This window comes from Lampris incognitus, chromosome 2, assembly GCF_029633865.1.
Source record: "Lampris incognitus isolate fLamInc1 chromosome 2, fLamInc1.hap2, whole genome shotgun sequence".
Classification (NCBI taxonomy): Eukaryota; Metazoa; Chordata; class Actinopteri; order Lampriformes; family Lampridae; genus Lampris; species Lampris incognitus.
Window position 1 is genome coordinate 22,262,551 of NC_079212.1, and position 268,861 is coordinate 22,531,411.

At 43.4% G+C, this 268,861-nt stretch overlaps 6 protein-coding genes and 2 long non-coding RNA genes across 15 annotated transcripts in view; 6 read left to right on the forward strand and 2 right to left on the reverse strand.

Moving 5' to 3' along the window:
* The window catches only part of pa2g4b (proliferation-associated 2G4, b), a 7,474-nt gene extending 2,757 nt beyond the window's left edge, over nt 1-4,717 (forward strand). The window contains exons 7-13 of the mRNA XM_056273422.1: nt 41-119; nt 213-291; nt 1,505-1,638; nt 1,997-2,091; nt 3,184-3,311; nt 3,490-3,543; nt 3,637-4,717. Of these exons, the coding sequence (XP_056129397.1) occupies nt 41-119; nt 213-291; nt 1,505-1,638; nt 1,997-2,091; nt 3,184-3,311; nt 3,490-3,543; nt 3,637-3,696 (629 nt within the window). The 3' untranslated portion in view covers nt 3,697-4,717. The remainder of the gene's footprint in view (nt 1-40; nt 120-212; nt 292-1,504; nt 1,639-1,996; nt 2,092-3,183; nt 3,312-3,489; nt 3,544-3,636) is intronic.
* Nucleotides 4,718-6,588: 1,871 nt separating this feature from the next.
* Nucleotides 6,589-7,445, forward strand: LOC130108272 (uncharacterized). The gene is made up of 4 exons (XR_008809865.1): nt 6,589-6,635; nt 6,743-6,769; nt 7,004-7,026; nt 7,122-7,445. It is a non-coding gene; the product is annotated as an uncharacterized LOC130108272 (long non-coding RNA).
* A 4,331-nt stretch (nt 7,446-11,776) lies between these two features.
* On the forward strand, nt 11,777-12,652 carry LOC130107950 (uncharacterized). Of its 2 annotated transcripts, none has more exons than XR_008809842.1 (4): nt 11,777-11,814; nt 11,922-11,948; nt 12,187-12,209; nt 12,314-12,652. It is a non-coding gene; the product is annotated as an uncharacterized LOC130107950 (long non-coding RNA). The 2 variants fall into 2 exon arrangements; XR_008809843.1 differs by having other exon boundaries at nt 11,791-11,818.
* Nucleotides 12,653-36,787: 24,135 nt separating this feature from the next.
* On the forward strand, nt 36,788-55,546 carry esyt1a (extended synaptotagmin-like protein 1a). The gene is made up of 32 exons (XM_056272817.1): nt 36,788-36,910; nt 37,097-37,524; nt 39,578-39,619; nt 42,147-42,281; nt 42,663-42,736; nt 42,991-43,063; nt 43,152-43,241; nt 43,528-43,583; nt 44,036-44,156; nt 44,446-44,622; nt 45,186-45,268; nt 45,463-45,511; nt 45,848-45,937; nt 46,047-46,142; nt 46,231-46,302; nt 46,386-46,472; nt 46,798-46,947; nt 49,364-49,540; nt 49,686-49,862; nt 49,984-50,066; nt 50,182-50,230; nt 50,334-50,423; nt 50,513-50,608; nt 51,144-51,215; nt 51,320-51,406; nt 51,612-51,758; nt 52,037-52,161; nt 52,399-52,494; nt 52,623-52,754; nt 52,856-52,961; nt 53,101-53,150; nt 54,366-55,546. The coding sequence occupies exons 2-32, from the start codon at nt 37,201-37,203 to the stop codon at nt 54,391-54,393; spliced, it is 3,234 nt and encodes a 1,077-aa protein (XP_056128792.1). The 5' UTR covers nt 36,788-36,910; nt 37,097-37,200; the 3' UTR covers nt 54,394-55,546.
* Nucleotides 55,547-55,898: 352 nt separating this feature from the next.
* On the forward strand, nt 55,899-90,365 carry fmnl3 (formin-like 3). 3 transcript variants are annotated; one of them, XM_056298518.1, is made up of 26 exons: nt 55,899-56,439; nt 71,636-71,719; nt 71,921-72,001; nt 72,182-72,258; nt 74,142-74,225; nt 74,726-74,872; nt 77,063-77,171; nt 77,386-77,462; nt 77,965-78,058; nt 79,090-79,164; nt 79,442-79,552; nt 79,684-79,833; nt 80,522-80,623; nt 80,832-81,204; nt 81,548-81,640; nt 81,795-81,919; nt 82,054-82,256; nt 82,357-82,660; nt 83,864-83,944; nt 84,034-84,163; nt 84,341-84,501; nt 84,718-84,819; nt 85,531-85,623; nt 85,778-85,901; nt 86,780-86,891; nt 88,606-90,365. In XM_056298518.1, exons 1-25 carry the CDS (start codon nt 56,221-56,223, stop codon nt 86,869-86,871), a joined length of 3,291 nt encoding a protein of 1,096 aa, XP_056154493.1. In that variant the 5' UTR covers nt 55,899-56,220; the 3' UTR covers nt 86,872-86,891; nt 88,606-90,365. The 3 variants fall into 3 exon arrangements, with proteins under 3 accessions (XP_056154493.1, XP_056154501.1, XP_056154509.1); XM_056298526.1 differs by lacking the exon at nt 86,780-86,891; XM_056298534.1 differs by lacking the exon at nt 74,726-74,872.
* Nucleotides 90,366-90,505: 140 nt separating this feature from the next.
* lrp1ab (low density lipoprotein receptor-related protein 1Ab) lies at nt 90,506-202,013 on the reverse strand. Its single transcript, XM_056298994.1, has 89 exons — nt 201,998-202,013; nt 198,794-198,916; nt 181,909-182,046; nt 171,531-171,650; nt 167,686-167,814; nt 167,012-167,272; nt 158,469-158,631; nt 157,394-157,616; nt 155,053-155,242; nt 154,660-154,803; nt 154,258-154,494; nt 153,842-154,022; nt 152,584-152,806; nt 152,142-152,331; nt 151,884-152,006; nt 151,428-151,568; nt 150,776-150,901; nt 150,188-150,304; nt 149,980-150,060; nt 149,677-149,844; nt 146,705-146,887; nt 146,229-146,426; nt 145,532-145,777; nt 144,801-144,998; nt 142,594-142,798; nt 142,228-142,392; nt 141,677-141,921; nt 140,469-140,600; nt 132,564-132,791; nt 132,154-132,328; nt 131,875-131,969; nt 131,523-131,672; nt 131,204-131,344; nt 127,941-128,069; nt 127,711-127,842; nt 127,449-127,583; nt 125,139-125,268; nt 124,873-124,999; nt 124,508-124,659; nt 124,185-124,309; nt 123,667-124,041; nt 119,319-119,508; nt 118,975-119,179; nt 118,682-118,874; nt 118,372-118,497; nt 118,053-118,181; nt 117,063-117,182; nt 116,859-116,972; nt 116,411-116,560; nt 116,182-116,304; nt 115,916-116,032; nt 115,622-115,750; nt 115,312-115,440; nt 113,351-113,491; nt 112,980-113,167; nt 111,127-111,310; nt 110,922-111,007; nt 110,676-110,795; nt 110,276-110,463; nt 109,829-110,034; nt 107,876-108,064; nt 106,057-106,205; nt 105,674-105,767; nt 105,345-105,461; nt 104,922-105,041; nt 103,458-103,580; nt 103,216-103,341; nt 102,901-103,017; nt 101,968-102,074; nt 101,196-101,328; nt 100,712-100,834; nt 100,481-100,603; nt 100,228-100,365; nt 99,896-100,033; nt 99,542-99,661; nt 98,917-99,206; nt 98,414-98,592; nt 98,117-98,223; nt 97,803-97,922; nt 97,491-97,667; nt 97,084-97,224; nt 96,398-96,571; nt 95,698-95,859; nt 94,496-94,667; nt 94,036-94,137; nt 93,792-93,865; nt 93,617-93,710; nt 92,590-92,734; nt 90,506-92,450 (listed from the first exon to the last, which is right to left on the reverse strand). Exons 1-89 carry the CDS (start codon nt 202,011-202,013, stop codon nt 92,313-92,315), a joined length of 13,590 nt encoding a protein of 4,529 aa, XP_056154969.1. The 3' UTR covers nt 90,506-92,312.
* Nucleotides 202,014-218,908: 16,895 nt separating this feature from the next.
* On the forward strand, nt 218,909-256,788 carry rbms2b (RNA binding motif, single stranded interacting protein 2b). 5 transcript variants are annotated; one of them, XR_008811932.1, is made up of 16 exons: nt 218,909-219,026; nt 224,468-224,670; nt 228,604-228,662; nt 229,025-229,116; nt 232,103-232,260; nt 232,546-232,625; nt 232,784-232,893; nt 233,346-233,392; nt 233,487-233,580; nt 234,213-234,263; nt 234,424-234,534; nt 234,692-234,772; nt 234,874-234,964; nt 235,215-235,410; nt 245,456-245,648; nt 256,770-256,788. XR_008811932.1 is itself a non-coding variant. In XM_056298551.1 (14 exons), the coding sequence occupies exons 1-13, from the start codon at nt 218,955-218,957 to the stop codon at nt 234,949-234,951; spliced, it is 1,236 nt and encodes a 411-aa protein (XP_056154526.1). In that variant the 5' UTR covers nt 218,909-218,954; the 3' UTR covers nt 234,952-234,964; nt 235,215-240,022. The 5 variants fall into 5 exon arrangements, 1 of the variants encoding a protein (XP_056154526.1); XR_008811934.1 differs by having other exon boundaries at nt 234,874-234,955; XR_008811935.1 differs by having other exon boundaries at nt 218,934-219,026; nt 224,471-224,670.
* senp1 (SUMO specific peptidase 1) lies at nt 240,690-263,575 on the reverse strand. The gene is made up of 19 exons (XM_056298576.1): nt 263,442-263,575; nt 263,144-263,199; nt 262,608-262,786; nt 255,405-255,413; nt 254,616-254,697; nt 254,171-254,363; nt 253,915-254,068; nt 251,110-251,228; nt 250,702-250,985; nt 250,511-250,574; nt 248,149-248,187; nt 247,957-248,041; nt 247,732-247,872; nt 246,766-246,897; nt 245,454-245,663; nt 245,300-245,379; nt 241,962-242,046; nt 241,770-241,865; nt 240,690-241,671 (listed from the first exon to the last, which is right to left on the reverse strand). Exons 1-19 carry the CDS (start codon nt 263,573-263,575, stop codon nt 241,609-241,611), a joined length of 2,205 nt encoding a protein of 734 aa, XP_056154551.1. The 3' UTR covers nt 240,690-241,608.
* Nucleotides 263,576-268,861: the final 5,286 nt, after the last annotated feature.

Here is a 268,861-nt window from a genome sequence, read left to right on the forward strand (position 1 = left end):
GGACTTACATTCCAATGATCGTCCGCTTCAATGTATTCAGGTATGCTGTCCCATCAGCTCAAACAACATGTTATTGATGGAGAGAAAACAATCATCCAAAATCCTACGGACCAGCAGAGGTGAATTCAATCAACTTTTTTTTTTTTAAGTGTGGCTGGCTTTATCAGTATTGTCTTTTACCAGTGAATGAACTTGCCCTGTTGTATCTGTAGAAAGGACCATGAGAAGGCTGAGTTTGAGGTGCATGAGGTGTATGCAGTGGATGTGCTGATCAGCACTGGAGAGGGAAAGGTAAGGAAAAAATGGGTATCGATTTGACCTTTTTAAGAGGTTTTCATCAGAATAGTTTAAGTAATACTCAGGCATGCAAACCTGTCACCTTTTGGCAAAGCCGTTTTGAATCCAAAATAGGTCACGTATGTGATTTGTGCAGATACGCTGAGAAATAATTGGGATCTGGGGGTGTCGAGTTCATGCCTACTCAGTGACTTCCATGGAAAGACAATGGAGCGCGAACATCTGATGCTGTGGATGTGTGTGCATTGACTGTCAACAAAAGACAGCAGCCAATCAATTCACTAGTCACAGTACAGCGCGAGCCCAGACCATCATTGTGACGTGCTGTGTGGGGGGGAAAGCCAAAACAAAGTTGCCACAGTGGCGCATGCCAGCCACAAAACTACAGAGAAGGCGTCGACTGAAAACCGAAAAGTACCTGCCAGTCGGAAAGCCTGACATAAGAGATCAACTTGGAGGAAACAAGAATTGTTAACAAGCTAGCTAACATTGTTAAGGGAGGATGTCAGGTACAGGGAACATCCGGTCAGCAAGAACCACTGACAAATGCCAACAGCAGCGAAGTCCGCTAGAAAAGTGACATCAGCAGAGCAAGTATGGCTGCCAACCATCTGGCAGTGCTCAGGAGAGAAAAGGGCTGATGGCTGAAGAGGAGAAGAGAGCAAGGCTGAGGCATACAGCAAATGCTGGCCCTTGAGAAACTGGCCCAGGACAAGAAGAAAACACAAGGACAGACCCCTCTAGCCCTGCCCTAGTCCTAAAGCATAGGACATATGCTCTTACATAGTCATATTTGTAATTTTGCCTTTGCGCGTTTTAACATGGTTTCTGGCACAGAACGGATATGGAGAGTAATACTTTTGAAAATAATAGTAATTAGTTGTGTACTTAGTGGAGCTCCCCTTTTATAAGTTTCTTTGTAAATGTGAGCATATCATAGTATGTAAAGGTACATTTGTACTTAATAAATTAATACTTTATTTTACTTAATCTTGTAATTCCCTTAGCTTGTGACCAGCACTGAAGTAATCCTAAAATACATCAGAAATGAGCGTTTAGTAGCTTACTTTTAAAAAATAAATTTCTCAGCATACCCCCGGACCCCCCTAGCAGGTCTGTGTTTCACGCATCTCACGTGAAACGCATCCTTCACCTTTTTCACCCCTAACCAGTTTGCATGCCTGAATACCTGTGTGCTATCTTCCAGGCAAAGGATGGAGGACAGAGGACCACCATTTACAAACGAGACCCCAGCAAAGTGTATGGCCTGAAGATGAAGACATCTCGGATGTTCTTTAGTGAGGTGGAGAGACGTTTTGACGCCATGCCCTTCACTCTGAGGTAGGTGTTAACATGCAATGTACTCATTTATATATGCTTGCAAATTTGTTTAACTTGTAAATACATATTTCTAATATTGAAAGAATGTCCGTTTTTTTCCTATTGTTTATATATAACACAACAACCCATTAAGATTTACGAGGGCTGATCATCCTTCCATTTGCAAACATTATGTATACAAATGTAGCTAGGGTAATGAATGGAATGCGGGATAAAGCCTAGATAAAGCCCATAAAAGATTTCAATTCCTTTATCAGCTTTTATTATTTTTTCCTTTACTTGGACTTTTCTTTAATTATATCTATTTCAATATCAGCTGCTGTGTGTGGATCATTTTTTCCTTTGTCTGCATCCCCAGAGCGTTCGAGGATGAGGGCAAGGCCAGGCTGGGTGTAGTGGAGTGTGCCAAACATGAGCTGCTGCAGCCTTTCAACGTGCTGCATGAGAAAGAGGGTGAGTGGAATGTGAATTTCAGGGCAGCCTCTGGCCTTGACAAAAGTTTTTAAATTTAAGTAAAAATAAATTGAGGTCTGAAGAGATTAGATGGAAGACTAAAGATATGCCAGAGTTTTTATAAAAGGGGAAAAAAAGTATGATGGCTGTATGCAGTGCACATTATTTTTCAGAATCAAAGCCAATTTGTTGTGGGAATAGTCAAATATTTTTAGATAGAAAAATACCCCACTTTATGGAATAGTCTTCCTTTTTTTGTCCCCTAGTTGGTGTAATGCATGATTTACTTTGCCCTTATCTAAGATGATTAAATCCCATGGAAATGCTCACAGTAAATGTTCCCAAGCAACCTGTGATTTTTGGAAGCATGTAAATAGCACATTTACCTATGCATTGAACAGCGGCAATTTGGAAAAAGAATACCCCTAAAATGCTACACAAATAAAAGTTTTTTATTATTATTTATTTATTCAATTTAAATGTGCTGACCATGCATTTCACTCAGGGAATTTATTACAAATGTAATGTTCAGACCTTACCAACCAGTTTCAGGTCCTGAGTTATATAATATAAAGTTATTAAAGGATAGGTTGTGGAAGATGTAAGAAAGGAGACGAGACCGCTTCTCCTTTTGACCACACAGCTGTGGGGTCATTTCTTCCACAAAACAAACTTCTGGTCAACAGATTTTTATATCCAACCCAAAACCACGCCCTCAAGTCTACCCACAATCCCCCCTGCTAACCCCTGAACCCACTGTCTTAAAGGGACCGTCTCTCTCACATAGTGGATATCTAACCTCAAAGTAGGTCACTACAGGTTCCTTATTTTCGAGATGAAACAATTCAGCAAAGTAGTTTCTCAATTCTGAAGTGATTGAAGTTTTCATCCATATGATTCTAAATTGTACCTTGACAACATTTTAATTAGGTCTAGGTTTAAAAAAGTGAACATATCCTTTAAAGTCAAGACTGTGATGCCTGAGTAATTGTGCATACCCTGGTTAATGAAAACATTTGTGGCTCAAGTCAAGGGAATTGACTTGACCTTAGGCTTTCTGATGATGTCCTCAACTATGTTTTTTCTGACCAGGTGAATTTGTTGCCCAGTTCAAGTTCACTGTACTGCTTATGGCCAACGGGCCACTGCGGATCACAAACAGCCTGTTTGAGCCAGAACTATACAAGTCTGAGCACGAAGTGGAGGATCCAGATCTGAAGGTAGGTTGTGCCTTATAGACTGGCCTCTGTCCCTTTGCCTGGGGGAGAAGGATGACCCTAACAGGAGCAGTGAACTGTGCCACATGATGACTCTGCATTTTCAAAGCCATTATGGGCAGATGTATTGTGTGCCATACTTTCATGTTCTGACATGCCCATTTTTCTCCTTTTGATAAAGGCTTTGCTTCAAAGTTCAGCCAGCCGCAAGACGCAGAAGAAAAAGAAAAAGAAGGTAGGACATTGGGCTGTGTGACACCTACTTATGAAGCAAACAAATGGATGTGTTCCTGTTGTTCCCTCTAATTTATAATTTATCTTGTCAAAGGCATCAAAGACTGTTGAGAGTGCAACAGGACAGCCCATGGAGACTGAAGCAGCTGAATAGATCCCTCTGTCTCAGCTTTATTGTCTTCAAGAATAACTGACTGACATCACACGACCAAAAGAGCAGGTGTCAAGAATCTTTCTGTCCCAGCTGTCTGAGGCGCTTGTGGGCTTAGCCATTGTGAATACCTCCAATTCTAACTGATGTCAGACTGGGATGCTGCTGCTCCTAAATTCTGTCGCCGTACCGCCCCTCCACACCCCTATCCCTCTTTAATCTCACTGTCCTTCAGACGGGTCTCTCTCCTGATTGGTAAGCATTATTCCACTCCAAGAGAGGATGTTGAGTGCAAGGGCATTCCTTAAGTTTTTTTTTCCCTTCAGTGGAAAACTAAACCAATCATCCTTGAGCCCTATTCCCACTTTTGTTTTTAATTCCACCACAAACTATCATGAAGGCCGTAGTAATTAATGAGTTTTGACACTGCGACCAAGGAGTGTATGACTGCACAGCATTGTGTCACTGTAACTGTGGCATATTTGTAACCTGTTTGATACCACAAACCAGGAGCCATGCCTTTTGAAAGGAATGTTTCATTCTAGGGAGAGGAAAATGTATAAAACCTAACCTGAACCCTTAAGTCAAATGAAATTCGTAACATTTGTAAGCATGAATCAGCTGTTATCACTGATGCTGCAATTAATGCATATTCATCCTGCACCTGCTTAGGTCAGTATACTAGTACAGTATATATACCTCTAGGCGTTGAGGTCGTTCAACTAACAATAATATTAAGTCTTCCTCTTGTAGCTGAGGAAAACTAACAGTAACTGCAAATATATTGACCTGTTTTCTTTTTGTTCAGCAGTGGATGGTGTAAAATTTAATTAAGGGTTCTATATTCTATTTGGTCTTCAGGTGCCACTACTGCTGTCAAGGTGTTTCAGTCTGTGTTTACATAAGAATTCCATAGCTGTTAGATATATGGATGCTTTTGTAAAACAAATCCCAGTTTCAGAGACTATTTTTGGAAACATTAAAAAGCCACCTGACATCATTTTTGTGTTTGTGTTGTTGGATTAGGATTAGTTTAACAGATCTTTATTTTGAGTGTGTTTGTGTGTGACAAATAAGGTTTCATGATTCTGCAAGAACTGAAGTTTTATTATTTGACTCGTTTGAACTGATTACACCCACTGGTACTTATGTAAAGCTTTGATACACACCATTTAGTAATTTTGACAGTCTACCACATTTTAAACTAAAGAGCAAGCATATTGAATCACTATATTCTGTTGAATTAGCCTAGTAAATTTGCACATACAAGACATTTGGCTCGATGGGGTATCCACATAAAACATATAGAACATAATATAATCAAGTAGGGTTCCTGTGTCAGTCAAGAGAAAGTAATTTGTGCAGAGTACAAAAAAGAAAAAAGGGGGGGGTACAGTTGTCATAGAAAAAAAGCCTTGTTGTTTTAGTTGTTTTCTATACCCCCATAAGGGAGAGCCTGAACAATGTAGTGGAGAGGGTCAAAGAGCGGAATGGGTTGGATATGATCTTGCCTGTATGTCTCATCCTACACCTGGAGTCACAGATGATGTGTTGTAATCTTGCTCTGTCCAGTGAGGTGGAGATGGAGTCAACAGCAGCTGTGTAGAATTTGGCCATCATTGTCTGCGGGAGTTTGAATGCCACAGGAAGCTCATCATGGATTTCAACATAGCGAGAATTTGAGAGCAAAACAGTTATGTACATGGATAATACATTAAAGAAATGAGTGGTGAGCATTTGCATGATGAAATGTCAACGTTTAGTTGTAGGAGGATATATGTCGATAACTGATTCTATATTTTACAGTGAAGATTTTAAAACGTTTTCTGTTTTTATGCTGTAGAGATTATGAAATTAAAACAATTTGAAAGTAAAGAAAATAAAATCGTGTCCATTTGGGAGAACAGAAAAACGACACAAGCGCAACGAAGACTAAAAAATTTTTTTTGTTTTTAAATTTGAAAAGGAAAATCTAACGACGAACTAAAAAAACTGAATTTTTCAAAAAAAAATTAAGACACTTTATTTACACAGTAGAACTTACAACAGGTTTACCATTCCAGCAGTAAAAGGCGATGCTTGAGGTAGTGCACAGATAGTGCACAGATATAAAAAAGTAAACAAAGTTAAATTGTTTAATTAAATTACAAATGAAAAGCGTTACATAAGGCTTTAATTTTCACTACTTTTACTCAAAAGTGTGCAGTATTTTAGTGTGTGCAGGTAGGATTTTAAGTAGTACATGAAGCTATTAAGGTTGGGTTTGTTGTGCAAATTTGCTGGTGTGTATATGGAATTTTGCTAATAAAGAAACAAGGTTAATAATTCTTGATCCATCTGTTCGGCGTTCCGTTTTGTGTGTGATGTTCTGTCTTTTGTCTCCAGGTAAGTATATCTGCTTGGCTAGTGTTGGTTCGTCGCTGTAAGTTTTGAAACTTCCTTGTCTGCCTTTCTTTGGTTTTGTGGTGTTGAGATAGTTGGGCTTTCTTGGTCTTTCACAGACATGTTGCGGAACAATTTGGGTCTGACACCCTTAAAATGGTGAGGGAATATGAAAGGATGGCTCGGGAGATTGCAGACTACAGAAACCACTTGCGATTCAATCTGAGATGCAGACAACACAGGCTCATACCCACTAGCCTGCGCCTGTGTACCACAATGAAAGGACATAGAGTCGACAGAATCATAGAGAAAAAAAAGATTAATAATGTACATTTTCTTGACAGGCATTTCATCAGAGAGAAAAAATAAATTTTGAGTTTGAGTTGAATAGCTAATTTTCTGTTTAAAAGGATTCATAAAAAGTCCTAACTTAATTTTTCATGTTCTGCAGTAGTCGGGGGGGAAATGTTCTGCAGTAGTCTCATGAGGATGACGTATACTGACCTATAAATATTACGTCGCTCGTATTCTACGTCCTTCCTGAGGGCTGTTCCGTTTGGGTAGGTGCAACTGCGGTGCTGCTTAAGACTATTATTTGAATCCAAGTAAATCGTCATGTTTTAAAATCCATCCACTCAATAATTTACCGTTCCCTTTTTATTTTCAGACACTTCTCCTCAGCATGAGAGCTAAGGTGTGTATTTCCCCCAACAAATCAAATTAAATTGTTGTGTTCCGTAGTGTGGCACCGACGGAGCCTAGCTAGTAATTGCTACTTCATTATAATTCATCCGCATTGTCAAGAATATCACCTTACAAGTCTGTCTGCACTTGTTCTTATTCATACACAGATGTAAGTATGCTTGCCTGATTTAGTGATGCAATCTGCTGTTTTATGTGAAATACTGACATCCGTTTGCTTTCGCAGTGGAGAAAGAAGCGTATGCGCAGGTAAGCGTGAATTCATTTTTTCTGCAAGCGTCATACTAGTCTATAGTTCAGTCATAGATTTAATTCCGATTTCGTCATACGGTGACCACTTGCAGGCTGAAGCGCAAAAGAAGAAAGATGAGGCAGAGGTCAAAGTAAACTGCCCACTTCTTGGCTGTGATGTTCGAAGCTCTGAACAACTGGGCCATAACCGCAGCTGGAGTCCCAGGATTTCCCCGGTGTCAGGTCTGAGGCCGGTATCATCCATATCAACGAGAGGCTATGGAGTGACATCAGAGCTGATTGATATCAAGAGCACTGATTCAGGACCACTTGGATGAAAGGCATCTGTACGGGACAGTCAGGACTTTGTTCTCAACGCTTAAATTCTTTCGTTTTGTTTTTTTAACTTTGATGATTAAAGATTTTACTTTTGAGAAGTTTTTGAATTGCAGTTTGTGTTATTTTCTAGACCCAGCATTCTTCTTCTGTATTATATGGGAAATGTACATTCCCCATGTTAAGTGTTTGCCATTCCAAAATATATGATTTGCATGGCTAATAATCGAAAGATGCAGCCATCAAGGCATTAACTACTCTTAATTTTCATGCCATGTAACAAAAGAACAGAATTGCCGTCTGTCCTCTATACTTGATGTTTTTTGGGGCATTATGACCCAACTCAAAACAATGATGGAAACAAGGTGATTGCAATTATCGGGGTTTCCACGAGTTCTTAAAAAGTCCAATAATTGAATTTTAGACCTTAAAATAATGATTTTGACAGGTCTTAAAATTGATTGGATTTCGAAGTTTACGTTACTTTAATAATGTTGCACGAACTTTGGTGAAGCTTTTAAAAGTTTTTGGGGGGACTGTACTGATCACGCTGTAACAAAACGAAACCAACATAGAACCACTAACGCAAACTAGCCCGGTATGCGTGTCGTGTTTTTGCGACTCAGGGGAGAAGACTGTTGTGGGCTGTTAGGTTAAGGTTAGCTATCGGTTAAGGTAAGTGTTAGGTTGAGGTTATGTTAGATTAGCTTTGGTATTTTTCCGGTCCCTCCCCCCCAAGTCACAAGGGTACAACACCATAACAACGTGATCGGTCCATTGCAATGATGGGCTGGAGAAACATTAATTAATGATGTCATGGGAACAACACCAACACGGCGATATCAGATCGTACGTGAAAATATGGTCAGCAAAAGTTAGCTGGTCGTCAATTACTGTCCTAAGATTTCTTGCAGACTTGGATGGCATTAATGGTGACGAGCCGAGGTTAACATTTATTATTATAGAGATTGAGTTGGAGGTGGCATTCCTTCATCCAGACAGAGATGTCTGAGAGGCACACTAAGATTCGCTGAGACAGCGGTGTCCCCAAAAGGAAAGGGTGTAGTGTAGCAGTGGTAGGAGAAACCATGCGTCTGGATGACTGATCCCAGTGAGGGGTGTACAGTGAGAAGAGAAGAGGACCAAGCACAGATCCATGCAGGACACCGGTATTTGCCTGGTGTGACTTAAGACGTCTCTTCCTTCCATGACACCCTGTAGGACCTACCCAAGAGGTAGGACTCAACCCATCAATTTGGGGTCCCTCTAATATCTAGATCAGAAAGAGTGGATAAAAGGACATGATGGTTAACAGTGTCAAAGAGTGCAGATTATGTTTCAGCTTCCAGTTTTGTTCAGCAATGCAATGCATTTCAGTTTTTTCAGCGAATGCAGTTAAGACTTCAGCATTTTCAGCTTTAGGTACTGACTTCAGCTTTCAACTCTGCCACTATTACAATGGATTTTCAGTAAAGAAGCAATGTATATCCGTTTTTTCAGCTAATTCAGCTCAAATTTCAGGGTTTTTTTTCCAGCATTGCTTGGCAAATTATTTCAGCTTTCCACTAACCACACGCAGTTTCCTCAGAAACTGTACTTTTCTAGTTTATCTTACAGAAAAGATTTGAATGGATTTTTTTTTGTTCTGGTATTTTTTTCCCCTCATAGGCTTTATAGAAATAATCCATGTTTTGGATTATTTCTGGGTTGACCGGGTTGGGTCTACCGGGAATGTGCCGACTAGTTGGCTGAGGTCTTCACACCTGTATTTAACCTCTCACTGTCCCAATCTAAAGTCCCAGCATGCTTTAAGACCACCTCTATTATTCCTGTCTCCAAGAAACCAACATCCACATGTCTGAATGACTACCGACCCATAACACTCACCCCCATTGCCATGAAGTGCTTTGAAAGACTGGTTCTGGCTCACATCAAAAACATTATCCCCCCCACATTCGATCCACATCAGTTCGCCTACCGTCCCAAAAAGTCTACTGAGGATGCCATTGCCACTGCCCTACACATTGCTCTGACCCACCTTGAACTTAACAACACATACATCCGGATGCTGTTTATAGATTACAGCTCTGCCTTCAACACTATCATCCCCACCAAACTCCTCTCCCTTGGCCTCAACCCCTCCCTCTGTAACTGGATCCTGGACTTCCTGACCAACAGACCTCAGTCTGTTAGGTTAGGTGACCACTCCTCCTCCACCCTGACCCTCAGCACAGGTGCCCCTCAAGGCTGTGTTCTGAGCCCCCTCCTTTTCTCCCTTTTCACCCACGACTGCCTGCCAACTCGCCCCTCAAATGTTATAGTTAAGTTTGCAGATGACACCACAGTCATTGGCCGTATCACCAACAATGACGAGATGGCCTACAGAGACGAGATTGAGCACCTCACATCATGGTGTACTACCAACAATCTTGTCCTTAATGTGCAGAAGACGAAGGAGCTGATTGTGGACTTCAGGAGGTCTAGAAGCTGCAGCCACTCCCCCATACACATCAATGGGGTGGAAGTGGAGCGTGTTTCCAGCTTTAAATTCCTTGGAGTCCACATCAGCGAGGACCTTTCGTGGACATTAAACACCCAGGCCCTTGTGAAAAAGGCCCAACAATGCCTGCATTTCCTGAGGAGTCTGAGGAGCGCCTGTCTACCTCCCAAAATTCTCACCAACTTCTACCACTGCACCATAGAGAGCATCCTGCCCATCTGCATCTCAGCGTGGTACGGCAACTGCACCTCAGTAGACCAGAAAGCTCTGCAGCGGATCGTCAAGGCGGCCCAGCATATCACCGGTACCCAGCTCCCAGCCATAAAAGACATTTATCACAAACGCTGCCTTCGAAGGGGTCTGAGCATCAGCAGAGATCCCACCCACCCCAACCATGGACTGTTCTCCCCCCCTGCACTCTGGGAGGCACTACAGGAGCCTCAGAGCCTGCACTACCAGGCTCAAAAACAGCTTCTTTCCACAAGCTGTTCCCCACCTGAACCTGGCTACCCACTGAATGTCTGTAGATATTTTTAAATATTTTGTACTCCAGCTCTTTTTTTTTAACTTATTTTTAGCTTTTGGTCCTCATGGGTGTATATCTTGTACTGTGTTTGCTGTGTTTGTCTGTGTCTGTCTTGCACTGTTTCTTCCACAGCCCTCATTTCATTTTTAACATGTGCCTGCACATTGTTTTTAATGACATTAAAATTGAATTGAATTGAATTGAATTGAATGTTTTATTAACCATCCATCCATCCATTTGCCATAATCAGGGTCACGGGATGCTGGAGCCTATCCCAGCAATCATTGGGTGGAAGGCGAGGAAACACCCTGGACAAGTAGCCAGTCCGTCACAGGGCAGACACATTCACAACTAGGACAATGTAGTAAATCCGATTCACCTGACCTACATGTCTTTGGACTGTGGGAGGAAACCGGAGCACTCGGAGGAAACCCCACGCAGACACAGGGAGAACATGCAAACTCCACACAGAGGAATTAATAACATATTAATATTAATCAATGGCACTGTGGCGCAGTAGTTATCGCGGTCGCCTCACAGTAAGAAGGTCCTTTGTTCGAGCCCCGGGTTAGTCCAATCTTGGGGGTCGTCGCGGGTCGTCCTCTGTGTAGAATTTGCATGTTCTCCCCGTGTTTGCGTGGGTTTCCTCTGGGGGCTCCGGTGGTTTCCTCCCATAGTCCAAAGACCTGTAGGTCAGGTGAATCGGCCATACTAAAAATTGTCCCTAGGTATGAATGTGTGTGGGTGTGTGTGTATGTCGGCCCTGTGTGATAGTCTGGCGGCCTGTCCAGGGTGTCTCTCTGCACCTGCTGCCCAATGACTGCTGGGATAGGCTCCAGCCTCCCCGCGACCCTGAGAGCAGGATAAGCGGTTAAGATAATGGATGGAGTTATAGTAATTAAAATTATATCAATTTAATAACATAATTCTTGGTTCCTCTCTATCAAGGATGTTCACATCCTCATCCTTGAAGGAATGGCCGCTGGTCTGTAGTTGGGCGTAGACTGCGGAGTTCTGGAAACAAGTTTAAACAAGATGAAGAGCCCAGTAATGTCGAATATACCAACAAACCAAAACGGGATTAATCTGGAAAGTGTAGCCAAAAATGATTTCTGATCACTTTTTGAAACGAGTGTGTTTTTCAGAGTTCATGCAAACCTTAATGAATTTGCAGTTTTGATATAAAACATGGAAAACAAAAACACTGAGGTACAAACAATTAAAATCCTTAAAAGAGAGAGGAAAGAACGACAGCAAATAACATTAAATTCAACGAGGACAACGTGACTAAAATTAAAGAATCTTTTAAGAGGCCAAACGGCAAACGTTTAATAGAGAACTTCATTTCCCGTGTTGCTGTGTGGGCCCATGTGAATGACGTCGTAGACTTATAAATACTGCGTCGCTCCATATTTGCGTCCTTCCTGAGGGCTGTTCCGTGTCGGTAGGTAAATCTGGCAAACGTTTTAATACAGATATTTGAATCCAATTCAATCAACATGTTTTAAAATCCATCGACCCAGCAATTTACCTTTATCTCACTATTTTCAGATACTTCTCCTCAGCATGAGAGCCAAGGTGGGTATTTTCCCCCCAACAAGTCCATATGTTCCGTAGCTTGCTACCGATGGAGCCAAGCTATCAGTTGTTGCCTCACTTAAATACGTTCTGATTGTCCAAGGTTATCACAAATTGGTCTACACGTTTGCTTATGTGTGCATATATGTTTACGTATGCGTGTCTTGGTAATGGTTATTGTTGGCTTATGTAAAATATTGATCCTGCTCTTAAAATCTTCTCCGGTTTGCCTTCGCAGTGGCGAAAGAAGCGTATGCGCAGGTAAGCATGATTTCAGCATCTATTCTACAAGCGTAAGCATAGCCTACAGTGATATTACGTCATAAGAGTTTAGTCTAATTTCATCATACTATGACCACTTGCAGGCTGAAGCGCAAAAGAAGAAAGATGAGGCAGAGGTCTAAATAAAACTGCCCCCTTGGCTGTGATTTCGCCAAGTTCTGGACTGCTGAGGCCTATTCACTGTTGGTGTTCCTCGGCGTCAAGTCTGAGGCCAGTACCATCCATATCAACCAGAGGCAACGGAGTGACGTCCGAGCTGCTGATCGATATAGGAGAACTTATTCAGGACCGCTTGGGGTCTTGGATTAAGGGGTCTATCCCTACGGGACAGGCTGGGCTCTGCTCTTAACAAAACTTAAATCCAATTGATTTTTGTTTTTATACTTTTAAGTGATTAAAGGTTTTACTTTGAAAAAAATTAATCAATTTCCATTTTGTTATTTTGTAGCTCCAGCATTCTTCTGCTTGTCATGGGAACTATACTCTTCCTGTGCGATTGTTCATTGTTAAATTTAGGCAGCAAGACAATATGTGTAAAGTCTTGCTTAATTCACTGTACAGAGCCAAGGTGAAGTTAGAGCGTTTACACAAACTGTCCAGGGGAATTCTGTGAGTGATTTGAAGGACTTTGGAGCTTGATATCTTAGTATGTATGAGCTCTCAGAAATTTTTTCAAAATGTTTGCATGGGTTGACAGTTAATCGTAGTTAAATTGATATTTTGCCCCCTTTACATTTTTTTCCAAACGCTATTAGAAATGACAGTTACAATATCCTTATCACCTGGATAGTATTTCGCCCCTAGTTGGGGGTAAGGTCAGGAGGAAACCCTTACAAATATGCAAGTTTTTTTAACAGCACCTAATTATGTGGTTTGGATTCTACCTGTCTTACACCTTGACCATTTCAGCTCTGCTGTACAAACAAGGCATTGAGGCACAATGATTCTATCTGATGAATGTGTTTGTGACCACTTATTGACCTCTAAATTGTTCATGTCAAATTCAGTTGAAGCAAACAACTCAATTCATTTTATCTTTAAAAAACCAGCATCCCAGAATTGGTACAGTTCTGAAGCAAGGGAAGAAAACTAGAAACTAGACAGACATTTTCAGTGAAGTAAGGTTGGGACATTACACCGACTGCATGCACTGTATTATAATAATACATATTGATCTTATATCTTAAAGGAATCAGAATCATGTTTATTGGGCATGTAGGTTTGGACAAAGATAGAATTTGACTCTGGTTTCATGGCTCTCTCAGTACTTAACATATAATAGCACAAAAATCTTCAGATATATACACAAGGATTGACTTATCCAGGCAAAATAAGAGATGATAAAGTGCAATGGTGCAGAGAATATATCAGAGATGCTGAAATAAGTAGGTTATTTACATACATGCATGAGGTGGATGGACATGACAGAGTGTACCAGTATATACGTACAATGTAGAGTACAGTATATACAAAATGGTTGGATTTATTTGACAGTGTTAAGCGTTCGTTTGAATGACAGCCCACGGAAAGAAACTTTTCATATCTGGTTGTTTTGGGATACAGTGCTCCGTAGTGCCTGCCAGAGGGGAGGAGTTGGAACAGGTTGTGACCAGGGTGTGATGGGTCTGCAGTGATGTCTGTCCGTTTCCTGAGTCTGGAGGTGTGTAAGTCCTGAATTGGAGGGCAGGTTGGCACCAATGATTTTCTCTGCAGACTTAACTATCTGTTGTAGTCTGTCCGTGTCCTGTTTGGTGGCCGATCCAAACCAGACAGTGATGGATGTGCAGAGGACAGACCGGATATATTAAGGTATATTTGAATATTCAAGTCAGGTTAAATGCTATTGATCACTAAGTATTGTGCACATGCAAGGAATTTCACTCGGTGGGACTCACAAAAAAAGCAAGAGGCACAAAACAATTTTATAGGTAGGAAATAATGAAAATTAATGAGTGGATATCTAGGAATATCAAGAGACTAAAAGGTGTAAGATACTATCTCCGATAGTGGGTCTGCACAGTATTCACACATTAAAGAGTCCATTAACAAATATGTACAGAACTAAGTAATACTGACCCAGGGTGTTCTGTATAAATGCAGTATACAATGCGATAAACGAGTACAATATAGATTAGAAAAGGTTGCATTTTCTTAAGAAACTATGTGTTGGGGGCTTTTTTTCTAAGATTTTTATTATGGTGGATGTATTATACAGACTGAATGGAAAGGTTGAAGAGAAAAGGGGAGGCACCCTTTGACTGAGCCACTAGGATACCATCAGATGTTTGCTTGCCTTGCAGTGTTCAACACCCTGCTGCTGGAGTGATTGTTAAAACTACATTGACATTTTACGTTTTCTCATTTACAGATACTTTTATCCAAAGCGACTTAAGGGTTGGGGTTAGAGTCAGCAGTATATTTGTATGTCAACCTTAGGGTATCTTGCAGCACTGAATAGTAATCATTTAGCCGAGGGGGAATGTCATGTGCAATTAGTTCACCAATACTGGTTACGAGGCGTTCCAAATTAGGTGGCTGATGCCTCAAGTCAACCATTTATGGATTATCGTGGGCCTAGAAAAGGAACAGGCCTTTCCTGAATAAAATAAAATCTGCAGCCCTGATGAAAGACAGGCATTCGTTCATACTGGCATTTTCGGGCCAGGTGAGGGAAAAGTCTGGACCTAGAGCTCAGCCATCTGGAGGTATAACGAAGATGCCGAACTAGAGTGTACATGTTAAGTGAACAGCCGGCAGCAATATTCTGAACTTTATGCAACTGGGAGTCAATGTAATGAACAAAAAGAGATGTGTGCACCTTGGCAGAAAATCAAGTATGTACACTGAATAGCCAAAACATTAAAACCACCCGAGGCCCCTGCCATCAGGAAATACCGTTGCCATGAAGGGGTGTATTTGGTCTGCAGCAATGTTTAGGTGGTGGTATGTGTCAAAGTAACATCCACATGAATGCCAGGACCCAAGGTTCCCCAGCAAAAGATTGCCCAGAGCATCACACTGCCTCCGCCGGCTCGCTTTCTTCCCATAATGCATCCTGGTGCCATTCCTTCCCCAGGTAAATGATACACATGCACCCGGCCGTCCACATGATGTAAAAGAAAATGTGATTCATCAGACCAGGCCATCTTCTTTCAATACTCCATGTTCCAGTTCTGACGCTCACATGCCCATTGTAGGCACTTTCAGTGGTGGACAGGGGTCACCATGGGCACTCTGACCGGTCTGCAGCTACGCAGCCTCATATTCAACAAGCTGCAATGCACTGTGTTCTGACACCTGTCTATTATAACCAGCATTAACTTTTTCAGCAATTTGAGCTACAGTAGCTCTTCTGTGGGATCAGACCAGACGGGCTAGCCTTTGTTCCCCACACGCATCAATGAGCCTTCGGCGCCCATGACCCTGTTGCCGGTTCACCAGTTGTCCTTCCATGGACCACTTTTGGTAGGTACTGACCACTGTATAGCAGGAACACCCCACAAGACCTGCAGTTTTGGAGATGCTCTAACCCAGTCATCTAGCCATCACAATTTGGCCCTTGTCAAAGCCACTCAGATCCTTACGTGTGCCCATTTTTCCTGCTTCCAACACATCCACTTCAAGAAGTGACTCTTCACTTGCTGCCTAATATATCCCACCCCTTGACAGGTGCCATTGTAACAAGATAATCAATGTTATTTACTTACCTGTCAGTGGTTTTAATGTTTTGGCTGATTGGTGTATATTGTACTGGATTCTTTGCAATTGTTGGAATGCAAAGGCTGAGAGAACAGCGAGAAGTTCATTGCAATAGTCTTCACTGAGCACTGACCAGGGAGTGGGCAAGGAGCTGTTCAGCTTGCTCGGATATATATATATATATATATATATATATATATATATATATATATATATATATATATAACTCCATTAGTAGAAACACTCAGCAGTAGGGAATGTGCTCAACTAATAAGGAGCAAAGTAATCCAGTGAGTCAAGTAAATTCTTTATGAGACAGTACAAGCCTGTTTCATGCCATAAGCAATCATCAACTATCAATAAATTCTTTATTTACATCATTTATTTAATAAATTATTTAATCATTGAAAGCTGATGATTGCTTATGGCATGAAACAGGCTTGTACTGTCTCATAAATTATTTACTTGACTCACTGGATTATATATTCCAGTGAGTATATATACTGTAAATAATCCATCCATCCACCCATTATGCAAACCACTTATCCTGCTTAGGGTTGTGGGGATGCTGGAGCCTATTCCAGCAGTCATTAGGCAGCAGGCGGGGAGACACCCTGGACAGGCTGCCAATCCATCACAGGGCTGACACATCTACATACCCACACTCACACCTAGGGGCAATTTAGTATGGCCAATTCACCTGACCTGCATGTCTTTGGACTGTGGGAGGAAACTGGAGCACCTGGAGGAAACCCACGCTGACATAGCAAAAACATGCAAACTCCACACAGAGGATGACCCCCAAGGTTGGACTACCCCGGGGCTTGAACCCAGAACCTTTTTGCTGTGAGGTGACTGCACTAACCACTACGCCACTGTGCTGCCCCCAAGTGTTAGTTTCCATCCATCCATCCATCCATTATCTGGACCGCTTATCCTGCTCTCAGGTCGCGGGGATGCTGGAGCCGATTCCAGCAGTCATTGGGCGGCAGGCGGGAGACACCCTGGACAGGCCACCAGGCCATCACAGGGCCGACACACACACACACACACACACACATTCATACCTAGGGACAATTTAGTATGGCCAATTCACCTGACTTACATGTCTTTGGACTGTGGGAGGAAACCAGGGCCGCCAGAGGAAACCCACGCAGACACGGGGAGAACATGCAAACTCCACACAGAGGATGACCCTGGATGACCCACCAAGGTTGGACTACCCTGGGGCTCGAACCCAGGGCCAAGTGTTAGTTTTTACAAGCAAATTCGATCCAAAGGACAGAACTGTTAAGTGCTCATGACTTATGAGCATATTTTGAATACTGCAGGGAAATAAGTAGGCTACTTTAACTAAGCTGGAGATCAGCTAACAGCATTCGATTGCTGTACAGTTTATGTGGGGTTAGTGGCACCAATTCAGTTTTTCTAGACATAGGAAAAAAACACACATAACAGACAGGCAGCCATCAGCGGGTGGAGGCACAAGTGAAAAAAACACATCCATGCTGGATTCAAGCTCCCAAGTCTTTGATTAGGTGTTTAGAGCAGTGGTCATGTCATTGAGGGCCATGACTCTGCAGACTTGCATTCAAACCAAACTCTACACCAACTGCATTCACTGATAAGCCCCCTCCCTCCAGCTGAAATTGTGCCATTTGGCAAAATCAGCTTAGAGAGCTCTCGAATGGTACGAATGTCTGCAAACTCTTGGCATTCAATGGCAAATGAGTGAAATGTTGCAAGTAAGTATTGTTGGGGCTTTAATCCTGAGTGTATGTCTTTCCACTTGCACAACAAGTCCAGCACTTGGTCTTTAAGAAAATAAGTGTGTACCCCAATTCCCTCAGTCATCAGCAGGTTAACATACAGGTGCACAAACACATTACAGCCATGTTACACAAGCCGTGCAGCGCTTCTTGGTACTTACTGACACCTCACAACAACAATAAACAATTGTAAATAATAATAATGAAAACAACACCATTTATTTTTAGGGGGAATTTTTCAAAATTTAAGCTTTGACACCATGAAAAGTATGAAGAGCATTGCTTAGAGAAACATAAGCAACTTAAACCATAAAAAGCGGAAGGGTCATGTGTACGTTTGTAGTGTAACCAATTTGGGAGGAGAAAAGGTGTCCTCAGAATATTCCTATATCAAAGACGCCACCAAGTTTTCTAATCCTCACTTGAACAATTCAACCTGATTGGTGGCATGTAACACTGCAGTAAGAGGCCACAGGGATAATTATCGAAAACAACAAAAACGAAAACAAATCAATCCACATTAATGCTGGCCCTGTCTTAGTTGTGTCTGTGTGTTTATGTGTGGGCACATCTGGGCTTGTCCAAATTTCTGAGGCATCCTGTTTTACCATTGAGGCTGTGCCAATGTAGCATTCTGTTCTCTGCACTGATGTAACATGCAGACTGTCACTTGGAGACAGTTTATTACAGGGGACAGTTTTGCTATCCTCCTTTACAATTCGAGTGTCTTTTCTGTTTGCCCTTATACAGGGACCAGCTCTGAAGACAAGCCAGCTCTTGGGAGTGGTGGCTCACATTATTAGCTGCTGAAACACCCAGATGGCTCCAAGCATGATATAGAGCCCCTGTGCAAAGCCACATACTAATATGCTGATGAGTGCATGTAATAAACAACCCAGTTATATTGTTTATGAACAGCAGATTAAAACTGAATAATGAGTGTCTGCATGTGGACAAACAACAAGAGACCTCAGGAGAGCTGCAAGTGGGTGACACTGTTTCTCTCTGCCTCTTTCGCAGAGGGGCCAGTAGTGGAGGAAACACTTAACTTTAGACTTTGCTTTAGTTAAGATGTGGTTTTTTGTAATATTTCGAAATAATAGTATAGTATTATGAGTAGTATTAGTAGTAGGCTGTTAGTTAATTATTATTTTTTTGCCTTTCCCTCACTGCGCCCCTATAGATCGACGGCGTCACGGCGCCCTTAGCATTCGCCTATACTGCCTATATTTAGGCCGGCTTTGCACCGATCTCCGATATCTTCATTAGCTGCGCGTGCTGTTGACATTCTTTGGTGTCAGAAATTAGCAAACTGGGCGTCCGGGTGGCGTGGCGGTCTATTCCGTTGCCTACCAACACGGCGAGCACCGGTTCGAATCCCTGTGTTACCTCCGGCTTGGTCGGGCGTCCGTACAGACACAATTGACCCTGTCTGTCTACGGGTGGAAAGCCGGATGTGGCATGTGTCCTGGGGTCTCATTTATAAAACAGTGTGTGGGATCCTTACTAAGAGTGTACGTGCGCGCAAAAGCCGAAAATGGTGTGCGCCAAAAAAGAGAGTCTTTTTTGTACACGTACAAACAAGGTACAGGAACAAAAAAAAAAAAAAAAAAAAAAACACGTACAGGTACAAACAAAGGTACATGAACGTACAGGTGCGCACATTCTCCCGTCAAGTTTGTTTTTATAGATCACAAACTTTGCGTGGGAAGTGGCGTAAGCCTCTTTCAGGCTCCGCTTTGTGCGTATGCAACTGCACTATCGCCTCCTCTGGTCGGTCGGGGCGCCTGTTCGGGGGAGGGGGACCAGCACGATCCTCCCACGCGCTACGTCCCCCTTGCGAAACTCATTGCCAGGTGAAAAGAAGCGGCTGGCGACTCCACATATATCAGAGGAGGCATGTAGTAGTCTGCAACCCTCCCCGGACTGGCCGAAGGGGTGGAGCCGCAACCGGGACGGCTCGGATAAAATTGGGGAGAAAAAATTGGGGAGGAAAAAAAAAGGGGGGGATTAGCATACGCATAGAAATACAATTGAGATATACACACTGTTAATCCTGTAGTTAATCAGCCGCCCACTATGGGGGAAGTAGAAAGGAGAAGTAAGAAAAAGACATGTAAAAAAAAGCACAGACGAAAATAAACAGAACTGATGTGGGCGGTGTAATGATCTGTATGTAAACAATACATATGGGTGACCTGTTGGTGTCAGTATAACACGGATGATATGGATAGACAGGAAGTAAGAAGTCGATAACGTGTGCAAACCGGAACCGACGGGAAGAATAAAGCAGTTAGCCGAGCTGGCAAGAATCTTCAGACGCTGTGTCTCTCCATCCATTATCCAAACCGCTTGTCCTGCTCTCAGGGTCGCGGGGATGCTATCAATATAAAAAATAAGAACATTATATAGTACCAGGACAGGGGAAAGTTGGTCAAGAGTGACCCAAGAATGGATGTATTGAAACCGCCAAGTCCGTTGAAACTGACTGGATATGTGGATGCAAACTGGAGGACGTTCAAACAGCAGTTTGTATGCTGCGGCTGTCGGAGCGAATAGTAAGGAAGATGCTAGAAAAATAACCATACTGCTCACCGTCGCCGGCACAGAAGCGATAGAAGTCTACAATACTTCTGTGATTGCTTCGACCAGAGGACAAGACAAGTTTGACGAGGTCTTAATAAAGTTCGACGAGCACTGCCTCTCGAAAAAGAATGAAACATACGGAAGGTACGTTTTTCGCTCACGTATGCAGCACGAGGGAGAGTCTTTTGATAGCTTTCTCACAGACCAAGCTAAAAAGCACAGCCTTGTAATTTTAATGATCTCAGAGACTATGATTAGGGATCAGATAGTGTTTGGGACAAATGACAAGAAGCTCCGAGCGAAATTATTGAGAAAAACAGAACTCATGCTGGAAACGGCTATAAAAATATGCCAGGCCAGTGAGCTAGCACGCCAGCATGTACTGACTTTTAATGAGCCTGCACACGGAGCAGCGAGCCGAGATGGTGAATGCTTTGACGTTAAAAGGAAAACAGGAGCAAGTACGAGGATTAAAAACAAGGACGAGATTATCATTTGCAAGAAATATGTTGAAAAACAAAACCCAAGACCAGGGGTGTCCCCAGGATTGTCAAACAAGATGGTGCTGAGTCGCGAGAAGGGGGTGATCCGGAAGGGGGCATAGCCCCCCGTCCGGGAGACAAAAAAATTTGCAAGAAAGCCACTTGCTGTAATTTCCTACAACTTCAAAACATAATGTCAATAGAAAAAGCAAACACAAGGATGTTTGTTCCAAATAAAGTATTTATTTAAGTAGTGTTGAAGTAGTTGTTAGAACACGAAAACACACACACACACACACACACACACACACACACACACACACACACAGAAACAGAGGACAGAGCAATTGCATATTAGACAATGATGCGTCTGTTTCTAAGCTGGCCCCAAGCTTTCACTGCTGCACTAAAGTTAAATTTATCTGAGGGGGGGGGGCTCGATGGTTATGGTCAGCAGAGCATTAAGTGTGGCTGTGGTCATGCTGCTGCACAGCCTAGTTTTAACCCTCTTCAGTGCACTGAAGGCATGCTCCCAGTCAGCCATGCTAACTGGAATGACACTAAGCCAGGTCTTCCTGGAGCTTGGCCAGCCTGCTCCCAGGTCGCATGCCCTCTCTCATCGATTGAACCACTGCCATCTTGGCCTTCACATTTTTGTCGATCTGCTGGAGGTCGATTTTCTCCTGCTTAAAGCACCTGCTCAGCAAAGACAGTTGTGGCAGCAGATCGCAGAGCAGCTAGAGAGTGGCCAAGGTGTTGTATTTGCACAGCCAGATGAGGAGACCGGTGGCAGTGGCACTGTTCTTGTTCTCATTGTCGAGAGTCATGAGCACCGCAGGGAGGTTCCTATACTAGAGTGACTTGCATGCCTCGTCATGACTCAGCCACTGGGTATCTTTTGCTTCCTTCAGGGTATTCTGGGCCAAATCCATAAGTCCCTGAAAGAGAAAAACATTTATTTTCTTGCAGTCCAATATCTTATCAGATTCAGAATCATATTGGAATCTTGGACATGTAATATCATTTAACATAAAATATCAAAATATGTGTTAATTGAAGGGGCAAGAGAACAGTATTTGTCATTTTTAATCACAATATTTGCCATTTTTAATTCGGTAAACTGCAGAAAATTTATCTAAGCAAATAAACAAAATAAAGTGGCGAGACAGCCACTACTTATCCCTATAAAATTAATGATATGTAAAAAGGAAAAAAAACCTGTATTTGGTGGAGTCTGACCATCTGGCAGCCCAAATAGGCAAAGAACCTGAAGAGTTCACCCAGATTTGGCTTGAAGTTGTTCTTTTTGTATGGAATCCTCTCCCCTGCCTGCCCCACAGCCAGTGCCAGTCGGTGGCATATGCAGTGGATCGCCGTCATGAGAGGGTTTTCCTTGCGCAGGAGCACCGCCACTCCATTCTTGTGCCCTAAGCAGTACAACAAAAGTTAATGTTTTGTGACATTTTTTGTTTCAAAACAACAGTAATTTAAAAAAAAATTCCTGGTCAACATTATGAATAAAACGATATTTTTTGCTATATATATATTAATTTGAATTATGTTACCAGTCATCACTGCAGCTCCATCACTGCCTCAGCCCATCACCTTCTTGATGGAGATATTCTTCTCCTGGAGCCAGGTCTTCAGAGCTGCAGGAATTGTGTCCGCAGTGCCATCTTGCAGTGGGATTACCTTGGCAAAGGTGGTTTTGGCCTGGCCATTGGAGTCAATCAGCCTGAAAAGAGATATATCTGTAAGAGACCTTGCATTGGCAATTATGGCATAGCTGTTCCCCATGTTAAAAAAAGGCGAAGACACACCTTGTGAGGAGCACCAACTCCTTAGTGGTGGTGATGTCTGTTGTCTCATCACACAATGAGCCCCACGAACTGCGATGCTGTCACCTCTGCCATCTCTGGTCCAATTGGATCTGATGAGCCAAAACCTAATAGACACATCATTAATGTTGTGATTCCTATTTAAATCAATTATTAATATAAAATGTAATGCAAATGTAAGTTATTCTAATCTTTTTATTTGATCTTTTTGACATACCTGTAGCATCTCCTGCAGGATCCTCCTACTCCTGTAACTTGCATTCCCACCCTGCTGTAGGTGGGCTAGAACCTCACAACCAAGGTGGTTCTTTGCAAAGTCCAGGAATGAGGAGAATTTAGTGGTTTGGGCCACTTCCTCCTTTGCCAGCCAGTAGAGAGTCTCCATGGCCTTTTTAATGGCGTCGTGCTAAAGTGACACCTGAGAGGTAGAAGATGCATAATAAACAAATAAATAAACAAAACAAGAATGTGTTATGTCTCATCAAAGAAAGCAGTACTTTTTAAGCCTCACCTGCAATTGGACGCCTTGACAATGTCCCGCTTATGGGAAAAGTTGTGCAATGGGTCTCGCCTAAGATAGAAAAAAATGGACACAAGGGGCACACAGTGGAAGAAACATGACAGTGATGATTTGAGTGAAACATTTTTCATCAAGATGGTGTCACATGATGAAGATGACAGCACACAGGACACTGGTCAGACTGTAAGTTTTGTAAGAGGTGACATGGATTGCACAACTGCTAATCAATGGAACAGTTGTGCCATTTAAGATAGACTCTGGGGCTAAAGCTAATTTAATTAATGAGAATGATCTTAAGGCACTTAGAGAGAAGCCTAAAAGAATATCAGGAAAAAAAAACGCCACTGAAGGCATACAATGGACAGTCAATTGAAACAAAAGGACAATGCCAACTAAAGGCAAGCAGTACATCCTGTTTGTCACAGTACCTAATGGGTGTGAATCACTCCCAGGAGACAAAGTTTCTGAGGACCTAGGATTGGTTAAGAGGATCTATCAGATAAACAGTGAGAACATAATGATGGATAAACAGTGCAAAGAACAAAACCACCCGCAGTGTGAGGGAAATGCAGACATAGTAAGAGAATTTCCTTTGGTTTTCAAAGGACACGGGGCGTTACCTTACACTTACAAAATCCAGCTCAAGAGTGATGCCAAGCCTGTAGTGCATGCCCCACGGAGAGTGCCAGCACCACTTCAATCAATCAGTCAATCAAGTTGCATTTTATATAGCGCTTTCGAGCTGCCTTGAAAAAAGAACTGGACTAGATGGGTGTCATTGAGCGAGTGGAAGAGCCTACTGACTGGGTAAACTCTATCACATGTGTCAAGAAAAAAATGGTGAGTTAAGAGTCTGCCTTGATCCCAAAGATCTGAATGAGAACATAAAAAGAGAACACTACAAAATCCCAAAACGAGAAGACATTACCAGTGAAATGGCAGGTGCGAAATATTTCAGCAAACTGGATGCTTCGCAGGGGTTTTAGCAGGTGAAGCTGGACCCAGAAAACAGTAAGTACTGTACTTTCAAGACACCATTTGGGAGGTACTGTTCTTTGAGGCTCCCGTTGGCATCATCCATACTAGAGTCCATAATAGAGGGTCTGGAAGGCACCAGGGTGTATATAGATGACTTGGTGGTCTGGGGAAGTACACATCAACAGCATAATGAAAGACTCTCCTGCAGAGAGTCCAAGAGAGTGGACTAAAACTGAACAGAAAAAAATGTCAGTTCGGGGTCACAGAAATGACCTTCTTAGGAAACAAGATTTCAGAAGAGGGGGTGGGGCCTGATCAATCAAAGAACAAGCCATACTTGACATGCCTCCTCTCATTGATAAAAAAGGAGTCCTGCAAGCCATGGGAATGATAAACTTCCTGGGTAAATTCCTACCTAATCTTTCCACCAAGACAGCATGCCTTAGAGAGCTACCTCAGCACAACAAGATGTTTGAGTGGACTGCTCGACATGAAAAAGAATGGAAAAAACTGAGTGAAACTACTGAGCCAGTCCTCATATTCTTTGATCCCTCAAAAGCAACAAAGATCTCCACTGATGCCTCCAAAGATGGTTTGGGAGCTGTACTACTTCAAGCCAATGTATATGGTTTGTCAACTTTAACAGCTGAGACTGATCACAAGCCACTGATTTCAATCATAAAAAAGAACCTCAATGACATGTCCCCTAGAATCCAATGCATGATGATGAAGCTACAGCGGTATGATTTTGAGTTAATCTACACTCCAGGAAAATACATAGTGCTGGCGGATGCTTTGTCTAGGGCACCAGCACCAGTCACTGACATGCCAGTCAGCTCTACAACTGATGATGTCGATGAACACATTGACATGGTGACGGCTTCACTCCCTGCGTCTTGATGTCATGTTGCAACAAATTGTGATGGAAACTGAAAAAGACCCTTTGCTACAGAAAGGGGTTTACCATACCCACAATGGTTGGACAAAAGGAAGATGTCCGCAGTTCTATTCTGTGCGAGCAAATATGAGTGTGGCTAATGGCCTCATGCTGAGACAAAACAGGATTGTCATCCCTCAATCCATGCGCCGGGACATACTTCATTGTATCCATGAAGGACATCTCGGCGTGGAAAAATTTAAAAGGAGAGCAAGAGAAGCAGTTTATTGGCCGAGTATCAACATGGATATTGAGAACATGATAGGGAAATGTGATATATGTCTCAGACACCACTATAAACAAGCAAAAGAGCCAATGCTGACCACAGACCTACCAACTGTACCATGGCAAAAGGTGGGCACTGATCTATTCCATCTGAATGGCAAGGACTACCTTTTGGTAATAGACTATTATTCAAACTACCCTGAGGTAGCACAATTCCCCAGTACATCAGCACAGTCTGTCATCACACATATGAAAGGTTTTTTCACCAGACATGGACTCCCACAATGAGTGGTCAGTGACAATGGTCCCCAGTACAATAGTGGGGAATTCAGGGAGTTTGCTAGGCTGTATGGATTTCAGCACCTTACCTCTAGCCCACTGTATCCACAGTCAAATGGACAGGCTGAAAAAGGGGTCCAAATTGTAAAAAGACTTGGAAAAAAGTGATGGTAAAACTGACCCTTACCTGGCTTTACTAAGCTACAGGGCGGCATCTCTGGAGTATGGCGCATCCCCTGGTGAGCTCCTCATGGGTCGCAAGCTGCGCACCACACTTCCACATGTTTCAAAAGAGAAAAAAACGACAACAGAGAACTGGCTAATAAGAGGATGAAACTCAAGTGCAAACAGAAAATGCACTATGACAAAGCAGCAAGGAGACTGGAACCTCTTCAGAAAGGGGATGTTGTAAGAATCGAGGAACCTGATTCCTGGACCAGAAAGGCAACTGTCCTCTGTGAAGTGGGCTCCAGGTCATTCACTGTGAAGACGGAGAATTGACAAGTGTTGTGGAGAAACAGGAAGAGTCTGTTGAAGACTCAGGAGGACATCAAGGAACATGCACAAGAGACTGAGCCTGAAAAGAGAGTTGGTGTGACACCAGACTTCCATCAAGTGCAAACCACCTGACAGACTCATAGAACAATAAAACATTGAGCTGTGGTTAAAAGGAACAGAAAGAGAGAGGGGGGGAAAAATAATGTTGATATTTCTGTTGATTTAAAAAAAAGAACATTTACATTTGTTACATTGAAACAATGGCATTTGTGTTGTTCCAAGTTTTGTCTTTAACAGGATATTTGAGACTTTAATGTGCATGTTATGTTTAATGTTTCTTTGCGCTACCTTGAGACATGAGAGAATGTTAAGAAGTAATGTTTACACTTGAAGCGCTATGAGTTGGTTATGTAATATGTTATATATAAGAGTTATGGTTATGCAATGTTATATTGACCCCTTTTGGACAGGGGATGTAATGAAGTTTAGATCTACAATACATATGGGTGACCTGTTGGTGTCAGTATAACACAGATGATATGGATAGACAGGAAGTAAGAAGTCGATAACGTGTGCAAACCGGAACCGAGGGGAAGAATAAAACATCTAGCCGAGCTAGCAAGCAGTTCCAAACACTGTCTCTATCAATATAAAAAATAAGAACATTACAGACGGTTACTGAGCAGTCGTGTCGTTTCTGCTGTATGATATGTGGATAAATAACATTGGCGACAAGGTAAAAGCAACATAACAAATAACTTACCATATCGTGAACTACGTGAGCGACACGAAGGCAAAGTTACATCACGCGTGAGTAGGCGTTGCCAGTGAGAGTGAGGCATCGGCTACAAAACGACACTAACGATGTCGGACTTTGGAAAAGTGGATGCATTTGATCCAACTTCGGAAAATTGGAGTAGATACCTGGACAGACTGGAGTTTTATTTCGAGGCAAATGAGGTAGCGGAAGAAAAGACAAAACTGGCCACTCTTCTTTTTGCGTGAGGCAGCACACTGTACGGGCTAATAGTGGATCTGATAGCGCCACTGAAACCTACTGAAACATGTTTGCGGTCCCAGTTAAACGTGTAGGTGAGCATTTCGATCCCAAACCAAATGAAATTGTGGAGAGATTTAAATTTCAGCCCTGTACAAGTGGAATAGGTGAAGCCGTTTTATTTTATGCGGTTAGATTAAAACGTCAAGCCACACAGTGTGGCTTCGGTAATACATTAGAGGAGCGACTGCGAGATCAGTTTGTTTGGGGCATAGGCTGTGAACAGATGCATCACCGCCTACTGGCAATCTGATTTGACATAGAAGTCTGCCCATGATACAGCTGTAGCACTGGAAGCAGCACCCCAAGTTAATCAGGTAGCAAACCCAGTGTCAGTTGCACATGCACAACAAGGAACAAAGTCAAAACCGTGGTACCACTGTGGGGATCCACACACAGCTGACAATTGCAGGTTTAAAGACGTAGAGTGCCATTACTGTAAAAAACGGCCATATCGCCCGTGTGTGTAGGCAGTGGATAAAGGATAAAGGCAAGCAGACTCGGACGCTCGGTTCAAGGAAAGCTCATCTCATGTCAGAGTGTTCTCCATCGTCGGCTGTTAAGGAAGGGGAGGAACAGGCTGATTACCTTTTAGCGCTGAAAGAGAGACCACAGGGTCCACTAGTGATAACAGTGGATCTGAACAACTGCCCAGTGCATTTTGAAGTGGACACGGGAGCATCTCGTACGGTCATAGGTGAGGAGTGTTTTACCACATTACAAACCACAGTCCCAGGGTTGAAATTGCAGCCTTCCGCTGTTGTGCTGAGGTCTTTCACAGGGGAGAATGTCGATGTCCAAGGCAAAACTAAGGTGAATGTACACTATAAGGGCCAGACAGCACAGCTGAACATGCTGGTAGTCCGCAGCCGAGGTCCGAATCTGCTGGGATGGGACTGGATGGCTGTGTTGCGGCTCAACTGGAAAGAGCTTTTCAAGCCAATTTTCAAAGTCGCAGACAGCGAGCTGCAACATGTTCTCTTCAAACATGATGATATCGTTAAAGATGAACTTGGGACATTAAAAGGGATGGAAGTGCGTTTCCATATTGATCAGACTGTAAATTCTCGCTCTTGTAAGGCCAGACCCATCCCATTTGCCATGCGATCAAAGATTGAAGTGGAGCTAGACTGACTACAAGCAACACAGGTCACGGAACCTGTGACACACACAGACTGAGCTGCACCGGTCATGCCTGCAAACTTAGCTTCAAGACTGGAGCAGTACCCCTTGCCACGAATCGAGGAGCTTTTTGCCAGACTGGCAGGAGGCAGAAGCTACTCTAAACTCGACATGTCCCATGCCTATCAACAGTTGGTGTTGACAGAAGACTCATGCAAGCTGGTGATGATTAACACTCACAAGGGGTTATTCCAGTACTCGCGTCTCCCTTTTGGGGTTCCATCAGCCTGTGCAATTTTTCAGAGGACAATGGAGAACTTAGTGGTCGGAATTCCACACACAGCAGTATACCGGAATTGACGTGCTCATCACAGGAGCAACTGCGGAAGATGACCTTCGAAATCCTGACCTGGTCTTAATATGACTAGAGGAAGCAGGACTCAGGCTGAAAAAGTCCAAATGTGAGTTCATGGCTCCGACAGTTGAATATTTGGGTCACAGGGTATCTGCAGCCAGTCTCTAGCCCCTGGAAAAGAAAGTAAGAGCCATCAAAGAGGCCCCAGAGCCCAAAAATGTGACAGAGCTGTGGGCTTACTTATGAATGATTAATTACTATGGGTGGTTTCTTCAGGATTTGCCATCAGTCTAAGCTCCACTTCATTGTCTCCTCAAGACAAGTGTAAAATGGGTGTGGGGGTCTCAACAGCATGTAGCATTCCAGAGGTCCAAGGAACTACTGTCAGCTTCGACACTGCTGGCACATTATGACCCACAGTTGCCCCTGATCATAACATGTGACGGCTCCCCATACGGAGTTGGAGCAGTTTTGTCAAACAGGATGAAGGACAACTCTGAGAGGCCCATCTGCTTTGCGTCCCGCTCTTTGTTGCCAGCAGAAAAGAACTACTCTCAGCTGGAGAGAGAAGCACTAGCTGTAATTTTGACTGTGAAGAAGTTCCACCAATATGTGTGTGGCCATAACTGCACCATCCAAACTAACCACAAACCCCTACTGGGTCTACTAGATGAGCTTAAAAACATTCAGCCAGCTGCATCACTGCACCTTCAGTGCTGGGCACTACTACTGGCTCAATATCAGTACATCCTTAGATACAGGCCAGGACCATCCATTGCAAACAGTGATGGCCTCAGCAGGCTTCCTCTCCCAGAAATGCCCAAGGACACACACAGGCCAACCAAGCTGGCATGCTTATTGAAACAGCTTCAGACTGCCCCTTTTACCAGTCATCAGCTGAAGCAATGGAGTTGTAGGGATCCTTTGCTTGCTAAACTGTGTCGCTTCATCAAAAAGGCGTGGCCTGCCTGCCACCCACCCAGCTGAGGTTTTACGTCCGTTCTTCAGAAGGCAGGCTAAGCTCTGTGTAGATGATATTCTGCTCTGGCGGCTCCATGTTATGGTGCCACCAAAAACTCGTGAAACCCTGCTGGAGGAGCTTCATGAACCACACCTAGGAATCTTGAGAATGAAGGCAACAGCCAGAGCTCATATGTGGTGGCCTGGATAATGAAATATAATTGAAAGTGCAAGTCTGTACCACATGTAAACAGGTATACAACACCCCTCCCCAAGCGTCAGTCTCACCTTGGGAATTGCCTGGCAAACCATGTACATGCATTCACATAGACTATGCAGGCCCATTTCTGGAGGAGATGTTCCTGATAACAGTAGACGCACATTTGAAATGGCTTGAAGTTTTCCCTGTCCAAATAGCCACGTCAACAGCAACAATTGAGCATCGAAGGGAGATGTTCAGCACTCGTGGCCTTCCCCATATGGTTGTGTCAGACAATGCAGCAATTTTCACGAGTGCTGAGTTTAAGGGATTTTTGACATCCAATGGCGTAAGACACATAACATCTGCCGCCTATGGGTTAGTTGAAAGAGCGGTCTAAACAGTTAAGAGGGCCCTGAAGAAAACCATGGGATTGCTAAAGATGCACATATCAAGGTTCTTGGATAGCATACAGATCAACACAACAGGCAGGTCTCCAGCAGAGATGTTATTCAGCTGTCCTGTCAGAACCAGGTTTGACATGCTAAGACTGGATGCTCATGCTAAAGTATTCCAGAATCAAGAGTGCATAATCTGTTGTAAAAACAGCACCAGGCCAACCAGAACACTTGCCTCAGGTGCAGAAGTGTGGGTAAGGGATTTCAGAGGCCATAAGAAATGGCCACCTGCGGTGGTGATCACCAGCACAGGTCCTCTCTCCCATAGAGTGGAGGTGGAAGGCCAGGTGCTTAGACGTCATGTGAACCACCTATTACTAAGAGAATGAAGACCAGCGGCAAAACCCCGAGGTCGACTGGGACACTGATGGCTATAGAGCTGAGCAGTCAACTCAGCCACTGTATACAGAGCCTGAGGACCAGGTACAAGAACCACAAGCTGTCGGGGGGGGGGATCGTGGAAGTGAAGCTGAGCAGCCACCTCAGCCACCCAATACTGAGCCTGATGTTAGGGAGGATGAAATAGGGTATGAGGGCCCTCGCCTTTCCTGTAGGTCAAGGAACCACCCCCATCGAAAAAACTTGATTTGTAGTTAGAGTGGCCAGAACTTGTTGGGGCACAATAATCCTTGTTCTGAGTCCACCAGAGCTGGTTCAGTCTACCCCCACTCTGAGTTAGTTGCTTTTATATTGTTCTTTCAGTGAATATGATGTTATTTTGTTAGGCCCATATTTACTCATCTGTGAGTGTTCGTGGGAGTTTATTTCAAAGCAATGGTTATGCTCAACGAGGGCTGGAGGGATCCTGTAGTTAATCCGCCACCCACTATGGGGGGCAGTAGAAGGGAGAAGTAAGAAAATTACTTGTAAAAAAGCACAGAGGAAAATAAACAGAGCTGATGTGGACGGTTACTGAGCAATCGTGTTGTTTCTGCTATATAATATGTGGATAAATAACACATACTCTAGGTTTAACTTCCCCCATACATTTCTCACGTATCCTAGAATTAATTGCCTTGTCACTGAGGACTTGAGCGATGCAATAGAAGATGATAGTACAGCCAATTGAACAGAGGATGAAGTCAAGGACAACGGAACAATATAACCTAAGGCAAACTACTAAATCTTCCCCAGACAATACACATGGCTGACTGATGCTGATACAGGCTGTCAATGTTGGTATTTTAAGGGGTCAAACCAAAGACAGGCTGTGCCCTCTAGTTTTGAAAAATGAGATTGGTATCTGAAAAGAATTTAGAAAAGAGTAACACATTATTTTTTTTAAATATATGTGCAAGCACACGGCTCATCAACCTGCAAATCTCTATCTGGACCTCAGGGAAAGTAGCTGTCACCATATTAATGTCCAGGCAAGAAAATCACAGAAAGTTGAATCAGTTCATCTAGACACAACGTTTATTGACCGAAACGTTTCATCACTCATCTAAGTGACCTCTTCAGTCTTAACTGACTGCAGGTATCCCCACCATTACAAACAATACAGTGGCAAAATGACCAAAATCAAGTGCAAATAAGTGTGACCACCAGCTAGTTTCAACGACCATGTGTACTATTCATAGAGGATTAGGGAAAAGTTGCAATCACAGCATTGTAAGATGGTGACAGAGGTACTCTTAGCCCCCCCCAGTTCAGGGTTGGTCATTCCCTCTTCACATAGATGGCCTCTTTGACCCCGTTCAAACCAGCGTCCCTCCCTATCAAGGATGTGCACATCCTCTTCCTTGAAAGAGTGGCCACTGGCCTGTAGATGGGTGTAGACTGCGGAGTCCTGGCCTGATGTGTTACCTCTCCTGTTTTGTGCCATCCTCTTGGCCAGCGTCATGCTGATTGATTTTTCTATGTCACTATAGTAGCAGCTAACTTGGATTTGTATGACTCACAGATGCTCAGGATGAGGCATTCCGATGTTAAGAAATGTCTAGAGACTAAATAGTGTGCATGTACTAATGTTAATGCAGTCCTCTGTTCTTAGTATTCAGTTTTACATGAGTTAGGGATGACAATTTCAACCCCACCACTTGTTGAATTTGATCAAATCCTATACTTCAGTTATTCAGTTACTTATACATGTTTATTTTATAGTTATTAAGCAATTAATAGTTAATGCTGAAATGTAGTAATAAGCAATTGTGGCAAGTCTGCGCCACAGCTGGGGCTCTCCAGCACAAATACACACACCATGATGATGGTTGAGGTCGCAACAGCCCATTTATCGAAACAAATTCATTCATTCATTTTCCAAGCCACTTAGCCTAATTAGGGTTGCTGGAGCCTATCCCAGCGCTGATTGGGTGGGAGGCAGGGAAACACCTGGGACAGGTGGCCTGTTCATTGAAGGGCAGAGACGTTCACACCTAGCGGCAATTTTTAGTATTTCCAATTCACCTGCCTTACATGTGTTTGGACTATGGGAGGAAACCAGAGCTCCCAGCAGAAACCCATGCAGACCCGGAGAGAACATGCAAACGCCACACAGAAAGAACGCTGGCCGGCCGGCTGGGACTCGAACCCAGAACCTTCTTGCTGTGGGGTGACAGCACTAACTACTGCAACACCATGTTGCCATATCAAAACAAAGACCATCAAAAACCACAAGGATTAAAAACATTTATAGCAAAGACTCAAACAAGATGTCTAGAGCAGGGGTGGCTAACCATTGTCCACGGAGAGCCATGTGTATTACATTACATTACAGTCATTTAGTCGACGCTTTTATCCACAACGACTTACAATAAGTGCATTTAACGTAGGAAATCAGGAGAACTACTAGTCATCAGAGGTCATAAGTGCATCTAAACAAGCATCTAAGAGCAAAACCAGTGCTAAAGTAAAAGTGAATACAATAAGTGCTAAGAACAAGTAGCAGGGTAGTAGCTCTTAAAGAGGTAAGTTTCCAACCTGCGCCGAAAGATGAGCAGTGACTCCGCTGTCCTGACATCAGTGGGGAGTTCATTCTACCACTGTGGGGCCAGGACAGAAAAGAGCCGTGACCGGGTCGATCGGCAGCAAGGGCCTCTGAGCGATGGGGCAACCAGGCGTCCCGAGGCAGCAGAGCGAAGTGGTTGGGCGGGGGTGTAGGGCTTGATCATGGCCTGGAGATAGGAAGGAGCTGTTCCTTTCACTTCCCTGTAGGCTAGCACCAGAGTCTTAAACTGGATGCGAGCAGTTACTGGGAGCCAGTGTAGGGACATGAGAAGGGGAGTTGTGTGGTGGGAGAACTTAGGGCGGTTGAACACCAGACGAGCTGCAGCTTTCTGAACAAGCTCCAGAGGTCTGATGGCCGACGCCATCAGACCTCTGATGGCAAGGAGGGAGTTGCCGTAGTCCAGCCGGGAGATGACCAGAGCCTGGATGAGCACATGTGCCATCTCGTCGGTGAGGAATGGACGAATCCTCCTGATGTTATAGAGGAGAAATCTGCAGGAGTGAGCAACCGATGCAACGTTTTCAGCAAACGACAGTTGGTCATCCAGGATCACACCCAGATTCCTCACAGTCCGAGTTAGCGTCACCATGGTGTTGTCAATGGTGATGGCCAGGTCTCGGTGCGGGCAACCTTTGCCCGGGAGGAACATCAGCTCTATCTTGTCCAGATTGAGCTTCAGGTGGTGTGTCGCCATCCACTCCGAGATGTCAGTCAAGCACGCAGCAATGCGTGTCTCTACTTGTGTGTCAGAGGGAGGAAAGGACAAGATCAGCTGGGTGTCATCGGCATAACAATGGTAAGAGAAGTCATGTGAGCGAATAACAGAACCCAGGGATGTCGTGTACAGGGAGAAGAGGAGAGGACCCAGAACCGAACCCTGTGGAACACCTGTAGTCAGTCTGCGAGGCTCCGACACAGATCCCCTCCATGTCACCTGGTAGGAGCGACCCGTCAGGTAGGTTACAAACATTGAGAGTGCAGAGCCTGTGACACCCAGCCCCTCGAGGGTAGAGAGGAGGATCTGGTGGTTCACTGTGTCGAATGCAGCTGACAGGTCCAGGAGTATCAGGACAGAATAGAGAGAGTTTGCTCTCGCAGAGTGCAGTGGACCTGTCACTGCAAGGAGAGCCATCTCTGTCAAGTGACCCACCCTGAACCCAGACTGGTTGGGGTCCAGGAGGTTGTTCTGGTGGATGTACAAAGAAAGTTGGTTAAAGACAGCACGTTCGAAAGTTTTGAATAGAAAGGGTAGAAGGGAAACTGGTCTGTAGTTTTTGACATCAGATAGGTTAAGTGATGGTTTCTTGAGAAGGGGGGTGACTCTAGCAGTCTTGAAAGCAGATGGATGCAGGTTTTCATTCCAGCCGGACTCCACACCAGGTGATTTCACTGATTAGCAACCGTTGAACCAAAGAGGAAGAATGTATCAGTGAAATCACCTAGTGTGGAGTCCGGTTGGAATGAAGCCCTGCATACACATGACTCTCCATGGCACATGGTTAGCCACCGCTGGTCTAGAGTCTTTTGTTGGGGAGAGAGCTATGTGGATCCATGGTTTCAGCCCTCTCCTTGTCTGTCCCTTGTGTGTCTTCATGGGGGTGCACCCACTTTTTAACCTGTCTCAAACTAATGCAACTGCGCCACACCAATTTAGACAAATTCATAGGTCATTACATTTATTATACATATGCAATTAAACAGGGATATAGTGTAACACCAAAAAAAAAAAAGAAACAGCCTGTAATTCTAATGGTCAATCCAAAAAATAAAATGTAAATTTTTGCGTCACCCTATATTCATAAAGCAAACCTCAGACCTCTTGAGTGGGATGAGCTACGTGCTTTAAGCTTGACTGTTAACCTTTCTTATGTCATTTGGCCTGTATTGTTTCAGCACCCCAGACACAGCTTCCCGTTGTTGCCTCTGATCCTCTTATTTCTGCAGCGTCTGTTTTTCCCTGATTAACTGAGTGAGAAGAGGAGAAAGAACAGCAATTCTCTGTGATCTATAAACCCCTTACTGAGATATAAATATTCTGGTTGTGCGTATATTGATGTGTGTCTATTCCTTGCTCTCGGTAGGCATGGTGAAAGCCTGAACAAAGGTGAGGTCTGTGGTCGTCTGGGCTTTGATCCAGCTGCTGTGTTTAGCGAGGTTGGCATGTACAGAGTCATTTCTTTCACAAAAGTGTGCCTATGTTGCAGACACAGTCTTCATGCATGCTAATGCATAGCCTTCCCTGTGTAGAATGGAAAATACATTATTAATAAACATTTTTAGCACCTCATCAACCTTTAAGATATTGGACCATATGCATCATAATTATAAGACTGCCCCTAAGTAGCAGCTGTGCTATGTTTCGTGGCCTCATGGACACAAAAAGCCCTGACATTGTAGCGTACATCAACACATAGACTGCATCTCAGCTGTCCTCTACTCCAAATGCACTGCATTAATATTTGCACTAACTATGGTGCAAGAAAGCACTTGTTGAAACTGCATTATGTTTCCAGTGGTTATCAAAAAATGCAGACAAAGGTCACACGTGAGAAATGATAAGGACACCTGTGTGCACCAGCAAGTTTGTTCTGATGCTGCTTTCTCTGCAGGTCTGGGATAGCACTCAATTAAAAAGGTACATTTAATTTAATATTTATATTGATGAGAATCAAATACTCTCGCCTAAGGCAAGAAACCAGGGAAATTGTGAGTCCATAATAAACATCCTGACAGGGATCCATATTATGAAGCAGGTATGTAGGCTAACTAATGGAGAAATTACAAGTGAATCGATCACATCCATCCTCCTTCACCCCTTATAGCATCTCACCTTATAGCAACTTCAACTCCAAGATATTCCTATCAGTCAATTTAGTTTGGCAATTTATTCAAGAGGATCTTTGCGTGGATTAAAAGAAGAAAGAAAAAACATGAATATGAAGTTACCCATGTAGTATGAAGTTGTATGTCACATTACTACAACAAAAGCAATGGAGTAAAAATGGGGGAGATACCTTATGGGAATATTTTATTTTTAGACGACACATTAAGCAGGATCAGGTTTTTTTTATGTACCTGACATGTGAAGTTTATCATTCTAAAAATATGTACTCTCCTTTTCTTTTTCATTCAATACATTGTAAATGGCAATGTTTTTTTCTGTTTGGAGCTTGTATCCTTTTCCCCTAAAATAGAAATGATTGTAAATGTATATTGCAGATGATCTAAGGAGTGCCCTCCTTAGTTTGCTGCCACCAGTTCATGTGTTTGACTGAGCTGGAGTGCAGAACTCTAGGTAGACATTTCTATCAATGACAGCGAGGCTGTCAGTGTCGGTTGTTAAAGGTACCGCAGTGGAGGCGCGCGAGGCGCTTGCGCGTGGCGGAGAGAGACAGATTTTTATTCCGGGTGTGTGAGCGGATAACGGGACCAAACAACAACAATAATAACTACACCACCAACAACAACAACCAGTCTGTCCGGTTCACCATCACGTATGTACGTACGACCTGTGTGAACGCCTATGTGAACGCTGTTCTGTGCGCGGATGGTGGAAAAGCTCCGGTGGAAAAACGAAAGATGTGACTCGGGAAACGTACGTAGGTAATACGCTCCGCCCAAGGCGCTGACGCCGGCGCTAAAACTATTCTCGGAACTACTTAATTCTAGGGTTTAGTTTTTTCTTTTTTTCTTTTTCTTTCTTCTTCTTCTTCTTGTTCTTCTGCTGGATTTCATGCGAAGGAGGGCTTCAGGCTCAGCACGCCCTCGCAGGTTTGTGTGTCTGCCTGGGCTCGCCGTAAGAAACACGTAGTTTGTCGTTTTGAGGCGCCGATTTACGGTTTCGTCTCCGGGAGGTTGCCGTGATGGATTTTTCAACGGTTTTCAGATTTTCAACGATGTCAGTGACTGTCATCTTGTGAGTTGTTGTTTTTTTTTTCTCTCGCTCTCTCCAAGCAGCGCGGTCTCAAACCCCGTCACCCACCGCAGGCAAGACGCGAAGGACCATCGTTGAAATTCACCGGATTACATCGGCTATATAATATATATATATATTTTTTGCGATGCCGTCTGCGAGTGCACCGTCGACTATGGGTGAAGACGTGATGGTTCCGGACCCCCTTCCCTCTCATCCGCCAGGTGAACGTGCGGTGAGCGTGTTGTGGTCCTTTGGAAAATGCCTCGGCGCACTTTTACCAGTGTACCTGGCCGGGTACTTCGGATTCAGCATCAGCCTGGTCCTGCTCTGTCTGATGATCTACATGGGATGGAAACACGGCCGTCTCGAAAAACTGATGAGGCTCAAGTCTGCCATGTACCTTCTGGAAAACGAGAGGGAATTCACGACTGAACAGGTCTTCAGAAGTAAACGTGATCTGCCTCCATGGGTGAGCAGTACATGAAATTGCACTCCTGTTCTTGGCTCCATCATGTTTGTTTGCTGTTTAGCACCTGTCACATGTCAGGTTGCGCCCAACAATTTGATCTCTGGATGGGTCCGTGGCTGCGGTTAATATGCCACTAATGCATTATGGCGCATACTTGACAACTCCTTTGTAGCATAATGATATTATAGGCCTATCTGTCAATAGGCGTCAGGTATATTTTTTTCTTCTTTCTAATGTTACGAAAGCGATCTCCTCGTTCGAGTAACAGAGCCCCCCTTTTTCATGGTAACCTAAACGGACATCTACATGACTGTCCTTTTTGTTCACTGTATTTTTTCCCCTCACTGCCCACTACACACATTCTTCAGTCTAATTTGTCCTAGGGAAAGCCTATATTTGGACATTTATACAGTGCAGTCCATGGAGAATAAGCCAACTAACGACTGCCACACTCAGGAATGTCAATGTCAGATGAGGTCTGCAGTCAATACCATGTGAGCAAACACACTAACGTTTGAGAGAGTTTACTTTAAGGCAAAATGGAAATATTTCTGATTTTATCGGCTGTACGGGAGTGGATTTTCTTTAAGTGAAAACACGAGAATGTTGTAAGTGTCATCTGGGCATATCTCTGCTTACTTTCACTTCCTGTTTCATTTGACCACAACCGCTGTTGACTTTATCCAATACCAAAAGCTGACTCATAAACATCTTTGCGAAGCAGAGATCAGCAGCACCGTGTTACGATATAGAAAATCAAATGTGTGTGTGTGTGTGTGTGTGTGTGTGTGTGTGTGTGTGTGTGTGTGTGTGTGTGTGTGTGTGTGTGTGTGTGTGTGTGGTTTCAACACTTAGACCAGCCTCTAAGTCACCCACATTTTGAGTCAGAGGTTTTGAATAACTGTTTTAATCTTGAGATCTCATGACTCTGTTTCAGCGGAAAGGTTGGGGATGTGATACGGTAGCATGTGCAAAAAGATGTCCTGAAACTTGCGCAATGTCCAAATGTTAAGTTTGTTTCGGTTGTTAGGTCTATGTGCTGACTAGATTCCAATGCAACAATGTCAAAGGATGCAATATATAAAAGTTGGCAGACGTAGTAGTGCCAAGACATTTGACATTTTAATTTGTCACACAGCAAATTGCTCAATTAGATTGAAAGAATATTTTACTAGACTTAAGATCTTGGTTTATTTTAAGAGAAAACAATTTGGCAAATAGATTCCCGCACAGTACTTTTGCAGAGCATCACTTTTCCATCTTGTTAGACCTTCATCAAGAGTGATGAACTCTGATGAAGGTCTAGAAAGATGAATGAAAATTGATGTTCTGAAAGAGCAATGTGCAAGAATCTATTTTTCAAACTGGTGAAATTTCCAATTTCTATCTGACGCCAATGCATGGGCAGCTGTGGAGGTACACATTTATTTTCTCTAAGGTGAAAAAGATTAATATCTTGTGCATGCTCCACAGTTTTGGCATGCTCCTTGAAAATATGAGGTTCATTAGAAGTCCATAGTTTAGATGAAAATTGTAGCTCGTATCAAAGCTGTAGTAGCTAATCAGGCTGTTTAGGGTGATAATGACTTTTAAAGGAAAATCTAAAAAATTCTGTGTACTCACTATAATGTCTAGAGTTAACTTTAACTCAGATAAGAAAGGGAGTATAAAAAAATCGGTCAAGTAAAGGTGCCGAGGTTCATAAATGCTATAAATGAAGATTTACTTTAGAAATCTACTTAAGTAAAGTCTGTTGCTCTCCCTGAGGTTTTTTTCCTATTTTTTCTCTCTGTTAAAAGTTTTTTTTTTTAAGGAGTTATTCCTTATTCGATGCAAGGGTCTAAGGACAGGATGTTATGTTGCTGTAAAGCCCCTTGAGGCAAATTTGTAGTTTGTGATATTGGGCTATAGAAAATTGAGTTGACTTGACTAAAGTCAGTAGGATGATATTAACTTGAAACTTTTCACCACCACGTCCCTTCACACCACTTCACACCCCTTTAATATTTCAAGTATAACAGTTAAAGTCTTGCCATTATTCTTTTGTGTGCAGGTCAACTTTCCAGATGTGGAGAAAGTCGAGTGGCTGAACAAGGTATGTTTTCTAGTAATACGATTTGTGTGTGTGCATGTTGTCAAGACCACAGAAAGTTGAATCAGTTCATCTGGACACGTTTATTTAGAGAAATGTTCCATCACTCATCTAAGTGACCTCTGCGGTCTAAACTGACTGCAGGTATCCTCACCCTCATAAACAATACCGTGGCATAACGACCGAAACCAACGATCGGGTTCATATGCAAATTGCGGTGAGCATTAACTAGAGTTGCAATGGCCATGTGTACTATTCACAGAAGATTGGGGAATAGTTGCAATCACAGCATTGTAAGATGGAGACAGATGTACTCTTAGGCCCCCCTCAGTTCAGGGAAGGTTATTCCTTCTGCACATAGATGCCTCTTTGACTCCCCCATTCAAACCAGCATTCCTCCCTATCAAAGATGTGCACATCCTCATCCTTGAAAGAGTGGCCACTGGCCTGTAGATTGGTGTAGACTGCAGAGTCCTGGCCTGACGTGTTAGCTTTTCTGTGTTGTGCCATCCTCTTGGCCAGTGCCTGTTGGTTTCCCAAATGTACAAGTCATGGCAATCCTCCTGACACTTAACAACATGCAATATATTACTCTGTTTGTGCTGGGCGACCTGATCCTTGGGGTGGACCAATTTCTTGCTCAGTGTGTTTTGGGGATTGAAAGTAACTGAGACGTGGTGTTTGGAAAATACGCATTTCAACTGTTGCGACACTCCTGCCACATAAGGAATCACCACTGATTTACACTTAGGCAGCTGTTGTCCTTCTCCTCCCTTCAGTTGGTTGGTGCACTGTTTGGGTGTCTTCCTGGCTTTGACAAACGCCCAGTTAGGATAACCACACTTAACCAAGTTGCTTGCATCCAACTGGTTGTTGAATTGCGATTGAGCATGCATAAAGAAACCGATTGTTGGTTTTGGTCATTATGCCACTGTATTGTTTATAAGGGTGAGGATACCTGCAGTCAGTTTAGACTGAAGAAGTCATTTAGATGAGTGATGAAATGTTTCTCTCAATAAATGTTGTGTCCAAATGAACTGATTTAACGTTGTGTGATTTCCTTACCTGGCTTATTGAGCATGTATAAAGACATGTTGTCAAGACCTTGTTGTTTTTCAAGTGTCATCCCTTTATGATGAAATTGCATTGATAGCAATCAGTTTGACCGAGAAGGAAGTATACAGAGATTGCAATATCAAGATTAAGTGTTTCAAATGCGGCTTTACTTTGGTCACAGCAATAGTTGTAGAGGTAGTCACAATCAAGAGAGAAAAAAAAAGTCTCTGCACTGACTGTGTGCCCTGGCTCCCTTGTGGCCTCTCCATCAGAGCAGTTTATCTACTGTTTGTAATTAAGAGGTAGGGAGAGCCATTCAGATAATATCCTCGGCACTTTGTCTCTGTCTATACAGTAACACAGCATCAGCACAGTGCAAGCGTGTCTGTGAATACTAATATACTAGATGCCCTTCTGGAAAGGAAAAGGTAATGAAATCCCTGACAAAAGCCCAGATTGTAGGAGGGTGATCTGCAGGACTCATCTCTCATAACCCCTCTCCTCCAGGCTCCCTGACATGTGATCAGACTGCAAACACTCAAATATAACTCGGTTCCAGCATTATCCTTCGTATATTTGACAGTGTCTAAAATAATAGTCCTTTGGGATAGAAAGTACTAATAATTTATTCTGGAAGAAAGGTGTACTAGAAAGCTCCGGAGGATTAGTGTTTCATAGACTGCATCCATATTTAACTGCGGGTCAGTAAATGCCTTATGAATAATGTATAGGACACTAATGCTGCTGGAGCTTGTAAGTTCAAAGGATTTGCATCGCTGGTCACATGAACACTGTGAGGTGGAGGTCAGATGAATGACATACAGCTGAGAAGACCTAACACCTCTCTCTCGGGCCTCACACCGAGACGCTAAAGGCTAACACCACCGGATGTGATGAGAAATAACACCGAGGCAAACTATAAATGATGATTTTATAACAAGGGGTTAAAAAATGTGCAATATACACATTTGATGTCGATCTTGCCTAGAGTTTGTTATTAATGGTTTTTTTCTCTGTTATTATATTCACTATAGCATGACTGATGCTGGATGGCACTGTATATAACCAATACAACAGATAACCCTCTGCACTGAATTATTGATGGCACAGTATAAGTCATTCTTTGTTAGGTTTTGAATTTTTAGTTTAATTTTGAGCTAGCTTTTGTTGATCCTGGTACGAGTACCTTCTCAACCTCAAAGCAAATAGCCTGTGGTTGTGGCTTTGAGAGCTTCATTTAACCACATCCTATGATGTTTTTGTACAAATCAATTTTCATTGGTTAAGCATTTTTGTGAGTTTGAACATGTCATTGTGTACCGAACTGCATTTATTTGAATGGTAATACAACCTTATTGCATTCACCTCTTGTCAAATTATCAAATTTATCCACTAATGGATTCCGCTCTCTGATATGTAATACAGACTTAGAGCCATAGAAAAAAATTTAATGACTGATTTTTCTGTGCTGTAGATCCTGCAGCAGGCTTGGCCCTTTGTGGGCCAGTATATGGAGAAATTACTGGTGGAAACCATTGCTCCTGCCATCCGTGCTTCCAACATTCATCTTCAGACTCTCAGCTTTACCAAAGTCAACCTGGGAGACAAGGTATTGCCTGGCATCTTGTCCAGACTCCCCTGAAACCACTTCCTGATAAAGCAACATGCTGGGGCACAGAATTATCACAAAAGTAATTATCATAGATTTTTAGGACAAAGTCCTGGAGTTACCTTGCAAACCTGCTTCAGTCTGTTTGTGTGTATGTGTGTATTTGTGTGTGTGGTTGTGTGTGTGCAAGAAAGCCAAGAAGTCTGGTCATACGAGACTTGCCTCACAAGCCTATTTGCTGCACGCATGATTTCATCTTTGCAAATAATTATGCCACTGGCGTCTTTGGTGACATGATATCATAATATTCAGAGCAAACACCTTTTCAAACATCTTTATCTGCATTATTTGCCTTTTTAATAGCAGCTGTTGTGTTCACAGGCAATGAAGGTAGTGGGGGTAAAAGCTTACACAGAACACGATAAGAGACAAGTGCTGCTGGATTTGTATGTGAGGTATTGTATCATAATAACTAATTTCATATTGTGGAAGTTGTATAAGCAAACCAGACACGTTCACAGATACAGACAGACGAGACAGTCTAAAAAAAGATTTACTGCGCAATATCGCAGGTCCAACATCTGGCTCCATATCAGCAAAGCCATCGTTGCTAAAATAAAATGGTGCATGAGGAGGTCTGCCATTAATATTCAATAACCATATTGCACTTCAGTGTTTGTAAACCGTGTCCACTTTCTTTCTTTTTCAGCTATGCCGGTGATGTTGAGATTAATGTGGAAATCAAAAAGTACTTCTGCAAGGCTGGAGTGAAGGGAATCCAGGTAAAAAGAAATTCAAATATTAGAGGAGTTATGTAATGATATATTTTTGTATAGTGTAGATATATCTTAAAAATGTCGTTTGCCCTAGCTACATGGGAAGCTGCGTGTGATCCTGGAGCCTCTTATTGGAGATGTGCCTCTGGTTGGAGCCATCACAATGTTCTTCATCCGCAGGCCTGTGAGTGTGATGACCCAGAATAGAGGGTGGCCTCCGTTGTTGTCTATTTTGTCTACTTGTTCCTCACAGTGTGAATTTAAATTCCTCTGAAACTGTAATAACTTAGGACTATACAAGTAAACGTGACTTGACTTGACATTAGGCCAGCTACTTGTTACATTTATTATTATCCTCATCATCATCTCCTTCTTTGTCTTCTCCTTCATGTTATTGATTTTATTGATATTACCATTGTTATTATTATCTTGCACTGATTCATCGTCTTTACTTTCATCTAATACCACAGAAGCTGGACATTAACTGGACTGGGCTGACGAACCTGCTGGATATCCCTGGGCTGAAGTGAGTCAATTAGGTTTTGCTCCGAGTAGCTCTCTCAAGTAGGCAGAACAACAACCATACGTTGTTGGTGTTCTTTATTTTTATAACTACAGAGCATGTAGTATTAAGACGCCACACATTTATATTCCGGTAGTTTTCTAAAAATACAATTAAAGCATTGTCAGATGTGTCTTTTGTTGCTGGCATATTGAGTACTCCTGGCAATACTTTCAATGGCAATTTGTCATTCCTTTTTAATTGTATTCCTGTTTTAGATGGCATCAGTCAACATGATCTCACAGAAATTTGTCCCCATCTTTAGCCAATGGGTGGTACCGTTTGGCAACGCTGATGAGGACCTGGTTATCATGTTTTAAATGCATGTTCATATAGTCAGCAGTAGGGCCTCTGTCTGTTTGTCTGTCTGTCCCATCTCTGTGTGTCCCCAACGCCATCCTTGCATTCATTTTCAGTGCCATGTCGGACACTATGATAATGGATGCAATAGCCTCCCACCTGGTGCTCCCCAATCGTCTCACTGTCCCTCTGGTGGCCGACCTGCACGTTGCACAGCTCCGCTCCCCTCTCCCAAGGGTAACCCTCTCACTAATGAATGGTGCAGAGAGACGCCGATCCACACAGACTGCAGCAGACCTAAACATATGTTAAGCCCAGAAAACACATAGCCACAAAGCCACACATCAAATCCACTGTGAAAACAGGATCCAGTGATCCCATGTTTTGTGTAAAACCATGTTGATTAAGTTGCTAATTTACCTCTTTGTGTGTGTGTGTGTGCATGCGTGTGTGTGTGTGTGTGTGCGTGCGTGCGTGCGTGTGCGTGCGTGCGTGTGTGTGTGTGTGTCCACATTTTGCACAATAGGGAGTTGTGCGTATTCACCTTCTGGAGGCTGAGAATCTGACTGCCAAGGATACTGTTATCAAGGGATTAATTGATGGGAAGTCGGACCCATATGCCTTGCTGCGCGTGGGAACACAGACCTTCACATCTCACCACGTGGACAGCAACCTGAACCCACAGTGGAGGGAGATGTACGAGGTAAGGCAGGGTGGACACAAAAAAAACATTTGGCTGAGGTGAAGTTTTGTTACTGGATTCACAACTTTGACTTGAGGTGAAAGCGCTGCACTTCCCACCAAGCTGTGTGCTGATAGTTACAGACTAGTGTTGATTTATTCGTGTCCTTGCTTCATAGGGTTTGTGCTGTGTGTTGCATCATAAATGTAATACTGGCCCGCTTGCCACTGCCTGTTTTTTTTTTTTTTGGTTTTTTTTTGGGCTGATTTTGTTTACAGTCACAGTAATAGGATGCTGTGGTCTAAGAAATGCACAGCACTGGATTTTTACCAGTTGTTTCCATGGTTAAAGCACAAAATCTGTCATATTAGAATTTTTTTTTGTTGTTGCAAAAATAGATATTGACTTATTCATGTATGCCTAGCATAAAAGTCAGATCTTTCTGCCATTGTGACACTGTTTGCATGTCTTTGTGTTATTGTGTCATTTGTGGTTGTATCTATATTTGTATTTTTGTTGTGTGTATTGTGTATTTGTTCTTCTCTGTGTGTGTGTTTGTGTTGTATGTGTGTGTTGTATGTCAGGTTATTGTCCATGAAGTACCTGGTCAGGAGTTGGAGGTGGAAGTATTTGACAAAGACCCAGACCAGGATGACTTCCTGGGGAGGTAGCACATTCATTCTCGCTCATTTACTCTGTCTTCCATGTGCTTCTCATGTCATCCTCATCTCTGCTATTGCCATGATAGGCTATGATGATGAAGAACCTTGAATGTCATCTTTCCTCTGTCTCATGGTCACTGTTCATTCTATCACTCCCCTTTCCTCCCTCTTGCTCTTCCTGTCTCTCTTCCTCTCTCAGGGTCAAGGTGGATCTTGACATCGTAAAGAAGGCCAGAGTTGTGGATGACGTGAGTGGAAATGCCCATGTTGGATTTTGGAAATTTTCATTAACTACATATTAACATATCCTTGTCAGTGAGTTGATGACATATTCCAAGTGTTTTAACAGTAAAAAAACAACAATAGCACTCCTTTATCCTCTCTTCTGCTGTGGAAAGTATCTTAGCAGCACAGCTTTTAAGACTGCAGTAGTTCTGTTACTATGTGACATGCAAAACCTTGTGTGCCTCCTTGTGACTGGCTCTGATCTCACCCTCTTCGGGCCTGCTCTCTCATCCAGACCCATTGAAATCATCCAGATGAGAACAGTATGTATTTAATGGTCCCTCTGTGTCTGCCAACAGTGGTTCAATCTGAAGGACGTCCCATCGGGTAGTGTTCACCTCAGGCTGGAGTGGCTCTCTCTGCTGCCCTCTGCTGCTAGACTAAGCGAGGTTGGTCTAACGGCACAAAACAGTTTTGTGTATTTTTTTTCCTCCATTATAGCTCATAGGTGATTTTGCTCAGATACACTTCCCTCCTACTGTTCCTTTTTCCTACCAGGTGATCCAGAGGAATAAGAACCTCACCAGTAAGACGGCTGAACCTCCCTCAGCTGCCATCCTAGCTGTCTATTTGGACCAAGCTCAAGACCTGCCTGTAGGAGCAGCATTGTAAAAGGTTTTTGCATGCAGTTCATATTGACTCTCCATCTCTTATCCACAATGATTTGTTTGCTGATTTTCAGTTGAAGAAAGGCAATAAGGAACCCAGCCCTATGGTCCAGCTTTCCATACAGGATACAACTCGAGAGAGCAGGGTAACAATCCAAATTGTATCCAAGTTCTATGGCCAATCTATCAATGTCCCGACTGAAATCATGTTATTTTCTGACTTCTCCAGACTTGCTATGGGACCAACAACCCTATGTGGGAGGATGCCTTTACATTCTTCATTCAGGATCCTCGCAAACAGGATATTGACCTTCAGGTAAGTCATTGGCCCTGGAAGAACTCTATGGAACGATTTATCTACCAGTAGAACTTCCCCATACAGCTGCTCTCCAGATGTCAAGGTCGATTACTACAATAAATAGTTCATTGATTTTGCATCTGGTTTCAGCTGATTTACCTCACCAGTTATTGATTCTGTATAAATCACCATGTGAATCCCTGAACATCACCACTACCACATCTGTGTATTTGCATCTTTTCTACCCTGTTAAAAGCCCATAGTTCAAAATCATATGAGTGTTCACCTTTCCTAATGTGGTTCTAGCCCTAAGACTATGTTGTTTGCTTTTGTGTTTCTTTAGGTAAAGGATGATGACCGTGCTCTGTCCCTGGGCAGTTTAACCATTCCTCTGGCACATCTTCTGGACAGCTCTGAACTCACCATGGACCAGTGGTTCCAGTTGGAAAACTCTGGGTCCGCCAGCCGTATCTACGTCAAAGCTGTTCTCAGGGTGGGTTTTACATAAACCTGCTCACACTCATGTTTGGTCAACCACATGCAATGCAAGGTGGAACATCAAATATAGAGGTCGACCTGCAACCGAAGGAGCTGGATTTAAAGGGAAAATTCACAGATTTTCATCCTTATCTCTGTCTGTCTGTGACAGGGATAGCACACAAAAAGCACCTGCAGTTAGTTGTTCATGATTGTTTCTGCATCTCCGGGGCAGCGGTGAAACCAAATTTTTTTCCGGCCGCCAAGTGAAGTGACGTATCGTGACATGAGTTGGTGGTTGGAAAAACTACAGCGCAACAGGATTTCTCACACTCTAATCTACTCTAAACATGCTGTTCAGGAAACACATCCTGGTTTTCTTGGCTAAATTACATTTCCAGTGGTTGGAAATGATGTCTCACAACCTCAGTGGAGAGGATTTTATGGATAATGATACAGAGGTTTAAGTGCAATGCATTCTGGTACGTACAGAGGCACTGTGGGAAAAATTTTGAGCAAGGGGTGTCTGGGTAGCATAGCAGTCTATTCCGTTGCCTACCAACACAGGGATCTCCGATTTGAATCCCCGTGTTACCTCCGGCTTGGTCGCACATCTCTACAGACACAATTGATGTGTCTGTAGAGATGATGGCTGGAGGTAACACGGGGAGGATGATGGCTGACTTTTTAGGGAAGCATCACAATGGCTGGGAATGCAGATAAAGGCTGCAGCAGAATTGGACCCCCAGTCATCTTGGACTCCATGCCACTGGAACCTGACCCAGATCTGTCAAGGACTGTGTGGTGGATGTCTGTGCACCAGTCTCCCCACGTTAAACAATGTCACGCACAGGCATCCTCCATAAAGGGAATCCGCCCTATCATCCTGAATTAAGTCCTATGGTAACCAGCAAGTGTTGCCCGGGGCCGGATTGGGAGAGCTGGAAACCCCTAGTCATGAGACAGCACATCAGGCAGTGGGTGCTAGATTGAGTCACTTGGCTCTTGGAACGAGGTAGAAAGAGCCCTTTGGTAGCTGCACCCATGACTGAGCAGCGCTCTTCAGGATCCACTCTGCTCACCCAATCTGGGGGAGGGGCTAGAAAAGGTGCCCTAAAAATAGCCACAGTCTGCAGCCCGCCCCGGATCGGCAGAGGGGGTGGAGTAGCGACCGGGATGGCTCGGAAGAGTGGGGTAATGGGGCAGCGAGTGATGTCACAGCATCGCTGTCACTATGGACGTGTCACAGGAAGTCAGAAATGTGGAGCATGTTAGACAGTACAGCATGGCTGTGTTTACAACACCAACTCATGTATATGCTGCCATATAGCCGATAATATGAAATTACGCAAAAAAACGAAGAAAATTACAACAAACTGCTTACTTCTAATGTAGTCTAGTGCATCCGATGTCTGACTTCCGTTTGCTGCCAAGCTTCCGCTTCCGCTCGGGAAGGGCTAAAAATAGCTCATGGACGCTGCCCCGTTGGCTGGGAACAATTGGGGAGAAAAAGAGGGGGAAAAAAATCTAAAAAAAAATCTGAGCAGGGCAACACCAATTTCTCTGTCAATATAGTACATGGTGAGGACTATAGCTTCTATTAATTACATCACTCATCAGTACCAATTGCACATATGCAAAACCATCGGTGAAATTTCCCTTTAAGCAGAGGTGGACAACCTGGCTTCAGAAAGTAAAAGTCCTGCCACATATTTGTTTCACCCATACACTAGTATGGGTGAAACAAATATGTGTTTCACCATACACTACACCAGCTGAATTTAATAAATTTAATACACAAATACGCGTTTCACCCATACACCAGCTGAATTTAATTAGCGCAGCTCTTCAGCCACATAGAGTAAAATCACCTAGTTTAGTGAATGGCTAGAACAAATACATTGTCGGGCTTTTACTTTTTGAAGCTGGGGTGTTCACTTCTGCATATATATGCCACGTATTTGTTCCACCCATACACTACACCAGCTGAATTTAATTAGCACAACTCTTCAGCCAGGTAGAGTGAAATAACGTCGTTTAGTGAATGGCTAGAACAAATACATGGTCAAACGTTTACTTTCTGAAGCTGGGGTGTTCATCTCTTCCTTTAAGGCACCATAACAAGGAAGCTTCAAGCAAGATCTCAAAGAAGATTGTAATAGATGATAGAAGATAATTTGTCCAAATAGAGAAATAGAAACATAAAACACATTGCATCCTACTTGCCAGTATTAGAAATATGCAACAGAAGTCATACAAGATCGTGTAACCATGAATTAATAGCCTATGCAGAATATGCAATCCTTCATGTAGCTGCTTAACCAGGGAACCTATTCTTTGTACATCACTTAAAAAAAGAAAAAAACTCGTTAAGCGATTAGATTTCTTAAAGACATTTTCTCACCATTTTCTATTCCTTTTCTATGTTCTAGGTTTTATGGTTAAATGAGGATGCCACTCCTACCACCCCCTCTCCACGCCCCTCAGGCCCTGGGTCAGGGCTGAATCAAGGGGGGAACATATCAGAGGTGACCTTTGCCGGGAATAGCGGGGTCGCGAAACCCACTCGACCACAGTATACTACCCCTGATCCAGAATTTGCGACCGAGGTGTGAAACAGTTACAGGCAGCTGGCTGCTACAAATTTCACACACACACACACACACACGCACGCACGCACGCACACACACACACACACACACACACACACACACGCGTTGTAAAATCACCCGCTGTCCTTGCTGTGCCCTGCAGGGGGTACTTCGTATCCACCTGCTGGAGGCCCACAACCTGATAGCCAAGGACAACTTCATGGGGGGGATGGTGAAAGGAAAGAGTGACCCATATGTCAAGATCCGTGTGGCTGGTATCACCTTCCGCAGCCACACCATCAAAGAAAACCTTAACCCTATCTGGAATGAACTCTATGAGGTTATAATTGTATTACTAGACACATTACCAGGGAGTTACTGTATACCATTTCCTCATATCCAATGAAATTATTGATCTTTAAGTTAAATTTTATGAGTGTTTTTTTCCCTGTGATACCCAGATCATATTGACTCAGCTGCCTGGTCAGGAGATCCAATTTGAGCTGTTTGACAAGGACATCGATCAGGATGACTTCTTGGGGAGGTGGGTCATTACATTATCAATAAGCACTACAGACAACACAGTTACAACACAACACTACTGGTCACAAAAATATGGGAATGGAGCATTAATGATTGACCAAGTCCTGTCTTTGCAGGTTCAAGCTAAACCTACGAGACATTATCAGCACTCAGTTCATAGATACGGTTTGTGGCAGATACTTGATAAACTGTTTGATTACTGATACAAGCCACATGTATTTTTCTTACATCCTAATGCGTATATCTCTGTGTGGCTTTTTTTTTATAGTGGTACACACTGAATGATGTGAAGTCAGGTAGAGTGCATCTGCTACTGGAGTGGCTGCCCAGAGTCACTGACTTGCCCAGACTGGAGCAGGTAAGTGGGTATATACTGCTCTCAATCTCTTCTCTTTGTTTGTTTCTGTCTCTGTCTCTCTCTCTGATATTGTCTCCTGGTTTCTTCAGATTCTGCTGTACCAGTCCCAACAGTCCTATCAGAACAAGGTCGTGCCATCTGCAGCTGTGCTGTTTGTGTATGTTGAGCGTGCCCATGGCCTGCCGGTGAGATCACATTCATAATTGCTTGGGATTCAATTAGTTCTTTATGGCAATTCCTCCCTGGGCGGCACGGTGGCCCAATGGTTAGCACTGTTTCCTCACAGCAAGAAGGTCCTAGGTTCAAACCCCAGGCCCCTTTCTGTGTGGAGTTTGCATGTCCTCCCTGTGTCTGCGTGAGTTTTCCCCGGGTGCTCCGGTTTCCTCCTACCATCAAAAAGACATGCATGTTAGGGTTAGTACTCCTGTCTGTGCCCCTAAGCAAGGCAATGGAAAGAAGAACTGGAGTTGGTCCCCGGGCGCTGCAGCTGCCCACTGCTCCTATACAATAGGATGGGTTAAATGCCGAAGACAGATTTCAATGTAACCTACAATAACAAGATAAAGTGGCTTTCTTCTTTTCTTTTTTCTTAAGTTGAGGAAGGTAGCACTTGGATTTAAGTGACTCTGTGTTACTTGGATAGATCATTGGAGTTGTAATGTTTATTAGGTTGTAATGGAAGTTTTTTGATTTATATCATCTTTTTTTGCATGTGTTCAGCTGAAGAAGAGTGGAAAGGAGCCAAAAGTTGGGGCTGAAATCATCCTCAAAAGCACAATACACCGAACCAAGGTAGTGCAGCATAATTCTTTGGGTGTGTTTTCTTTTTATTGATTTAAAAAAGGGCAGCTCTCTTGTTTGAGGGATCAGATTTAACTTCTTGGTTTCCTCTCAAGATTAGTGAGCGGTCCATATCGCCAAGGTGGGACGAAGCCTTTCATTTTTTGGTTCGTGACCCCAGAGATGAAAACCTTACAGTCAAGGTGAGTGGAGATGTCAGTAGTTTAGTCTGTGGTGTGGAAGTTCAGTGTGTTAAAACTAGAAAACTTACATTAATGTTGTTTATAAACGTGTTAACGAATCTTTGTTGTTCTGTATTACAGCCTGGGTGCTGGTTGGTGGGTGAAGTTAGGAATAGGAATAAGCAGTCTTTGTCACAGTCATTTATGTGTGTGTGTGTGTGTGTAGCTCTCCCACAGCTGGGGCCAGTCCCTTGGCTTCATGGTGCTTCCTCTCAGAGAGGTGCTGGGACAGCAGGGATTGGTTCTTGATCGCTGGTTCAATCTGGACGGAGCCCTGCCTGAGAGCCAAATACTGCTTAGGGCCACACTCAAGGTACCAGTAACATACTACATACTATACTACTACTGCCCATTTTCCTGTACATGTATATATTACAATATGTACCAAAGGCAATGCTGTGATTTTGATTTGTTTTGCATTATGGCAACTGTTTTATTTCAGCATTTAAATAATAACTGACTTTGAATATTACTGCAAAAAAAGAACAACAATACCACTATGCTGACTGAAACACATTCTGATGACCATGCAACCCAGCAGCTTGATAGATGCCATGGCATGGTAAGCATCAAACGACATGTGTCTTACAGATCTTGGACACTCAGCTAGCAATGGGCCATATGTCTGATGATGTCAGTGGAGAGGAAGGAGAGCATATCTTCCCCAAATGGGACCCGTCCCATCTAGATCTCCGACACAGGAGTGGCTTTGCAGTGTGAGTCAATCACGCTGACAGCTAGTGCCCCATTGTCTACTACCTGTTTGTCTCTACTGAGTGGAGAGTAGTTGGCAAGCTTTTGTTTTATAGCATGCTTAAAAATATCTACCTAGAAATACAGGCTATTTCTGAATATGATCTGAATATTCTCTGAACAGGTTTATTCTGACTGAATAAAGCATAATGTCATGATATATTTTGACTAAACACATTTTTCACTTTTTCTGTCCTTAGAATTGGTGAACATGGAAGTGTAGCTGGCCAGGTGAAGCTTTCCATTGGCTATTCACTAGATGAGAGCAGGCTTTTCATCATTGTCCTCTCCTGCAGGTCTTTTCCCAATAAAGTCTTTATCTTGATTAGATGGCTGGATTGTTGCGTAGATTCTTACCCATTCATCACCCTGTTTGTTGGTGCCATCTGATTTTTGTCCATATGTAAACCCTATGTACCAAAAGGGCCCTGGCATCTTGTTCCAAGGATGGTGCGGACCCTTACGTTTCATTAATCCTGCTGCCCGACAAGAAGGGAGCAACAAAGAGGAAGACCGCAACCAAAAAGAGAGACCTCAATCCAGAATTCAATGAGAGGTGAGACGAGAAGTGAGACTCCCACTGTAACCTCGGGAAGTATGTGGATTTTCCTAACTGTAAGAGTATATGTTTTCATCCTTGGCTCTCTCTTTCCTCAGGTTTGACTTTGATTTATCTCTAGAGGAGTCTGCACAGAGAAGACTGGACCTGTCAGTAAAAAACAGTGTCTCCTTCATGAGCAGAGAGAGGGAGCTTATTGGCAAGGTAAACCCATCATTGTAGTCTTCTGTACACTGTCCTCAATGATGTATGAGTGATATTCCTTAGACTCTGTCAAAAAGCCTTATTGGTGTTGAAATGTAAGACGGTATGAAGTTGCTGTCTGTTTTTTTCTTGTCCTCAGTTGCAGCTCGACCTGGACCAAATCGACCTCAAAACTGGTGTCACACAATGGTATTCACTCAAACCACTCCTGACCAATGCTGTGTAACATCTCAATGTTGTAACCATGGACATGATGGAGGGCTAACCCACCCCTTGATTTGCGGTGGTGGGTTAGCCCACCACATATTTTTCAATCTTTCTGATGAAAACTTGATGTAATATATCATCATAAAGTCATATCAAAGTGGTCATGGTGTCAAACCAAGTTATCTAAGAAGTCACAGAAAGTTGAATCAATTCATCTGGACATGTTTATTGAGAGAAACGTTTCATCACTCATCTAAGTGACCTTTTCAGTCTAAACTGACTGCAGGTATCCCCACCCTTATAAACAATACAGTTGCATAACGACCGAAACCAACAACCAGTTTCTACAGGCCAGTGGCCACTCTTTCAAGGATGAGGATGTGCACATCCTTGATAGAGAGGAACGCTTGTTTGAACGGGGAGTCAAAGAGGCCATCTACGTTAAGAGGGAACGACCATCCCTGAACCAAGGGGGAGGGCTAAGAGTACATCTACTGTCATCTTACAATGCGGTGATTCCAAACATTCCCAAATTCTCTGAATAGTACACATGGCCATTAAAACTGTAGTTAATGGTCACGCCCACATTTGCATATGATACCGGTCGTTGGTTTCGGTCGTTATGTAAGTAAGTAAGTAAAGTTCATTTATATAGCGCCTTTTCACAGAGTCACAAAGTGCTTCACAATGAAAGAAAAGGAAAGAAATAATGATAAAAAAGGTAAGATACCATACATTGTGATTGTGATGTTTAGTGGAAATAAATGCTGTAAATAAATAAATCTTGCGCAACTGTATTGTTTATAAGGGTGGGGATACCTGCAGTCAATTTAGACTGAAGAGGTCACTTAGATGAGTGATGAAATGTTTCTCCCACAATAGATGTTGTGTCCAGATGAACTGATTCAACTTTCTGTAATGTCCTTACTTGGATTATTGAGTATGCATAAGGACATTATCTAAGAAGAGTGGATTTGAAGGAAAGGAAATCATTACATTTTTTTCTTCTCTGATAGAATAATAATTTTTTTCCTCATCAGTGGTGATTTTACCTTGTAATGATCACCAGCTGGTGGACATAGTTAACTTAACCTTTTTAGGCGTTGTTACGTTATCCTCTTTTTACCAATTAGATATGAAAATATTCTTGCACACAGGATAATGGAGACTTTAAATGATATCTCATGTGTTTTTCAGGTATGATCTGGCGGCAGAGGCCAACTAGAGGAACTGATGCTTGATCTTCAGTAAACTGTCACTTTGATTGTTGCTTCTGTGTACTGATTTTGTGTGTTTAATTGTTTATTTGGCTTATGTGCAATTGAATCATTCCTGAAGAAAAACATGCTGAAATCTCCACATAACACAACTCATCAGTGCTACTTAATTATAAGTGTAGCATGTAGCTTTTCATTCATAAAGTGCTTACCATGCAGAATTAATGCAATCAAGGACCAGTTCTTCAGTAAAAAAAACCCAAAACATTGGAGTGATATGCATTTGATAATGATGCAGCTGTGTTGCAAAACCCACAAAGGTTGAACCAGTAGAGGGCATTGTAATGTCCTCTTTATAGTTAATTCACAAAAGGGCTGGTGCTGTGATTATGTTGATGTTTTCCTGGATATCTCGAGGTTTTAAAAATGTATTTTAATGTACTTACAGCATTCAACACAACTGAGAGTTATTCCTTTGAATTTTCATTTTCTATACACCTTAAACAATCCTGAAGATGACTTTGTTTATATGTGTTTATATCATTGCCTGATGTATTACAAAACTGCACAATTTTTCAAGATGTTATGCATTATGTTTCAAATGAAGAACTTTTTATATGTTTTAACTCAATATCCGGAAGTTGCTTTTATAATTCAGGATAAGTATTACAGAACTAGACCCTCATAATGCAGCTGAAAACAACTGATAAGTTACTGAAAGTCTGAATCACTGTGTTTTTATTTGATAAAAAGTGAACTTCAATGCATATATAAAAAGAAAAAACATATCACAATAGAATATGCAGTATAGAATGTAAGTATATAGCATTATTATTCTCAGATTCTCTTGTGTTTGTAAACATGTGCCAAATCCGTTTGGGGAATCCTGTACGCCAGGTAGTCATGCTCATACGGTATTTCCAAGAAAACCGGTGACCTTAGCCATGACCTGAAGAGGAGCGTGCATGTACATTGCAAGAAAACCTCCCTGTCTAATCACTATCTGCCATCTCATTGCTTGAAGCTTTGAAAACTATTTTGTGGCAAGTTTAAAATGTAGTGTTAGTGCTCGGACTAAAGGAACTGCTGTGCTTTTGACATCATTTGCACGCCTCATTATGTGTCTGCTCTGAAGTTGCCGATTAAAGTTTGCACACTCAGAATCACACCCTTCCGGGAGTTTGTGGACTATTTCCCCCCCCCCCCCCTCTCACCAACACCCAGGCGGTCGTTTAACACACTGCGATCACTCATTATCCGCTAAATGTTGATAGATGAAATGTCATTGGTTTGCCACCAGGTTGCGATAAAGCGCTTACGAAGTCGCGACTAACCAATCCATCCAGCTGCATCTGAGCTCACCGCCAACAGATGTGAGGACGGGGGAGGAAGGGGAGGGGGCAGGACAGCGGAGTTTTAAGTTGATTGACAGCGCGTTTGCCCAGTGGCGGAGCTGCCTCGTCGTAAGCGGCGGGACGAGAAGAGAAAGCCAGCCTTCTGAGTGGAGGCACCATCGAGGAGTCTTAATCAGGATCACACAACAATAATGAATGGAAACATACCGTAGCCAAGAAAGTTCAGCAGCAACCCAGTTATCGCTTCTGGAGGATAAGAATAGTTACCTGATGCAAAGGACATTTAGAGAAAGAAATGGATTGGCCAGGTAAATCAGAGACGATTCTATGGAATAGGAAACAGTTATACTCCTAGATACCGCTCGTTGAAAAGTAAGTTTAGTGGGAGAACACAGTTTGCCACACCGTAACTCTATCGTTTTGGGACAGTAACATGAGCGTGTTGCACTGTCAGCTTTTTGTCTCGGGTCACAGACGTGGATGAGGTACGCCGTTGAATTGATTGGGGACACGAGATTTTCTTTTTTTTTTCTTGGAATACCGCTTAAAGAAACGCAAGAAGAAGGATATTGTTCTGCTGGGAAAATGGGGAATATAGAAAGCGTGGGAGACGACTCGGAGATGAAGCATCATATTATGCCTCTGAAAGTGCCTATGCCTGACCCCACCGAGTTGGAGGAGAAATTTGCCATTGTTTTGGTAAGTTACCAGTGAGTTTATGATATATTTCCTTTCCCGGTTCCCATAAAAGGAAAGATCAGGCAACCCATTTTGCATCGTTTTAAAGTTGTGGACCACCGTTCCTTCATGGTATACTAAGTGATATTATCCCTGTTTTGAATTGTTCTGTACTATAGTGTCATTTCTTCTGGCCATTAACATATCTTTTGGTTGTACTTAGTTGCTCAAATAATAACGAGGATGGTTTGGTCTTGTTTTTGAGCAGGCTCGTCATTAGGCAATGAGCAACATATTTTGCACAATGGTATCCTACTACTCTCTCTTTATTGCCCGTGATGGGTTGCTGATGTTTCAAATGGAGCTACTTGTGTCGTCCCACCCCCAGTTCTTTGCCTGCTGCTCCCCCCTCTCCTGCACTTCTTTTGTCTCCCCTCAAGTCAGAAATGAGGCAAATCTAAGCATGGTTAAAAACATCAAAAGACAGAAACTAAATCAACATTATTCTCAACAGAGCGGTCAGTGCACATCATGGCAACCCCCGCTCGCTCGTGTTGACGCAAAGTATTTTCATCACATTTTCTAAATTCCCCCAAAACTCCCACACCCGAGAGATTGCAAGAGAGTAAGTATACCACCCCCAGACATCTCAAGCTAGCGTTTTCTGAGCGCTGTGCAACAACGAGCATACACAGTCAACACCCACTTTTATCATTTATCAACGTTTTAAAGTGGAGACGAAGCTCGTCGTGATTCAAAATGCAAAGTTAACAGTGCTTGGCAGAGCTGGTATTTATTTTGCATAGTTAAAAAAAAGTGGACAGTTCTTTCCCCTATCCTGGGTCTGGTTGATTTTAGTGAAATAACAACACAACAACTGAAAGAAATTGATGCATTTGCAGGACGGATGTTTATCCGTTGGATTATTTCCGTTTCATTGCGTATGCAACCAGATATCATTAAGCTTAACTCTGGGAACACCAGTGTTTCTCCCACCATCACGCTCCTTAACATCACAAGGATGAATTAACCAGCTAGTATCATACCATGGGTTCTCTGTAAATTCTTCTTACAATTAGTTCACTGAACATGTATTTCCTGCCATGGCCACGGGAGCTTTGGTCTTGAGTATTTATTTCGTGTCCCATACTTGAATTCAACACATGTACCACACCCAGTCTCAATTTTTAGCTACATAAGACCTTAATTATAGTAGCCTACAACAAAATCCTGGCATCCTCATACCTACGATTCAGAATGAGCTAAAATGTTGCATGTTTGTCGAGCTTGTGTGTGTGTGTGTGTGTGTGTGAGTGTGTGTGTACGCCCTCTGAAATGAAGCTGTCATTTGCTTGGCTGAGATATCAGTGAATATGGAGCAAAGCCATCATATCAACAGACTTGCACAGCTAGAAGCCGTTCACAGCCCACTTGTTGACTGCTGTGCTAAATCTTGGCAATTATCACAATCATACGCTATGCTACTTTGTAGGTGTAAGTTAGTATGACAACATTTCATATCTTCTCCACATGGAAGACCTTTAAGTCAGTCTGTGGTTATGATATTACATTAAAATGGATATTGGTTTGATCACTTCACATGTTTCATGAGGTGAGACTGGAAATCTTTTCTTTATCAACATAGATCATGGTAAGTCTGGAGCTGACTTAAGCTGCCCAAATGCTTTGTCGGAGGGAACCAAATTCACTGCCTGTAATTATGATCAACCATGCATAGAATATGTTTTTGGTACAACAACGCACTAGGCTCGACATTTCAGCCATCTTTTGAAAGTGGGAAAGATTTTTCAAAGCTCCCTTCAAACCCCCCCTCCAGTCGCTGCAGATTTCCTTTACTTTGTGGGAAAGAACAACATGCTTGTATATTTAGCCATCTTATCGGACAATGGTCTGCTCTGCCCTGCCTGCTTCTTACTGTGAGATAGAGGCACATCAAAGTGACTGTCCTGAGGTTTTCTGTTGGCAGGAAGAGAGAGCCAGTATTTTGCAAAGTGGCTGCTGTGGCCACATGCCACTGTGCCTTTTCCCTCGCAAAGAAACCTACACACCAAAAACAATATGAGGGGTTTTCTGATTTCTTTTTCATCATGTCAAATGGACTCGTTTGTTCTCACAGACGTAATTTGCATGCTAGTGGCCCTAAACAAATAAAGCACTTTCTATAAATGGACATTTGGAAATGGGTAATTCCCCCTCCCATGCACCATTGCGTTAGAGGATTGCGCGATGGCCTGCTTGTGTAAATGGATGTGCGTATGTGTCTGTGTCTGCCTGGTGGGACTGCCTTCTGTTCTCAGACGTAGCTTCTAGACGTCCCACTGGAATGACAGCAGCCTATTATGATGTCATGAGGGCAGTCTTTGCCAGTGTACTATTATACCCGGGTTAATGACTTTAGCAGGATTGCTCGGCTGTAGATGGTTGACAGGAGTGGAAGGGGGACAAGACCCCTGGGTTAGATTAGAGGACTCCATGCGGTCTGCTAATAAAATGCCTGCATCAAGTCGAACCGGCAGCATGTGCTAAAGGCATTGCCCCACGTTTCTTTAGTCTAGCACCCTCAGAAATAGCTTCAGCTCGGTCTTCTGTGGCTGGAAACAGCTGCTTGGCATTTTCCCCCTTCTTTTTTACAGAGGAAATTGCATTGTAGCCATTGGCCCACAGGGGTCACTTTCCTTTACAATAAGATATGTGTTCCTGGAAGCTGCTACTGGCCCATGACCAGCCATTACTTCAACTACACCTCAATATAGGCCCACCTAGACCTCACAGAGAGACATGCAGACATACACATACATTGATACCCTATATTTGCATCAAAGAGCACAGAAAGCCCCTTCAGGGCAGCTGGGCTCCTTTTCCACAAACTTTTCTTTGTCCTCGGGAACTCTTATTTGACTCTAGACTATGTGACTACCTAAAAGTGCAACTTCTCATTCACTTACCCAGCATGCACCTCCTACCTCTCTGCTCCCTGAAGTCTGTCTCACAGCGAGTCTGGCTTATTATTTAACTCTCTCCATACAACTCTCCCTTGTGAAAAGGATGTGAGATGGTAGCGCCATTTTCAAAGGAGCATGTCTGGAGCGGAGGCCTTGGCTGCCTGGGATCCCCTTTCAAAGTGGTCCTGCACCATTCCACCTCTGGATTCCTGCGGTCTAGTCGGGCTGAGGCCACTGGAGAACTCAAAAGAAGGAAAATTTCTCTTTTGAACTGGCTGCCTGCCCCTGTACTTTGTTGTAATGACTTTACCAACGCATTTAGACATCACACATGTATTTTAGAAGCTGTTTGGAGAGCGACATGTGATTATTTTCACTACTTGACTGCACTGGAGACCATCTCAAGTGATTTGTCTGACTTGGTTCAAGCACCAGCATCCATTTTAGTCTGACATGGAGTTACATCATATGTAGATTTGACCGTACAACGACCGTACGACTTGATATTTGTGGGCGTTTACTATTAGTGGGAAAGTCCCCCTTGTGTGGATAAACTCATCAGTATTTGTAGGGTACATAAAGGAATGAGAGGGGAGGGGAAAGGTACTGGTGTATTAGTGAAATCACACTGAAAGTTAGTGTTTGTGGTGGTTGTTAAGTGAAGTCAGACAGAAACAGCTGACAAAGAGACTCCAGCAGACCCTCTCTGACATCACTATAGCCTGGAGGCAGAACTTTTAAAGGCAGCCTTGAGAGATGAAGGGTTTGATAGATGCCACTCAAGTGGAACTAATGGAGTCAAGCTGTGTGATGTGTTTATGGGACATTAAGCTTAAATCATTTTCATTTGTTAAAGGGGCGGTTGCATTTTATTTCTCTGCCCCGGCATGTCAGCCCCAACAACAACACCACCACTACTTTTCCAAGGAGCAGTGTGTGTGTGTGTGTGTGTGTGTGTGTGTGTGTGTGTGTGTGTGTGTGTGTGTGTGTGTGAGAGAGAGAGAGAGGGGGGGTTGCTTTTGTTTTTTGTTTTGCCACTCAAGTTGGGAGAATGTACATCTGGCTCAGCAACCACCAAGCCCCAGGAAGACAGGGATTATGAGAGCTGAGTGCAAACAGCTAACTTGATTTCAGAGCAGAAGCCCAGGCTGCAGTGCAACACTAGCAGTCCACCTGGCTTTCTCTACCCTCAGGCTACCATCCCCAATCTGGGCTAGCTTTTTATGGGGACTTTTAGCACTTTTTCTCTTGCCAGTTATTTTCACCAGCAAAGGTCAAGTTAAAAAGCATGATTCAACAGATTCGGCATTGTGCGTGAGTTTCCCAAATGAAACCAACCTGAGTGACTAATTCTATTAAAGTAATCAGTCATCTTATCCCCCAGATAACATCAGAAAGCACTAAGGGGACTCTTAAGTGTGTCAGCTGGATGTGCATTTAATATTTGAACTTGGTTATTTGACCACTTTTTTCTATAATGGAAAATGGTGGCAACATTTTTGTGTGGTCTCCAATCTTACACAAAGCTACCTTGTGCAAAATAAGTTGCCAATTAGTGTTGGGGGGATTTATTTTTTTACATTTGAAGAAAGTGTGTGTTTATCATTGATTTGCATGTGTGTGTGTGTGTGTGTGTGTGTGTTGCACGTGTGCATGCTATTCCTGGGTACGTGTGTTGAAGTGGTTGCATGTATTAAAGTGTTTGCATGTGTGTTGATGTGTGGCAATGGGGAGGGGGGGGTTGCATGTTGCCGAAATGCAGCTGCACCAAGGCTCTGTGTTAGAGAGGTGGTTTTCTCCTTTGGTACAATGGGGACTCTGTCAGTCAGTGTTGTTTTAGAGAGGGGCCTCATCCCCTGGTGCCCTTTGTGCTGCTTTACTCTTTTTACATGGACACTGCAAGGAACTGCTGTGAGTTCATGTGAAGAGCTAAAGGATTAGGGCATAACGTTGCCTCTCCGATACCATCCTCCTTACATTCACATAGATGATCCAATTGTTAAGCGAGCCTGCCTTGCGTAAGAGTCTCCGTAGTCGACTGTCTCCGTCTGTTTCTCATGTGCCCTCTACTTCTGCTTTTCTTTTCATTTTGATTGGAAAGGGTTGATGTGACTTAAAGCAGATGAAGAAATAATGGGAAACTAGGGGAAATTTGTTCAAGGATGTATGACCAGACCCAGTTATCTTCGTGTAACATCTACCCACGTCAACTTCCTTTCTCTTTTGGTTTTACTCCCCTTAGTTACTGTAATTTTGCAGTCTTTCCTATCAAACGCTTCTCGGAGCCGTTCTTGAGGTGTAAAATTTTCGGGAAGTTCCTGTGACATTGTTAATGCCCCTACCTTTATTTCTACTTGGCTGCCCCTCAGATTTGTTGTTTTCTCTCTTCGGTCATCTCTCAGCTCTCTAACTGGGCAGTGTGTCAGAAGGTCTGGCTGGCCTGATTTATTGAGGCATTCATGTACCTGCATTCCCGACATTCTTTATGTATATCGTCTGTTGGCTAGGATTTCCCTTGGCCTTGCATGGACGCTAAGAGGAGAGCAAACAGGATGTTTGCCTCACAGTAATGAATGAATATCTCTGATTCATAACCAATTGTTGTGGCGGTTTGTTTATAATGTGGTCATAACTTCATTTACACCTTTGTTATAGCACACACTTCCTGAATTTCCTGTTTCATGAGAAATGTATGTGACAATGTAGTCAGGGTCAGTGTTTAGTGATGTAAGATTCCTAGAATAGTTTTTTTTAACTGTTAAGATTTTGAACACTGTCATCTCAACTCCACCGAGAACACCAGCTAGTATAAAAAAGTGAAACAATGGCAATTTCATTTATATAGCATATTTCATTACAAGTAAGCTCAGTGTGCTTTACATTAGAAGACAACATATAAAATGTAGTCATAAACCTTACATAAACATAGGTAACATAATGTAAATATAATATAAGCAGGAGTAAATGCAGAAACTGAATCAATGACACATACACCCAGCGTACATTTAACATACCATACAACTATTAAAAACCCCAAAAACAAATCTCTTTGGTCAGACTATCTTTGGTTAGTATTCGTGTGTGTGTGTGTGTGTGTGTGTGTGTGTGTGTGTGTGTGTGTGTGTGTCTGTGTCTGTGTCTGTGTGTGTGTGCATGTACGCATGTGCGTGTGTGCGCGTGTGTTTTGTTTATAAAAGAGAAAACCAATGTAAAATACAGATGTGTTTCAGTTTTGGGAGTCAAGCTATGAAATGGTCTTAATGATGAGTTGAAATTGCGTAGTTCGCTGTTAAGTTTCAGAAAATCTTCAAAATGTAAAATAATTAAGGATTACAACTTAGTATAAATTCTTTTTTTCTTGCTTTTGTAACTCTGATATTCTAGGTTAATTTGAGAACTGTATAGGATAGGCAACAATAAGCCCTGGGCTTCAGCCTCTTCCTTTTTCGGTCATTGATCGATTGAGTTTTGTTGTGTGAAATGGACTGATGTAAATATGTACGATGATGTTTTTCTTTTTTTTCTGTCTGCCGCATATGAACACAAATGTATGACCGAAATCATTCATTCATGCTTTAGTAGGTATGCTCTTTTGTTGTGTCCTGTCTGTTACAGCTCATGCATATGCATACTATGTCATTTGCATATGATGGAATTTAAATTCTGTAAGACTCACTCAGTGACACATGTACAGTTAAGTTGAGCTACTGTTATAGCTCGATTAGGCCATGTATTTGGACTACTGTCATTGTCCCAGTATACAAGAACTGGGGGAGAATCGATTTATTGACGGAAGTATGTCCGACCCTGGTACGGTAGGTGGTGATATGCCCCCTTTCAGCTGGTTGCTATTGGACCTTCTTCCGGTTGACCCATTGTGTCACATACCAAACCAGCGACAAAAAGTTAGCAAGCGGCAAGCGGGTTCCATGTTGAGCGGTGAAAACATGGACAACTATACAGCGCTGTACATTTCATACGTACTCTATGCTTTTACTTTTGGTACAAATGAGATGCACGCTATCCATGGTGCTTATGGTGATGTCCGAAGGCAGAAGACAACGCCGTATACTCCTGGAGTGTTACCACGCAACTTCTGGGTGAAAGACTGCCGCAGGAACTATGGATCATGCGCAGAATGCCTAGGCCAGTTCGTGGCCAATTGAAGCGTATACATGCCAAAGTAAATCGATCCCCAACCACATTATCTAGGTGCGTTTGTCCGACTTCGAGAAATTCGATTTAGTACGAATTCAGTCAGACTAACATGTTTACATGTATTTTAAAAGTCCAGTTTTAGTCAGACTAACACAATAAATCGACTTTTTCTGACATCATGTAAACGTACTGACTAAACAACTCAAATAAAACTTCAACTAAAACTAAACTAACAAACTCAGTTTTGAGTTTTATTCATCTTTTTAACTGTGAGTAACATCTGATTCCTTCGGGAGGACCTTGAGCTTCTGACATCTACTTCTTTATCTCCTGGCCGTGACAAGCTGGGCTTCAAAGAACCCTGGGATGATAATTGTCTCTCTGCTGAACCCAGTGTGACTTTTGCTATCTCTGCTGTTGATTACTCCCATGTCCCTGGGTAAATACACGGTTTAGCAAATAACTTTTTGGAGATAGTTTACAATGACTCGACCTACAATGGCACACCACCAAACCCTTTGTTGCCATAGCTAACCGAGCAAGGCCTGTTTGGTTGGGTATTGTCATTATAAGTCAGGGACTAGTGGAAAAGTTATTTCCCTCAACAGACTAACTCCGGGGTCAGAGACTAGAAGCAAAGGGTGTATGGGAGTGATGGGGTTGAGGTTAAGAGCCAGGCCAGACCGGAGAAGGGAGGAGGTGGTGAGGGGGGCTGTGGAGTCAACACTGGGCTGAGTCTAGCAGAGGTGGCTGAAGGAAGCTAAAAGCTTTACACCACAACTGTAAACTGTGTTGCTGATGACTGCCGCATCAACATGGTGTCACAGGGATTTTACACTCCCATGCTTTGTGTTGTGGTGCATTTCAGGGCATGTTTCAGATGTCAGAGTGGCACTGAACATGGACTGATCCGTCTGGTGAAGGATATTACGTAATGTTATCCAAAGCCTGCTATTAAAGTCGGTTTTATTGTCAAGAATTTGATCCAAATATATTTTCCACATTCAGTTTTTTAGACTGAAAATGGACATGAAGGCTCCGTTTGTTATCTTTGGATCAGCCACGTTGGAGTGTTTTCAAATTTGGTCTTTGGGTTTCTCATGTCGAGAATGTGGTTTGGCCGCTGGCATTAGCTTTACATGTAAATGCCCTCGCCCCCTTGCTGCCTGTTATTCTAATCATGTAACATGGTTTGTTTTTATTTAGATTGTAAATAATAGCTAGTGAGTGTTTTTTGCTTCTGAGCAAGTATGTGTATGTGTGGGGACACAATTCCTTGACTCCCTTGCTTTGGCCCTGTTATAAAACCTTTTTATTTCCTTGGACTCGCTCCTTGAGAATTCCCCCCTAGTCCCCTCCAGCTGTGTCTTTGGGAGAGGTGGCAGGGCTTTTCTCTGGAGGCCTCCTTGCTCCTCTAGCGTCTTTGTGAAGGACTCGTGCTTTGTTGTGATTGCCTGGTTTGGGTTACCTCGTAAAAGAGCGGCAGGGCGATCAGATGTCTGGTCAGAGAAGGTGGTGGCGGTGGTGTTGTTTTCTCACACTACACTCTGCCGCTCTCAATTCAGCTTACCTGGAAGCTTGAAAGACACCCAATACCCACTCAAATGCAAACAGGCACACAAACGTATGGACACACACACATGCACACACTCATTGCACATGTAACAGCACCAGAACAAAAAAGTCATCACTCAGGTCAGGGTAAATTTTGATTTCCTGAAGAGCTAAGGAAACACAGTCCATTGACGACAGCGGTGATAACAGCTGACGTTCCTGTCCTGTCTCCCCTTGTTGTGCTTCAATGCCAAGGAAGTGGAGAAAGCTAAACAATAGTGCTGGCAGTGATACTTTATTGGCAAAAGACCAGTGTAGTAAGTGTATCTTTAGATTGCTGTCGGGGATGGAGTAACACTGCCCCACCTGATTTTACCATGAATGACGTCATTCCTCCAGATTGTCTGGGCCTGATAAGCCCAATCACATGTATTCACAGTGGACAAGTATGAGATGAGTATGTATGTGTATATAACCTTCTCGGGGTGAGCCACAAGAGATAGGGAAAATGGATTGTGATTAATGGTACCGGTGCACTGTTTGTCAGCAGTGTGGTAGTGCAAGGTGGCTTGCTCCCCTTCTGTGAGCCTAGGGATGTAATGATAAGGCAGAAATAGGTACTGAAGGGATCGCCGGTTTGAATCCCCGTGTTACCCCCAGCTTGGTCGGGCGTCCCTACAGACTCAATTGGCCATGTCTGCGGGTGGGAAGCCAGATGTGGGTATGTGTTCTGGTCGCTGCAATAGCGCCTCCTCTGGTCGGTTGGGGCGCCTGTTCAAGGAACTCGGGGGGATAGCGTGATCCTCTCACGCGCTACGTCCCCCTGGCGAAACTCCTCACTGTCAGGTGAAAAGAAGCGGCTGGCGATGCCCCGTGTATCGGGGGAGGCATGTGGTAGTCTGCGGCCCTCCCTGGACCAGCAGAGGGGGTGGAGCAGCGACTGGGATGGCTCGGAAGAGGGGGGCAATTGACCAAGTACAATTGGGGAGAAAAGAGGGGGGGCAAAAAAAGTTACAGAAGGGGGTTCAGGTACCCTGGCTGTCCTTCTCAGGCCTGCTTAGGGTATAAACACTATTTACTAATTACTTGCCCCACCTCACTTATTTTTATGAGGAGATGTTTTGTTGTGACCTATATCCTCCACCCAAGACTGGTGCTGGGACTCATCCTACGTCCAGAGTCAAAAGACGGTTTGCTTTTCTCATCATGTGGGCGTAAAGTATACTCCGTAAAATGTTTAAAGGTGACATCCCAGGTCCCATCTCTTCACTTTGTTTTCTTCGCCCTCTATCTTAGATCCACTTTCTGATGGGGACTGGCAGCCTGACTTGTTTTCCACCCCTGTCAGAGAGCACCCTGGATCATCATGCAAGTGTTTTTCTGAACGCACTGCTATTTTGAAACCAACACTTTATGTTGGAAAAGAGAGCCTGTACTTGGGTTTTGACTTTTTTTTGTTTTTGTTTTTTTTGTAGTATTACTGCAGTGTGTTTTGTTGTGTGTATTACTGAAAGCTCAGTAGAGATGCTGTGTATAGTAGCTGTGATTATGTTGGTGTTGAATGCTACACCTCAGGTCTCATCTTCCTAGACTCCACCCAGATGACGAGACAACTTAGAAACAGACAGACACAGTCGGGGGGTGAGGACGGCTGTCTGGGGCTCCAAGTCTGGGGAGCCACAGGTTCTGTCCATCTACTCTGCTTTATCCATCCACTCCTTCCCCTCCCCCGTCTTAATTTCAGCAGACGAAAACTGCGTCTGGCCTCTGTAAAAATGGTCAAATTGTGGGGAGCAGATAAAGCATAGCTGCTCCTTCAGTTTTATCACTTTTTACTCTAAGTTACTTTAGGCGGGAGAAAGACTCCTGGATATGTTATCGCCATACCATGCAACCACTCTTAGCCTGTTTATAGAATGTGAAAAGAGAGGATTACACTCTACATATTTACTTATTTAATTACTAATGAGGTCCGCTCACGCATTGCTCTGCATTTTAAAAAACAAACTCCACTTTATTGGAACCATTTGAGTGTTTGAATTTACCACAAAGATCTCACCAACATAAAATGCTGCCTGTACACAACACAGGAAGCAATTTTGTGCTACGCTGACTCTTCCAGAAATACAGACTGCTGTTTTGCTACTGTTATCTTTTCCAGAAATAGAGGAAAATCTGCCATGCCTTATCCTGCTTTAGGTGTTTAGTTGTGGGAAAGTGCAGAGGAAAACATCCTGTTCCTCGCCTCCATTTGTCTCTCAGCGCTGTAGTTAAGCAGCTTCTAACTGGGCTTGCAGGTCATAAACTCGAGCCAAGCCAAATCACAAATCAGAGAGACAGCTTCAGAGTAAGGCAGATTGAGTTGCCTAGTTGACTCGGATGTCTAAATGACCATGAGCTCCTCATCATTCCCTCTGATTGTGGAGGACTGAGCGTGACTAGAGTGCTCCACCCACGCTCTGATGGCCCTCATGTATTCTCCATGCCTTCCAGTAGCCTAACACTACAATACACCCACTCGTTATATATTAGGAAGAGGTGCCAAGCTCAAAGTTGATGATGACACTGGGGGGTGGCACCGATACATCGCAGGGCCCCTGGGGCATTCTGTCACTACACATCAAAATTTGATTGGCTGAAGGGCTTCCACGAAAGGCTAGCAATGCAAACTAGAGCTGGTCCAAGGAGCTGTGATGTGCTTTGATGAGATAGGAAATCCCCGCTCAACCTCACGAGAAAACAACTAATTCAATTCAGGCACACTTCAATTTAACTTTTAAAAAACAGATTATGATTTTGATTTTTACTGGGCCAGCAGAGAAGGCTCTGATGGCCCTGACAGCCCACCACTGAGCCTCCTCATTTGGCAACCCGACACCCTTCAACCACTTCAACTGTTGAGTCTTGTAAAAACTCAGTCCAGCCCCATCAATAGCTTAAATGTTGCTCTGTTTTACAACTTATATACTTTCAATCTACCATTTTGCCGGTTGTGCTCTGCTCCTTTCCCATAATTCATATTCTTTTCTAGGTGCTTTACTTCATCTTCCATGCGTATCTACTTTGTTTGCTCCCTCTCGCTTGTTATTTTTGATGACGCTTTTGACGTTTGGCTTTGCGTGTGAGAAAAGAAAAAGAATTGGAACATGGTTCCTTGAATCCTGTCCAATGAGCCCCAGATGTCTACATAAAATGGCAAAAGAAGGTAGCAATGCAAGAAGGAAAGTAGCTCTTTCACCAGTTCAAGGCTCTGTCCATAAACTTACGGGAGCCCAGTGATTGGGAGGATAGTGGGGATAACAGAACCAGTTGGTCTGGTTATTAAATGGACAAAGGTTGTGTTTTTACACCGACTGGAAGCCTCACAACACAAGGAGGCATGTATTGACCCTGTTTGCCAACCATTGTTAGCAATTTTCTACCGGCAAAAAATAGCTCAAATGTCAAAGGATGGCAATGGCACAGCACCAAAGCTTCACATTGAACCCTTTGTCCAGCAGATCAAATAAGGAAGGCTTTGCAGAGGAGAAAGTACGTGGGCAGTATGGCAACATAACAGGCAAAAAAAAAATTGGTAATTTTTTTGAATTTCACCTACACTAGAAATGACAGGTATCTATGCGTTAAGTTGTTGTTGTTGTTTTTCTTTTTTGTTGTTGTTTTTTTTACTCCTTTTCACATAAAGCTAGCACTAGTTAGCTTCGTGTAATACCAGGAAGTTGGAGATAGTATCATTCAGGGACAAAGTGAAATTAAATTAGCTAAATTTCGTTACTTGGCTCAAATGACCCAAATCTAGCTAGAAAGCCAACATCCTCTGCCCCTCTTGCGTTCGGACAAGAGAAAACCTCCTCTCTAGCTTCCCAGGTTTATATGAGCCTTCCATTTTTTTCATCCGCTGTGTGTTAATAATTTCACCACCACCCTCATCCGCTGCACCTGTATTTACGTTCCAGGACCCGAGGCTGTAACTGTCAAAAAGCCAAACTAAAGTAAACACATTACGTTTCTCTCTTAATGTTATCACACTCATTTAAGTAGCTGAAGAACTAGTCCTTAACACATTTATTGTCACTGCAGCTGTAATAAATGTAGGGATATAGGTTTTGATTTTATATGAAAGAGTCATTGTCCCCTTGACATTACTAACTGGAGGATGAGCGCCTCTGTCTCGGTCTGAACTGTGGCAGTGTTTGCTTCTAAATTAGATTACTGAAAAAACGAACCGTGCTTTTTGCCTGTTTGCCCTAAGGTTCTTCCTTATTATGCTTGACAGACCAGGAAAACAAAGGGAACTGGGCTCTGGGCCTGGCCAGATGCCGTGGCAGATATCCCACAAGAACCAATCATATGTCACATAACCTGGGGTGCTCTAAAAATATCCATTCACTACAATTACTTGTTCTTTCTAATAATTTAACTATCCACACATCCATTCCCTGTTGTCCAAATCTCCTTAATCCACCAAATGGAGCAATCGTTTGTCATAAAGATATGCTGCTCTCCTGCTATCAACACAAGGACTATATAGGTAAGCGTAAACTGAACCAAACTTAGATTGCCACCATGTTTACATGCAGAGAGGATTTTACCCTTTTTCAGGCTGACAGAAATAGTTCCCTTTAAACGTGCAGTACACATCTCAAACAACTGATTTTTCTTCTATCTGTGGTTGTTTTGTCGCATAATGATGGACTTGAGGTCATATTGATTAGGTGGCCTCTAGTACACAATGTATAATACACAATGACATACTATCGCTAATCCTCAAAAGTCATCTATTGACTTTAATTGTAATTTTCCTGGAAATCCAGTACTCAAAAACATTGTTGCTGAAAGTTTGTTGGTAGCTGTGTTCCCTGAGAAGACTTTCATAGGGGCGGCCCGGACAGTAGAGAGACGTTACCCTTCAATTACCTCCCTCACATGTCCAGCATGACCTTTCAGAGTGGAAAGAGACTGTGTTGTACATAAAATATATGCTAGAAGAAGAGACGAGAAAGAGAGAGTAGGAATGGGGAGGGCTTGTAGGGACATAGAAAAGGAGAATTTACAGCAAATTTGTAACCATTAAGAACAGGGCACATTCATCCTTTAATTCTTGACATGTGGAATGCATGGCGTCTCTGCTTTCTGTGCTGTGTGGGTTTTGGAAACCAAGGCATGTCAAAGAGCTCCAATCTAACAGTTAGTCACTGCTTTCCACCGCAAGTCAGAGCCCAAGATAGTTTCTCAGGCTTTTTTTTTTTTAGTCCCTGCAGTTTTGCAGCAATTCTGTTGTGCGCTGACTTCTGAAGAACTTTGTGTAGCTTCATTTCTGTGCAAATGTGACATCTTTACAATGGCAGCTAGGGTAGGAGTTATGTGACAAAAAATCATTAGTCTGATTTAAAATGTGTTTGTAGGAGAAACGCAACACCATCTTATATAAGTCTTCATAGGCAGACAGACACATGAGTCAGTGGCAACCACAGTGCTGCTGCACAGAGGCATTGTGCCTTCAACGCCATCCTCATTCCTCTAGTCAGCATGATTCACAGTGTGCTGGTGGAGGGAGTGAATGATCCCGACTGGAAAATTAATTTGTAAAAGAAAAAAAAACTTGCATGTGATATTGCACCTCTATGAGTCACTGCGAACCATAGGAAAAACTATATGGGCTGTTCCATCCATTAATCACATGCTGGCATCACTAATAGTGAAACGCCTTGTAAGAACAGTGTGTCTTGGCCATGATGGGTTGAAAGGGTGTCATGCTATATGTTGGACTGGAGCCCGAGTTGTAGCAGAGGGTTAAAAGTCAAGCTGACAGGCAGTTTGTGGCGAGGCTTGGGGGCACTGCTGGCGCGGGCGTAAGCGGGGAGTCCCAGTGCAAACAATCCCTCATGTCTCTTCAAAGAGAAACGCTGAGGCGATCAGTTTCAGGAGGAGGGGAGCACCCTCATATTGTTGCACTTCCTCAATTTCAAGATTTCCAAGTTGACCCGTGTTTATGAGCTCCTGGCTCATTCTCGGAAGTAATTAGTTAAAGCTTGTGTCATATAGTGTGTATTTACCTTTACAGTGGTCGTAAGGACATAAAATGTTTAAGTGGCTTGGTCTCAAAACACAAATTAGGACACAATTTAGGGTTTCATTTGAACCATGGTAAAACTGACTGCCATGGGACATTTCATGTGTGGTGTTAAGTGTTTTTTTTTATGGCTGAATAGATGATAGGTCTGGCAATAAGCCTTTCCTGCGATAGCAGTCACTGTGGTTTAAAGTGCAGTCTAGCCAGAGTATAGCAAAAGCTTGAGCATACAGAGGCAATGTGGATGAGCTCATGCAACAGGATGCTCAAAGTCAACACAGGAAGTGAGGTCATATAATGCCACTGCTCAAGGTTGGGAAGAAGCTGTGTTGTTCTACTGTGATCAGAAGCCTAAAAACTATTTACTGATTCACAAAGTCACTGCTCCTATGAATAGTAACAAAAACCTCAATTAAAGACACATGGCACTAACATAAGCTAAATATTTATTTGATTTTTGTGTTCCCAGAATTCCATGAACCTGCCTCCAGACAAAGCCAGGCTCCTCAGACAGTATGACAATGAGAAGAAGTGGGACCTTATCTGTGACCAGGTACATCTGATATATAAAATCACTAAACCAGTGCGAAAAATATATGCACCCTTAATCCATCTCTAACTCTAACATAACATTGATAGTGAGTAGCTTCACGATATCATGAACATGATAATTTTCTTGTCCACTGTTGTTTGATGTTGAAGTACTTATTCTATCATCTGTCTTATTCTGTCAACTGTCTTCTCTGGGCTTCAGGAGAGATTTCAAGTGAAAAATCCACCCCACACCTACATCCAGAAATTGAGAGGTTATTTAGACCCTGGAGTCACACGAAAGGTGAGCTTTATCACCAAACTCATTGCCTCGAAACCACAAAATATTTTTTGTCTTTAAGGCCTAACCTCCTCTTAATAGGAATTTGCAAAATGGAGTAACATTTGGGCCATGACCAAACTTTTTATTTTGCTTTGTTTTTTAACGGAAAGGCTCTCCTTTCACTTTGATTTTACTTTACAGAAGTTTCGAAGGCGGGTGCAGGAATCCACCAAAGTGTTGAGGGAGCTGGAAATATCACTGAGGACAAACCACATTGGGTAATCTATCCTAATCGCACTCTCCCATGACAGGATCGACAACATAACCTTGACGCCAGTGTAGCTCCGCCCTCCAAATCTATTTAGCTTTGCATATGATGATGATGAGGACTTAAGTAAAGTAAAAGAGATCCATCCCAACCCCCATGCAAAGAATGGTCTGTTCTCTGTTTTTCCATCTGAGGGGACCCAGAGCTTTTTCTGGTGCCCATCCTATTGTTCTAGCTTGCCAAGCTCTGCAGCTCTACTTAACAGAGTTGGTCCTCATAATACCCAGATGGTAGCCATTGTGCTGCCTTGTCCACTCCCCATAGTGTTGAGCAGAGCAGGAAGCTTTGTTTTGTATGCCAGAGGGACAGGAAGCCAGGCTCACCAATGCTGAACCCAGTGAAAAACACACAAACACACATGAGGATGCCTTTATGAATATGCATTTCTTGCCAGATTTTTAGTGCTCATTTCGTTCACTAAGTTTTCTTTATTTACTCAAGCTGTTTATTGTGTTCTGTGCACTTACAACACATGCCTGTTACTTAGAATATCTTTGTCCTTTTCATTGATGGCCTTGTTGTCGTCATCATCATCATCACTTAAAACCATCTTAAGAGAATCCTGAAAAGGCTTTGACTCTTCATAGCATCAAGGTGTGCCAAGAATACCTCATATTGTATTTCGCTTCATCAAAAAGGCCTTCAAATGTGTTTCCCAGAAAGACGCTCAGGAAAAGAATAGGAGTACAATTTTCTGAAGACTGGTAGGTTTCATTAAGCGTATAAGAGGCCTGTTCATTGTGTGTGTCTAAATCACAGGCTCTTTCTGATATGTTATTCCTCAGATTGCCAAAATAATCTGAAATAGCAACTGGTTGGACAGGAAGGGAGGGAGAGAGAGAGAGAGAGAGAGAGAGAGAGAGAGAGAGAGAGAGAGAGAGAGAGAGAGAGAGAGAGAGAGAGAGAGAGAGAGAGAGAGAGAGAGAGAGAGAGAGAGAGAGAGAGAGAGAGAGAGAGAGAGAGAGAGAGAGAGAGAGAGAGAGAGAGAGAGAGAGAGAGAGAGAGAGAGAGAGAGAGAGAGAGAGAGAGAGAGAGAGAGAGAGAGAGAGAGAGAGAGAGAGAGAGAGAGAGAGAGAGAGAGAGAGAGAGAGAGAGAGAGAGGGACTGGAAGACAGGAAGCTGATGATCAAGTGTGCCTCCCCGCTCACCCCTCCTCCCATTTCAGCCCAGTCTCACCACTTTGTTTTCTTTCCTCTGTTCTTCTGCTCACCTCTTCCCCCTCATTTCCTCCATTACTTTTGCTTTACCGCCTGACTCACTGTTGATTGACCAGCAACTTGTGTTACCAAAAAGCCAGTCTCCCTTAACTAGTATTTAAAGTCTCTTTGAGGAACCTTTTACCCATATACTGTCCCCATGGGGTTTTTGAAGAGGGGTTGGGGGGGGGGGGGCTGAGGGGCTGAGGGGGACTAAATACCGAGGCTGTCAGGGGTTCGACCTGAGCCCAGCTCTCTCAGCCATATGCCTTCCACATTCTTTCTCTCATCGCAATGGGAATTCCTTTGTTTGCAGTTGTTCCTCCCTCCAGAAACCTGGAGTTAAATGGGGAGGAAATCTGAAGACTTGCTTTTTGTTTACTTTTTATCGCATTCTTGCCAAGTTCTCCATCAAGACAGGGGACCCCCCCCCCCACCACCCCACTCCCAAGTTATAGATTCCTATAAGATGGCTTCTGTCACCCTCAGAAATTGGAACTCAGAAATCTCCTAATTTGGTCTGCCCCCCCCCCCAAGTCTTTCTCTCTTCCCTTCCATTTACAGTTGAAATCAGAGGATATGGGTGTGTTGTTAATGTGGTGCCCTACTAACCCCCCATCTGTGTTCCACGTCACAGGTGGGTCAGGGAGTTCCTTAATGATGAGAACAGAGGTTTGGACATCCTGGTGGAGTACCTCTCCTTTGCCCAGTGTGCTGTCATGTGAGTACAGACATACTGTCCACACAAACACACACCCCTTCTCTTGGTTGCCACGCACATGTTTTAGACTGTAAGCTTAAGCTTTTCTTCAGGAACTGGACAAAGATGGGTTGTGGATCCAACTGCTTAGTTAACATATATGTCTGGTAGATCTTAATGAACTGCTTGCTTTGGTGTGTAAAAAGTGCTCTTGCATTTAAATATTGCATCCCCTTGATGTGCCTGTAGGCCCCGCTGCATACTTGGCATACTGAATGTGTTGCTAGAGGTATGCTTTGTGATGGGGTGCTGACCTGTAATATGCCTGAGTGAGACTGATCCTCCATGCCCTTTGTTGTGCTGAGCTTTACTGTGCAGCTTGATGGTGTAGTTCTAGTTGTAACCCTTGGCTCTTTACCAAGCTGCAATCCTAACCTGACCTTCCCAATCCTCCCCCTCACCCCTCGTGTATGCCCCTCTGCCTCTTTGTTGGCATGTCCATTTGTCTGTCCGTGGCCCAGGTTGGATTTTGAGGGCTCAGAGAATGGGGAGGATGGTACCTTGGAGAAGGCTAGGTCTTGGAGCAGGTCCATTGAGGATCTGCACCAGACGGGCACCCAGCCCTTTTGCAACACACTGGTGCGCTCTGCGCGCCAGTCCGTCCTCCGGTACGTATTGCTCAGCTAGCTTTCCCGCTACTAACTGTTACTATTGGCTTGCTGTACTAACCTTAAAAGCTTCAAACATATGTTAGCATGTCAGCTAGCAGCCTTGAAGCTGTTATGCTCATTAGCCAGGAAAACCCCTGGCTGAAGATAAGTTATAGGGAGGATTTCCTCTCTCCTGACCTCATGGGTTTGGTTTGTATGAACTAAAATACACGGCAACCTGTATTAGAGACAGAGACTGAGGGTGAGGGTTCTCTATCCTTTATCCTGTATGTCTCATGCTCTATATCACTCTTAGTTAGTTCTTCCTCCTCCATCCAGATGTGTCTGTATAGTCTTAGATAAAAGCCAGCTGTGCTCAGCAGCACATCGATGCTTGATTCTCCTCCTCATCACCACACCACACACAGAGACAGCAGATGAGGAGACAGCAGGTTAAATGACTGAAAGAACTAATTACACAAATTTAAAGTTGTAAATATATAACATAAGAGAAACAGTCAGGCAGTAATACAGTTAAAAATAGATTTTCATTTTACTTGTATTAGTAGAAATTTAAGTACAATGCACCACTGCTTGGAAAGATGATGTAATGGGTCAGTCATAGATAAAACAGGTAACTTATGACACTGCACAACATTAAAAAACTGCACCAACTAAGTTATATTATTGATGTATCGTGATGGGTGCATGATGAGCCAAAACATTATGACCCCTCACAGGTGAACAGAATGACGTTGATCATCTCCAAACAAGGGCACATGTCAAGGTCTTGGTAGATTAGATGGTAAGCGAAAAATCAGTTCTCATAGTCAACATGTTGGATGCAGGAGAAACGGGCAGGAGTAAGACCTGAGCGACTTTGACAAGGGCCAGATTGTTAGGGCCAGATGACTGAGTCAGAGCATCTCTGAAACGGCAAGGCTTGTGCGGTGCCCCTGGTCAGCAGTGGTGACTATCTACCAGCATTGGTCCAAGGGGGAACAAACTTACGACATGGTGTTGGGTGCCCAAGGCTCATAAATGCACAAGGGAAAGGAAGGCCATCCCATCTGGTCCAAACTGACAGAAGGTCTACTGTGGCACAAGTCGCAGAAAATTTTAACGATGGTTATGGAAGGAATGTGTCACAACACAGTGCATCACACCCTGCTGCGTACGGGGCTGCGTAGCCGCAGAGTGCCCATGACGACCCCTGTCCACTGCTGATAGTGCTTACAGTGGCCACGTGAGCATACAAACTGGACCTTGGAGTAATGGAAGATGGTTGCCTAGTCCAACGAGTCCCACTTTCTTTTAGATCAAGTGGATGGCTTTGTACATGTGCACCATTTACCTGGGGAAGTGATGGCACGAGGATGCACTGTGAGAAGACGACAAGCCGGTGGAGGGAGTGTGATGCTCTGGGCAATGTTCTGCTGGGAAATCCTGGGTCCAGCCATGCATGTGGACATCAATTTGACATGTGCCCCCCTACCTAAACATCGTTGCAGACCAGGTACACCCATTCATGGCAATGGTATTCCCTGATGTCACTGGCCTGTTTCAGCAGGACAATGCACCTTGCCACACGACACACATTGTTCGGGAATGGTTTGAGGAACATGATGTGTTCAAGGTGCTGCCCTGGCCTCCACATTCTCCAGATCTCAATCCAATTGAGAATCTGTGGGATGAGCTGGACTGACAAGTCCAATCCATGGTGGCTCCATCTCACAATTTACAGGACTTAAGGATCTGCTGCTAACATTGTGGTGCCAGATACCACAGGACACCTTCAGGGATCTTGTAGAGTCCATGCCTCAAGGTTGTTTTGGCGGCACACACAGGACCAACAGCACATTAGGCGGGTGGTCATAATGTTTTGGCTCATCAGTGTACAATTACATAATGATAGTCTGTGAATTTAGATTTTAGTCTGTTTGTGTTGGTGAGGAAACCAGCCACTTCCCGTCATGCATCTGTAACCACATACACCAAATCGGATATTCTTGTCAGTCCACTGTCTTCCTTTGTCTCTCTCTTCTCTCTCTATCGCTCACAACCTTTTTCTTGTCTAACATATTCAAACCCACAGTCACAGGAATGCCAGATACAGTTCAGCCCTCCAAACTATGATTAAGTTACAAAGCATACGGAAGATAATGAATAAAACAACAGAATAATATTAACATCTGACATCTGTTGCAGCTACGGCTCATTAACTAACAGCAAAACCGTCAAGAATTCCCGTCTTGTGAGCCAGAAAGACGATGTGCACGTTTGCATCATGTGTTTGAGGGCAATCATGAACTATCAGGTACTGAATAGTAATAATACCATTATTATACTCTCTAAACTCCTTAACACTATATTATAGCTGTAACAGACAAAAAAAAGGTGTAATCTGACAGTGATTTCAGATGATATGAAGCTTGTGTTTCCCTTCAAGTGAAAGAGCTGAATATATTATATATACAACAAGCTCAAGTTCTCTCTGACCACATCCTGTTCTCTCTACCTTCTTCACGCAGTATGGCTTCAATATGGTCATGTCCCACGCACATGCAGTCAATGAAATTGCTCTCAGCCTGAACAATAAGAACTCACGGTAAGAACGGAGGCCCCTGTCTTCATAGATTTAGAGTATTAGGGGTGGGTCAAACACTGGAGCCTGTTCATATGATATGCCTCCTATTCGCCATGGGGCTTTGCCTCTCTCCGAATTTGAGGCTCAAAGGTGTATATACAGGCTATTAAACGAATATTTACCAAAGGGAGATTAGTGGTAAACCATGGGGGCTGATCACCTCATAACGATGGCCTGGAGTGCAAGCATTTAAAAAAGCATGAAAAGTCTTTGTCCTGTTTCCGCGTCAGACTTCAATGTGGATTACACATTACAACTGCTGTATGTCATCATGTTGGCACTTTGAAGTTTTGAGAATTATAGGGACAGTGATGTCCGTCCAGTAACAGGGCAAGTAAAAAAGTTTGCTTTTTTTTCTCTTTGAAATACATGTCATTGTTTGGTCAGAGAGGGTTAGGGTTGGGTTTGGTTTTGAACTCTGTCCATTGTGTATTGTAGTGATGAGTGTATGCTTTGCTTCCAGGACGAAAGCCCTGGTCCTAGAACTGTTGGCTGCAGTCTGTCTGGTCAGAGGTGGTCACGAGATTATCCTGTCAGCTTTTGACAACTTCAAAGAGGTGCAGTATTGTCCTAGGAAACATGTACTATGAAAAGCAGTATTTTTAATGGTCTATTTATAGTACCATGGCTTTGTGTGTTTAATCCTGTGGGGGCTGACATGACATAGACTTACAGAGCCAGGGTAAAGTGGTGAAAATAAATAAGTCATTGGGAGTTTTGCAGTCTACAATGGGGAAAGCACAGCCCTGCATTGGCCTGTTTGAGGTTATTTGTCTCATTAAAACACCAGATGTGAGTCAACCTTGAGCAGCGATAAGGATCAACTCCACGATGGAGGCCAGTGAACCACAAAGGTTTGCTTAGCCTCTCCATTTCTGCTTGCGTAGACATCTTAACACCGGAACAAGCCAATTACTATGCAATCTAAGACCCGAAGAGACCCAAAAGCTAATCAACCTCCTAGTCAAAACAATGTGAGAGTTGTAGACCCATGGTGGTATTTCCAAGGAAGCAGTAATGCATGGTGACAGCTCTCTGAAACTGCACAAGATAGCCACCAGTGGTATATATCCCCAGTTGTACTATAATTGCGCATTAAATGCAGAATGTTAACTGTGGGATTCTATAAGGCATGGCATTTTTATATTTTCACATTATTACAAAAAAATTGGAGAAGGGATGGGAAAACATTGTTTGTTTTTCTTCTCTTTCTTGCCAGTGCATTTGTGTGTGGGAGCTTAGCTAAATTCATCACGTTATTTTTTGCTCTTTTCCCTTCCCATGCATTCCTATAATTAGGAGGGATTGTTATTGCAAATGGAGTGTGCCGACCTCTGCCCACTTACAGTAAAGTCCCTGGCATGGATTACGTTCCAACTTTATTCTCATTCAAATCACAGCTTCTCATACATGACCACAGTTGATTCAAAATAAAACAGAGGCTGATAATGTGCCCAGCTTTATTGCGGTCACATTTCCTCTGTTGAGTTATCAAATAATTTCAAAAAGTAAAAATCATTTTCTAGCAGCTTGCAAATTACAAGCTCAAGTGCATTTTTGATTTCAATATACATCCTTAATATTTTAGGTGTGCAAGGAGAAGCATCGCTTTGAGAGGCTAATGGATTACTTTCGTTGTGAGGATGGAAACATTGACTTCATGGTGAGTGTTTAACTGTCCAAGTCTCACAAATGTTTTCCACCATAGAAAGATTTTTTTCTTTGTGTGTGTGTGTGTTTTTGGTATGTGTCTTTGTCTAGCTGTCTGTTTTATGTGATTATACCAGCATCTCACCAATGTCAAGTTCCTTGTATGTGCAAACTTAGTTAGTGAACAATAAAACTTTATTTGATTAGAATTATCTTGACTTTAGTTGCCTGTTTCTCAATCTGTCCTCCTGTGCGTGTTAAATGTTAACTTTTTTACACCTGTGGCTCAGGTTGCTTGCATGCAGTTCATCAACATTGTGGTGCACTCGGTGGAGGACATGAACTTCAGAGTCCATCTGCAGTACGAGTTCACCAAGTTGGGGTTAGATGACTACTTGGAGGTAAGGTGTCAAGGCCCTGTTGGCTCTTTGTCATCTAAAAAAAAACTAACAATAACAGAAACATCCTGAAGCACTGAATATTTACATGCGTAGAACAGTGAATAACTGTAACTCTCTCTCCTCTGTGTTAGAAATCTAAGCACACAGAGAGTGACAAGCTGTCAGTGCAAATCCAGGCCTACCTGGATAATGTGTTTGACGTGGGTGGTCTGCTAGAAGATGCAGAGACCAAGAACGCAGCACTGGAGAAGGTGGAGGAACTGGAGGAGCACCTGTCCCATGTAAGAACACCACCCACTATGGACCACCAACACTGTTCACTGGGCCTATTTACGAGGATGTTGTGGTTCACCAGCTATGTACAATGCATAGCTGTTTTTTCTGTAGTAATTACTATTCTGGTGGGGTTTTTTTTTTCTGTGAATTTCACACATGGTTCAGGGTAATAATGAGGTTGAAATTGTTGGATAAAAAGACTGATCCAACTTGTCTTGTGAACAATCATAATATTGTTCTTTATGTCTCCTCAGTCTTTCTGGGCAGTTGCCCGGGTATCCCACACATCTCTCTAAAAGACCCTCTTCATATGGAAAGGTCGTAGGCAGACCTGACATCACACTAGGAATTTCAAAACAAACTCTGCTCTCAGGGGTCAGGAATGATGGGGGAGGAAGAGGGTGAAAAATTCTCTGTGAATTCCTCTGCAACATGTGTAATCATTTCCAATCGAAAAGTGAAAGCCGGGTCAGTTGCTTTTGCTGCATCATGCCGCTGGGCATACACACATTACTGATGCTGCAGAGTGTATAGGAGAGAGAGAGAGGGAGTGCAGATGGGAGAGATGCACACGTTCTTTTTTTATTACTCGATCAATTCTTGATTTCATCCCCTCCCTTCTCTCCGTTCCCTTGTATTCTTTTCATGTACTCTGAGGATGCTTGATGCCATTCTCTCCATCTCCTTTCATAGGTGACGGAGAAGCTGCTAGATGTTGAAAATGAGACCATGATGAAAGTAGCTGATCTAGAGAAGGTGCTCATTCAGAAGGATAAGGATCTACAGGCAATACGGGTAAGCTAGCTCATGTAATGTAAATGGCTGGCCTGCCTGCAATAAACGAGGCTATTCATTGGTTATTCCCTTAGTTGATAGATATCTACTTCCGATGCATATAGCAACATTTTTGTGATAGCAAATTAGGTCAGCAGGAAGCTGGATGTGTACTCATCTTGTGGAGTCATTGCATTATGCTCTCTATCACCACCTGGTGACTATCCAGGAGACATACGAGTCGACCAACACCCAGGTCAACACCCTAAGGAGGATGATTAAGGAGAAGGATGCTGCTTTCCAGAGGCACTTCAACATAGAGAAGCGTCTGCTGGAACTAGAACAGCAGGGTACCATCCGTCTGCATAAGAAGCCTGATGGAGACATTGCCATCGAGCCTCTGGGTGTAGCAGGTGTGGGTGGTGCAGCTGGGAGCAGTGGTTTAGGGATCCCTCTGAGTAGCATAGGGCAGTTGTCTTTCGCATCTGCAGCTGAGTTAACAGGACCAGCGGGACCAGACACCAGTTTACCCCCAGCCAGTGAAGCTCCACCACCACCCCCTCCTCCACCACCTCCCCCTCCTCCTCTTCCCTCCGCCTCAGGTAAGAGACGATGACTCACAGTGAAAGTCTTATCTGTTGACATGCATATGTGAAAGTCAAGGTTACATGTCTGTAGGGACTCAGAGACGCTCTGTCTTCAGTTGTCACCGCCTTTGGTCCTTTGGTGTTTAACCAGGTGAGGGTTTGCAGCAGTCTAGTGGTCTGGTGCTCTAGACAGGAAAGGGAAATACAAGGCGTGTTTCCTTTGTGTGAGCGTGCAAGTAGAGAGACTGCAACATACATAGGGAGAGATAGTGCTGAGTGCAACAACAGTTTTCAGTGTTGTCTTTTTATGTTCCAGTACAGTGTGTGTTAAGAAGTGTGTTTGCATTTTGCTTTATAGGAGAGAAAGTACCAGTCCCACCACCACCACCACCTCTTGCCCCACCTTTGCCAGGCGCGTCTCCCTCAGTTATCCTCAGTGCAGGTTTATCAGGTGAGAATCAACACAATGTTGCACTACTATATTATGGGCCATGATTACTGCGTATCCCTGCAGTCTAGAAGGAGGTCCATTGCACACTGTAAGAGAAAAAGTCTGAATGATAAACTGAAATTATTGAACAGATATTTTTTTTATATGACTACAGCTATAAGAATCAAGAGGCCCATCAAGACTAAGTTCCGCTTGCCTGTGTTTAACTGGACTGCCCTGAAGCCCAATCAGATTAACGGCACTGTCTTCAATGAGATTGATGATGAGCGTGTACTGGAGGTGATCTTAGCCATTTTAACTTCTTGTAGACTAGGCTCAGTGTTACTTTTGATCCTTCATACTTAGTTTGGCAACGTTTGTACGTTTACATTGAGAACAAATAGCTGAAAAGTATTGTATGTTGTCATGTACAGGAGCTGGATCTGGAACGGTTTGAAGAGCTGTTTAAGACAAGAGCCCAGGGTCCAATTGTGGAATTTTCCTGCACTAAGAGTAAGGTAGCCCAGAAGGCTGCAAACAAAGTCACCCTCCTGGATGCCAACCGCTCTAAAAACCTTGCCATCACATTACGAAAGGCCAACAAGACCACAGAAGAGATTTGCAGAGCCATAGAGAAGTGTGTATTTTACTAGATTAAAGATGCTTTTTTGAAATATAGCCATTGATCATCCTGACTAGTCGAGCACATTGCTAACATTTGTCATGCTTTTCCTCAGATTTGACCTAAAGGCCTTACCTGTCGACTTTGTGGAGTGTCTGATGCGATTTCTGCCCACGGAAGCAGAGAGTAAAGTGCTGCGCCAGTACGAGCGTGAGCGACGTCCACTCGACCAGCTTGCTGAGGAGGACCGCTTCATGCTCCTGTTCAGCAAGATAGAGAGGCTCACCCAGAGGATGAACATCATCACCTTTGTTGGGAACTTCACTGACAATGTCAGCATGCTCACGCCACAGTTGAATGCCATCATTGCAGCGTCTGGCTCGGTGAAATCCTCTCCGAAGTTAAAAAGAATGCTTGAGGTACAAAGTGTTTATTGACCTGTAGATGGAGATAGAGTGGATGATAAAGCCATTTAAACTCTGTGTGACTTACCCCTTTACCTTTAGAATAAAATTCACCCACTTTTTCAGCCTGACATAAATCTTTATGACATCAAGTCATAGTATACGCTCAAGTAAGCAGTAAGAATGACTTCATTTTGTTTATATTTTCTTATTTAGCTGATGTTTTTATCTAAAGTGACTCACAAAGAGTCAGCAATCAGCAGATGTATTTATGTGTCAACCTAAAGACATCTTAGGGCACAGGATCGTGTCATAGCCAAGAGTACATGTAAGTGCAATGAGTTTAAGTGCACGATGGGTAGATCATCAATAGTGGATAGTGGAAGGAATAGCGGATTCCAAAGTAGCTGGATAATGCCCGAAATCTATATTATGATCATTCTTGGGCACCATCCATGGATTAAGGTAAGCCTGGAAAAGGATAGCAGAGGTAGGAGAAACATTGTGCTGAGATGATAGGACCAAGTGAGGTGGTATTGTAACGTAGTAATGAGTGTGGCCCGAGTACTGAGCATGTTGGAGGGCGGGCAGCTGACCCTCCCATGTTTTTGCTATGAGCTCCTTCTCAGGTTTGATTTGATCCACTTTAGTGCCATGCCGACAAAGCCCAGATCCAGATCTTATGATTCACAGTGTCAAATGTGACAGAGAGTTCGAGAAGGATGACAACTGAAGACTTGGAGGCAGCTTGGGCTGAGTGAAGTGCGTCAAGTAACTGCAAGAAAAGCAGTTTCAGTGGAGTGACAACTCTTTGACTCACACTGATTTGAGTCGAGTAGATTATTCCGGGAGAAGAAGGAGGAAAGCTGATTACATGCTGCTTGTTTAACAGTTTTGGCTAGGAGTTGGAGCAGCTGATCTGGAGACCGGCTGAACAATTTGGGCCAATTTAGGATCAAATGACTTTTTTTTTCAGAAGTGGGGTTAATCAAGCCATTTTAAAGATAAAGAACTAAAGTCAGAATAGGCATCTTCTCTGAAAATATAAGTTATTGTTGTTCATAATCATATTTGTTCTCCTTATGATGATCCTTGTTGGGAGGTCATAGTTATTATTCACTTCTAGGTACTGGATAGTGTGGCTGGATAGTTTTCTTTGATATTCGATCTGTTTACATCATGCTTGGATATTTATCCTTTCTTCCTGTCTCCTTGTAGATCATTCTAGCCTTGGGAAACTACATGAACAGTAGCAAAAGAGGCTCTGTGTATGGTTTCAAATTACAAAGTCTTGATCTGGTGAGTAATAAGCAGCAGATTTCAGAAAGCTTTTTTTTTTTTTTGAAGGACTTTGCCTGATATTGCTGTGCACTCCTCTTCTTTCACAGCTGCTGGACACTAAGTCTACAGACAGGAAGATGACCCTGCTTCACTACATAGCTCTCATTGTGAAAGAGAAGTACCCTGAGCTGGCCAACTTCCACAATGAACTGCACTTTGTGGATAAAGCTGCAGCAGGTGGGTTTGGAAAATAGCTGGATTTTATGTGTGTGTGTGTGTGTGTGTGTGTGTGTGTGTGTGTGTGTGTGTGTGTGTGTGTGTTTAATGCGTCATATATTATATTGATATTTATGTGTTGTTGAGGTAAATAAAGCTGTAAATAAATCATATTCTCTCACTGTTGTGTGTGTATAGTGTCTCTGGAAAATGTTCTGCTGGATGTTCGGGAGCTGGGAAAGGGCATGGACCTGATCAGGAGAGAGTGCAGTCTCCATGACCATTCAGTCCTCAAGGGCTTCCTCCAGAGCAGTGACACACAGCTGGACAAGCTGCAAAAAGACGCCAAGACAGCAGAAGTACTCACCACAGTCCTCACCTCATAGCCTCAAAGTATCAGCTTGAAAAAATGCAATTAGATTTCTCAGATTCAAGGCATTGAATCAGAATAAAGACACACACGCGCATCCTAACTTCACCTGTACTAGACAAACAAGAAAATCAAGATTCCTAACTTGTTTTGATTTTGACAAACATGGCTTATACACTCATATTGTCCTCTTTTCCATTTTTAGGAAGCCTTCAACAATGTAGTTAACTACTTCGGGGAGAGTGCAAAGACAACTCCACCTTCTGTGTTCTTCCCTGTGTTTGTGCGCTTTATCAAGGCCTACAAGGTGAGGATACCAAGAAGAGCTTGCCCCCCCCCCCAACCCCTTAGGTGGGATATCCTTGCATGGTCGGTTGGGAAGTACCTCGGAGTTAGCCAGGGTGTTGTCCTGCCTCGGAGTGGAGTAGATCTGAATGGAGCAGAGCTGAGGCTGTCTGTGTGCCACAGGACGTGGTGTGGAGTCAGAGGCCAAATAACAGGAAGGGCCAGCTGGACCTGGTTTTTGAGCAGCAGCTGTGATGTTTAGACTGAGCCCAAGCCCCCCCTCCTGACCCCCGGACAGCCCCACCCTGCTCCGCCACACAACACACTTCCTGAGATTGTTCTCCATCTGGATTTATGAGATCTGCTCTAGTAAATGTGGAGCACAAGGATATCTTTGTGCATTTGTGTGTGTGTGTGTGTGTATGTATGTGTATGTATGTGTGTGAGTGAAATTATGTTTTAGTATTTAAAATACAAGTGTGGAATACATGTGTGGAAAATACATGTGTGGAATAGTGAGAGTGAGAGAGACATACACGGAGGGGAAAAGAACAAATTATAATGACTGTGTATGTTCATAAAAATATGTGTGCCCTGTCTGTGCTCCTGGTCCGTTTCCTCTATTCTAAAAGGACTTTGTTTCCTTTAGTTGGCTTGGCAAGCATCCTGAGTTGGACTTTCTTGAGCTGCAGTCTCTTGTCTCTGACTGGCCTCCATTTTCTCTCTTTTACAGGATGCAGTTGCGGAAAACGAGCAGAGAAAAAAGCAGGAAGAAGCCATGAGAGAGAAATTATTGGCTCAGGAGGCTAAACAGCATGACCCCAAGGTACTGAACAGTCCAAGCCTCTGCAATTGAGATGAATGAAAAATAGTGTGTTGCATATCAGATGTTTACACAGTGTTACATAAAGACTTAATAATGTGTGTTTAAGGCTGGAGTATGCAATCAATGCTACACAATGCCCCCTCTCCCCATCTAGGTGCAGGCCCAGAAGAAGAGGCAGCAGCAGCAGGAGCTGATTGCAGAGTTGCGTAAGCGGCAAGCCAAAGACCACCGGCCCGTGTACGAGGGCAAGGACGGCACCATCGAGGATATCATCACAGGTGGGACAGACAAAAACACCCTTAGTAGCCTGGAAGTGGGCTCTAGCAGTCCCAGTGATCCAAGGCCTAAGATGACTGTGGTCATCGACTGCTCAGATCCCTTACAGTGCACCCTGTGTTACGTGGTCCGGACGCCGCCACATTCAGACCACAGCACATAACAGCTCAGCGAGTCCCATTATTCAGTTGTCATTCTAACGCCTGCTGTCTAGCTAGCAGTTCCTTGTTATTTAAAGTGCAGCTAAAGACACTGAACTTCACTTCTAAATATAAATATGTGTAGATAGTTATTGTATATTGTCAAGCTGCTAAATGTAAATGTCATGACTTACCTTGGAAAATGACTTGAATGTGTTTTATAGGCACGGAAAGGTGAGGTTTTTTTTTCGTACAGAACATTTCACGCACAAAGGCAATTCAAAGCGCTTTACAGATAACGGAGAGAGAAATATATCTTACCTTCATGGCTACAGCCTCAGGAAAGTGCCTCAGCTAACAGATGTTTGTCTCAGTCATTAATCAATGCTTTAAGTGGAATAATCTACATTTCCTACTGATGTCGTATATGTATAGTGTTGACAGTGCTTCCTCCCCACTACTAGAGGTTTAATAACAGTAAATGACATGACTACTTATCATACTATTCCATGACATGTTCAGTACCTCCTCGTCTTGTGTGATGAAAATCCACAGTTGTGAAGACATAGCAAGGTTCCTTTTCAAAGAGCTATGCCACACAGGGGCACACATCTCCAGTTCCTACGGGTTTGTTACGGCCCCTGAATGAATTATGGAGGAGGGTGTAGTGTGAGCCTTCTTCCAGTCCAGGTAGTGTCTCCGGTGTGACCTTTTCTCTCTCCCTCCCCCTCCTCCCCCAGTACTGAAGAGCGTGCCCTTCACAGCCCGCACGGCTAAACGCGGCTCACGGTTCTTCTGTGAAGCCAACCTCTGTGAAGACGCCAACTGCTAGCCCTCCCCCCTAATGCCAAGGTTGTCCAGGTGTCTCTTGTACGCCTCCTGACCCACTGTGCATGCAGCATGAACCCTGTCCCCTACCACATGGCTCTTCTCAACTCCCCCATCTTGTACTAACCAAGGCGCTCTTTGGTTGCCATGTTTGTGTTCTATCTCAAAAGACTCCTATCCAGCATCTGGGCATAGGAGTAGGCCAAACCTCTTTCACTTTGACAGTTTTTCATGGAAAAACTTCATGGAAAAAGAGAAGTGTGACCACAGATATTTTGTATCAGAAAATGATGGTTGCACTCTCGAGTGTACAACCATCATGAATGTGTAAATCAAATAATCAAGCACGAGCATTATGCATGACATGGATGTAAACAGCTGTGCATTAATGGGAGCCATTTCCTTGCAGCCATTTTTCTCATGACGCTGAATTGAATGACCCTAGCATAAAGAGGTTTGGCTACTCAACCGGTTTTATCAACAGTGCCTTGTTCCATGAGACTAACCCGTTTTGGTGTTGGTTTCCCGCTAACATGATACTCTTCTTTCCTCAACCACCCCTGTTTATTCTGCCCTCTCCAGCTGAACAGAAGATTAATGAGAGTATATGCCACTTCTAAGAGAGGGTAAGGAAGGTAGTCCGGCTATCATTTGGCCTGCTTGGCCCCTCCGGCTCCTCGTGCTGCTACAGTGATGTCAGCTGCTTCAGCTAGCGCTTCGGATGCCAAAAAGATGCATTAAAGCGCCTGGATTTGCTTTACTACACACTATAAATGCAAACCTAGATTATTGAATGCTGCTTCTACAGTGTTGAAGAAGTGTTTCCGTATTTTTGTACGGTTCTCATTAAAAACAGGACTACTTGCCCCATTTAAAAAAAAAAAAGTCAGCAAACATGAAATTGAGCTGCAATTTGACTCCACCAACTCTGGATCTCAGGGGAGCCTTTGTGGTATCACAATAGGGTATCGTAGGTTTGTAATGCGTAACTGTACCCTCTAGGTCACGTCACGATCCATCTCACCACCCCTCTATGTGTTGCATGTTATGTTTATTTTACCTCTCACCTCTCAACAATGTCCGCCATGTTTTGTTTCTGCTAACTGTCAGTTGCGATGTGCAAGCTAGTTGGTCAACAAGCTCTTGGCCTCGGAGATGCAAACGAGTCTTGGGCCAAATACACACAAATGTGGTCTGCCAGTGTCCCTAACTAAAGTGACAGTAAAAAGCTTTTCTCTCACTACAGGGCCACAGGCCACTTGGGTATTACCCCTTGTGGCAAAGAAATGTAAGAGCTTTTTGACCAAAATTTTGTAATATGTTGTCTATTATTTTTATATCTACATTATTGGCTTTACAGTGTTTCTGTGACAATACACCCAAAGCTTTGCATTTCTGCAACAAGTTGAGAATGCAAGGTTACGGGACTAGGACCTTCTCTGTTTGGCCTGTACTGTATATGACCTGATTTGACAGTTTTGACCCCTCTAATACACAACTAACAAATTAAAATATGAGCAAATGATTAGATATTCTGATGTTGTAGAATTTTACAAGCTATTTCAAAATTGTATCACCAAAATGACACTGTTAGTGTTTATAAATCACCAGGAAGGCATATAAGTCTTCTTCGTGTGGCCCAAAACTGAGCATGCTTTAGCATGAGCAGTTTGTCCTGATGGTCAGTCTAACACGTGTGTTCCCGTTTCTCACCCCTCTCTCCACTGCCTACTCACAGATCTTCGAAACCAGCCTTTCCTGCGAGCTGATGCGTTGATCCGGAGCGGCTGGAAGAGACCCTAAACCACTTATTCGCCACTTATACTCCCTTCCCCCACTATAACCCTCTTCCCTGTGTCCTGATGGTCCCGCTCAACCCTGAGGCTGCAGATGACAAAGACTGAAAGGGGACAGCACAGAACCAATGACCCTTGTTTTATCTGGGTATTTATTTATTTATGGAGAAATCTTTACAGCCACTCTAAGTCAAAAGATATAATTACAGAAGCACAACGGGCTGCTCCCGTTTCACTGCCGACCTTTTATGCTTAGACACAAACGAGTGCGAGACTCTCAAACACACACACACACACACACACACACACACACACACACACACACTAGTGATGTGGACTATGGTGAATTTGTGATGTGCTGGCATCGGGAAGATCAGTCGAAGAAAGACCACATGCAGGTGAAGCGAGATATAGCTTTGCAAGCAGGAAGGACAGTGGTCTGACCCTCAAGTGCCTGCAAACTCGTGGATCTTATTCCCAAAATGGTCAATTTCCTCCGATTGTGCAGTTCTAGCAGGATTAGGAGGCAGCCGAAAGCAAAGGCGAACTCTGCTGCTGGGATTTTTGTTTTTCGAAAACATTGTGGTTTGCACTCCGAAGAAAAAAAAAACTTTCTCCAAATAATGCAGAAGATTCAGTAATATAATGACACATTTGGAGACTATTTCCTGGCGTGAGATTAAGCCAAGTCTTTCAACACATTGAATGGAGACGTTACGTCGCTTTTCAAGGAACAGTTGTAATCGTGTTTATCTGGGAAGAAAAGACCCTCGACTACACTGGTCTGCTGGACTACCAAATGAAAATCAAAGTCACGGCCACGTCTCACAAATCTTGCTAAAGAAGTGCCTTTTGTGTAGACAGTATTATTTCTTATGACTCAGCCATAATCTGTATCTTTTTTTTTTTAAATGTCTTTTGTCAAGGATTGTATTTTTAATTTTGTTTTACTATAACATTAACCAAAATTGTCAAGGAAATATGAAAAATGTTCTTTCCCTGCTACGAGGACATTGTTACGAGGTTGGAGGAACGAGGTGGACGTTTTCTCTCTGCGGGTCCTGAGGCTCCACTCATACCGGTGTGCATTGGACTCATTGGCTCTCCTCGGCCTTCCTTTGTAGATGTTTGCAAAACTGTGGCGAGTCTGAACGTTATGTGCCTTGACAACACTTCCTGTCACACTTTTCGGTGACTCTCGGGAAGTGACAAACATATGAAGGTGATCCCATATGGACAGCTATTTCAGGGTTCAGTGAATGTTGGTTTTAAGTGCTTCAGATGTGGTCCAATAAGGGACATCTCCATCCCTTTTGGGTACTACTTGTATTTTAAGCATCTTTTTTTTTTTTTTGCTTCTTGCTTATAAAGATGATCCATTCCCTCTTGATAGCCATCGAATAAGCAGAATGATTGTGCACTCTGATCCTTACAGTCTGTTTCTCACTATGGCATTTCCAGTGAAGGGACCAATCATAGTTACACTACTTAATTTGCCTTATGAGACACTATTGTTGAAGTGGACATTTCTATACTGATGTACATGCAAATTGATGAGTTGAAGAAATTTGAGGAAAGGGTAAAATGGTGATGTATGATATTGTTTGTTTGAAAGATGACATTTCCTTTTTAATAAAAAAAAAAAAAAAACTAAGTGACCAAAAGATGCCGGCTATAATTTGCAAATTTAGGACATTCAAACTGAAGCAATTTCTACATGTTCACATTTTATTTCTGAATTATAACGAGATAACTGATGTTACTTTCTGATGTTGTACTCCAGCAAGGAAATTTTTTTTTCTGTTATTCCTCTCTCCAAATGAAGGTCAGAGCCGCCATGCATTTCTACTATAAAAATCCATTTAATTTCGTATATCAAAGAGAAAAGAAAATCATAACGAAACAAAATAAAAGAACCACAAACTTCATCGTTGGGTTTTTTTTGCGGCAACAAAAAAAATAAAATCTTGAAATCATATTAAATGACTGTTGTGATTCCCCAGGGGTCAAATGAAAACTTAACAGCGCAGGGATTTTAAAATACAAATTTAATAACTACTGATAAAAGGTGAGAGGCAAAAAAGAGTCAAAGCGTTTCGGTGAGACTAGGTGTGTGTGTGTGTGTGTGCAGGAATACCATGCAGTGTGACAGGGCAGGTATGGCTGATGACCTCAGTTAAAAGCAGCACGGCGCGAGACGGAGACTGAGACTCTGAGAATGGACGAGTCCGACAGGAAGACAGATGGCTAGCGTTAGCAGCAAGGCGAAGGAATTAACAAAGGAATGCTTATCAGGCGGCTCATCGGCTCTCCCTCTCAGGAATGCGTTTAACAATGAGCATTAACCCAAATTACATGAGCATGTAATTACATAAAATAAGAGGGGGGGGGGAACAAAAAAAAACACACACACACACACACAATTTCCCACAGAAGTATGTACCATCAAACGGGTTCCCTGGCCTTTCCTGAAAATACATTTACAATCAAAAGACAAAAGACGAGAAAAAGCTAGATGCAATCATTTTCAGCTAGTTATTTGTCGTAGATGGTTTCAGTGATGGCCAGGAATTCACAGAGGCTTACTTTGTGTCAGTCTCCAAAAAAAAAAGCTATCGAGAACAGTTTCGGAACAGGTCCTGCTCCATCCAGAGTGTCCTGCAGTAAACCAAAGCCACAAACAGACACCCCAGGATGTCGACCCGACCCTGGGATGTGGGGTTTATTACAATCATTTTTATCCAACACACTCACACACTGCCACTGAGTCATTCATTGCTGACAAACAAGCATGTCAATTATACATTGACTAAAAACAGATTAAAAACAAGTACAGACTGCTATTACTGATGTTTGTATTCCTGGGTATATTTTCAAGACACTTTTGTTAATAGGTTTATATATATATATGCAAATATATATAACTTTAGTCTGTGCAAGGAGGAAAAAGACAATCACTTGAATGTGGTTCTTTGAGACAACAGAACAGATATTGTCTGGATGCTGAGTCCTCCATGTGTACATGTGCAGTTAAACAACTCCTCCTCAGGCCTCCCAGCCTCGGTCTCCTTACAGACCTCCAGCAGCAAACATACACATACACGTACACGTAATGTGACACACACTGACCGAACCAGCATATAGGAAGCATTCATAAGTGAGCACGGACACCCGTCGCCTCCTCTTCTCCAACACCTTCCACTAACAACAAGGGCTTGGCGACATTCTCTGGCATGGAACAACGTTGGTTTTTTTTTTCCCTATACAATTTCATACAAAAATAAAAATAAAAATTGTTCCACTGCCATTTGTAACTCTATCTTTTACATTTGCACAGAGGTAGTGGCTATATGGGTGAGAGGGGAGGAAGAGTCGTGAGAAGGTGAGCAAAATTAAAATGAAGAACTGAATAAATGTCTATAAAATGGTTCCTTTTTCTTGCCAGGATTTTTTTTTTGTCAAAGAACAAAATATAATACTGCAATCACATAAAAAAAGTAGTCCTTCATTTTATACATTTTATACAGTGTTCTTGCTTTTTTTTGTTGCTTTTCTTTTTGATTGGTAAAGGCATAAGATGAGTTTGTGGGCTCAGCGCTGGGCTGGGCAGGGTAGGGCAAGATTGGCAGAGTTCAGTCCTTGCCGGGCTTCATGCCAGTGGGTCACTCATGTCCTCATCACCCTGAGAGAGCAGCTCCTTCTTTTCATCCGTGCTGGCCAGAGAGTTGCGGCTGTTGTGGGCGCCCATGTACAGGGTGGCATACACCGGGTTGGTGAAGTTAGTGGGCTGCATCACAAAGGAAATGATAGAGTGACTCAAAGGGACACATACACAGAGTAGGCGAGTTTCTCAGCTTTGCAAAAACAGCTTAATGTATGAACCTTTGTCATATGAACCAAATTGTTGTTTTTGTTTTGTGTGCTACCTTGTCTGGGTCCAGTGCAAAGTCAGAATCCAGGAGCTCCCCTGCATCATCGTCAGGCTCTCCTTCATAGATCTTATAGGCAGGGTTCCCAATCTCCACATTCATGGCTCCATTAGTCATCCTGTGGTGCTGGAAGCCCTTGGCACTGTGAGCACAGACAATCATACAATGTTGTGAATTGACTTTAGAAAACACTGGAACAAGAAAAGGCACAAACTACTTATCAAAGAACCCGAGGGTCAAACACTGCACAGGGGACAGATATCTATAGCAACCCATCATAAACCAGATGATCACTCACCACGAGCTATGCACAATCCACACAAACAAGAAAACAAATTTACTAAGGTTGTCAAATAAGCCTTGTGTGAACAGGTCATTTGAGCAAACCTAGCAAGTTTTCTGAAGCATGTCTTTTAAGGATAATGCTGGATTTTTACACTGCAAAAATGTAACTGCAAGCACATAAACAATACTCATAGATAGACAGTTTAACAGTTCACTGCTACTATGGAAGCATGTTGCATAAGCATCAAATAGATCCAGCATTTGCACATGTAAACAGGGGGAAAGTACAACAAGGGTATGAGACAAAACAGCTCAATTTTATTTTGCAGCACCAGCAAAACTATTCCAGATAGATCCTTGCATTGCTGGGTGGGAGACCCCAGGGGGAGGCAAATATAAGATGGCAGGCAGAGATAAACAGACAGTTCTACATTGATTAACATGGACAAATGGACTAACAAATGGCATGGCCAGTCTGATTGGCTCTCAGGGAGGGAGAGGATGGGATTTGGAGGTCATAGGGGTAACAGGTGAATTATGTAACCCTATGAAGTTACCGCGAGTGTTGAGAACAAGATTTGCCTGGCCATAGAGACCTGGGAGACAGGAAATAGATGGTTATCCACAGGAGATGAAAGGTAAGAGAAAAACAGAAAGAGATAGGAGTATAGGTGGAAAGCACACATGAAAAATGGAGAATAGTACAAGTGAGGAGACTGAAACAGCCAGAACTACTCACCCGCGCATTCTCTGTTTGTACCACAAGATGGCACCAACCACCAGCAGTGCCAATAATAACAGCAGAAGCACTGGGATGGCGATTGAGGCAGTGCCTGCGCGAAAAATACATCAACAAATAACTCCATAGCTCATACAGAGTAATGTTTCCTTGACATAAAAAAAAAGTCACTTACTTCCACCAGAGTTAGCAGAGTCTACAGGCGCAGCAGTGATATCACATCTGTATCCTCCCCATCCCACTTGACACCTGAGCATAAAGTAGTTTAGTAAGAAGTCACAAATTGGGTGTATCGTATACAGAGAGAGAGACAGACAGACAGACAGACAGACAGAAAGAGAGGGGGTAGTGAGTGAGAAAAAGAGCCACAGGGAGCAGGTGAATATCTTTGTGCTTGTTAAATGGGGGGCATCTCTTACTTGCACTGAGGCAGCAGGGAGCGAGTGTCAATAGAACATTGTCCATTGGTGCAGAAGTCCAAACAAGAGAAGCAGCTTGGCTGGGTCTTACCATTGGGACAGCTAAACACATCCACACATGTACACATGTACACACACACACACACACACACACACACACACACACACACACACACACAAAAGCCTATGAACAATGCTTTGGAATAATATCTCACTGTTATATTTCAATGTCTGTTTGCTTGCAAATTTACGTGTTTGTTGCATCAGTGTATGCGAGTTTCGGATGCTCAGATCTTTTAGTGACAGTCCATCGAACTATCTAAAGTTCTGTCACAAGCCTCACCTTAGTATTGTGAACAGGTTGCTCATGACAAATACTAGAAAGTATCTGTTAATATTGCCTCAACCAGGTCTGAGTCCATTTTGTGTGGCACCTGTTTATTTTCAACGTCATATTTACCTGCATGAAACCGCTCCTAGGGGCGAGATCAAACACTTGCCAGGTCCACAGTACTGACATTTGTCTAGCTCGCACTGTTGTCCGTGGTATTGGTTCGGGCACTGACACACTTTGGTACCATTGGCGGTTTGTAAGCAGGTTCCATCATTCTGACAGAACCCTTCACATTTAACTGGAGACAGATAAAGAGCGAAGATTAGGAACTGCAAAAAAAAAATTGTGAGTTCAAGAATCGTATTACTCGCCATTTGTGTCATGTAAGTAGTGCAGAGAAATTTGACTGAATGTTTGCAAACTCATTACAAGACATTGTATAAAACAGTATCAGCAATCCTATATATGTGCTTTAGATGAATGTGATGCCCCCTCAAAACACTGTTAAGCATGTCTGAGCAGTTAATACAAGGGCTGACATTTATGTGACAGCCTTTTATTATTTTTTTCTATTTTTCCCCCTTTTTCTCCCCAGTTGTATCCGGCCAATTACCCACTCTTCCAAGCCATCCCAGTTTCTGCTCCAACCCATCTGCTGATCTGGGAGGGCTGCAGACTACCACATGCCTCCTCCAATACATATGGAGTCGCCAGCCTCTTCTTTTCACCTGACAGTGAAGAGTTTCGCCAGGGGGACGTAACGCGTGGGCGGAACCCGCTATTCCCCCCCAGTTCCCTCTCCCCCCTGAACAGGCGCCCCAACCGACCAGAGGAGGCGCTAGTACAGCGACCAGGACACATACATCCGGCTTCCCACCTGCAGACACAGCCAATTGTGTCTGTAGGGACGCCCAACCAAGCTGGAGATAACATGGGGATTCAAACCGGGATCCCTGTGTTGGTAGGGAACAGAATAGGCTGCTACACTACCTGAACAACAGGCCTGTATTTTAAACCCAGCCACTGAGGACGCACAAGCCAGTGCATTCTTAGCGCCGGTCCCAATCCCGGATAAATGGGGAGGGTTGTGTCAGGAAGGGCATCCAGTGTAAAACTTTTGCCAAATCAAATATGTGGATCATTAATCAGATTTCCGTATTTTGAGTCAAGATGGGGGGGGGGGGGAGATGAACTTTCCATTTTACAAACTATTCAAGAACACTTGAGAATACACCCCAAATCTTTGGTGGTGAAACACATCTTTTGACTGCATCTTTAAGTTACTTTATGATACTTTTTTAGAGACCTGAAAAGGTAGAGCCACTTACTGTACTGGCACTGGTCTCCCTGGTACTCTGACAGACAGCTACAGGTTGGCTGGTTGCCTACACTGACCGAGCAATTGCCTCCGTTCAGGCAGTAGTCCTGACAGGTTCGGAGGTTGCAGTTGGGCCCAGTAAAGCCCGGTAGACACCGACAGGTTGGGTTTCCTGGAAGACAGATCAGGTTTAACAGGAAAGTCCAAAAAAACAAAAACAAAAACCCCATCTCAAGTAAATTTAGATACAAATAACCATGAATTAAAGTAGACATCTGTAAAAACAGTGGAATTACATAACAGTTGTCTGTGAATGTTCTCATTCATCCAGGTCATGGTTATCCCAAAGGAGTTGAATCAAGTGCAACTGGACTTGGTATATATCCGTGAAGACGTTTCGCCTCTCATCCAAGAGGCGAAACGTCTTCACGGATATATACCAAGTCCAGTTGCACTTGATTCAACTCCTTTGGATATACATAACAGTTGTGGTTTGCATTTATGGATTATTACTAAGTTCTCTGGAGCTATTTACTTATTTATCGCCTACAGGCAATACATATGCAGGAGGTATAGAGGGTCTGTAAGAATTTAAGTGGTCAAATATTTACACTGTTAAGGGTTTAATTTAAAATTAAATTAATAATAGAATAGAAAACTCATTATAGAAAGAGCTCTCATAATGGTTTGTTCGTGTGATGCCCTATTACCAGTATGAGAGGCAGTGCAGGTGCCTCCATTCTTGCAGTAGTCCCTGCAGTGGTTAATCTCACACCTGTCTCCACTGTAGCTGGGCTGACAGCGACATTTGGGCTGCTGGCGGGCATTCAGGAAGCAGCTGCCGCCGTTTTGACACTGGATAGTACAAGGCCCTGAAGGGGGAGCTGGGGGTGATGGGGAAGGGAAATACCATGCTGAAGGTATGGAAAAACATTTGTATTTTCTATATGAATCTTTACTATTGACACCTAATGAAAGTGAATGAATAAATGAAAGTCAGTAGGAGCAAGACAGAATACATATGCGTGAATGAGAGGGAGGACAGTGGAATGGTGAGGATGCAAAGAGTAGAGGTGACAAAGGTGGATGAGTTTAAATACTTGGGGTTAATTGTTCAAAGTAATGGGGAGTGCGGAAGAGAGGTGAAGAAGAGAGTGCAGGCAGGGTGGAGTGGGTTGAGAAGAGTGTCAGGAGTGATTTGCGACAGAAGGGTACCAGTAAGAGTTAAAGGGAAGGTTTATGAGATGGTTGTGAGACCAGCTATGTTATATGGGTTGGAGACAGTGGCACTGACGAAAAGACAGGAGGTGGAGCTGGAGGTGGCAGAGTTGAAGATTCTAAGATTTTCGTTGGGAGTGATGATGTGTGTATATATATGATGTGTGTGTATACTTACAGAATGGTGACTGTGTCGGGGCAAGTCTCTGTATGCACGTTCCATTGTCTGCCACAAAGTCATTGGGACAGGTACAGACTGGACCACTTGGACTGAGTAAACACAGCCACTCGCACTTCTTTCTGTCGCATGGGTTGGTCACTGGCACACAAAAAGAAAGGAAACATCTAATCAGGAAAAGTGTATATGTAATAAAATTGTTGCTATAATATCGGAGCATATCAAACCACAACCCCCTCTCACTGCATGTAAAATCATGTGTATATTCATTTAGATTGGAATCATATGCATGTCATACGTTTTGCTGGCTGCATAACTATGCAAGGTAACAGACTAGATTAGAGGTATTAGTCAGCAACAAGGTGGCTATTGGATTAATTGCATTTCATTTGATATTAGACACTCACTTTCTGGTTGCTTGTAGCGATGGTACAGGACTATGTCTGTGGCATGGTTGATGCCTGTAGTCAGATTTTCCATGGGGCCCTTGCCAAACTTGTTGACCCGGAAGACAAAGTTATTGATATACGTGACCCCATAAATGTAGTCCTCAAAGATATCAATGCTGAATGGATGGAGAAGGCCTGAAAGAGAAAAGAAGGAGAATAAACATTTAATATCTCTGTTCCAATACAGTTTTTTTAAGCTATTTCATATATTTCCTTCAATAATTATTCAACAGACAAATGGCGGGTGGGTGGCGGGGGGGAGTACTCAACTGTTTTTGATACTGGAGACGGCAACAACAGGGTCGGAGCCATCCAGACGGACACTACCGATGACTGAGAGTTTTGCATCTGCCCAGTACAGACGCTCGTTGAAGTAATCCACTGCTAAACCTAAGCAGACCGAACGAAGAGCCGTGGAGATAAAGGGATAGCCTCACCATCATCATTTCACATCATCATCATCAAGTCGATACTTTTATCCAAAGCAACTTATAAGAATGCCAGCAATTAGATTATTATGTAGATAATGACACGTAAACGATGACAGGCTACTCGATGACCCACATTGCTAGCGCTATACTGACCTGTGGGCCACTGGATGTTCTCATGGACTAGAGTCTGTCTCAGAGTGCCGTCCATGGCAGCAGTCTCAATTTTAGGGTGGTTCCCCCAGTCTGCCCAGTACATGGTCCTGAAGGAAAATACACCCACACACACTCTGTCATGAGACTACAGATATTATTATCTTAGTTTACAGCTACACTGCGGCTCTAGTTTTTTAAAATTCTTATTTATACACACACACACACACACACACACACACACACACACACACACACACACAAATTGCTCAACAAACAGGTAATTGATTTCTCTCTTACCCTCTCTGAGGATCCACTACAATGGCATAAGGCTCATCAATCATGCCAGAGATGAGGGTCTTGCAGTGCTGTCCAGACATCTGAGCCACCTCGATAACATCACGACCAGAATCGGTCCAGTACAGGTTCCCAGCCACCCAGTCCACAGCGATACCACGAGGCATCTTCAGCTTTGGGAGCTGAACACAAAAGGAAAAGGGGGCTTAGCTGATATTTATGTGACTGAATGTATGTGTGCCATGCTCAGAGGCGCTGCTCGAAATTTTGAGTCCCACGACAAGCTCAGACACGAGGCGCCCTGTTATGATGCATCTTATTTTGTGTACAGCATTACAAAACGTTCATCGTTTTGGGCCCCTTACAAGGACTTCCCTCTCTATCCCCACTATCTGCCCCCTTTGCATCTTTGCACACATGTATATGTAATTTTATTCTGCACCCTCAACAAGCACGACAGCAAGGTGTCTTGCTGTCGTGCACGTGATCACATCCGCGAGCCTCACCTGCAGGTTAATGACTCTCCCCTCGCTCTGGCGCCGATTGCGGTGGGAATTGGAAGAGGGACCCGAGGAGGAAGTGGACGGCCCTGGCAGCTCATAGGAGGAGATACGGCCTGTGTGCCAGTTAGTCCAGAAGATGCGGTTGGTCTTGATGTGCAGGTCCATCGCGTCTATACGCACGCTAGCATCACCCTGGAAGGTCTGTTCATAGCGCCAGTTGGGCATGCCAGGATCCAGGCTTCGAATTTCATTGTCATCAGCTATGAAAAGAATCTGTCGGCTGCTGTTCATGCCTAGATGAGTGAATGAAATGGAGGTAAGGATGAGAGACCAGTGTTGTCAAAAAAAGACACTGAATGAAATGTGACTTGTCAAATTGTTACGTTCTCTACAAAAAGATATCAATGGATCCCTAATTCTTGTACCTGGCTGCCAACTAAGATATTCTTAGTCGTACAAACACTCTCTTCTAAATGTTCTTGGATACTCGGGGTTTACATTTTGAAGGGCGGCCCACCAACTCAAACTCATTGCATGTTAAAACTTACATGGCTAACTGAAAAATTTGAACTTGTAATTCACATTTAAACTGAAATGTACCGAAGACAAACAGTGTTATAGTCCTTACTGTCAGCCTTGCAGGTGTCATGGATCCTGGTGAAGTACTTGTGGCAGCTGCACTTGTAGGAGCCCTTGGTATTGTTGCAGATATGGGAACAGATTCCAAACTGCAAACATTCATTTTTATCTGAAAAAAGGAAAAAATATATAATGAGAAATTATCACTAGTTTAGCATGTTAATGCATGTTTTTTTGACTGTGTGCAGCTCAGTTTTTCGAAAAATTTTATTGTTTCTAAACATCTGGCTTACTAGCTCAGGAGCCTTGAATCATATGCAAAATCTTCTATAAGAATGACAGTGTTATTTCCTACAGCAGGGTTATTTTGTCATAGTGACAGATGTGTGTCATTGGTGTGTACCTCCACAGGTGTGGTGGCCTATCTTCTGGAAGCCCGGTTTGCAGGAGCAGAAGGAGTCAGTGCCATTGGTGATACAGTGGGCCTCATCACCATCACCGCACTGAGTCCTGTTACTCCTACAGTCATTAAGCTTGGTGTCTAGAAAAACAGCAGATAACTAAATCAGACCACCGGGGAAACACTTTTGAAGCAGAACAGAAATAGGGAGACAGTATGAGATCAACAACAGATATGAGTTGGTGCAGTCAAGGTTAACATGAATCTAAGCCTTTTTTGCTGCCCAGGCTAGACTTCTAATATAGTGTAATGAGATGTTATAACAGTTGCCCCACCCGTCTTGCAGTTGATTTCATCAGAGCCATAGTCCTCACAGTTGTTGAAGAAGTTACAACGGAGGGTGGAGCTGATGCATTTGCCATTGGCACACGGGAACTCATCCTTCTCACATGTGGGTACAGTTGGAGGGACCGCTGTGGATATACAACATCACACATGCATGGATGCAAACACACAGGTCACCAATCCACTTAACTAGTTTGAGAAGCAAAGAAAGCCTTAAGAGAGTCCAACAGCCCCAAAACTCACGGCAGTTTAGTTCATCTGAGCCGCCACCACAGTTTTTGACACCATCACATCTCTTGGACACTTGCAGACATACGCGGTCATTCTGGCAACGGAAAGCCCTGGTGGGTGGGCACTGGAACTTCCCTAAAAGTGGAAAGATTGAAAGAATTCAAGAACGGACTGACAACACAGAAAAGTGATCTAAAGAAACTCTATTCCAATATTTCACCGCATGTGCATGCATGTACTGACTGCACTCCTCTGGGTTCTCGTCAGAATTGTCTCCACAGTCGTCTTCCCCGTCACACTTCCAGGCCAGGGGCTTACACAACGTGTTGTTACACTGGAACTCATCCAGAGGGCAGTGTCGCCCAGCTGAGAAACAGAAGCAGAACTGCTGCTACTACTGTATATTTGTACAAAAACTGAATCCATCTTTCAGTGACATATGAAGAATTCGGTGTAGTTGGCTAATTATATGACCGCTCTTATTTTCAGGGTACTTTCCCCCAAGTGAATTCCAAGTGTTCTTTTACCAAGATGGATGTTCGGCTCACAGACAAGGACAAAAATGAAAACAAGGACATAATAAGGCGATAAGACTGAGACATAATAATATAACTAAGACAAAACTATAAAACAACATAAAAGCACAGATAGCAGGAAATAACAGGTCACCACATCATATACCAGATGGATCAAACATCACCGGACAGCAATACACACACACACTCACCAGCACTGCCGCACTTCTCCTCATCACTGCCGTCCAAGCAGTCAGCATCTGTGTCACAGCGCCAGCGGATGGGGATACAGTGTCCGTTCTTACACTGGAACTGGTCATTGTCACACTTCAGATCACAGCCATGCTGTGAGAAAAGAGAGAAAACACAAGGACAGCGGTCAACCGAGGATCAGCTTCTTCTTTTTTTTTTACCCCTCCCCCTTTTTCTCCCCAATTGTATCCAGCCAATTACCCCACTCTTCCAAGCTGTCCCGGTTGCTGCTCCACACCCTCTGCTGATCCGGGGAGGGTTGCAGACTACCACATGCCTCCTCCGATAAATGTGGAGTCGCCAGCTGCTTCTTTTCACCTGACAGTGAGGAGTTTCCCCAGGGGGACGTAGCACATGGGAGGATCACGCCATTCCCCCCAGTTCCCCCTCCCCCCCAAACAGGTGCCCCGACTGACCAGAGGAGGCGCTAGTGCAGCAACCAGGACACACACCCACATCCGGCTTCCCACCCGCAAAAAATGCCAATTGTGTATGTAGGGATGCCTGACCAAGCTGGAGGTAACACAGGGATTCGAACCGGCGAACCCCATGTTGGTAGGTAACGGAATAGATCACCACACTACCCGGACGCCCAACCGAGGATCAGCTTTAACAAAACTGAACTGCTGTTGAACTTGTGATACTACCGAGCGATGCTAGAACAGGTTTTCCAATTAAACATGGTAGAAATGCCTCTCACACATCCGTAAATATGAATGAGTGTTCCTGCACCTCGTCTGATCCATCAGCACAGTCATGGTCTCCATCGCACTTCCACCTCCCAGCAATACAGCGACCGTTGGTGCAGGCAACCTCACTCTCTGAGCATTGCCGTGGGACTGCAGAGAAAAAAAAAAGGAAGTATAGTTCTTCACAAGGAAATCATCGATACAGCATCTACTACTTTAAAGGAATCGAGCCAGCATGGCATTACCACAAAATTCATGATGGATGCTGAAACAAGCACGGGGTAAATTACAGATACTGAGGGTAGGGTTAAATGAGATGTCAAAGAGGAGCTCCACAAAGTCTCAATTTTAAAATAGTATTTTATCAAGCATGCACTTTGTTTGTCTCTCATTGATGTGGTAACTAATTATAGCTGGAAATCCAAAATTAGTTTTGGGAGGAGGACCATCTAGTGAAAGCTACAATCTAGGAAAAGCTACAATGTCTGGAGTCCTGTTTGCAACCTCTCACAATGTTGGGGGATAACCAGGGTTGGGGACATGTACAGCCAGGGGTTGAGATGGAGATGGAGATGGGGTGGAGTGAAAGACATGATGATAAAGATAATTGGGATGACATACAGAATACATGTGTGTGGATGCATGTGTGTGTGTGTGTGGGGGGGGGTTACATGTGAGGGTGGCGAGACCTACCTCTGGCTCATACCAACAGGACAGTATGAAATGAAATAAACATCAGATGAGGTGAGATGCATCAGAAATGACAGTGAATGGAAATGTGTTTGCTGACAAAAAACAAACTCCTGACCATCAAGCTCACATAAATACTTAGATTAACACATGACCTAGTACACACAATGGACACATTCCAGATGCAGTGTGTTTGTAATCTATGGTTAAATATGAGCATTTACTGCAAGTAATGTTACACAAGGTGAGTTAGCCAAAGTTGACAAAGAACAGGATGAACCCATACCACACTTGTCTTCATCAGAGTTGTCCCCACAGTCATTGTCATAGTCACACTGCCATCGGCCCGGCACACAGCGGTTGTTCTTGCATCTGAACTGGTAAGGCTCACACGTCCTCTCAGCTGCACCAAAATACAGGAAATATAAGCTCAGTTAGGCTATATACAAATACGAAATGCCACAAAGTTAGATACACAGTCCAAACAATCGGCAAAACAACACACATTTAGATGAGGTGTGTTAAAAACTTTGGAAACCACATAAAGTCAAGTGCATCCTGGCTAAATGTGTCTTATTAGGTTCATGCACAGGACACTCACCACACTCTTCTTTTGGCTCGTCAGATGAGTCACCGCAGTCGTCTTCGCCATCGCACTTCCAGCGAGCTGGAATGCAGCGTCCGGAGTCTTTGCAGCGGAACTCGTCCACACCACAGGTCATCTGGGCTGGAGAAGGGAAAACGGGGAGAGAGGAGATAATAACCAATAACACCAGGAAAACAGTTTTAATCAAAAAAAAAAAAAGTTAGAAAGTAGGAAAAGTACGGAAAATTGTGTCTTACTGCAGTTGGCAGGTTCATCGGATCCGTCAACACAGTCATTATCTCGGTCACACACCCAGACTCGTGGGATGCAGCGTTTCGTGATGGCACACTGGAACTGGGTTGGGGCGCATGTAACCTCAGCTACGGTAGAGGAGAGAAAATTGATTGTCACCATTACTTAAGTAATCTGAAGCTGAAAGAATCACACATAAAGTGTTTCATTTACATGAATGTAGTTGCAGTAGCCCTTTCACAACTACAGATACAGGAGTAAAATGAAAATTCACCACCTGGCCTTAAGGCTCAGCCTTAACCCCCCGCTGAAAACACACCTATTACATTTTTAGATAAAGCACATTTGTCCATATATAATGATGTAAATATCCAAATAAGTGCACATCTTTTTTTTTCTCTCCCTTTTTCTCCTCAATTGTATCTGGCCAATTACCCCACTCTCCCGAGCCGTCCCGGTCGCTACTCCACCCCCTCTGCTGATCCGGGGAGGGCTGCAGACTACCACATGCCTCCTCCGATACATGTGGACTTACCAGCCGCTTCTTTTCACCTGACAGTGAGGAGTTTCACCAGGGGGATGTAGCGCATGGGAGGATCGCGCTATTCCCCCCAGTTCCCCCAACCCCCCTGAACAGGCGCCCCAAACAACCAGAGTAGGCGCTAGTGCAGCAACCAGGACACATACCCACATCCGGCTTCCCACCCATAGACATGGCCAACTGTGTCTGTAGGGATGCCCGACCAAGCCAGAGGTAACACGAGAATTCAAACTGGCAATCCCCGTGTTGGTAGGCAAAGGAACAGACCGCTACACTACCCGGATGCCCAATAAAGGCACATCTTTTACTGCAGCACAAACAGGAAATTATGCTGGAACAAAACCAAGAACAAATCTCTTGTCAAGTCAAAATCAGCCCCAACCCCAAAAAGCACCAAAAAAAAACCCTCACAGAAAACACCGATCATGGCTAACATAGACAGAGCTATAGATTAGAGTAGGGCTGGACGATACGGACAAAATCAAATACGACAATATTTTTGGACTTAATACCTCGATATTGTTATCGTGACGATATTGTGGAGATGACTATTGGCGTTTTCACAAAACACTTATACAAACAGATTTTTGATAAAGAATCAACAGTAATACCTTTCAAATAACTAAGTGGGTAAAGGCAAATTAATAGAACAGCTAGAACAGTCTGGTCAGTTCAGATAATTACATCACTTTACTGTAATGTAGCCTTTAAAACCAGCAAAAGACAACACTTATGCCATATCTAAAATCCCAGACGATACCTAGTCTCATATCATGATAAACGATATCACGATAAATATCACGACAAATATCACGATATCACAACAAATGATATATCGAGACAACATCGATATATTGCTCAGCTCTAGATTAGAGACAATACCCCGCCCACAAAAAGATGAATAAGAAGAAACAACGTGTATACTCACGGCAGTCTTTCTCATCCTCCCCTTCTCCACAGTTGTCCTGGCCGTTACAGCGGAATATGCCTGGGATGCAGCGACTGGGGTGGGAACATTTGAACTGGCTGGGCAGACACACATGGATATCTGGAGTGCAGATTAGACAGACGTTAGAGATGGTGCATATCAGTACAGAACAGTAAAATGTGTTGATAGGAGACACACTAAAGCATCAGCAGGATAAGATAAAAACAGTCCTCGTAGAGTACAGATAATGAAATTGGGACACAATGATAGATGAACAGATGTAGGAAAAAAAGAAATGGAGAAATACAAAATAGAGAAATGGAGACATCAGGAAAAGGCACAAAAAAAATGAAGGGGACAAAGAGTGAAATAAGTGAATATATAGTTGAGTACAGGTTGGTAAAATGAATATGAGAGCCATACCGCAGTTGGCTTCGTCAGAGTTGTCCTGGCAGTCATTATCTCCATCGCAGATGTAGGCAGGGTTGGTGCAGATGCCCGTTCCGCACTGAAACTGCCCCGGCCTGCATTTGAACTCCGCTGTAGGAGAAGTAACAGTCATAGACTATCAATACCTTACCCATTTACAGCACTGTTAATCCTATACACATGCACACACACATGTACACAGAAATTTTCCTCTATCTCCCAGTTAGAATCTAATTTAACAGCCAAACACATTTACTGTATACCAGGAAATTGAGAGTGCCCCCTATCCCCTCCCTTGGACATCACATCATCAAAACACTCACGGCAGTCCTCTGGTTCATCCGACCGGTCACCACAATCATCCTCCGTGTCACATTTCCACCAGAAGGGGATGCACTTGTCATTCTTGCACACAAACTGTCAGAGGACAGGGAAATAAATCAGAGTGATGATGGAACATAGACTCAGAGCTCCATCAATACAGCCCTGCAGACATAGCCACAGAGGGTAGCGCTCACTGGGCACCAAGCCAGCTGTCGATAGACAATAACCAGACACAAACAGTTCTTCAAACAATTCAAACAAGGACACACACACAAAGAGCACAATGAAAGCCACTTATCTGCTGGACTTACTGTCATATTTGTCTTATTTGTTACTGTGTGATGGCGTCACCATGAAGGTAAAGTCTGAACAGCCTCCTTACCTGGCTAGCGGTACAGTTGGACATGCAGGTGCGCTGATCGTTCGCCAGGTAGAAATTAGTGGGACAAGCACACTTGTAGCCCCCCCCAGGGGAGAGCAGGCACAGGTTACTGCATCCCCCGTTGTTTGTCTGACATGGGTGGTTGAGCACTGGTTGAGCAACATGGAGGGAAGAATTTTAATTTGTGACTGCACTGATCTGTGCATTAATCACTGCTGTTGCACTGTGAGACATGTAACTTGGAGGATTTGCGATGTCGGTTGTTAGGTGGTATGTAGCATTGCTATGATGTGTCTAAATGGGTTGTGTGTGTGTGTGTGTGTGTGTGTGTGTGTGTGTGTGTGTGTGTGTGACTATGCATGTCCACGAGCTCGAGAATGAGTGCGTGTGCATATACACTATATTAGTGCTGTCAAAATTAACGTGTTAATTTTTGCAATTAATGTTAAGTATTTAATGCGTTAAAAAATTAATGCAATTAATGCAGCTGTGTTTTGTTTACTTCCTGTTGCAGCTGTACGAGGCTGTTTCACAAGCATATCAGGGGATTAGGTTGTGTATGGTGCTAATACAGTCTCATATCAGTTCGTAACTCGTAAAACCAATCTGTATCTGTGCTTCGAATTCGTAACTTGTAATGCAGAGTGAGAACTGTGTTTTTCTCCTACTCTGCTCCTAACTGGACTGTTAACAGTGCGTAACCTTCGTCTCCACTTTGTCACAGCAGTAAGCTTTATTTGTCCCCAGCCCTCTTTCCCTCATGGAGAATATTAGAGAGTCTACTATGCTGTACCATTGGTACACATATGGGATTCTGTGATGCGCCATTATAAACACATAATGAACGTCATGAATTGATGACACTTTAAATTCAACTGGCACTTGAACATGGAACAAATTTTTTGTTGTTAATTATCATTTATAGTAGTGCATACAAGAAACTATTGCCTTCTAAGCTGATGTCTAATTTTAATGGCCTTGATGGTTTTGAAATTCAAATGGCACTTCAACATATAGGCCTGGGTTGTGTTGTTATTTAAGTTAAGTGCATGTAAGAAATATGCCTTTCAAGCTGACAGTCAGTTTTGATGGCCTTGATGGTTTTGTTGGAAATCTGTAGTTCACAGGAGAATCGGTGTTCAAAGTTAAAAAGGATGCTATTAAACAATAGTATTTGAATTTAAATATACTTCCTTTGTGTTGATTCTACATTAACTCTGTGATTTTACATTTAAGCATCCATTATTACAAGCTTCAACCCTAACAAGAAAAAAAGCGATAAATTACGATTAAACAGCAAATTGTGCAATTAATTAGTTAATTTTCTTATTGATCGATAGCACTAATATATATATATATATTTAATATATCAAATATGTATATATGTGTATATTATTAATTATATCTAATACTACTTTCGGCTGCTCCCGTTAGGGGTCGCCACAGCGGATCATCCGTTTCCATATATTATTAATTATATATTATATGTATATATTTATATATTATATATATTTAATACATCAAATATTTGTGTGTGTGTGTGTGTGTGTATATATATATATATATATATATAGATGTAGGAAAAAACTTTTAATACATAGCAGTACAAGCTTGTTTCGTGCGTCGCGCACTTATCAGCAGCTGATGAGTGTGCGACGAATATATATATATGTGTGTGTGTGTGTGTGTGTGTATATATATATATATGTGTGTGTGTGTGTGTGTGTGTGTGTGTGTGTGTGTGTGAATGTGTTTGGTTGTGAGTTTTTTTTTTTTTTAATTAAGTGTGATCCACATCTACCACTGTGGCCATTATTACCTGGAGGCTGGCGGTAGGGATGGTAGATGTGGATATCCATGGGCCGGTGCAGGGTGCTTATGAGTGTAGTCTTGTTGGTTCCCAGGGTCTTATGAGCTCTGTTGATGGACTTGGTCTCCCAGTCTGTCCAGTAGATGTACTCCTCAAAGAGAGTCATGGCAAAGATATGGGGGATGTCTTGGGTAAGAACTGGGGATCAACAGGACAAATGTAGTATAATGTTACCAATGATAAAAATGGCAAACTGTTCAAGCAGAGTAGGTTAGCTATAATAGTACAGTTGAAAAGCCATCTCAGAACTCAAATCTTTTTCATGTTATTTGCTAAAACCCTAGGAAAAAAAAATAATTCCTTGGAAAATCTCAGTGTTAGTGTAAGGTAAAGGTAGGGTGGGGTGGAGACCTATAATTGCTCTACTATCGTATCTATGTGTTCTGTAATAGGGGCCAAGCTTCATTAGGCTTTACACTTTAATCGTGCCATTTCCACCCCACATGTACTTGTCAATTCATTTCTCCTGTTTGCTCTCTGTGTCTGGGGCTGGGATGTGTCGTCATGGAAACAAACCATCGCTTTCATGTTGTTGTAAACGTACCAGAGCAAGGCAGTAAATCACACATGCATGGGTTAACACAATCACAAGGGTTTACTCCGGTAACCAACAACAATGTGCTGCAAACAATCAATGTTCCTGTCTTTACCCATGTGACAGTGGATACTGAATGATACTAGATGGGAGCAGAGGTGGGAAGTTAGTCAGAGAAGCCAGCAGTGACCCTTGATCTGCTGTTATCTGAACTGCAACCCACCAAGTCTCGCTCAGCAAACACACAGTGCTGCATTAGCGTATATGTCTTTATGCACAGAGATGGGTAAATGACACACTGCAGGTGGGTTAAAAACCACAAAGCTGCATTAGCCAACCTGTGGCGTGTTTGGGCTTTTATCTGTCAACATTACAATAACTTTTCTTAGAAACATCTGAAGCACTACCTTTATTTAATGTTATGAAATTGCTTTTCCAAATGACTTTTAGCCAAATGTGTGATTCACAGTGTCAAAAGTGTGACTGTCACTCCAAAAACACAGGGTTTTAGTGGCACAGTATTCTGGTGGGAACGTTAAAAAAAAAGAAAAAAAGTAGTCAGTTGGCTACACTGCCATACTGTATGTGATTCATAAAACACCTATTTCCCTGGGGTGTTTTTTTGTGGATCATACACTATCCCGTTCACCTACACTCACAAACGTCTGACACAATGTAAAGTTTCTGAATCCAGCTCTACCAAGTGGATGACATGATGCCGTGGCTGTCCTGAATCCAGCTCTACCAAGTGGATGACATGATGCCATGGCTGTCAGGCGCAAAACTCCTCAGGGCACGCTTTGTTCGAGGCATGCCTGTGTGTTTGTAAGAGTTTAGCAAATGTGAGGAATTTCAATAGAGACCTCCTCTGCACTCCTGCATTCCTCTGCACGCCTGGTTGGCTGACAATATCAACTATTATAGTGAGTGTGGTAAACAAAAGAGTGCTATTCAGACGTCATGCATGCTGGAGCCCTGGGTGGACAGAAAAATCTCCTCTATTCAGGCTGTGTGTCCCCTGGGCCTGGGCTGCAGATTGTCAGTAGCTACCATCTGGCTGGCCTGTTTATGTTTGTTAGTTCTCTTAATGTACAATGGAAAAAAATCAAGTGTATGCAATTGAGTGGGTTTTCTGCAAGAAACGACACAGCTCTAGTAATGCAAGGTTTATCTAATGATGCGTGTGTGTATGTGACTTCACTGTGGGTGTGTGTGTGCACAAAGTTGCACGTGTGTTTTTCTGAGAGTAAGTATGAATACATTACATAACCACTTCAGTGTTACAGTACATACTCTAGAAAATCTGGGTTAATGCACAGAAGAAGAGCTCTGCATTTATGTGTGCATCTCCACTTTGGCCTGTTTACCTGTGTGTCTGTTGGACCCATCCAAGCTAGCAAACTCGATGTAATCCTCCCTGGCATCGGCCCAGTAGATGCGGTCATTGATGAAGTCAAGGGTGAGGCCATTGGGCCATGTGATCTTATCACTCACAATCACACTACGATTGGTACCATCCATGCCTATCCTCCCGATGTGGGGGTTGTCACCCCAATCAGACCAGTACAGGTATCTAATGACCAAACGAGAAAGGCATAGTTAAATAGCATATCGTTATTGTATATTTCCTGCAAAAAATATAACTGCCCTGAGCTGGCTTTAACACTGTATAGTGCACAGTGCGTTATTGATGCAGTTCGACAAATAAACACGAATTTGAAACTTACAGCATACTCTACGATACGACCATCATAAACTAAATGTTGTGTGGTGGCCCATGTAAACAAATGTGAGCTGTATCCTGAGCTGCTCACCCATAGCGAACGTCCACAGCCACAGCACGTGGTTCCCTCAGACCAGAGTTAACCAGCACCGTCCGGTAGGCCCCATTGAGCTTGGACACCTCGATAGTGTCCCGGCCTTTATCACACCAGTACAGGTTACCTCCGACCCAGTCAACTGCCAAGCCATCTGGGTTACTGAGGGAAGTGCGGTGTAACACCTGCCAAATGGGGCCAAAATCACAGAGTTAAGATACCGATTAAGAGTCAAATTGGACAAATACATATCAGTTGTTCGGTAAAAAAACTAATCAAAAATGTGTCAGCTCTACATCAACTACTTTTGGCTGCTCCCGTTAGGGGTCACTGCAGTGGATCATCAGTTTCCATTTCTTCCTGTCGTCTGCATCTTAGGACAAAAAGGAAATCTTACCGCCACATTGCTGCCGTTCATGTGCATACGTCGTATCATGCTGCCCTGAGTCGTCACATCTGTCCAGTAGATCATATGCTCTGCGTAATGGAAGTCTAGCGCCACAGCATTATTTAGCCCCTACAGGACAGCGCAGGCATAGTGAGAGATCAATTACAAATAATAGGAAAAAATATTTTTCTTTGGAGGCGGGATGCAGGTCAGTTTTGGTCCACTTTTCGAAATTAAATGCCATTTTTTTCTTACCTGTTTAATAAGAGTGTAGTTTGAGCCATCTAGGTTGAGTTTTCTCAAATAGTAACGGTTGGCAAAGATCAGGTATGGCTCCTCTTCTGTACACAAAGAAAGGTTTATGCTTAGACTGGTGCCTCTCATGTATACTGTACATTTGTACACACACACGCACACACACACGGCTTACATTATGTGGACTTGCACACACATGCCTTACCTGATGTGGACTTGCAGATGGTGGGGTCATTTGGGCTGAGTTCAAAGCCATCCACACAGAGACAGCGGAAGCTGCCATATGTATTGAGGCAGCGCTGAGTACAAGGGTAGCTGGTTGTGCACTCATCTATATCCACACATGTCTTGCCATCCCGCTTCAGTTGGAAACCAGAATAACACCTGCACTGGAGGGGCCAAGGGCATAGAACGCATGTCAAAACACAAAGCCTGGACGCATTTGAGTCTGCGCTTGCTGGAAAAAGATGTGGCAGGACCGAGTTCTACTCTTAACACCTATTTGCAAGGGTTCACCCCCTCATGTGGCAAAACCTTTCACAGTGTGACAGATGTGGTTTTCTGTCCACCAAAATTTAACATGGTGCCTACGCACACCAAAATTCTGCGTAAAATCAAATTTTTTTTAGATTTATTGACATTCATCAAATTGGCGAATTTCATTAGTTGTAAATCGCATTTTTGAAGATGGCTCTGGCAATATATAATGGCTTCAAATGTGATCCACAAATGAGGAAACCCCAGTGGCATTCAAGTCTTAGGATATGGTAAGAACTTGCTTGCACAAAAAAAATCTTAATCAGGGGCGTCCGTGTCTATTCTGTTGCCTACAACATGGGGATCGCTGGTTCGAATCCCTGTGTTACCTCCGGCTTGGTCGGGCATCCCTAGAGACACACTTGGCCGTGTCTGCGGGTGGGAAGCCAGATGTGGTATGTGACGAAACTCCTCACTGTCAGGTTAAAAGAGGTGACTGGTGACCCCACATATATCGGAGGAGGCATGTGGTAGTCTGCAGCCCTCCCTGGATCAGCAGAGGGGGTGGAGCAGCAACCAGGATGGCTCGGAAGAGTGGGGTAACTGGCCAAGTACAATTGGGAGGGAAAAAAAAGGGGGGGGGGGATAAAAAAAATCTTAATCTGTCAGCTGCTCTCATCAACTGATGTGGTAATTTAAACTGACACCTCCCCTCTTGCATCACAGGCAAACGAACATTAGTGGAATCTTGGACGTCACGTAAACAGATATGCCTGTCAAAACCCTTGGCCTTTACTTAGGAGAAATTGAGACCTTGGAAAGTTTGCAATGGGGAAGTTATGGCTGTGTAATGCAAAGTCCATCCATTATCTGAACCACTTATCCTGCTCTCAGGATCGCAGGGATGCTGGAGCATATTCCAGCAGTCATTGGGTGGCAGGCGGGGAGACACCCTGGACAGGCTGCCAGGCCATCACGGGGCCGACACACACAGTCAGTTACACAAATGCATAAAGTTTCAAAAACTAAAACATTTCAAGATCCTTGAACAATCTGACCTCCCTACAATGGAGCACTCTGACCTGAATGGTTTACAAATCTTCCCTTTTGATTTTCATAAGCAATAATGGCACAGACATAAGACCACAGAAATTGGAGTTCATGCTGTTCCAGGGCTGACCTCCTGCTCTATAGAAAGAAAGCCAAAGCATGTTTTTAATTGTCTTATGTAAGCAACGTAAGCACATGCCTGGGGCACAGCGGTTCCAAACCATTTTCCATGGGGACCTCCTTAACTCACCATTGATAAAATTCTCCATAATCTCACTCCCACTATTGTTGCCTCATGGGGCCATGTTGCCTATCAGACCTAATTATTCATCAATTGGGCTTTTAAAGTCAGGGAATCCTGGCGAAAAAACCCCAAAACATTTGCGTTGGCTATTTTACTGCAGATGATATTCTAAAAGACTAAGGTAATCATTCCTCAGATCAGAGTTTCTGTAATGTGCTCATTGGAAAAAAAATGTCAAAAATTGAAGGAGTTACAGCATAGCCTTTCCACAACCCAAGATAGCTTACCTTAAAGCCAATCTTGAGGTCATCACAGAGCTGCGAGCATCCACTTAGCTTGCTGTTCAGACACTCATTGATGAAGCAGTTAAGTTCATCAGAGCCATCACCACAGTCATCATTGCGGTCACACAGCAGAGTCTCGTTCAAGCACTTCCCATTACGGCACATAAAAGCTGATTCATTACATTTCCTCTCTGCAATTATAGGAACAGGGAATATAACTTAGACGTCACTTTAGCAGGGGATGGCCCTACTGCTTTTCTGTGAAAAAAAAGCTACATTTCCAGAGTCACACTTAATCCAATTAGTGAAGTGATAAAGAGTATGGTAGGACACTAAGTACGTACAGCACAATGCATTCACTTTACAATCCTTACCCGAGCCAGTACAACGGGGATTCTTGGGGGCTTCATCAGAACGGTCCTGACAGTCAAACTCTCCATCACACTCCCAGCTCTTCTGGTTGAGGCAGCGGCCATTGGCACAGCGAAACTCATCAGGACCACATGTTGGGTATTCTGTTACCAGACACAGATATAGCATTAGTGCATTCAATCTCACCTTGGACTTAGTTGTTAAAACACTTGTCTGAATGATTCCTGACCTCATCCTCTTTCAACTCAATTTAAAAACTGACATCCTTGATTTTTCCAATTTCTCCCTCTGTTCTGGCAGCGAGAACTACAAAAAAGGTGTAGCAGCCATCGTTGCTTGTGTGCCATCAGCTCAATAGTGAATGGTTTCCAACCTTGTAAAAATAGCATCCTCAGACCAAAACCAACCCAGGCATCTAATGTTTTACAAACTACATCAAATTATATGGGAACACTGTTCTACTGTCATTTTACAATGTAGAACTGGTAGATTATGTGTCCAACAGAAGCATCGCCACATCATGTAACGTTCAATCCTTTTTCCTGTTTTATTAGGAAAATGTTTGGTGCTGCACTGGTGTCCGTTCTACCTATGAAAAATGTCATACGAGGTATATGGAGAATGCCTCCACCCATGGTAAAGATGCCAGTTAGTATATAACCTGACTCCATGGCCAAGATGGATAAAATAATTATTTCTTAATCACATTAAGTTGAATCAGTTCATCTGGACACAACATTTATTGAGAGAAACAATCATCTAAGTGACCTCTTCACTCTCAACTGACTGCAGGTATCCCCACCCTTATAAACAATACAGTGGCATAACGGCTGAAACCAATGATCAATTTCATATGCAAACTGCTGTGACTCTAGTATCTAGTATGTAACTCAATATTATTATTTTTTTCGATTTTTTCCCCCTTTTTCTCCCCAATTGTACTTGGCCAATTACCCCACTCTTCCGAGCCATCTCGATTGCTGCTCCACCCCCTCTGCCGATCCGGGGAGGGGGCTGCAGACTACCACATGCCTCCTCTGATACATGTGGAGTCACCAGCCGCTTCATTTCACCTGACAGTGAGGAGTTTCACCAGACAGTGAGGAGTTTCACCAGGGGGACGTAGCATGTGGGAGGATCACGCTATTTGCCCCCAGTTCCCCCTTCCCCCTGAACAGGCGCCCAGACCGACCAGAGGAGGCGCTATTGCAGTGACCAAGACACAGGCCCACATCCGGCTTCCCACCTGCAGACATGGCCAATTGAGCCGGAGATAACACGGGGATTCGAACCAGAACCCCCAGAATAGAACCAACAGAATAGACTGCTACACTACCTGGACGCACTCTATTATAACTCTATTATTCTGTATGACTCTAGTATGTAACTCTAGTTAATGGTCACAGCAATTTGCATATGAAACCGATGGTTGTTTTTGGTCGTGATGCCACTGTATTGTTTATAAAGGGTGGGGATACCTGCTGTCAGTTGAGACATTACTTAGATGGTGACAGAAGTGGGAATACCCATCCCTGAGCCGGGGGGGGGGGGGGGGGCAAGAGTACATCTGTCTCTATCTTACAATGCTGTGATTGCAAACATTCCTGAATCCTCTGTGAATAGTACACATGGCCAATGAAACTCTAGTTAATGCTCATGGCAATTTGCATATGAAACCGATCATTTTCAGTTGTTAAGCCACTGTATTGTTTATAAGGGTGGGGACACCTGCAGTCAGTTGAGACTGAAGAGGTCATTTAGATGAGTGATGAAACATTTCTCTCAATAAACGTTGTGTCTAGATGAACTGATTCAACTTTCTGTGATTTTCTTACCTGGATTATTGAGCATGCATAAAGACAATTATTTCTTAACAAAGAAAAATCCCAGATTTCCTCTTAAATCTCAAATCATCTCAACTCTTCCCCCCTCAATTTCTCCTTTGGACTGTTCTTCCACTTACCACATTCTGGGGACTCATCTGAGCCATCGGAGCAGTCAATGTCATGATCGCACATAAAGTGCTTGGGGATGCACTGTCTGTTCTGGCACATAAACTCATTGTTGACATCACAAGTGTTGTTGGTGTACACTGAGAGAGGAACAACAAAGCACCCGGATTAAAGAACGGCTGGTCGTTTAACAACAGGAAACATTTTCTGCCATTTTATTTTTTTACGAACTGAAATAATCACGGGCTCCCGCTTTTTTATGTCAAAAATAAAGAGGATAGATTTTCCACTAGGCTATTTTGTAACTGTAACCAAACTCACTGCAGCCAGCCTTGACGCTCTCATCTGCTCCATCGGGACAATCCTTGTCCCCATCACATTTCCAGCGCTGTGGTACACACATATGAGAGCCCGGACACTGGAATGCCTCAGGACTGCAGGTCTTGGATTCTGAGACAACACAGCGCAGAGTCAAACAGTAACGTTACATCACGAAAGAGACATTTATATGCTTCCACTGTTTGTGGGAGAAACAATACTCCAGGCTGGTGGTTGCCATAGAGAGTGGTGTGGACATCAGTGGTGAGTAACTGATTGAAAGGATTTCGAACTCACTGCATCTCTGGTCCTCATCAGAGCCGTCACCACAGTCATCAGAGCCGTCACACACCCAGTGGCTGGAGATACAGCGGTGGTTCCCACACTCAAACTGTGTGGATGTGCAGAACTTGTCTAAACAAAGAAGGAAAAGAAATATAAAATAGAGCTAAAAAATTAGAAAGAAATAGCTTTGTTTACCTAAATGACAGTAACTCAAGTCTTGGCAAGCCTGATGAAAGTGACAAAGAGAAAAATTGTGGACATATGTCTGGCAGACTTACCACAGTGTGTCTCATCGGCTCCATTCTCACAGTCATTCTCCTTGTCACAGGACCAGCTCATTGGGATGCAGCGACCACTGGGGCAGGCAAAGAAGTTGATTGGACACTTAAGCTTCCTCTTATCTGTAACACAACGAGAAAGCACAATGTAGGAGCTTTGGCAATTCAGCAATTCAAGGGACCATACAAGTTTGAGGACAGAGCATGTTACACCAAAACAGTGTCCCACCTGGGCAGTTCCTCTCATCTGAGAAGTCTCCACAATCGTTATTGCCATCACAGACCCAGGAGGGCAGGTAACACAGGGTGGTTTTCTCACAACTCTGGAAAGAAGCTTTCTTCACCCCCAGACGGAAGAAACGGGAGCAGTCAGTGGATTCTGAGAGAGATAATGATGGGTAAATTAATTTTGGAGAAGAGCTTTTAAAGAAATACATATCTATTATTCATTATGGCCTGTTTTCTGTCAGTCTCAATCTTTGAATAGCACAGTGGAGAGTTTATTGTCTGTGTATTATTGATTTTTCTTTCCAGAGAAACAGCCAGAAAAATATTTTTTTTAAAAAGAAAAAGAAAAAAAGAGCTGCAACATTTAAGCGTAAACCCAGATAATTATTCTGTCCTGTTTTTCCTCTTGTGACATAGAAGTTTCCGATCGTTGCAACAGGGTTACTTACGGCAGTTCATTTCATCGCTAGCATCCTCACAGTTTACCACCTGGTCACAACGGCTGAAGTTGGAGATACAACTTCCATCTTTGCACTGAAACTCTCCTGGTTTGCACAGGGTCACTAGAGGAGGCATAATATTTTGGTGAATTTCTATCTGGGGGCAAGCAAGCACATACATTAGCATGAGAACATGTATGACAGTATTCTTACTATTGCAGGGCAGTTCATCAGAGTGGTCACCGCAGTCATCTGTGCCATCACACCAGAACTGGTGGCCAATACAGCGGCCATTGATGCAGCGCCTATAGCCTTTCTTACAAAGGCGATTAGCTGCAGAGGGGCAGTAATTGACAAGATGAATAGTAAGAACTTGCTTGATTAGTTAAAAATGGTCTAATCAATCAATGCGCTACATCATTTTCTAAATCACACAAATAAGCAGTATTTTCTAAAACTGTTTCTTTTACTTCTCCCCTAGCTCTTAAGATTCTTCTTCCTTTCTCTCTTTTGATTCTCTTATAGCACTTCTTCTCTTACATGTTTCTTCTATTGTCATACAAATATTTTTAGGCAACAATTAGAAAAACGCCATTGAAGTGTTTTGTACCTTTGCAAATATTGTAAGCCACTAAATGAGGATTCAATAAATGACCAAAATGTAAAATTATATAAAGAAGAAAAGAATGCCACTTTATTTTGTCATTGTATTGTTAGAAACGAATTGTATTCTTACAACGAATTTGTTTTCTGCATTTAACCCATCTTATTGTATAGGAGCAGTGGGATCAACTCCAGTTCTGCTTTCCATTGCCTTGCTCAGGGGCACAGACAGGAGTATTAACCCTAACATCCATCCATTATCCAAGCCACTTATCCCAATTAGGGTCGCGGGGATGCTGGAGCCTATCCCAGCAGCCACTGGGCGGCAGGCAGGGAGACACCCTGGACAGGCCGCCAGTCCATCACAGATTAACATGCATGTCTTTTTGATGGTGGGAAGAAACCAGAGCACCCAGAGCAAACCCACGCAGACATGGGGAGAACATGCAAACTCCACACAGAAAGGACCTGGAACAACCTGGGTTCGAACCCAGGACCTTCTTACTGTGAGGCAACAGTGCTAACCACTGTGCCGTCCTAACTGATAAAGCACTCTCAGCTCTGTACACGTAACCCTAATAGTTCAGTAGGGAAACTCACCACAGTAGGATTGCTTCTCATCAGACTTGTCCTTGCAGTGGGCCATGCCGTCACAGGTCAGGCTGTAGTTAATACAGTCCCCATTGCCACACTCAAAGTCATCCACACTGCCACAAGACATGTTCAAAGCTGGCAGAAGGAAAAAAGTTTTAAAGCGCATTCAGTTTTATATGATATATAACAGAAAATAGAATCAAAACCTTTGAACTTTATCCTAATGGGATGTAACAGTACAAACTGACTCTCTTCACCATTCTCCTCTCCCCCTATCGCTCTCTGTCTGTCTGTTTTTCTGTCTGTCTGTCTCTCTCTCTCTCACCGGAGCAGGTGTTGTCCTCCAGAAGTCGCCTGTCTCCACGGCAACTGCAATTGACCCGTCCATCGGATGTGGGCAGACAAAGGTCCTGGCAACCTCCGTTATTTGTTCGGCAAGGCGAGAACTCACCTGAAAGGGCATTAATTAAGGGAGTTAGTTGATGTGGTTGGTTACATAATGTGCTGGAATAATGCGGTATAATTGTAGTTATGTAATCACTGACATTTTAGCATACTTGCACGCCTGAATCATTATAAATCAACGTTATTACTTAAGTGAATGAATCACAATTACAGAGGTGAATAACACTCACAGCTGTTGGTGTCATTAGCCACAGCAATGATGCCCATTGGCTGCTGAGGGATGTCAGCACGCAGGACCTTCATATCTCCTCCTGTGTACTTGTCAGCCCTTAAGACAGCCCTCCTCACCCAGTCAGTCCAGAAGATGTAGTCTCCATACACGGCCAGGCCAAATGGGTGGACAGGCTCATTCTTCAACAGCACCTAACAGTAGAGGAAAACATTGTTGGTAACTTTTAACGATGCAAGACTAATGTCAAAAGTGTCCACCTTAATTGCAAAAAAAATGAATGGTCTGACTCACATAACGGTTGCTGCCATCATACTCGCATCGTTCAATCTTGTCTAGCGTGGCATCAGAAAAGTAGAGTTTTTCAGCACGGTGGTCAATGGCCAAGCCATTGGGAGTTTTGATGTCGCTGCCAATAATGACCAACACGTTGGCTCCATTCAGAGAGGCTCTCATAATACTGGGAGCCTGCTCGTTCCAGTTGGTCCAAAACATGAGACTGGTGGGAACAAACGCAGGACAGAAATAATAAGTTGCAATGGGGAGAATAACAGAATAACAACCACGCTTGACTGATCCAAAATAAATCTTGGCCCAGAGACAATGCAGAACATCAAGTTGTGATACTGATGACTCACTCCTGACACTCATCCAGCACAAAGGCTCTAGGGTGGTCGTCGCCAGACATGGTGACCACAGTGTTGCGATTATAGGCCACAGTACGGCTCTGGTCCACAGTGTGCCGCGTGATAGTAGAAGTGGTGTAGCTGGTCCAGTACAGAGTATCCCAACCACGATGATACGCCAGGCCCTCCACTGACCCCACACCTGTGGGGCAGAGGTTGGAGAAGTTTACTCACAATCCCCTGAAAGAAACTGACTCCATAGACTCTTACTCTTTGGTTGTTCACAGGCAAAATCTGGACAAAGTAAAAATCTTGGGATGGTTATTTTCAATTTAAACTAAAGAGCTATAGCATCTCAGAGGTGCTATCAATACCTTAAAAAGGGACCTGCAAGGAAAAATTCAACAGAAATCTTTCATCACTGTCAATGATTAACTAGTTTCATACATGGTTAACTCAGTGAGACTTAAAACGGGAAGTAGGAAATGCTCTTAAAGGCCTGTCTTCCCATATCAGTCTCTGAATTGTAAAAAAAATTGTAAAGAGGTTCAAGGTTAAAGAGGAGAGGGAGGAAAAAGAAGGGGAAGCGCAAAAGAGGAGAAAAAAGCCAAAGTATTTCAACAAAGAGTGGGGTGTGTGCCATGCCTGCTGTTCCTGGAGAGTTTAAAGGCTCAGTATCATCCTGTCATTTCATGGCTGGCTGACTAAACACAAATACAGCTCCATGTGGATGCTCTCTTATTCACAGCAACTTCTTTCACTGGGAAGAAAACTGCCAATGGAAAAGATCCAGTAAGTTTAGGGAGCTACGTCATGGTGAGGAAGTCAGCAGTGAGGGGCAAAGATAAAGTAGTCCCGTCCGCCAACATCCCTTTTCTTTTGTCATGCCACCTCGACTGCATATTATCATTTATCAACTGCATGTCCCCTGCTCCCTCTTCAGCTTCCTCTTTTCAGGCCTCCAACTCTTAGTTTCATCTGGGAGTGCGACATGACACAAAGCATGAGGGAGAGCATCACAGATTAGTGGTTCTTATGGGTTCTTCCATGGTTTCCCTATTTGTTCGTTGTCACTCTGGAGAGCACATTTATGACCACCATCGCTCAACAATAAAAGGCTGGCTCCTCCATGTCACTGTTTGCTCGTGGTCAGAAGTCAACAAATCCCTTTTTTTAATGGGAGTTTAAGGTACAAGGGAAAGAGTTGCAAACCCTGAATTTAAATTCACCCAGAGAGCATATAAGGGCTGAATACATAGTTTTCAGAAAAGAGCAGAACATAACATTTGTACCTTTCATCACACACTTCAAAACAATAGAACTATGTTCCAATGAAAGCCATGGAGTTTTTGCTGTTGTGATTTCTTGGCATTAAAAAGACAGCATTAAAAAAAAAAAAGATGTGAGAATGGCTAGCACAAGCCTAAATGTTTGTGACTAAAGAAAGGTAACACGTTGCAAGGAAATACAGTAGGGAGGGTCGGTTTAAGCAACTATTAGGTGATAAGAATCTCCTCCCCTTGCCTAGATCAGTTCAGCCCCTGCCTGCTGAGCAAACACCGGTGGAAGTCTGTTGAGAAGACCATTGCCATGCAGTAGAGGATGGTCAGTAGAGTGAGCAGTATGATCAACAAACGGGAAGCTATTAACCGCTAACATTTTGTTTCATGTTCATTGCTTCTATTCTTTTAGTCTAATTTGAGGCCTGATCTTGTAGTTTCTCTTCTGCTGGTGGAATCTAGGGGTTACAAGCCTCTGGAGAGCTTCTAAATGGACAAGCAAGCTGGACTACCGCTTTGACCATTTAGCATCAAGTAGCATTGACTGCTTTTAAAGTGGAATGTCTGTTGGCAAATGTTGGGATGAAGTTGTCCTCTGTTGCCGGGTTTCAGGAAATCAATACAACCAGTGAGTTAATCGTAGCACTGACATTTCTACAGTTTTGTGTCCAAAATCTTTTCAGTGGATGAAAGCGGATATACTGATGCAGCATAGCCAAATCAACTGTTCAAGGTTTGCTCCTTAAAGGACTTTTGTTTTTCACCATTTCCGAGGAAAACTGGAAATGTGTGCGTAATTTTTAAGGAAATATGGCAGATGACGCGACTATGTTTTGAAAATGAATTCAAATTGACTTCTGATGCATAATTTACTGGTGACTTATGACTCAAGTTACAAAATGAAATAAACTGGAAACTATATTGAGGATTATTTGCCAGAGAGAGTACCGATTATAGATGTAAGTCGACGAGAAAGTCAAATAACCAGTTTGATCTAGACTGCTAATCTGTCATCTGGAGAATATCAGCTGTCCATTTGGAATATTGACATGTCTGTGAGTTTGACAGAGTGATAGACGAGCTGGAGGTGGGAACTGCGTCAGACACAGACTTGGGACATAGAGTTGCAATGCCTACATTATCAGGCCATCCTTTTAATCACTAGAGGACCTTCTTTGTGTACACAATGGAGAATTTGGAGGGACAGCGAGTAAACAGCAGTGACGATAACCCTGTGAAAAATTCAAACGACGCACTGGTGAAGGCTTTGATACCCACCCTGGATGGTCTAATTCTACTGACAGGTCTACTGGGGCACACCGTGGTAATCACTATCCTGGCTGGTAGGAGGAGGAAAGACGGTCAACCTCCCCATGGTACAGACACCCTGCTTCTGGCTCTGAGTGCTGCTGACATGTTGCTGCTGCTCTGCCTACCTTTCCACACCTCTGCCATCACCCTGGGATTCTGGCCATTTGGCAGCTTCTTGTGCAAGGCCATCAGCTTCCTGGGTGTGGCCTGCTCAGCTGCCTCAGTCTTCACCCTGGCAGCTCTGGCCGTTACACGCTACCTGACAGTGGTGCATCCTATGTGGTCCTACCGTTCCCGCATGCACCGTCGCATAAAGTTGACGGTGGCTCTGCTGTGGGTCCCTGCCTTGGCCTTGGCAGCACCCCAGTTTGCCTTCCGCACTGTAAGAGCATCCACCGCTGTGTACTGTTTTGCCTTTCTGTCTGACTTCAGCCAGCTAGTATACAGTATTGCCCTCTTCCTATTTGCCTTTGCCCTACCGCTGGGAATAATAGTGTTAATGTACGCCAAGATCTACTGCTTCCTTCGCTATGCACAACTGTTAGGGAGCACCCCCCGGCTGGAAAACTACCAGAGACAGGTCACCCACACCTCAGCTCTTCTAGTCCTGGTTTTTACTCTACTCTGGCTGCCATCCTATGTTGTCATGTTCTCCTTCATCGGGAGCTCAGTAGGGGGCACCCCCAGTTACCGCTCCTTTGCAATTCTGGCCAGGCTGTTGGCATCCTCGGCAGCAGTGGTAAACCCTGTTCTCTACGTCTTCATGTCCCAAAAGTTCAGACGAGAGTTAATGGAGCTTGGGAGGGAGCGCTGGGAAGGGTGCAGGAGCTGTCTGGTAAGCTGCCCTGATGTGTTGGGCAGGGACATAGTGCATCCTTTTGAGCTGGACACAACCTTAGACAGAGGGCAAAAGTGACTCTAGAGCCAGTAAGGAGAGACCACTACCTCAGTTTTTTCACCTGCTATCACTCTAACAACATCAGTGTAATTAACTCCTTGGTTCTGGGCTGGGAAACTACATGAAGTTTTCTGCTAGTGCAATAACACCAAGCATTTTTTAGATCTGTTCTTAAACGTTAATGTAACATCAATAAATATGACAGCCTCATGTACAGTCTGGTTTTCCTGTCTTCCTGATCAAAGATTTAATGCTCTGACTTTTGCTTGCTAAGAACGGTTCTGGTCCTACGCTTTTAGATGCAGTCTTTGTCTGGATGAGGTTCAAAAACATGCTCTTGAATCATTAATGAGCGTGGGGTTTAAAAGACACTTCAGAGAGAAAACAACTAGGTAAACGCAATAAGGGTGCAAGTGATGTACGTAATGTGTGCATGTAGTATTTGTGCAAGTGTGTCCCTCAATGACAATTGTAAGTGATGTTGCTCTCCTTTAGTAAAGAGGCTCTGGTTGTGTGTTCATTACGCAGACCCAAGGTCTTTGTGTTGTCAACCTGCACGATGAGGGCTGTTCATAAAGAAGTGGGGACAGGGGAAAACACTCAATTATTAACAGAGATGATAAGAAATGGTACCACTAGTTCAAACAGCCGAGGTATGGTTGGACAGTAGAGCGAAACTAACATGTGGACGGATGTGGCGTATTGCTTACAGGTATGCTGTCTTTTGCCTTATGCACTATGAAAATTCTGTATCATGAAATTTTCATAACTTACTTTCCTCCTCCCCTCAGTATCCTGTAGGAAACTGCTGCAGAAATTGTGATCAGTCTTGATGGAATGACTTATGAGTGATGACTTGATTGATACTCACTGTCCACAACTATCTTGCGGTCTGTGCCGTCGTCATTGATTTGCTGGATGTTGCCAAAGTGGATGTCACTGAAGAAGATACGGTTGGCTCCCTTCCCTCCGCCACCGTGGTAGTCAAAGCTGAGGGCAATGACATTCTTCATGTGGTCAGGGTCCTCGAAGGGCTTGATGGGTGCATTCAAATTGGTCTCGTCCGACAGATGGATGCTTTTCAGTATGGTGCGCTCCGAATACAGCAGGTAGCCATCATAGTCTCGGCAGCTGCTGTTGTCCTCTGCCAGCATGCCATGGGCACAGGCACAGGTGCGCTCCCCATTGCCACGAAAAAGACACAGCTGCTCACAGCCACCATTGTTGTTTTTGCAGATGTTGGTGCCTGGGGGAGGATGCGACATGTCGATGTCGTTTATGCCGTTAAACAAACAATACATCAGGTTTAACGATGCATTTTGTTGATCCGTAAGGTACTGGGTAAGTGAGATGTTGAATGGTTTCATTTGTGCGTGTATGTATTCCTACCTTGCTGTCTAGCTCTATTGAAAACCTTGATGTCTTTCAGCTGTACGCCAATGCCAGTCCTGAGCTGGACAGAATCTGTAGCATTATCTTTGCTGCCTCTCTTGATGGAGCCGTTTGCATGAGTCCTGGTCAAAAGAGAGCAGCACACTATGTCAGTCGCTTGAGAGAATGAGTCTAAATTAATGCATTAGAGATGTAAGGTTTAAAATTTTTTTTTTTTAAATCCAACCGGGGATGGATACAAGTGTTGATGGATGGATGTGAAATGGTTGCTTCCATTAAAATGGTGAAAGTGATTATTTACAGCTGAACAAGTAACTGACCTGTCACTCCAGTAGATGTACTCCTCAAAGACAGACACAGCAAACATATCCATGTTGTTGTTAGCCAGCACTAGCTCCCTGTTTTCTCCAGTCTCCAAGTTGATGCGTTCAATCTTGTCAGTCCTAGCATCACACCAGTACAACAGACCCGCCTATGGACATAACAACGTCCCAAAGACAAACAGTGTACGTTTTACTGTAATTTATCTATGGTCTGAATATTTATTTCCAGGAAATAAACAATGCAAATTAGGAATAACTAATTAGGTGATTTCAGAAAAAAATAAATAAAAAATAGGAATAGCCAATGTTGTCTGTAAACAGTAAAAAGTGTGTAAGGAATGAAATGATAATGCCGTCCAGACCTCGTAGTCAATGGAGATCCCGTTGGGCCAGCTGATGCTAACATTGACCAAGACCAACCTCTGAGAGCCATCTAGCCGAGATCGCTCAATACGTGGGTATTGACCCCACTCAGTCCAGAACAGATACCTACAGGGAGGGATAGATAAGGGGGAGATGATTTCAAAAAAGATGAAGAGAAAAGCATGTATTGCTGCAGCTACACAAAGCTGACTTTTGGCCATGATTATACATAACCTAACAGTCATCCCTCAGATGGAAAACTTACCCTTTCACTGGGTGGACAGTGATAGCTCGGGGCTTATCCAGGCCCTGGGAAATCACCACATAGCGGAAAGAGCCATTCAGTCTGGCCACCTCAATCACATCGAAACCCTGATCAGTCCAGTATATGTTCCCTAGAAGAGAAGAGGAATCTATTAGCGTTTTTACACAGAGATCCCATAATACTGCCATAACGAAGACCCATCTTTACGCCAGCTGTTTCTATAGTACACTGAACCAAACAAAGGCCCCATAATTGCCCCCCAGTGTGTGATTCTACATAGCATGCCGGCATTCTGCAAGCAGACGCAGCATGACATGTTAACACAACATGTCATGGGGGGGGGGGACTTTTCCCCCTTTTTCTCCCCAACTGTATCCAGCCAATTACCCCACTCTACCGAGCCATCCCAGTTGCTGCTGCACCCCCTCTGCCGATCCGGGGAGGGCTGCAGATTACCACATGCCTCCTCCGATACACGTGGAGTCGCCAGCCACTTCTTTTCACCTGACAGTGAGGAGTTTCGCCAGGGGGACGTAGCGCATGGGAGGATCACGCTATTCCCCCATTCCCCCCGAACAGGCACCCTGACTGACCAGAGGAGGTGCTGGTGCAATGACCAGGACACCTACCCATATCCGGCTTTCCCCCGCAGACGTGGCCAAATGTGTCTGTAGGGATACCCGACCAAGCCAGAGGTAACATGGGGATTCGAACCGGCAATCTCCGTGTTGGTAGGCAACGGAATAGACCGCTACACTACCTGGACAGCCCGTGATTGCCCCTTTTACACAGAGTGGCAAGGCTGCTTAATGGGACAATGTTCCTGCCTTAAAAAGGCCGAGTTAAAAAGCCTCTATATTAATATGACCCCTTGTCTATGTCTGGAATGTACATTTGTAATTATACTTTTTAAAGGTATCCAACCGAGTTTTCAACTAATAGTGGCACTACAGAGCACAGTAAGAAAAGTGGGCCCCAGTATTGATTGAATCACGTATTCTTTCAGCACACCGCGAGCCCAAGGCTGACATATTACACATTTCTGTGAACCTAAAAGACAAACAAGAGGAAGACAATAACATGTCAACCAGGGGGTGCAAAGCAAAGAAACAAGCCTGACCATAACAAAGAACAGAGAAAACAAAAGAATTACGTTTATGCTTTTGACAGTTGGTGGCAGTAATGCGCCATATCCACCAGTAAAAAGAGACGAGACTACAAGTCATTGTAAATAATGTGGCTTTCAACACATTCCTAAGACTGCTTTACAAATGTTTTATGAGGTAGGAATTGCATTTAACTTGTTTCCATAACCTCAAGGTGAGAAATGATGAATGTAAACAAAACCAAGTTGTTTGCAAAGAAAATTCCATTGGATCCTTTTTTCTTTTTTTTTGTGGATTTTTTTCCTTCTTTTTTCTCTCCAATTGTATGCAGCCAATTGCTCCACTCTTCTGAGCTCCTGGTCACTGCTCCACCCCCTCTGCCGATCCAGGGAGGGCTGCAGAGTACCACATGCCTCCTCCGATACATGTGGAGTCACCAGCCGCTTCTTTTCACCTGACAGTGAGGAGTTTAGCCTGGGGCACATAGCACGTGGGAGGACCACACTATTCCCCCCTGTTTCCCCTGCCCCCCGAACAGGCACCCTGCCCCGACTGACTAGAGGAGACGCTAGTGCAGTGACCAGGACACATATCCACATCCAGCTTCCCACCCAGAGACATGGCCAATTGCGTCTGCAGGGATGCCCGACCAAGCCAGAGGTAACACAGGGATTCGAACCAGTGATCCCCGTGTTGGTAGGCAATGGAATAGACCGCTACACTACCTGGATGCCCCTCCACTGGGTACCTTTATAAATGTATTCCTGATTTTTCCCCTTTTCTCCCAATTTAGTGGCCAATCGATCCCTACTTTGGTTCAAACACCCACCCTCGTACTGCATGTGTTCGCCAACTGCATCTCTCCAGCCGGCAGTCTCGAAGGAGACGCCTCGGCACTTTCGTGACAAGGCGAATCCAGGCCGAACCACTGTTTTTTCCGACACACACAGAGACGCATTCATGTGACGAACACAAGCAGACTCCGCCCCCCTCCCGAAGACAGCGTTGCCAATTATTGCTGCTTCATCGAGTCCGGCCATAGTCGGATCTGACGAGACTGGGGTGCGAACCCCGGTACCCAGTGGGCAACTGCATCGACACAAAGCCGATGCTTAAACGGCTACACCACCACGGACCCCTTCACTGGGTACCTTTAACAAGGAGAAATGCTGTATAAGTTTATCAAATTGTCTTGGTTAACGACCTGCTATCCAGTCAACAGTGATGCCTTCCACTCTGCCAATGCCATTGGTAACTACATCCTCTCTCCAGGTTTGGTCTCTCTTGGCTCTGCTGATGGTGCTCAGGCCCATGTCCACCCAGTAGATAGTGTCATTCTCTAAAAAAAGAAAAGAAAAAAAAGTCATTATTGTCCAACTATTATTAGAACAGTACCTCACTAGAATTAAAAAAAAAAACAAACACACAAAGCCATTACATTATTGTTGTCCACAGATTTCACTCACCAGCATGGAAGTCAATTCCAACAGCCAGAGAGGTGCCAGAGACGGGCACCAGGGCATCAGACTTGTCTGATGGATCCAGTGGAATTCCTCTAATTCCCTCATGTACAGAGTAAAGAAGGAAGGAGCCCATTCCTACTCAAAGACAAAAAAATAAATAAAAAAGCTTGTGTTCAGGATATATTGTATGCTTCTAATATGACTGAAAGGGTGGGTCATTGTTTGCACCTTACCCTCACAAGACTGCTGTCCAGTCTTGAGGCTGTATCCTGCGGTACACATACAGGCCCTGGTGGTAGGGGAGGTGGGAAGACACAGTTGGGAGCAGTCTCCGTTGTTGTTACTGCACAGGTTGACACCCGCTGTAAGAAAAGGGAACATTAAAAAATAAACTGTCCTTCTCTCTCTTTTCTCTCATCCATATTACTCTGTTCCCCCAATTTTTATGAAATATATTACTTTTATTCTGCTTGACAGATGTACAATGATTATGATATGATCGTGAGTTTGTTATTTGAAAATCCTCACTAAAAAGCAAAATTGCAAAAGAAAACAAAAAGAGTGCACTAAGCAGAGTGCAGATCTCCGCCAGGTGCATCTCCCTTTCTCCGTTACTCAGATTTCAGTGAAAAACTACCTGAAGAGTTGGCTTGCAATAGAGCAGGATATAACCAAAAGCTCTCTCCCCGCTATTCTCTTCGCTAGGAACGTACTACCAAAAGCCACTGTGGGTGATAACTTTATGCTTATTAACTCTCTAAAAATCTGGTATCAAATTAAGAAAGTGTTTGCTCTACCTGACATCTCTGCCTACACTCCTGTTTGCAACAACCATGCCTTTTCCTCTTCTCTAACTGATAATGCCTTCACAATTTGGAGAAACAAAGGTATCATCACTATTGCAAACCTTTATATAGCTAATGCATTCGTCACCTTCGCACAGTTGAGGAAAAAGTATGCACTCCCTGCATCCCATTTCTTCCGTTATCTCCAGATTAGAGACTACGTCCGTACCAACCTACCTAACTTTGAGGTGTTCCCTGCCGCTGTCAACTTATATACCCTTATGAATCAGCCCCCTCATTCAAGGAGACTTGTTACTAGATTTGTTGATATTTTTACAATACACGATTCAGTCTCCACGCAGCACTTAAAAGAAGCTTGGGAGGAGGATCTTGGTATGGCAATCGAAGATGAGAGCTGGGAAACAAGCCTTAAAGCTATCCACAACTGTTCTATAAACTCCCGACACCAATTTAAAGTGATTCATAGGCTGCACTACTCCTGTACCAAGCTACACGCATTTTTATCCCTCTGTTTCCCCAATCTGCCCGAAGTGTAAAGCAGCGGAGGGCACACTGGGACATCTTTTTTGGTCTTGCCCTAAACTAAATAAGTTCTGGTCAGATATTTTTAAATGCTTTTCTGACGTATATAGTTGTGACCTCACACCAGACTCATACACCGCCATCCTGGGGGAAACCAAGCATCATCTAACTCTGTCTCACTTGGAACAGAAGACAATACAATATGGCATGGTTGTTGCAAAAAGGATTATACTCACAAAGTGGAAGGGTGTGCCTGTGTTTAGAACCTGGTTAGCTGAAATCACCAATCTGCTACATATGGAGAAGATCCGATACACTGTCTCTCTTAAGTCTGCAACCTTTAACTCAATGTGGCAACCATTCCTTTCTTATCTGTCAAAGTCATCTTGAATTGAAAAATGTTTTTTGGGGGGGGCGGGGGGGTTAATTTATATAGCTGCGTGTACTACATTGTATTAAGTCTTTATACTGTACATTTTTCCTTTTTAAATTTTTTTTTTTACCTTCAGTCTGAGACATCTATTCACATCTATCCCATTTAAAAGATGGTGCTGAACGTCATTTCTTTTTGTATCTTAAGAGCAGTTCTGTTGTTATGGTTGCTTTTGTAATTGTCCTTGTGTCTGTTTGATTTGCTCAGGGGTGGGGGGAGGTGGGGGGATTTACTGTTTTTGTGGTCTGTCTTGTCTATCCCTGTTAATTGAAAATTTTATAAATATTAAAAAAAAACTACCTGAAGAGTTAGCACTCAATTCTCAATTGCACTATAAAACAGGTTTTTCCGAAGGTTTTGAATCACCGCAGCCACAAGAGGTCCTTGATCATACAGTCATAACTGTGCACAAAAATGATTAGGCTGACGGGCCCAGTAGTATGCAAGATTAGCGGCGGACAGATACATGGACTGAAAAACCAGTGTTTTTCCTGCCATTATAAGAATTTTGTGCAGTGCCCAAGTCGAGGGAATGGGACAGGAAATATGGAAAGAAAAGCTTTTAATGAGCAAGAGATACAGCAAGCGAGAGAGAGAGAGAGAGACAGAGAGAGAGAGACAGACAGAGTTTCTGCATACTTGACACAGGGCAGTATTGTGGTTAAACTTCCCATCTGTTCAACAGAAAAACTTCATTTTTTTCTAAGGGGTCTGTATTGTAGGGCCTTCCTCTACAGTCAGACAGATGTATGAGAGACACAAGCAGTGGTCGAGCGAGCTAGAGAGTGAATGGAGAGAGGGAGTGGCAGTAGCGAGAACAAAGGTTTTTCAAAGGTTTTGAATCACCCCAGCTATGAGAGGTTCTTGATCCTACAGTCATAACTGCACAAAAAATATTAGGCTGACAGGCCCAGTAGTATGCGAGATTAGTGGCAGCACACACATGTGCGACCAAAAACAATCTCCTCCAGACTATCGCCTGGCAGAGATAAAAAAAATAAAATAAAAAAACAACAGTTCTCATTTCGGAGGAACAAGAATTCCCACTATCAGGATAATTCTGCAAGAGCTAAAAAGGTAAGATATCCATCACAGAAGGGTGAATGTCTTTGAAAAGTACACTTCAAGCTGACCCATCTAGCATCTAAATAGGCTATATAACAATCAATGTATGGTACATACAAATACTAAATTACCTAGTTATGGAAGAAAAAAAAACACGCAAAAACATCTATAACTTTGATAGAATTATTTTTTTCTTTTTTGGAAATTTCCCCCCTTTTTCTTCCAAATTTTACTTGGTAAATTACCATATTTTCCAAGCCATCCCGGTTGCTGTTCCAACCCCCTCTGCCGAGCCGGGGAGGGCTGCAGACTACCACGTCTCCTCCGATACATGTGGAGTCACCAGACGCTTCTTTTCACCTGACAGTGAGGAGTTTTGCCAGGGGGATGTAGCACATGGGAGGCTCACTCTATTCCCCCCAGTTCCCCGAACAGGCGCCCCAACCGACCAGAGGAGGCGCTAGTGCAGCGACCAGGACACATACCCACATCCGGCCCCCCCGCAGACATGGCCAATTGTGTCTGTAGGGACAACTGACAAAGCCGGAGGTAACACGGGGATTCAAACCGGCGAGCCCCATGTTGGTAGGCAACGGATTAGACCGCTACGCTACTCGGATGCCCCTCGATAGAAATCTTTGTCATGGTTTTACCAGGTATGATTTCTTACCTTTTTGCACATCCTCATCATAGATCCTCATATGCATCATAGGGGAAGTGTGGTTGCGCTGCACCTTCCAGTTTCCTCCGTCCATCTTGTCACAGTTTCCTATTTGGTCTGTTCCCTGGTCTGCCCACCAAAGCTTATCTCCTACAGTTAAAGAAATTAAAATATGAAACTTAACATTTAATAATGAGATTTGAGTGACATTCCCCATTCCTATAACTAAAGTACACATAATAAAATCTCTAACAGACATAAAAGACTAATGTTGCATAGCAGGAAATTAGTGTGTAAAGCGTTTTAAGTATTTTCTTTTTCTTCTTACCCATAATGGCCAGAGCAGTGGCCTTTGTTAATTTGCCCTTAACCTTTTCCAGAACCTCCAGTCCAGACCCATCCATCTTGCATCGGTTGATGGTGCTGTTCCCTGAGCTGATCCAGTACAGTTGCTCATTTTCATAGTCAATGGAGAGGCCTGGGTGAAAAAAAATAGATAAATAATTACAGTATGAGTTCTCCATTTTTCATACCCTGTCTCTGTCATACACACCTTCTCTCACTTCTCTCACCTTCTTACACGCTCTAAATCTCTGTCTTGTGTTTTGATTGACTTGCAGTGATGCTCAGTGGTCTTTTTTTTAAATTTTTTTTTAAGAGGTTCAAGTTTAGCCACTCACCTACTGGGGATTTCTGATTGGTGAAGAGTGTGGTGTGGTTGCTACCATCCATGTTGGCCATACTGATGTTGTCTCCATCTGTCCAGTACAGCTTGCTGGGGAGGAATAGGTTATGCTATTTCAAATATAAGAGATGGGAATATCCCTGCTGGGGAACACTCATGCCCTTTTGCCCAGACAAGACATTTGATAGAGTAAAGGAATGAGAAAATGCCATGATAGAGGGAATTCTTCAATGGGTTTGGATTCATTTCCAGATTAACTGAAAATGACACTCACCCCAGTAGTGGGTGCAGCACAAGACAATGTGGCTTGTCCAGGCCCTGAATGACAGCATTCTTAAAGGAGCCATCCAGCCTGGCCACGTTGATCTGCTTCTTATTGGCATCATAACTTGTCCAGAAGAGGTTCCTAGATACCCAGTCTACTGCTAGGCCATGAGCATTGGGGAGATCTAGGAAAAGTTCAACCCAAAATAGAAAAGGTTAGAGTTTTCTGGAGATCCAGTGTGCTATCAAACATAACCACTGCTTGGTGGATCTATGCTATCACCATAATATCATCTTCTCTAGGTCTCAGGAAAATAATGCTTTATTTTCAGATTGAAGTATCCCCCTAACAGCAGAGATTTGATTATCAAAAACAAATGCCATATTATTCCAACATACTCTCTGAAAAGTTTTTCTTACCAGCTGAAACCACAGTCTCTACCCCGGTGCCGTTGATGAAGGCTCTCTTGATGGTCTGAGTACGGACATCTGACCAGTAGATACGATGCTCCACAGCATCATAGTCTACCACTGTCACGTTGTCTATGTCCGGCACGGTAAAGGAGATGATGTAGTTGTAATAGGGGTTGTCAATGTCCACCCCTCGGATCTCAATCTGACGAGCATACAGGAGGAACTTGCGGGACTCTGGAAAGCAGAAGGTGATGGACATAAATAAAGACAGAAAAAATACATTTTGTAATAATTTCCCAAATTTCAAGAACAGATGAGAAAAATAAATAGCAAATAACAAGGCAGCAAAATAGTAATAGTATTAGTAAGGTCCCAGAGTAAAGTCAGGGGACAGGTAGCAGAGGAAGAGGACATTGCAATAAATGTACGATAACTACTTTTGATCTGCTTTGCTGGAGATTATTTATCAAATATCTAATTTATTGATATTAATTGCATATTGAGTGTCATGTACACTACCGTTCAAAAGTTTGGGGTCACCCAAACAATTTTGTGTTTTCCATGAAAAGTCACACTTATTCACCACCATATGTTGTGAAATGAATAGAAAATAGAGTCAAGACATTGACAAGGTTAGAAATAATGATTTGTATTTGAAATAAGATTTTTTTTACATCAAACTTTGCTTTCGTCAAAGAATCCTCCATTTGCAGCAATTACAGCATTGCAGACCTTTGGCATTCTAGCTGTTAATTTGTTGAGGTAATCTGGAGAAATTGCACCCCACGCTTCCAGAAGCAGCTCCCACAAGTTGGATTGGTTGGATGGGCACTTCTTGCGTACCATACGGTCAAGCTGCTCCCACAACAGCTCAATGGGGTTCAGATCTGGTGACTGCGCTGGCCACTCCATTACCGATAGAATACCAGCTGCCTGCTTCTGCTCTAAATAGTTCTTGCACAATTTGGAGGTGTGTTTAGGGTCATTGTCCTGTTGTAGGATGAAATTGGCTCCAATCAAGCGCTGTCCACTGGGTATGGCATGGCGTTGCAAAATGGAGTGATAGCCTTCCTTATTCAGAATCCCTTTTACCCTGTACAAATCTCCCACCTTACCAGCACCAAAGCAACCCCAGACCATCACATTACCTCCACCATGCTTAACAGATGGCGTCAGGCATTCTTCCAGCATCTTTTCATTTGTTCTGCGTCTCACAAACGTTCTTCTTTGTGATCCAAACACCTCAAACTTGGATTCATCCGTCCACAACACTTTTTTCCAGTCTTCCTCTGTCCAATGTCTGTGTTCTTTTGCCCATCTTAATCTTTTTCTTTTATTGGTCAGTCTCAGATATGGCTTTTTCTTTGCCACTCTGCCCTGAAGCCCAGAATCCCGCAGCCGCCTCTTCACTGTAGATGTTGACACTGGTGTTTTGCGGGTACTATTTAATGAAGATGCCAGTTGGGGACCTGTGAGGCGTCTGTTTCTCAAACTAGAGACTCTAATGTACTTATCTTCTTGCTCAGTTGTGCAACGCGGCCTCCCACTTCTTTTTCTACTCTGGTTAGAGCCTGTTTGTGCTGTCCTCTGAAGGGAGTAGTACACACCGGTGTAGGAAATCTTCAATTTCTTAGCAATTTCTCACATGGAATAGCCTTCATTTCTAAGAACAAGAATAGACTGTCGAGTTTCAGATGAAAGTTCTCTTTTTCTGGCCATTTTGAGCGTTTAATTGACCCCACAAATGTGATGCTCCAGAAACTCAATCTGCTCAAAGGAAGGTCAGTTTTGTAGCTTCTGTAACGAGCTAAACTGTTTTCAGATGTGTGAACATGATTGCACAAGGGTTTTCTAATCATCAATTAGCCTTCTGAGCCAATGAGCAAACAAATTGTACCATTAGAACACTGGAGTGATACTTGCTTGAAATGGGCCTCTATACACCTATGTAGATATTGCACCAAAAACAAGACATTTGCAGCTAGAATAGTCATTTACCACATTAGCAATGTATAGAGTGTATTTCTTTAAAGTTAAGACTAGTTTAAAGTTATCTTCATTGAAAAGTACAGTGCTTTTCCTTCAAAAATATGGACATTTCAATGTGACCCCAAACTTTTGAACGGTAGTGTATGTGTCATGGGTTGCACGTTCTATATGCTGAGATCAGGTACTGCAATGGAAATTAAAGCTGCTAGCAGCGATGAATGGGCCCTCGCACCTCACAGGCGTTGGAGGGATTGGCAGCCATGGTAATGCTAGTGGGAGGTTGGTTGACACTGCTCTGAATGTTCTGGATTATCGAACATTGTGTGAATGGGTAAAATGTTATTTATTTATCTATTTTTACTTTCTCCCCCTTTTTCTCCCCAATTGTACTTGGCCAATTACCCCACTTTTCTGAGCCGTCCTGGTCACTGCTCCACCCCCTCTGCTGATCCGGGGAGGGCTGCAGACTACCACGTCTCCTCTGATACATGTGGAGTCGCCAGCCGCTTCTTTTCACCTGACAGTGAAGAGTTTCACCAGGGGGACGTAGTGCGTGGGAGGATCACGCTATTCCCCCCAGTTCCCCCTTCACCCTGAACAGGTGTCCCGACCAACCACAGGAGGCGCTAGTGCCGTGACCTGGACACATACCCACATCCGGCTTCCCATCCGCAGACACGGCCAATTGTGTCTGTAGGGATGCCCGACCAAGCCGGAGGTAACACAGGGATTTGAACTGGCAGTCCCTGTGCTGGTAGGCAATGGAACAGACCGCCACGCTACCTGGACACCCGGTAAAATATTATTAACTGTGTACAGTATGTGGTGCTGGAGAGAACATGTTGGGATTTGTGTATACATTTGATTAACTATGTGCCACTTAGGGTTCAGTTCTTGTTGCCTGTAAGTGGTGTTATGAAGTGAAGTCTAGGTAACACATAGTTCATTCAGTGTATACTGCAGGGTTATGTATTCCACACAGGAAATATTTTATTCAATCACGTAGTGTTGAATATGGTTATGGTTAGGGGCAATGTTTGGTTAGTGACTTTAACTTGCACATAAAGAAACAATTTCATGAATATTACACATTGCATGTAGGAGACAACTATTACTTCCTGTGTCCACTATGTGATGCTAGAAATCCCGCACTAAATGTACATTATGTTGATGCATATCAAATGTAGAGCACAGACTTTAAATTTCATGTAAATCAAAGGAAGTTTGTAACATAAGGTTTGGCTTCCTGTTGCCAGACACAAGTGTGTCATTAATGCAGCAACACATTTAGTGGAGGTCACCTGCATCCATTAATTATACGTCATGTTGCTGTATATCATGTGTGGTCACACTATGTAAATTTCACGTGTCACATTACACTGACTTCCGGTTGTCAGTAGGTGGCACTATGACCATCACTCTTCACTTGCTGTTGCCAGTAGGCAGTGCTACACAAGTGTGTCATTAATGCATCAATGGCGGAGGTTGCCTAGACATGCATATGCATTTTCATGACTCAAATGTTGCATTAATGAGTTAAATATCACTTCCTGTGTCCACTATGTGGTGCTACAGAACACCCACTAATTACAGGTCAGTTGCTGTATATCATGTGTAGACTACACCATGTAAATTTCATGTAAATCGGATGATGTCTGGCTTCCAGTTGTCAGTAGGTAATGTTATCACTATGACTCAATATGGGCGTGTAGATGTCTTCCGGCCTGGGGCCTCATTTATAAAGGGTGCTTTGCACAAAAAAGTTATGTAAACGAGAGTGAAATGTGCGTACACATCTTTCACCGCAAATGTCAGTATTTATAGAAAATGTTTTAATTTTTTTTTTGGGGGGGGGGGGGCTTTTTCTCCCTAATTGTAAATTGTATCTGGCCAATTGCCCCACTCTTCTGAGCTGTCCCGGTCACTGCTCCACCCCCTCGTCGATCTGGGAAGGGCTGCAGACTACCACATGCCTCCTCCGGTACATGTGGAGTTGCCAGCCACTTCTTTTCACCTGACAGTGAGGCGTTTCGCCAGGGGGACATAGCGTGTGGGAGGATCACGCTATTCCCCCCAGTTCCCCATCTCCCCTGAACAGGTGCCCCGACCAGCCAGAGGAGGCGCTAGTGCAGCTACCAGGATACACACCCACATCCAGCTTCCCACCCACAGACATGGCAAATTGTGTCTATAGGGATGCCCAACCAAGCCGGAGGTAACATGGGGATTCGAACCGGCGATCCCCATGTTGGTAGGCAATAGACCGCTACGCTACCCAAATGCCCATTTATAGAAAATTCTATGCGAAAAAATTTGCGCATTTCTACCTGCCCTGTCACCCATATGTAGAGCTTGCGCAAAGTTTTTCAGACACCGGAATCGGCGACACCTGATGGTGAGATCACAAAATAAAGCTCAGTCCTCAGATGAAAAAACACAGATGAAACCACCACCACCAGTCCACTAGTCTATTAGTGGTTTTATAAGGTGATATTGAAATTCATCTAACTGATTGGCACAAAGACTATAAATAGTGCTCATAGTGACTTGTGTAATGTGAAATTATGGCTGCTTTAGCATTGCTTGAAGACTTGGCAAATAGAAGATTTAGATGTGAACACACGTTCAGGGACCATGAGGACTTCCAAGCCTATGATGATGAATGGCTGATTCAGATTACTAAGAGAAATTTTCTTGGAAATCTGTACTGAATTGGACCCAGGTTTGGAACGACCCACCCGATGGAACAGGTCCATCCCTGTGCAGGTCCAGTTACTGATCAATCTGGGCTTTCTGGCAACTGGGACGTTCCAACGCGAACTGGCCGATGGGTCTGGAATATCCCAGCCATCCCAAAACTATTATGCCAGCCGTCTTGAATTGCCTTGTCAAAATGAGGAAACTTTATATAATATAATGGGAGTCATCTTTGTGAAGGCTAGGCGCATGGACTTCATCTTCAAATAAAGTAAGCAAGCCTAATATCTCTCTCTGTCTCACACACACACACACACACACACACACACACACACACACACACTGTCAAGACTGTCATATCATTGTTAAACTTCTAATAACAGCCTATTGTTTCTTCATTTTGAATGTTGTGGATTTTTATGCTTGGTAATTGTATTGTTTATTGTTTCTTGTGTGATAACAGCGGCAGTCGTTGTGAAATATTGTACACGGTCAAAGATCGCGACCTTGTGTTACAAGTTTATTGATCTGAATTGCCTGTTTGTATTAGCTGATGTCAAGATGACCGTGTGGAAGGCATGAATTACGAGGAGAGATATTGCACATTTTTGAATACGTGGCTCTGTGCAGACTATTGTGCATAAGCCTATTTGTTGTGAAGTTTTCTCTCTCTCTCTCTCTCTCTCTCTCTCTGCCCTTGCCTGACCTGTCTTCTCTGTTACTCTCTCTCTTTCTCAGTCTGTTTTTCTCTCTTACACAAACAATGCACTGCAGTGTTATGGGAAGCAGCCTATTGGGAGAATGTAGTGGACTGTTGGAGAGTAGTCGTTACGATCTTGATTTTGAAGGGTTCTCTGAGAATGCGTTGTGCACTTGCCTGCTAACACATATGGAATACTCATATGTGTGTGCGTCCCGGTCTGCGACTGCCTACCTGGTCCTTGCTCTCCCAGCACATTACTGACTGTGGGTGAGCAGGCCAACATCAAAATGCAATCTGCAGCAATGTCCGGTTTTTTAAATGTAATCATAACAACTGACTGCACTCATGTTGTGATAAAATTACCAAATGAGAACAAGTTTGCTTTTGTCAATCGCAAGCATTATCATTCAATAAACATTGAAATCATCTGCACTGCTGACATTGTGCCAGATGTCATGGACCAGGATCACCCTATAAATAAAGAACAAGCTGCTCCAGCGATTGCATCATGTGAACAAGTGATGCACTATCTATGAACAGACCAGACACATGGTACAGTTTTTAACACAGCACACATTTCACTAAGTACATTTTTTACTTCGGCAAAAGTTCGCAATGTGGCGCCTACAGTGTTCACTGCTGCTTCACATATTGCTATTCAAGTTGTTTCCTTTAGGTTGCCTCCACTGACACCCCCAAACAGTATTACGGTGCTCAAACTCAGTGAGCACCATAATAATGTTTGTATTATTGCTTGCATTATTGTTTGCATTATTACACTGTAATGAGCACCTTGATCATGCACTCCGCAAATTTTGACATCTCCATCTTTCCCTCCTCAAAAACGCTCATTAGAAATGTTAGCATATTCATGAGCTATTTAGCATTGACCATTTATGGATGATTGTGGGACAACCCATGGGAGGAGTACATAAATGCACAATTCAGCACAATTTGGGAGGCAAGGTGGAGCAGTTGTTAGTGCTGTCACCTCACAGCAAGGTCCTGGGTTCGAACCCCGGGGTTGTCCAACCTTGGGGGTCATCCCAGGTCATCCTCTGTGTGGAGTTTGCATGTTCTCCCCGTGTCTGTGGTGGGTTTTCTCCGGGTGCTTTGGTTTCCCCCACCATCAAAAAGACATGCATGTTAGGGTTAATACTCCTGTCTGTGCCCCTGACCGAGGCATGGCAAGACAAACTGGAGTTGGTCCCTGGGTGCTGCAAGGCAGCTACCCACTGCTCCTAGCTACACGGCTAGGATGGGTTAAATGCAGAGCATAATTTCCCTATGGGGTTCAATAAAGTATCTCATAATCAAAAAAAAAATCAACACAGGTTGATATTCATAACGAGAACACTGCATACAAGTTGTAAAATTACAATATTTTTGTGCCCATGTGGATTCTGAGGTTTGTGCGTAGGCATTGTTTTAGGCTTTAATCTATGCCGAGTTTTATATAAATGAGGTCACTGGACTCTTATCCACCACATGAAATTTGGGGCAGAATGAACAATGTACTATACATTGTAATAATTGTCCAAAAATCTAAACTAAACTATCCATCCATCCATCCATCCATCCATCCATCCATCCATCCATCCATCCATCCATCCATTGTATGAACCGCTTATCCTGCTGTCAGGGTTGCGGGGATGCTGGAGCCTATTCCAGCAATCATTGGGCGGCAGGCAGGGAGACACCCTGGACAGGCCGCCAGGCCATCACAGGGCTAAACTAAAATAAGATAAATAAAAACAAAGAAAGTAAATTTAAGCGACTTTTCATTGTCAGAACGAATATACCTATTTTCTCATTTGTTTTTTTGAACATTCCAAAATACCAAGGCCAGCACAAATTATTCTGGCTGTATGAGATTCTTAGTTTTAAAAAGGGCTTTGTGAAGGGGTTAAGAACTGAGGGGAAGGCCCCATGGTGCCAATATAGCTGATTGTGACCCAGTTCAGCGAGACCCAGTTACATAGTGTGCAGCTATTCCTTAATAATGCCTCTATTAATTGGAAATGCATCAGGGGCCTTCTACCCCAATTATCCTCACATCTACACTGCAGGGAGCTGTGCTGTAGAATGCTAAACATCTAGGTGGACACGTAACACTGAGGATGCACACACAACCACACACATATAGACACGTACTAATTCCCAAAGCTGCCCTTCTAAAAACTAACCAAAACCTCGCTCACGAAATCACACTGAAATAGATGAGGGCGTTAACACACATCAGTTATGACAATCTTTGATATGGAATGAAATGGAAATGGCTGTGTCAGAGACAGAAGAAAGGCAAATTGGACCTTCTTTTATTAGAACTGACAGCCAGCTAGACTGATGTCAAGCTCAGTGGCGGAGGACAAGCTACTCCAGTTATGACAGCACCCAGAAGACTCCAACAAAGAAAGAGCCTGTCCCTTGCCCTTCAATAACATAGACGATGTATGACAAGATGTGTGTTCGTGTCTTGATGTACTTGCATGTGTGTTTGACAGCGCCTCTTGTGGGTTTACCTTTGCAGGTGCGTTTGTCAGGCTGCAGCTTCATGAGGTGTGGGCAGGCACAAGAGAAAGTCTGGTTGAAGTTGATGAGACACAGGTGGGAGCAGGGGCCCTTCCCATCACTAGTGGCACATGGGTTGGGAGCTGTGAGAACGTGAAAGCAAGGGACAAAGTGAGGGAGAGAGGGAGGAGATGAAGATGGTGAGGGAGATGAAAGGTCTATTCTTTAAAACTAGATAGATCAATAAATAGAGAGAGAAAGAGAGAAACAGAAAGAGAGTGATTGAGATATATGTATATAGCCCCGGTTTTCATATCCTTAAAAAGCATTTTTATCAACACTGACATATAAAAAGCATTATCAAAAAAAAGCATAATCAAAAATGCATCAAAAACATCATCAATGCCATATATATTCTTACAAGTAGTTTGAGGCAGAATTTTCAGAGTAGATGAGGGAGCATTTTGAGAATACAGTTAACTGATCCCCAAATGATGCTTGCTTGCTTATTTTCTCGTTCCATTTGCGTATGCTGGACCTCTACAACAAGCCCTTAAAGAGAGCGAGAAAGGAATAGGTTGACCAGACTTGTCAGACACAGTTTCTTCCGCCCCTTCACTGTCATGGAAAGTGGTTGGAGCTGTCACTCAACACTGCTGTGAGATCTCTGTTTCTCTGCCCCCGATCACAACTCCCACTGTCTCTTTGCTACCAATACATACCCTTGGGACCTTTAGCCACTGGCTACAAAACATCATAGTAGCATCCCAATATGACAGGGTAGTGTCAACTAGCAGTGACAATCTTATCTGACTTGTCAATCAGACATGTGTTGGTAAGATCAACACATGACATTTAGGCCACAGAAGGAGGTTTTCATTCATACTCAACCGCTACTGGGATATGCCAAACAGTGGGGTGGCCTTTTGATCAACGAGGCGATGGGAGGTGTCCAAATCGCGGCCAGAGTGAGGAGATGCCATGTCTCACAGCTATAAAACATCAGTTGTCTGTGGGGATAGGAGCTGTAAATTTACATGGTCAGCACTGGTGCGCTGGTAGCTTGGCACCACTGTCCTTTGAGCTTAAGACTGTGCCAAAATCAGCAAGCCGTGCTGAAAGTGGGAGGTTCACGTAAAAGATCTAGTTGTTTTGTGTGTGCAGGCATGTAAGGAACTCTGTGGGGGTTTATGTGTACATGTATACACGTGTGACCTACCCTGGGGTTGTCTGGAGGGGTGGTAGACCTGAAGATCAAAGGGTTGTGTGTTGGTACGCTGGACAACAGTCACATTGTTTCCTGTCCATTTGTTGGCCTTGGCCAAGGTGTTGGTCCTCCAGTCGGTCCAGTAGACCTCACCACCATACATGGTGACGGCGAAAGGGTGGGACAGGTACTCATGACCTCGCAGAACTTCAATTAGCCCTGAGCCATCGTACAGGGCAGAATAGATAGCATCTGACCTGAAGAAGTGGTGCAAAAATGAGAGTACAGCAGAGTATGGTGTATATCAGGTTTATGTATGTCTGTGTACGGCCATGTTATGGTGAATATGTATGAATATGTTAGAGGACTATGTATGTGCTATGTATGCAATTTTTCATATGCAAGGTCTACATGTTTCCTAAAGAAAAGAGAGGGAGACAATGAACGAGAAAGACAAAGAGAATAAGCGAGAAGGTATGGTAATGAGTGACCAAGTGTGTATATGACTGTGTCAAGTGTGTTGCTTTGTCTGTATAGTTTCTGTGACTGGTGGCAAATGTTACCTGGCATCAATCCAGACAATGCGTCTCTCCATGTAGTCTACAGTGAGACCATTTGGCCAGCCACCACTGCCTGTCTCCCTGTGTATAGTGCGTCTACCCTCACCACTCATAGATGCTGCCTCAATCCTGGGCAGACTGGCATCCCAGTCTGTCCAGAATAGAATGCTGCCAACAGAAAACACAAGCTGTAAAAATGGGATATAAACACTGGGTACAGAATCATCTCTTGACATGATGACAGCTTCATAATCCCTTTATAATCCAGAGCACCATAACTATTAGACAAACATATCATAGATTCCACATTAAAATATTGCTTTACTAATGGATGAAAACAGGTCTGGTGTCTCTATCTCTGTCTCTTACCCATCACGGGGGTCCAGGGCAATAGCTCTTGGGTGCTCCACTTCCCCTGCCAGCAAGGTAGTTCTCATGGTCCCATCCAGCTTGGCCACCTCGATCTGGTCCAGATTGCTCTCCACCCAGTAGATGTTTCCTGCTATCCAGTCCACAGCCAAGCCCTCAGGAGTGGCCAGGCCATATTGGATCACCACCTCAAAACTGGTCAAGGCTGAGCAGGGGAGAGAAATAACAGGGAGTTTAAAACTAAATTGTGTGCTAAACATATAAGCCATCATATATTAACTACTTGCTGATTCAAATTATCTGCTGGGTACATTAAGAAATTGACATGAAAGTGACAGGACGTAACGTAATCAGTTGTAAAGGGTTCTCATTTCAACTAGAACAATAACTGGTGTAATGCAGCCTGTCCAGGGTCACGTTCACCAGAGTGAAAAAGTATAAAGACAGCACATGTGTTTTATTGTAACATTCCCCTGGCAAACACCATTTTGTTTAGAATTCCTCACTCTTATGGAATCAGTCAGAACGTGGCATGCATTGCTTCATCTGTTAGTGTGGTTTCCATCAACACTCTCCTTCTGTCCCACTTTAAAGAAAACAAGCCCCTGTATCCCGATTTCTCTCTCTCTCTCTCTCTCTCTCTCTCTCTCTCTCTCTCTCTCTCTCTCTCTCTCTCTCTCTCTCTCTCTCTCTCTCTCTCTCTCTCTCTCTCTCTCTCTCTCTCTCTCTCTCTCTCTCTCTCTCTCTCTCTCATCTATCCCTCTCTCTTTCTTATTTCACGGAAACAATTGGCGCTCATGCTAACTAAGTGCAAACTAGAGAGTGTGAGCACATTTGGGTAAGAAGGATCAGACAAGTCTTTAACAAGGCTGTCCAGTGGTAATTAGAGGGACAGGCCCTCTTCACAGTCTGCTTATTGGAATGCTGGAGCCGGGGCTGGCTTTCCCGGGGGTTGGGAGGGCGGGTAGCTGTTGGAGGCAGCCTTTGTTTAGCTGTTGGCAGTCATCAGCACCTAACATTTGCCTACAGCTCTGAAGATGCTGAAATGTCTTCAATGAGAAGCAGCAGGAGCTGATCTATGAGTCGGCCACAATGTCTCTGCTGAGGAGTCCTGTATTTTATGGTGGGTTGGAAGGCTGGGAATCAGAACTGCAGTGTTGTGCCTCCCACACTACAATTCTGTTCAGGCTTCAGTCACGCACAGCGAGTCCTGAGACAAATGGGAAGAGACAAAGCCTTCCGTGTGCCCCCTAAGTGCTGCTGTGGGAACACAACCTTGACTGGCCAAGTGACCTGGGGTTTGCAAGCAGGAAAGGCAAACCCAAACTTGGGAGACAGTCTGGATTGCAAACAGTCATTGCTGACCACAAAAAAGTTCTGAGAAATTACACACTACACAATAATAGCTCATTTGTAGTATAATTGTTTTGGGGCATTCCACACGTGTTCACACAAGCGCACAAATGTCATCATTTCATCTCCAACACAGCCATCCAAATCATTTGACTTTAATAACAATCTAACAATAATCAACTTGTATTGGCATATAATCTTGTTTAGTCGGACATATCTCTGTCTCATCAAGCTGACAGAGAGCCTGGAGAAAATCTCACCAAAAAAAGAAAAAAAAAGGGGGGGGCGCGGTAATGAGACCTCAGAAATTCTGAGGCAGGTATTCGACTGGCTGTGAGTTAAAAAAATGCCCGCCTCCAGAAAACAGAACTCTGGTTAGTTTTCCTGTTTGGGTAGTAACAGGTTTCCTTGTTTGTCTTACCTATGTTAACAATAAAAATCGATGATTTGTGTATTTTCCTAGTTAAATTGTTATATTGAAGAGATTTTCTATAAACATCGGATGCTTTGAATGGAGTTTTTGGGGTTGTCATCTTATTCGACCCAAAGTTTAGCTAATCGGAACAAATGCATTGTTGTTCACAGGACAGTACAGGGATGACACTTCCTAGTGTAATTCTATTGGTTTAAAGTGTGACGACAGCCCAAACTGTCTCCTTGCCCTTTTCTAACTACTTTTTTTGCTCAAAATTCTCCAGACTTTTGTCAGCTTGACAAGATGGAGGTTTGGCAAACCAAAAATTAATTGGTATACGAAAGGAATTTGGCCTAAGTGACCATATAATCCACTACCCCTATGTCCCTTTCTGCATAACCTGCAATTACAGAAAGCTGTAGCTAGTTTGTAGCCTCACCTCCATTTTCAGACAGTTTGCCACGGTAGATCTTGTCTTCCACCACGTCAGTCCAGTACAGGGTGCTCTGGTTGAGGTGGAAGTCCAGGGCGATGGTGTTCCTCAGGCCTGGTACGAGCACACTGAACTCCCCTTTGTGGAGCTCAATCCTCCTGATCTCGTGGCGGTTGGAGAAGATGATAAAAGGCTTGAAGGGATCTGTGGGGAAAATGTAATACCCAGACAGGGTGTAATGGTTAAGTCCCTCACCCATGGATATACATGAACCCCTGCTGACCCAGCATCAAATCCTGCCAAAGCCCTCTTTCCCATGTCTATGCTGTTCTGTGTCCCTCTAAGCTTTTCTATAACCTAAAGGAAAAAAATGTACCCAGACAAGTATACTGCACACTATCCTTTAAAAAGTTATTTCTTAAATGAAGAGACATCTAAAGTCCAGAAAAAGTCAGAGAAGTCTCCCACTTCCATGTGTGCCCAAACTGGCCTTGGATTAAATCCCACCAAAGCGTTCTCTCCTGTGTCTCTCCTCTTCCTTGCTATTTTCTCATAGTCAAGAAGAATAGAATAAATACTCAAAGGTGGGTGGACCGCAACATCTCTGCTTTATCAAAAACAAATACATGGATACAAACAAAGAAGCATAACATTGATTTACCAGAATTGTAGATTTGATCAACATGTAATGACATCAAGTTAGAGATACTATTCTTCCCTCCTTCCTTTTTCCTCACCAGTGCTCTTGCAGCTCTCCATGTCAGACTCCAGCTCCCAGCCTTCATAGCAGGAACACTTGACGCTGGCCTTCTCTTGCTCGCACCTCTGGCTGCATTTGAGGTGTTTGGCGCAGAAGCTTTGGATTTGGCAGGTCTTGTTGTCTGCTCCCAGCTCCATGCCCAGGGGGCAGGAGCACATGAAGCCCTCCCCTGGGATGATGCTGCAGTTATGGCTACATCCACCGTTGTCCAGTGAACACAGGTCTGGAGAGGAAGAGGGTGAATGAAGGTTGGAATAAAGTGGAGACAGGGGAACTGCAAAACAGCAGGGGGCTGATACAACTTGTTGTGAGTGGAGTTGCACCATAGATGGTATATAAGGACCAAACATCCATGAGACTCAGTAATTGTAGACATCCTTGAATGTCTAGGTTGGGGTTGGGTAAAGGGAAGCATGTCTGTGAATGTTCTCATTCATCCAGGTCATGGTTATCCAAAGGAGTTGAATCAAGTGCAACTGGACTTGGTATATATCCGTGAAGACGTTTCGCCTCTCATCCAAGAGGCTTCCTCAGTTGAACTGAGGAACTGAGGAAGCCTCTTGGATGAGAGGCGAAACATCTTCACGGATATATACCAAGTCCAGTTGCACTTGATTCAACTCCTTTGGGTAAAGGGAAGCATGTGTATGAGAACTCAAAGGGGTGTGTCTTACCACAAAGTTTCTCATCAGAGCCATCAGGACAGTCGTCAGTGCCATCACACAGCTTCTCGGCAGGTAGGCAGATGGAGTCGTTGGTGGCACAAACGTGGTGAGACAGCTTACACACCAGCGCCTCGCAGTTATCCTCATCCGAGTTGTCCTCACAGTCGCTGTCCCCATCACACACCCAGGCCTTGCTGATGCAGCGGGCTGTGGGGGACGTATGATACCACCCTTGAGCATCACATCTTAGTACAGTCAACTGAAACTCAGTTCTATATGTGGTTTTCTTTTTAAGGGAAATCAAGCCAGATTACTTTGAGGTTCAAAGTTAGCCATCTCCTTCATTTACTTACTCCCCATCAGCCATCGAAATAAAATCGGATATGTCCCAACATAATAAACGTTATCTTACGTGAGTGTTCTAGCCTGCTCCGTCAAAAAGGTTTGACAACCCTTGACCCCTATAAGTTTGACATGATCCTCACCAGAGTCCCTGCAGCTGAACTTGACTGCTGGGTCACACATGTGAGTGACACCCTCGCAGTTGTTCTCATCACTCAGGTCCATACAGTCAGTGTCCCCGTCACAGCGCCAGCGCATGGGGATGCACAAGCCGTCCATTCGACACTGGAACTCATCAACATGGCAGCCGCCAGGAGGTCGGGTGGCTGATAAGACGATAAGAGTAGCAAAGATGGAGAACACAATTTAGCTAATAAGAGAGAAGCAACAAAACACAACTCGTCAAACAAACAGACAAACCAAAACAGGGAGAGAAACACAACTAGTGAATGGCAATGTGACAGAGAACACACAGCTAAGCAGAAACTTTAAGAAAAGGCAGTTAGCAGGGAGAGAGCTTCCATTACACAACCTCATTGAATGGAGCCGTACTGTCACTAACTGACGTGTAGGTATGCTGGGCCACGGGTTAACTACATGACACAGGGCGAAGGAAAACAACAATGACAGGAACCCTGTTCTCATATCCACCCAGCTCATTGAAGGATGCCATGGACAGGTTAAAGGCCCCGTTAAGGATACAGTTTAATGATATCCCTTCATGGCAGAGGTCAGTACTTGGCATGGCTAAGCAGGAAATGGGCCTTGGACCTTTCAATGCTAGAATACAATATGTGGGAAGGCATTAGTATTGCTTTTCTTCACTGCTAATGACTTCCAGACGGAAGGCCCAGTGTGCCCAAAAGCACACGCATGCACACGTGCGCGCAAATACACACACACACACACACACACACACACACACACACACACACACACACACACACATTGCTCATTAGGCCAACAGATCATGCTGGGCCCAATGTTGCGTGCTGGGACTTGACAGGGACAGGCTAAGAATCTGCCCTGATCAAGCAGGTCATACAGTGTCCTTACTTACACACACACACACACATACACGCACGCACGCACGCACACATGCACACACACACACAATAAACAAGTGCATTTACTTTTACATCCAAACATACACTTCTCTAATTCCCATTTTCAGAGCCAACAAGGCAACTGCAGAGCAATAACCTCCCATTTCTGACCCTGAGGAAAAGCAGAGCCATGCATAAGAGATAGGAAGGAACGGTCTAGAGGATCCCCGTGGGGCAGCAGACATGCCTGACCTGACCTGTAACACAACCACAGCCAAACTCTGCCTTGGTCACAACCACGAAGAGCGGCCAACACTGCTTTATTAGTAAATACAAAGGCGGGTAAACTGTGACCGCAACCACTGATCATCATAAGGCAAATAAAACACCAATGACAAAGAAACTGACCACTTTCAAAGATCGTTAACTTGTGCCTTATTCCTTAGCTTCGTAGAATTTTACTCGGGTTCACACCGGTTTACAATGTGTATTTACATCATAAAGGTTTATTTCAGGCTATATGGTTAGGTTAGGAAGAGGGTAAGGTTAATAATAATGGATTACTTTTGGGGGGGATCCCCCCCCCCTTTTTCTCCCCAATTGTATCTGGCCAATTACTCCACTCTTCCGAGCCATCCTGGTCGCTGCTCCACCCCTCTGCTGATTCAGGGAGGGCTGCAGACTACTGCATGCCTCCTTCAATACATGTGGAATCGCCAGTTGCTTCTTTTCACCTGACAGTGAGGAGTTTCATCAGGGGGACGCAGCACGTGGGAGGATCACGCTATTCTCCCCCGGTTCTCCCTACCCCCTGAACGGGCGCCCTGATCAATCAGAGGAGGCACTAGTGCAGCGACCAGGACACATACCCACATCTGGCTTCCCATCCGCAGAAAGGGCCAGTTGTGTCAGTAGAGACGCCTGACCAAGCTGGAGGTAACATGGGGATTTGAACCAATTATGGGAAGAACGCCACAGTAGTGCAAAAGGAAACCACATAATATAAAAGCATATCTGTGGAAATAGGTCTTAAGGTGTTATTTACAGATCCCATGAAAGGAAAAATGTATTTTCCTTTTTGTTGCCTCTTTTATCTGTACTTAATTTACATTTATTTAACACTATGTTCTAGAAAATCACAAAAAGTTTCATTTTTGTTTTTACGAGAAAAACGTTTTCTCTTCCTGACAAATACAATCACTTTTAGTTGTGTCACCCTGCACTTGCAAGTGGACATGAACATAAATGTCCAATTAATAGGAGCGAGATTGAGAGAAATTGAGTGATTTTCCACCATCTAATTGAAACTAACCAAAAGCGTATCGATGCCCACATTCTTCTAAAAATATCCGGCCATTATTTGCTGTTAGTCAAATCAAATTCTCTCCCCACACAAAATACCACTCGACCATTACGCTTCATTCTGATATCCATCAAGTTGCAGAAGTTTGCGGTGCTCTAAATGCTATTTCATGGGACCTTTAAACCGAGCTCTTCCCACGACAGTCAAACCTAAACTGCAAGCTAACCTTCACATGAGAATTCCTACCACTGCAGCAATGTCAAAACATGGGTCTCATTTGTGCAAGCCTGGTGAAGAGGTGCATTGTTGAGTGGAGATGTGTCTGAAACGAGCTCAAATCTCAGCTAACCACAATGCGTAAACAGATCCTGGGTGCAGCGCCACAGAGGAATTGTTTTTTATAGTGATAACTTGAAGTTCAAGGGCAAGCAGTGGCATGCAGAGCAGATAAGAGCAAGGCGAAGAGGAGATGGAACCGTTCTTCATCATGACAACTTTTCTACAACACCAAACAATGACACATGCATAGTGAAATGCAATACCATACATGATGAAAGCTAGACTTGTGCAGCTGTCCAAGACAAAGCAACAACAAATATACAATAAGCGGCCTTAATTTTTATACACCAGTAATTCAACACAAAGTGCAAATGCAGTCTTTATCAACACAAGATATGAGTTGGGGGCAGGGGAGTGGCGTACAAGTATAAACCTAATGACAGTTTCTGTTTAGTCTGTTTGGCACAGCACCAGTGTGGAACCTCACCCTGGTTGGTACAGTTGGCGTGTGTCTCATCGCTGTAGTCTCCACAGTCATTGTCTCCGTCACATGTCCAGTACTCAGGAATACAGCGGCCACTGTTGCATTTGAACTGAACACTGGAACAGGAGTGGCTGCAGCCTGCTTCATCACTGTTGTCCCCACAGTCATTGTCTAAATGTCACACACACACACACACACACACACACACACACACACACACACACACACAATTACTATCTGTTAGACAATACTTACCATTCAAATACCGCCCCATCTGGCAATGAGATCCAAGATGAAGATACTCACCATTATCACAGCGCCAATTAACATTGATGCAGCGCCCATTTGCACAGGTAAACTGGGTTAGAGGGAAGCAGGTTGGGTAGGCTAGGTAAGGAGGAACCAAAAGAGGAAGCTTAAAATAACATGATGACAGCAGCATTTACCATTACAAATGGAACTCTTTGACCCTTCAAACTAAAGTTCCAGTATTGCGCAATGGTGAAAAACTCACCACAAGAATCTGGTTCATCGGAGCGATCTCCACAGTCATCATCCAGGTCACAGGTCCAGGATATGGGGATGCAACGGCCACTAGCACAGGGATACTGGTTTGGTGGGCATGTGCGAGCTGTAAGGGGTATCAAGTGTAAGTTTGATGCTATAAAAAGATCCCTTTGTTTTTGCATTTTATGGCTCCTTCTAGTAATTATCAATTATAATTAGCCTTTAAGATTTATAAATAACAACTGTATCTTTCATTTCTCTAAAAAACAGAACAGGTTCTAGACCAGCAGCTCATTCACTATGCTAATTCAAACAATATCTTGCTGGCATCCACAACACTTAATAATATAAATAGTAAAATACCATTCAGTTATTTAGCCCAGCAACCATCAGGGTTGAATTTTTCCTTTATTGTATTCTATTTTCTTCCAATCAATAATGCTATCAGTAAACATAATGCCCCTCCCTTGTTGCTATGCAGACAACGCACACCTTTACAAGACAACAAAAATGACAAACAACTTTCCTCTCAACAAGACAAGACAAATGTTCAGGCTAGACTGTTAGCAGCAACAAACTCAGATTTTGTACATACCAGAGCAGGTGGTGTTGGATTCATCCTCATCATTACCACAGTCATTGTCCCCATCACACAGCCAGCGCAAGGGGATACAGCGGTTGTTCTGACATTTGAATCGGTCAGAAGGGCAGGTGTGCTGGTCTGTGGCAGAAAAAAGGGCCTTTTTATGTCCATTTTGTTTCATTGGTTGTTTTGTAAAATACAATTTTCCAGAATCAAATGAGAGAGGTAAACATGAGAAATAAATGATAGCAGCAACAAAGCTTGTGAGCTGGATATACCATGTCTTTTTTAGTATATGGCATTAGCGTTATTCACTGCATCACAATAACTGGCTATGTAATAAATACTCTTCTGTATTTGACATTGTACATTTAGTCTATCGAATGGTCCTGTGATCCTTTAAACTGTTACCTGATGCCAAGCACAAAACATGGAAGAAAATTTAATTAAATAATGAGTCACTGGTGTGCTCCATCTTTTGATGACAAGAAAGCTGGCTGGTGTTTTGTTGGCCAATTATGGCCGCGTTAAAGCTGCATCGAAAGAGATAATCTTGGAAACCAGAGTTAGAAATCCATTAGCTCTCCTTAGCTAACACTCTTTAAACAGAATGTGTTTATCTATGTGTTGCAGTGTAACCATGACGATGACGTGGCAAACTCACGGCAGAGCTCCGGGGCCTCGTCACTGTTATCCAGACAGTCATTGTCCCCGTCACATTTCCAGCGCTCTTGGATGCAGCGGTTGTTCTTACAGGCAAATTCTCCTGGCTGGCATTGGGGTGGGGGCACATAGGAGGGGTTGGCTGGAGAAGAGATCAGTAGTAGGAGGAGGGATAGAGGGGTTATAGTAACATTGGCTTAGAAGCAAAAGATAATAAAGCTTTGTAGGGCGTAGGTAATCTCATCCCTTTTAAAGTTAGAAAAATATTGGTGAAATAAGACTTCTTTGAAAATTTTCTCCAGATTTGGCAAAGACAGGAAGTTTAGAATTTGAATGGAAAGTCCAGCACAGCATGTCTTTAAAATCCCAGGCCCCTGTTGAGTAATGAATTTTCCATGACTTTCCAGATTGATCTTAAGTGAACCCGTTGGCTGGCCTTAGTGAAGCTGCTAAGTACCTTTGCAGGTGACATTATCAGTGTCCAGAATTTGGTCATCAGCACAGCCACAGGATCTGCCATTAGGGATAGCCAGGCATAGACTGCTACAGCCCCCATTGTTGACTCGACAGGCATTGGAACCTACATATAAAGACACAAAGAGAGGACACGACATTTCACAGTCAATGACAAGTGAAAGTGCTTCAAGGGCAAAACCTAATTACAGCAGTAATGATGCAGTGGGGCATGTGATGAATGAGGAGTAAAAGGTTTTACCTTGCTGCTGATGTGCATCATAAACTCTGATTTCAAAGATGGGTGGCCTTTCATTCCGTAATAAGGTGACAGTCTTGGTGACCTGGTCTAGTTTGTAGATGCTGCCACCACGGTATTCATTCCAAAACAGAAATTGTTTGTAATGGCACAATCCAAAGGCGTGGTTGAGTTCCTGTCCCTCATATACCACCTGACCAATCAAGCAACAGTAAACTCGAGTTTAGAAAGGTCATGTCTCGAAGCCTTACTTGAATATTAGCTGTGATCTAATATGAAAAAAGATACTTAAATCCAAACTGACAATGAAAATCTGGAGGGATGGCCCAATTAAATGACTCAGCATGAAACTGCTAAAACCAACAAAAATGTTTATGAAAAGCTGTAACAAGTGTCCTCTGATTTTACTTCACCCCGCAAATTTGACTGCCTTCCAATTACCAACCTTGCGCTGCGTGTTGTTGAGGTAAACCATTTCAATGCGGTCGTAGTAAGCATCCACCCAATAAAGGATACCCAGGGGGATATCCAGACTCAAGCCATTGGGCCACAGCACCGTCTTGCTGGTAAGGAACACTTGGTGGTGGGACCCATCCATCCAGGCCTTCTTGATCTTCCCTCTGTTACTCTCTGTGGGGTCCTCCTCCCAATCTGTCCAATACATCCACCTGGAGGGCAGGAGAAGAGGTGTAAGGTTCATTCTTGGTAAAATAGAATATGAGATAATGAGTCATCAAGAGAGCTGGAGCTACCAGAGTTTGATATGACATTTGATGCTTTCACAGCAAAGCAGAGTTGAGAATAGCTAAACGCCTCAAAAACTCAACATCTACCATACCCACGCACACGCACACACACAAGCACCTCTGACAAAACTGAGCAAACCAAATATTGCCAGTGCCAGGAGCCCACTCAAGTACAACTGACATTTAATCAGAAATAGTCATGCCTTCCTCTCCCACATACATACTGCACTGCACAGGCCCTAAAACATTCTTAAAGATGAATGACTCATTTCTTTTTTCTTTTGGAATTCCCCCCCCCCCTTTTCTCCCCAATTGTATCCAGCCAATTACTCCACTCTTCTGAGCCGTCCCAGTTGCTGCTCCACCCCCTCTGCCAATCCAGGGAGGCTGCAGACTACCACATGCCTCCTCCGACACATGTGGAGTCACCAGCCACTTCTTTTCACCTGACAGTGAGGAGTTTCACCAGGGGGACGTAGCATGTGGGAGGATCACACTATTTCCCCCAGTTCCCCCTCCCCCCGAACAGGCACCCCGACTGACCAGAGGAGGCGCTAGTGCAGCGACCGGGACCCATACCCACATCTGGCTTCCCAACCGCAGACACAGCCAATTGTGTCTGTAGGGACGCCCGACCAAGCTGGCGGTAACGGGGGATTTGAACCGGCGATCCCCATGTTGGTAGGCAACAGAATAGCCTGCTATGCTACCCGGACACCCCTGAATAAACCATTTCTGAGACATTATAAAAAATAAATAGCAAGATTTGAGCAATATGATTTACAACAGCCACGGTTTTATTGTTTACCAATAGGCAGTAATATTGTAATTCAAATGGTTTGTCCAAATGGATGGTTGCATGACTAAAAGGTCAAGTGTTTGGGCACTGGTGCTGGTCATCTGTCAAACGATCAAGATAAGGTCAGGTGCTCTGGCTAAAATTCCATCGTGTCTCACCCATGCAGGGGGTCCACAACAATAGCACGGGGGTGAGTCATCTTGCCCTCAATGAGTGTCTTCCGAGTCTGTGAGGCCTTTTCTAGCCTGGCCACACTGATGGTCTTTTTAGGCCCATCATCTGTCCAATACAGATTACCTCCCATCCAGTCCACTGCTATACCCTCTACTGTGTGGATACCTGATGAAAGGAGAAAAGAGTTGAAAAAACTACCACAGTGGAAGGGATGGAGGCACTATAAGCCAGACAGTCTGTAGGAAAGAACTGTAGGGTGAATGAGAATATAAAGGCTGAAAATTGTAACGATGATGGAATTTTTCACAATTTCTTTTCTTCTATTTTTCTGGGGGAAATGTTAAAGGTGTGGTCATACATGATGAGTAAACAGACTCTACTATTTGAAGTCCACGCTTACCTTCCTTCAGTATGGTGTCTCTCTCTGTACCATCTATCTTCTGTCGGCCAATGATGTAGCTGGTAGCGTCAGCAAAGTAGATGAATTCACTGGCAGCGTGGAAATCCAGCGCTCTGGGGTTCATGAGGTTCTCAATAGGAATCATGTATTCATCGGGTACCTTGGCATTCATGTCCATCCCCCTAATGATGCCAGGACGACCCTTACCATATACCAAGAACAACTCATGGTCCGGTTCTACACGGAGAAAAGTCATTAATATAGGGATTCATTAATAAATGTGATATTAATGATGTTGACAGGGACCTATAAGGCAAGCGTACTGGCATATGCTTGTCATATCTAATCTTCTCCTCATCTATCTGCCAAAAAAGAAAATGGTTGTGTGGTTCTTTTACTCACTCTTGCAGGACTTGCCATCGCTTCCCAGGCTGAACCCAGAGCGACAGCGGCAGGTGCGAGTTTTGTGGCTGTTTCCCAGTAGACAAATGTCAGAGCAGCCTCCAGCCTTCCCAAACTGATCCAGGGCACACGCATGGCTGCGCACTGGATGTGAAAAGGGAAGCACAAACACAGTCAAATCGGAATTGTGCCGAACAGTATCAATGGATATCGAAGAAACAAAGAATACCCATAAGGGGTCCAAAGCAGAGTGACTAAGGACATAAGATAAAGAAGTTTGGCCAATGACTCAAGCTCCTCATTGAGCCAATGGGCATAACTATAGCACACATAACATGGCACTATTGCCAGGCAGAACTGGTATTGGCAGAATGTACGCATGATCAGCTGTACCTGGAGGTTGGCGCCTCTGGTGGTAAACATGCAAGGCGGCACCCCGGTCTACTCGTGTCACCACCTGGAAGTCAGAGCTGTTGAAGCGATTCACCCGGATCACACTGGTTTTGGGGTTGAGGTTGCCTTCGCCAGAGTTAGTGGCATAAAGGTAGTTTTCAAATACAGTCAGTCCATACAGATGCTCAGTCTTGAGGACACAGAAACAAAAGGGAAGCAAAATAACAACGTTGAATTGAGCATAAGAGATGAGATACATTGCAAACATTGGCGTCATTAACATTTGCGCTTATATTGGATGACTAATAACATAACTCGGGTAATATCTTTTGTACTGAAAGCTTCTTGCAGTATATGCAATGAATGAAACTCCCTCCCCAAATATTTGTCTGTATACATCTTTTATAAACTTTTGATATGTCCTAGAGAGAGAGAGAAAGACACAGAGAGAGAGACAGAGAGAGACAGAGAGAGAGACAGAGAGCGAGCGAGACAGAGAGAGAGAGAGACAGCAAAAGTTTCTGCATACTTGACACAGGGCAGTATGGTGGTCAAACTTCCCATCTGTTTAACAGAAAAACTTTTCATTTTTTTCAAAGGGGTCTGTACTGTAGGGCCCTCCCCTACTGTCAGAGAGATGTATGGGCTGGGATCATATTAACCCCCCTTGCCCCGTCCCCTCACCACTGCAGCACTGATTTCATTAAGATCATTAGTCCACTATAAGCTCTAGCCAAGCTTGACTTGGGCCAGACTAATATGTTTAGAGAGGCCCTAGCCTGGAACATCACACTCTTTAAGTAACATCAATCAAGGCAATAAAAATGGAGTTACTCCCTGGAGAGGCGGACTCTTAATCTAGAATATACAGGGGGACAACTGGAAAATAGTACTGTCTCCATAGATGATGACAGTAAATCAATGACGGCAGAGATTTGTACAACAGAGATTCTGTGTTTTTGCAGAGCACTCAATGGGGAAAAAGGAGTTAGTGTCTGGAAGGGCTCAATGTCTCAAACTTTACAGGAGGCTGAGCCATTAGGAGGAGTATGCAATCTTATTATATATATATATATATATATATATATATATATATATATATATATATATATATATATATATATGTGTGTTTGTGTGTATAGGGTTGGGCATCAAGAACCGGTTCCAAATTAGAACTGGTTCCAAAATTTCGATTCCAAAGGAATCATCAAGAAACTTTAATTTTGACTGCGCTAAATGGTTAATAAACAAATTTCACTTGCACTCGTTTCAGTACCAGGACCTGGCTATCCGTCTGTGCTTAAAGTCATGCAAGTTGAATGTATGCATGTCTTCCCATTTCTTAAACTACACACTGGTGCTCTTCCTGGACTGGACAATGCTGCGCAAAGCGATACATTTTGTTTTTGTTCTGTGGGAAGATCAGTAAGAGTAGCAAGCACATGAGTCTGGGTGGAGCCGTGCACCACCACGGACCACAGCAAGCGCTCAAAAGCGTGGCTTCATTTTGTTCGAAAAAATGACAGGTCGGCACAGTGCAACACCTGTGCAAAACTTAGTTAGAGCAAGGGAGGACGCACTACTAACATGACAAAACAACTTTGTCAGCACGGCATATAAATCAGCGAGTGTACCACGTTTGACATGCTGCGGCGGTCTCCCTCTCCCTCACATGCCTCGACCTCCTCAGTCAACACTCAGCCAACAGCCAGCACCTCATCGCAGTCGGGTAAGTGAAAATCAAATAGACTTTGTCGAATTCTTAACAGCGAGACAGCAAACTAGCTATACTTGATTAAACTGCTAAAAAACTGTGTTAAATTTGTGCAAAAACTGTAATGTATTTTTTCTTAGATGAACGATCACATAGATGTTCCTACTTCTCGCTCATCAACACCTACATGGGCTGCAGCTCCCTACACTGTAAATTTATTGGCTTTTAGACTGTTTCCATGTTGTCATTTTGATGGGTTTCAATGTTACAGTACAGTGAACGCAAAAACAATGAACGGATTATTGTTGAATCATATCATTTAATAACAGCAACCAAATTAAACTGCATGAAATTAATTTACAGGTTTCATAAACCCTATGAAGTCAATTGTGAATATGAATATGACTGGATATTACTTGTGCAAAGGTTTTGAAAAGTAAGTTTTCTTTTTCTGTGAAGTAAGCACATGACCTGTTTTGACTCCGCCCCTCAAAGAACTGGACTCGATAAGCAGAACCAGAATCATTAAAATCCAAACGATACCCAACCTTAGGTGTGTATGTGAATTTAAGCGAGTCAGTGCTCAGGCATTTGTTTCTCCATGTCCATCAATCCCTCTATCCTCACCAGTAGCCCCTGGATAATGGTGTGCCGGTTTTTGCCCTCGTAATCCACCACTTCAATGTAGTCCAGATAGGCGTCAGCCCAGTACACCAGCCGGTTGACAAGATCCAGAGTTATACCATGGGGGAACACAATCTTGCTGTCCACCAACTTGGTGCGGTTCTGCCCATCCATATCACAGCGCTCCACCCTCGGTGTAGAACCATAGTCTGTGAAGAACACTTTCCTGCAGGAAGGGGTAAGGAAAACAAGATTGGGAGTGTAAAATGGAGGGACAAGGAGCAAGGAAATTCAGCTTTGCACCTTTTCATCTGTATGTCTATTCAACTTTTTTTTTGTGGATTTTTCCTCCCTTTATTCTCCCCAACTGTATCCGGCCAATTACCCCACTCTTCAGAGCTGTCGGGTCACTGCTCCACCCCCTCTGCCGATCTGGGGAGGGCTGCAGACTACCACGTCTCCTCCGATACGTGTGGAGTCACCAGCCGCTTCTTTTCACCTGACAGTGAGGAGTTTTGCCAGGGGGACATAGCATGTGGGAAGATCATGCCATTTCCCCCAGTTCCCCCTCCCCCTCGAACAGGCACCCCGACTGACCAGAGGAGGCGCTAGTGCAGCGACCAGGACACATACCCACATTCGGCTTCCCCCCGCAGACACAGCCTATTGTGTCTGTAGGGATGCCCGACCAAGCCGGAGGTAACACAGTGATTTGATCCGGCGATCCCTGTGTTGGTAGACAACGGAATAGACCGGCACGCCACCCGGATGCCCCGTGTCTATTCAACTTGCCCACTGCACAAATATTTAGCTTTAGTCAGCTGAATAGACATGCAGACAGTCCAAAAGTTTTCCTGGGTTGACCAAAAATGGAGAAGTGATACCTTGGATAAAGGAACAACACTGAATCAAGCTATTTATGACTACATTTTAGATGTGAATTGCTGTCTCCCTGCTGTAGGAATTTTTTTTTTTACTGGCAGCCCATTGAGTCAGCACATCATCTGACCATTTTCTGTCGCAATAGCACATTACTAATGTCAACATTTGGTCATGTAGGACAGAGGACAGTACTGACCCCATGGCTGGGTCCAGGGCAATGCCTTTAGGGTTGTACAGCTCCTGGTCCAGCAGGGTTACACATGTCTGTCCATTCTTGTTGCAGACAAACACCCGGTCGTCCACGTCATCCACAAAGTAGAAGTTTCCGGTCAGCCAGTCAATAGCCATCTGCTCCACATCTGGAGGAAGGCAGAGAAGAAGCACGGGGAACAGGGGTCGGGTAGAGAAGAAAAGAAGATAGGAGAAAAGAACAATCCAGAACAAAACAGAGCAGATAAGTTAAATAAGTGCACTCGATCATCCTGGTGGTACAACTATTTTTTAATACACATATCAAGTTCAGTAATGCTAAATGATAATTCAGCATGATAAAGAATGATAAAAAAGCAATGAACATGATAATACAAATTCAATGAGCATGATAATAAAGCATGGGCAAACCTCTATTTACCTTTTCTTCTGTGACTTTCCTTCAGCCACAAAAAATAACAAAATATTTGAAAAGCGCCTTCATGTGCCTGCTCTGCTTTGGAACTACAAAAACTAATGCATAATATTATACAATACATTACATTAAGACCCCTGGCCTGTTGCTATCATAGGGGGTCTAGCAGGGTGTTAAAGTAAAATTAATGAATAAATCAACGAACAAATCAATGAATCTAACCGTCCTTGCACAAGGTGGTACTATGGGTAAAGGAGAGTTGGGGGGGGGGGATTTTCATCGTCAAAAAGTGTTTCATCAAGTTGTACTTGGTACGTGCTCATTCCAAATGTGTATAAATATGAACAAAAAGTCTTAAGAATGGGAAATGATTTTCTTTGTAAAGTTAAAGTTAACATGTGGGTTTGCCTGGGCAGAAGGATAGCATGAATTGTAAAGTCTCTGCCCTTTACAAATGTATTTGAAATGGATCACGGGGTTGCTGAGGGTAGGGGGAATATTGCTGCAACATCTCTCATACAAAGGACAGTGAAGTTGACATTTCTCAAGTTTAGTAAGCGGATAGATTAGTGCCATTAAAAGTAACGCGTTACAGGGCGTCCAGGTAGCGTAGCGGTCTATTCCATTGCCTATCAACATGGGGATCGCCAGTTCGAATCCCCCTGTTACCTCCGGCTTGGTCGGGCGTCCCTACAGACACAATTGGCCATGTGTGCGGGTGGGAAGCTGGATGTGGGTATGTGTCCTGGTCGCTGCACTAGCGCCTCCTCTGGTTGGTCGGGGCACCTGTTTGGGGGGAAGCGGGCACTGGTGGGAATAGCGTGACCCTCTCACGCACTACGTCCCCCTGGTGAAACTCCTCACTGTCAGGTGAAAAGAAGCGGCTGACGATGCCACATGTATCGGAGGAGACATGTGGTAGTCTGCAGCCCTCCCCGGATTGGCAGAAGGGGTGAAGAAGCGACCGGGATGGCTAAGAAGAGGGGGGTACTTGGCCAAGTACAATTGGGGAGAAAAAGGAGGGGGGGGGGAATCAAAAAAAAAAAAAGGTAACGCGTTATTTTTTTGCGATTAATTTGAAATATTTAATTTATTTTAAAAAAATCAAGGCAATTAACGCAACTGCGTTTTGTTCACTAGGAAGTGGCGGCTGTGCAAGGCTGTTTCATGGGCATATCGGGGGACTGGGTTGTGCGCTCTCCCTCCTGCTTGTCGGCGCATGGAGAACTGTGTTTTTTCCCTACTCTACTTCTCACTGGACTGTTAACGGTGCGTAACCTTCGTCTCCACTTTGTCACAGCAGTAAGCTTTATTTGTCGCCAGCCCTCCTTCCCTCATGGAGAATATTAGATATTCTACTATACTGTGCCATTGGTACGCATATGGGGTTCTGTGATGCGCCATTATAAACGCATAATGAACGTCATGAATTGATGGCACTTGAAATTCAACTGGCACTTGAACATGGAACAAAATTTTTTGTTGTTAATTACCATTTATATTAGTGCATACAAGAAATTATTGCCTTCTACGCTGATGTATAATTTTAATGGCCTTGATGGTTTATGAATTCAAAGGACACTTCAACATATAGGCCTGGGTTGTGTTATTTAAGTTAGTGCATGTAAGAAATATGCCTTTCAAGCTGACAGTTTTAATGGCCTTGATGGTTTTGTTGGAAATCTGTAGTTCACAGAAGAGAATCTGTGTTCAAAGTTAAAAAGATGCTATTAGCGGGCATCCAGGTAGCCTAGCAGTCTATTCCCCTGCCTACCAACATGGGGATCACTGGTTCGAATCCCTGTGTTACTTCCGGCTTGGTCGGGTGTCCCTTCAGACACAATTGGCCATGTCTGCAGATAGGAAGCCGGATGTGGGTATGTGTCCTGGTCACTGCACTAGCGCCTCTCTGGTCAGTCGGGGCGCCTGTTCGGGGGGGAGGGGGAACTGGGGGGGAATAGCGTAATCCTTCCACACACTAGGTCCCCCTGGTGAAACTCCTCACTGTCAGGTGAAAAGAAACAGCTGGCAACTCCATATGTATCGGAGGAGGCATGTGGTAGTCTGCAGCCCTCCCCAGATCGGCTGAGGGGGTGGAGCAGCAACTGAGACTAGGAAGAGTGGGGTAATTGGCCAGGTATGATTGGGGAGGGGAAAAAAAAGGGGGGGATAAATAAACAAATAGAAAGAAGATGCTATTAAACAATAGTATTTGAATTTAAATATACTTCCTTTGTGTTGATTTCACATGAATTCTGTGACTTTTACATTTAAATATCCATTATTACAAGCTTCAGTCTGAAGAAGAACAAAAAGCGGTTAATCATGATTAATCACAGTAAATTGTGCAATTAATTAGTTAATCTTTAAAATCGATTTACAGCCCTAGGAGAAATATATTCTGCTTGCTAAGCTAACATAAAAGGAATTCAAAAGCGAAAGCCTCGCAGAAGGTCTGCGGTTATTCCAGACATACCACTGGCATAAGGGGTCTGAAACTCTAATGCTTTTACCATTGAAGACTAAGATTCACATCTTGCATCTACCAGATGACTCTCCCTGTACTCTGACAATGGGGGTCTATTTGAGAGTGGGAGCAGGGAGGACATAAGCGACAGAGACACACAGCTTTAGACAGGGGAGAGAGGGAGCTCAGAGACGCACTGCCTCCCATACTGCCTTATGTTTTAACAGCTGTCCACATGCTTTCTTTCAGAGTCCAACACTTAATACACTGTACACACACACACACACACACACACACACACACACACACACACACACACACACACACACACACACAGTATCAAAGACACACATTGCCACGGTTCCCTCTCCGTTTAGTACACAGGACATCTTTGATGTTGGTATCCAAACTTGCATGTCTGTCCCGGGTCCCAAACTGCTGTCTACAGACAGCAAGTGATTCCTGCAGGTAGCACCTGTCCTAGGGCTCTGGCCATTCACAAAGAAAGCCCTAGGGCTGGAGGTCCCAACGATGGCCACCATGCTGTTCAGAGACAGAGCCAGAGCTAGTTCCACAACAGCATGCAGACATCGGGGCTCAATGCACCCTCCAATTCCTAACATTACCCCAATAGTCTGGCCCTGCATGCAAGTGATGCTTTGCTGCTGTAGTAGAAGCTGTGCCAAAGAAAGTGGAAAAAGTTCCAGGCATGGGGGGGACCGGTACATGGTGTATTTACGTGGTAAGCAAGCCGAGAGGAAAACAGAGAAGAGATCGAATTTAATCATGGAAACAGGAAAAAGCCCAAAGAAAAACAAAAATCGAAGAAAAAAAAAGTGCAGACTGGATAAGATTTTCAAATGTCAGGGCAAAGAAACTAATCCTGTTGTACACAGTTTACACCATTCTGCAATAACATTGTCTCCACCCTGCGAGCAAGTGTGTGTTTGTGTGTGCGGCGGGCTATATTTCATAACATAAAACTTCTGGTGCAACTCCCAGCAGGAAATCAATCACTGACAATCAGTGGCGGTGCTAGCAACTTTGTTTTTGAAGGGATTTAACTGTAAATACAAGATCTAATAAAAACATGCCCAAGAGGACAAAGGGAAGGAGTACAGCCAGTCCAAGCGGTTTCACAAACAACAGAACCGAAATTCTGACAAAAAGGAAAGTTGGTTATGAAGTTCGGAAACAATGATACTCCCCTTGGTAATGGTTTTAAACCATAGCCTTCCTGTAAAATGTTCCAGCTGGAAACTGAGCTGCACAAGGCATTGATTAGCCTCCGATAGAGAGCACAGGGCCAGTTGTGCAACCATCTGACTAGTGGAGGCCCTATCCAGAAAGACAGGGCGTGTGTGTGTGTGTGTGTGTGTGTGTGTGTGTGTGTGTGTGTGTGTGTGTGTGTGTGCGCACGCGCGCGCGCCTCTTGACATTCTCTCGTTCACTCCTTTATTCTGGTAAGTGGGAAGGTTGCTGGGAAATCTGAATGAACCCCACCTCTTTCTCCTCCCGCTGTCAGAAACCCTGCGAGTTTCTGCCTCCCGCAACTATCATCTCCCACTATTCTCCCCACAGAAACACTTCACACAGTGAAGGAATACTAGAAAACACATACAAACACGCAGCAGCACACAAAACAAATGCAGACATACACACAAAACAAACATGCATTTTTTTCTGCTCCCCTACAAATGGCAAACCTATTTTTGCAAGGAACTACAACACCTTTAAACTAGTCTGAATTCAGCCTCAGATTGTAGGGTAGTACCTAAAAAAAATCGTGTTTCATCAAAATCTATTTCTTCCATTTACGAGTAACTTCTAATATTTCTATTATTTCAGAGCTGAAATGTCCTGTTGCTGCTACCATGATCTTGCCAGTGCTGAAAAGAATAGAAAGAAATTCTAAGGAAAGACTTCTGTGACCTAGCAACATTGTTTTGCAGCTCAGAGATTATGGTTTGCCAAAGGGACCCGACATATAACCCCTATTTAGAGGCTGCAAGTCCCTAAAGAGTCAACAATGAATGAGAAAAGGCTGACCACAGGCGCAATATGATAGGGTACCACTCATGACAAGACAAAAAAAAAAAGATGGATTGGGATCAAAGGCATGGGACAGAGTAGAGATTGGGAAAGGATAGATGAAAGATGGAGAGAAAGAGGTGTGGAGGGGAGCTGGTCCCTGCTATGGTGATCCACTTGGCAGGCAGAGAGAATAAGATAGGAAACTCTGCACTTCTTTCATCTTCCCGGACAGGGATTTACACATACAGACAGAGGCAGAGCAAGTCACATCTGGAAGCCTCGTCTACTCATCCGCCCTACTCTCTCAAGCTCCCACAACCGATAAATCACCCCATTTGTGTGAACCCCAGTCCCACCGCTAACCCCTCCACATCCCCATCTGTATCCATCTAAAGCCTTCTCCGAGTCTGTCCAGCATATTTTCCTCGGCACACCTGAGCCCTGCCAGTTATTAAACTAACTGAACAGGAGTGGCCAGAGAGCCCATTGGGACAACAGCAATATCATGTGACTTTGTTGTGAAGACATAAATGAAAAAATACACAGTCAAGAAAAATAATGCCGAGTGGGTTAATTGGGTAAGGCACTGTGATAATTCAGGTAAGGTTTACGTAATATATAAATATTATAAAATACAAGACTGCAGGGCGTCTGGGTGGCGTGGCAGTCTATTCTGTTGCCTACCAACATGGGGATTGCCGGTTCAAATCCCTGTGTTACCTCCAGTTTGGTTGGGCATCCCTACAGACACAATTGGCCGTGTCTATGGGTATGTGTCCTGGTCGCTGCACTTGCGCCTCCTCTGGTTGGCTGGGGTGCCTGTTCGGGGGGAGGGGGAACTGGGGGGAATAGCATGATCCTCCAATGCGCTACGCCCCCCTGGCGAAACTCCTCACTGTCAGGTGAAAAGAAGCAGCTGGCGACTCCACATGTATCGCAGGAGGCATGTGGTAGTCTGCAGCCCTCCCTGGATCGGCAGAGGGGGTAGATCAGCGACCGGGATGGCTCGGAAGAGTAGGGCAATAGGCCAGATACAATCGAGGAGAAGAGAGGGGGGATTAAAAAAACAAAAAACAAGACTGCACAAGAAACCATATCAACACATCAAATGGCCTCTGACTCAGCAGAGAGCCACAGGAGCATTGGAGAGATTGGGTTCTCTTATCGCGGCTGACAGCCAGGACTGATGGCAGCATGGAGGGCTGTTGAGTCAGAGCCAAAGTTGGAGCAGGGCCTCGCTCTTTCCTGTCTGTTCTCACTCCTTACAACCTGGTGGGACAGCTTAAAGCTGCCGACGGCCCCGACTGGATCCATATGTCACAGTGCAGAGAGGCCGTCCGTGTCTCAGGCTTAGTTCACCCTGACTGATGCCATGCTCGCTACTGTCCATGACCTACCCATAACCTTCTGATGACTCATTTACTCGATGCCATCAGCTAGAGTTGCTCCAAATGACACCGTTGGATACCTGCATACGATACAAGAGGAGCTACACAGGAAATCAGAGGGTGAAAAAATCTCCCTCTGTGTTCATGCAAGGTAACATGTCACTAAGTAACGGGTACATCAGGCGTAAGTATGTGGGTCATTCTATGTGTGAGCATGTGTGGTGTGTGTGTGTGTGTACTTGGCTTTCTTGTGTTTGCTCAGCTATGAGCATATTAAAGTGACCCGACTTGATAAGACCCGAGAGGGACTGAGGAATGAAGGGATTGTTAATGCTGACATAACTCAACGGAAGAATGTAAATACCATCTACATGACCACTGTAGCCTTTGTGTATGCAAACACATAGCCGACTACATAACGAGAAACACATACTTGAACACGCCTGACGCTATGTCCCGCCCTGTGTCTGCTGTCTGGTACAGAAAATCGCCACCTTAAGCACTCCCTGTCTCTCATTTGTTCTCATTACCTCATACCCTTCTCTCGTTGGATTCTTCCCATCTCTCTCCTTCCCCATTCTCTTCCCTTCTCTCCCACACATACTCACCAGATACTCATCACCACTTGATAGAAAAGCCACACCAGCATGCCGCTTAAATAACACCATGAGGGGAAAGGTGGGACATCGGCCTCTTGTGGAAGCGGAGCGATTAGAAGGAAAAAAATAAATTTACAGAGTGTCAGGGTCCACCGAACCGCCTCGCCTCTGCTCTGCTGAGTATCAGCAGTGATAACAAACACACAATGCTTGTGTGAAGCCACTGTGATCCCAAATGCACATGATCACTTCACAGATTTTGTGTCCCACCCCAGCGCCACCATTTGTTTTCTTCATGTCTGTCTTTCCATGCCTAGGGCTAATTCTTTAGGGAATGCTTCATTCACACACACGTGCGCACACACAAGACACACACACACACACACACACACACACACACACACACACACACACACACACACAGACACACACCTACGCACAAACCTTTAAGTTTTGTCTACATTCCTTTATAGAGAGTAATAGCTCTGTCAGTCAGGCAAACAAAAACAAACCTTGTCAGACTTTTAATTAGTGATAAATCATGTCTGCGTTATAGAGATGAGTCTCAATCGAAAGTGTTCATTAGTTGAATATATGTTTAAATGTGTATGACGCATGTTCGTGTGTGTGTGTGTGTGGGGGGGGTGGGTGGGTGGGTGCGAGTGTGTATTTCCCAAGAGATGAGAGCAAGCAAGATACTGCAGTGCCTGTGGCTATGAGGACAATAACGTCACAGGCCAGACATTATATTTTTCATCATTAATTAGTGAGACACATAGAGGCTCCTTACTCACTCACTCACTCACTCACTCTCACACACACACACACAAACACACACACACAGCACTATGCAAGAACATGTATGGCAGGAGCTAGAGACAAAGGGAACTCAAAGTGGGAAAATCCATCACCAACTATTGTGCCATTGTGACTCAATGCTTGATGTGATATAGTGGATTACAATGAAATATAAAAATTATGAGAGCTTGAAAAAAAACCCCAAATAATTTTAGGCCTGTGAACTGCCTCATGAGCAGGGAGTACATGAATCAAAGTACACAAGTTGGCTACTGTTTGCCTGTCAAACTTTCTCTTGCAAGCACACTGCCAGCCTTATGTGCAAGATATCACTGTTTAAGTCAGCTAAACACACACAGAAGCCCGATAGGATGATTTAGTGGTGTGTCAGGGGCATTCTTGTTCTTTAAAGACAGACCTTTTGAAGAATAAAGCTGGCTTCAGCGTTTCTGCCTGGCACTTTTATGCTGGTATGAGCAGGTTTCTGAGACACGGCTGTATTGCTTCACATCTTACTTCACGTCTGAGCTAGCAACTGTCAAGTTGACCATGTGATTCCTGAGGCACATCAAGTAAATTTGGCGCAGAGTGAGCTTACAACTAGTACAGATTACTCGGGATTTGTAACGTTGCCCTGGAGCAAGGCATTCATTCATTACCGCCCAACAGGGCTGTGTCTATACCTAAACCTTTGATGCTCCCTTCCTGCTTGAGAATACTCTCAAATGAATGCTGGGTTGGAAAAAATCTGAGCATCTCTATGAAACAAAAAGCCAAATTTAGTCTTACAGTCAGACCCAGCCATTGGATATTGAATGTACTACTCACGGTGCAGGCTAAGGGAAATGTTGATCGTGTGGACGTCGGTGACAGTCTTTAGGTCGGGGATGTTGGCGCACTTGAGCTGGGTGGTAGCAGGTGTGTCACCCACGTCGATCCAGCAGACCGTCTCCTGGGCATAGATGAAGTCCATGGCCATCGTTTGCTTTGTGGTAATGGAGGGCAGCCGGGAGGTGGAGCCGCTCAGGGAGGTACAGCGGATGTCATGGAGGTTAGCGATTAACAGCATGGGCAGTCGGTCCACCGGGTCTAAGTAGAGTTTGAAAAGCGAAAACACAAGAGGAGAAGTAAGGAAGAGAGAAAGGGGTTGCGATGTGAATCTTAAGAAGAGTGCAGGGAGCGACGGTTATGGGTACAAGACAGAATGTCGAAGACAAGAGAGAAAGAAAAGAAGGTGAGAAGAAAAACAGCGGGATGGATTGAGGAGAGCTGAGGGTCAAACATTTATTACACAGCTGCCACACATCTCTTTCCAGTAAACAGGCTTGTAACACCAATTAGATAGGGTTTCACACCATGCAAATATGATTGTTCTAATATAACACAGCAGGGCACCAAATTAAACCATGAAAAGGACCAATTTTAACACAGTTATTAGCAGCAGGTAAGGTAACCTTGGTCTCTCCTGCCTTTTTTCTATAGGTATGTTTGTGTATTTTTACCATTTTTGGCCTTGCAGGAGCGGTTGTCAGGCTGTAGCAGGTAGCCCTCCACACAGCTGCAGATGTAGGAGCCTTCAGTGTTGGTGCATGTCTGACTGCAGGTCCCGTACACACTGCACTCATTGAAATCTGCCAGAAAGATACTATGGTGACTAATCAGACGCCATCAGCGGCTCAATTCCACATTTAAGGATAATAATAATAATAATAATGGATTACAAAGGATAACCCAAACTGCACGGGATTCTTTTTTTTTAAATTTTCACCCCCTTTTTTCTCCCCAATTGCATTTGGCCAATTACCCCACTCTCCGAGCCATCCTGGTCACTGCTCCACCCCCTCTGCCGATCCAGGGAGAGCTGCAGACTACCACATGCCTCCTCCGATACATGTGGAGTCACCAGCCGCTTCTTCTCACCTGACAGTGAGGAGTTTCACCAGCAGGATGTATCACATGGGAAGATCATGCTATTTCTCCCAGTTCCCCCTCCCCCCCAAACAGGCTCCCCGACCGACCAGAGGAGGGGCTAGTGCAGCTACCTGGACAAATACCAACATCAGGCTTCCCTCCCGCAGACACAGCCAATTGTGTCTGTAGGGATGCCCAACCAAGCCGGAGGTAACACGGGGATTCGAACCGGCGATCCCCCTGTTGGTAGGCAACGGAATAGACTGCTACGCCACCCGGACGCCCAGCATGGGAATATTTTTATTGGAGAACTTCTTGGATCAACTCAGCATTTGGAAAACAAATGTCAGTTTTAGCCTCCACCCCACCATCATACAGAACACCGCAACACATATTTATACAAAAGTTCCTTGATGAGAAGTACTCTCCTCTGCATATGCTCCAATGTAACATCAAGTTACATTTGTCACAGTCAGTATCTTCGGTGTATACAGAATTGATAGCATAGCCATGCTTAAAACTAGGTAGCTTAACATTGCTTAAATCAGAGCTCTCCAACAGGGGGCCGCGACCCCTGGAGGGGGGGGGGGTTCAGAGTTACTGCAAGGGGTCCGCCAAATTATTTGCTCCCAAACTTTTTCCTTCCAAAAACATGTCCAAAAATGCACATTAACATGAATACAACCTATACTAAGCAAAGATAAATCTTCTTATTCGTTAAAAAAATTGTAACATTGAAGAGACCCATGAATCCCTGTGCAATAATGTGATCATACTGAAAGCCGAGCACCAGCTAGCTATCCTATGCTAAACCATTCTATGTGCAGCATCAATAAAACACTGGAAATAATTGCATGCCGTATTAGCCAAATAGGTATGTATTATTAGCCTAAGAATAAAGCCATTCTTACATTAATGTGATCTACAATGGATCGTTTTATAACTTCTCGACCAAGAAACTCTGACAGACCCTGCACTTCATCACGAACCACTGGCGAAAGTTCAGAGGATGGGGCTAACACACCTACTAACAGCCATGCTACAACTGCTGCTAAGTGCAAATGAGAGAAGACCTGAAAATATTCAGAGAATTATCTCACGTTTTGATTTACCTTTAAAGAGACTGAGGGCGTTGAATTACCAGTGTGTCACCTGCTCTGCCATGCTGTCAAACAAAAGTATGAAGCTCCTTGGAGACAACCCATACTCACTTGAAAGAAAAACCAGTGGAATACTTTCAGGCCTGTCTCAAATCTCTCAAAGGCCAACAGACATTGATGAGACAATCAGCTAAAGTTGGTGAGCTAGCTTTGAAAACCTCTTATCAAGTTGTCTTCGGCTCGCTCAGAACAAAAAGCCATACACAACTGCAGAGGATTTAATATTGCCTGCAGCCAGTGATATGTGCAAAACAATGTTTGGGAATGACAAGTTCGTTAATAAACTGAAAAGCATTCCGTTGTTGGACACAACCATTGCTCGCCGTATTGATGACATGGCATCTGATGTCAGGGTGCAACTAGTAGAGAAACTGAGGCTGGCAGAGGCTTTGCATTACAATTGGATGAATCCACAGACATGTCAAACGATGCTCAGCTTTTGGCGTTTGTGCAGTTTGTCGACCAAAATGAAATGCAGGAGAAATTTTTGTGTTGTAAGCAGCTGCCTGAACGCACAAGTTTTTACATTTTCAAAGTGATCGATGGTTTTTTTCAGAGAGAATGACATACCCTGGGCAAAATGTGTTGCGATGTGAACTGATGGTGCAAGAGCAATGGCTGGTTTAAAAAGTGGACTGATAGCACTGGTCAAAGGTGTGGCTCCCCAAGTGACGTGGACGCATTGCATGCTACATAGGGAGTCTCTCCTTGCCAAAGAAATGAGTGCTGAATTGTCAGATGTCATGGACTCTGTCATGAAAGCTGTCAATGTTGTCAAGAAGAGTGCTTTGCAAACGCGTCTCTTTTCCTTTCTCTGTGCTGCTGCAGGAGAAGAACACACTGCGCTACTTTGCCATTCTGGTGTTCGATGGCTTTCGTGTGGAGCAGTGTTGTCACGTGTGTTCGAGTTACGTACGTCTATTCGGGGGTTTTTACTTTAGCAAAACTGTGTAGAACTGGTTGCAAATTTCAGTGATGATGTCTGGGTTACTAAACTTGCATATGTTGCAGATGTTTACTCTGAGCTGAACAGACTCAACAGTTCTTTGCAAGGCTGCAATACACATGCCATCCAGCTGTATGACAGAATGGAAGGCTTTCTGAAGAAAATCAAAAGATGGAGGGAACGAGTCAGGGAGGGCACTTTTTCCATGTTTCCATCAGTGGATAAGTTGGGAGATTCTGTAGTGCTCTCGCCTCACCTAACACGCACAATTGTTGCACACTTGGAGGCACTCAAGGGTCAATTTGGGAAATAGTTTTCTGAGGCTGACTCCTGGCGCAGGGACAAGACATGGATACAGTTTCCATTCAAAGATAATACAGCAGATGGCTCAAAATTGACAATGACAGAGGAGGATCAGCTCATCGAACTATCCACTGACAGTACATACAGAAACATGTATGAGACAAGACCACTCATCCAGTTCTGGATCGCTTGCCAGAAAGACTTCCCACAATTGACAGCAAAAGCAATGAGGAGCCTTTTACCTTTTGCAATGACATAACTTTGTGAGAGTGGATTTTCCTCCCTTACCTACCTGAAAAGCAAGTACAGGTCAAGACCGCAGCCTGAGGTTGATATGGCCCTCTGCCCTAGAATAGACAAGCTGTGTACCACTCACCAGGGTCAGGCCGCTCACTAAGGTAGGAGCTGTGCCATCTGCACACGTAAAGTTAAGCTTAATACTTCATTGTCGCTCCCCCATTAAAATTGTGAAATTGTAAATGTAAAAATGTCAATATAGAATGAAAACATGTTCTATAAAGCACCCCACTGTTACAGATAATGTATATAGTTCTGTTTACATATACATATGTGTATGGGAGTATAGGTTTATGTATGTGAATGTATACATACACACACATATGTGTACGTATGTGTGTGTAGTGTGTGTGTGTGTATATATAAATAAAATTTGTGGGTTTTTTATCTTCCACTTATTCAGTTCACTTCAGTTCACTTCTGTACAAGTAATGTAAGTCAATGTGCATTCTTGATTTTTCTGAATAAAAAGACAATTGCAAAAAAAAAAACATGTTCTATAAATATATGAATCTGTCAATAATTATTATTTTAATGGCTTAGCATTGTATACACCATTACAAAGTACATGGTACTATAGGCTGCCCTACACATTATTGTTGGCACAGTTTAATAAGCAACACAATTTTATACAATATGTAATAGGGGGTCCCTCCGCTGTGTCTCTATCAGCCAAGGGGTCCTTGGCCTGAAAAACGTTGAAGACCTCTGGCTTAAATGATCCACTCACCTTTACACGTTTTGCCATCTGAAGCCACCTCGTAGCCATTGTTGCAGTAGCACTTTGGCCCTTCGTGTGTCACAGAACAGCGGTACTGGCAGCCATGGGAGGCACAGTCTGATGCTCGTTCTAAACCAGAAAGGGTGACACACAAAAATTACAATAAGATTAAACACAGCAGGGGCTCCTAGGTCATTTAAACCTTGCTTATGAAGGCAGAAAACCTCAGAAAATAATGCAGGCTGTTACGCCAATATTTCTTAGACTCACTGGTGAACAGGCTTGTTTGCAGATCAGCTTTCTGATACTTATCTAAATCCCAGCTTTATCTTCACAGAGCCATACTGTCATGTCCTATCTGATTTTCACCGGGTGCATTTGTCATGGGTGTGTGTGTGTGTGTGTGTGTGTGTGTGTGTGTGTGTGTGTGTGTGTGTGTGTGTGTGCATGGATATGTGTTTGGGTGTGCCGGTCCCACAGTGTCAGACGAGGCAATCTGAATGTGGAGTTAGAGGGCCTCTTCTACCCCCCCCCCCCTCAGCTTCCAAGAGGGAACTCAAGGACAGAGCCTTTTGGCAGGCCATGAAAGCAGTACATCCGCACTCTCTCCCTCACTACCACACATCCCCTCATCACTCGCTCTACACATGGGTGTATGCGCGCATGTACATTTGTGTAGGATATAAAATGAGGCGGCAATGTCAGTAGCAAACGGAGGTGATGATTTGGCCCTGCAATCTTGGAATAAATCTTTTGAAGACAGCAGCTCACACCACCACATTCAAGCAAGTGGAGTGAGTGAGCCAGCTAAGGATTTACCCCCCCACCCCCACCATTTCACAACAGGTGTGAATTGCGCTCTGCTGGTATGGTAATTTGCCCAGCCTTCGATAAACATCTGTTAGCCAACCCTTTCTGTGTCATATTATATAAAATTATCAATATTCACACCAAACCACAAATAAGTACCACCAAAATGGTACATTCACATTATATATTCCATTCCATTGATCCATTATCTGAACCGCTTATCCTGTTCTCAGGGTCGCGGGGATGCTGGAGCCTATTCCAGCAGTCATTGGGCAGCAGGCGGGGGGACTATAAATATATAAAAATATATATCCATCCATCTATCCATTATCCGAAATAAAATATAATAACAAATAATAAATATATATACATAAGATATATTTACAATATATATATATTTATACACACACACAACACACATATATAAACTTAGCACATAAAGTAAGGAAATTTGTGTTTGGTAGATTATTTCTTTGTTGTAACAATGCTTCTTGGCAATAAATCTTACATCAATCTTACATCAGGCTTTCAGCACCTGGGGTACCAGAAGCTCAAAACAAGAGTCAATAGCAACAGGAAAATAAGCTGTTTGGCATTAGCAGAGAAGATTTGGCAAATGTTTCATGGTCGCAACCCACATACTCAGCTCTGCTGCTCATCCCACAAACGCATGTTCCTTACAAATGTGGCCCCATTTAAAAGGGAAATAAACAGGCTTTCCAACGGTATAAGACTTACTGGCAAGAAGCATTGTTACAACAAAGAAATAATCTACCAAACACAAATTTCCTTACTTTTTGTGCTAAGTATATATATGTATTTTATATATATACATTATATATATTTACAAGATATTTGATGTTGCCATAGCTCTCCAATGTTATCTCCCTTTTAAGGTTCATGTCAACAGCATAGGGTTAAGGTTTGAGAGCCCGGTCTGTTTTGGAACCGGTTCTGAGTTGATGAAATATCCAGATTCGATAACCTCAGAGTTAAATGAATCTGTTATTGAACACCCCCCCCCCCCAAAATGTAGACCATTGTTCTAAAACTGCCATCGGTCGCTGTGCCATAATAAATCCACGTACAATATTACAGCAAAAAGGTCATTAAATCTTTAATGTGGAGTCAATGGATGATGATGATGTCATGCGGGTGCGTCTACACACACACAGCCAGCTTGCTTTATTTAATTTAGTTCTGACATCATGGCAAATTGGGAATGACAGGCCCAAACATCTGTGAATCAAAAATAAGTTGCTTTTTTTTTGACAATTTACAAAAAAAGTTCAATTGAATGGATTTGGATTCGACAGGCGGATTCGATACTAGATTCAGATTTTTTTTTTTTTTGGATTTTTCCCCGTTTTTCTCTCCAATTGTACTTGGCCAATTACCTGACTCTTCTGAGCCATCCCTGCTCTCTGCTCCACCCCCTCCTGCGGACTACCACATGCTTCCTCTGATACATGTGGAGTCGCTAGTTGCTTCTTTTCACCTGACAGTGAGGAATTTCGCCAGAGGGACATAGTGCACTGGAGGATCACACTAGTCCCCCCAGTTCCCCCTCCCCCCTGAGCAGGTCCTTCCGACAGACCAGAGGAGGCACTAGTGCAGCAACCAGAACACATACCCACATCCGGCTTCCCACCCGCAGACACAGCTAATTGTGTCTGTAGGGACGCCTGACCAAGCCGGAGGTAACATGGGGATTTAAACCAGCAATCCCCTGTTGGTAGGTAACGGAATAGACCGCCACGCCACCCGGATGCCCTTACTAGATTCAGATTTGATGAAATGCTATTGAACCCCAACTCTAGTAGTGGCTCTTTCAGACTAGGGATGGGCATTTTAGGCAATTTCCATATTCCAGCACTCATATGAAATTATTACAGAGTATTCGCTATATATATGTATATGTATGTATATGTATGTATATATATATATGTATATATATACACACACACATATATGTGTGTGTGTGTGTGTGTGTGTGTGTGTGTGTGTGTGTGTGTGTGTGTGTATGTATGTATGTATGTATAATGTAAGAATAGCGTCCGAAATGAACAGCCAAGCAAAAATGCGGGTAGGGGTTAGGGTTGGCCTGCCTTTCTGCACAACACAGACTGTAGAGATCAGCTTACACAGAGAAAAACCATATCTGTAAACATGACGTTGCCTGTTATCTGTCTCCGCTGTTTTCTCCTTGTGCTTACTGCACTTTTGGTTAATCATCGAACTAGTTTTTCTACGATACGCAAGTTTAATGTTACAGAGCTTGCACAGCACAATCATTTTATTTATTTTGTCAAAATACTTCCAAACATCACTCTTATGCCTGGTCGTGGCTGGTCGTCATATTGCCTGTAAAGTTAGATCGTGCGATGTCTTTACTTTAAAAAAACATTATCTGCAGTTGCGCAGATCTATCATTTTTGCTATATGGATCTGTGCGGATATTCATAAATAGCAGTTATGACACTGTGTCCTGTCCAAGAAAAATTTAAACTTTTGATATAGAACAGGGTCAAATATATATATACACTACCGTTCAAAAGTTTGGGATCACCCAAACAATTTCGTGTTTTCCATGAAAAGTCACATATTCACCACCATATGTTGTGAAATGAATAGAAAATAGAGTCAAGACATTGACAAGGTTAGAAATAATGATTTGTATTTGAAATAAGATTTTTTTTACATCAAACTTTGCTTTCGTTAAAGAATCCTCCATTTGCAGCAATTACAGCATTGCAGACCTTTGGCATTCTAGCTGTTAATTTGTTGAGGTAATCTGGAGAAATTGCACCCCACGCTTCCAGAAGCAGCTCCCACAAGTTGGATTGGTTGGATGGGCACTTCTTTGAGCAGATTGAGTTTCTGGAGCATCACATTTGTGGGGTCAATTAAACGCTCAAAATGGCCAGAAAAAGAGAACTTTCATCTGAAACTCGACAGTCTATTCTTGTTCTTAGAAATGAAGGCTATTCCATGCGAGAAATTGCTAAGAAATTGAAGATTTCCTACACCGGTGTGTACTACTCCCTTCAGAGGACAGCACAAACAGGCTCTAACAGGTACTATTTAATGAAGATGCCAGTTGGGGACCTGTGAGGCGTCTGTTTCTCAAACTAGAGACTCTAATGTACTTATCTTCTTGCTCAGTTGTGCAACGCGGCCTCCCACTTCTTTTTCTACTCTGGTTAGAGCCTGTTTGTGCTGTCCTCTGAAGGGAGTAGTACACACCGGTGTAGGAAATCTTCAATTTCTTAACAATTTCTCGCATGGAATAGCCTTCATTTCTAAGAACAAGAATAGACTGTCGAGTTTCAGATGAAAGTTCTCTTTTTCTGGCCATTTTGAGCGTTTAATTGACCCCACAAATGTGATGCTCCAGAAACTCAATCTGCTCAAAGAAGTGCCCATCCAACCAATCCAACTTGTGGGAGCTGCTTCTGGAAGCGTGGGGTGCAATTTCTCCAGATTACCTCAACAAATTAACAGCTAGAATGCCAAAGGTCTGCAATGCTGTAATTGCTGCAAATGGAGGATTCTTTGACGAAAGCAAAGTTTGATGTAAAAAAAATCTTATTTCAAATACAAATCATTATTTCTAACCTTGTCAATGTCTTGACTCTATTTTCTATTCATTTCACAACATATGGTGGTGAATAAGTGTGACTTTTCATGGAAAACACAAAATTGTTTGGGTGATCCCAAACTTTTGAACGGTAGTGTATATATATATATATATATGTGTGTGTGTGTGTGTGTGTGTGTGTGTGTGTGTGTGTGTGTGTGTGTGTGTGTGTGTATATATATGTATATATATATGGCCTGTCCAGGGTGTCTCCCTGCCTACCGCCCCATGACTTCTGGGATAGGCTCCAGCATCTCCGCGACCCTGAGAGCAGGATAAGTGGTTTGGACAATGGAATGGAATGGAATATATATGGAATATATGTGCTAGTTGAAAACATCAAAGTTTAATAATTTACTATGAGCTTTTCAAACATAAACAATACAAAGCCAAAAACAAATTAACAGGGAAAAAAAGCAACAACCCTAGAATGATGGGTTGACATTCTCATTCTCATCTGAATGATATGCAACATATCAAATGCACAATACACAGGGCTAGTGATGCTGTGGCCGTGAATTGCAGCAATAGAAAGAGTAAAACGGAGGTTGGACCAGTGAATTGCGTTCATTATATAAAGCCTGTGGCACTCTGGGCCACAAAGGCTCTTTTGTTGTGGCCCCACTGAGAGGAAGAACTCCCAGCAAACACTGTGGCCCATATCGAATCCATTCACTCACCCTCACACACACAGAGACACACACTGAGCCAAACCATGCCTGGGTGCTACACTGTCTGCAAAAGTGTACCTCAGTCAGGGTAATTCACTCCAATACTTGAACTTTACCTCCAACTCCCAAACAGAACAACAGAAAAATATTTCTATTCACTTCTCAGCCTTTTCATAGTGTTTTTTTTCCTTTGAGAATGAGAGAAAAACTAACAGTTTAGGAGGTATGTGTCAGCATTTAATTCTGCTACTCCCAACCTCATTTCGCATTTGTAGTTGTAAGTAGAGAACTGAGGGTGAGAGCGGAGAGAGACGAGACGACAGGAAGAGCGGAGAACGGGAGAGGAAAGGGGAGAGGAAGGGAAAAAAGAAAGAGGAGGAAGACGAGGACTAAGAAGTGTAGGATGAGAGAAAGCAAGGACGTAACAAGTGTGCAAATGGCGCGTGTTTGGATTGTTCCAGCATTGACTGCACAACAGCAGCGTGCCAGATATTTAACCAGGGGTTAATGAATAAAGTAAACAAATCACACACTGACACACTGGAGACCTTGAATGCTCAACAAGCATGCCGGAGCCATTGATCCCAGGGCCACATGGATGGCAGCTCTCCATTTCACTAATCTACATCTGCCCAATGAACATCAGGGGAGTAAAAGCATGAAGTTGGTACAAAACTACTGCTTGAGACAGACACCCAGACACAGCATTCTGGACGGGCTGATGAATGAGGCTGATGCCCACATACACACAAGAGGCACACATGAACAAACAGGATTAGGTGAGGAGAGGGAGGGTCAAGAGAGAGACATGCATTTGGGAAAAGGAGGCCTAGGGAGGTGGCGAGGGAGGACAGGGTAAGAGATGGGAGAGACATTGTGAAAGAGAAAGATTATGAGAAAGGAAAGATTTATGACAGGGAGAAGACAGAGGGAGAAGCAAGTGATGCAGCCGACTGTTCTTGGAGTCCTTCCAAAGCCGGGCTATGAGGAAATGTATGAAATTTGATGTTTTCCTCTAAAAGAAAAAAAACAGACAGAAATGATTAACAGTCTTGGAACTGACAGGAAGGGTATGAAAGGGTGACATGGTGTGAGGTAGACAGGGCTGGGTTTGGTTCATGGCCGCAGTTGCAAAAACGACACTTTCACCACTCATAAAAATAACTATTTCTACCCATTGTTAAAAGAAAGCAGTGAAGCATCTCTCTGTATATGCACGGAGTAGCAATTAAAAAAAAGCCGAAAGTACATGAAATTCCCCACTGATGTTTAACGGGTTGCTCCACCGTGTCACGTTAAGAGTGAGGTGTGTGACATTCCTGAGACCTGCAGTCAAACCGTGTGGAGACAAGTCGGCACATGTCTTTGTCTTCTACCTGCAGCTGACAGGAGCATACCATTTCCTATAGGGCTCCAGAGGCATTACCTCAGGTCTGCTTTATCACCCACGCTTGACAACAACTCCCAGAATGCCATTCTCATCCAAACTTCAACTTATACCATAATGATCAGTGAACAGATCAAAACTCCTCATGAAACATTAACTCACACACAGCCTGAAACAATTCAGCGACATCATTCATCAATGTCCCCATGAAAAAGAAATACGCTTTGCAGGGTTTTGTTTTTTTGTTTTTTGTTTTGTTTTGTTTTGTTTTTTGTTTTGGTGCATTCTATCAGAACTGATAAGCAGCATAGATATGCAGCAAGTTGAAAATGCTGCATTGCTGAAAGGCTTTTACATAGCCTGGGACGGTTGAGTATGGTAAATCAGACTTTAGCGAGAACGATGTGTGCATTTGAGTGTATGTGCGTGTTTGGAAAGGAGCTAGGCAGAGACAGCATCAGTGCGAGTGTTCAGAGGCAGTTGTTTGCTAGTTGTTTAGTCAAAGGGGGGGCATGGTAACCATGTGCAAACACAAACAGGGCAGGAGTCTGAGTAACAAGCAAACATGAGGCATACTGGTCTCAAACAATGGCAGCATGCCGCCCCAACAGCCCTAATCTACCTAACACGCATGCACGCACGCAAGCACACACACACGCACGCACGCACACGCACACACACACACACAAATACAAAGCACTTACACTGGTTAATAAAAAAAATACAATCTCATGCATGAGACAAGAGCTTTCCCAAATACCACAAAACATTAGTTTTGTAGGTAATGACATTAGACTGTCTCTGAATACGGACAAAGATGCCAGAGGACTGGCAATAAAAGCAGGTCTCCTCATGAAACACAACTTTAATGGCAGCCAATAAACTCATTTAGGCCAAGACCTCTGCATGAATAGAGATGAATATGCAGCATTTTAGCATGCAGCCTCAAACAGGCTATAACCAATTCTCATTCTACAGTTAGTGGGACGTGAAGGGCAAAGAAAGCCCGTTGCATGCATAAATGATACAATCAGCGCAGAGCAGAGGAGTAAACAGGGTTCCCCTTTGAGGCAGGGAGGAAAGGGACGAACACTCGGGAGATCTGCCATGACCCTATTCTCTTTTCCCTATCAATCAGTCACTCCTGAGGGGAGGAGGTCGAGAGAGGCCCTTTCAACTACCAAACAGAGAAAAGAACAAGGGCAGAACCAAAGATCAATGAAAAGACCCAACTTTCTCCCTTATAGCAGAAAAAAACAACTACCAATCACCCACAGGAGCTACACTTAGTTAAATTGGTCTATTTAGACTGTAACTATGTTTTCTATTTGACCAAGAGGTGGTGGTTATCTTAAGTTTAAAAAGCAGTCATATGGCCAAAAGGGCACTTCTTGTAAAACATCAACACTCAACATTGTTACGACACTCAGCATCTGCGATAGATGATGTGCAAAAGCACTTAAGCCCCATCCTGACTGACATGAACTTGTGTTTGTGTAACACTCCTTCCCTTTGCATCCACTCTCTCGTAACAGTGTGGAAAACGGAAAATAAGAACTTGTCTTTGTCTGAGTTATCGAACTTGTCACGACTGGTTAATTAAAAAAGGTTTTCGACCCTTTTTTTACTTGCTACAACAGTGTTTCTGGGAATATCTGCAAGCCCCCGCCCCCCCCCCCGTTTTTCTCCCCAATAGGACCCGGCCAATTACCCCACTCTTCTGAGCCATCCCCGCTGCTGCTCCACCCCCTCTACCGATCCGAGGAGGGCTGCAGACCACCATATGCCTCCCCCGATACATGTGGAGTCACCAGCTGCTTCTTTTCACTTGACAGTGAGGAGTTTCGCCAGGGGGACGTGGCGCGTGGGAGGATCACGCTTTTCCCCCCAGTTCCCCCTCCCCCCCGAACAGGCGCCCCGACCAACCAGAGGAGGCGCTAGTGCAGTGACTAGGCCCACCCACAGACACGGCCAGTTGTGTCTGTAAGAACGCCTGACCAAGCTGGAGGTAACATGGGGATTCGAACCGGTGATCCCAGTGTTGGTAGGCAATGGAATAGACCGCTATGCTACCTGGACGCCCTATCTGCAAGTTTAAAATAAACCAACACTTCAAACAGCAAGATCTGAAAATCACAAAGCTGACTAATATGACAGAACATACAGAAATTCTTGGTCTCAAGTCAACTTGCCGCCTACTACTGTGTGGTTGTCTCTGTTATGATAAGCTGGAGACTGCTGCTGGGAGCCCATTTATTGAAACAGGGGCTTTGGATTTCAGGCTGGGAGACCGTGGGCCCAGCAGCTCTTCAGCGGCAAAGCCAACCTCACCACCCTTCCCAATAGCACACTGCCGGGCACACAGGTGAATTCCTTGCAATTTGTGCAAGTCACTAAACCTTGTCCAAAAAATTATCGTCACAAACTATAAAAATGCTGGAAAAAAAACGTGTTAAAATGTTGATTAAGTAAATGCCCACCTTTCCGTGCACCCCTCCCTTGCGCCCCCTTGTCAACAACTTTAGCAGAATTACTTGGACACACCAAATGACAGAGTGTGCTTTCAGACATCAGTGCACAGGTACATTTGCACAACCCAGAAGTTTATACAAGCAAACACTGGGATGCTTGTAAAAAGCCAGGTTTTCGGTGAAATGGGGAACTGACTCTTCCAGGCACACTGCTGCTGTGTTTGTATGGGTGTGTTTGGGCGTGCATAGATGTGTGTGTGTGTGTGTGTGTGTGTGTGTGTGTGTGTGTGTGTGTGTGTGTGTGAACTTCTGCCTTCCAAAGGACAGCTGGGCTTGTGCAGTTGGGGACAGGCGGTGTGTGTTATGACCACATGACATCATCAGCATGTTGTGTAAAGGCATGTCCAAAAGAGATGACCAGTGTGTGGGATACCAACACTCTCACCCACTCTGTACAACTGTCTATTTCATCTGCCAAACTGTATTCCTAGTTGTCTTGAAAAATAATCTTTCTCAAATGTTGAGAATGATTCACGGGACCTTATTGGATTTGATAACTCAGTTCAATGTCTGTGTATGTTTAGGATTAATGCCATTGTTTGAGAACTTGGCTGATTAAACCTTACTCCAGGACTTTGGTCCATGGTAGGAGACTTTGGTGTCCTTTTCAATATTTATCCAACTGATGCAATAAAAACAGATTCCCGGACAGGGATGTAATTAACGGATGGGATTGGCTCATCACCCCTTTGACAGCTGGCACAGATGGACAAACAGAACGAAGGGATATTCATTCAGAACACGTGGAAAATAAGTAAACCCTAACACAAGTTAGTCATGCTCTAGGCAGGCAGAGCTTGAGACGGCTATATCAGGATATTAGGGAACTGGATCTGCCAACTCTCTACTGCCAGGCAATGGCTATGGGCTTTTGTCAGCAGAAACAAAGACAGATACTATGGACCCAATATGTTCCCATCTCTTGGTCTCTAATTAATAGTAGCGGACTTAACGGGATTCTCCATTGGCTCCATGTTCCAGGACTGAATACCGATCATTCCCCCCAGGGATGGAGAAAATGGCCTAATGACTTTTTTCCCCCCCAAGTAAGAAGAATGCCATTGTGATAGCACACATCAACACAGGCCAGTTTATTAACGGGCCCTGATAGGAGAGTTTATTGGATAGAGATTACAGTTTTGGATAGGAAGACACAAAGAGATGGCTGGTTATACATAGAAAAGAAACTGGATGGTCATTTTCATCCCACGACAAAGGGCAACTCTTTTTTCTTCCTTGTGAACAGAAGGGATGAGAGAATGATGATGCTGTGTGTGTGTGTGTGTGTGTGTGTGTGTGTGTGTGTGTGTGTGTGTGTGTGTGTGTGTGTGTGTGTGTGTGCTTTTACCTCTGCAATGAGGCCCCTCATCCCAGCCATCGTTGCAGTCAGGGACTCCGTCACACAGCCTGCTCATGTGAATGCATACATCCAGGTCCAGGCAGCCATGCTCATTGACAGGACACTGGTTCACTCTGTTGTGCAGACCTGCAACCGAGTTAAAACATGACTGATGGAATTACCTGTTCAGCAAAATCCGACAACAACTTTCCTATCATAGCGACTTCAAACTAACAGTATGAAAGTAAGAATGAAATAAAACAATTTATTTGAATGCAAGGCAGCTAAGTCGTTTGAACTGGATAACGTCTTTGTAATTCCAGTATATTTGCAATGATTAAGACAAAATCAAACCGTGCCAAACACAGACTCGACGGGGAGATTCCACAGTACACAGACAGCCTGTGGCATTTGTTGAGGCTACATGTCTCATGCTGTGCTTACAGCCCACAGGTAATGATAGATTTGGAGAGAGCTCAGTGAAGATCAAAAGAAGAAAACATCATTAAGCACAAGGCAGAGCATTAAACACTTTCGATCTAATCTCCTCGCCTTCTGTTCCCCTCTTTCGATCTGTCTCTGAAACTGCAGCAGAGAAGTACTATCCGAGCGTTGCCTAGCCAGCCAGAGCAGATCCCAGCCCTCCCCAGCAAGAAGAGATTGGTAGTGGGCCGAGAGGGCTGATGACTATGACTTACAGCTTTTTGCTTTCCTTTGTCCAGTTTGGGACACAAGCCCCTCGGGTTTGTAAGCCAATCGGGGTTGGAGGTTTAAAAGTGCCTCAGGAGAAAAGCTTTTCGGACTTTAAAAGTTATCCTGCATGGTCAAGGTATACAATACACACATGTATATGTGAGCACGCAGACACACACAGGCAGACACACAAATCATATGTCAACACTATATATATATATATATATATATAGTAGTCTTATGAAACTAAATAGTTTGAAAATACAATTATTTGGAAAGCTACAAATGTTGGAATGATATAAGATAACCACAAAACTAAACAGCGACAACAAAGATGTATTGTCTCCAAGGGTCTGGAAAAGGACAGTATGTGGTCTCCTTTGGCCCAGGAGAGAGATTTTTTTTCACCCATGCCAAACTAGAACACAGATAGAGAGTCTCTTAAGCCTGCACTCTGCCTTTCATTTTTTTCTCTCTATCGTTCCTCTCAGCCCACGCTGCAAAGCAAACAGTTTGCTTTGGCTGTTTTTCTTCTTCCTCCTCCTCCTCCTCTCAGTCCTTTTCTCTCACTCTCTCACATCTGCTGACCCATTTTAGAAAAACACTAGAAAGATGGAGTAAAAAAAGTTCACCTCCTGCACAGGAAACGATCATTACAGCTCTGGGGTTTGTTTTGTGTGTGAAGTTTGCACCGCCACTATTATTAATCTTGTTTTTACTTTTCACGACCATGAAATGCAAGTAGTTTGTGTGAGCTGTATGTGGTTTGTTATCCTGTTTCAATGTTGTACCCTGCTCTCACTCCGATGTGTGACTAATGTCTCTTCTCGTCTCTTCTCCCGTGTATGTGAATGGGGGGGGATGTGAGTTTCCCCTGTGTGCATGTGTAGTCTGTCCCCCTGCCAGGTTGCCATGGTGACGGTGGTCACGTGGCTCAGGTCCTAGGCTGTTCTGGTGGCATCCGGACACTGCCTGGCATCCTCATCATCATATTCTTCATATCTTATAACGCCATTATAATTGTGTTATCTTCTTTCAATGTTGTATTCTGTAAATTGTGTCTCCCCCCCCCCTCCCATTTCCCGAAGTACCCCACTCTTCTGAGCCGTCCCGGTCGCTGCTCCACCCCTTCTGCCGATCCAGGGAGGGCTGCAGACTATCACAAGCCTCTGATACATGTGGAGTCGCCAGCCGCTTCTTTTCACCTAACAGTGAGGAGTTTTGCCAGGGTGACGTAGCACATGAGAGGATCAGGCTATTCTCCCCAGTTCTCCCTCCCCCCTGAATAGGCGCCCCGACTGACCAGTGGAGGCGCTAGTGCAGCAACCAGGACACATACTCACATCTGGCTTCCCACCCGCAGACACAGCCAATTGTGTCTGTAGGTATGCCCAACAAAGCCGGAGGTAACATGGGAATTCAAATAGGCGATCTCCGTGTTGGTAGGCAATGGAATAGACTGCTACGCTACCCCGACACCCCTGTAAATTGTGATTTATTCTGTACACACAACATCCATTGCATCCCTCCTCTGTTGCTCTCGCTGAGGTTTCTTCCTATTTTTTCTCCCTGTTAAAGTTTTTTTTTTAGGGAGTTGTTCCTTATCTGATGCAAGGGTCTAAGGACAGGATGCTGAGTTGCTGTAAAGCCTGCTGAGGCAAATTTGTAATTTGTGATATTGGGCTATACAAATAAAATTGACTTGGTGTGTAGAGGGATGCTGTGGGAGGGTTGGGGAGGTTGTGTGAGGGAGGGAGGGTGGAGGGTGTTCAAGGTGACATTGTATGTTCGTATGTTTTAAGTGTATTCCTGAATACGAAAATAAAAAGAGTTAAAAAAAAGAAAAAAGACAGCATCGCGGATGTGTCATAAACCTGTTTGAGAAGCCAGCATTAGAATCTCATACACACACACACACACACACACAGAGTCTTTCTACTTTATTATTTCTAATTTCTAAATTGAAATTGTGTTGGTGCAGCAGCAGGATTTATTTCATTTCACTCGTTTCTTCTTCATTCCAGGAGTAAAGGCCTGTAAACATTAGCTCTGGAACATAGCGAGCAAGGTTTTACGACTCCGTTATGATTTTTTTTCCCTTTATGTCATTTGTCATGCATGAACAATTGAGGCCCGATGTGGAAGGTTTGTGAGTATTAGATATATTTAAAAAGGTACCAGTCCGTTGCCCACCAACACGGGGATCGCCGGTTCGAATCCCCATGTTACCTCCGGCTTGGTTGGGCATCCCTACAGACACAATTGGCTGTGTCTGCAGGTGGGAAGCCAGATGTGTGTATGTGTCCTGGTTGCTGCACTAGCGCCTCCTCTGGTCAGTCGGGGCGCTGGTTCGGGGGGGGGGCTGGGGGGGGGATACCGTGATCCTCCCATGCGCTACGTCCCCCTGGTGAAACTCCTCACTGTCAGATAAAAAGAAGCGGCTGGCGACTCAACATGTATCGGAGGAGGCATGTGGTAGTCTGCAGCCCTCCCCGGATCAGCAGAGGGGGTGGAGCAGCGACTGGGACGGCTCGGAAAATAGGGTAATTGGTCAAATACAATTCGGGAGAAAAAAGGGGAAACACCCCCCCCCCCCAAAAAAAAGGTACCAGGATGACAAAGTATTTCTCTGAGACAACAACGTACACAAAGAACGCGATGAGGTCGTGCATTTCTCTGCATGTGCCTGGATTCTCCACTGCAAACTCACCAGCACTCCATCTAAAACGCTTGTGTCTGTCTAACAGATTAGCCATCTTAGACAAGAATGTAGCCCCGCTAAAACAAGAGCCTTAAAGCAACAAGGACTTCCATCGTAAGTGCTCCCAGCTTTCAGAAGCAGTCTCTGTAAAAGATGTCACAGTCTAATAGTTTCTTTTTTTTAATACATACAATTTTAATACATCTGGCTTATAGGAACGGAGAGTAGCACTTCTATCCGAGGGATGCTCGCATATCAGCAGAACTCCCACAGCCCCGGCCTCTAAGCCACCCTGCTTTCTATTCAATAAACTGCCGACCTGGGGATTTCTACATATACTGCTGCACAAGGAATAAGCATCTTACATGCTGGAAATGTAACCCTGCCAACAGATTTCACTGTTTGTCTTCAGTCCCCCCCCCCCCATGTGTACAAAGGAGACAGCCTTCATTATTTAAGTCTTTTTAGTGATTTTTTAGTACACATTTGCTTATCCTCGTGCATGTGATGGTTAAAGTGAAAAATAAAGACACAGGCAGACATAGACATTTTGTTTAAACCCTGATAGGTCAGACTGCATGTGCAAATGTCCTGTTAACACTAGCCTGGGCAATGCACTCCCACTCACTTCAGTCACTGGGTTAGTATAGTAGAAGGGCAACTACCTAAACCGGACCCCCCCCCCCCCTACACACACACACACACACACATACACAAAAACAAGCATGCACACACACCACCCACTTCTCATACATACTCCCCTGTCTTTCCGCTGTCCAGTCAGCAACAGAAAAGGTCTTTGGAAACATACTAACAACTGCCAGCAATACCAACAATAGGAGAAAAGAACTGTATGAGTCTCACAACACAGTAATACCTTGGCAAGGGCTGAATAGGGAGCAGCAGCAGAAAACTAAATAGAAAGGACAATATAGAGGATTAAATCACTTTGCAGCTGGGACAATGGCGATGGCCCCTGCACTCCCTGTTCCAGTTTGGGAAGTTGTTGGCAGTTTATTGTAATGAGCTTGCCTCATACTGGCTGCAGCGATTTCCTTCCTCATCTGTCAGTGGAGTCGTGGTATTGCCGTGCTGAAGGAAGACAGAACACGGAAGGTTTCCACCATTTCACTCTCACACGTATACACACCACGGAACGCCTTAAAAGCCTACGCCATCTGCGAAAATGTTGCCAATGAAAAGCGACCAGCCTTTTAAGTAACCTACATACCAATGTTTACCCTGACAGAAAAATATTTTGTCATGTGAAGATTCTCATTATTCTAGTTCTGGAAACCAGCATTGCTCCTGGGCAACTTCAAAGATCAATTCCAGCAATTATTGCAATTTAACAATATGGCTTTATTAATTTAAGATTATTATCATTATTACTATTATGCAACTGTATAATTAACTATGTTGCATGATATACAGCATGGATAGTGGTGCTGGAATTGTAATCTTTCTTGAATTTTTTTGTCCTGCCTTGCTCTCAGGCCAATTTTCCTGCTGTCGTGCCATTGCAATAACATGAAATTAAGGGAGATGTGCTTAAAACTATTTCCTCTTTAAATTCACCGCAGGCAGCCACACCACAATTTAAGCACTACAATGAGCAATGCAACAATTTTGACGTAAATAACTCGCTATATTGGAAAATTCATCTTAGCAAAGGGCATAACACCCTTTGGAAACCAGCATAAATGAAAGTGGGTGTAAAGTCCATCCATCCATTATCTTAACCGCTTATCCTGCTCTCAGGATTGCGGGGATGCCGGAGCCTATTCCAGCAGTCATTGGGCGGCAGGCGGGGAGACACCATGGACAGGCTGCCAGGTCTTCACAGGGCCGACACACACACACTCATTCATTCCTAGGGACAATTTAGTATGGCCAATTCACCTGACTTACATGTCTTTGGACTGTGGGACGAAACCGGAGCCCCCGGAGGAAACCCACACAGACATGAGGAGAACATGCAAACTCCACACAGAGGATGACCCAGGATGACCCACCAAGGTTGGACTACCCCGGGGCTCGAACCCAGGACCTTCTTGCTATTAGGCGACCGCGCTAACCACTGCGCCACCGTGCTGCCAGTGGGTGTAAAGTGCCAAACATTATTATTAGCAGGTGTAATAGAAACTGCAGTGGGAGTGCATATGAATATGGGAGAACATTACTCTATAACAATCAAACGATGTCACAGTTATTCCTTATTCAGAGATAGAATAAGGATTCACATGTAAGGCCGACTGCCTTGGAGATAAAGTACAGTGAGTGAGAACAATGTATGAGGCTCTACAGTGCAGGGTGCATCATGCATGAAGAGATAGGGAAAATTACATCCCTCATATCAATTAGAGGGTAAAATGAGGATAATTGCATTATTGTAATAGACTGTATGATCAGCTAACACTGGTAATAGAGGGGTGTGTATCCCCACCAATTCCTGAGGGATCTGAATTGCAAAAATCTTCTTCCCTCCGCTGTATTGCTGAAACCTCTGACTCATAAATCTAGCTACATGAGATCTTCCTCAGCACATTCATTTCATACATCTTAACCTAGCGTTCTATCTTAATCCTATTTCAAAAAAGGAAATAGCAAAGGGTATTCGTTATGATTAAAACAACATGAGTCAATATATAGGAGTAATGTTCAGCTCCATTAAATCCCTCAGACATGCTCTCTGGAGAAAAATATGCCTTTCTACAGAAACGATATCTAAAGGGTGCTCTGTGTAATTCTACTTGACTTCTGACATCTATTCTTCAGTGATGTGACTAACAACAATTCAAAGCAAGCAAGACAAAAAAATTCAAATAGAAAGGTAGCGCATACACAGCATGTTTGCTAACATCTGTCATTTTCCAGTGCAGTAAAGTAGATACTGTTCGCTGTGATCATTGTATGATTTGCTGAGGACTGCAAGTGCAAGTCTTTTGAAGGGCCGTGCATCAAACAACAAGAACAACAGCTCATCCAGCTTCTCTGGTGGTTTTGAATGGAGAAACCTGGTGAGATGGCGGTGGTGGTGGCGGGGTTCTTTAATTTGTTTCAATCAGAGCCTTTCAACAAGCCTCGTTGAAATTTACTACTCATGCAGTGCTTCAGGAAAGCTGAAATATTGCACATCACACTTTTAACATCCCCTCCCGGGCATTGTGTACTTAAAAGTGACACATACCTGTGTCAACTTCAAAATGGTTCAGAGCAAAGAGGGCATTCATAACATGCATGTTGCACTGGATTCCACCAAGTGTGTCCAATTGGCACTGGACTTTGAAGTTGTACCTCAAACTAGTCTCCCCCACTGCGTGCTTCCATCTGCTACCTCAACCTCTCGACCCCAAGACCCCTCCCCCAATCTCTGCACTTACATAATGACCTTAAATTTGGATCCCCCGTCAATCTTTTGTTCTTGGGATGAAAGCCTGGGTTAACTCCCCTCTTCGGGGATCCATGGCAGTCCCTGACTCCCATACACACTGCTGTCAGCTCTAATGAACATGTTGCACAGAGTGACATGCAAGCCTGCCCACCACCGACTGACTGTCCAGACTATGGGATCACACTTTACATGGCCACGCAGGAAAGTTATGTAACCTTGCTAGTTGTGCCCTCATAATGCTTATATTCAAAAACAAAGTAGTTAAATAAAAAGTTGCATCACGGCAATAGTTAAATAAAAAGTTGCACCATGGCAAAAACCAGCATTATGTTGTATTCAAGGGTGTAACTTCATTATCTAGTGGTTCACTTCACTTCTATTAGTATACTTTCTAGTAGTTATATATTCTTGGGATGCTGACAAGTTGAATTCTTCCAGAGAAACATGAATACAGAAAGCTTTGAACCTGTTCATTCCAAAAGTCTTTGGTCTATCAAATTCCTTGCCTCAAAATATCACTTACACATTTTGTCGTTGAATCTTTTTTTATATTTCAATCTCTTTCAAATGCTATACTGAGCAAAAATTTAAATGCAACACTTGATTATTTCAAAGATTTTATGAAACTGAAGTTGATAAATGGAAACATCAGCTGTTAAAATGATTTATTAGGGGTGTCCGGGTAGCATAGCGGTCTATTCTGTTGCCTACCAACACGGGGATCGCCTGTTTGAATCCCCGTGTTGCCTCCGTCCCTACAGACACAATTGGCTGTGTCTGCGGGGGGGGGGAAACCAGATGTGGGTATGTGTCCTGGTTGCTGCACTAGTGCCCCCTCTAGTCAGTCGGGGCGCCTGTTCGGGGGGGAGGGGGAACTGGGGGAAATAGCGTGATCCTCTCATGCGCTACGTCCCCCTGGCGAAATTCCTCACTGTCAGGTGAAAAGAAGCAGCTGGCGACTCCACATGTATCGGAGGAAGTATGTGGTAGTCTGCAGCCCTCTGGATTGGCACGGGGGGGGGGGGGGGCAGTGACCGGGACGGCTCAGAGAGTGGGGTGATTGGCTGGGTACAATTTCGGAGAAAAGGGGGGGGGTCCTTAGCCATTGATTTCATATCATTTCGGCTACAAATATACCTCAATGGGTCACAGATTCCCCCCAGGATGCAAGATGGGGTCAGGAAACAGAATTCCAAGTCAGTATCTGGTTTGACCACCATTTGCTTCATACAGTGCAAAACATTTCCTTCATATAGAGTTGATCAGGTTGTTTATTGTTGCTTGTGGAATATTCCACTCCTCTTCAATGGCTATGCCAAGGTGTTTGATGTTGGCGGGAACTGGTACATGCTGTTGTATGCACCGGTCCAGAACATCCAATGCATGCTCAATGGGTGACATGTCTGCCAGATATCGAGCACAGATCCTTGCAACATGTGGCTGTGCATTATCATGCTGAAACATGAGTTAATGGTGGCGGATGACTGGCACAACAATAGGCCTCAGGATCGCATCCTGGTATCTCTGTGCATTCAAATTGCCATTGATAAATTGCACCCACGTTCTTTGCCCCTACGATATGCCTGCACGTACCAAAACCCCACCAATTCCATGGGCCATTCTTTCAACAACATTGGCATCAAGAAACTGCTCACCCTCAAGGCACAACACACACCACGTTCCACATGCCCAATACAGCTGAAACCGGCATTCATCACCGAGAGGACCCTTCTCCAGTGTACCAGGGGCCATTGCTGGGGAACGCTAGCCCACTCGGGAAGGTTAAGGTGCCATACAGCATTCTGGACATTAAGCATGCAAAAGAACCTCCCTGTTTCATCAGCTGTCTGTGTGGCTGATCTCAGACTATCCCGCAGGTAAAGAAGCCAGATGTAGCAGTCCTGGGCTGGTGAGGTCACATGGTCTACAGTTGTGAGGCCGGTTGGCCATACTTTCAAACCCCCATTATAATGAGCACCTGTGTGATGATCACGCTGTTTAATCATCATGTTGATGTCATACCTATCAAATAGGTGGATTATGTTGGCAACAGATGAAATATGATGAAATAAGAGGAAATGTATAAAAATTTGGGTGCAAAATCTGAGACTTAAGCTCATATAGTGCATAGAAAAAGTCTGGGATCATTTACTTCAACTCGTGAAAAATGGGGGCAAAAACAAAAGCATTGCATTTAATTTTTTGCTTGGTGTACATTAAAACCACTACCTTGTATAAAATAGAGTGGAAACGTTTTCACAAAGAAGTAAGAGCAGCACGACAACAAAGACAAATAAGACATGCCAACTGCTTGGCAAAATAAAAAAGGAGAGACTGAAGATGAGATGCAGGGAAGAGGGAATGGAGGCAGAAAACTATTTATCGCTACTCCACCTGTTTGATAGATAGAAAGGGAGACAGAGGGTGAGAAAAAGGAAGGGAAGGAGAGGGTATAGAGGAAAGACAGTGGAGAAAGGCAAGTGGTGCCCTTGTGGCGTGCGAAAGCCCTATGCGCCCAATCTTTTGAGAGGACGGTGAGGCCGAGGAGGGCTCAGGGCCGGAGACCGGGGGGGGGGGGTTACAGCGCTTTACTCCTTCCTCTGTGAAGGCAGTGTGTCAACCAGTTGCCCCTGCAGACACTCCTGCCCCTGCCTGGTGCCCCCTACAAGCACAGCTAACTGACTCCTATTATGGGCTATGAAAGGACTCCCTCCAACTTTACTGTAAAAGGCTGTTTCTCTAAAAAGGATCAGAGCTTTACAAAGCAATTTCCATTTTCCTCTTCAGCCTAAATGCTAATCTGCTCATTTTCTCCTGTACAAAACCTTTTCTTTGGGATCATCCCTTCTCTTCCTCCCTCCATATCCCTCTGTCTCTGCAGTCTGCTCTTTGTGGTCGTCTTGGAGAAGCTGCCGAGGCGTGACTGTCAGTCGGGCCAGACAAAAGGCCCTGCTGGCCAGCCTCCAGCTGAGGTTCATGGGCAAGCGATGGAAAGATAACCTTGTTGTGTGGCCTACCACTACATCACGCAGCTGCAAGGAAATGATAACTCAATCGCCCCATCGGACCTCCCTATTAGCCTAGCTCAAGGCCCCCAGGCCACAATAACTACTTCCAAGGAGCGTCTCGTAAGCCAAGACACATGGTGTGGCTGCATGTTGGGAAGTAATAATACTACATGATCACAGACACCAACATTGGTGATACCACTCTAAAAAAAACACTGTACCTATCATGGGTCCTTCTGTTTCAAGTCAAGACAGAATTCCAGGGCATATCCCCTCAATATTACTTTCCAGAATAAACTTAGAAGACAATGTGTTATAACTCAAAGCCTGACAGAAACATGAACAAAAGAAAAATATCAAAATTATTCCAAGGTGTGTGTGTGTGTGTGTGTGTGCGTGTGTGTGCGCGCGCGCGCGCGCGCGCTCGCTCGCTCACACATGTGTTGTGAAAGCTTATGGAGTGTGACAAATAGGCGTTTCAAGGGCATGATACGATCACAGTACTAGCACGGGGAGTGGTAGGTCATTAGCACGCATTGATTGTGTCAAGTTATCAGCTCATTTATTCTCTGTGAATGGGAGTTTCATGTCAATAAAAGGACAGCCATTTTACATGATTCAGATGCATTTCACCCCCTGCTTTGATGTCCTCCTGTGGATATTTGCATGATAAATCAAGGATAAAAAGTTTACCAGAGGATAAGGTGCAGCCAAATTGTTGCATAAGGTCTTGGATCATGAAAGGGATTCCTTTATGGTAAGCCCTTCTCATGACAGAGAAAGTGCTTACATGCTAGGGCTTATTCAAACATCTGTTCCCATTCCCTGGCTCAACCACAATGAATGTGGCTCATGCAAGCATCATAATTGCACACAGATTTCAGGGATTCAATGTTTCACAAGAGCCCTTCAGATAGAGGTGCGAGATGGATTCAAAATTGACACAGCACATTAGATTCTAAAGGCAGGATCATAAACACTCGGCCAACAGTCATCAGAATGGTGTGAAATTTAAATCTATGTTTTCGCAAATTGAGAACTACAATACTGCTGAAACTCTCAGATGCAAAACTTTGCGAGGTGTGGGGGGTCGTGAGTCACTTGGGGAACTATTCAAAGAGCTGACTGCCAATCTGCTGCCCTGTAATTCCTTTAAAATGTCATGACCTCATTACAGTCTTTCCAACTCTCCAAAACTGAAAAACAGGGAAATAAAGAATTGAAAAGAATGGAAATAAAGATCTTGGGTTCTGCTGATGCGGCACTGACAAAACAAAAATAGCACAGGGAGACTAGGAAGCTTACAGTGCAAAATGTCTCGATGCATTTACTTTTGCTTATTGATACTGACCCATTACAGTTAAACCATTAAGTTCTTGGTCCTTCCAAAAGGGAGCAGCGCACATGCACGCACGCACGCACGCACGCACACACACACACACACACACACACAAGCAGGATGATAGGTAGATACAGCACACAAAAATCGAGGTTACATTACATATCTATCTAGCCAAAAACTCCCTAATTCTATGTGGTTTCCTGAGCGAGTTATTAGGGGAGATTCCACTGTTATTACTGTTATGTAAAGGCACTGTCAGTTGTCATGTTATGTAAAGTCTGCCTGGACTTCTGAGAGGAAAACAGTCCTCTGCCTAACTTGAAAATCCTAACACCCTGAGTACCCTCACCAGTTTATCGCTGCCAGATGGAGATAATGCTTAAACAATATACAACAACTAACTGCAGGTATCGGAATCAGCCAGCGGTGCAAGCAGCATGACCATTGCTGGGCTATACAGAGCCTATCCCTCCTTTCCTGAGGACACATATCAGCCACTTCCTGAGTCCAGGGCCTGTGTGTAATTGAGGTGAAAAAGCTTGTCTGAGACCAATTGAAGATTGCAGCAAAGGAAGCCTGTGCAATCCCTAGGTGCAGGGGGACAGGGTCAGACTTGCAGATAGGGGCCAATACAGACCACTGAAAGCTACCAAAATGTGCAGGGGCCCTGCAAGGAGTATTTGCACTGGGGGGCCAGGAAGCATGACAGCCCCACAGCTGGCAACATGCCAGGACTCTAACCCATCCACTTGCAATGACAACTTGCGCAAACCAGTGCACACATACACATATGCATGTTTTAGCCAAATCTCCCTAATTCAATACACCTTAAAAAAAAAAAACCTCTACAACTCCCTAACCTACAGTAGACATCGGGGCTTCTGCTCTTTACAAGGCTTGTGACATGATTACATGCAATAATGACGAACGCATTCTAATCCCACCACGTACTTTGTCAATGCTTTGGCAAAACTGTTGATATAGGATGCACAAGGTACCCTTCCACGTCAAGATGTACCGGGTGTTTACTCCTATGCTTAATCTCATGCGGCAGTATTGGACTCCAAGAGCTCTTTTTACCCAGCCCTGAACATTTTTCTACTACATACTAAATTATGAATATTAATGACATACAGGTTAGGTAGTGAAAGTTTTGATAGTGGTTAAATTCTAGATTAAAGTTAAATACATTGGTAAATCTCACTACAGCTCTGTGTCTCTATATAGACACAGAGGTATGCATACCTTGCGTGTTATATATTGACACTTTGGCAAAAGCATCGATATTTGATGTGGTGGGATTATAATGAGCTGTGATGACCCCTGGCACCAACAGTCACCTGAATTTAGGGCTGGGCAACAACTGAATATTATTGCCTTGTATCAGGGTGAAATTTGGACATCGTCATGTTGTGATACATAAATTTGTTATTCAAATGAATGACAATCTAAAATTTCAAACACAATGAGGTCTGAAATATTTTGAGGGAGTCACAGAAAGGTTAAATCAGTCCATCTGGATACAACGTTTATTTAAACATTTCATCACTCATCTAAGTGACCTCGTCAGTCTAAACTGACTGTAGGTACCCCCAGCCTTATAAACAATACAGTGGCATAATGACCGAAACCAACGATTGGTTTCATATGCAGATAGGCACGACCACCAATTAGAATTTCAATGGCCATGTGTACTATTCACAGAGAACTGGTCGGCATGGTGGCCCAGTGCTTAGCGCCTCACAGCAAGAAGGTCCTGGGTTCGAACCCCGGGGTTGTCCAACCTTGGGGGTCATCCCAGGTCATCTTCTGTGTGCAGTTTCCATGTTCTCCCCGTGTCTATGATGGGTTTCCCCCACCATCAAAAAGACATGCATGTTAGGGTTAATACTCCTGTCTATGCCCTTGACTGAGGCAGTGGAAAGAAGAACTGGAATTGGTCCCCGGGTGCTGCACGGCGGCTGCCCACTGCTCCTAGCTACACAGTTAGGATGGGTTAAATGAAGGGAGTAATTTCCCTATAGGGATCAATAAAGTATCTAAAAAAAAATCAAATTGGGGAATAAATGCAAACACAGCATCGTAAGATGGCGATATATCAATATCATGTAAGATTTTTGATGATTAGTGATCACAATATTTTCTTTATTGTCTAGCACCATCTGAACTACTGTCTGTTTGTCAAAGTCTAATGCCACTCCATGTTGTTGGGGCAGAAGTCTGTCTTTACCTCCATGATAGAATTACTACCCTGATGAATGGCTTGGGAACATCCTCTAGACAGCGTGACACTGAAGCAGTTTGCTTTCTTCCTGTGTAGGTACCAACAGTGCAGAACAAAGATCTGCACCAGAAATAACCTCACACCTCTACAACACCCACTGCTCTGATGGTAGCCACATTTATGAGAATCGTAAACCAAACAGGTGGCATTTCCCTTAAATGAATCTTACTTGTAGTCAACTCAGCTTTTGCTAACTGGTTGTTGTGTGCAGGTTGTGACTACAACTTTCAACCTTACTCTTGAGGTTGAGGATGACAGGTATATAATGGCAGTGGAAGGGATTAACAAAGAGTGTGTAAAATCAGCACTCTTTCAACTGACTCACAGTGACCTACTTAAAGAATTAACCAAGCTGGGTGTCCGGGTAGCATAGCGGTCTATTCCATTGCCTACCAACGTGGGGATCGCCTGTTCGAATCCCCGCGTTACCTCCGGCTTGGTCGAGCATCTCGACAGACACAATTGGTCGTGCCTGTGGGTGGGAAGCCAAATGTGGGTATGTGTCCTGGTCACTGCACTAGCGCCTCCTCTGGTCAGTTGGGGTGCCTGTTCAGGGGGAGCGGGAACTGGGGCTAACAGCGTGATCCTCCTACGTGCTACGTCCCCCTGGTGAAACTCCTTACTGTCAGGTGAAAAGAAGCGGCTGGCGACTCAACATGTATCAGAGGAACCTGTGGTAGTCTGCAGCCCTCCCCAGATCAGCAGAGGGGATGGAGCAGCGACCGGGATGGCTCGGAAAGCGGGGTGATTGGCCAGGTACAGTTGGGGAGAAAAAGTGGGGGGGGGGGATTAACCAAGCTTCATGTAGATTCCAAGTGCAGCCTGTATCGTCAAAATCTCTGATTTACAGGTTGGCCTGACCACAGGGTGATCTTGCACTATGGCGGAACCACAGCCAGCAATCAGGGGATGGACGGAGGGAGAGACGTGCAACAGTGGAGAAAGGGAAAGAACAGGAGAAACAAAATATCAGGAAAAGTGTGTTTGCCTTGAGAAATCCGGGGGAGAATACCTTGAAATCCAAGCTTCTGGTAAGTAATCAACTTTAACTAGAGATAATGTTGTAATTATGGTTGTATGCAGCAATCTGTTTCCCGTCAACATTTAACGCGCAAGACTAGACTCTGGTCATAGGGCATGTCTAAACAAAACTGGGGAGAATTTTGTTTGTATTCACTGTCTTTTAAAAACCAGAACACAAAGCAAGGGAGTTGATGAGACAGATAACCAAAACACAAATAAACAAAGACAGACAAAAAATTTGACACTTTTTTGATAAACACATTAGCACAGAATATTTAATGTAGATGCCAATGATAGATTCTTCAAATTACTCCCAAGATTTCAATCCTTCTTAAAAAGTGATAAGCTGTTTTCCCTGCTTGTCTATCTGGTATCTCCATACCAAGTTGAAACAGTCGTCATAGGCCTTGTTTACAGCCTGCTGGCCAGATTGCCTCTTGCACTGTTTCTTTCCAGCATGGGAGAGGCCTAGGCTGATGACCTGCAAACTGCTTCACCTTCTGAGTGGAAAAGCAAGTATGAGAAGCAACAGGGTTTCCCATTCCTCCAAGTCAGAGAAGGGTTTTTAATAACCCTCAGTCTGGTGCTCCTCCAAACTCCTCTGTCCCCGCTGTCTGAGCTGGCTCAGAACCCATTGCCTCTGCAGCTTCATCTCAAGCCCTCCATTCCAAACACTACTCACATTTAATGGATGGACATACAAAAAGGACTGTGTACAAGATCACAGTTTGCCACTCTAGCTTTCATTGTGTTAGTTAGAAGGAACCTACCTTTTGACTGAGCTTGTTAAGACTACATGTATAGTGCACTATACAGAGAAAAAGTACATTAATTGCGGTAATAGATATTCAGTATGACTGCCTCATAATATTATATGAATGGAGTGGCGCCTTAACGAAAGGTAATGCGACAGCCAGGGAACAGCCCATGGGAAGTGTGTAATTGAGCAGAACAGATCTTGATGTTCTGGTGAAACTGTGCTCTCCATGCAGTTCTCTTGGACAAGATGAATCACGCCATTGTGTCGGCAAATTACATAAGTGGTATGGAAATTTTACTGAGTCCAACTACTCAGAAGAAAAAAGGCAGAAATTGAGTAGTCACAGGCTGCTTGCTTGACAAAATTATTGGCTAACGCCTACATGAAGTTCCTTTTATTACAGTAATTTATGATTACAATTGTAAAACAGTGAAATTGCTTAATCTTTTCCTACTCTGCTGATAGAATCCTAAACAAAACATTAGAGAAAAATCCAAGAATAAAGGGTCACTTGTAAGAGGAGAACTCTCAACAAAAATTCTTTATAACTTAATTTGTAGTGTAGATAAATCAACACCTCAGAGGACGAGGGAGTACATGGACGAAAGAACTTTGTCTCTTTGCTGTTTATCTTTAAATGGCACATTTTAGCTCTTACAGCAAATATTTGGCAGTTCACCCTCAAGTCAATTCATTTCAAAGATGGCATATCTATACACAGAAATGGGAAATAGCAAAAATCTTGTCAGTTAGAGGGGGATGCCTGGCCTGTCCTCAAGAATGGAATCCAAATAAATTTATCTTTCTAAATTTCAACAGCTATAGCTCATGTTCTTATGCCTCTATGAGCACGGCAACACAACACAATTTGTTACACTTGCTATTTCATGCATATCAAGTCCAAAGGCCCATGTGTTAATACTTAATGGTGTTTTCACCCGCAGTACCAAAGCCTTGATGCTGGGTGTCAGCCACTTCTCTGTACGCCAGACTATTGTGAGAGTGCTTGTGGCATGACAGATGTAAGGTGTGGCACATGCAGACACTAAAATTGCCATTAGCGCCTCCATATAAACAGAATGGAGGCTTTCACCAGGGAGAGTTTATGGACGGCATGGCAGAATGGGAGAGGGTGGCAGATGTGAGCGGCTGAGACAAGACTCTTAGGGACCACACAGATCCCACAAGAGTTCAGACAAGAGCAGACACATCCCTGAACATCCAGACTAAACATGGCTGCATAATTAGAGCTATAATTCACCAGAGCAGCCGGGGCACAAACAGTGTGTGAGCATGTCCTTCATAGGAGTGCATAACCTAACCACTTACTCAAGCCCAAATTAAACTGATGGGACTCTATGCCTCTTTTGAGACAAAACTGCATTACGCTGTGTCTGCGATCATTAATCTCATATAACATCAAATATGACATTATTATCAATAAGAATATCCCCTCATCTTGAAAAGTTCAGAATGACCTTTAGATCAGTGCTATCTGAAAAAGAAGAAGGTGAAAAAAAAGCTTGGTCCTTTAAAGAGACCAAATACAAAACAGCAATGATGAGAATGCATTGCTGAGTAAAAAGAGTAATAGCCCCGAAAAAATAGTAAGCAAAAAGCATGAAAACGGCTTGAGCTGACTTGAGGGCATAGACCTACAGAGAGCAGTTTTATTTTGGGCATACTTACAAATATCTGGTGACTCGTCTGATCCATCAGGACAGTCATTCTCCCCATCGCAGCGCCAGCCTTTGGAGATACAGGTCGCTTGGTCCTTACATACAAACTGCTTAGGGCTGCAGGTCTTGGGAGCTGACGAAAATAGAGAAAAGACGTGTTGGGCAAAGTGATCAAAAACTACTTCTCAACAAATATTATTCAAAGAAATGCAGTCCTTCACACCTCATGTCTATAATGCCAGTGAACAAAAGAGACAGTAAACTCATGTGCAACAAAACTGCTATCCTTTTTTTTTTTGGCAGAACATATCAACAACCAGTCTGTTCACTCCAGGATCTGGATTGGAATTTTCCAGCTCCAAGAAAGGCAGATCTTAGCCCAGCAGGGCACAACAACCCACGAGGGTCAACCCAAGTTCACAACTATGTTTTCGTATCAAAAGAACCACAGGGTCGCACTATTCAGAAAACAAACATCCCTGAAAAGTTTCTGACAAACAGTGACCCCTTTAAGTTTGGAGTGTGTTCGTCGTTTCCTCTCTTCTCGTATCGCAACCCTTTCTGCTTTTTTTAATTACTCTTTAGGTGTTTTCAAACTTTTTACCACAGAGGCCCTTTCATGTCTCATGGCACAGACATAACTGGGCATTCAATTCCCGACTCATGGGAAACTGCACAGCTTGGGAGCTGTGTGCAGTAAGTCAGCAGAGATTGTTGAGGTGTACCACAAGGTAGCACCCCCACAGTGACGTTCAAGAACCCTCGGCCCTCTGGCACTGCTGAAATCGTGCAAACTCATCCACACACACAGAAACCTTGGACCTCATATTGTGACTTGTATGCACCTGCGAGTTAGTCTCATAGCGCTGGCTCAATCTCGCCGCAATTAATTTGTGACTTATCAGTAAATTAGTCTTGAATAAAATCATGGAATATTTGCTGAAAAGTCCTAAAAGCAGCAGTCAACAGAGGGGTCAGCCCTATGTTCCCTCAGCCCTGTGGGTTAGCTATTGAATAGGCAAGCTATTGTTTAGGGTTAGGTTAAGGTAAGCGTTGGGTTAAGGTTAGGGTTAGGGTTAGGTAGAGGTTTAGGTTACATCGGGTTAAGGTAGGCAAGGTTAAGTTTAGGTTGCCTGGCAACACGGGGATCACCAGTTCGAATCCCCATGTTGCCTCCAGCTTGGTCGAGCGTGCCTACAGACACAATTGGCTGTGTCTGCGGGTGGGAAGCTGGATGTGGGTATGTATCCTGGTTGCTGCAATAGCGCCTCCTCTGATCGGTTGGGGCGCCTGTTCAGGGGGAGCGGGAACTGGAGCTAACAGCGTGATCCTCCCATGTGCTACGTCCCCCTGGAAAAACTCCTCACTGTCAAGTGAAAAGAACCGGCTGGCGACTCCACATGTATCAGAGGAGGCATGTGGCAGTCTGCAGCCCTCCCTGGATCAGCAGAGGGAGTGGGGCAGAGACCGGAACGGCTCGGAAAAGTGGGGTAATTGGCTGAGTACAATTGGGGAGAAAAAAGCCCCCCCCCCCACACACACACAAAAAAGTTAAGGAAAACTCGATGAAATGTGGTTGAGGGAACATAGACACACTCCCGCTAACAGGAGAGGCACTTTCATCATTGTAGGCAAAATTATATAATCCTTCAACAGCCAAATTAAATTCAAACTGAAATATAAATCATAATAGTAATAAAAAAAAACATAAATTAAGAAATTATTTTTTGAGAAAACACCGTCTTACAGCACTTTCTCTTGTCGTAAGGAAGAACCGGAGTGGGATATCAAATGTATAAAAGGGAGCCCTTTCCTTTAAAACAACTGTTTCCTGTTGAAACTATGTGCCTTGGCCTAGTCCTCAATTAGCCTGAAAATCACCTGGCTAAGCATATGCCAATTTTAGCTCAAGCAATTATGTGAAAGTGAATTTTTTTTGCTTTGTTTTTTTTGGTTGCAGAAACTACCATAACGATAACACACATGCTATGTGAAAAGTCAACATTTCACAAGTGCAATGTTTTTTATCTATGTGCTTTTATTTTGCTGAACGAGGCTGCACAACAATACAGCCCTAATGCCTGGTGGCTGTGAAGTGACTTCATGCAGTCGCTCAAATGCTGTTGTGGCCGAGGCCGTGAAGCGACATTTAGTTAGGCCTACCCCATCTTAACAACGTGTGGTCGTTAAAGTGAGGTATGTTAATCTCCTTTAACAACTCTGCCACACATAGAAATATTGTTGAAATGCTGTTGAAACATCAGTCATATGTAACCTGGCCACATGTAAATGTCAAAAGAAATTTTCACTTTTTAAGCAAAAATAGCCCAGTTTTGGCCTAGACGGCATTATTTTCACCTGTAAATCATCCAAATAAATGTTCAGTGGCATGACATTAAACTTTACAGAGACAATAAATATTTCAGCCAGGTTACTGTTACTGTACTAGTATACTGCAATGTTCTGGAAAGGACAGCACTGAAAGTCTCATTGTGATTCTCTGCAGGAGCCCCTCTCCTGCCTTGGATGTCTTGCCTCCCCTCCGTACTTGGCAGGCAGAGAGAGGTGTTTGGGGGATGGGAGGGTGTGCACCGCAAACGGGCTGGGATGTGACTAAAATGACAAGAGAGCATGAGGGTAGTGTATTATTGCGGTCACGTTCCTGCAAACTGTCAGACTAAGGGATTTAGACCCTAGCATTTTTGTGTGACAGTGAAAGTGTACGGGTGAATCAAACCCCATGACTCCTGAGTGTCAGGTTTTTATAAGTACAATTAGAAGCTAAAGGGTTGCTGAGATCGGATTATAGCCTTCCTATGACACTAAAAACACTTTGATATTTGAGAAGATTAAGAGGCTGACAGCAGAATTTTAAAATGAAGGGCCCGTGCTCGCTCCATCTCTTGACTCAATGGCACCGGCGAGCGTCCCAAATGAATGCCAGCAATTCAAGAAAGCAATGTTTGAACACAAACATGAATGGGAGCATGAGAGAGCTAAGTGGAGAGTTCGTATTAAACTTTACAAGGCCCAGACAGTGGGTAAAATTATAGACATGAGGGGGAGAGGGGGAGCTATAGAAGAATGGATAGAAGCCAGTGACTGAATCAGTTTAGACAACATGCACACACCCAATCCCAGAGAGCACAGAAATGAGAGGGAGGCTACCCATGGCCTGAGGCCAGCTTGTTAGTTTTGCTTCCTTTGAGTTTACCAATGTCCTGGTACATTTTGTATGGCTATACATACATTGTATTTGCTTTTGCTTAAATGCTGTCATTTAATTAACCTCAATAAGAAACTTTAGCCAAACTGACAGCCTCATACCGACCAAGCCAAAAAATGGATAGGGTGAGGGTTTTGAAATCTGCCACAGACTTCTGGGTGTAAGCATTCCCTTTGTCTTTCGTTCTGCAACTAGACTGAAGCTGTTGGGCTGAGCAAATTGTTCCCTATGACTGGGCATAAAACTAGTTAAAAAATGAGGGTTTTACTTTTATCACGGCTTTACATACCAGGATGAAGTGACCACAGAGGGGAGAACCTCTGAGCCTAATTGGAGGTTGTGGTAGCAGAGGGGTTGAGGTTTGAGGGAAAGCACTGGCACGTTTCCCCCTCAGCAGTCCCCTTTCATAGCCCACTAAAATATCTCAAACAGAGATGTGAATTGTTAATTCAGTCTGCAAATTTGCCCCCCCCCCCCAAAGGTACTGCCAAAATTTTGACAATTTTTGGAAGGTCCAAATCAGGCTGACATGTTAACCATTTGACTTCATATTACCTATGTAGAGGAATGAAGGAACCTTTTATTTAGTCTCCTTGGACAGGGCTGGCAGAAAACACAGAGGCCATTAAAACAGGGTAAAAAAGCAGCAACCTGTAAAGACCCTGCATCTTGATTTCCAACAGTGTTTCCTCAACATTGCCATTCCAGCTAAAGCACTTCCATCAACAAATGAATAATAGGATTGCACTGCAATGATTAAGATGGTGGGATATGCTCCATCTTTCAAATTGTTCTTCCCTTTCTTTTTTTATTTAATTCTAGTTTTTCCCCTTATCCTACCCGAATAACCCGATGGCATATGCCTGGGACTCTTATCGAATAACTCCCCTGGCTCATGTTTCCACAGGAAGAAGATAGTCGTAACACCAGCGTCCTTCAAACTCGTGTTGGCTGCCCTCTCGATTTTACACGCTGAAACCTCGCATGGATTGCATTACCTTCAGGCCGCGAAGAAGGCGAACCGAGAATGCTTTCAGTTGCTTGGCTGCAGGCGCCCGGATGGGCCAGAGGGGTCACTGGAGAACGACGAGTCCCCGAACACTACACCGATCTATACCCACTATCCCTCTGGTAAGGGTGGCCTAATGAATGTCTTACCCCGTGGATGCTCTGGCCGTGACCGGTTACGGCGAGTCTGGGATACGAACCTCCCAGCCACATAACAAGCGGATTGCAAGAACGGCGGTTCAGTCCGCTCAGCCATCAGAGCGGCATGTTCTTCCCTTTCAAACATTAGGAATAATGTGTTTTTAATTAGTAAAAAAAAAAAAACAACAAAACAAAACCATGTGCCGCCATGTGTTGCTTATGATCAACCATAAAAATAACATCACTGTTTGTTATTCCAGACTTTAAAGTAAAAGAAAATAACTTCTCTCTAGATCTAAAATATCCTGATCTAAAAAGCACCATCCTTGAGGTATTTGTTAAAACAAAAACATCTAATCAACACTGAAGATGAGCTCTTGACCCGGAACGAACTTCTGTGGCCTTAGTTCAAAACCCCAAAAGAGTTTCCAATTTTCCTCCGGAGTCATTGATAAAAACCTATAGGGGCTCCACAGGATGTAGGTTGTATTTCCAAATCGAAATAATCCCGTCCTCCTGCATCTTTACGTCACAAATTTAAAAAAAGGCAGAGGATGTTTTTAAACCGACAGGGATTTTCAGCAACATCGAAATGCCTGTTCCTGTCGTTCTTTGATGAAGTTGCTGCTAGCGATGCACCATATATCGTTTCAGCATCTTCATCGCAATGTGTGCATATGTAATAGTCACATCGCAGGAGGTGCGATGTGAAGTAAGGCAAATTAACTCAAACATCCGATGCTACAACTTTTTGCTGCTAAAGGAAAACTCACACGGTTCTCATTTTCCATGACTAATCCACAAGAGCAGTCTGTCTGATATGACATCATTGACTCCGATTTAAGAGTTCTTGGATACACGAATCCAAAGGAGTTGAATCAAGTGCAACTGGACTTGGTATATATCCGTGAAGACGTTTCGCCTCTCATCCAAGAGGCTTCTTCAGTTCGTGCCTTTCTGACAGACGAAGCTAGTCTGACTGGCTGGTGATGAGACTCAGAATTTATCCTCCCCCTTTGGAGGATAAATTCTGAGTCTCATCACCAGCCAGTCAGACTAGCACTGATTCAACTCCTTTGGAAAACCATGACCTGGATGAATGAGAACATTCAGACATGTCTTGGATACGCGAAGTTTGTTGCTTGTGAGTGACATGCAGGCTCTGCATGCACAGAGAACCACCAATCACAATCATTCTTGATCAGTCGGTCAAACAACCATAGCAGGCCCCGCGAGTCATCAACTACAACCTGAAAATGGGCGAGGAACAGGAGAAAAAAACCGAAAAGGAAGATTTGGTTGCAAAAAGAAAAGCAACGTCAGTTGTATAATTTTTTACATTTCAAATTATCTTTGAGACCAGGTGTTGTTTTTTTCTTCTTCTCTCGTTCATTGTTGTCTTTATTTTGGTGAAGTGCAGACTGGATATTGTGAATTTTGGACCGTGCGTGTTTCGGAGCGTTTACTTCCAACCCATATCAGGATGTGCGTTTGTCCACTGTTGATCCTTCTCTGCCTGCAGCGCAGTTTTCAGCTCTCACTAAGCTGCATGTGGTGTTGGCAGTGGATTTCTTATAGAATATCTTTAGGGAAATAGTGATGGCATAAGGAGCATTAAATATGAATGCTCAGGCTCTCCTTGAGAACAACTGGAACCCCAGGAAAGTTTACAAGCAGACACTCTTTGTGAAAATGGCGATAATATTTGTGCAAGAAATATCTGAGAAGAGGACATCTTTTTACACATGTGCCCGAGTATAGGTCAAAAGAGGCTACTTTATCCGTGACTACTGAGCCAAAAGGTAGTGGCATAGGTCATGCAACCGACACAATCTCATTAGCCCAAAATATAGCACACTCATAGAAAGAAGATGGAATGGGATGTCACTGGATGTTAATGGTTGTGCCATCAGCAGCCAAGTGATGGAGGACACAAGACACCATCTCCAGCTGGGACACACCACTGACCCACTTTTCTCTCAACTGTCTCTCTCAATATGGCCAACCCTCCTCTCCAAATCAACTCCAGATCCATGCGGTACATTCCAGCACCTTCTAATTGATTTCATGTGTAGAGCTTTGCTTAAAAGAGACACCCTTCTAGGAAAGAGCAGTTAAATTTGAGAAACCAAAGGGATTCAAACTGGAACTTGGGGACGTGGGGAGGGGGGTATTACTATACGATGGGGACAGGGATCCATAGTTTACACAAAGTGTATGAGAAGGTATGCTTCAGATTGCCCTTGATTTAAACCTTTTTTTTGCCTTTATCTAAACGTTTGTTGCTTTGAAAGGGGCTCGCTGTTAGGTTGTCCTAACGACTCCACATACAATCAGTTCGTCTGCGAATCATCACACACCACTGACACAAATACATTGTTCACCAAGCACACTGAAATCTGAAAACTACTTTTGTTTCACATGCATGCCTCGAACACTGAGCTCATCAAAGTGGAATCACGGCATTCAACCAGTCCCCTCCCCTCGTGAATAATTTCCAGGCCGAGCGATGGAGCATGGATTCTATTAAATGCCACTAAAAGATAAGAGTACAAATGGGAATCTGAAATGACTTGAATAAACAATTCTGGCTTCGAGGCTTGATGTTCTTTGTGTGTACACCAGGGTGACAGAAGGATGGAAAGCACTACTACCCGGACTGTTTCTCATCACCCATCACCTCTCTGCTTCATGATCCTTCATTGTGGAGCTCAAGTCTTCCAGAGTGTTCCATGGACTGAGAAAAAAAAAGGAGTAAACCAACCACAGTATGTAATTAGACTCCTGAGGTCAAGTGTGAAATGATTTCTCTGTGCTCAGTTTAGCAAGGTTTCAAAGCATGAATCCCTGCCTGCTCTGAAAGTAACAATTAAAACTAAACAAGGACCAAGGGGAAGAGAATGATGGCAGAGGAACTCGTTATTCCTGGGTGTTGCAGCATTAATTATTCAGAAGGAAAGACTTTTCTTTGAGCCACAGTGCCAGAGCTCTTTGGGTGAAATATATAAAAAAGGAATTCCGCAGTATAGTGTTAAAAAGTTGTCCTACATGGAAGAGAAGAATGTCATAAGCTAGACATTAAAAACAGCAGCTATGTTCTGTGACATAAGTGCACATAATGTCAAATGCGACAACTTACCCAGGCCATTGCTGTGGCCACTGAATAACAGCCTCTTCAATGGGAGCACTGTGCAGTGTCCAACCAATGGAAACAACCCCTTAGCTTTGCGCAAGCCACTGCTCAGTAGTGGTGCAGTTAACCAACTTACAGTGCACACACAATATCCATAGACCATTGAAGTTCTAATCCTCAATACTCATTTTCAAAGTTGTTATAGATACAAAAAGCCAAACTCTTGAGTTAGAGTTGGTACCCTCCCTCATGCCCCGAAGGCCTTTCTGTGTCCTTGCATAACAAAAGGGTGCAGAGTTGACCTCTAAGGTAACCCGATGAGACTCTGCACGTTGTCACAGGCCACGGGCATAAAAGCAGCAAAGACAGAGAAACTAGTGGAGGGGGATCGATACACAGGAAGATAAAACGAAAAGGACCTAGTGGAGCCACTGAGGGGAGTCCCTCTTCTCCCACTCTGTAGTCTTAGCATAGCGACTCTCTGTGCACCCATACAGGAAAAGTCTACCCAGATTCGGCTGTTATGAAAACAGAACATGGGAGCCACAAGATGAAGCTGGGACCACATAAACTGAAGCATTCATTGCAACCGAGGTGGCTGTAAAGCCTCCCTAACTTTCCTCTGTCCTCAGAAGCGCCAGAAAAAAACTACAACTCCCAAGAATTTGATATTAAAAAGTTACTGGGCAACAGCATTTAATTTAGCAGAAAAAGGAATGAAAAGTTGCTGTGTTTTAATTAAGGTGGCACGCTGAACCTCTCATTAGATTCCCTGCAAACAAGGCAGGTGCAAGGAATGCATGTGGCTCAGTAATAAAGGGAAAACAGAAGTGAATCAGACAATACAAATCTTATTTGACAACCTCTTTGTTCGGTTGCTAGACCCCAGATCTTCCATGTTTCAAAAACAGAAGGGGCTGACTTTACACGAGTGCTCCTAAGAACACCTAATAAGGCAGCAGTTACTAGAGTGCCAGCTTTGTATTATCATTCTATCTAACTTGGGTTTCATATTTGCCTTGATGAGCATTTAGTATATTTAAGAATGCAAAAAGTAAATTTCCTACCTACAGTGCTATGTTTTCACAAATAAGGAGCAAATAATAGAATTTCAAAATACAGGAACTCAGCTTTTTAGGGTTATATGATCTTACCATTCAGATTTTGGTCCTTGGTAACCCAAGTTTAAGTCATGGACTAAATGTGAAGAGGGATACAGAGCACAGCCAACTGGCAACCAGTCAAATGCAGTAAATACTACTGATTTCATAGAATAGCAAGAAGACCTTCAAACTGAAGGGGTTTGAATATATATATTAAAAGGGTGAATACACTAAAGGTTACTCTTTGTATAAATGACAATGCTTTATTTGGCAAAGACAGTATCTGCACTGCAAAAGATGAAATCTAACTTTGAAATGGACTGCAAATTCCAGTTAGCGAATGAACCGTAAATCAAGATGTAGCTATTTTACTAATCATTGAGAATTTTGTCTGGCACATCATAAATGTATGAAAACATTCAATAGATGCAATAGTGATTTTCATACAACACCAGATAATGGTATTGTAAGTGAGTGCTTCCTTTGGGGAAAAAAAAGTAGATTCAGAAGATGTCCTTGCCCAGAAACAGCATTAGTTTCTGTTTCTGGACAAGGATATCTTCTGAATCTACTTTTGTGCATGCCACATACACAGGCAGTCTCTAATGCCTGAGTGAAATGACTGTAAAGTAGACAGGTTTGACACTTAGCACCAATCTTTGGATTTGGAATTTTATCTTTATACATGAGACTCTCTCTACTGACCAGGTGTGAAGGCCACCAAGGGGCTTTGTGTTCAATCGATTTTCCAGTCGGGCATAAAGTCTCCCTCAGAACAAATGAGGTATACGCAAGTGTTTTCTGGTGGTGGATTCAAGACTGATGTGAGAGAAAAGCCTTTGAAACTCACAGGATAGACCGAGGCATCAGATGAGAGGTTCACCATCTGGGATGCAGAAATGAAACAAATGCTACAAAGCCAGTATTCAGAGTTGCACAAGGTGTCAGGCAAACGCTGCATCTATTTACAACACTTGTACAATTCTGTTTACTCTTCCTATGAGATGCTTTTCTCCAAGGCTCATATTGAAGATGTGTTGGTGGCATATACTTCTTATGTGTGGCACGTTCAAAAGAACTCATGCTGATCGGGCCAAATATGTATTTCTGGCAGGGGATGGTTCAGGCAGTCATAACAAAGTAACGTCTTCTCACCAGACAAAGTGAGGACCACATATTCTATAAGCTGCAGCAACTCAAGGCATCTTGCAGGAGCCGCATTAACACACGCCTACACTCCCTATTTTGTTCGATAAGCCAATCTGCTCCTTTTTGGGTCTTAGTAGCTAAATAGCATAAACAGTGATGTAGCTACCAGAAAACACCAATTACAGTACACCCCTGCAATTCTCAATCAACAAACACACTTTCATCTGTGGTCTCACATGTTTGCATGTGGGAAACTACATTGAAGACATTTATGTTAATCTCGCTTCCACTTCAAATCACAGATGAATCAAAAATACAGTGGAGGAAGAATAAAAGAAAAGGCATATTTCCTGTAGCTAGTCTTTCCTGTAGCTAGTCAAGGATCCAGCTGCCCGGTATCATTTCACTGGGGTGTTTCTTTAGGTGTCTCTTTACGTGTTTCTTTTCCATTCAAAATAAAAACACTGTAGCTTACAGTAAAATTATACTCTGAAGCCAAAGAATGTTTCAGATAATCTAAATATGTTAGCTTCATATTATTGCAAAGATGTTTTTCCCAGTTATCCTTGACTTTTTTATTTCAGTTCAGAAAGCATGTAATTGTAGAAAATAATTGTGCAGAACATATGAGTCACCAGATGGTCTGCAGTCAACAACAGACAGCTTCAACTGGGCAGTGCTGCAATAGCCATTCCCAAGTGACATCAAGGTGGAAAAGCTGAGGGGAGCGATGCCCCGTTATCGGGTGGATTTATTTGACGGCTGCTGAATTCTTCTAGCAGATGTTTCCAGTAATAGTTCTGAGGAAAAGGTAGAACCAGGTTCCATGAAAAAAAAAACAGTCATTCAAACAACGTAGGGTCCTCTGGAATTCAAGCTCTTCAGAATGTGACCCACATACTCATTTTCCTCTCCTTCAAGTAATTGTTGTGGAAGTATATGTCAACATCAGTGATCATACAGTAATGCAATGTTTATCTGCTCTTGCAATGTTTCTTGCAAACATTGCACATGTTTTTAAGTATGTAAAGGAGTTGGATTTCATCCCTGCCTACAATATATACCCGTTCTGCTACCTGACCTTTGTAGCCTATCAAGAACACACATGATTCTTTAAAAAAAAAAAATTATAAGGAAAGATTATTAAGATGACCCCAAACCATAATACTAACCCATAATTTGTTTCTTCTCCTTGCCAGCAATCATTCGTTACGCAAAGACGTCAAGTAAAATGGTAAATAGTTGATTTGGATGCGTTTACCTCATATTCCTTACTGTTACGGATCAACCAACTGACCAATTTCACAACTGCATATGTTATTGATTTTTTTTTCTGTGCAAGGGGTCATTTGTTTACGTACAAAATAACTAAATTGAAAGAAACAACAAAAATAAATAGTACTCAAGGGCTAAACAGTGTGTTATTGACAGTCTTGGAGCATGGCATAGCATAGCCCCCTGACCTTGGTTTCCCTTCTCAATCCCAAACTCACGCTGCGGCTCAGTGGTGATCGCGACAAATCCACGTTCAGATCATGTGGCTGACCCAAAAGGTAAGTATCCACTCACTTGTGTATTTCCACCTCTGTAAACCTGCATTGCCACTGGGAAGCCAGTGGTGGCTCAATGTGTGGCAATGAATGGAGACAGGCATCCAGTCAATGGGGCGTTTCCATTATTGTGTTTTAGTACTGTAATCTAGATGAGAATGTCAAGGAATGCTTTCCAGAACACATTCCTAGTCAAGTTTATTTGTTTCACCCTCACTCTTACCCTCACCCTCACCCCCACTCCTTTAGCTGGTCCCTCCCCCGCAGTCACATCCACATTGGATTAATGGCCTTCCTGTGTCCAGATGTTACATACTCAGGGAGGAGGTGGGAGGAGCTTGCTGAGTTCTGTAGCTTCAACTATGTCTTTCTCTCTGAGTAGCCTAAAGTAAATGCTAGAAGGTTTAGGTACCACAAGGTCTTTCGATCCTGACAAGGGCAGTGATGGGGGGGGGGTCAACTTTCAGAAATACACCATCAACTTCAGATAAAATGAATAGCTGGTGAAGGTTTCAATATGTTACTTTTCCCTTTGACACCAGAGCAAAATGTAGAAGTGGAAGGAGCTGTCAGGTTTTTGATCAGATTTTCTATCTACATATACTCTAAGGCAACAATCCTCAGAGAACATCCAAATCTGTGCATGGTATGATCTGTTATAACCCAGAAACATATTTAGGGAACTTGTAGAAATTAGTGTAGAAATGTCTCACAAGTAAACTACATCCAATAAGGGTGCTGGTTAAATTAAAATGTCAAATGTCTATTGCAAATTTCGCTCATGTCAAAAGCATATTATTTCATTATCCTCTCCGAATTGGGGAAGCAAGCTGTTCGCTCAACAAGTCAGCAATACAGGCTTACAGGCTTTTCAATGAGAATAAATACATTGTGGGATATCTCATCAGTACTATCGGGGGATTAAGGAGCATTGAAGACTGACACTTCTACACCATGATGGAGTTAAAAGTAACAGCCTGACTAGACCATTCAAATCATTCCGCTCTCAGACCGTACCTGGCTGACAGGGCCTGCTGTGATAGATTCTTATTATAAGCAACGGACGCTACACGACGGGGTTTTGATATTCGTGAGTACCTCAAGAGAAAACACGAAGACCAAAACCCTAACAACGGGTTCCACATGTCTGATCCGGAACTCACACATGCGGGTCCGATTTCTAAACAACGAAATCAGTATCAGTATAGGGTATGTGAATGATGGCTTCGGCGTGGATATATATATATATATATATATATATATATATATATATATATATATATATATATGGCAATTCGTGGTGGTGGCGATATTTCCATTTTGTCGCAATCAGTCAGAGGCGATGAAGCTTTTGCGCAAGCCGGCCGTCCATTCAAATGCTGCGATCGCCTTTATACCTGCTAAAGATTTCAACTGTGGCAACATGTCACTGCCTTACCTCCACGCAGGCCCTTTCTTTCTGATCAATGAGCGCTGTGAATTTTGCACACAATGCTTGAGCTAACGCGGTCAGCACACTGTTTGTGCGGCGCTCTCTCTAATTAAAAGCTGTTCTTATTGTGGTCGATCTTCTCCATCACCCTTTTACAGTGTTGTGAAGACAGCCTGACTGACGCTGGCTCCAACTCTCGTGAACGTAGGCCTGTCCACAGATGCTTTGGTCCTAAGTGTTCTTGTTCTCTCGAGTAAACTACCACAATGCAAGATAACAGAACCATGGTCTTACCTTCGATGGCTCCAGTAAGAGATATGATCTCCGAGGAGAGTATAAATCCCATGAAGAACAACCTCATCGCCATCTCCTGAGCAATGCCAAATGGCACTGCTGTTATAAGGGAATAAAGGAAAAGTTGTCTAGATTTATAAAACCAAAAAATCCGATCAACCACCTCATCCGAACCCCTTCAATGGCCCGGCGCGATTGTCCGTTTAATTGCACCCTCAGTCACGCACGGTGAACGTTTTGGACGAGCCTCTGTAATAAAAGGAGACTTGCTACAGCCCGACGAGGCTATAGGCAGTGCAGCTGCACAGTCATGTATATTTCTAATTGATTATCGACATTCAAACATGATGCACACTGTAACCTCTGTCTTTCTACAGCACTGAGGTCTCGATTCCACTACACTAATAATACCAAACGTTAACTTCTTGAGGGGCCCTTGAAATGTAGACTCGGCTAAAATTATTCCATGCAAAATGAAAAGATAAAAAAAAGTAAAAGCTTTCCTTGCAGCGTCAATGCCTCCGCTGCTTGTGGTTGCATGAGTGGATGGTGAATCTGGTGAAGCTAAAGCCCTATGGACTGGTCGTGACGTCATCAATTCGACTCAAAAATGGGAAAACTACGCGGCATAGCCTCTCTGCGCATGCGCTAACACACCTCCCTTTTCTCCTATTTCATGTGCTTTTCAGCCATTGCTGTGCGTTTTGTCCGGGGTTGGAAGCATGGGATAGGGCCCTGCAACTGCCGCTACCACATCAGCCATGTTGGCTCAATATTTCAAAGAATCCCGGAATGTGCTCCTCTATTATAGTCGCAAGTGATGACAATGAACGATGGCGCCTCAAAGAGTCGAACAACTTGAACTAACTGTTCAATGTGCTATTACAGGGCTGCTGAACGCGAGGCACGTTTTTTTCCCTCCCTAAATACAGTCCCTGCCGTTCCTCTCAACGGTCATTTGACGAGTTCATATTCCGAAAACGCTATAATTAGCGGTGAGGGAACAACGTCCGCAGCTCATTCGTTTATATCTCTACAATACAGAATATTAAACAACAAAAGCTTAACGTATTGATTTAAATAGCCAACAACAAAGGACTGGAGTTCCCTACTATTCTCAAACAAAGTAACAGGTTTCTAGTTTTGCCGTCGGCGTTTCGCAAAAAGTTGGTCGCGAACCTCACATGATGGATTTCATATCTCATATCTACAATTTTAGAACAAGTACCAGATGGCGTTCACTTGAAATCTCTCAAGAAAAATCAGTTGTCACGGAAAATCTGTTTTTGAGCGAGTCTTAAATACGGATCATGCCCTCTAGTGGTAAAGGTGATATGACCCACCCATGAACGGGACGCAGGAATCTTATTTAGCCTCCGATGCTGCATAAAGAATTCTGTTAACTTATATGCGGAGCCTCGGTTAAATATAATGTACAATCAGAAAGGCCTTGGCCTGGTTTCCAAAGCAGGGGCAGGGTCTGTCTGGAGTTCAAATAAAGGGCAGGTGTCTAACGCCACTCTATTATCCTAATAAGAATGGCTTTCAGTCAGAATCAGGATCAATTTTATTTGGCCAAGTATGTGTCCAGCCTACACATACAAGGAATCTGACTCCGGTTCCTCCATTGCTCTTTATGTACTACAAAGAATAGACATACAGATAAAACAAAGACAACAAGATAAAACATAAACATTTAAATACTATGTACAGGTATAGAGGCATGTAAAAAGTATATTATAAAAACAAACCTGACTTTGGAGCAGGAAAACAATAGCGCAGTGGTGTATAGTGCAAAGATGCTGGAATAAATATGTTAACAGATTACTTTGTCTTTATGCATGCTCAATAATCCTGGTAATGACGTCACAGAACAGTGAATCTGCTCATCCGGACACAACGTTCAGTGGGAGAAACGTTTCGTCACTCATCCAAGTGACCTCGTCAGTCTCAACTGACTGCAGGTATCCCCCACCCTTATAAGTAGCACCGTTGCATATCGATCGAAACCAACGATTGGTTTCATATGCAAATAGGCGTGACCAGACAGATTACTTTATACATGAGGTAGGTGTAAATGACAGAATATACATGTATACATTATACAGTATATACAGCGTGCTTAGATTTATAAGTCAGTCAGACAAATATATCTTTCAATTTATGAAAAGGGGTTTGTATATGTCATAGTAAATTTGGTATATTTGCCGTGTGAGGTTGCTATTTTAAGTATGGAAATATGTCAACCTTACGGCTCAAAACGGCTATATATAAAAAAAACTTTATTTATATAGCACTTTTCCAGAGGTGTAAAAACCAGGTACAGGAAGTAAATGTCCAAACCGTGTATTTGTTCCAACCATGTTACTAAACCAGCCGATGTCATTAGCTAGTTTCCCCTACCTAGTTGAGGAGTGGCGTTGACTAGAATCTGCTGGTGTAGTGCATGAGTGGAGCAAATACATGGTTTGGATTTTTACTTTCTGGACCTGGTTTTTACACCTCTGCACTTTTCAAAACAAAGTTACAAAGTGCTTTACTAGATAAAAAAGGCACAAAATTAAATTGTGTGTAACGATCAGTGAAAAATCCTTGTAGCAGGTTTAAAGATGTCTGGCCAGGTTTTGAACTGTAGAAATGTGATAAGACTCAAACAACTAATGTGATGCTACATCTAACAGAGTGGAGCCGTCAGGGCCTTCTAGACCCTCAGAGAGGGCCTAAGATATTCTAGAAAATTAGATTCAAAAAGCAATCAATTCTAATTTTATTTTATCAAGTCATAATTTGACAATCAATATCTAAACAACATGTTTCTGAGGAAATAAATCCTTCAAAATGTCTTTATGAAAATACACACACACATACACACACACACACGCACACATATAGTACATGCTATTAGTATATATATATATATATATATATATATATATATATATATATAAACCCTTCAAATGTCTTTATGATACATACAATCATACATACATACATATATATATAGCGTTTTTTCCCGAAACCGTAAATGGTGCTGAGTGCTCGAGATATATATATATATATATATATATATATATATATATATATATATATAAAACCCTTCAAAATGTCTTTATGAGAATACACCCACACACCCACACACATACGGTACATGGTATTCGTGTGTGTGTGTGTGTGTATATATATATATATATATATATATATATATATATATATATATATATATATATATATATATGCATGTGCTAATAGCATGGCAGTGTGGCCTTCAAGTGAAAAGTCACGATTTTCGAGGAAAAGAAGCCCTCTAGGAATATAGGTTGGTGAAATGTGGCATTTTACTTACACATTGTATCACCATTTATTCACATTTTCATATTTCCTTCCGAAAATTCCCTCAACATTTATTCCAACTAACCGACGCTCATTATTTCCTCTTGAAAAACCTCTTCACGTTAGCGGCCTGCAGGGGGCGCTAAATACCTGAGCTACTGAGAGCAACCGCCCAAACAGTAGCCAACGTTTCAACAACTAAGAAGAAAACTATTTTTCATACTTTGCATGACGCCCTGACCTACACAGACAGACACACAGATATGCACAGACACACACTCACTCTGAAGTAACATCATGACAACAGTGCTCAGAGAAGCCACAAGGGTATAAAAGAAAACGCCCAGGTCTTTGCCTTAGGCCTGATTTTACTGAGATCCCAAGTGATCAGAGCTCATACGAGAGTCTTTCTGGAAGTCTGTAGCATGGCACATTGCAATGATTCTCATCTTCCCACTGAGTAGCATACAGTTGTAGGTATTAAAGTCAAAAACCTTGGATTCCACTATATAGACATCGACACTAATGTCATTGGCACAAACAAGGCAGGCTTATCCTTATTTAGGATAAGCCTGCCTTCCAGGGGTTATTGACCTGTGGATATTTATTTGGTGCCAGAATCACAGTAGGGAATGTAAAGTATGTGAAGAATCTGTGGAAAAACCATTCCTAAAGTGTCTGGATATCTCTTGTATCCAAGCACTTTCCAAGTTGGAAAAATGAAATAGACACAGTACGAAGAAGGTTTATTTGCAGCTAACATATACAACTCTGCATTTTGCATCAATGCACATCTGCAGTCTCAGACTCAGAATCATGTATATCAGCCATGTAGGTTTGCACTACATGGAATTTTGACTCCGGTTTCATGGCTTTCTCCCTTCAGATACATACACAAGGATTGACTTATACATGTGAAATAAGCAGTGATAAAGTGCAATGGTGCAGAGAATATACCAGAGATGTTGAAATAGATGTTAGCAGGTTACTTACATACATGCCCTGAGTTTCCCTTTGAAATCATGTATCTGTCAAGTAATTGCATTTAGAAAAGAATGAATGGGGTTTTCCTTCCATCTTGGAAGGTGTTCTGTTGAACAACCGTTGAAGATATACATGTGGAACTCGGGTTTTGCAACAGTGCTCTGTCTTTTCCATATACCTCTAGCAATCAGTGTCTCACAATATATTTATTTTTGGTGTGTGTAACCTTCATTATCAAGTTATTGAATTTACACAGCATTACAGTGTTTGCTGTCTGTCAACATAGTGAATCAACATGATAATTGGTCTCACCTCAACATGAGAATGCCCCTTTTGTGAGAGGATGGTTGAGTATTGTCATCCAGGAGAGACAGACACCAGCATGCTGTGTGGGAGACAGTTTGAAAGAGTGCCAGCGTAAACACTCCCAGACCACATGTTCTCCCAGGGCAGAAGGGCTGGCCTCTCTCCAGGCACATCTGCACACAATCCCCCAGCTTTGGCAAGCCAGCCAAGGAGACAGAGCGGGGCAGCAGAGCAAGGGAGGGGGAGAGGAGACGCACTGCTTTCCCAGACCGGCAGAACTTGCTTCTTCTACATCAGACAGTGCTTTTTTTTACTTCACACGGGTGTCACTGATGAAAGTGTTGACAGCTGATTTGAAACACTTGACATGATAAAAAACATACTTGCAAGGGAAGGATGAGAATGATATGTCTATATGCAAAATTTCAAAGACTTGTGTGTGTGTGTGAGTACATGCGTGTGTATGTGTGAGTGAGTGTATGTGTGTGACCACCACCAGAATAGTGCAGCAGTCGGCTTGGCAACCATCACCCAACTGGCCCACATCCTTGAAAGAAGATAGATTGCTGCATGAATCGAACCCCTTACTCTAACACGCCAATGTTCTGCATCTGAGGGCTCTGCTGCATGCACGCACAACACTATGCAAATTTGTCGCTTTGCATACACTAGAAGTATGCATGTGCTTTTTGTCACAGATTCTACTGCAGTGCACTTGGTTGTTTTCATGAAAACGAGCCAATCATATTATTCTTGCACATGGATAGGTTTATGTGTGTCCATCTTGGTTACGGCCTCTTTTAGGCTGTACATATACAAATATAAATAAAATGCATGTGTGTGTACATATTTTTTCTTTTTCTTTTTTTATCACAGAGATGTAATTACTGAGCAAGCTATGCTGACAACACCTGAGGAATGTGGAGCATGCACCAGCAGCCTGTCTTCTCTCTCCCTACCCCCTATACTCCCCTCCTCCCCCCTCTCCTCTCTTCTCCTCCCTTCCCTTCCCTTCCCCTCCCCATCCCCCATTCGACCCTTTGGCAAGAGCCCCAGTCAAACAGAAAGTTCACCGTGATACTCTCACAGGAGTCATGGACGTGTTGATCAAAGTAAATGGTCGCACTATGGGATCTAGCAACACTTCAGACATACTTCGATTCTAAATCGAGTTAAAACACTTAATTACTGAAAGCCAATTGTAACACAGGAGTAATTATTACAGAGCTTTACTGAGCATGCATAAAGACAGCTTTACTAATGGTTAGTGCTGTGGAGGAAACTTGCTGAGATGATATTCAAAACCTGTCCTTGCAAATAATGGAATCTGTATCGAATTTATCCAGCACCCACCCCGTGCTCCCAGTGGACCCCCCATTTCCCGTTACTGGTGAACTCACAGTGCGGGTTGGCTCGCTCTGACACTGCTGACTTAGTCACTCTCCAAACTGCCCTTGAGCTAAGTGGAACTCACAGCCCATCTGGCTCAACACTGGCACACTCCTTATAACAAAGCATTTCATTAATTTACACAAGGAGAAAAAGACTCCGGGTGACCTAATTGCAGACAGAAAGTGCTCCAGTGGAAAAAAAGCGTCAATAATCATCTGGATGGCAATGAAGAATATTATTTTTATGCAAATGAGACCACCACATCAAGTTTTACAAGCTGTGTGAGTGCGAATGTGGGTGTGAATGCATGCATGTGTGCGTAATAGTGGGTTTGTGTGTGCATCAGGAGAAAAGGAGACAGAGTACTCGAGAGAGAGATTATGAATTTTGTCTAGCCTCTCCCCTCAGTCTGTCTAGAAAGTAATGATGAAATCAGGATGAAACCCATTGTGCATATTAGCTCAACATGAGGATATAGGCTTATCTACAGCCCTGGCCGTGCAGTGGACTTCTGATAACCAATGCAAGTACTATAGTGAAGAGAGAACACCAGTGAACAATTGCATATGAATTCTGCACACTTGGGGGCTAATCACTCATGGTATACAACAAGACAAGGCAAAAGGGTCAGAGAACTTAGTTGCCAAGCGCCTTGGGTTGATAATAAAATCAGTCGTCCTTCATAGGATCAGAGGCATCCAGAGGCACCACATCCCCCCCCCCCCCAAAAAAAAAGAAAGAAAGAAAGAAAGAAAGACAGAAAGATGTTTATGGGAGATGATTTAAGACACTGATGCCAGATAATTCTCTGATGCTGTTTTCATGCTCAGGTCAGATCCAATCGATTTAAGACGCATCTTATTAGTTGGCGCCGCGACATATAAAACAAGCATTTTAAATGAAGTATGGTATATATGACTACTTTGCACGGATTGATCCTCTGACCTATTTCGCGATGAATAGATTGACGAACAAGCGGTGGTTTCCAGTAAAGCGCGCTCTTTAACGCACGGCGCCGGGGGAGCGACTCAAATCACAACCACTATTCCAGGCTGAGTTTCCCGAGCTGACGTCAGCTGACTGCCTTGGCCGTGCTCTCCGCTCCGGACATAGCGCTGTAAAAATGCTGCTCTCTGTGCCGCCAAGGACAGGAATCAACCCGTACAACGGCTATACAAGCAGAAACACTAAGAAGGTAAAGCGATTACGTTCTAACCCCGCTTCTGAAAGTCATCTTCGACCGCAGCGTCGGTCTTTTCTTTCCACTTGGTTTTTTTTTTCTCGACTACAAGCTGCAGTGTCCTTGAAAGTGGTTCGCTGGCAGTATTACAAACTGTGCTAGCCGTCGCAATAGCGTTGTTAATTGTTTATTATTGTCGTAATATGTGGTGGTAACAAAGCGACACGGGGGACCGTTACGACGTCGTCAGTGGATTACTATCTTTTCGTTTGTTTCGATACGGTCGCTTTTCTCTTCCTATCCGTACAGAGTAGGCTTCCACAAAAAAAAAAGAAAAAAAGGAAAAGGAAAAAAAGAAAAGAATGTGTGTAGATGCCTGAATGTTGTGGTTAATCTAACACGGGCTTATTTTGTTGAACTGTTACATTCGTGGATGTTTTAATCGATCGCATCCATCGTCGTCGTAGCTTCGTAGCTATAGGTTTTCATTGAATATACCACAAGTTAGCAAAGTTTTTTTCCTCTCCTCTTTTACGCGTACAGATATGCCCCACCCCTCAAGTCCTACAGCGATGACTGGAAACGTTCGCATGGCAGGGAAAAAAGGGGGAAAGAAGTCCGATATTGACGTATTACACAAAATATAGGACATGTCGATCATTTGTGGTATAAAAAAAGTCAGTAAATGCCAGTGTGAACAATGTATCGGTCTTATTGATTACCTTTAACTCCCGCTCTGATAAATCAGCAATGATGTAACATTGTTGGCAAATTTTGGCCATTGACTTTATGCATGGATGACTATGTTTACTCATCTACCACTATATGTTGGAGCGATGATAATGTACATCGTGGACTACGAAATTGGCAGTGTGAATGGTGCCGTATACAACTTTCCCATCTTCTTGACTATGACTACAGACTAAATCACATTTCAAGTATTACAGGTGTCAAATTATTTCCTATCGTGAAATTGGATATAGAGTATTGAAATTATCGGCAGGCTATATTTTGACTAATGTCGCTGTGATAATACGTGTGATCTGTTTGGAAAGGCATATTAAGTATTTTGATGACCGTCCCAGATGGAGTACAGCGTTTCTCGAATATTGTTTTAACTATGCTGAAATCCAACACCTCCCTCCTTCCCTGTGTTATCCCCTTCCCTGCCTCAAGGCTGGCAGGAGTTCAGATTGCTCAGATTAATGACCTGGAATTCCTGGAATCCTGGATTCAGACAATGTGCTCATTTCAAGAGGGTCTCTATTCTTTTGCAAACTCAAACCTTTTACTAAAAAAAACCCAAAACCCCCCCCCTAAAAACAAAACAACAGCTTCATTTCACATTGTTTGAGCCCCCGAGTCACACAAAGTAAAAACTTGTAAATCCAATGTCAAGTGGTAACCTCTGGTCTGTGTCTTTTACTACGAGGAAAAGGGTGTGGGGGGGAAAGGATTAAGAGCCCCCCCCACCACCACTTCTGCTTTCGATTAACCCTCCCCTTCTTGTCCCCCATTTCTTTCCCCCCTGTGTGCTTCACATACCTTGATTTCTTGGCTGTCAGTGGTTCAGTTCACATGGACAACAGAGCGTGATCGCTCCTCCAAAGGTTGAATCCCTCTGCACAATAACCTTGTGCCGCCGCTCCCATCTCAGCCTGGGTGATAGCTAGCTATTGAAAACAGCATTTTGTAATCTTTTATTTGGGGGGGGGCTGGTATTTTGATGGGTTTTTTTTTTTGTGGAACTGGATTGATTCAGAAGAGGGAGAACAAGGAGAACTCACATGTTTAGCCACAGGCTGCTAAGGACCTTCAGCAGTCTTCACACTTGCTTCTCAACATCTCATCGCGTCCCGTAGTACTGCTGCAGAAATATCACATTATAGCCATTATATATGTAAAAACATGATCTTTTCCACGGTGCCTCTGAAGGTTACTTTTACCAAACAGGTAGGACCCAACATTTCAGATGTCTCTTTTTTTAATCAAGTTGGGGTATTTCATGATTTGTGCTTTTAACGCAAGCCACCCTACGTATATTGGGCTATGTTTTGTGCGACGAGCTTGGTTAAATGCTGTTTTATATTCTTAGCCTCCTGAATGTTTGATTATGTTGATAAAGGTTAAATTTGTCTTTGATTCATGATGTTTGTGATATTTGTGGTTTTATGTTTGAAATGTGTGATGAATTTAGATATGTATGTTCTCTATCATAGCTTTGGTGGGATCATTGCAATAGTTAATTACATACATTCATTTTCAGACTCTTGATTTTTTTCATTTCTAATGAATTCTATGTATGCTTGGGTTATGTTTTCTCAAGACTACAGCAAAATAAGTGAAACAAAAGAAGTAAAGCTAATGATATTTTGACAGTTTTGCCAAAAAGGAGTGCACTGATCCATTCACTCTCATTTACTTTTGTATTATTAATTACGTTTACATTAGAGTTCCATCTTTGTAGCCAGAACAAAGCATGGTTTGTGTAGGATCTGCGGCTTGCTTTCATGGGTCTGACTCGTATCTTTGGTATGCCTATGGAGTTAAAGGCGAACATCCTGCCTCAGTTGCTGCTCAGTATTTTTCCTCGGATAAAAAGTCCTTGAGTCACCTGTGCTCCCCGCGGGGATCACCTCCGCTCCCTCCAACTGTAATCACCTCATCAGTCTTCAGCTGCTGCCCAGAGCACAGGCCTTTTTCCTCTGAACAATGTTGTGCACCACTTATTGTAGTCAGGCTGCTGGCAGCACGATAATAGGAAGGTAAAGAATTGATATACCATTGGGCGGCAACAGGAACATAAACTGCGGTAATAAGGTGGATGAGGAGACTTCAGGCTACAAAGGCTTTCTGTTTGTGTTAACTGGAAGAATTGAGGATAGGAGTTTGCAAGCAAAGAGGACTGGTTAGTCATTTTAAGTCATAATAAGGAATGCGTCCTATGGGTTTGACGCCGTTCTTCGTGAATATTTCAAATTTGTATGTTTTATGTAGGCAAAGAAAGATTTTCCTGTCATTGACAGGATTGATAACTGTTGTTGGGAGTGCTGATTCTCATAAAACTTGCAATGGGTCAAGGAAAGAGGTTCATGTAAATAACTTTAGCTCAAACTATGGGTCTTTCCCTTCCCACACGTCTCTTTTTTTCAAGGAGGCAAACACAAACATTTGTTTTTTGCACAAGAATGTAGAGTATGCTCAGACATCACATTGTGGTGCATGTTAGGAGTGGTGTAAGCAAACATATGCTGTTGGCTGTTGGCTGAATGATAACAAGTAGGAAGGAGATAAACTGGATGCCAGTGGTTCATGTTCAGGGCACTGACTTACTGATTATTTATGCAATGTTACAGGAAGGAAAAGGGATCTTGTGATTCCTGATCATGCAATGACACTGAAGGGCTCTGAATATCTTTGCACATTTTTGCTTCCTGGCAAACTCTCAGACCCTCTGACCTCCCAAAGTGCAAGAATGCAGAAATGATGATGTTTTAGGCCTAAAGCATTTTGTAAGTTAGTATAGGCGATGAAACTAGCTATTAATCAGCAATCAGTTTAAACTGTGTGGATGTGTGAGTGCATCTGTGTTTGTCTTAATATATTGGTATCTGTGTGTTTACTTGTGTGTCCTTGTCATATGTGTCAGTTTTCCTTCATCGGCATGCCTGCCATTATCTGCATGTGTGGCAGAACACCTGGAGCTGGTGGCTGGTTGAACGGGCAGATGGGGGGTAGGTGTGGACCTGACTTGCTGGCTGCCATCCTTTTCTTAGAAGGAGCCTAGCAGAGTGGCCTTAATGAGACACTACCTTCTGACTAGAAAGCACATGAGAGGGATTAGCACTTTCCGCTAACAAGCTCAGACCCCAATTAGACAGGCCTCAGCAGCCAGGACGGGGCCCAGACCCAGTCTCTAAGATCCTATCTCCTCAGGCCTCAGCAGGTGCATCCCTCCTGATAGGCTGTGCAGACTGCCTGGAGTGAAGGCAAGCGAAGGGAGAGGGACAGGAAGAGGCTGTGATTATAGGGAAAAACAAACAATGTACTATTGATGCTAAAGAAGAGAGGCAGATTAAAGGAGGTGGAGACCAAGATGAATGGGCTCTGTGAGAGTTGTGCCGACACCCTCCTATTGATGAAGGAGAGGGGTATGCTGTGATGGCAGGGTTGAATCTGTTTTAAGAACATCAGGCAGCTGGATTGGGAAGTTGTAGAGCAGATACTGTACCATCAGAATAGCTTTTTAAAGAATCGAGGGTAGAGTTGCCACTGCTAGTTATGACAGTTGTGTTTGAAAGGATGTTGCAAAAAGACACTTTCAAACAACCCCAGTTGTGGTTGATATTCTATTGTTGCTGGAGACATCAGGTCACAGTGCATATCTATCCTGTTTTCAATTGTAAGCATAGATAAAGATAAAAATGGACTTGCATTCACATGGTTCAAATTTCCAGTAGTCTAACTTGGATTAAAGCCAGAACTATTTGTAAGAAAACACACAAAGCAGTTCAGAAAAGGTCTATAATTAGCTTTATCCCTCCCCTCTTTTTCGAGTTCCCTCTCTGTTAATAAGCTGGGGGTCCATTTGTGACCTTGTGGTGTCCAACAAGCCATCCCATTGTTCCCTGGGGCCTGGACTGGTGACCCTAACTAATCAAACAGTTCCTCCTCCTCTGGCACTGAGAGGGGGACAGCAGCAGAACCAAACATAGCTGATAAGTGGAGATAGGCTGGGAAATTTAAATGTAGGGCAGTTTGCATGTGTTTAAAGTTGGGAAAAGTAGTTACTTTCACTCTTTCATTTAATGCTCTTTGGAGCAGCAAGTTGCTTTTCTGTTCTATTTTGAGTTGGCGGAAAGTGAACATTGACTTGTGGAACAAACCTTTCGCTCAGACTGTGAGCGAATCCTCTTCTCGAGCAAGGTTATTTTACAGATTGTTTGGTAGGTTTGCAGAAGCTACAGCTATTGTATTTATGTTACAAGTACATTTTTGAAGGATCTATGTGACCTTACAGTTTTTGGTCTATCTGATGTTTTATATTATTTCCCTACATTTGTAAACCTGGCACAGTGAGAGCATAGAGTATCTCAGGGAAATTACTTGAGTCAGATAAGATAGTTGAATTGCTATTGACATTTCAGCTCTGACCCCATGGTTTGTTGGACACTATTGACACAATGCCCTTAGTTTAACCAGCCACTGTAGCTGGTGATCAGGCTAATTGTGTTCTTAATTGATTTTTTTTCCGGATAAGGTTGTAGTTTAAGAGTCATTCAGTGGTCCATTTTCAAAAGCTGGCTTGTGCATACTACCTCTGTTTAAAACCTAATTACCCTCTATATCGACTTACTCATCCATTTTCATGTAGCTGATGAATCTTTAATTGAATTTTGCTTTGTATATGACTGTACCATTCATAAATCTGACTCTGCCCTCCTTTTGCTCCGCAGCAGACGTATGTGTCCCCCTCCAGCCAGCAGATGGCCCCTCCCAGCCCCAACACCACCACTACCACCCCCACCACCACCACCAGCAACAGCAATGGCAGCAGCAGCAGCAGCAGTGGGGGTGAGCAACTGAGCAAAACCAACCTTTACATCCGCGGCCTCCACCCAGGAACCACAGACCAGGATCTGGTCAAGCTCTGTCAGCCGTAAGTAGCCTAACAACAAATCACAGCAGTATCTGCACGTACCCATGATAAATCTTTTTCTGACTGCCCACTTTGAATGAACCAGGGAAGAGAAGCAGAGTAGATAAGGGTAGAGAAGATTGGGGGATGAACGAAAGGCATGGATGGATGGGATGAGTATATGATGGCTGAATGAGTGATGGATGAATGCATGAATATATGGATGGATTGATAGATAGATGGCTGGCTGGCTGGCTGGCTGGCTGGCTGGCTGGCTGGATGAATGAATAGACAGATGAAGGTTCATTATAGATTCTCATCTGACATTGAGGTTAAAGCTGCAGTTCTAATGGTCTTCGTTTTTGTTTACCTTACTAAAACCTATGATGATACTGATAATTGCATCGGTGTTTGACCTCTCCAACTTCCAGAGATCCTTTTCACATGAAACAGAGTTGCCTGTATGTATCAGCACCTTCTCTACTTCACTGGACAAAAATAATGGTTAAACCTGGGTTTTTAGCTGCTGATTTTGTCTTCTACAAGCTTGGTCTGCCATATTTGCATGTTAGCCACAACAACTTTACTTCTTCAAACTCACTGCTACCTGCTTTATTCTTCTTATGCATTCTGCTGCTATGGTGAAGACATGAGAAGCTATGGATGGAATCATTTTTACCAGGGAAGTCTTACCCAACAGCAGTGATTAGAATGGGCAGCTACAAAAACATTCATGGAGTTGGATATTAATGGATTAGCTGCTCTCTTTGATATGCTGCCAATAGAGGTGATCGAAATGGACATTGTTTTATATTTTGCATGCAGATCTTCAGGATTGAAGCTTTCAGCATGGCTATTATTTGTTTTTCTGGAAATACTTTTTCCACATTACGCACCAAAGCAGAGGAAGCCCGACCAGGCATTTCTTGAACCGAGAGGAGGGACACATATTTCATTGCCAAAGTATGTTTTAAGTGCCATCAGTTAGTCGCCTTTTGGAAAAATCAACAACCATTTGGGCTGCAAACACAAACCTCTCACTTTGGCACATCTAAGCACAGACTTTCCAACAACTAGACTCTGAATGTGTTTAGTCTCGACCTCTCACACTAATTTTCCTTTATGTTCTCTCTTCCTCCTTGCCCCTCTTCAGCCTTCTATTTTATATGGTTTACTTAGTGCAATTGAATGATGCTGAGAAGGCTCTATATTTGTTCAAAATTGTATTCTGCACTACAAATACCTCCTCACCAGGTAGCTCATCAGTTTGAATGTTACCTAAAAACTGTGATGTGGGCAGTGCGTGTTCAGACGTTGAACAACAGCATCATGTGATCTGTGTTTGTTAGATCTTCAATGAAGCACATCAAAACAGGTTGGACTGAGATGAATGATCGGAGCTCTTTTAATTGAATACTGGAGTCTGGTGATGAGAACCAGAACAGCAGAAAGAGACTTAAGTGAAGAGGGTAGGAGGGAAGGGGAATGAAAGAGAGTAAGACAGAAAGAGAGAGAGAGAGAAAGAGAGAGAAAGGCCTGCTATTTTACAGCTGTCTGGAAGATATAGCTCACATGAGGCTGCCCAACCCTACAGGAAACGGCGAGCCCAGGGGAAAGGGAAAGACAAACAAGGGCAATGGCATGAAGAGGGGGCTGGGGCTAGGGCTGGGGCTGGGGTGTGTGTATATGGGGGGGGGGTCGGAGGGGGAGGAGTGAGTGAGTGAAGTTCAGGGTTGGTGTGTCAGGTGGTGTTCTGTGGGGGTGGTTCTCATATTTCCTCTTTTACAGAGCAGATAAAATCACTGCATCAAATTTGCTATTTAGAGGCACCACATTAGGCCCCCATGAAATTCTCGGTTGAACTGGACTGCGAGAAGCATTGATGTGCAGCAGTGCTTGCCAGAGAACGGGGTTGCAGATGGTTGTGTGAAAATTTGCAAGGAGAAAAGTGATGGAGTAAATTAGATTTACATTGGCCCCAGTCTGAACAACAGGAAAGGCATGCATACTATCAGGAAATGGCACTCCCCCAGCTCCCCTCCCCCACATGGCGCTCATAGAATTGTGAGTTGTTCTGTGCAGGCGCTGAGATATAGAGTGCAGGGAGAAAAGAGATGGAGAAGGAAGGGGGGTTGGTTCTGCATCCCTGGCCCCTGCAGCGTCTCTCTGGATGGCTAGCCACAACTCTGGTTCTAGCCCTGGCTCTGTCTCTGGTGGTTAACCATGGATGGACCCTGGGCTGGACTCTGGACACTGTGCTCCCTCACACATGGCTGAGTCTCCAGCCCCTCTCTTCTCTCTGCATCATGTAGCCCCAGACCTTCGAACTGAAATCAGTACATGGGCATTTCCTCAGTGTAAGCAGGGCAGAGAAGCAAACAAAGCTCCCAGAAAAATTACTTGCAGCAACCCTTTTAAAGCTGTAGGCCAGAAACTAGTTGTGTGGTCAAATTGACAGTGCACACACACACAACCAATTTTCTAGGAAGTCAATCAGTCCAGAAAAAAAATATTCAAAAGTGAAATCTTAACATAGGATGGGTGACATATCCATTTGACAACATACATGAAGGGATATACAACGTGAAATAGTAATGTTGTGTAGGAGGTCAGATGCATAATACAAGAGACACTGAGTAAGCCAACACTGAATGACTTGTTCTTTCCTCTGTAGCCGAGTTAATGTTACAGTACATGGCCAAGCACAAGCATAGTGAGAGAATGAATAAGCAATATATGGCAGTGTCTTTGCACGATATAACCAAAGGTGTTAAAAAGAGTGTGAACATCAGTTGATGTTTTTGAAGAATAAAACTAATTCCATTTTCCCTTCATGGATTGCGCTATGCTGTGGTCGGATAGTCTTACTCAAACTTATATGTAAAGAAAGGGTTGCTTTGGTATAAAAATATTTTTGGTATATTCCCCATATCAATAATGTAGTCAACTAGTACAGATGAATCTAAACCAGTATTAATTAATTATTGAATAGTACCTCAAAAAAACATACTCATCCATTCTCCTTAGCAAACAAGGTAGAGAGGTAAAGGGTTTTTCTTTTCTGCAAATAAAGTAATGCTGAGGGATCAAATAACAATTTACTGGTATGGAGTAAATGAATGAGTCACAGATTACAACTTTAACAGGTCATCTTCATCCGTTAAACTTTAGATGATAAACTTTGAAGTGACCCTTCCTACAACTCCAATACATTTGGTGCTGTGTAGTGGGATGAAAGCAGGAAGTGAATATAGAGGGGCACTAAGACCCAGCTTGGTAGCAGAATTCCGCCTACAGAGAAGCCAGTTAGCAAAGTGAGTGTGTGGATGTGAGCCAGAGTTGGACAGGACAGCCAAGGAGAGGCATATCAGATTACACTGCATGCACATGCCTAAAGAGATGGGAACTGATAGACACTCTACAGTGCAGACGCGACATCCAAAGCCCTAACCCTTCCTTATGTAGATGAAATATCTATAGCCAGCTAGACAATGCTGGATTGTTCATATTGATAGTGCATTGTGACACAGTCTGAAAATGCAGATGCATTCATTTTGAAAAGATTGTCGTGTCACTTTGGATTCCCCGTGAGATGTGATCTCTATCGACATGAAGGTGTGAGCTGGAATGAATAAGATGTGGAAATCTATAGTTCTTTTTGGCATGTGGAAACCAGCAGGTCATTGCTCATATTTCATTCAATTTGTGTCCCATCCCCATTCAAAAACATTTCCCTGAGCACGTCATTTATTTTCTGCTGATTTAATTGTATTCAGCTTTAATTTTATTGAATCTGTCAATTGAGTTATAACTTAATGGTCTCTTACTACAAAGTCCTAACAGTATATTAAGTATTGAGAGAAATTTCTTCATTTATTTAGTCTTTACTTAACATAATCTTAACATTCTATTTTTTTCCATGCAATTGTTGGCATAAACCTTAATGTTTTCCAGGTATGGAAAAATTGTGTCCACAAAGGCCATTCTGGATAAGACCACCAACAAATGTAAAGGTGAGAAATTAAGGGTTAAAGTTTATTTTTGATATAATTCCCTATGTAAAGTAGGGCACTATAAGGACCTACTGAAAACAGTGTGTGCCAATCTTGCAGTGTCTGTGAGTTTGTTTGCACACTTTATACTCAATAGGTGTGTGTCGTAATGTAACTTGACTGTGGGCAGCGTTGCATAACTCCACATCTGTCTCCCATGGGAGGCTCTGTCGCTTTGGCCCAAACCATGGCTGTCTGTGCCTTCAGATTGAAACATTGCTATGCCTGCCCTTTGAGTTCAAGTGACATGTCTAGAATAATTTAGTATGTATTTTGCATTGTCAGAAGAATGAGTCTGCTTCTGTTTGTCTGGGGCCCTGCAGGCTACGGCTTTGTTGACTTTGACAGTCCAGCCTCAGCTCAGAAAGCAGTGACAGCGCTGAAGGCAGGTGGGGTGCAAGCTCAGATGGCCAAGGTGAGTAGACTGCTGCTTTGCATGAGAATCTAATGCAGTGGACATGCACCTTACCACTGGAAATGAAATTCATTCAGAACTCTGACCAGGACCAAATCCAAACCGCCTCTCATCAAAACATGCATCATAGGGGCGTCCGGGTAGCTTAGCGGTCTATTCCGTTGCCCACCGGCATGGGGATCTCTGGTTCGAATCCCCTTGTTACTCCGATTTGGTTGGGCATCCCTACAGACACAATTGGCCGTGTCTGCGGGTGGGAAGCTGGACGTGGGTGTGTGTCCTGGTCGCTGCACTAGTGCCTCCTCTGGTCGGTAGGGGCACCTGTTCAGGGGGGAGAGGGAACTGGGGGGAATAGCATGATCCTCCCACGTGCTACGGCCCCCTGGTGAAACTCCTCACTGTCAGGTGAAAAGAAGCGGCTGGTGACTCCACATGTATCGGAGGAGGCATGTGGTAGTCTGCAGCCCTCCCCGGATCTGCAGAGTGGGGTAGCGACCGGGACGGCTCGGAAGAGTGGGGTAATTGGCCGGATACAATTGTGGAGAAAAAGGGGGAAAAACAAAAACAAAAACAAAACATGCATCACAAACGGAACGTTGTTATTGTAAATTTCCCCTTATCACTATAAGAAAGATGTTCTTTTGCCAAACTTTTAAGGAGTTTTACAATGCTAAGCTAACTGCTTGTCTTCTGGATTCTTAAACTTTGTATTATGCACTCTCAGTTGGACTGTAAAAAAGGCTATTTGGTCACTGACCTTATCTTCTGCTGGTGCATGCTGTCTTCTTATGATGTCTTTGGATCTTCCTCTACCCACTATGCTCCCTCTCTCCTTGTGGTTTCTGGATTGCAAAGCTCTCATTATTATTGTTGTCAGGGTATTATGTGAGCAGTGGCTCATGGGTGTAGGCCAATTAAACCTTTCAGTGTGTGTGTGTATATGTGTGTGTGCTAAGGGTGCATGCATGTGTAAATGGGTATATGTTTTTACATGTTGGAATATATGAGTGTGTGGATGCACACAAGTATGTGTGTGCATGTTGTGTGCATGCATGTTTGTGTATGTGTGGGTTTTGTGTGTGTGTTTGTGTATGTATACGTCAGTGTGTGTGTGTGTATAAATATATTTGTGTATGTTTGTGTGTGTGCGCACGCATGCGTGTGTGTTATAACAGACTGCATAGTGACGGTGCTGGGAGAGCATGTCCCAGGCCATCTCCCTGAGAACCCGGCACAAAGGACCTGTCTGTTCTCCCCGGTGGCGTCTGACTCAGTGTCTGAGTCGCACCCCAGTCAGCAGGGCCCTGTGCCCAGCACCCTGTCAACATGCACATGCACACAATCACGTACACGTACACACACACACACAGACATCCACAACCAAACACACTTTTGTGCTCGTAGCACACTTGGCAATGATTTATGCACTCCACCAACCTCGCCTCAACCAGAACATCATCACACACACAGGCAGACTTACGCACGTGCACACACACACATACAACACACACACACTCATGCACACCCCGTAACATCTCTTATTCCTCATTAAGCTGGGTCACTGACATTCAAAACGGTTTCTCATTCACAAAGGAGCTTGATTTTACTCACCCGTTCTCTGTGGTTTACAACTTGGCTCCGGCTTGCGTCAGATTTGTCTCTGACTCAGTCTGAGTCACTCCCGGTGAAATCCACTGCAGGTCTTTTCTCTTCGCTTCCATCGATGGGCTCCTCATTGCCACTTCTCCCTGTTGAGGAGAAAGAGGGGGAGGAGGGAGGTGAAGGAGAAATCACCTTCACCACAGGTCGCAGCAATTACACATGCATTATTCATGACATGGAAATGAATTCAAAATGCATTTACAGGGTTTTAATCACATCTGCACTCTGAAGTAATGAATATTCAGAATGGTTATGGAGAAGTACCGATTGGTTATCTTCTGAGCTATCATTGCTTTTGGGGAAATGGAATCCGTTTGAGCAGGTACTGATGCAGAAAAGCTCGCCAAATGTATCAAAAGCATGCGAGGAAACCGGGATACTCCCTCCAGAAGTTTCTTTGAGGTTGTTTGCTAACAAATATACCTAAATTTGAAATAACTGCATAATTTGGCTGATTTATGCAAGCTGACAAAGCTGGTCACTGTGCCTGAATTCAAGGTCAAGATTAACACATGACTATTACTGTGTGCATGCGTGTGAAATATTATCGTCATGCCCTGGGAAATGATATGATAAGGGTCATCTAATGGGAACATGATAGCACAAAGCAAGAGACATTCGCCAAATTATTACCAGAGATCTTCTAAAGGCCAAAATGTCTTCTCTGCCGAAAGCGCATAATCATTTTAAATCATCCATGGATGGAGATACTTTTGAAATGTAATTATACTCTGATATCGCATTACCTGGCAACTGTGCCTTGAGTCCTCTAAAGTAGCCAGTGGGACACAATGGGCCTGTATTCTACCCACATAGTATTAAAGTATTGGAGAGGCAGTATGGGAGTGGACTGTGAAGGAGGTAAAGCCAAAGAAGGACCACTGACTGGGAATAAGGACAGAAAAAGTGTAGTGAGAAAAGGTGGACGCCCTGCTGACAAGAGTTCAGCTGAAGTCCAGCCAAACCACAACTCTATCTCCTCCATCTCTGCATGTCTTTGCTCTCCTCAGACATCTTCTGAGCATCTCGATTTTTCCTACAGGCCAAAATGAAATCCGCCTTCCACCTCGCTCCCCGCCCTTTCTCTCAGACTGTTTTTCCGACTGTCTGAATACCTCCACCATCCACCCACCCAAACAAGGGACATCTTTCGACACTTCCGGACGAGAGATTGCATAAATACTGTCATGCTTTTGGTGTTAGCTTTTAAGTCCATTAATTATTCCGTTATTCTGGACATGGTGGTGCAGCTGGACATATAAGGAAAATTAAGTACTATATCTCTTCCTTGTCCTAAATCCCCTCCTGTCTTCTGTCTGTCCAGCAACAGGAGCAGGACCCCACAAACCTGTACATCTCCAACCTGCCAGTGTCAATGGATGAGCAGGAGCTGGAAAACATGCTGAAGCCCTTCAGCCAAGCCATCTCCACACGCATCCTCCGCGATGCTAATGGGACCAGCCGAGGAGTGGGCTTCGCCAGGTACACTCTTGGGGCCGAGATAGTCGACTGGTTTTGGTTTAGCCCCGTCTACTTTTGAATTCAAAAACTGAGATACAAACATTAGGTAACATGAAGTAGGAGGTTAAAATTGAGTGGTTTACAGAGAAAAGATCGAAGTTTGGTTGCTAGTACTTAAGCCGCATACCACTGACTGAGCCCCCTGGTGGCCATTATCTGTACAGACTGAAATTATTTTCAAGTGGACCAGATCAGAGCTGCGTTTTAATGTTTTATACCAATAATAATATTATCATTGTCCTGCAGGATGGAGTCCACAGAGAAGTGTGAGGCCATCATTCAGCATTTCAATGGCAAATACATTAAGACACCACCCGGGGTACCAGGTGAAGCTTCATTATTATTTCTATGTTTCTCATCCATTAAATCACAAATAGGAGGAAAAATTATTCCAAAGAACTCTATTTTTATGATATTCAAAATGACCCTCTAGCACACAACAGTGTTGTATTGTGAAACAACCTGCTTATTTAAACAATCCCAGTGCCAGCTGAACCCTTGTTGTGTAAGTTTGCTGATGGAGGCCAGAAGAAGCGCCAGAGCCAAGGGAAATATCTGCAGAACGGGCGACCTTGGACAAGGGATGGGGAGACGGTTAGTTGTTTGTTTAATTTTTTTTTCCTTTCAGTTTTACAACTCCTCTGAAAACTCATAGTGCCTTTTACTACATTCTTCTATTCTTTCCTCTATGCTACAACTCTAAACTTTTCTAGCAGCATGCCTTATATAATTCTGTGTGTGTGTGTGTGCGCACATGTATCTGGGTAAGTGACGTGCACATTCTGAAGAAATTGTTCTCTGTGATTTGTGTGTGTGTGTGAGTGTGTGTGTGTGTGTTTTCTCAAACTGATATATATTTTTTGGCTGGTTGGCTTTATTTCTGTGAGGTTTGTTTTAACTGAAGCTTACACAAGAGGTCTCCTTACGTATGAATATGCTACACTATTAAATGTAAGCAGAGCAGACTTGACATTGCAGTTTCTGATATATATTAGTGTTCAGGTAATAGCTCTGACTTTATGTTGTTGTTTTTTTCTCTTTCCCAGGGTGGAATGACACTTACATACGACCCCACCACAGCCTTACAGAATGGGTGAGTGCTACTAATCTGATAGAGCCTCATGATAAATAGACCTGAAGGCTGGGGCGCATGTCAGGGTTACTAATGACTTGTGTTTCTACTACAGGTTCTACTCCTCTCCGTACAGCATTGCCCCTAATCGGATGATTGCCCAGACCTCCCTTTCCCCATACATGCATTCGCCGGTATCCACCTACCAGGTACTGCGTTTATGTTAAATTTAGGACAAAGCCATTTTTGACTGATTTCACTGCTGACTTAACAGAATCCTGTATCTTAGCACTTTGCTGTCTCGGGCTACAGGATATTATGATTCATGATTCATGTATAGCGTATAATATTCTCATGGGCATCCGGATGGCGTAGCGGTCTATTCCGTTGCCTACCAACATGGGGATCACTGGTTCGAATCCCTTTGTTACCTCCGGCTTGGTTGGGCGTCCCTACAGACACAATTGGCCATGTCTGCGGGTGGGAAGCTAGATGTGGGTATGTGTCCTGGTCGCTGCACTAGCGCCTCCCGTGGTCGGTCGGGGCACCTGTCCAGGGGGGAGGGGAAAGTGGGGGGAATAGCATGATCCTCCCACGTGCTACGTCCCCCTGGCAAAACTCCTCACTGTCAGGGGGAAAAGAAGCTGCTGGCGACTCCACGTGTATCAAAGAACGCATGTGATAGTCTGCAGCCCTCCCTGAATCAGCAGAGGGGGTGGAGCAGCGGCCAGAACGGCTTGGAAGAGTTGGGTAATTGGATAGGTACAATTGGGGAGAAAAAAAAAAGGGGGGGTGTTAAAAAAAATCTCATGATACATTTGTCCCTCTCTATTTGCTGTAGGTTCACAACCCGTCCTGGATGCATCACCAGTCATACCTCATGCCGCCCACAGTGAGTGTCCTTCATCTTGAATTTTTTTGGCCTCTCTTCCTACTTTTGTTGTTGCAGGCAATGGTGTTATCACTTCTCTGGAGATTCAAAAGGGGCAATCCAGTTGACTTTTCAGTCTCGCTGTGTTTGTGGTAACTGCTAACATTCTGTTTATTCATAGGGAGCGGTCCTGACGCCAGGAATGGACCACACTATGTCCATCCAGCCAACCTCTATGATGGGGCCCCTCACACAGCAGCTCAGCCACCTCTCTATGGGAAGCAGTGGCACGGTCAGTGACATAGCATACTGAATCTTTATGAAAGCGGCCAGCATAGCCCATATCCTGGGCATATCAGCAAATGGCTGCGATCAGGCTTTTCATGCATACTTTTATGCATATAAATTGCGTTTTTTTTAATGGACCAATTATTTGCTTTCTCCTCCAGTATATGCCTGCAAATACATCTATGCAGGGGACCTACATTCCCCAGTACACCCAAGTGCCTGCCACCAATGTCTCAGTTGAGGTAGGGACTGCTGTGTCTATCCCTGCTAGAATGGGATCATGGAGAAAGTTGGTGTATAAAACTATGCTGCATGGAAATAATATGGACTGCATCTCTTTCAGGAAAGTGCCGTCCAACAACCAGTTGCCATAGAGACACCTACAGAACACACGACCTACTCCTACCAGCATAACAAATGAAGAGGTGGTAGAAGTGGGTTTTGCTTATTATGCATATGTGTGTGTGTGTGTGTGTGTGTGTGTGTGTGTGTGTGTGCGAGCGAGCATGTTTGTGCATGTGTATCTGCACTTCTTCTGTACTTGTATATGAGCACATATACATATATGAGCCTCAATTAAACACATCTGTTACTTGTAATGATGTTCTTGCCAAAGGATGTGAGACCACACAAAAGGAGTTTTCGTTGCTAACGCTGTGCTCTCTCTCGCCTCTCCTTTGTCAGATCTTCCTCTGGAGCTGGAGTGACTCTCATGGGGCCACGCCTGCTGGAAAGTCAGCACAGCATTCCCGGTGACTCTGGACTTTAGGCACCAGACACTAGGGAGAAATGTGAACTGTTACACAGAGGACAAAAGCATATTTTCTACTCATACTTAACAACAAACTCTTTTACTCCACACAAGCAAGACTAGAGAATGGTGAGCAATGGGAAATGGATAAAAACAGAACATGGAGCTTTCTATTTTGATAACAGTCCAGAAACTTGTCACACACAAACCCTTTTTTTTTTGCGTATAGTTCAAAATATTTTATGGTGCTATTCTGGGGAACCAGAATAAAACCAGCAACAGGACATTACAACACTATGTGTCTTTTTGGAGTCATTTCTTTGGTTTTGACCTATTGTAAGATATGCTGATTTTTTTCTTCTTGTTTAGGACCCCCTCCCCCCCAATACTTTCATTCTCTGAACCTGCCTTTTTTTTGTACATAATTGTTCGGGATTGTGATTTTAGCATCATGTCTCATTGTTTTATTTGATTAGTGCAAATATTTGAACAGACAAGGCTGAAACAAACAAGCAAAGAGCCGAGGCCTCCTATTTTGGACAGTGGTGCTAACCTAAGATTAGCTTTTCTCAACGCGGCAGCAAGTTTATCTCGCATGACACCTTATTTGACGCGGTCTCACTTCTTTTTGGCACTTGAGTTTCAATTAATTTAACAACAATCGATACAACGCTTCTGACAATCATAGGATTACAATGAGTATAAAGGGATGACGGTCAGTCATGGCAGATTTCAAAGAGTACACTGTTTTCAGAGACGTTAAACGGATTCATCTGCGGTCCACAGAATTTTGCGGTATGTTCACGTGTTTTTTTATTTTTTTTTGCGTTCAAGCTGCTCCACTTTTATCAAATCCAAAGTTGCAAGGCGGGGATGACATCTTGCACAGAGCTGCCTGTACATAAGAGTTTTAAGTTTATTTTGCCTTGGATGTAGTTAGCAATGTTTCCGTTCCTGTTTCCGTGTAATAAAATTGCTGTTACTTCGCTACATTATATTAAATTGTATGTACATAGCACTGAGTTCGTGGCTATGTATTTTGAATTAACTGGGTTTTACACAATTTGCGTTTCTGAAAGAGCTGTCCTAACAAAAAAAAAAACAAAAACACATTTATTTTTTGAAGCAAGTACTAAATGTTGATATTAGAGGATAATGTTTTTATTACATAGACATGAAAAAGTAACTGTTATTTCTTCAGAAGACAATATTTAGGTGGATTGATATGTATGGCCAGTATGGAGATTCTCTAATATTGGCTATTACTTTGTCTTTGCTTGTTGTACTTCTTCATTGCTGTTTTCATCATGTTTTTTTTTAAGTTTTGTTTTTTTTTATTTAAAGAGTTTTCTCAAGATTTTTTTTAAATTCAATTTGAATACTTTTGAGATTGATTCTATTTTTCAAAGAGGCTTTGATTTTATTTTTTTGCAATGCGTGCTCCATATAGCGATACTATAGACAGACAGGTATGTTCAACAATGCATTTTCTTTGTGCAAAAAAGAAATTTTTTTTTTGTTTTTTTTGCTTTTTTCTGTTTTTCGTACTTTTCTTGCTCTGGTTTCAATGTTGACGGCGTCAAAAGGCTTTTCATTGTGTTTTACATTTCACTTCTGTCCGTGTCACCGATGTTGGCACTTTATGAACTTAACACCCTATCATGAATGAATTAGGTATGCTGGGTTCATATGCAGTTACAGAGATGTGCCCTGAGCGGTTGGGAACAATGTATGAATTATTTAGTCAAAACCTTAACTTACCTCATCATGCCGGAGAAATGTAGTGTCAGTGTACAAGGTTAGTAAGCAATAACTAACTGCAGTAGTTTTCATGGCTGCTCACAGCTGGTACTGTGTCCATATCCTTACTCTTCCGTCCAATGTTTGGAAAACATGGCCAAGGTCTGACGGTCTATGCAATTAATTTATTATCCTTAATAATGCAATAACACAGATATCCAAGAGACGCCTCACATTATGGCAATAGATCACCTCACACAATGACTTCACATTCTGGGATTTCAGTGGCTTTTATTTTTCCAAGTCTTAAGTCTCTCCCAATTGACACGTTCATCTTTGGCACGCCCACTACCAGGGAAATGGTTCCATTGAAAGGGATTTTGTTTTTTTCCTTTTTTTTCCTTTTTTTTTTGGAGGGTGATTTTTAAAGGGCAATGAAACATGAAGTCATAGGGCAGAAAAGGAGTGTTGCACCGGCCTCTATAGACTGAAAATTTCAACTAGGTTGCACTGCTGACCACAACCCAGTCATGACGTCACTATCTCTTTTTCCATCGACACCTGATAAGGATGCAGTGACATTGTGACTTGGTTGTGGTCAGCAGTGTAACCTAGTTAAAAATTTCAATCTACGGTGTCCGGGTAGTGTAGCGGTCTATTCCGTTGCTTACCAACACGGGGATCTCCTGTTCGAATCCCCGTGTTATCTCCAGCTTGGTCGGGCGTCCCTACAGACACAATTGGCCACGTCTGCGAGTGGGAAGCTGGCTGTGGTTATGTGTCCTGGTTGCTGCACTAGCTCCTCCTCTGGTCGGTTGGGGCAACTGTTCGGGGGGGGATAGCATGATCCTCCCACATGCCATGTCTACCTGGCAAAATTCCTCACCATCAGGTGAAAAGAAGCAGCTGGCGACTCCACATGTATCAGAGGAGGCATGTGGTAGCCTGCAGCCCTCCCAGATCAGCAGAGGGGGTGGAGCAGCGACCGGGATGGCTCAGAAGAGTGGGGTGATTGGACGGGTACAACTGGGGAGAAAAAAAAAGGGATTTTTCAATCTACAAAGGCCGGTGCAATGCTCCTTTTCTACCCTGTGCATATTTTGGTGTTTCACTGCTCATTTTAGGACAACGATGGGAAATCTATTTAACTCATAAAAGATGGCAGGTGTCCCAGATCAAAACTGAACAGGACTTTACTCACCTGTTCCATTCAACTGCAGTTATTTTCACTTGTCTCACCAAAGAAGTCATGTCATCGGTCATATTCTGGGTCCGTATTAGCAAGGGATTTCACTTTTGTGGCCCACTGAACAGAGAAGGATCTTTGTAAATTTGCATATACATGTGGACCTTGGAGAGTTTGTGAAAGATTTAATTTCCATTCCATACAGTTGCAATGTTGATGTTGAGGTCAAATTCTTTCATCCCCTTGTCTAGTCTTTTGTCTTTTAATGTGCTTTCATGTCAAGCGGTTGAAGCTGGTCGTTAGTAGTACTTTTTTTGTTTTTAGACTGTTAAAACCATCAATTCCATGAAGAAAACAGGAAGGAAAACTTCACAGAAAATGCCTTAGATTTCAATGATTAGAGTAACAGGCTGCTACTCAGAACTGGTTTGTTTGTTCTCTGACTGGAACAGAGGTTTTTCTCATCAATTGCTATTGATGTGTAATATATTTGTTATACCAAATCACTGAATACAGATGGACAATGCAAAGAAATATTTACCGGATTTTTCAATGACTATTAGTTTGTGTTCCATTGTCATTCCAGATTAATTTTTTATCACGAGTACTGAAGGAATCCATCAGATTTCCTAGAATGGTCTTTTGAAAAATCGAGTATGATGAACTACCTTGCTGCTAATTTTGAGTTGCCATTTTTAGAAAACATTTAACTAAAGCCAATTCAATTCATCAAATCATATATGGAGTCAGTTTGAAAACAATTTAACAATCTTCCTTGCAGTCTAATCTCATCTGGTTGTAATATGCAAATAATTTTTAAATAATTTGTCTGAACTATGTGTTTGTCCTCCTGTGTGATGATAGCAGGTCTTTTGTCCCCTTCAGAGAAAAAAAAACTACAGCTGTTGAAAACTTAGTTTGATTTTGATCTTGGCCATTTTTTAATTAAAAGGATTTTTTTTCCACTGTGGTTTATTTGCTTTTGAATTTACACAAGGGATCATCTGCATGTTCATATTTTATTATCCTCTCAAGGCATTGCTTTCAAAACCAGACACATTTCCAGGTTCTCTTCTTAAATTGAAAACTAAACACCCGGACTGGTGTTTTGTTTTCATCATGAAATGACAACCATCTTTACCTCATAAGAGAACCCATCTGATTTAGACATAATGCACAAAGAATGGTCACAATACATGAGAAATTTCTAAACCGACTTTGATCAAGATACAAAACAAATAGGAAAGAGGTATAAACTGTTATTAAATACAAAAGAGGCTGCATACTTATGTACAAAGTTGAAAATATAATGAAAACGCCTAAAAGTTGCTGTTTAAACCAAAATAGCCTCTCTAAAATAAACAAAATAGATTTTGCGCCTCCATTTACAATCTTATATCAAAACTTAGAATAAGAAAGAGCTGTCAATATTTTTGTACCTGGCTGCCACTTGGATGTAACTCTTGTTACCCCTGCAGCTATGTGGCATGGCAATACTTTACAATGTGTTGTTGTATGATCAACTCTGCCCTTTTCATCACAAATCATTCTCTGTAGTGATTCCATATTTGAAGCCATTTAAATATCTTAATCTAGTTAAAATCTAGGGTGTCCGGGTGATGTGGCAGTCTATTCCATTGCCTACCAACACGGGGATCACCGGTTCAAATCTCCGGCTTGGTCGGGCGTCCCTACAGACACAATTGGCTGTGCCTGTGGGTGGGAAGGCGGACATGGATATGTGTCCTGGTCGCTGCACTAGTGCCTCCTCTGGTCAGTCGGAGTGCCTGTTCAGCGGGGAAGGGGAACTGCGGGGAATGCGTGATCCTCTCACGTGCTACGCCCCCCTGGCGAAACTCCTCACTGTCAGGTGAAAAGAAGTGGCTGGCGACTCCACATGTATTGGAGGAAGCATGTGTAGTCTGCAGCCCTCCCCGGATCGGCAGAGGAGGTGGAGCAGGGATCGGAATGGCTCGAAAGAGGGGTAACTGGTCGGACACAATTGGGGGGAGAAAAAAACAAATTTTTTTTGAGAAAAAAAAAAACCCAAACAAAACAAAAAAACAAGTAATCAAGTAATTACTTTTTCCCTCCTATCAAAAGTATTGATAGGAAAATTTTTTTTTCTGTTTGATTCAATGGTCATTTTGCAAAAAACTTGTTACCCATGACAACCCCGGACTTTGACACTCTTTATCACATGATTTGTATATGTAATGCAACTATTTTTTTCCCTCACTAATTGTACTTGGCCAATTACCCTACTCTTCCAAGCTGTCGCGGTCACTGCTCCACCCGCTCTGCTGATCCGGGGAGGGCTGCAGACTACCACATGCCTCCTACGATACATGTAGAGTTGCCAGCCACTTTTTTTCACCTGACTGAGGAGTTTCACCAGGGGGACGTAGCACATGGGAGGATCACGCTAGTCCCCCCCAGTTCCCCCTCCCCTCCGAACAGGCGCCCCGACCAACCAGGAGGCGCTAGTGCAAGCAACCAGGACACATACCCACATCCGGCTTCCCACCCGCAGACATGGCTAATTGTGTCTAGGGACACCCAACCAAGCCGGAGGTAACATGGGGATTCGAACTGAAGACCCCGTCTTGGTAGGCAAAAGAATAGACTGCTACACCACTCGGATGCCCGTGATGCAACTAGTTTGCACAAATACTTAAAATGGGCAGTTCCAAATCATAAGACTTGGCACTACCAAAAACATTGGTCCAGCATAACACAAATTAACAATTCCTTTGTGCATTGAAATGACATGTAAACCTTTTGTATTTGCATCAAATATGTTAATATTACACTTAAGATTATGATTTGTAAGTCAGTACTTGTCTGATTCCTGAAATGGTTCTGGCTGAGCAATAGCTGCACCTGCAATACAGAGGCTACGTGGTTACACCAAAAAACAACAAGCTGGAGTAGAGTTTTGGAGGGCAGTGCTTTCTACTTCAGTCATGTCACATCAGCCAAGGACTAGATTGCCCTAAGAGGAGGTGGTTTGGCAGAGATGGGTCCTGATCTGGATGAGCCTGGATGCAAGGCATTCCCAGAGAAGGAAGGTGAATCCTGTTGTTGAACACTGCACTGCCACCATTATGACACATAATGGACGGCATGGCTCAGGAGGTAGAGCGGGTCGTCTAAGGTCGCTGGTTCGACTCCTCCAGAGAGCGTGCCAAAGTGTCCTTGAACAAGACACTTAACTGTTCCTGATGAGCAGGTTGGCTCCTTGCACGGCAGCCTCTGCCATCAGTGTGTGTGTGTGAATGTGACGCATACATTATAAAGCACTTTGAGTGGTCGGCAGACTTGAAAAGCGCTATATAAATGCAGTCCACTTACATAGAACAGTGAGCCTAGCGACCCAGTTCACAATCCTCCCCCTGACCTTACAAAAGTTTGCGGTTCAGTATCTCCCAAACCATTCTTCTCCTGAAGTAGGCCATGTGTTTCTGTGAATACAACGGGGATTTCATGTCAGCCATTTTCTTTCTGTTACTATCAAAACGATTTATCAGTTACATCCTCTTTGCTGCTAGATTGTGCTTACTTGTGTAAATGTGATCGGCTTGTCTTTGGTGATGTATTCTGCATATTTGCATGTGAACATTCCACAATCGCTGCCATTCATCTGCTGTGGGATTTCCTTTAGTAAAGTAAGGGAGAAAACAGTGCTGACTTTTTAAGTTGAATGTGGCTAAATAATCAAATCTATCAAGCAGGTCATGGGTCTAAGACTTACATTGGGTCTTTTGCTACACAGACTCCAGCCTGAGGTATCCAGTTCCTTGCCCTTCTTGTCTTTACTCTCCTGCTGAAGATATTCTCTGTGGACACAAATGACAATTTCTTACTATACATGGATCATAATTAAATTTCAATGGTTCTGTGACAGGTAATTTAACACTAGAACGACCAAGGCTGTCACTTTGACGGTTTTGGATTTTCAAAGTTTAATAACGTTGTGAGAAAAAAAAAAGACCTGCCGCTCCGTGAATGCTCCTAAAATTGCATATATTTGCATTGAAATGAGTTTTAGATCAATTGAAAATTTTTTTTTGACTCAGGCTGTGTTCAGCTGGGGAGGGGAACTGTTGACCCGGACTGGGGATGTTGTTGAGTGGTGGAAAGAACACTTTGAGGAGCTCCTGAACCCGACTAACATGTGCTCAGTGGAGGAGGTAGAGTCTGAAGACTCAGGGGAAGCCCCACCCATATCACTGGCAGAGGTCTCTGAGGTAGTTAAAAAGCTCCTCGGTGGCACAGCACCGGGTGTGGATGAGATTTGCCCTGAGATGCTGAAGGCTCTGGACATTGTTGGGCTGTCTTGGTTGACATGCCTCTTCAGTGTCGCGTGGAGGTCGGGGACAGTACCTGTGGAGTGGCAGACTGGGGTGGTGGTTCCCATATTCAAAAAGGGGGACAGGAGGGTGTGCTCCAATTATCGGTGCATCATATTGCTCAGCCTCCCTGGGAAAGGCTACTCTAGGGTGCTCGAAAGGAGGCTCCGACCGACTGTCGAACCTCGGATCCAGGAGGAACAATGTGGATTCCGTCCTGGCCGTGGAACAACGGACCAACTCTTTACCCTTGTGGAAGTGCTGAGGGGGGTAAGGGAGTTTGACCAGCCAGTCTACATGTGTTTTGTGGACTTGGAGAAGGCTTACAACCGTGTACCCCGGGGCACTCAGTGGAGGGTACTGCGGGAGTATGGGGTACCGGGGCAGTTGATACAAGCCATCTGGTCCTTGTATAACCAAAGCAAGAGCTGTGTCCACATTCTTGGCACAAAGTCAAACATGTTTTCGGTGGGTGTCGGACTCCGCCAAGGTTGTCCCTTGTCTCCAATTCTGTTTGTGATATTCATGGGCAGGATCTCAAGGGGCAGCCAAGGTGAGGAGTGTGTCTGTTTTGGGAACCTCAGAATTGCATCTCTGCTCTTCGCAGATGATGTGGTTTTGTTGGCTTCATCAGAACGTGACCTTCAGCGCGCACTGGGGCGGTTTGCAGCTGAGTGTGAAATGGCTGGGATGAGAGTCAGCACTTCCAAGTCTGAGGCCATGGTTCTCTACCAGAAAACGGTGGATTGCTCCCTCCGGGTTGGGGATGAGTTGTTGCCTTAAGTGAAGGAGTTCAAGTATGTCAGGGTCTTGTTCACGAGTGAGGGTAGGATGGAGCAGGAGATTGACAGGCAGATTGGTGCAGCATCAGCAGTAATGCGGACATTGTACCGGACCGTTGTGGTGAAGAAGGAGCTGAGCCGGAAGGCAAAGCTCTCAATTTACCAGTCAATCTTCAGTCCAAGCCTCACCTATGGTCATGAGCTTTGGGTAGTGACCATAAGGGTGAGATCGCGGATACGAGCGACTGAAATGAGTTTCCGCTGTAGAGTGTCTGGGCTCAGCCTTAGGGACAGGGTGAGGAGCTTGGACATCCGGAGGGAGCTTGGAGTAGAGCCGCTGCTCCTTTGCGTCGAAAGGAGCCAGTTGAGGTAGTTCGGGCATCTGATTAGGATGCTTCCTGGGCGCTTTCCTTTGGAGGTTTACCGGGCACAGCCAACTGGGAGGAGACCCCGGGGTAGACCCAGAACTCGCTGGAGGGACTACATGTCCAATCTGGCCTGGGAACACCTTGGGATCCCCCAGGAGGAGCTCGAGGGTGTTGCTGGGGAGAAGGACGTCTGGAGTGCCCTACTTGGCTTGCTGCCACCGCGACCCGACCCGGGAGAAGCAGCTGATGATGGAATGAATTAAAAAAAAAAAAAAGTGATGATAAGATCTACCTGAAACGACCATGAGCCATAATTTGTGCATGATTGTGCGAGTCATGTCACCATTTAAGACGTGTGTTGGTCGCATAACTTCCTTCACGAAGTTCATTGCTCTGTCCTAGAAACACACTAGCGTTCTCCAGTGCAGAGTAATAGGCTAAACTTGATTTTTGATTATTGCCAAAATTGTCTGGTTACAGACGCCGTTTCCAATGCACCATGACTACCACTGCGGCATTGCAGTATTTACAGGCGTTGGACAGCGGCGATTTTAAATTGTTTGAAAAATAGTATTAAAGTTGTTAAAATGTTAATTTTGGTGTCAGTCGTTTCTTAACAGACATACGAACATACGTAATGCATTAATATCTCAATTGGGTATTTAACTTCACAACCATGATCTTGACAAACCGACGGCCAATGGTCGTTCTAGTAGTTTTTAAGTTGCAGTCGTTGTTTGGGACGGTTTCATTAGTTATTTTCAGTTCTTTCTTTACATTTCACATTTTATAGGCCTCGTTAACGTTTGTTAGGTTAGCAATATGTGCTTTCCGTTTTGTTTTTCAGGTAATAGTTTCACTTTTTCAATTTTGCTATTCAAGTTTGACCATGCCTCTTTGAAGTTTAAATTGTTTAAAAATACTATTACAGTTGGGTCCGCGGTGGTGTAGCGGTCTAAGCATTGGCTTTGTGTTGATGCAGTTGCCTACTGGGGACCGGGGTTCGCGCCTCGGTCTCGTCAGATCCGACTATGGGTGGATTCGTGGAAGCAGCAATAATTGGCAACGCTGTCTTTGGGAGGGGGTGGAGTTGGCTTGTGTTCATCACATGAACGTGTCTCTGTGTGTGTCGGAAAAAGCAGTGGTTCAGCCTGGATTTGCCTTGTCACGGAAGTGGTGGGGCGTCTCCTTCGATACTGCCGGCCAGAGAGATGTAGTTGGTGAACGCATACGGTACGAGGGTGGGTGTTTGAACTACAATAGGGAGCGATTGGCCACTAAATCGGGAGAAAAAGGGAAGAATCTGAAATAAAATTTTAGAAAAAAATAGTATTACAGTTGTTAAAATGTTAATTTTAGTGTCAGTCGTTTCCTAACAGACATACTAACATATGCAATGTATTAATATCTCAATTGAGCATTTTTCTTAACAGAATATAGTTTAAAAACTGACCGTCATTTTGACGGCCCATGGTCGTTTTAGGTAGGAGTGAAATCCCGGTCGTTCTTGTGTTAACTACCGATCCAATATACAGCAGTTTAAGCTTTAACTAGCTATCCAAAGCCACTATAATCTGACAGAAAACTCACAACAATATCCTGCAAGCTCCACCATCATTTCCTCCCATTGAGTCAAAGTACATGATGGCCTTCTTGCGGAAATCCACCACCTGTATAAGAGATTTGTGTAAACAAGATCGTATGAGCACTCATTGCAACTTCCTGTTTGGTCCTGCTAACTTACAGAGAGGCACCAATGCATCCCCAAATGGACAGGCACAAGCAGGATGTCCAAGGAGAAGATATCCATCTTTTTGGTCCAGCGGCGGACAGCAGAGTAGCCACTGCTTCGTAGTTTGGGGAAGAAAAAGGTGCTGAAGGTGTCAACAGATGGAAGATGCAGGTTCGGGTCCTTACTGCGCTCCACCAACAGATTCATGTAAAAGTTTATCACCTGTGAAAAAAGGCAGCGAGAGAGAGTCTAAGCTGACTGGATGAGCATTTGTTGTGCTCAGTTGAAAGTACAACAAATCTCGCATACAAGTTGTGATTGGGGTCATTTAAAGGCAGGGGTCCCCAACTTTTTTTGCACTGCGGCCCGGTTTTATATTTACAATATTTTCACGGCCCATCCAGTCTGCCATCCAACAGGGAATGGTGTGGTGTCATGACAGAAACATTGTTTGACACCAAAACTCCCAATATCATACATGCATTCATTCAGACTTAACAAATTTAATAAAACACAGAGCAATGTAGCCCATTGGCAAGGAGAGGGGCACCTGCATGATTTCTTCCTGTGGTATAGGGGAAAAATAATAATAAAAAAAAATAGCACCATGTTTTGACACTTGAATAGGCTATAATACAACAACCACCTATGCAATATTTCTTGTTCCATTCATGTTAGCCTATATAGCAGTATACTTGTATGAATAGTAAATTCTAGCAAAGGCTGTTCACAGGAACTGACACAGTAAAGCTTGGCTCCGGTTGCTGTTGTATCAGTCATCCAGGCCCACTGTGATACAATGTTTCAGTTTTGCAGGTACAAGGGGCGCTGTGATACATTGTTACAATGGAGAGACAATGGAACTCAGTGAAAGCTATGCATGAATGTCCTGTGTAAAAATAACCGTGCAACACGGGAATAAATGCCTAAATGCCACATATGAATGAGATTATGCAATGAATATGCAACGAAATTGACGCTGCATATTCTGTTATAGGTTTATCCAATCCCTAGAATTATGGTTGGATCAATGTGGGGGAGAGAGGGCAAACATAGCCTACAGATGCACAGTGCCAAATTTGACTCTTTTTTTGTTTTTAATTCTGCCCTGAGGATTGCAGAGCCTGCAATAAATGGTGCCCAATGACTGGTACTTTGTTGGGGACAACTGATTTAAGGCTAAAATTTAGTTCATATGAACAACCACCAAATAGAACAGTGATATGCAAGTCTGGTGCAATAGTAACATTAACTGCCTGCCATTCACGGGCGCCAACCCATGGAAGAGTATAGAGTTCTTATGATCAGGGTCAGGTATACTCACTTCATCATTGAGCCAGTTACGCTGGCTGAGGGTCTGCAGGTCCTTGCGTTTGAGGCTCAGCCCAAATCCTTCACTCAACACCTCATGGGGAATCCCACTCCTGAACACTCTGCTCACCTCATCCTCCATCTCCTTCACAAAGACGGCACATAGTTGTATTTAAAAGAAAAATTGAATCCTTTGGGAAAAAAAGAAAGGTGAAAAACCCATCTATTGACAGACAGAAGGTTAAAAAGTAGGGATCGGACGAGCAGTTTTTTTTGTCCAGGACTGATATTCATTTAACTAATGTGCAAATTTTGGTGTCAAAATTTGCTAACGAGTGCAATTAACACCTGTATTAAGCTTTCATCACAACCTATACTGTGATCGTATGTTTGTTTATGCAATTTGTTATTTATGCAAATTTAATTTTTTGGTCTGGCACCAACAAGCACAGTCTGCAAAGTTGCCAGTCCAATGCTTTCATTTTAAATTAAAATGTACTAACAGCTGAGGCAGGGAGAGCGCATCAAAGGAGAGAGTAAGCGAGTCAAATTAAACTATACTGTTGTAACTTAATATACTTTTTGCGAACTAGCACATGAGTTATAGAACTTAAGTACACTCTTCTTTAAAAAAACAAAAAACAAAAAAACCTTTATGCTGCTCAGTGCAGGAAAACTTCTCTGAGCTTCCATGTGACATTCTGTATCCCTCTCATTATCACAGAGAAGATTGCTCATTGGCTATTTACTCATCATTGTCCACGTTTCAACCAACCCGTTATTGCTGAAGGTGGGACATTTAGCCAAACTACAAAACTGCATCTTTCAGAGTTGAGTCAGCAGAGAGGTGCATGCATCACATAAATTTATTGGAATCATTCAAAATTCTGATCATCTGATCCGATCATGGCCAGGCCAATCCTTGGTTAAGAGCCACAGGATTGATGAGGAAACCCTATCAATTTATAAGACCTAATACCTCCGTGAGTTCAGGGAATTCTGGTTTCTCCTCAAGGGGTTTTGGTTCATCTATGGTACGTGTGAGAGGAACTTCCTTCTCCAAAGGAACCCGCACATGGACCTCCACATCTGGGCTAAGTTGGCTTTCTGCAGACAGGCGCTGAGGACCAAGATCACAGGCATGTTAGTGAACTGAAACGGCTCCAAAAGAAGCTGCTGTGATTACAACAAAATGTGTACCCACTTGTCGTAGCAGCTGGGCAGTCAAAGCCTCTTGTTCTTCAATCTGTCGCCGTCTCTCTCGTGCTCGAGAGTCGTACATGGTCGTCCTGTATTAAGAAAAGATACCTATTGCTATATATTACATACCTTATAGCTGTAAATTCTTAATTTCTTCGTGAAATTAATTAAAGACAGTAGTGCCAAGTGTACTCACAATTCTTTGATCCATAGTTCGGCTTGGAAACATGACACACTGCAGAAACAGGGTAGCGTGGAAAGGACAATGGACATGTTAGGACCTTTACCGGTATATCAACATGTGTCAGTTCCTTGATTCAATGCCTTTAATAGAATGTATGCCTAGCAGTGCCTTAAAAAGCAGGTCCAGATAATAATGCTGCATTCTGTTGGAAGTCGGTAGTTCTAAGCTGGTAGTTCCCACTCTTGAGCTAAATGCGTTCCACTGCCTCTAGGAAAAGATGGACACCTGCAGCAAATTCGGATTCATTTGGCAAGCTTGTGAATTCTACAAGCTTCTGTACATGAGCTACATGACCATCTTCACCACCATAAATGGGGAAGTTATGTCTTGTTCCATCGAACAAATAAACGTTTTAAGTGGATAGGAATAGCTGCTATAAAATGTTGTCATAGCATAAAAAAACAGAGTAGTTAAGATCCCAATTAGACACATTTTCAAATAAAAACCTACACAAAGAGAAGTTTGTTTTTCATTGACTGTGTGTGCTACCATGTTGTTGTGATGTTAGGATTGTTATCTCAACAAAAATTGGCCTACTAGCCCACTTTATGAAATCAAACAAAACCCTTAACTTTTCCATGGAAATGACCATAACCAAAAGTGTTTACAGTTTAATTGCTTTCAAAAGAACAAAGAAAAAATCTCCACTAAGCTTAAGATATTTTACTGATGCGCTGAATTGAAACAAGAAAAAACAAAAATGACAAGGCCAAATTAGCCATCTGACAATTAATAGTCAAAAGTGTAACCTTTCTGACTCACAACTGACAACAACCTCTTATGGTAGTTCCTATCTAGGTTGGCACATGTCTCTTGAGGGATCTTAGCCCATTCTTCCATGGCAAATTGTTCCAGCTCATCTAAATTGCGTGGTTTTGCGAGCATGGACATTAACCTTGAGCTCCCGCCACAGATTCTCAATAGGATTGAGATCGGGCCACTCCAGGACCTTGATTCTGGTGTCCTTCAAAAAGTTTTGGACCAACTTAGATGTATGCTTTGGGTCATTGTCTTGCCAGAAGACTCAGCAGTGACCTAAAGCTAGACTGGCAGCAGATTTCTTTACATTATCCTTCAAAATGTCAATATAATCTTCTTTCTTCATGATCACATACACCCGAACAAGGTTCCCTGTGCCTGAAGCTGTAAAACAGCCCCACAGCATTAAGCTCCCGCCACCATGTTTAACCGTGGCAACTGTGTTTTTAGGGTTGAAGGACTCTCCCTTCCTTCGCCAAACAAAAGCAACATCCATGTGCCCAAACAGCTAAAGTTCAGTCTCATCAGACCAAAGAACAGACTTCCAAAACTCATGCCTATGTTTCATATGTTCACGGGCAAACTTCAGTCTGGCTTTGATGTGCCGCTGTGTGAGCAATGGAGTTTTTCTTGGACGATGACTCCGAAGCCCACCACAATGAAGAGCCCCAACAACAGTCTTCCTTGAAACATCAAGTCCAGAAGAGGCCAGTTCAGCAACAATCATTTTGGCAGAGACCTGGGGATTGTTGTTGACATCTCTGACTATTTTCCTAACCAAAGTTTTTGAAATCTTGCACTTTCGACTACGCCCAGGTTTGTTTCTAACAAAATTTGTCTCCTTGTGCGTTGCAATGTTGCAACATACAGCTGTTCCAGACAATGCGAAACGCTTGGAAATGGCAGTATAGCCTTCCCCTTTAAGATGAGCATTCACTATCTTCTTTCTGGGTTCCAGACTGATTTCTTTACTTTTTGGCATGATGAAATTACTTCTTACCAAGAATTTAAGAGTAGTCCCTCTCAATCAAGTGCTTAAGTGTCACTAGCCCTGTTCACTGGAGTCCCTTAAGTAAAGTTTAATGCCGATTGATTGCTCAGGTGTGTTTGAAAGCTGATTGATTGGTCAGGTGTGTTTTGAAAGCCAAAATAATAACAATAATGGAAAAAAAAAATCACATGGGGGCTAATAATTTTGACCACCTCAATTTTCACTACATTTGGTATAAAGCAAACCTGAGGATTTATTTTACATTCCAAAATGTACCAAATACAGGTCTTAACATTGAATGTTTTACGATGTAAAGTTTTATGAATGATGCAAACAATGGGCAGAAATTTAGGGAAATGTTCCATAGTTCTTTGGGGGCTAATAATTTTGACCTTAACTGTAAGTGATCTTGCCTGAAATTCCGATTTAAAGGCCATTTCTCTGCACTTTCCTTAAGTAGGAGGTTGGATTTTTCAGAGTTCAGACTTCAATGGAATGCAGTACAATAGGGGAATGATTAACAGAATTAAATGTTAACACCCATGACTGAAAACTAATACAAACCTTGAGCTGTCTGGTTTTTCACCCTTTTGCTCTTTTACAATTATTACAGAGTCGCTATCGTCAGCTGAAAGAGAGAAATGTTTTTATCATAAACAAGCAGTTATGCATCACTTTAACCAAACATCAATGAAATTTAATCTTAAATACTTACACCATCATTGATAGAAAACACAACAGTGTGAAAACCTCACCTGATGACTGTGTGCCCTGAGGGGAATTGACCTGCAGGACGGCTGGTGAAGGAGCAGATGGAAAAATTGCTGCCCCACCTGGGCTGAGGTCAGTTACTGGGGACCACATCTGACTGTCTGCCCTGCTAGAGCACTCCACTGGGCTGGGGAGGTTGCTGGAGTACTGAATGGAATTACCCTGCATACTTGGGGATCTGCAGGGTACCTCTGCACTCTCCCCTGCCCTTGAGCCAGCAGGGGGTGAGAAGCGCATCAAGCCACAACTGCTGCTCAGGAAGCTGGTGCTGAGGAGAAATTGGCAAAACAGAGAAAGCGGTGTGAAAGGAGTATCTAACAGAAAGAGAAAAAGAATTATGATGGGGTAAAGCCAAGGAAAATAAAGGGAAAGGGAAATATTTAGATGCTTACAAATCCCTGAGTGACCGCACAACTGCGGGTGAGCTGCCTTTGTGGAGGAAAGATGACTGACCACCAGAAACCATGGTCAGCAACTGTCTGTAGACCTCTCTCTCCTCCTCACGGATGGACTGACCCCATGTGATGCAGATAATTGACATAACATTTAATAAATTACTTTCTAGAAACAACAAATTAAGATGCTTCTGCATTCTAACAGAGAGTGAAATCTAGTCAGGGATTTCCCATCCACAGATTTCTCATCAACTCAAGCCAACTTCCATTTATTTTTAACAGTTTTGTCAATGACCCTGACATCCGTCATCTGGTGTTACGCAAAAATCTGCAAAGGTCAAACGCACAGAAAGCACCACTTTCATGGTCTAGATCAGTCATTCCCAGAGACTGGGTCACAAATCTTCTGTGACCCACCTATGCTTCATATAGCCCCTCTCCTGGGGTCTGTTGTTACAGTAGCATTCCATCAGTTCCAGGTTCCTCGACACCTGACACAGACCTTGTGAACCCAGGCAACATCCGAGCCGGTATGACTCTTCATGTTACTCTCACTCACATCTGAGGTAGTTTGCTTGTATACCATTAGGAGTCTAAGCCACTGACTCTTACTGGAGACTCATCCCAACCGGGGCTTGAATCCTCGATCTCTGGTGGGAAGGCCAGTGTTTTTACCTAATGAGCTATTCACCTTCTCACCAAAAATAGACTTAACACTGTACCCAATACGTGCATTGCTCTCTCCCTCTTGTACACCGGACAGCAATACTAAAAAGCAAGTAATCCCACCTATCACATTATCGAGTTGTAAGTAAAATATGGACAATTGGATATTTGGAGTAGGCCTAAAATGAGAATATTCAGGATAAGTAAACAACACATAATGGGCCTAATGAGATTGGATATGGAATAGATCTGATGTGGTTAACGAATCAATTGTTGACTGTTCGAATTGATTGTTTGATAATAGCTGCACTTAAACAAGCCTACTTGTTCTAATAGGCATGAGCATTTCAAAAAACTTGAAAAGCATTTTTTTTATTGTAGTAAATGTTTGTATTGTTCCGACAATTGTACTTACATTGAATCTAGTATGAAAGGCTCATTTATACGTATTTAAATTGTGTATACCGTTTTACTGATGAGGAAATAAAAACAACGATAACGTGTTAACGTTACTAATCTATCATAACTAATCTATAAAGTATTTAACACGTGTATGTTTTCAATGTGTCCAATGTGCATACGACGAAGTAAGTTATCAAACGTATCTCTCTTCGAAATGGCTGGTTTACCTATTCAATATAAGGTGATCCAGAAATGGCAGCAAAAGCAGTCAGGAACTTTCATTTATGCACAAATGTGCTCTTCTCATAATTTATAGATAAGGTCTATGGTGAATTGGGTCACAATAGTTTGTCATTTTTAAAAAGTGGGTCCCCTGAAAAAAAAAAAGTTTGGTAAACACTGGTCTAGATGGTGTGTTGGAAGGAATGACCACCCTCCCATATCGTAACCCCAGCCTGATCAAAACCAAATCCATATCTAAACTTAACCACAATAAACCTACACCCTAACTTAACCAGGACATGGGAGAAATTGGAAGTGTCCTCCAGTCCACTGCGAAAATCTCTGTACTGTTGCACAGCTTAAACATGGTCACAGATTTTGGTGCAACACCAGGTTTTACAATAGCACTCGCCATTATTTGGACATGAATAAAGTGCACCTTTATGTTAACATGTGAGCTTTTAGTAAAACTTTGGCAGGCCAACTAGCAGTCCTAATCAATGACGTACTGCTATTATAAAACGAGACTTTCAACAAGATTACATTTACTCAATTTGCAGACATATGACAGTGGGATACAGTCTAATGGGCCATGGTTCAGTTTTGAGTCTCTTTTTTTTAACGTTTTGAAACATGGAAAAAAAATAAACAGAAGAACAAGAGCACAAACTGAACTGAAAGTGTCAATGTATGTGAACAATTTTAAGATTCCACTTAAAAACCTGGGAGTGACTGAACATTTCCATAATGACTTCTAGGCAGTTGGTTATTTTTTAGAAATATTTCAAGTTGAAATGGGAAGTACCGCTGTATTACAATTTCTTATATGCAGACACACATTGCACCTTAAGATATTAAGGTTAATCAGCCCATTAACAACTCAAACTTGGCTGACAAACAGCTGATCTGATGATCAGCTGATGAAATGCCATTATCATTTAACAGAACCAAACCTAGGAACTAAAAATACTTTCTATACTGTGAAACAAAATGATATTTATCAGCTGCTCACATTGGAAAATTGCAGCCGCTAGATGATTCTGCTTCATAGCCTGCATTACACCGCTACACTAAACAGTATTCCACCGAGTGAGCCAAATAGCACACACTGTTGTCTTGACAGATGTAAAGCACTTCATCCAGGAGTGCAATTGTCAAACACACATCATTCTAAATGTTCCTGTAAACCTACATCGATCTCAAAAATGCCCCTTGTAGGTTAAGTTTGACGGAAATCTATCAGGAGGTGCGAGAACTTTGATCCCTGTAGCTGATCTCCATTCAGATTTGTCTTGCTGACCTGATTACACAAAAACAGTATATGAACGCTTCTACAGATTTGAGTCCTAAAAATTAAATTGTCATAAATATGACATTATTCACTCACTCAGTCTGTAGTTCCCTATAAAATATAATCCTCATGAACTATTATACTACCAACCCCCCCCCAATCCCTGTCAAGTGCAAACTTGTGTCATCAGCCTTATATCTGCTGTATCCCCAATTTCTGACCTCCTCAGCAGTGCAGCGTGCGTTGGTCCTTCGAGGGTGAATGGAGGAGGTGCTGTGTGTTGGGCTCTGCACCATTTTTATGGGGAAGGTCTCAAACGTGCTGGCGGTGTATGTGCCATTTGTGCCAACACCTGAGGCATCACAAAGGCTGCAACTACAAAATGACACAGATCAACCAACAGTCATAAACTTAAAGTTTTAACCAAAAAAAAAAAAAAGTCCCCCAGGAGGCACTACCACAAATTTTCCAGCATACCTTGACCTTTCACGTGGCCGTAGGTTGAGTGGCCTGCCTAATCTTGGCCGAGGAAGTTCTTTGGGGGTGCTGGAGGGCGGCAAGCTGACCGAGTGACCGTTTATTTTGGTCATGTCACAGTGTACTCGACTCGAATACACTTGACGCCTATAGACCTTGGGTCCCATAACTGATCTCTCATTTCGGAAAGAGTCTACAGTCGAACACAAAATAATACATGAATTACATCAGTTGTCGTTCAGTGTTTAATATTGATGTAAACACATTTTTTTGAACCAGAAATTGAAACTGCCTCTTCATTATCACGACAGAATGAATTCAAATTCTTGTGGTAAATAATCTTTTGACAGTGAATGTCATAAGTGGACTAAGTAGTCATATCATACCTACCATACCTCTGAGTGTGACACATGGCAGTAGGTTTACACATCAACAACGCTCTTACCCGATTTAGATGTTTTCCATTCCAAAGTTGTTGATGGAGCAGCAAATGTCTCATCTTGAGAGGCAGAGTTCCTCCCCACAACCTGACAGCAAAAAACATAAAATGTGCATATGTGATGTGTAAGCAAGTGCAGTGTCCATCATAACATTTTTTTCCCCACTGGCCCACTTGTTTGGCGATTTCAATACACAATATGGACTGTGCACCTTCCTGCCATGACAACCCACAGCCGACATCTCCTTGTCCCCTTTTCTTCCCAGTCACATTAATAGTTAGGGATTCCACAATCAGGAACATCAATTTTTTTCCACGCAACCACATACCGTTTCCCTGGAGCCACCGTCCCTGATATCCTGGATAAGGTCCCGGGGCCAATCGAGTGATCGTTAATGTGGTGACAAACGATGCAGCTCGTCAGCAGTCTGAACTAACCAAAAAGGATTTTAACAACCTAGTACTTGTGGACACCTAGTACTTGGGGAAAGTCTGTTTTTATTTCCGGTCCTATTCCGACACTCAGCCTCCACACTTGGCTCAACTCTGCCTGCAGAGCTCACATTATAGGTTTTATTGATAATTTTAATCTGTTTTGGGATCGTTTCTCCCTCTTTGGAACTGACGGAGTCCATCCCAACAGGCTGGGTAGCCGAATGCTAGTGGCAAACTTGCAGCATGCTGTAGCCTTCTCCACATGACTGACTGTTTACATCCCACACTTCCTTCCTGGAACCTCCATTTCCATCTATGGTGGCAGCCCAACAGTACTGTTCCTCCGCTAGCTCCCCCCACTGGCCTCATCTGTCATTAACCCTCTCACCAGGAGTTTTCCCCCATACAGACTATTATTAGGAATCAAGTTGCATTTTTTATAACACTTTTCTAGCCGCAACAGCCACTCAAAGTGCAAAGGAAATCAGGAACAGTGTCATTTCACTTCATGCACATGAAATGAAACGAAATGCCGTTTCCCCCAGCCCACAGCAGTACAACACAAAGACACATTGAAAAACTACAAGAACACAAATGCAAACTAAAAAAAAAGAAAAAAACAATCACTGTCCAAGGGAGCGAACGCCAGCCAGGATGACTGTTGGAACTGCCAGTCTGCATGGGCTAGCAGTTAGCTTAGCCAACCCCGCTAGCTGTTTTTTATAAGTTGGGTCTTAAATGCCAATTGTGTTACTTTTGGTAATTTTATCTCCTTTGAAGTTGAAGTTTCTTAATCACTGCCCCTCCCCCTTTACTCTGCATCTTTATTTATTGGCCACCTAATTCAGTTAGTTTTATTTCTAAGTTTTCTGAGCTTCAATCCATTGTCATGCCTAAATATGAAAGGCTGCTTATTCCTGGTGATTTTAATATTCATGTGTTGTTCTTCCCATTCCCTCACTTTGCATTTTTTGCATCTTATACTCTTTGTCATGGGTTGTGTTTCTGCCCGCTTTGCTAACTTGTCCCCCATTACTTGATTGGCTTGCCATGTCTGTTTCTGCCCCTGCTCTGCTCACGTGTTCCCCATGCCCTTATTTGGCTTGCCATTTATTTTCTGCCCTGCTCACCTGTTCCCCATTTCCCTGATTGGCTCCCCAGCAGTTATATTCCTGACTGTTTGGCAGATCGTCATATTGACTTTTGGTAGCTGGATGATTCACGTCTTGTCTCAAGCCTTCCTTGCTGCCTGTATCTACGTTCCTATTTATGTAAGTTCATTTGCTTTAATAAAGAATTGTTCTAGCCCAGCCAGTTTCCACTGTCTGCAATTGGGTCCTCTATTCCTGCTCCCGGCGTGATACTTTTAACCTCATTCAATCCATTAAAAGAGGCAACACATTCCAAAGGTCACATCGGCGGGAGGGCAATGTTATCCAGAAAGGGCCGGTGTGGGTGCAGGTCTTTGTTCCAACCAAGCAGTTACACACCTGATCCCACTAATCAACCAGTAGAGTCTTTGCTGAGGAACTTGATTAGGAGACACAGGTGTGTAACTGCTTGGTTGGAACAAAGACCTGCTCCCACACCGGCCCTTTCTGGATAAGATTGCCCACCTCTGTGACTTAGACCTTGCATTCTCATTTGGTTTCTCTCTCAAGTGTCTTAATCTGGTGGATGGAACTGTAACAGACCATAATACTGTTTTTCTCCTCCCTCCCCAAGTGCACCTGGCCAATTAACCCATTCTTCTGAACTGTCCCGGTCGCTGCTCCACCCCCCTCTGCTGATCCAGGCAGGGCTGCAGACTACCACGTCTCCGAGATACATGGAGTTGTCAGCCGCTTCTTTTCACCTGACCGTGAGGAGGTTTGCCAGGGGGACGTAGCATGTGGGAGGATCACGCTATTCTCCCCAGCCCCCCCCACCCGAACAGGCGCCCCAACCGGCCAGAGGAGGCGCTAGTGCAGCAACCAGGACACATACCCAAATCCAGCTTCCCACCCGCAGACCTGGCCAATTGTATCTGCAGGGATGCCTGACAAAGCCCGAGGTAAAATGGGGATTCGATCCGGTAATCCCCATGCTGGTAGGCAAAGGAATAGACCGCCATGCTACGCGGATGCCCAAGCTGTTGTTTTTTAAGTTCCACTACAGCTCTCTATTCCTAGTTTCAATCCTAAAACATGCTCTCGCATTCTCAACACTGGTTCTGTAGTTAAATTCTGTGATGCTTTTAATACAACGCAAGAGAGGCAAGATTGAGATGGCTTGGACATGTATGGAGGAGAGATGCTGGTTATCTTGGGAGAAGGATGCTGAATATGGAGCTGCCAGGGGAGAGAAAAAGAAGGCCAAAGAGGAGGTTTATGGATGCGCTGAGAAGACATGCAGGTGGCTGGTGTGACAGAGGAAGATGCAGAGGACAGGAAGTAATGGAAACGGATGATCTGCTGTGGCGACCCTTAACAGGAGCAGCCGAAAGTAGTACTAGTTTTTACAGACCCCTTGTATAGTTTCACTGCCCCAGCAGCAAAAAAACAAACCAATCCATAATCTTGGTGATTTAATCATTGTATAAAACTGGGGTGCCCAACCAGTCGATTGCCAGTTGATCGTGAGATGATTTTGAAAAATGGAGTTAGATTTTGAAAAAAAACAAAAAAAACAACAAAAAAAACTGGCAGTCTTTAGTTTTCACATCTTGATTGACATTGAATCTGACTAACCATTAAGAGGCAAGGTCTGCATTAGTCCTGTATTGGTCAGATTCAACGTCAATCAAGATATAATCTCACTCGCAAGCTCTGACGTATGAAGGCATAATCTTACATTCACTGTCAGTGTCAAAGTGGAGAAAGGGAGACGAGAGCCGTGACTAACATTAGCAAGACCAGCTTCTCTTTAATTTTCTGAGTGTTCGGAGATGACAAACAACAAAAATGGCAGAAGCCAAAGGATCAAAAACCTATTTTCACAATGAATGGGAGGAAGATTGTTTTTTTGTTTATTCCAATGCAAAATCCATCTGTGTGATCTGCAATGCCAGTGCATTGCTCAAAATTACCCAAGAAGGGTAATTTGGAGTGGCATTTTAAGTGTACAAAAGCTATGATATAGATTTCCCAGTGAAAACAGCTCTACGAACCAGAAAATTGCAGGATTGAAGTCTCAATTAGCAGCGCAACAGTCAATTTTTACGAGACCCAACACCAAGGTTAAGGCTGCAATGATAGCATCGTATCACGTCAGTCATGTTCTTGCTAAGCATAAGAAATCTTTCAAAGACGGCGAAATTGTGAAAGAGGTGTTTGTTGTGGCCCCACTCTTTGGGGATTTTAAGAATAAAACGGACATTGTGAACGCCATTAGAGACGTTCAACTATCCCGGAATACTGTTACACCGTGCTGTGAGGAAATGGCCGAGAATCTTCACAAGCAACTGAAGGACGTTGACGCATGTGAGTGTTTTTCCTTCCAGTTCGACGAGTCAACTGATAAGGTAGATGTGGCACAGTTATGCATTTTCATTAGAATGGCCTTTGACGACATGAGCGCAAAAGAAGAGCTGCTCACCATTTTGCCACTTAAAGGACAGACTAGAGGTGAAGGTATTTTTCAAGCATTCATTGAATTCCTTAAACAGAATAACTGCTCCTTTTTAAACTCATCTCCATTACAACTGATGGTGCACCTGCTATGGTAGGTCGTACTAATGGGTTTGTTGGATTGTGCAAGCAAAGTGATTTTTCCCAGACTTCCTTAATTATCATTGCATAATTCACCAACAAGCGCTCTGTGGGAAGATCTTAAACATGAAAAAAGTGATGGATATAGCTATTAAGATTGTGTGCTCAGTTAGGGCAAGGAGCCTACAGAGGAGGCTATTTCGCACGCACATGGAGGAGACAGGAGCAGAACACACAGACCTGTTGCTTCACATGGATGTAAGGTGGCTGAGCAGAGGTAAATTTTTGGAGAGATTCAGTGAGTTGTTGCCTGAAATCAAAGATTTTCTCAAGCTTGCTAAACATGCTGAATATACACAGCTAGAGGGCAATAAGTGGCTTTTGGATTTGGCATTCCTAACTGATCTCACTAGCATGCTGAATGAGCTGAATTTAGAACTACAGGGAAAGGATAAATAAAAGCAAGCATTTAAAAGCAAGCTCCAACTGCTGTCAAGTAGACTGCAATGCAGTGACCTGCGAAACTTTGTTCACATGCAGGCAGAACTTAAATGTCAGGGTAATGACAGCACAGCTTGATAATGCACATTATGAGGAGCAAGTTCAGAGCATCTTGTCAGAGTTTGATAGGCACTTTACTGACTTTGCATCCACTGAACCTGTTGCCAGCTATCTATGTTTTCCATTTGAAAGTATTGATGTGGATGACATTGCCTCCGAAGTGGCATCTCTGTTTCACCTGGACAGCCCTGCTGTGGAGAATGAGATCCTCACACTTCAAACTGATGTTGAGATTAAATTCAGGGCAACACAAGGGATGAAGGGAGTGTTCTGGGAGCTACTGCTGCAGGAAAAGTACCCCAACCTCAGGAGATATGCCATGAACTTTACAGCATTTTTTTTGGTGGATCAACCTACCTGTGTGAATGGACTGTATTGTCGTAAATGGACTGTGTTGTTAATGTTTGCACTTTTTTGTTTTGTTCTCCGTTTTTAGCGGTATTGTTTTTCAGGAATTTTTTTGGATGTGTATTTTTTTTATCTTCTCTGTTGCACTGCTGTGGGCTGGGAGAAATGCCATTTCGTTTTTATTTATGCACGCAGGTACATAATGAAAATGACAAACTAAATCTTGAATCTGCTTTTTTTCACATGAAGCTCATCAAGTCAAAGTACAGACCCACAATGACAGATGACCACCTTGTGGCCTGCCTAAGGCTTTGCAACCATTTGCTACAACTCTGAGAAACTAGCCTCCTCCTCCCAGTGCCAGTGGTCCCACTAAGGTAGAGAATGACATTTCTACTTTTCTTTTCTTTCTAAATTTCTTTCTGGTTTTTCTCTTTGTCTCCCAATTTAGTGGCCAATCGATCCTTATTTTAGTTCAAACACCCACCCTCGTACTGCACGCGTTCGCCAACTGCAGCTCTCCGGCCGGCAGTCTCGAAGGAGACGCCTCACCACTTCCGTGACAGGGCGAATCCAGGCCGAACCACTGCTTTTTCCAACACAAACACAGAGACGCATTCATGTGATGAACAGAAGCCGAATCCGCCCCCATCCCGAAGACAGCATTGCCAATTATTGCTGCTTCATCAAGTCTGCCCATAGTCGGATCTGACGAGACCGGGGTGAAAACCCCGGTTCCCAGTGGGCAACTGCATCGACACAAAGCCGATGCTTAGACCGCTACACCACCGCGGACCCCATTTCTACTTTTCTTACTGAGAGAATTATACTGTATAGTGCCTTTATTATTTTTGTTTATCGTGTGTATTACAGTAATACGGTTCCATATTTGGGTTGGTAGATCTTGGCTGGCTGACAAATGTAAAGGTAGATCTTGGTTCAAAAAAGGTTGGGCAACCCTGGTATAAAATGACATCGGTTTCCTCATAATGTATCAAGTAAAATAAACTTGAGTCTTTTAAACAACCGATTCATTTTTGAAACGTTTTCGTAACATTTGTTAACCTTTGTTATCCATAACCTTTTTTGTGTGCCTTCGACATGCCACATCAGTGATATATTGGGATCCTGTGTCCACTCCGTTTTTCTTTAGGAGAGCGACCACCCTTTCATAAGCGGCGAAGGGCTGCTCACAGTATGGTAGGCTGTGTTAATAAGCTTCTCCGTCCTCTGGTGACTCAAAGTATTCACCCGTCTTGCCCAAATGTTAAGCAGGCCTGATGATGGGTCATCCGCAATCAGCTTGGCTAGCATATACACTGCAAGTGGTTTCTAGTTTTTTGGCGCACGTCGAGAGTATGTCTTTGATAATTGTGAGTGCCTTTAAAAAAAAAAAAAAAAAAAAAAAAACGAACCCCCTCCATCGGCCTTTGCAGGGAATTGCCAGCAAACTACAAAACATATCAGTCGCCTTTTTTCACCCAGAAGTATCGTTTCTTCCACAAAAAGTAGGAAGCCCGTTTCTTTTCATAGACTTGGATGTTTCTTTAGCCGACATTTTTTTTAAGTACCTGTACATGATGGATGAATGACGCTAGGGCGGGAAAGATTTAAAAGGACCTAGGTGGATTTCCATTGTAGTTTTGCGCAAAAACTGCAATGCAAAGTCGATGAAACACAATTGCTTTGTTCCACTGAGAGATGTTATTTTGATTTTTTTTAAAAATCTATTTTGGTCCTGAGTGTCCTACTTGGCTTACTACAACTTACTTACCTTGCTGCCACTGTGACCTGACCCTGGAGAAGCGGCTGATGAGATGATTTCGATATACTATATTAATCCTCGTGGGGAAATTATGCAATTAAAGATGGGTTTTCTCTTCTCGCAATAGTCTCCAAGACCTGATAAATGTTGGCACGGTGATTTCTATTGCATGTACTGCAATAACCGTCGTAGTGTTTAATCGAAGGTGACGAGGGTATGTGATACACGGAATGACAGAAAGGCAAACCTTTATACCTGGCAGCAGCCACGTCATAAGGGATTTATGGGAGGTCATTGTCCGCAATGATTTTACAGAGGTCCTACGGATCCAAAACTTCAGAATGACCAGCTTAACATTTGATGAGTTACGCAACGCAATTTTAGTTGCAACGCAATAGCCACATCCAAGCAAGAAGCACATAGCCATCAATCTTTACTATAAGGTGCCATGCAATATCCAACGGCCCATTGTTCAGAAACAAGAATAGTCTGAAAAATGACCCACTGGACTGAAAGGCCGTTCATCCGACAGCCAGTTATGCCAAAAAAGAAATGCCCATATCTCTGAAAATACAAAAATTACACCTCCTATTCACACGAATTAGTAGTAAACGGTATTGTTGTGTTTGCACATCAAAATACAGTGAAGACATGAAGGGCAAAAAACTCCAGGGAGAGTGTGCATTTTCAGAGCAACAGGCTTTTTTTCTTTTGCTTTCGAGATAACTGACTGTCGGACAAATGGGCTTTTGGTCCAATGGGACATTTTTTGGACTATTGGGGTTTCGGAATAATGGGCCGTCAGAACAATGGGCAGTCCCCATTTAGGTGTGACTACCTTGACTTAAATGTGAAAAATGTGTTTCAATTTCAAATTTGCAAAATATTGCTGCGTTGAATCATCTGAAAAACCAGCTAATGCGAGCACATAAACTTTATTTGTGATATTTGTTTTCCAAAATTCACGTTTCCACTACTCAATTTTTAGTTCGCAATTTTTAAAATTGTGCATTAAGCAGGTTAATGGAAATCCGCCTACTGATCGCCAGAATCTGGCCTGGATGGGCCAGTGACGAGCCAATCAACTTGCCCTACATAAACATTTTCTGGCCCAGGACCATGGATTATAGCAGTCCCTGCACGTGCAAATGAAATATTTTAAAAACAATTAAGTTTATGCAATACAAAAGGATCACATACCTCCCAAGCTGCTGCTGCTGATGTAGAGACTTCTGGCTGGGGTTTCACCGGAACAGGACCAGAAGAGGCAGGCAGACTGTTTAAGGTAGGACTCATAATGTTTTTTACCCATGTAGCTACATGGGAACTATGACTCTTCACCCCTTCAGCTGCAGTCTTGACTGTGTCAATGAGGTTTCCTGCAAAGCATTTCAAAATAAGACATTTTCAGTCATATGTAATCTTTACCAAGCGTCAAGTCAATTTTATTTGTATAGCCCAGGGGTGGGCAATCTTATCCAGATAGGGCCAGTGTGGTTGAAGGTTTTTGTTCCAACCAAGCAATTACACACCTGTGTCTCCTAATCGAGTTCCTCAGCAAAGACTACTAGTCGCCCACACTGGCACTTTCTGAATAAAATTGCCCACCCCTGGTATAGCCCAATATCACAAAATTTGCCTCAAGGAGCTTTACAGCAACACAACATCCTGTCCTTAAAACAAGACATGTAGGGGAATGAGTGATTCTGCACATTAGAAGATGAGCTTATAATTACCCATACAATATTTCTTGTTGAGGACATCTTGGTCATCGTTGTCTCCATCTTCCATACTTCGAGAAAAAAAGAGAACGTTGTCTACTATAGTTACTAACAAAATGGAAAAGCAAACTTTGAAAGAGTGTCATGTAAGTGTCAATGGCGTGGTTCCTGCACACGATCTGACATTCCTGCAGTCAGCTACCGAGATGACTCAATTTAACCTAAGAAAGTTAGGCTAAACGTGTTCCTTCAATGTTCACTGTAAATCGCTGACGAACGGCACACAAAGCAACAGTATCGATACAGCTCATACCATTCAGCCGGTCTTTTTCTCCTCCTCTGACCACCTTCCTGTGCCCCTTGTGTATCTGAATGATCCGCAGCTGGCACTTCATTGCGAAGATTAGCGAAGCCCGTTTCTATCCATTGGTATATTTTTGTAAGCATGGTTTGAAAAGTTCAAAAACACCCACTAGTTGAAAATAAAATCGCTATGGCCGCTTTCAATCCGTCTGTCAACAAAGTGAAAATCAGTGAGCCCCAATGCGCGGCATTTGAATTGAGGCAGGTTAACTGAAGCTATTTAACCGGCAAACACGCTCAACAAATATCATTTTACTTTTCCACGAAATAGGTTGAACTTTAGCTATTTAGCTTTGAACTAGCTAGCTAGCACGCTAGGCTAACTAGCTAGCAGACGTTTCAACTGTGTTGAAATTCTGATGGACTGATTAGTCGAATCCAGCGCGTTTCAAAAAGCAGTTATAATGTTGACTCGCACCAAAAATCAAAGATATAAAGAAAAGGTGACTTTAAATGCAATTTAAACTAGCTAAACGATAATCTCTCCCGCTTCTCCCTCATTCAAAACCACAACATGGCTGAACTCGACGTTTTATCGTTTGATTGGATGAGCGAATCGTGTAACTTTTTTATAAAACTACTTCTTCTGCTTCTGCTGTTTCTTCTTCTTCTTCTTCTGCTGTTTTTTCTCCTCCTTCGTCGTCTTCTTCTGCTGTTTCTTCTGCTACGTCTCTTCTTCTTTTTGGGGTTTCGTCGCAGTTGATAAAGATGATTTAATGCTCTACCGCCACCTGCTGGAATAGAGTGGCCCAGAATGTCTTATTTACCAAAAAAAAAGAAAAGAAAAAAAGACACGGCTTCTCAATTAAATTATTTGTTATTTCACAGGTTTCTGAGAGGGACTAAAAGCCTCTCTCAGTAGCTGTTGCCCACCTTCTCCAGAAACTCCCACAACACCCAGAAATGTTCTTCCTCGCTGGCTACGTCACGAAATTTTCGCGCAATGCAGCTTGGGATCGAAAAGCGGACAAACAAGCCAAACAACATCGCGCAACACGCCTTGCTTACATACGTTTCAACACAAGAATTGATCCCGTGAGGGGTTTATTTCAGCAATTTGGAAGTTTTCTGGCAAGCGTATTTCTTGTACGCTTGCCAGAAAACGAACATATTGTAGTGGGAAATGCCTGGGGATGTACTTGGAATGTTGCACTGGGCTCGTGCAGCTAGAGGACCAATCACAGGTTAGCTCGCGCTGTCACAGACGCAACTATATTAGACACCGCGGGAGAGACAAAGGCCAGAACTGTTTAGTAACCATATCGTAGACTGTCACCTTAGCGTGGGATAGAGCAGGGAAACCTAGCGTATCCTGGGCTAGACAGTAGATACGGTGGCTAGCAGTGGTAGTGTTAGCAGCAGACTGCCTCGGTACCCGTAGCTAGCTGACTACCCCCGAGAGCTTCCCCAGAGAGACTGAGAGAGACATTCACCCGGTCACACCGGAGCCAGAGTACAGAGAGAGAGAGAGACACGCACCCCGGAGAGCAGCCATCCATCTCCCGCCCCGCCTAGAGCTCAGCCACCCTGTTCCATCACCAGCCCTGGTCCCAAGGTGAGCTTGCTAACCCATTAGCACACGGCTAACTAGCTAACTAGCAGGCTAGCCCTAGCATTGGCGCAGCTATCTAGCTAACGGTGGTGAAGCCCGGTTTGTCGCACCTAAAAGTCCCCGCCTCCATCCATAGTTATCCGGGCTATAGAAAAACCGCGACAATATGAATACAAGGGTCTCACTTACGTAATACATGTAGGCAATGATTTTAACGTCGAAGCCCCTCCGCAACCTTATCAGGGTGATGAATCGCTGCTCCTTAACTGATATTTTGTGGGGCACTAAATCCTCCCCTGTCTTTGTCGCCATTTTCTTTTCCATTCCAGTAATTCAGTTCATACATAGCCTGTCCAAGGAAACTGAACAGTGCATTATGTTGTAAGGAATCAAGTTCAGTGAAACATTTACATTCTTGTCACCTACAATTATGCGATCACTCGATATCAAATGGACTCTGCTGGAACTAGAGGATTTTGCATTTGTTCTGTCTGATATGAACTGATTTCTGTATATCATATTTTCAACTCTGGCTCCAATATTGTAGCGAATTCGGGGGGGGGGGGCAGCTCGGGAACCGCCGCAGCCGGGACGCGAACCCGAGTCTCCCGTACCACGGACGACAACGTTAACAAGTCGACTAAAGGGTCCGACCCGTTAGCCAAGGGCTAACGCTTCTACTTATTCGTGTACGTTACAGTATACTTGCAATAGATGGTCTGTGTAGACTTAACCTGAAAGGGATAGCAGGCATCGTCCTCACCATCGCCAGCCCCGACTAACATGGACTTAGATTCTTCAATTTGCAACCCTTCTGTTGAAACACGGCCAGTAGTAATTACTCCAGGCTCAAGTCATTCCTTTTTTACTTTAGAAGGGCCCACAATAGGGCTTTCTCGGGCTTGCTTCGTTCTTAATAGTTTTGTTGCACGAAGAACACGACCCTCAATTTCTTTCTCGGTAAAAGTGGCAAGAATAGGGTCAGGATGGTCCTCAGTAGGACTCGTCCCCCTGAAGAAATGTAAACTGCATATGTAAGTGTCCTTCTTAATGTTCGAAAGACGACAGAAGTCTTTCCTTCCACCTCTTCGCGTTTTCTGTCGTCTCCTGTTCGCGTTTCTTTTCCCACTCTGTTAGGCCATCTTTCACGGATCCTAGCTTTGGGAATCTCAAAAATTCTGTTCCTTCAGGCAGCCTTCCTTTATATCGTGAATCCGATCTACAAGTTTCCCAGCAGCAATGCTTTGTGGCACCTTTTCTATATTGTTTGGCTCCCTCTATGACAAGGTTACCAGCCATCGTAAACACAAATCTTCAGGACGACCACTTTCGCACACTACGATACGAAGAGCAGTTTGTCTGAAAATCAATCCCATGATTCAATGCGCGCTCACGCCTGTTCTATTTTTAGAATCGTAGTGGCGCCCTATTATGTCAGTCGCTCAGATTTTCTTTCTACTCCAGCGCTACAATTAATAGCCATTGCCAAAAAGGCCCAAGATTTCACCTGGTCCTTACAAAAGCTAAACCCAGTATTATGTTTGACTGACTTTTCCTTAGCTTCTTGTCTCACATCATTCTCGTTGTCTTTATGCATGCTCAATAATCCACGAAAGAAAAAAATCAAAGAAAGTTGAATCAGTTCATCTGGACACAACGTTTATTGACAGAAACATTTCATCACTCATCTAAATGACCTCCTCAGTCTACACCGACCGCAAATATCCTCACCCTTATAAACAATAAAGTTGCACAACGACCGACGACAAGCCCTGCGTTAATAAGTGTGGTTATCCTAACTGGACGTTTGTCAGAGCCAAGAAGACGCCCAAACAGTGCACCAGTCGATCGAAGGAAGGACAACAGCTGCCTAAACGTAAACCAGTGGTGATTCCGTACGTGGCGGGAGCGTCGGCTTGTTGGTGTGTTCACGATATCCTATTAATATATCTATTCTTATGGGGAGGGGAGGGCTGCGGACTACCACGTCTCCTCCGATACACGTGGAGTCACCAGCCGCTTCTTTTCACCTGACAGTGAGGAGTTTCGCCAGGGGGGACGCAGCGCGTGTGAGGTTCCCCCTCCCCCCCTGAACAGGCGCCCCAGCCGGCCAGAGGAGGCGCTAGTGCAGCGACCAGGACACATTTCCACATCTGGCTTCCCTCCCGCAGACATGGCCAATTGTGTAATTGTGTCTGTAGGGACGCCCAACCAAGACGGATTTATCACGGGGATTCCACCCCGTGTTGGTAGACAACGGAAGAGACCGCTACGCTACCCGGATGCCCCCAGGCACACAATATTTGTTGTAGCACCTTGCCTGTTGTCTTGGACTTTTGACCCCCTGCCTGCCACTCCAGTTGTAAGTTTGATTCCTTCATTAAAGCATATCTCTATCACAGTCTGTCTTTGCTGTCTGTGTTTGGGTCCCCAGTTTTTGCTCCCGGCGTGAGAAGCACTGCTTATTTGGGATTGCTCATCAATATTTCATTCGGTCTATATTTTTTTTTGGTAAACTACAATCAGTGTGTATTAAGCACTCTTCCATAGAAAAAGAGGTATTGAAGGCATAGGGTCTATTATAACATTCATGGGTAACATAGAGGCACACAAAAGATGGAATGCAATCACATTCTCCCTTTTAATAAATACAGAAATACCAAGAACGTAGATAAATGTAGGCTACTTCTACAACAATACTGCAAGGTGAAGCATCGACATCATCAAATAAATCATGGTATTCCAAGGCCACATCAGAAGAATCATACAAATTCATTTCATGTTCTCAACTCAACATTCTATAATTACACAAATACTGTCTGAAATTTATCATTCAGGACTTTCATAGAAAAATAACTTTTGAATATCCTCCAAGCAATTTTGTAAATGCAGGTTTAAAAGACAGGTATGTAAAGGTAAGGTAAAATGTCTCTTTGCAGATGACGCTGTCATCACCGTCATGCTATCTCTACTGCCACTGCAAGTTAACAAAAATATTCAAAGCATATCAGCAGTAAAATCATGAAACCTATTATCACAAAACTGTTTTTAAAGTCTACCTAAATATTTGCAGTGACAAATGTGGTCCGGACAAACATCATTTGCAACATTTTGACTTGAATCACAAATACTAATAATACACATTTCTGCTATTTAAGTGTGATAAATGACAACTTCGGAGTTAAAAGGTTACAATGCAAATTGTACATATGAAAGAGAGCATACATGTGAAGAGAATATGGGTTACAAATCAAGCAGGAGATGAGTGAAAGAATTTACTTAATCACGTTGCATGTTTAAAGATCTTTCAAAATCAGGAGAAAATAAATTTTGATGCCACCTAGTCCACATTTATTGACCTTTTGTTGAAAACAGCCATATAAGTTTTTGTGTTGCGCAACACTCTGACATTATCAGAATAGGAGGAAAATGAAGAACTATAGCAATGTATGTCTCATATGCTTTTGTTCTTTCATCTCATGTTTTTTCAATAACATTTGTGCGCTCATTCACTGAACCAACACCCATGGCAATAGTGTAATAGTAGCGTGAATGCACACTGGCACAGCTAAAAGATGTTTTTTCAGAGTCATGCATAATGTTTTATAGATCAGGGGTAGGGACTTTGTACAGAACAATGACATTTGTTTTTAAAAGGTGTGTGACATCTAGGTATGCAAGCATATTAGCCTAACCAGAAAGGTTCAGATGAACACTTGACAGATCTTTAATCTGCTGTTAGTGCAGTAATTCTATGAAGACAGATCACTGGAGGGCTCGAGCTGGTGAAGCTAGGAAGCTAACCACATGATAATATC

What these genes read in the sequence shown, in the direction of transcription:
- esyt1a (XM_056272817.1), top strand. Translation starts at nt 37,201, where the DNA reads ATGCCGTCTGCGAGTGCACCGTCGACTATGGGTGAAGACGTGATGGTT. An exon ending in TCCGCTCCCCTCTCCCAAGG is followed by an intron (nt 44,157 to 44,445) that starts GTAACCCTCTCA and finishes TTTGCACAATAG; the next exon opens with GGAGTTGTGCGTATTCACCT. An exon ending in ATACAACTCGAGAGAGCAGG is followed by an intron (nt 46,303 to 46,385) that starts GTAACAATCCAA and finishes TGACTTCTCCAG; the next exon opens with ACTTGCTATGGGACCAACAA.
- fmnl3 (XM_056298518.1), top strand. Translation starts at nt 56,221, where the DNA reads ATGAGGTACGCCGTTGAATTGATTGGGGACACGAGATTTTCTTTTTTT. An exon ending in ATGATGAGCGTGTACTGGAG is followed by an intron (nt 81,920 to 82,053) that starts GTGATCTTAGCC and finishes TGTCATGTACAG; the next exon opens with GAGCTGGATCTGGAACGGTT. An exon ending in AGTTAAAAAGAATGCTTGAG is followed by an intron (nt 82,661 to 83,863) that starts GTACAAAGTGTT and finishes GTCTCCTTGTAG; the next exon opens with ATCATTCTAGCCTTGGGAAA.
- lrp1ab (XM_056298994.1), bottom strand. An exon ending in CTCCTGCAAGGCCAAAAATG is followed by an intron (nt 167,273 to 167,685) that starts GTAAAAATACAC and finishes AACTCTACTTAG; the next exon opens with ACCCGGTGGACCGACTGCCC. An exon ending in CGCCAACTGTACCAACCAGG is followed by an intron (nt 146,888 to 149,676) that starts GTGAGGTTCCAC and finishes TCGTCTTATCAG; the next exon opens with CCACCCGACCTCCTGGCGGC.
- rbms2b (XM_056298551.1), top strand. Translation starts at nt 218,955, where the DNA reads ATGCTGCTCTCTGTGCCGCCAAGGACAGGAATCAACCCGTACAACGGC. An exon ending in CGAGGAGTGGGCTTCGCCAG is followed by an intron (nt 232,261 to 232,545) that starts GTACACTCTTGG and finishes ATTGTCCTGCAG; the next exon opens with GATGGAGTCCACAGAGAAGT. An exon ending in ACCACAGCCTTACAGAATGG is followed by an intron (nt 233,393 to 233,486) that starts GTGAGTGCTACT and finishes TTTCTACTACAG; the next exon opens with GTTCTACTCCTCTCCGTACA.
- senp1 (XM_056298576.1), bottom strand. Translation starts at nt 263,575, where the DNA reads ATGCTTACAAAAATATACCAATGGATAGAAACGGGCTTCGCTAATCTT. An exon ending in CTGCCCAGCTGCTACGACAA is followed by an intron (nt 247,873 to 247,956) that starts GTGGGTACACAT and finishes CTTGGTCCTCAG; the next exon opens with CGCCTGTCTGCAGAAAGCCA. An exon ending in AGCCGATCACATTTACACAA is followed by an intron (nt 241,672 to 241,769) that starts GTAAGCACAATC and finishes TTGTATTCACAG; the next exon opens with AAACACATGGCCTACTTCAG.